At 36.8% G+C, this 288,358-nt stretch overlaps 10 protein-coding genes across 15 annotated transcripts; 5 read left to right on the top strand and 5 right to left on the bottom strand.

Moving 5' to 3' along the window:
• Window positions 1-268: 268 nt before the first annotated feature.
• leo1 (LEO1 homolog, Paf1/RNA polymerase II complex component) lies at window positions 269-9,594 on the bottom strand. Its single transcript, XM_026287845.1, has 11 exons — window positions 9,509-9,594; window positions 8,211-8,822; window positions 7,930-8,028; window positions 7,747-7,841; window positions 6,030-6,178; window positions 5,753-5,932; window positions 5,513-5,647; window positions 4,110-4,245; window positions 2,835-3,024; window positions 1,484-1,581; window positions 269-552 (listed from the first exon to the last, which is right to left on the bottom strand). Exons 1-11 carry the CDS (start codon window positions 9,564-9,566, stop codon window positions 433-435), a joined length of 1,872 nt encoding a protein of 623 aa, XP_026143630.1. The 5' UTR covers window positions 9,567-9,594; the 3' UTR covers window positions 269-432.
• A 1,493-nt stretch (window positions 9,595-11,087) lies between these two features.
• On the top strand, window positions 11,088-37,455 carry LOC113118570 (tropomodulin-3-like). Its single transcript, XM_026287846.1, has 10 exons — window positions 11,088-11,221; window positions 15,244-15,419; window positions 16,784-16,940; window positions 29,321-29,443; window positions 30,591-30,662; window positions 30,771-30,901; window positions 31,764-31,871; window positions 32,284-32,427; window positions 34,252-34,396; window positions 36,037-37,455. Exons 2-10 carry the CDS (start codon window positions 15,294-15,296, stop codon window positions 36,066-36,068), a joined length of 1,038 nt encoding a protein of 345 aa, XP_026143631.1. The 5' UTR covers window positions 11,088-11,221; window positions 15,244-15,293; the 3' UTR covers window positions 36,069-37,455.
• Window positions 37,456-47,515: 10,060 nt separating this feature from the next.
• Window positions 47,516-55,397, top strand: lysmd2 (LysM, putative peptidoglycan-binding, domain containing 2). Its single transcript, XM_026287847.1, has 3 exons — window positions 47,516-48,032; window positions 49,058-49,392; window positions 54,829-55,397. Exons 1-3 carry the CDS (start codon window positions 47,769-47,771, stop codon window positions 54,875-54,877), a joined length of 648 nt encoding a protein of 215 aa, XP_026143632.1. The 5' UTR covers window positions 47,516-47,768; the 3' UTR covers window positions 54,878-55,397.
• Window positions 55,398-56,909: 1,512 nt separating this feature from the next.
• Window positions 56,910-76,018, bottom strand: LOC113118573 (secretogranin-3). Its single transcript, XM_026287848.1, has 12 exons — window positions 75,620-76,018; window positions 74,496-74,548; window positions 74,254-74,284; window positions 73,952-74,176; window positions 70,995-71,137; window positions 70,635-70,781; window positions 70,292-70,538; window positions 67,974-68,090; window positions 62,314-62,397; window positions 62,083-62,193; window positions 61,026-61,115; window positions 56,910-57,533 (listed from the first exon to the last, which is right to left on the bottom strand). Exons 1-12 carry the CDS (start codon window positions 75,702-75,704, stop codon window positions 57,415-57,417), a joined length of 1,452 nt encoding a protein of 483 aa, XP_026143633.1. The 5' UTR covers window positions 75,705-76,018; the 3' UTR covers window positions 56,910-57,414.
• A 3,895-nt stretch (window positions 76,019-79,913) lies between these two features.
• On the top strand, window positions 79,914-89,535 carry acadl (acyl-CoA dehydrogenase long chain). The gene is made up of 11 exons (XM_026287849.1): window positions 79,914-80,115; window positions 80,982-81,155; window positions 81,285-81,422; window positions 82,087-82,251; window positions 82,417-82,483; window positions 84,307-84,471; window positions 84,665-84,766; window positions 85,195-85,308; window positions 86,372-86,499; window positions 86,991-87,077; window positions 89,077-89,535. The coding sequence occupies exons 1-11, from the start codon at window positions 80,024-80,026 to the stop codon at window positions 89,168-89,170; spliced, it is 1,326 nt and encodes a 441-aa protein (XP_026143634.1). The 5' UTR covers window positions 79,914-80,023; the 3' UTR covers window positions 89,171-89,535.
• Window positions 89,536-94,236: 4,701 nt separating this feature from the next.
• LOC113118575 (tumor necrosis factor alpha-induced protein 8-like protein 3) lies at window positions 94,237-133,382 on the bottom strand. The gene is made up of 2 exons (XM_026287850.1): window positions 133,086-133,382; window positions 94,237-95,292 (listed from the first exon to the last, which is right to left on the bottom strand). Exons 1-2 carry the CDS (start codon window positions 133,129-133,131, stop codon window positions 94,730-94,732), a joined length of 609 nt encoding a protein of 202 aa, XP_026143635.1. The 5' UTR covers window positions 133,132-133,382; the 3' UTR covers window positions 94,237-94,729.
• A 13,528-nt stretch (window positions 133,383-146,910) lies between these two features.
• On the bottom strand, window positions 146,911-151,537 carry cyp19a1a (cytochrome P450, family 19, subfamily A, polypeptide 1a). The gene is made up of 9 exons (XM_026287851.1): window positions 151,312-151,537; window positions 150,749-150,899; window positions 149,982-150,136; window positions 149,564-149,740; window positions 148,868-148,982; window positions 148,631-148,742; window positions 148,393-148,555; window positions 147,974-148,215; window positions 146,911-147,276 (listed from the first exon to the last, which is right to left on the bottom strand). The coding sequence occupies exons 1-9, from the start codon at window positions 151,514-151,516 to the stop codon at window positions 147,043-147,045; spliced, it is 1,554 nt and encodes a 517-aa protein (XP_026143636.1). The 5' UTR covers window positions 151,517-151,537; the 3' UTR covers window positions 146,911-147,042.
• Window positions 151,538-156,139: 4,602 nt separating this feature from the next.
• On the top strand, window positions 156,140-165,059 carry LOC113118578 (gliomedin-like). The gene is made up of 10 exons (XM_026287858.1): window positions 156,140-157,004; window positions 157,817-157,868; window positions 157,960-157,986; window positions 158,271-158,369; window positions 160,785-160,895; window positions 161,121-161,249; window positions 161,708-161,773; window positions 161,862-161,987; window positions 162,172-162,322; window positions 162,975-165,059. Exons 1-10 carry the CDS (start codon window positions 156,555-156,557, stop codon window positions 163,438-163,440), a joined length of 1,677 nt encoding a protein of 558 aa, XP_026143643.1. The 5' UTR covers window positions 156,140-156,554; the 3' UTR covers window positions 163,441-165,059.
• LOC113118577 (dmX-like protein 2) lies at window positions 165,051-230,733 on the bottom strand. 6 transcript variants are annotated; one of them, XM_026287853.1, is made up of 46 exons: window positions 230,335-230,733; window positions 214,170-214,295; window positions 212,739-212,810; window positions 212,485-212,563; window positions 211,530-211,677; window positions 209,003-209,069; window positions 207,489-207,661; window positions 204,345-204,522; window positions 202,705-202,879; window positions 200,977-201,180; window positions 199,962-200,224; window positions 199,073-199,778; window positions 197,301-197,422; window positions 197,091-197,180; window positions 196,877-196,988; window positions 196,678-196,797; window positions 196,115-196,345; window positions 192,582-194,258; window positions 191,648-191,758; window positions 190,860-191,029; window positions 189,727-189,824; window positions 189,416-189,581; window positions 188,006-188,270; window positions 187,022-187,788; window positions 184,658-184,948; window positions 184,368-184,559; window positions 184,187-184,263; window positions 183,894-184,021; window positions 182,666-182,914; window positions 180,731-180,781; window positions 177,775-177,968; window positions 177,469-177,602; window positions 176,931-177,016; window positions 176,628-176,829; window positions 176,394-176,511; window positions 175,211-175,276; window positions 174,707-174,793; window positions 173,245-173,366; window positions 173,021-173,159; window positions 171,964-172,024; window positions 171,758-171,885; window positions 170,174-170,251; window positions 169,887-169,978; window positions 169,750-169,802; window positions 169,417-169,634; window positions 165,051-165,988 (listed from the first exon to the last, which is right to left on the bottom strand). In XM_026287853.1, the coding sequence occupies exons 1-46, from the start codon at window positions 230,419-230,421 to the stop codon at window positions 165,779-165,781; spliced, it is 9,183 nt and encodes a 3,060-aa protein (XP_026143638.1). In that variant the 5' UTR covers window positions 230,422-230,733; the 3' UTR covers window positions 165,051-165,778. The 6 variants fall into 6 exon arrangements, with proteins under 6 accessions (XP_026143638.1, XP_026143637.1, XP_026143639.1 ...); XM_026287852.1 differs by having other exon boundaries at window positions 183,894-184,024; XM_026287854.1 differs by lacking the exon at window positions 180,731-180,781 and having other exon boundaries at window positions 183,894-184,024.
• A 28,218-nt stretch (window positions 230,734-258,951) lies between these two features.
• LOC113118579 (zinc finger BED domain-containing protein 1-like) lies at window positions 258,952-261,334 on the top strand. Its single transcript, XM_026287859.1, has 3 exons — window positions 258,952-259,462; window positions 259,907-260,535; window positions 260,623-261,334. Exons 1-3 carry the CDS (start codon window positions 258,991-258,993, stop codon window positions 261,007-261,009), a joined length of 1,488 nt encoding a protein of 495 aa, XP_026143644.1. The 5' UTR covers window positions 258,952-258,990; the 3' UTR covers window positions 261,010-261,334.
• Window positions 261,335-288,358: the final 27,024 nt, after the last annotated feature.

Here is a 288,358-nt window from a genome sequence, read left to right on the forward strand (position 1 = left end):
CCTTCATAAATAACAGATTATAATTAGATTGATCTTTATACCAGGACGAAAATAAGTAGTACAGCTCAAATTCATCGGCACATGTAATCATAATCAACTTTAACTGTGTAGGGATTTAATTGAGGCCTTTTGTTAACATAAGCACAACCTTCTTTTGGATTTGTTTTTGTTTCCAGGGGTTTTTGACAGTTCTGACAAATTCAGAAGTCAAACTTCCAGGGAGGAATGAATAATCTTTTATCTACACATTTAATAAACCACAAGCAGGTCACATCTAGGTTATTGCTCTTTAATGATGTGTTGCAATGATGAGCATTTTCCGACTTTATACAATATACAAACATAACTGCAGGTTTGATTTTCTGGATTAGACACCTACTTTACTGTGATTATCCAATCACAATACGATTAAAAAAAACAAACACAAAAACATCACTCGTCTTCCACTTCCTCTTCCTCCTCCTCCTCATCACTGATGACATATTTTTTGGGTTTCTTGGCAGCAGATTCCTCATCTTCCTCTGCCTTCCGCTTTCCAGAGCTTTCTCCCTCCTAAAAGAAAGGATAAATAAATACCCAAAATAAATTAAATTAATATCCTGAATTCTGTTTTCTGAATTTAGCTTTTCTTGACCATTTTAAGATTCTAAGAGCCACAGAATTAAACACTTTTTTTTTGCTACTTTATTTTTAAGACTATATGTAAATGACCTCTGGTATGATTGGCTAACCTTTAAAAATAACAACAAATAAATGTATAAATATAATTTAATACAATCCTTATGCAGGATTTACCAATCAGAACCATGTTCTGGTGAAAATAAAATAAAAATCATGGCAAATTAATCAAACGTTGTGATTCATCTTCAAGGTACAGTTCAGCCAAAACTGAAAATTCGGTAATAATTTATACCCCCTTATATCAGTCAAAACCCACAAGACTTGTTCATCTTCAGAACACATCCCGTGAAAGTCCACGAAACCAAAATGTTCAAAAAGCTTCAAAACTCAAAGTCATAAACAGTCCATACAGTCTTCTGAAGATCAATTTATTTTAGCTTTGAAGTCATCCTGCGTTGAATTCATGTGCGCTTTTCATCACAAATAAATATTGATCAAACAGAAATTCATAAACCAGTGAGGTTCATTCTCATCTGTCAAACTTTTATAATGTCTTTTGGAAAGTTTTGCTTGTAGGGACTTTAATGGATGGACAAAAATGATGAGAGAACACTGAAAATATCTTGTTTTGGTGTAGATTAACGACTTTGTAGATAAAGTCTGTTGGGTTTGGAGTAATGTGTGTGTGAGAGGAAATGACAGAATTTGAAGCGGTTTCATTTGACTGAACTTGGAAATGGGAAATATCCACATGTACCCAAGGCTGCTGAAACTGGGCAGTCATTGTTATGCTCATGGTTGTGACGTTATTACCATTCCATTTTTGAAGGTTTTTGATTCTCAAACGGTCTGAAATGTTCACCTCATCACTGTCCAGTCTCTTGGCCTTCATCAGCCGCTGGGCCTTGTCTTCATCAGAACCTTCATCGCTGTCTGAAGAATAGATCCTGGCTCGCTCCTCTATGACCCACAAACAAACAAACAATTAAGCACAGCTCAAAATTCAGGACTGATTTTCAAGCATTCCAGTGAGATGTTCTTTCAGGAAATACCTTTTATTGGCACAAACAAATCAAACTGAACAAACTAAAAATCTAAATCTCGGTTGGACTCCGGCATAATGCAGTATTAATGAGCCGGCAGGTAATCGGCTAATGGCTGTACGGTTACTGTCAGTGAGAAAGCGTGTGCGTGAGACATGCTGTTTTGGGAACACAAGCTGTTGTTGCAGTGCAGAATGTTCTAGCTGATCGCAGCAGGTCTCAAACTCAATCAAAGAATCTGTTGTGCAGAAACTCTGACCCACGGGGGAGCGAGGGAATACAATATAGACGACAGACACAGCACCCCACCGCAGTTCAGAGGCCATTTCAACTGACCTACTTCCTCCAGAGACGGCCGTTTTCACACTATAACTATTGGTGCAGATGTGACTAGATTTGACTTCAAGTTAGTTTAAAGGGGGGTTCCTCACAAAAGAAGTTTGGGGGTACCATACATCTGCATTGGCACCATTGTATGGAAATTATTATTATTGATGCACAAATTTCTGCAACTAAAAATGATTGTCAAAACAGCACTTAAACATGACAAATACCCCATGATTCTCACCCTCAAGCCATCCTAGGTTTATATGACTTTCTGCTTTCAGACAAATATAGTGGGAATTTTCTAGAAAATGATTTAAAATGTTGTTCAAATATTCTTCAATTTAAATATAAGTATAAACAGAAGATATTTAATTTGTACGAAGATGGATGTGAAAATTGTTAAAACTATAACAACAATGATGGTTTCGTCATTGTTTTTGTTGCTGGAGTCGTCATTATTGCATCGTTGTTGTTTTTTTGTTTCGTTTTTTGTTTTTGTTTTTATATGTCATGTCAGTGAGGCCATCTAATTTGTAATTTGTAACTTTCTTAATATAAGAATGGGGTAGGAGTTTATAAGATTTTTTTTCTTCATCTTACTCCTGCTCTTCTTGTCATGGAATGTATTTTTGTGTGTTTGTTGGATTGTTGTTGTGGTATTTTGTGTTGCATTACCATGAAAAGAGAATAAATAAATGAAATGAAATGAAATGTATAGACATTTCAAAAAGAAGTGAGAGTAAGCGATACTATATGTACACTAAATGCTTTTTGCAAAGTGGTCTTTGCATGGATCTACAAACATTCTGAAAACACGTGAATGTATTTCTTGCCATCACATACCCCTCAGACCTCCACCCTTATATTTGCTCTTGATGGCAGCCAGGCTGATGGATTCTTCACCCTCCTCATCCTCGTCATATCGGTCTGGCTCCAGATACCCGGCATTCAGACCTCGCTGGTGCTGTTTCTCTCTCATGCGCCTCTGCTGGGATTCACGGCGGATAGATGCACGTAACCTCTCCTCTTCTTTCTGCACACACACACACACACGCACACAAAATAATAATAATAAAAATCAACGTCACTGCAGGATTACATTGAATAAACACATCCACATCCTGGATTACCAGTCAAGTGGAGATAAATATATATGCATTTTATCTGAGTAATGAAAAAGCATTTAAGAACTAAACCTTATTGGATTTAATAAATAATCTTGTATATTACATTTTAATCTAGAGTTCCCACACTTTTCAAAGTGAACAATTATTCAATACAAGCATTGTTTACTGTTCTTTTTGCTTAATGTAATGCATTCTTGCTGAATAAAATAATTATAAACTTACTGATCCCAACATTTGAACGGTTATAAACAGTCATAAGTCATAAACGGGTCCAGACAACATAAACATCATTATCTGTGAAAGCCACTTTCAATAAAACTTTTATAGCTCTTCATTTACGAGATAAATTTTCCAGGGCACTTTAACTCCAGCAAGGCTGTCGGTCTAATAGCATCTGGGTCTTTGGGACTGACTTATGGTTGTCCATCTGATATGAAATCTGGCTCTTTGGACGTTAGACTTCTGGTCAGAGGGAGATAAATGAGAGAGAGGAAGTAGATAAAAACAATTACAGTACTCCACTTTAGTTGTCGGACAATCTGTTTAGATAACACGGCTGAAATCATACACGCATAACCCTCTTCTGCCAAGATCTGCTGTGTGTGAGGAAACATGCTGTGGGCCGAGATGACTCCGATAAGTCTGTCATGTGTCCACTGTCTTATGCAACAGCTTATCAGATATTTATGATGAGATTTTTTTTTTAAATTAAACGACAAAAGCAGAGTCATTGTGTGTAATCTTGTCCTTTAAGTTCCAAAACCTATTGGTGGAGCTCCCAAGCAGGACAGCTTCACGACCTAGTTTCCTCTGAAATCTCCAGGTTTTCAGGAAGAAGAGTTTTTCATTAAGGAGGATTTAAGTTGTGATATAACCACCCTCTAAAAACTCACTGCATTTCTGCATTGATATGAAACCTGCAGAATTTTTCCATCAGTCTCAGACTAAACTTAAATCTCTTTGCTGAGTGAAACGTATGCAATTGTTTTACCTTTATCATCTCATTTCTCTGGGATTCTGGGTCTCTGCCGGCCATGGGCAGAATTCGGATCTTCTGTGTCTTTGAGCAGCGGTCAGCGAGAGAGAGGGTCATCTTCCTGTGTGTGGCGCTGTCTGTGGAGTGAGGTCTGCAAGACACACGCAGAATAATAATAATAATGTAAAATATTTTAGAATTATTATAAATGCATATTAACCGAGAAACTGCATAAAACAGGTCTACTTTTAAAAATCTATCACACATTAAAAATACTTAAAAACTTGAAATATGTACTAAATCTTGCTGAAAAATAAATAAAAAGCACTCATGTTAATGCTATTTAACAAACCCCGAGAGACCCCTGTTGGTGGATTGGTGGCTGTTCAACATCTCAATTATCCAGAGCTAAACCAAAATGTTAGCTGAGGTTCTAGATGCTGATTGGTCAATACAGCATTTCAGTCCCGATAAAACATGACAAACATGCATTCTCCCACAGAATTCAACTATTAATCAAATATTTAACCTTTTTGGTAACATTTATAACATTTATTTTAAGGACCAGTTCTCAATATTAACTTAATAGCATATTAGCATACATATATTACTAGCATACTGGCTGTTTATTAGTACTTATGAAGCACATATTAATGCTTTACTCTGCATCCCTTAACCCGACCCAATACCTAAATTCAACAAATACCTTACTAATTATTAATAAGCAGCAAATTAGCAGTTTATAGAGGGAAAATATTTGTTAATAGTAAATGTGTTCCCTAATCTAAAGTAATAACACATTTTTAAGACAATTTATGAATAATATTTTCATTTGTGTGGCAGCCTTTGAAGCCTTCAGCCAAATTTGAACTAATTTAAATGTGACCATGATTTACACGTTTAAAACCCACAATATTTCTTTCAAATAATTCATTTCTATACATCTTTTGAAAGTGTCTGCATAAAGAGACTGCATAGGTCGCAAGATACTTTAAGTTGACTATATTTCCTTGAAACAATTTTCTAATAGTTAAACCTTATATATAAAATGTGCACTTCATGTTTCCTTTATTTTAGGTTGAAGTGCATAAATAAATAATTTCATATTTCCTTTTCGGTTTTTGTTTTAAAAACACACGCACACACACACACACTGAATTGTATTGTATTGTGCAAGCAATTGTTTAGTGAACTTTGTCTCATATCGCCACCTACCGTCCAACCAGTGAAATAACACTACTATCAATTCCTACTTCTTCATATTTTGGGAATAAATTTGTAGCCAGAGTCTCTTCTGTTATGTTAAGATATAGTATGTATAACTAGGTTTACATAAAATCATTAGAAGTCTATGTCACTGTTCAAATAACTAAATGTGTGTGTGTTTGTGTGTGTGAGAGAGAGAGGGAGAGACAGACCTGAAGGTGAGTTTGGTCTTGAACACAGCCTGACCCTGCAGTCCTGTGCCCTGGCGGATGAACAGGTGGTTGTGGTCACCCTGCAGTGGAGCTTTATACACGTCAAACACTTCATTCCCCAGGTGCAGAGACATGCTGCATGAGACATGAGAGGAAGGCTGATTTCCATAGCTTTGCTTCATCATACCTGAAGAACATTACTCAGCACCTAAAGACTCAAATCTGCATGCGTATCCTCACCTGCCATCTGACCATTTAACGATTCGTGCATTGCTGTCCTTGATTTCATTGCCCTCCTCATCACGCCGAGAGCGCCACCTGATGGTGTTTTCCACCTTCAGCTTCAGACGGGTTCGTCCTTCCTCATCCAACATCTCCTCATCCTCAAACTCATCCTCGTAGTACTGAGGGTCAAATGGCCTATGGAGAGACAGCGAGGAAGGACACACAGTCAAATGACTCTGTGGAGAAAGCGTTTAGCAACTTCGGGTCAGCGTTCCAGAAGACATTCACACACCTGGGCTCCACACTGAGAAAGTTGGGTAATTTGACAAAGTAGAGCTCACTGCCCAGATCTGTGCTGACTTTAGGAATCTCCACTTCGATCCTTGTCTCTGGAACCGGTTCCTCCTCGGGCTGATCTCCCTCCAGACCGTCCTCAGCATCCTGTTCATCCAGTTCAGATCAGCCAGGTGTTAGAGACGATAATAATAAAAATAAAATAAAGTCATCCTAATGCTTATTAATCTAAATTAGGACTGTTTTGGGAGACAGAAAAAGGGATGCAATCCCGTCAGGGGTGAAAAAGGTGGCAATGTAACTATTATTATGAATTATTTTAAAATAATATAAAAATAAAGAAATATTACTATAGTAATAAATAAAGCTGGTGAAAACAACTGCAAAAAATTCACTGTTATCTAAAATTATTCAGATCATGAAATAATATGTTGATCATATCACCCACCTCTAATTGTGTTAAATAATCACGATAGGCCTGTGCCAAAAATCGAATGCGATTTCCATGCGCATCTCATCAGTAAAGACGCTCCTGTAATTAGAAATACTTCTCCAGCACATACGTTCAGATCAGGGTTGCCAGGTTTTCACAACAAATCCTGCCCAGTTGCTTCTCAAAACTAGTCCAAAACTAGCCCAATCGCGGTTCCAGGAGGTTCCCCAAAAAATTGCTTCCTGGGGTTAGAATAAGTTTTTTGGCAGGGTTGCCTTGATAAAATTAGCATTTTAGTGACTGAATATCACGTTATTGGTATTGGGGTTGCTTCTATCCGCGGACATGAAAAGAACCGCAGATTTGGCAACACTGGTTCAGGTGGAACAGCATTTACTACACAGAGCCGTAGTACACCGACAACTAACACAAAATCGCTTTCAAAATCGACAAAGAATCGTCTGTGATTTTAAAATCGATTTTGTGTAGATTGTTGGTGAATTATGGCTCTGTGTAGTAGTAGTAGTAAAAGCCAACCAGTGTTGGCAAATCTGTAGTTGTTTTTCATGTCCGTGGGTCGAAGCGACAATGCCAATAACATGATATTAAGCCCATAAAATGCGAATTTTAGCAAGGCAACCATTCCAAAAAAAAACTTACATTTTAACCCCAGGAAGCAATTTTTATCGAGGAACCTCCTGGAAACGCGATTGGGTTAGTTTTGGACTAGTTTTGAGAAGCAACTGGGCAGGATTTGTTGTGAAAACCTGGCAACCCTGATCTGAACGCACGTGCTGGAGATATACTTCTAATTACAGGAGCGTCTTTACTGACGAAATGCGCATGAAAATCGCATTCGATTTTTAGCACAGCCCTAAATCACGACTGTGATTTTTGCAGTTTCTTTTGCTGGCACACCAAGATTGGTAGTATTAATAACATGCATAAACAATGCAAGAAAAATAAGTTACAGCATAAAAACTGGAATATGCTCAAATAAAATAATAACGAAAAATACTTTAAGTAAGGACCTAATCTCACTATTAACTAGTTGCTCAATAGCGTGCCTATTATTTACATATTCTGCATAACCATATTGTACATACCGAATCTTACCCAATACCTAAACTAAACTAAACTACCTTATTAGCTATTAATAAAGTAGCAAATAAGAAGTTTGAGACAGAAGTCATAGTTAATTTGTTAAGAGTGAGAATCGGACCTTAAAATAAAGTGTGACCAATCACAGAAAACTCTGAGTCTATGTGTGCAAATATCTGACCATTGGTTGCCCAGGTGTGGGAGGTTTCTCTGCATCGCTGTCTGATGAAATATCATCTGCTTCCCCGAACAGATCATTTGCTGCTGGCTTCTTACCTGCACACACACACACAAACAGAGTTTAACAGAGCTGCTGTGTGTATGACAGTGTGTTTCATCATTCATTCAATCATCTATCACTCACTCTGTGCATCGGGGTCAGAATCGGAGTCAGAGTCGGAAGCTATTTTTTTCTTTTTCTTCCGAGTGAATTCCTCCTCGCTGTCACTGCCCTTCAACGACTCTGAAATAAATGACCACAAACAAGAAGAACTTTATAGATATTTATTTTTTATACAATTATAATATTTGAGAGGCTGTCTTAGAATTGTGCACGTTATTCATATAAGAGAACTTGCATGCATGAATTTCTTCTTAGTCTTGTTCTATTCATCTATGTATGTATACCATTCCAATATACCTCACCTGATTTTTGTCTCTCCCCTTCATCATCAGAATGATCCCTCTCATCATCATCAGAGTTCTGCTGTTTGTCCTCATCCTCTGATTGGTCACTCTTTCCACCCCACTTCTCATCTCCAGAATGGACGTCTTTGCCTGACCCCTCTCCATCTGAATGAGGTGTGCTGGGAAGAGGAGTGCCGGGATCTGAATGCCCACTTCCTGCTTCGGAGCGTGGGCTGGCCGCCTCAGACCCTGGACTTCCACTTCCTCTTTCAGATCTGTGGCTTCCTGCTCCTGAGGCTGGACTCTCCACATCTGATCTGTGGCCCCTCTCATCTTCATCATCGTCCTCCTCGTGACGGCCCTCTGACCCGCTGTGTTCGTTGTCCGAGTGCATGGTCGCATCGGATTGGTTGCCGGATCGTTCTGATTGGCTGCCGCTGTGCTGGCTGCCGCTGTGCTGGCTTCCGTGCTCGTCTTCACTGTCGTCTCCAAACAGCTCTTTATTGCTCGGCTTTACCCCATCTTCATCCTCATCTTCATCATGACCTTGGTCACTCGCGCTGCCAGAGGCATTGCTGGCAGATCTGGGTCTCTCATGCTCCGAATCAGAGCCGGAACCAGAGCCGGAATCTGGATGAGACACATCAACACATGCATCAGTTTACTAAATAATTTAGCATATGCTTTTCTCCAAACTGACTTAAAGTATACTTTAGTTTAACTTCAGTACACATGAAATCACAGACCCTAAAAATGTCTGTCAGAAACATTTCACATAATAACAGTGTAAACAATTAATACAATTAGTATTGTGTATTATTTTCCATTAATAGTGTAAAGCCTGCTATCTTATCATAACATACTAAGCCTATGAATAATTTGGGCCTGTTTTTTTTTTTTATCAAAGTTGTCCTAAAACCAAAATGCGTTCTTGTCTTAGGACAACTTTGATTAACTGTTATGATTAACTTCAAATGTTGACAACTGTATTTGAACCATAACTAAATATCACAGTATCAAATATGACACTTAAAAAAAAAAGTATCAAAAACACAGGCAAACTTATATATATATATATATATGTCTAAAGGTTGGATAAATTGTTCCATAAATAATAACATTATGAATATATTAAGAATGAATTTAGCTTACGTGATAAAATGTGATGACAAAAAACGAGTGCAGAGCTGAAAGACTGATCGTCTTACAGCTCTACACATCGCTAAATAAGTGCTCATCTGATAGAAATATAGCTTCTTAAAACATAAATGAAATACATCTTCACTCATTAACGCACTAATGCAAATGTAAAGTACCTCGTTGCTCATTGTCGCTATCGCCATCACTACCGAACAGCTCGTCCATGTCCGCCATTCTCACCGGCTGCAGATTATGATCAACATCCGGGTAAACGTTTATGAAATAAAAGCGTCCGTAACATTTTATAAAATAAAAGCCCCGGTTTTTTTCTTCTTCTTTTTTTCTTTATTTTAAGTAAAAGCCCTGGAGATATTATTTGCAGACAAAAGCCCCTTGCATGAATTGAATCATGTGGTTTTAAGTTCAAATAAATATAAATAACAATGCACCCAAAGTAGGAAAAAAAAATATGATGCATTATTTGCTGGGAGGGTGTAAACTTTTGAATCAGATGATCTGGGTATATTTGTTTATTGAAGGAGCCTTGACTGAGTATTTAGAACTTCCTTTTTCTTTTGAGTTCAAGACAATGGCACATTTTACAAAACCAGGATTGTTTTGCTGTTTTGAGTTTAATGAACTTGTCAGTCAAGTAACCTGTAAACTGTAGCTCTTGAGTGGTTTCTCAAGAAGTAAAGCTATGTTCATTAAAATAATTATCACACAAAATAGAACATTTGCTGAAAACCCTCAGGCCACCCAAGATGTAGATGATTTTGTTCCTTAATTGGAACAGATTTGGGGAAATTTAGCATTATATCACTTGCTCACCAATGGATAAACAAGACAGGTAGAAGGAGAGTAACAGAACAGTTAGTAACTATTCTTTATCCTTGAGTCTGACGATGATTTCCTCACAAACTGCTGAAAAAGTACCTGGCACTTATGTTCTCTGATGACTGATAGACATGAGGTAATGCTGCTGACTTCAGGGTAGTTGAAAAAGGTCTTGTTCATCCCTGTGCAACATGAATGGACTTCTGCCATTATTTAAAACAACATATCACACATCCACATAAGGTTTTAATAACTGATAAGTTATTAAATAGGCAGACAAAAATAGATATTTCTCTAATAATCTGACATTCTATATGAAGCAAGATCTTTGCTGAGTCTATTATACAATGTAGAGTGTATTTTCTCCTTAAAGAATGCTTTGCAATGCCTCATCTACCTCTCTGGGGATTTTATTTCAGGTGGAAGACACATTATTCAGCAGTGTGTGCCCTCATCTGACCAGTTTCACTACATGATGTCTCCACAAGTATCTTATTGCTTGCTGATCTTCATAAAGGAGTGATTTGGAAAAATAATCAAAAGTAATACTAATAAGGATGACTGATATATAAGCACCTACAAATTCTCATTTATTAATTTATTAACAATATACATTCTAATTGTAATAATTTACTCATTGACAAAAACTCAGAACAATTTAAGAAAATGCAAAAATTCTAATTAACAAATTAATATAAAAACATTCAAATACTCAGTAATCAATGAATAATTCAATTTTAATAATGACATAATCGCGCGAATAAGAATGACGCCACCTGTGGACTTCATATCCCATGCTATTTTGCGCAACTAAAATTCTAGATTCTCTGATTGGTTACGTTTTTCCAGTAGGCGGGAAATGTGGTTTATGGGCGTGCTCTTACATTCTGATTGGTTGTTGTGAATGTCAATCTCCAGGGCATTTCTAGTGTCTGGTTTCCTGTGTTACCACCACCCTTGAGCTGAGACAAGACGGGTGCGGGAGTTTTCTTTTGCTTTCCGACCAGGAATAGGTCAATAAAGTGTGCATCGCTTTTAGGAATTACACCAAGGTAGGAAATGTATTTCGTCCTCTCTAGTTGTAAGGTTAATAACAAGATACGGGTCATAAATGTAAAGGTTTGTGTAGTTCAGGGGTTAGTTGGCTAAGCGCTCGAGCGCTGATATCCGTATGAGCGCGAGCAGATGGGCCAACAGTTTACGATATTACAATTATCAAAAATGTCAAGTTATCTCATAATTATAGCACACCAAGCCAATTATATATATACTCATTTATATATTAAACCAGATACACGATTAAAACTAATAAAAGCATGTTTCACAGATTTTTATCAAGGTAACTTAACACTTGATTCCATATGTGATACATCCATCATAGTGCGTTAAATCATGTAACGTTACTGTCAGAAGAACATTGATCCAGTCATAGTTTAATTACAATATAGCTGGACTAAATCACACAATGCGTATTCGAATTATGAATGCTTTATTTCAATAGATTGTTTATTATTTACTGCATTATTTAAAATGCGCAATATAAATGGCCATATCTGTGCGATTGTATTTTTTTCTACATTATTTACGTTAGTTTAATAATATAAATTCAGCATTGAACTCCGTTTAGTCAAACGCTACTCTTGATTAGAACATGCACGCGCTGGTGATGATGAACCTCGCGCAGGTCAGTTGAATGTTCAAAGTGACCCGTTGATGTCATTATTATTATTATAATCACGCTCTCTGGCGCAGATGTTCGCGTGAGTTCTCCTTATAAAGGGTGTGGTCTCCACCCGGGGTGTGATTCTGCGTGGCTTTGACAAAACAGACTCGGGGGATTTATGTATAGCTCAATATTAGAGCACTGTTTATAAAACCATTATGTGTGAGATAATGAAAACTATTCCCAGACGAGCATGTTCTGCTTTCAGGGGTGATGATGGACTGTATGTCTAGTACAGACTGGTACAGCTATTCAGCTCAATTCAAATTTATTTCTGTAGCTCTTTTCACAATGCACAGCTGAGGTCAGGTTTTAAACAGATGAGACAAGAGCTGACATGAGATATAGCACTGCAACAGTTTGAAGTATCTGTGTAAGACAGGTTAGTCATTTGATTGTAATGAATTTTACTCTTCCTGAAATGGCACTAAAAGAGTATTTGTCTCAAGTAATGGTTGCTAGATGTAACTCTTACACAATAAACGTTTCGAAACCTATCCTCCATCTGGGTTCAATACGCCTCAGTCTCTGTCTCTCAGAGGAAGTGATGGATGAGAGAGAACCGAAGAAAAGATTCTCAATGTTGTCACTCTCAAGAGTTTTCCTTTTCTAGCTTAATGAAGCAGATCTCCTCACATTTCACATTTTTAACTTTCATTTGAGTTTTGAGTTGAGACTGAACTAATACTGATAACATTCATTCAGTTACATACACTACCTTACAAAACTTTTTTTTTACTTTGCTAAATTAATACTTTAAACCAGCAAGGATGCATTAAGTTGTAAAAAGTGACAGTAAATGCATGCATAATGTTTATAATAATAATAATATAATTATTATTTTTATTTTTAAATGCAGTTATTTCAAAGTTTTTATTTAGCAGTACTGGCTTCCTCTGTATTTTGTCCGTCTGTCTGTTGGATTAAGAGGTGTTGATGAGGTTTGTCTGATGGACAGCAACAGAGTTTAACATAACTAGATTTTACAGTTTCTAAATGCAATGAACGGTTCAGAAGTCTCCGCCTTGATGCTACCTTGATGTTTGTTTGATTGTGGTTAGTAGATTGTCAGAAGATCCCACCCCAACACCTCTAAGATTATCAGGTTTTATCATAGTCCACAAGGAGAAAAAAAAGCAAGTCATATTGCTTGGATAAGTAATCAGAAACCTCTCCTCTACAAGCCACTCAATTACAGGTATTGATTACTGCAGCAAAGTTTAGTATTTAGGTTTGAGGCTTTGTTCAAATCCCCAACACCACTAAATATGAGTATATTAGCAAGGACTTAGCTTTCCTGTATAGAATAACATCATCTATCCATTTAATGTGGAAGATCTCTTAATAGATTGCAATTTTGAGTCACTTTGAGTCATTTTGTATTGGGACGTGTTCAGGAAACGGAAAAGGCTTGTGGTTAAGGATCTTAGCTGGTTGCAGGTTTGATCTAAGGAGCAGCCCAGGATCAGAAGAGCTACTGAATTTGTTCTAGTTTTAGCATCATTTAACCCGTAAGCCACTTAAGACCCTGTTTTCTCCTGGGTCAGCTGTTTCTTTATCATCTGCAGTATCCGATATTGTGAGCAGGGAGGGAATCCTTCAAATCTGCTGCTAGTGCATAACTTCCTCAACACAGCTTTGAGCTCGTTAAATTGGAAGTTAATGGGAACATTATGGATGTTTACCACATGAGGGTCTCACACACTTCACCTTAAGACTTAGAGTTAAGCTGATGCCAAATCCTGCTGAGAAGCCCAATGGCATTTTACTGGATTTACCACAGATTTTTCTTAGTCTTAGACAAAGTCTGATTTACTTAGCCATTAAGTACTCATAAGTTAGGCTGAGTTGCACATAATGTCTCACTGTGATTTGTTTTTGAGTTTGGCTAAACGTTCAGACAGAGCACTGCATTTAAAACATTTCATGAAAAACTGTTTCGCTGATAGATCGGCTTCTCAGCTTTGGCACAATTGCCAGTGCAAAAAAACTCGCTCCAACAGCAATACAGTATTTTATTCTCATGCAACCGTCCAATTTAGCGCTTTTTTTTTTAACTTCACATTTACTATAAACTCTTAAACATTGACTGCGCTGTCTGTTTAGTGTGATTAGTCAGTCAGAATGGCTCAAGTAAATGAGCTGTAATCATAACAAAGAAATACTTTAATTGCAGGTGCTGTGAGTAAACTATAATCCTGTGCTGTGGGGTTTCCCAGGGATTGTCATTACGTACTTTGGCAACATCTAATTATTCTTAAGTATGCACTATTTTCGTTCACTTAGTTGTGGGACAGAAATGACAGTTTGTTCACGAATTGGCAAATCAATGACATCAGCTTTTCCTGGTGTATTTTTGGCTGCTGGAATTACCTTGCGTTTTATGGGTCTGATGGCTGACTTGAGCTGGCAGGCATGATTTAGGCTTCTCTGTATAAAACCACAACCTTAAAGTCACAATTTGCAAAGCACAAATCAAGAGTCCTTGTGTTCTGTCTAGGTGTTTCTGAGTACGTGTCTAATCTGTGTGTGAAGGATCTGACCCAGCCAGTGTTATTTTAGTAAACACAGACTTGCTAGTCAGCTAGTCCTTCAGACAACACACCAGATTTTTTAAATATGTAGTTTTGCTCATCTCCTAAATTGATATGCAGTACGTACTGCAACAGTGAGAGGGTAAATTGTTCCTCTCAGGAATGTAGCAGTGATGAGTGATTCATATCTTTACTGAAACACTGCAGCTTAATGAAGTAGCTGAGGAATTTAGGGTTGTGAATCTACAGGGGAGTGAAGTTCAAAGGTCAAGGTGTTTCCAGATGGTAATGAGATGTTGCAAAATTAGGTTCCAGTACGGGGTTAAAGATCATGAGAGGGGAACATCTGTCCGATAGCAAACAGAGGACATGTAGGATCTTTTCAGCTAATGGAATTCATTGCTAAAATTGTTGTTTTATAATATATAGTATATATATAATATGTTAAAATGCTATCTTTACTACAGTTGACTGACTGTACTAGTAAATACATATTTTACTACGACTGAATTTTCCAAACATCCTGTGTTGATGTGAACATGCCTTTATTCTAATGGTGGGACATTCATTAATTTTCATTAAATTGTATTAATATTTAATGTGGGGATCAGTAATAGTATTATGAAGTATGTGAAGTATAATAGGTCTTGCATTAGTGCATTCTAAAATTCTAAAACATATTTTTTGCTATTTTGCAATGCAAGTAGGAAAGTTCGTTACTGACTAGCTTCGTATATGTGCATGTGCATCACATTATGTATTTTTGACCAGAATTATCCATTTACCTCCGACAATGAATGAATTTTTCTGTGTGCAGGCATTTAATCAAACTGGACTGCAGTCTCTCTCTGACGGACAGTGTGAATCATGGCTCTTCCGTTTAAGAAAGATCTGGAGAAGTATAAGGAGATCGATGAGGATGAGATTCTGAACAATCTCTCAGTGGAGGAACTCAAGCAACTGGAAAGTGCTCTAGAGGAGATCGACCCCGAGGTGAGACACACACACACACACACACACACACACCTTCAGATGAGGCTATTGTAAACTCATGAATGTCTCTTTGCTTTATTTCATGTCTGCATCATTTAGCAGCTAATGGAGATACATCAGATCACACTGCTGAAATAAAGAGCTCGGTTATTATTCACCCAAACAGAAAATAAAATATTTTTAAGGATGTTGGTAACCAGTTGTGTGGACAGGCTAAGAATTTACATTTTTGGTTCAACTGTACCTTTAAAGCGGCAGTAGGTAACTTTTGTAAAAATATAAATTTTTACATATTTGTTAAACCTGTCATTATGTACTGACAGTAGAATATGAGACAGATAATCTGTGAAAAAATCAAGCTCCTCTGGCTCCTCCCAGTGATCCTATTGCCATTTGCAGAAATTCATCCGCTCCCGGTAAGAAACAACCAATCAGAGCTGCGGCCCGTAACTTTGTGTTCAAAATGTAGAAAAATATATAATAAGCGAGTACACCATGAATCCATTTTCCAAACCGTGTTTTTAGCTTGTCCTGAATCACTAGGGTGCACTTATAATAAGTGTATATATTCGGACTATTTTAGATTGCTTCGGGGGTACCGCGGCGGAGTAACCCAGTACCTTTGTGATTCTTCATAGACATAAACAGAGAGAAGTAGTTCCGGCTACAATGTTCTTCTGCAAGACGCAAGCAGTTCTGTTTATTAACCGCTAGAGCGTCAAAAGTTACCTACCGCAGCTTTAAGCACATGCAAACTATAAGTGTGGTGAATCAGTCCTAAATATGCAATTTTAATAATTTGCAATTAATAATAAGTTGTATGCAGTGCAAAAAAGGCATAGAAAAACCAGAAACAATGACCGTTTTTCCTGGTAATTCACTGAGAAGTGATGATGTAATGCACAATGATGTCATTCTATTAATGGGTGTGGTCATATGGGATTTTGAACTGCAACTATAAAGTAAATCCACTTGTTTATTAAACTGTTGAAAATGGCCATTTCTAAATCTGCCTTGAGGAGTTTCTGTTAGGACCTCTCATAAACAACTCTGTGTCTGTTTGTTTATGAGTAAACGGAGCTCAAGTTTGCTTCCAAACACAAGAGCTTCCTCTTAAGCAAACATATCTCAGTAATTTTTCCTATAACAAAAATGTAGTAAACAACAAAATCTTGACATCCAGTGTTCAGATTCAGATCTCTCTATCCTCATTACCATGCAAATGCAAATAATAGTTCTTATTTACTTAAAAAAAAAAAAAAGAAAAAAAAGCAATTAATTGGGTGTAACTTGGCATGAAATTAGAAAATATTAAAGTTTAACAGTATGACTGGTACCACATCTCTTCTGCATCCTTTTTCCAGAATGCTTTGCTGCCAGCTGGACTCAGGCAGAAGGACCAGACAACGAAAGCAGCCACCGGTTCTTTCAACCGTGATAACCTGCTACAGTATCTGGAGAAGGAGGCTATGGACTATAAAGACAGAGATGATTACGTCCCCTTCACTGCAGAGAAGAAAGGTACAAGGATGATATGTTTGATATTTGATACCACAGTAGACATTAACAGAAGCACTATTAAAAAATCTCAGCTCTCATTCTGATAGGATTGAATGGGAGGAGACCTATTTGTCCAGTTATTGAAAAGTAGCTACATTAACTGTTTGGTAAAATTTCTTAGAATACATCAATAGGAATTTTAATAGTATGGCACAGTTTAGAAGAATCATTTTGATTGAAGATCTAGATTTAAAATGTCATGTTCGTCTTATTTTGTGGAGAGGCCAACCTCTGCAGCTCTACCATTGGAGAAAGAGCAACTGTCTACTTGGATCAGATATGTCATGATAACCGGTCACATAATAGCCTCTGACGTCATTGAATTGCTGGCGGAGTTGGATGTCAGTTGATCGCCGTTTGTTGATACCATAGAAATGAATGAGACACGTCGTACACTGAATCCTACCTGATGCAAAATTATTAGTGACCTCTCTTATAAGACCTTTATTTTGTTCAGTGTAAACTTCAAATATTGATGAATCTTGAGATGAATGTTTAATGCAAACATGTTGAAGATTAGCCAACATGTTGTCAATTCATTAAGTGATAAGCTGTTTCCTCACAAAAGCGGTTTATTCAGCGTGAAGCCTCTTCTACTTTGACATCCATAAAAAAAAAAAAAGGCTTATTGTCTTTTTGCTTATTTTTTGTAACCACCTGGACTCTCTTGTTAAGACATGTTTATGTTTTTTTACGTACTTTTGGAGCTTGAACGTTTACGTCACTGTGCTTTTTTGCTTATATGGAAAAGAACAAGTCATGCAGGTTTGCTGAGTAAATAAATGTAAGAATTTAAATTTTTTTGGCTGAACCGTTCCTGTTATGTTGGTTGGTTTATCAGCATCGGCTGCATCCATACTTGCATGTTCTTTGAGGTTTCTTGTTTTGAATAAGTACCTACTTTGCAAACTTTGTTCCACATTGTATGAATGTAATCTCGATGTATTGCATACATCATGTTGTTATTATCACGTGACCTTCGGTGTCACTTATGTCGCTTCACTGTCACTCACAACTCCTCTCCCGTGGCCCCTCGTGGGATAGTAAAGAGTTAATTTGACGCACACTTTAGAATCTCACAAGAAGTTGGTACTTTATTTCCCTGAAGTTAATGTGAATTCGGACATATTACTTTTTTTACATACTGTTTTTCATTTAAGTTTTATTAGGGTAGTAAAGTTGTGTATCTAATGGTGGGTAGAATTTGCAGAAGTGTTCAGAGCTTTTGTCGTAATTGTCCCTGTTCTCTTGCTATGTGTGAGTGAGAGTGCTGTATCATCTCCTGTAGTGATTTAGACACTGCTGTCTCTGCAGGTATGATTAATTAAAACCATCTGTTCTTACATAACCATACACACACTGTGGCTGGGATGCTCCATATATGCCTGTGTGTGGGATTGCCGGTGTGTGTTGGCTCGGCATGCAAGTGTCCCACCCAGTATATGCTGTACACGGCGATATTTATCTATACTGAAGCTGCTGAGGAACACGTGCTGATATGCAGCATCATGATGCAGATATTGTTCGGAGGATCAGGTATCTTTAATAATGAATTATATTATACTGTCTGACAGTAATGTAAAAAAGTTAAGCTCTGTATGTGTGCTTGTGTTGTCACGATACCAAAATTATTGTTTCGATACCGATACATAGTCAAGAATTGCGATTTCGATACTTTTGCGATACTTTTCCTGAAAAGGAAAAATACACTCTCAAATATCCTTGCTGTGCTTTATTTTAAAACCGGGACAACATTCTAATCATATAACACACTAATAAATGAACATATGAACAGCAGATATATTAAACATTTAGATTTAGATTATTAAACATAATCAAAATATAAAAAATAAATTAGAGCAATGACATTCAAGGTAAAGAATCAATTTAGCAGCATTATCTCAGTTATCATAAGAAACATAAGAGTAATACATTTATCTTGTCTCTGAACTTTGAATAAAAATATGAACACCAGTGAGCTTTAGTGAGCGTCATCTTTTTCTACCAGTCGTGGACCAGCGGCCACAGTATCACTTTCCATTTGACATAGTAGTTATTATAATTAGCTTCATTAAAAAATATATAATAATAATAACAATAATAGATGTCTATGTTGTGTCCTTATTTACATATTTGACTTTACAAAAAAATTTAATTCTGTCATTAATTATTCACAGTCATATCATTACAAATCCGTAAGACCTTTGTTTGTCTTTGAAACACAAACTGTGATATTTTTTTATGAAATCCGAGAGCTTTCTGACCCTGCACGGATAGCAGCGCAACTCACATGTTCAAGGCACAGAAAGGTAGCAAGGACATTGTTAAAATGACCGACCCTGTCAATTTAAGACTGACTCAATTATTTTTTATTTTTTTGCTTTTAGTCCGACCTACTTGCCGATTGTAAATTTGCATTAAGACCGACCAATTTTTTTTACTCTTCAAACAACTAATACAAAAGCAATAAAATACTATTAATAATATTTAAGTAAGTATTGTAAATATATAAATTGCCTAGGCCTACATACAAATGAAGGTTATCTTCTTTAATAAAAAAAAAAACCCTGTGATGTCATCTATGTTTACACGGATGTCACACTCCCTGTGCGTTCGCTTCGTCTCCTCTCATTCATTTTCAGAGTCAACGGTCCGCGCTTGGTAATGATGGCTGCGGCTGCAGTAAACAAAATGTTTGCGATCACTTTTCAAAGTCATACGGGTTTGGGCACCATAATACATCTAAAAAATGCATTAAAACAGCTCGACACCACTTTAACTTGGCACGAAGTTCTAGAAAAACTGCCCTGATCTTTTCTGAGCTGCTCTGATATTTACACGGATCCTGGCTTGATTGTAACCCTTCTTTTTAATGTTTTGGTTTCTGATGATTTCCTCTTTTTTTTATTTTTATTTTTTATCTGCCATCTCTCTCAATAGTCTATCTGATAATATCTGTTCTGTGAACTCAAATTGAGTGCTCTCTTCCCTCTATCATTACAAGACACGCCCTCTTACTGCTGATTGGCTACACACTGTTCAAAAGCATTTTTCAAAAATTGCTTAGTGCACCTTTAACAAAATCCAGTTCTTTATGTAATTTTGAATCCAATTTAGCTTATTAAAATAAATTGGTAAACCTGAAATGACAATAAATACACAGTTGTCACATGTAGAACACCTCCTGTATAAATGTCCTCCACATGTATGTTGTTTTTTAGAATTAGAAGGAATTGGTTTTCCTTCTAATTATGTCAACAAACAGGTTCCATAGAAAAAAAATCAGTATCCCAGTAGAAAAGCACACTTAACAGGATAAACCGGTAAATCATACCAGTCCGATCAGCAGTAACTTGTGACTCACATGAGAAATTATTTTCCTGATTGATGGAACCGAATGCTTGAGTGCCATTTCCATATACAAGAGTCCATCCAGATGTGTATTTGTTGCCTGTGGTCATTCTCACTAATTGATTTGAGTAAATATATCTATACGGATTTTGGGAATGTTCCCAGGCATTTTCTGGACTGTCAGGAAAGTGAAACTCTACAGGAAGTGATAGAGTGTCTTTAGAGTACGTCTTGTGTTTCTCTCCTGGGCACAGGCTTCTCGTCTGTTAAATCCATCATCTCGGATGGGTTTAGGATTTCTCACACTCAGCATACATTAGCCTGTACTGGATTAAAGGGGTCATATGATGCGATTTTAAAGTTTCCCTTTTTCTTTGGAGTGTTACAAGTTGTTAGTGAATGGATAAGATCCCTAAAGTTGCAAAGACTAAAGTCTCAAACTCAAAGAGATATTCTTTATAAAAATTAAGACTCGTCCACACCCTCCTAAAAGGCCTAGTTAGTAACGCAACACGTAAAAAGACAGTAGAAGTCATTATAATCTGAGATTATGTCCCCACTGGATGCTACAACTGGCTAGTTTATAATGAATTTTAAGGTTTTAGTCCCATCGCTCAGGGAGATGGCATCACAATATGGTAAGGGCCATAACATTTCCGTCACATGCTTGAAGTATTCGGCCAATCACAATGCACTGGATTTCTGGCCAATCAGCGTACACCTCGCTTTTCAGATCAATGAGTTTTGAAAAAAATCATTACGTTTCAGAAAGGCGGGGCATAGAGGAGAAACAATAATATACAGTATGTGGAAATTATTTTTCTTTTTTTTTACTTTGAACTGCATAAACACATTTCATTACTCAAAATACACACAATAATGTTATTTTTAGCAACATCATATGAGCCCCTACACTGTTTCTACAGTAGTGTGTGCATACTAGGTGTTGTAGCCTCTTTTGCAGCTCTAAGAACAATAAGGATTTGTTTCAGTTATATTTCCACTTGAGCTTGGTTTGGCACATCACGATTACGAATATTTATCGGTCTGAAATTTTCAGCACTGTGGGAGAACGGTTTGGTCTGATGGAAAAGTGGAGAAAAGTGTCTAATTAGACTGATTTACAGTCATTTGTTTACAGCTCAGATTTGTAAAAAATCAAGGACACACACATAGTTGCCTTTCTCACACACCCTTGTTTTATTAATCGCGGTTCATTTGTGTTGTGTAATGTTCTTTAGGTCTCTGAATGCTAATTTCTCATCATAACTCAAGCGTCTCTGTGTATAGTAGAAACTAAATAGTTTAAAAGTTGCTTGCATATGTCAAAGTTTTTGCTTTGAATTGATCAAAAGTGACCCTTTGACTTTCACAACTGCTTTTAATATTGATGATTATTAGAACTCTAGAATTACTTGATCAACAAAGTAGCACATCAGTATGATTTTTAAAGGATCGTGTGACACTGAAGAGTAATTTCTGTTGCAAATTCATCACAATTTTGATTTTAAATGATATTCACAATACAATTGCTTTTGTTTTATATTAAAAAATGCAGCCTTGGTGCAATTCTTACAGAGCTTAAACTTTTAAACGGTGTTGTATTTTAAAATTAATTAGATTTTTTTGTGCCCTGTTTGAGTAGTCTTATTTATTTTATTTTTTTTTGTTTGTTTTTTTTTACAAAATTTAGATCGGCACATATCACTAAATACTGAATAAGTGGTGTTGCAGTGTGTAGAGGGTCTTTAACTCTCAAGTGTTTTCACAGTTTCTAGTTTAGGATTTGCTAGACTGGAATTTGAGAACATTTGTTCAGTCTCAATGTCTGAGAACAAATGGGAAGTGCTGGAATTCCTCTGGAATGAAGTCTAAATGGCCCTTAGCGACAGAGATAGAACTTAACAGATATGTATCTCTGCCAAGTGCTACGTATCTCTTTCTTCATACTGCATGTTTTAATGGTAATACAGTCAGGGCGGGTACACATGACACAATAAGAGTTTGCTGCTGAGGCATCATTTGATACATATCAGTGGACAGAGTGAATGCAATGGAAAACTTGATTCCATGGATTTGTTGATGCCTATATGTATTTGTTCTGCTGTCCTGCTGAGGGCCTTTAGAGTGCAGCTGGCTATGACAGCCTGTGCAGAAAGACTCGTCTGTACTGGTCCACAGGGGACGACTCTCTGATTGGGTTGTGAAAGGACAGGAAGTAGTTAGGGAGGTAGAGGTCAGCCAAGATCAGCTCAGCGGCTCAGCTGAGCCCAAGAGACACACTGTGATGGGCTGAGCTTCTCTCTCTTCTGGTTCTGACTGGTTTGGTGCTGCAGGCTTTCTCTTTACCACAGCGGTTTACATGAACAGAACAAAAAAACAACCGCTAAATAAAGGGCTTAAAACGTTCCCTATTTCCTCCATGTGAGGTCTGCTTAACAAAGATGCCCCTTCAGATTCAGATTCAGTACAGAACTGCTCTATTCATTCCTGCCATTCAGAATCAGATGTCTGTTCAGTTTCTGTCAACATGTTTTGAGTTTGTGGTGTAGATTTAAAGGGGTCATATGATGATTTTTTTTTTTTTAGATAATTATAAGATATTATTTTTTATTTGGTGTAACAGAATATGTTGACATGCTTTACTGTTCAAAAAAAACATTATTTTTCAAACACTGTACATTATTGTAGGTCCTCTATGCCCTCTATTCCTCTATTGTTTTAGTGTACACTACAGACTGCCATATATAGACTATATATGTGTGTGTTTGTAAAATGGCACACTTTTAAATATCTGAAAGTACACTCTTAACATCAAGTATTATTTAATAATATAACTTTACTAATTCTGATTAAAGCTTTAGAACCATGTATGAATGTATATTAGTCATTTTAACTGAATTTAGGGCTGGTGACGGTGGTGCTTTTTTGGTCATTCAGTGTTTGTTAAAAAAAAAAATAATAATAATTGGGGGAAAAAAACTAACAAAAATACTGATAAGATAATAATGATACATATTCTACTAATAAGAGCAATATAAAACGCACTAAGGTTTAATTCATGAATATTAATCAGGTTGTGTGCATTCGCTCGAACTGATCTGCTGAAATCAATACAGGCATGATAATAGGTGAGCCCCAGACAATGAGATTGCCATTTGGGCATTTGTTCTGCCCACTACAAGAGAAACCAGCAGTTCTTAAGCTGAAGAATTCCAAAGGAACGCCATTATTTTGACAGGAAAAAACAAAGTATATAGTTTACATGTATCGCGTCAATTCTGTCTCTCTCTCTCTCTCTCTCTTTCTCTGCGTGTGTGAGACAAAGCGACGGCAAGTCGTGCACCATTACACTAGAGTTTACGGTACGTCAAATACAGGCGCGTTGCACATCCATTCATATGAACTGAAAAATATCACCGATCGCTTGATGGAGAGTGAAACTCAGAAGCACTCAAAGTGTTTCGCGAGTGAAAATATATATCTGTGCTAAACTTTCACTTAGCATCCAACTCACATACTGGCGAGTAAAATCTGAGAATTTATTAGGCATTTGCTAATATTAGACATCATTTAGTCGCCCAGGTAAAATTTAGTCGCATATGCAGGGTGATTTACTCGCAATGTAGAGGGTTGCCAAATAAAGTGCATTTGCTTTTCCATAGTGACACACAGAATCTCCCTGACATGGCTGCTTTAACACTAACTGCAGTTACTGAAACCACGCCTTTGCGTGAACATTTGGGTGGCATTATGCAAGTATTTTAACACAGTGATGTAGATATGTGGGGGCGTGTTTAAACAAGGTGTTTTGGGGTGGGGTGGCAGATTCTTAACTTTGATAAAGAATATCTCTTTGGATTTGAGACTTTAGTCTTTGCAACTTTACAGATCTTCTTTATGCACCAATAGCTCTTGACACTCCAAAGAGAAGGGAAAAATTGAAATCGCATCATATGAGCCCTTTAAATTATATTAATCGAAGTGTTTTTTGATGCAGATTCAGCAGGTTTAAGCAGCCAGTGCACTTAAGAATGCTCTTTAGTAGTTACACTTCATACTGCATACATACCCGCCCTGCTCTTTGCTTTGAATTTGATAACTGCATCATCAGATATGCTGTCTTTGTCCCTTATGCTATTGTTCAAAAGTTTGGGTACAATAATAGTTTTTTTTGTTGTTGTTGTTGTTGTTGTTTTCCAAAGAAGTCTCTTACAGTTTTCAAGGCTGCATTTTTTTTTATCAATATAAAATAAAATAAAAATAAATAGACATATTATTAGTTGTAATATTTAATTATATATACGATAAAAAATAAAAATTATATTTATTTATTTATTTATTTATTTTATTTATTTATTTATTTATTTTTTATTTTTTTTACAGAACATATAACGCAGATAAAATGCTTGAATTGGTGTAATTACGTAGTTTGTCCAGCAGAGCACAATTCATTGTTTGCTAATGGCTACCTAGATGAAACGCTTTAAAGCTTAAGTCTAAAACCATTGAAACTTTGAACGGCACGGCAACTCCGTAACGGCATGGTGGATCAGCACTAATTTAGTTTTTGTATAAAGCGGAGTCAAACAATTTTAAAAGCGGAGCCAGGCAGGTTGCGCGCATGTGTCAGGTATCATCCATATTGCCAGATGAGCTCGTGGAGACCTGCGGTGCAGAGTCGCGAATGAGTATAACCAAACAGGCTGCGCGTGAGCGGCGAGTTTAAATGGCTTCTCCGTGAGACGCGGCAGAGAGGAGTGAGTATGAAAAGCATTCAGAGAGACAAGCTGTGTTTGTGCTCTTCTGAATTGGGATTTGCGAACATGCATTATAAACGTCTATCAAATTAGAATCTGTTGGGGAGATAAAATGTGCAAGATAACGTTCATGTAATAATAAAAACATATAAGAATATATATTTAATTCTCCAGTACTGAAAGCAGAACCAATAAGGGAGCTCTTGATATGTCTTGTGACACAGCTCTTGAAAATTAACGTTGCCTTTTTTAGTTTGGTGTCTGTCATTTTGAAGCCAAGTAAACTCATAATACATAAGTTTTTCTTTAGTATTAATTTGCCTAACAATCGACCCTGCAGACGCCATAATCGCACACACACACACACACACACACACACACACACACTTTCTCTCTCTCCCACTTTGTGTTTTTTTTTTAATGGTGGGCATTTACTCAGTTGGTTAGAGCAGTGCTGTTTGGGGAGAACGGAGGTGCGCTCACTCTATTGGTTAGTAAGCCTGTCACTAAAGACTGACAGTCAAGCATATGCTCTGGAACAGAGTAATATCGCGTCCACATCACAGGCTTTGCAATTAGCAAGATCGCAACATCTCAAATCGCGATTGCAATTCGGTTTCAATTAATCGCACAGCCCTAATCTAGAGGCCCACTTTCGAATGAGCCACCTCCCCGATGATAGCCCCCAGGGTTCTGGAGTTGCAGGTGGTTAAATTCGCAGTCTGGTACCAACCGATCTAGTGATCCTGGAGGGGCTACCGACATGTGGAGGGTGTCGTTTGAGAGGGCTCCTCGAGCTGAAAGGATCCCCCGAAACTACAACTTTACTGTTCAGTGCACTATAATCAGACTCATTTTGGTAATAAAGTTTAGTGTTAAATAGTTACATGCCCTGCCTCCATTAATATCTTATAAGTGTTTGATCACCACATTTCAGTGATCATTACAAAAAATTTGTTTATGTGTATATATATTGTTTATATATTCTGTATTCTATATATAGTACTAGTCAAATGTTTGGACATACGAATGGGAAAGTGTACTTTTGACAGGTACTGTACCATAATATACACCAAAGAATATTGGCCTGAATATATCTGAGTTTTTTATTCCCTAGTATCGCTATCTGTATCGGCCCCAAAAATTCAAAATCGGTCAGCTATAATAGAAATATTCTGTGACATTCATATATATATATATATATATTTATATATATATATATATATATATATATATATATATATATATATATATATATATATATATATATATATATATATATATATATATATAATTATTTTTTTAATATTTCATGTGTCGTTGCTCAAAAGTAATAATTTCTTAAAGCAAAAATCTAAATACATCTTGTTGACACCATTTTTTTTTTTTTTTTTTCTTGGTAGTGTAGTGAAGGTTAATCCAAAGTCTGTTGGTTTATGATCTAGGCTTTTTATAACAGAAATTTGGATTCCAGATAGTAGTACGCATCACCAAGTGACCTCAGGTTAATGCAGAAAAGCTGCAGTACTTTACACTGAATGATAGCATCTGTGTAATAACCAAACACTATTTATTGTGTTGACATGAAGAGAGCATAACAGTACAGGAATACAGAGTCTCCATTACTGCAGAGGGAGAGAATTTGCTCATTTCCAGCATGAAGCATGTTTTAATTTGCTCTTGTTAAAATAGTTGTGGGGTGACCTAATCTGCATCATTCGGCCCTGCTGTTTTCACTTCAGTGCTGGTTTTTAGGTTTTGAATGCATTAAATTTGTGTGTTTGGGACATATAAAACTAAGAAATGTTTTTGTAAGAGTTTTATTAATTATTATTTGTGCCTAAAGAAGACTGTGTGTGTGTGTGTGTGTGTGTATGGCAGATATCCTTAAAGTCACGTGAATATTCTTCTATTTATGGCAGATATACTCTATAATACTCTCTTTAAGCAGGCTGCATTCTGCGAATAGTTTTCTGCAAACATGTTGTTGTTGTTTTTTCTGGTTCACATCCATTTTTTGCACTGATAACATGTGTTTGGAATCCAGCCACACCTCAAACACAAAGACTGTTCTTGTGTCCAGAGCAGTGAGAAAGCTCTTAGAACCCTCTCAGTCTGTTCCTGTTAGGAACTCTAGCGCAACAAGTTAAAAATTAAACAATAACTTGTGTTGTACCTAAAAGTACCCTTTAAAATTAAAAGTGGTAAAATTGCTGTAATGCACTGCCTCTTTTGGCTTATTGCTTTTCATTAACTCATTAAAGTGTGAGCGTTTCACAGTCACCGAATCAGGATTAGAAAAAGGCAAGGCAATCATATGTTTGACATCAGTGGAGTTTCGTGTCGTGTGTTTCCAAACCTCACAGGCCTGAGTTGAGTACTGCTGCTGTCCAGCGTGGAAAAGGAAGCAGCTTATAATTATGGAGTAGACAGTTCTGCTGGTTCAGGCCAGAGTCTTGGTTTAATCACATCTCTGTGTAATGAGAAGTTATAGCTGCCAGCTGCTATTATAAAGGCTGGAAAGATTATGTCATGCATAAAAGTCTAGAATCATCATGTAACGTCATAGAGGAATACTTACCTATAAATGAAATGTGCCAAACCCTACATTATTTTAGAGGTCAACGGTGCCTGTTTACTTTTTCAGTAGCCTCCTTTCCGGAAGGGTTTTTCCCATTTATTTTCCCAATAGGGAAAAAAAGTCTTAAAGACATATTAGCTACAAAGTGAACTGAAACATTACAAACTTTTATTTGGAACAAAAAGACTAAAAAAAGACTACTTGTTGCAATTCTCTAATTGCTAGAAATTTCTCTGCAAAATTATGGTTAATTTATTTTTATTTTATTTTTTTACCGGCAATTTCTGCGATTAAAAGAATAATTTAAAATACCAATCATTTTCGTATTTACCATTGATTAACATCTCAAAGCTCTCATTATCTAAGGTTATTGTTCAAAATCAGTCTCCTTATGGAGAAACAAAATGGGATATTTTCTTCCAGAATCTCCTTTTGTTTTCCATGGAAGAAAGAAATGATACGTGTTTAGAACCGCATGATGACAGAACGTTCATCTTTAAATGTCTCTCAAAATCCGGCATGAGTTGGAATGTTCCATATTTGCTTCTTCTGGGCTGAGGACCAGCACAAATCTTGATAGACATTAAATAATGATGTTCCAGGAGTCTTTTTATTCTTTGTGAAACATCAATTCAAATTTTGACATGAGGTTTTACTGAAACAGAAGAACTGAATGCTTTCAGCAGAGCCCTCACATCACAGTTACTCAGTATGAGAGAGATCAGCAGTCACATGTCCTGAATAAAGCTGTAGAGTGTGTTGTTCACTTGTCCAGAGAGAATGAGCTCGTCACAAGACCAGCATCACATTACCGACCTCGTTCTCAGCGTCAGAGAGTCCAGTAGCATTAGTGGATGAGGTCAAGCGGTAAGCTGTTATCATGATGGGCCTGCTGTGCACCATCATTATCTGTGTGTTGAGTTTATAAACGCCAGCCATTCATACAGCTGGACATGTCTGACCACTAACCCTCTCTCTACGCCGAGGTCTTCAGTAGCGATGAAGTCTTTTTACAGTTCTAGTATTGTCTGAACAATGCATAGAAGAATTTTTACATGTAACTACTTCCATGTTCATGTATTCAGTCTTGTAGTGCGACATTTAATTCGTTTTTTTTTTTAATAAATTATTTTATTTAGCGAAGATGCATTAAATTGATTGGCTTTTAATCTATATCCAATCCAATAAATGCAGCCTTGGTGAGTTAATTCTAAAAGATATAAAGCCCTTACTGTCATAAAACTTTTAACTTTAGTTTAAGTTAAATCTTAATGTATTTCTGTGTGGATGATGAATAAATGTTTGAAAAAAATATATAATAATTATTGTCATTGTGATTTGAACATCATTAAAAAAGCAACGGTAATAAACAAATGATCTCAATCACATGAACCTTTTCAATGGTGCAATGGAGGTTAAAGGCTCAACTCAGTGGAGTCATGATGAAGATTTTTGACCCTTTGGGCAATCAAAAGCTTATTTCATCTGTTTCCATTTACTTCCTTTTTGGCCTAAACTTTTAGGGTCAGAATGTCTATCTTGGGCTGTTTTGCCAAGTGTATAGAGTAAATACAGATATCAAATATGGGTCACTTTTGAAAGAAGATGCAAGTTATGCCACTTGTTACTGATCACTTTTTGTTCTACAGGAAAGGTATGGATTCCCAAAAAGAAACCAATCGAGATCCATCAGGAGGAAGCCACCACCCTTGACCCGGAATTGGAAGAGGCTCTTTCTAGCGCTACTGACACAGAACTGCATGACCTGGCAGGTAAAAACCACTATAGAATCTCACAAAGCATGATAATGGGAAATCAGCAAGAGACAGAATGTGATTTTGCACCAGAGGAGCCTTTAGATTATTTCCTAGAACTATTGGCGGTTTTTTAAGTTCTCGCTTTTTGCCGTGTTCGCACCACAGGAACTAGGAACGTATTTAGTTCTAGAAACTCTGTTTGGGGGAACTAAATTATCTCCTACTTCAGAGTAGGGTCTATATTCAGTCCACGAACGTTAACGGCATTTATCTGTTGTCTGCAGCACTGTTCTTTTCTCAGCCTCGATGATATATAACACTGCAAGTTGTCATAGATTTAGTCAGATTTCCGTACTCTTTTAATTGCGTAGATTGTTTATATGGCATTCTATCGCCATTCTCACGAAACCCACGGCACACAACAAAAACAGCTCAGAGCATGTTTATAAATTCTGCGAATATAGACGTCATTGTTGGCCGCTTCAGAGTTCCTGCTGCTGGTGCGAATGCATCCAGGAAAACAGCCCAAGGAAGAAATTGGTTCTCTTGGAACCACCCTGCTGGATAGTTCCTAGAAGAGTTCTTAGAACTATGCGGTGCGAAAGCACCTTGAGAGAACGCTAATTTCACTAGGGTTAGTTTTATTGCTCTAAGTCTTAATTAACAACTCTATGCTATGCTATTGTTCCAGTGTTTTCTGTTACTCTCACTGCAATATTTTTTCCCTCCTTGACTCTGGGGGTCTGAACGCCCACACTGCATCCATCACAGCTCCAGAATAAAACTGCAAACACATCCTCTCTCTTTCTCTCTCTCACACTCTAAACAGCCTCTTTCAACACGCTGCTTTAAGAGATTGTCCCTGGCTGGTTTTCCTCACTGCATGATTCATTAAGACCCTGATAAGTTTTATACTCTTCATGTGCTGAATGTGTTTTTTTGGTCAGCTGTGCCGAAACACAGGAATGCGAAAATGGCTTCACGCAGTAACATCTAGAATACCATAGATAAAATAATAGTTAAGTTCTGCACATAAGCATTAAACAGCTTTTTTTTATTTTTATGCACTGTGGATTACTGCACTTTATCATGATGTTTTTTTGTGGGTGTTTTAAATATTTTTTTTGTGTTTATTGTAACAGTTCTGTGTTGTGTTCTCTAGCTATTCTTGGAGTGAACACACTGGTGACGAGCACGCGGACTTTTGATGGCACCTATACAGATGGTTATAACAGTGAGGTTTTTTTATTCTACAAGTTGATTTCACCTTTCAGTGGATACCATAGTCGTGTTGTCTTCTCATGCATTTGAAGCTCATTTGTGAATGTTGTGTTTGTTGTAGATGTTGTTCAGGGAGAAAAGGTAAAGCCAGTTTTTGATGAGCCACCAAACCCTACAAACGTAGAGGAAACTCTACAGCGGATAAAATCCAATGATTCCTCACTGACCGAAGTCAATCTCAACAACATAAAGGTAATGAGATTCAGATTAGTACACTCAAACCAAGACACTTAATGGCCAAAATAAAAACGCAAAAAACATTTTGATATTTATGATGATTATTAATTTTATATTGCCAACAAATTACTATTAAATATGATTTACTTCAAATATTTGATACTGGCTGATATTTGACAATCTGGAATTTAAAAAAAATGTAATTCACTGGAAATGCACATATATTGTGAATTATGATTAAATCAGTGACACGTCGTTACTTTTTACACACGGCCTGCTTTTCTTGGTTCCACTCAAGCAGAGAATGTTCTATGAAACATTCTCAAATAATGCTGGAAAACATGATTATCAGGTTTTGTTCTGCTCATTCAATTTCAAAGTGGACACACCAAATAATGCAACACTTTAACTCAAATTATGCTGATTTGTGAAACATTTTTAGTTGTGTTCTTAAATGCAGATGTCTCAGACTTTGGACTCTTTTGTTATTTAAAATAAAATTTAATACAAATATTATATATATATAGCTGCTTAAAAACTCTTTTCAATATCTTCTATATTGCTGTCTGCTTAAAATATCTCTTCAGTATCTGCTATGAAATTATTCAGTAAACGGACATACAGTTCAAACCAGAACTAGAATTTTGTATTTATTAATTTTTTTTCTGAAAGCTCCCTACCCACTGTATTTACTTTCAAATTATGGAGATATCTGTTTTTGTCTCTAACTAGAAGCAGTTATTTCTTATATATTCATATGAGGCTATGTCATAAAATCAGGATCAAGACCATGGCAATGCATTTAGGGACATAAAGAAGCTGTTTAATTGTCCAAAAACAAATCTGTTTTTAATGTTTTCCTTCTCTTTTCTTCTAGAACATTCCAATCCCGGCTCTAAAGGACTTTGCAAAAGCCTTGGAGAGGAACACTCATGTGAAGAAGTTCAGTCTGGCTGCTACCAGAAGCAATGACCCTGTTGCCATGGTGAGGGATGGCATATTTTGTGCTTTTTGTGTCAAAAAATAAAGAAGAAAAGAAATTAATCTCTTAATGAGCACTTAAATAATGCACCTATGGTGAATTGATTCTTCCATGTTAAGTACTTTGATTGCATGCTGTTTTTAAGTCTGTTTTCCAAGCTGAATGTCCATCATTTCTAGTGGTTTCAAATAGCCAGCATTTGTTAAACCTCTGAAAATTGTTGCATAAGCCGTTTTAAATATATTCCACTTATATAGGTAGAAATAATAGGTTATACTGTCATTACTGGTGGTTTGTCAGTGTCAAGAAGGTTGTCTGTCTTCACTGAAAGTGAAAAGCTAAGATAAACATGGAAGAGATCCAGCTCCCTTGACACCTTGTTAAAGCTATGTGTGTTTCTGTGTGTTCACTGCAGGCCTTCTCAGACATGCTACGAGAGAATAAGACGCTAAAAAGTTTGAATCTGGAGTCTAATTTTATCACGGGCACAGGAGTTCAGGCTCTGGTGGAAGCTCTGCGGGACAATGACACGCTAGCAGAGATCAAGATTGACAACCAGGTAGAGCACACAAATTCAACCACACGCTTTTCTAAAACCAACAACCTTTTTTTGTAACTTTGTAGACTTGTCACGTACTGGTGCTACCAGTGTGGTCTGCTCTGGTGATTATAGTTTAGGTTGGTTTAACTTTGACACTCATTTAATCTTTTTTTACTTTTTTTTTTTTTTGTTTGCACGGATGCATAAAATGTATAATATTTGACGAGACAATATTTACATTGTTACAAAATAATTCATGTTCTTTTGATCTTTTTTAAAGTCATCTAAGAACCCTAAAAAACTGTCATGTTTTAAGCAGGACAACTAAGTTTGACTTTGATAATAATAAGAAATATTTCTTAACCTGTTAAATGTCACCCCGTCCCGTATACGGGACGCCTACGTTGACTATACTATATTACAATCAAATCTAATCTAATCTTGACAAACTATATATCGTTGGAAAGGTCTAAGACTCCCAAATATATATTTTACCAATATTTTTTGTAAAAAATTATGTAGGAAAAGTAATAGATGAATTTATGACAAGAGTGCACCCTCAGAAATCTACATTACAAAGGGAGCTTTGACCTTTGTTTAAAAAAAAGACTTCCTCGTTGCCTTTTTCTCTATCACATTTTAGAAATCATCAGAAGTTATATATCACTTGAAAACATAAAATCTCAAAATTCATCCTTTAAAACCCATTTTAAAATCAGACATTGCATTACCATGAATATGGTACATCAAAATCATGTTACAAAATGTTTTCAGTCATGAATTATAAAAATTTAGGTTTGTATCATGCACATTCATCTCTATCTTCAAAAACGTGAGTGACAGTTAACAGGTTTAAGTACCAAATCAGCATATTTCTGAAAGTTCATGCTATACTTGAGTAATATGAAGACATTGGAAAAACAGTTGCTGAAAATTAATCATCACAGGAAATACATCATATTTGAAAAAATAAGAAAATAGAAAACCGCTTTTATTTTTTAATAATACTGTTTTTGCTGTATTTTGATCAAATAACTGCAGCCTTGGTGAACATACAAGCCATTTTTCTTTTTCAACATTAAAAATTTTTTTACTGACTCAATTCAATTCAAGTTTATTTGTATAGCGCTTTTTACAATACAAATCGTTACAAAGCAACTTTACAGAAAATTACGTTTCTACAATATTTAGTAGTAGCTTATAAGTGGTGACTGTCAGTTTGTGCGCGTATGACAGGATTTTTCAGAAAAATGAATACAAGACATAGTCAGCCAGACGATGAACATTATTAACAGCAATTATTATATGATGCAGTCACACTTGTAGCAATATTTGTTAGTTCTGACTCCACATATTTCTCTCAGAAATTACCCCACAAAAGGTCATTTAAAGTAACTTTAAATTTACATGAGAAAAGTGTTAAATAGACATTACAAAATTGTAAGTAGCTTTAGAAAGGAATATTTAGATTCACCATTGAATTTATTATAATGAGCTTTTAATTGCCTACATAGCCTATAAGCGCTCAAGCACGCATAAAGCTTGCCACAGTTTCACAGAGACTGAGACGGCAGAAATTGCATCCTGTTTGCTTTCATTATTTTGTCAGTAGACCACTGCATAAATAGGTCTTAATTCAGTCATTTGATCAATGTAGGTACATACATTATAAGTATAATGAATTATGCGGCATCCATTCTTGTTCATATGTTAAAATGTGTTAAAACCCTGCTATTATGCTGGCACTATGCAAATTTAATTCAAATGTTACTCGTAGTGAAATGTCTGTGTGTGTGGGCTTATGTAAGCATGTGTAATCTGGTGTTTGTTTTCTGCTCTCAGCGGCAGCAACTCGGTACGTCAACAGAGATGGAGATCGCTAAGATGCTGGAGCAGAATACAAGCATCGTGAAGTTTGGGTACCAATTCACCCATCAGGGTCCCAGATCCCGTGCCGCTGCCGCAATCACAAAAAACAACGACCTGGGTGAGAACATGACCTAATGCACATATGCCCTGATCGACAGAAACAGGCTCGTACAGGCCCTCTCGTGTTTGGTATTCACTATTTTTGACCTAAGAAAAACACAACTGTGATACACATTTAAATATGTCATTCAAAGCTAGTTTCACGTCTGTAAGCACATTTTTTGCACACAAATTATTTTACATGCAGTATTGTTAGTCAGTCATAACAGAGCTTGTTTACATGTAGAATTTTTAAAGGTACAGTAGCAACTTTTTTTTTTTATATAGTTTCAGATATACTATAAAAATATATAAGCGTACTTCAGAAGAAAAAGCTGCTACAAAACTGTAGAACAAATTCTTTTAAAGTGGCATTTTATTAATTAGACTTTCTTTTCCTTTCTGCCTTTCCTCAATGAAGTCTGGATCTATCTCCTCTGTTTGCCAGTCTTATGTTACCACGCACACACACACTGTGTGCTTTACTTGTGTGTGAGGTGATGTCAGGCATCAAGCTCTATTCCAGTGTCTTTAGGTATTATGTGTGAGAGCACAGTTTTGACATTTAAACTTTGGCATGAATGCTAACGGCACATTTTAAAAGGTGATGTGTGTTTTGTTAAAGACTGTTGACTCACCTGTACATTGGACAGGTTATACAGGGTGTGATAAGTTATCATATCCTCACTGTTGTGAATTCATACCTTATATAGAAGTGAACTAGTCAACACTGATTAACCAAACACAATCCACTGCTGGAAATGCACACACAAGTACAAAAACACTAACATGCTACAGTTCAGAGCGGTAGACTTTCGTCATAAAGTCTGGTCCACTTTGCTGCTTGTTCTGTCTAAGAACTGCCAACTTAGAAAGTACTCTGCGGAAGTTAGCATAACATATATGCAGAATTTCTGTCCAAAAGTGAATAGCTTACTAATATGGATTGGAAATCTCAAAATTCCATGATTAGTTGTAAAATGTACTTGTATATACGTGCACCAAAACTGTTCTTTTACTCTAGTACTATTGTACTACCAGCGTTCCTCGATATATCTTCCACAGAAGAAAATCATATAAGTTTGGAACGACATGTGTGTCGTTCAGTGAATGATGACAGAATACCAATTTATGGTTGAACTGTAACCTTTAAATAAATAAATGTAAATATGACTATAAATGCCATTTAAATTGTTGCATATAATAATAATAAACAAACAAAGCTATACATTGTGAAATTATAATTCTCTCTTTACCTGCTCAGCATCCTGATATGCTGTGGCCAGCCTGTTTATTAAATCTCATATTACCTTTGATCATCAACATGGAAATAATAAAATGTGAAACAAACTTTTGATATCAGCTGTTGTAGAATACAGTAGGTTAAACTATTGTACTGTAACAGAAAACTAATTTTAAGACAGACCCAGTTGTGTGGGGGGGCCTGACTGTTCATGACAGAACAAGTTTTGGCTGAAATGAGTGATTTGTGTGTAGCTTTGTAACAGGATGAAGGATTGACTAACACACTGATTTATTAAGCGTCTTAAATGAGCAGATCTCATTAAAGGTTCTTGTACTGTAGCTCTCAGCATGTTCTAACAGCGTGAATACTGTGAATGTATCCGATTACTAACACGTCTGTGTTTTCTCTTTCAGTGCGACGGAGGCGAGTAGAGAAGGATGTGTAGAACATATTCTCCTCTTTCTCTCTCTCTTTCTCTCTCTCACAAGCTCATCGGACTCTTGTGCCAAACCCTCTGAGGGAGCCGCTTCACCTAAAGAAGGGACACAACTGGATACTTTGCCTCCCTAATGTTAATACTCAATGATATTTTTGTTATGTTGTATTATTATTATTATTAATTGTTGTTTGTTTTATAGCTGAAACTCTTTTGCAGCCAATTTTTTTTTTTTTTGCTTTGTAGAACCCTTTTCTGCTCTTTTCTTTATAAAAGTTTTTCGAAACGAAACTAAACCAGTTGCAACGGTTACACACAAGCACTCAAGCACTATAGTGATCTCTACATGGATGGGCTGGTTTAGAACTTGTCGCCCATATTCATTCTGAACAAATCTAGACTCAACTGGACTGGATCTGCTGTGTTGCCCGCTTAATGTGAGATAAATCTAGATTTGTTGAGTCTGGGTTTGGAGCACAGATTTCAGCCTATGAGAGCCATGCTGTTTGTAACAGACACTCCTTTATAAAAGTCATCTATAGTCTCTCTGTTAGCTTCACTGCGAGTGTGTGAGAAGATTGTGCGGCTGTAGTTTTATCAGCATGGGTTGTGGTTGGATGTCTTTGGGCAGCTGGGTTGTCTCAAAAACTCTCAGCTTCCACACTGTGCCTCGGTTTTGCTGCCGATTGAGACGATTCATATTGTAAAATTCACCTCTATTCCCAAAATACACCAGCTGATACTGGGTGTCTGAGGAATTACAAGTGCTAATTTAAGATCAATGCCCCATTTTCACCAAATGTCTTTGGAAATGGAAAAATTTGTACTAGATCAGCACTAATGACAACCTTGAACGAAGGTTAAAGATCGACAGGTTTCACTTAAAAACTTTAGAGGTATATTTCCACCGAGCAATGCACTAAGGGATTTTTTTCTTCTTTTTTTCAATACAGGAAGTGTTCATTTATGTAATTTAGTTGTCAGTTATAGATTTAGATAAGAGTATCATTCCTGTAGATAAATCTAAAATGGCTTTTCTAATACCATGCCAAAGACTAACACCTAAATACTCTAATCTTCAGGACTCTAACTGATGTCAGACAGGAAATAGGTTTGGATTGCATTTTTTTTTTTTTGAGTTTATTAAAGGTATAATTCACCTTGAAAGAAAATGCTAAATGTCTTGCCCTAAATTGTTCCAAATTTTTACGCTGTTATTTTTTTGTATAGAATGCTATAGGTTCATTTTAAAATAATTTTTGCATAGTTTATGGTAACCACAGCTGTCAAAGACATTATGGGTTATGAAGACAATATGATAGTTTTGTGCTTGGGTTAGGACAACATTTAAATCGTTCACTGTAATTGGTTCACCAACAACCAATTGCCAAATGGCTTGGACTGTAACACAAATTTTGTTCGAAAAATAGCTCAATGAAGATTACCATTTGAAAAAATAAAATAAAATAATAATAACCAGATATGGGTTTTGGTCTGTGCTAAAGAGGAAATTAGAGAACTAGTTCAATGAGAGCGAGAAGGATGAGTAATGTTTCATCTTGAATAGCAACCAATCCTGTGAGCATTTAGTGGTCCTGGTGCAACCAGAGCCCCGAACATACATGCATGTTTGTGATTGCATGCATGTTTGCAATGTAAAGTTTTATCTTTTCACTAAAGCTATCTAACATGCTTTCATAACACCAGTGTAAGTAAGATTAACCTTTATACCGCTTGCCATTTTCTGTGAGCCTGTACATCCTGCGAGGTTCATTGATTGTGGTATATAATGTAGAGCACAGACTCTTTGGCATGTTTTTGAGGAAGGTGGTGAAGCCACCAAATGGACCTTCAGCACAAAAGTGTGGCATCTCGGGCGAAGCAGTCTGAGTATGGATTATATAGCTGGATTACACAGGGGAACATGTACACCTGCTTTAAATGCAAAAGCTAGGACCAAGTTTGAAGTTTTCCTTTTCTCACCTTGTCGTTTTGTACTGTTCAGTTTTCTAAGAGCCTTGTGTATCAATTGAGTTTATGTTTGTCTTTCATTTTTCTTTGTGAACAAATGCTGAATTGTGTATGAAATCTTTTTTTACAGGTTATGGTTTGTTTCATTCTATCTTTCTTTGATTATTAGTTACAGGTTCATGCTTTGCTTAAAGCTTGTGCTTTTAAGAAAGAGCTCTGCAATCTTACCATGAGTTCGTTTGAAATATCCATCTCGAATTGTCTTCAGAAGATTCCACAGAAATATACATATACATATAAATATTGTGTACCATAAACGCCTCTTATATTGCCGCAATTTTGTATGTTGAAGCTACATGTCTGGATTCCCGAAGAGGAAATCTTACTATGTACTGTTAATAACACAACTCTGTAAAGTATCAGACGTCATCAATAAAATGTATGTTTTTACAGATTGGTCAGTTGCCAAGTCTCTAGTCTCTTAACCTGCTGCGAGATCTCAGTAGTTTAAAATTTTACATTAAACCCATTATACATACACTTTAACCCTAACCCTAACTTGAATCTGTTTTGTATGAATTGCCCAGTAGTATAGTCATTTATTTAATGAGCGATTGGCATGTATCCCAGTTTCAGTGCTTATTGTCTCTAATGATTAGTCACAATGACTACCAGAGAGATACTGTTTGTTTTTTAAGGACTAATGACATTGGATATCGTCATTACTGTTAATATTTAATAGAAATAAAGATAAATTATTGCTGGAGTTACAAACCCGATTCCAAAAAAGTTGGGACACTGTACAAATTGTGAGTAAAAAAGTAATGGAATGATTTACAAATCTCGTAATCTTATATTTTATTCACAATAGAATATAGATAACATATCAAATGTTGAAAGTGAGACATTTTGAAATGTCATGCCAAATATTGGCTCATTTTGGATTTCATGAGAGCTTGGCATTCCAAAAAAGTTGGGACAGGTAGAAATAAGAGGCCGGAAAGTTAAATGTACATATAAGGAACAGCTGGAGGACCAATTTGCAACAATTGGCAACATGATTGGGTATAAAAAGAGCCTCTCAGAGTGGCAGTGTCTCTCAGAAGTCAAGATGGGCAGAGGATCACCAATTTCCCCAATACTGTGGTGAAAAATAGTGGAGCAATATCAGAAAGGAGTTTCTCAGAGAAATATTGCAAAGAGTTTGAAGTTATCATCATCTACAGTGCATAATATCATCCAAAGATTCAGAGAATCTGGAACAATCTCTGTGCGTAAGGGTCAAGGCCAGGAAAACAATACCGGATGCCTGTGATCTTCGGGCCCTTAGACGGCACTGGATCACATACAGGAATGCTACTGTAATGGAAATCACAACATGGGCTCACAAATATTTCTAGAAAACATTGTCGGTGAACACAATCCACCATGCCATTCGCTGTTGCCGGCAAAAATTCTTTAGGTCAAAAAAGAAGCCATATCTAAACATGATCCAGAGCGCAGACGTTTTCACTGGGCCAAGGCTCATTTAAAATGGACTGTAGCAAAGTGGAAAACTGTTCTGTGGTCAGATGATTTAAAACTGGGACGCCATGTCATCCAGACTAAAGAGGACAAGGACAACCCAAATGGTGATCAGAGCTCAGTTCAGAAGCCTGCATCTCTGATGGTATGGGGTTGCATGAGTGCGTGTGGCATGGGCTACTTACACATCTGGAAAGGCACCATAAATACTGAAAGGTATATCCAAGTTCTAGATAGACATATGCTCCCATCCAGACGTCGTCTCTTTCAGGGAAGACCTTGCATTTTCCAACATGAGAATGCCAGACCACATACTGCATCAATTACAACATCATGGCTGTGTAGAAGAAGGATCCAGGGACTGAAATGTCCAGCCTGCAGTCAAGATCTTTCACCCATAGAAACCATTAAGTGCATCATAAAGAGGAAGATGTGTTTGATATGTCATTTATGTTATATTCCGAATAAAATAGTGAATTTTGAAACTTCCGCATATTTGCATTCTGTTTTTTATTAACTAATTGTAGTGTCCCAACGCTTTTGTAATCAGGTTTGTTCTATAAAATACTAGTATTTCTTATAAGATACTCATTTTATTAGTTATTATTCAGTATTTGTAATAACTAGACATATTGGCTGATAGAGAATGGTAAAAGAAAAATACAATTTGCAGGATTTGCAAAATGTAAATTATTATTATTTTCAAAATAAGATGGATCACACAACACGCATGCTATTTTTATTTATTTATTTAGTACTGACCTGAATAAGATACCTACACCCTAAGATTCATAAATGTTGAAAAAATAAAGATCAGTCTGTCTTCTAGTTACAATCATTCAGGCCATTTTCCAACTTTTTCAAACACAAAAGCAGACTGTGTTGTGTGCTGAGATACGGAGAAATATGCAGGTGAGGTTTTATTTGAATTAGATCCAGTTTCTGGGATTATTTTGGAGATGCCAGGCACATGATGTCATTAAACCTACATCATTCCTGCTGTGTCTTAAAACTCCAGCAGAGCTGATCTCATCCTAAACCAACCCCAGCCCAGCAGACCTCACTGCTGTACATGGGAAAAGAGTCATGAAGTTCATTGTGTGTATGTGTGTGTGTGTGTTGTGCTGTGTGTCAGAAATGCATGGAAAATGTTGCACTCTGAGGCTGACGTCATTGAACTTATATATTTTTCACCAGATGCATTCATCATCTTCTGTGATTAGACTTGTCCCAAATGACTTGTGGGGCTTCCTGTGAACTCGTTTTGGCTATGTGTGTTTTTAATCAAGGAGGAAACACAATCCTCGGTAGACAGCACAATTAGTGATCCATCAGCTGGGCTTGGAAGCAAATTTCAGAACTTCTACAGTGTAATTAGATTTCATGTAACAGGACTAACAGCAATTTTATGGTAAAGAAATTGTTACACTTTAGATGTAATGTGGGACCAAACATTTTTAACAAAATTAGGAAATATAAAAAAAATTCTGATGAATTTAAAGGAAAATTGTACAAGCCAGAACATAATTGCAATTCCTATTCAATATATCACAGTATTACTATTTCTGTGGGTACACTTTGTCCTCATAAACTATTGAATACCAGTAATCCCTCGGGCACACACACACACACACACACACTCACACTAACAAAAAGCAAACACCCACTGGAACTTTGGTACAATTGGTACAATTGGGGGAAAATATATTTCAGACAAATTTCCTGTTGAAACAACACTAACACAGATTGTGTGTGTGTGTGTGTGTGTGTGTGTGTGTGTGTGTGTGTGATCTCACATCTGTAGTATTTACTCAGTAAACACCGAGTCCTTTGTATGAAATGTCCTTGTAAGGCAGAGGACAAACACTAGGTGTGACAGAAGTTAAACATTGACCTGGAAACTGGTTAGAAGCATCTGAATCCATCAATGCATGTGAAGAGGCAGGAATTATTCCATTATAATTTAATCTGAACCCAGGATAAATGAAAACCACACAAACATCTAACTTGAAATGTTTTGTTTTTGTTTTTTTTGGTTGCACTTCATTTTACAGTACGTGTACTAACATGTACTTATAGTGTACTTATAGTGTATTTATCTAAGAAAGTTCTGGTAACACAAGGTAACTACATGGGGTAGGGTTAGGTTTAGGGGTAGGTTCAGGGTTAATACCTAGTTATTACATAGTTTTTAATTTCTATAATAAGTACATAGTATGTACATGAGGAAGAGGACTGTAAAATAAAGTGCTACCTTTTTTTTTAATGTAGCCTGCTACTGTTCGTAGCAGCTGTCAAACCCCACATTCTGAAGCGTGTCAAAAAGGTCATTATCTGTTCATATGCGCCATCTACACGCAGAAAGACGAACTACATGCGGTAACGACAGTGACCAGTAGAGGTCAGTGTAAACCTGACAGTATTATAGGGTAACAGGTCCAAGAGTGCTATATGTTAAGCACCATCACTTCTGAGCTATGAACCAAACCAAACCAGCTCCCAGATAAATCATACTATCATCAGTCAATCATCAGTTAATGCATACTTATATTTTCTGAGTGAATGGACTGCATTATTCCAATGAATCACATCCAATGGCATAACTAAAAACTACAGTCTAATCGTTTTGATAAAGAGGTACTTTAAGTTATACCTGATACTATTATATAATGTGTTTTAGTATGACTGAAACATTGAACTGATTAATACAGGATCTCCTGATCACTCTTTGTTTGATTTAAACAAGGAATTGAAATGTTCCGATGTTTGATCTGGAGCTTTGATGTTTGAAGTGGAAGATGATGATGTATAAAAAAACTGACGTGAGGCACAAGCAAAAGCGGAGAGATGATCAATGGAATAAAGGAGAGGAGGATGAAAGTAGACATAAATTACATGAAACATCCCTTATTTCTTTTTTTTTATTATTATTATTATCTACCATCCAATAATAAAAGGCCATGGGCAACATCTGTCTATTTTGAGATGACCATATGAATCCCTGCATACACAGCACACTCCTTTCCCCTTTGTTTGATAGCATACAGATGATGTTTTTTACACTTCATTAACTATGAATATTGAAAGGGTGTTTGTGTAAGTGGCATGTGCGTGAGCTACACATGAGAATGGACGGATGAATAATCCTCCAGGGCCCTTGAACACCTGCCGTAAGAACATCCAGAACCCAAAACAGACCACAGTGACCCCTCTGACGCCGACTGCTTATGTTCACACAAACCTTGACATTTGTATTCATCACCTGTCTCTCACACAAAGACACATTCTGTGTATAATGAAAGTACAGTGCTAATAAGCTTTGAAAATAACAATAACATTAAATAAATTGCAGCTTTTTTTCCCAGAGACCAATGAGGTGGTAACTTATTATTTGTGTATTGGACATTTTTTAGTAGCTTGCAGAAAACCACTTTGTGTTTATTTATAAAAATAAAAAAAAACTTCAGTTTCTCAGATGTGCATGTGTGTATGAAGTGGTATACACTAATGACATTGTAAAAACATTATTCAAGAGGCTCTATATGAACAAATCATGGTGCTGATTAATTCAGTCATGTAGTAATGAGCTTTACCGGAGGCCTGTAAAGCAGAGCAGCAGGTCTCTCGTCTGCTGAGGGTGTTAGGTAACATACAGCACCTGCTGCTCCTAACTTTGTTTGACATAGACATAGAGTAGGCTTTATAATGCCATAAAGTCATATAGACAATATATACAAAGATACAAAGGCAAAATGAAAAAATCAAAAATAAAAAAAAATCTCATCATTGTTGAATACTTTTCCATGCATGATTTCCTTGTATGAAGTGGGCCAACCTGTGTGTTCCTGTAGGGGGCAGAGCGGTTCTTCAGACAGGTACTACTCTCAGATGAACATGTGAACGTCCCCATCCAGTTAACAGGCTTAGATATTCCAGTGAAACATGTTGTAGCACACAATGCCATTACAGAGAGTGCTTACAACTTGAGAAGGGTCCTTTTCGGCACAAAACTCGAAGAACTTCAATGTTAAATGATCCTTCAGAAATCATTCCAATAGACCTTGGTCAGGTTATACACCACACTGAATTTTACATAGGGTGAGTTGCCTTAAAGCGGGACAATGCCTAATGTGGGACGTCTAAGGTCTATTGTTTGTATGTCCCCAGTGAACACATGAACCAGTGAAACTATAGGCTGGCAAAGCTGTGGTGTCATGTGATCAAAATTACACTACTTCCCAAATGCACAGCTTCAAATGTACCTACTTTCCCCCGCTTTAGGAAATATGGTTTCGAAAAGTGGGACAGCATGCACTTCAGTCAGTCAAAAATGTGTGGTGGGGCATGGTTTGTGGGACAAAAATGGTTATTTACAGGGTTTTAGTGTTGCTATGCAATATTAAAATGCTTTTACTGCAGATGGGTTATAGATGATAATAATCGTGTCTTGATTTAAAAAAAAAAATTGTCTTAAAATTGTGAATTGTCTGGAGTCATCTAAAGAAATCACATATTACAACCTGTCTAGATTAAAAAAAAATTAAAATTAAAAACTGTTGTAATTGTAGTTTTTTAATTTAGTAAAATAGAAAACACTAGACAAAATGGTCTTATATGTTTTTGAACAGCAGTTCACTTCACGTTCATGAATTCTGATTCAAGGTTTCATCTAGCCTTTTTAATATTCAACATAGGCTAAATCAAGGTGATTTATTTGGCCTTTTTGTTTTATCACAGACATTCAGTGTCCCAAAATAGGAACACAACTGTCCCACATGGAAGCTGTAGACTTTCTCAGATGACTTGCACTAAGTGCACTTCTGTGTCATTTCTTTTACAAATGTGTTATCTGCATTTTATCTTTTGAAAAGAGTTGTTTTTAAACGGTACTGGGTGTGCATTTAATGTTGTGGCTACACATTGCATATGTCAAAAAAAATTCTGAAATAGAAAAAAATTTCCCACATTAGGGCAATTCACCCCTGTATAAAAATGAGACAGTGGCATGCAATGCTTAGGTCTAGGCTAAATGCTCATTTGATTTGGTCCTCAAAAAACACTTCTTATTATTATCAAAGTTGAAAATAGTTGCACTGCTTATATTAAATGGAAACCATAATTAATTTGTTCTTTTAATAGAATTCTTAGACATTTTTAAATAAGACATTTTATTGAAACAGAAATCTCTTTTAACAGTGTAAGTCTTTATTATCCTTTTTGATCAATCTAATATACACTTGCTGAATTAAGAAGAAAGGAAAAATTACTCAGCCCAAACTTTTTGTGTTATTCTTGAGGAATAAGTATCACAGTATTTTTATTGCTCGAATCATTCATCACTGCATGTTCTGACAGTTACAGAGATATACAAATATAGTGTGATATTTCTTATAATGAACCTTAAATGTAGATATGTCAGAAAAAGGGTAAATAACATCATCAATTAACCCTCTGGGGACGGATTGGGCGGTACCGCCCAAAATGGCATACTTTTACAAATGTGTAGTTATCTCAAAAACTATTAATGCTAGAGATATGCGGTTTTTTTGCCGTCTTCCTCAGATTCCGCTGAAAACAGCGGTGTCCAGTTTGTATATAAACACTTCCCTTATTGCGCAATACCACTGCGTAAACAGGCCAATGAAAACGATTGTGCTAGGCAGATTTAACACGCAACAGCCAATGGAAAAATTGCCGCTGGGAGGAGTCTTTTTCTAACCCAATCAGAGGAAGGTTATGTCTTCTAGCGATTCAGAGGACTCTGTAGCTCTGCTGTAGCGTTGTAAAAGCTGGCTGGACTAAAGTAAAAGACATGTAATCAATAAGCGTTCAGAGAATCAGCATCAGGGTGGAGAAAGCAGAACGCGATCATAGTGTTACAGAGAGCGATCGGAGTATTAGCGAGCACAAAGAGCTAAATTCGAGCGATCGGAGAATCAGCATCACGTGGAAAAAGCAGAAAGCAATCGGAGTGTTAGCGAGCACAAAGAGATAAATTCGAGAGAGATACAGCATTATTACAGAATTGTTTTATCAAAATGGCAAGCAGTAAAAGATTTACGGCAGAACAAGCTCTGGAACAATTACTGGAAAGGCCTGGCCTTGCTTTGCTCACTGGCATGCCTAGGACTGTTTTTAAAAAAAGTTAATTATTTAATTGTTCTTTACACATTTGATTATACAATAACACATTTCTGTCAAGCAAAGAGTTTGAAAAAATATATTTTCTTTGTTCAAAAACTGTTCTATATTGTGTGTTTTTCAGTAATAAATGACAAAAATCTAATTTTCGTTTTTGAAATTCTCTAGTTTATTGTAAAATTTTTCACTCATACTTCCTTTATATAAACATATTGCATGCATGCTTATGGTAGCTTAGGGTCTTCTGAATCCATAGATAGCAAACACAGGGTGTTTCATCTCCTTTACATATGATTTACAAGCCCAAATATAAAAATAGAGAAAACAGACCAAAAAGGGCTTAGTCCCAAAAATAAAAAAAAACGCCTAGGACTGTTTGTAAATAAAGTTAATTATTTAATTGTTCTTTTCACATTTGATTGAACATTAACCCATTTCTGTCAAGCAAAGAGTTTGAAAAATATATTTTTGGGTCAAAAACTTTTAACTATTGTTGTGTTAGGTAGGATTTTCAGTAATAAATGACAAAAATCTCATTTTCGTCTTTGAAATTCTCTAGTTTATTGTACAACTTGTCACTCATACTTCCTTTATAGACATATTGCATGCATGCTTACGGTAGCTTAGGGTCTTCTGAATCCATTGATACCAAATACATGGTGGTCCATCCTCATTACATATGGTTTATAAGCCGAAATGTAAAAATAGAGAAAACGGACCAAAAAGGGCTTAGTCCCCTAAGGGTTAAACAGTGGAAATAAAACTTGAACAAGCTGTAACACTTTTAATTGTACTTGTGCTGGAATGCCAGAGATTGCACAAAACAGGACAGTGAATAAAGCCTATTGCCACAATTGTGAGAAGTGACTAATGCACAAACACAAACTTAGGTTAAAAACAGGTCAGTTTCCCCCCCAGAGTTACAATTCGCAGATACAATAGAGAACTGATGGAAATCAGAAAAGATTAATGAGAGCACTGTTAAAAGTGAAACGATGTAGTGGTCTCTCTGTCCATCGAATCTTTTCCCTTCTGATTGTTTGCTCGCCCACAACTGAACCAGTGCAACCACAAACCAGCAACTTTTAGACACCTGCTTCCTCTTTCTGTCAAAAACCAGGTCGTGAGGTAAAAAAAAAAAAGAAAAAAAAAATCAAGAAACATCTCAGAGTTATTCCCCCACCCCCCATTTTCTCCATGATCCATTAACAATTTAGATGTATTTATTGGGTTTTATTATTGTTAAGGAATCTGTAGATACTAATTTCTTAATGTGGTTGCTGCATTATATTTTGTGACCTCACTGTCAATGTTTAAGATTTGTTAGGCTACATAAGCAGACAGATGTTTCACAAGTCACTATAGGTTTCATATGTTTAGTTCATCAAATCTGAAAGCATTTCAGAGTGTCCTGTCATTTGTTTGGTCACATTAGAGTGCTACATTTCTAATGTCTACGCAAAAGAACGACAGCGATTCTAAGCAAATCACTCACAACATTCTCAGCTTGAAAACTGACACAAACTTCCTGTGAACGTGTACTCCTGTTTGTTTTGAAGCAGACAGGTCTATTTTGCTTGTGATTTTTACTGTGAAAGTATCAATATAAAATATATCCCTTTTGCTTTCTAAATAGATGCTAACAAATGCACACTATTTGAAAAAAAAAAATAATAATTTAAAAAATGAAATAAATACATGAGCTGTTATTGCACGTTTGAGAATTTACGTTTCAAGGAACGCGACGCTCGGCTAACGTCGTTGATTGGTCGACTGCCTGGCGACGTCACGTTCCACTGGTAACCTTGCGAGACGCGACGCGCTTAGCTTGCGGCTAGATGTGGTCGCGCGCCGCGTAGATCAGGTTTCACTGGACGAACCTAGTCTCTCGCGCTAGGCACACGGTAATGACAATGGCGACTGGAAAAATCACTCACCTTTCCCGTTTCCTCTAAATGACAATGCGCTGCTCGGGTGTGACGCTGGAAACATGCGTATTTATATCCTGTGAATAATATTAGTGTGCTGGTGTAGCGCGCGCGTCATCGCAGCTTTAATAATAAAAGATTGAAGATGGCGGAGTTTTCTCCGGTGCTGCCTCCGCTGCGGGATGATGGAGGAGGAGGTGGACGGTACGGGTACGGACAGCCGTTGTTCCCCAGATCCCGGTCCGGTTCGGAGTCGGACAGCGAACTGTCGCAGAGTTTGGCCCGCACAAAGACGCGCTCGTACGGCAGCACCGCGAGCGTCACTGCGCCGCTAGGAGAGAGATACATTGAGCACCGGGTAACGGACGGGGACACACTGCAGGGTATAGCGCTCAAATATGGTGTTACGGTAAGTAAACGTGCAACACATCAACATAATCACACACATACAAGAAACCAAGGCCTAGTAAGTTCCTTAAGTTAACGTTACATGCTTACCGTTGTTGTGCGTCCTCTTTTGAGCATCATAGGCGCGACATGGACTGTGTCTCAACTAGTGAGCTGCTTGTCTGTCTTAACTGTAAGACCACATTTTTAGAACACTAAAAGCGCCTGCAGCTATTTTGGGGCTCATGTCGTTACATGACATGTTTCAAACCTAGTAAAGTCACTGGTTAGGCAACATTGTTGTGCATTGTAAAGCGTGGGCTCTTGTTTTGAACATCATAGACATGGGCACCTGCATGTTCGGGGCCGTGCTGTTTCATAGGCAGAGTTTCAAAACGTAGTAAACAACAGTATTATAGGTCAAGGTTATAGGCTGTGCACTGTTTACAGCATTTTAAGGTGTCAGGTGTGGAGTGCAGCTGTTGATTCTGTCCTATTATACTCCAAATCGCTTTATATGGGCTGTGTGATCTAAACAAAGTGAGCTGTATGCCTAGGTAATATTTGTTGGGATCACATGTATGTATGGGGATCTGGAGTACATACAGAAGTTTTTAGTATCATAAGCTTGTTCTGCATGATGAAACCATCGTATTGAGTGAAAATCCAGAGAAGACCGCAGCCAGCTTATTACGATGCACCTGTAATGCCCAAGTTGGGCTTATGATATGACTCTGCAGATCATGTAAAGATAACTGTGATAAACTCATCAATCATAATACAAAACCTCCAGCCATACTGTGTGTAATGAAAGATTTGGAGATCAAATGGACGTGTAAAAACTGAATTGTGTGGAGTCTAAAGAAATCACATATTATAACCTGGCTCTTGATTTCAAAACAAATATTTGCTCATGTAGTTTGATTAGTTACATTAGACACACACTGCTAATGTAGATCAAGCAAACACTAGATAGATAGGTTTGTGTGTTTAAAAAAAATAAATTGATATTTTCATATGTTCTTATTTTTTTCTTTATGTGCACAGATGGAGCAAATTAAACGAGTAAATAAACTATTCAGCAATGACTGCATATTCCTGCGAAACACTCTCAATATTCCTGTTAAGTCCGAAAAACGCTCCCTCTTTAATGGACTGTCTCTGGAGTCACCTGACAGCGAGGGGAGCACGCCGCAGGAGTCACTGTGCATGAGTCAGGACGTGGACACTCCATCACCCCCTCCAGAACCAGCCGCCCCGGAGCCCATCGCCCGACCCGTGAAGGCAGAAGAGCTGTCCGCTAAAGACTACTTACACCGGCTGGACCTACAGATCAAACAGTCCAAACAAGCCGCCCGCAAACTGAAAGAGGACGGTGGGAGGTAAATGAACTTTTGACCTGCATGATCTTCTCTCTTGTTTTCATAAACCTGCTGACCTCTTTAATATCGATGAATAGAAACTCGGTCCCAAACTCTAGAAAATTGCCTTAATATCTACTTTCTAAGGCAGCATCCCAGCAGAAAATGAACACACTTTATACCATTATTTCCATAAATTTATTTTTATTTTTTTATTTTACTTGTTGGTCTTTGCAAATAGACAGACATGGGCACATGAGACATGTTCTTCCTGTCAAAAAACAAAAAAAAAACAAACAAACAAAAACAACTCATGCATCTTCTAATAACTTATGCTGTCATTTAAAACTTTGTGGTCTCTAAGGTACTTTTTCAAATACGTAAATGAATACTTTTATTTTGTAAGGAGTAAGGACCCATTCAGTTGAACAAAAGTGTCAGTAAAGACATTCAAGACAGTTCATCGTCATTGAATTTTGCAGCACAATATTAAGCAACAAAACATTCATAGTAAAAGGAAACGTTTCTTGAGGATCAAATTAGCTCATGTGATCTCAGGTCGGGTCATCAGATCATGTGACACTGAACACTGGACATTTCAACATTTGAACACTAATGTACCTTGTGATGTAATGGAAATTTCCCTTCAGAAGATTTTAGTAGTTTGATGTTAGCATGTTGCAAAGCTAATGATGTCTTATTCTTATAATCCTATGTAATGCAATTTGAAAATATTAAGTAAAAAGTCTGTTTTAATTATGTAATTAAATATTTAAAATCTTAAGTGTTTTAAAAGAAGCACACCTTTTTTTAAATGATACAGAACACAATTTTGGTCAGCAGCAAATCTGTGAAAATGCTGTCTGGGTAGAAAGCTCACTGAAGCAGAGATGAGGTTTGCTGTGGGAAGAAGTCTTTCCATCAATCTGAAATGCTGCAGGGTTTTTTTTTTTTTTTTTGCTGAATCAGTCACCCAGATTTGTGTATGTGCACATCTATTGGATGAGGCAGCAGAGTTTGGAGAGAAGCCTTGTTGTCCTCCATAGTTATGGGGCAATGAATGTTGTTTGTCATATTCTCAGACAAACATATACTTAACCAGTCAGGTCAGTTCTGTCTCCGTGTTAAAAACCCAGACATTTATTCACATAAAGTGCTGCATTTTGGCACACATCTCTGCTGATGGCAGTTAATTGCAGGTTGTAACCTGTTGTAGTCTTAAACTGTGTTTTCTGTGTGAAGCTCAAGAAAAAGGAAGGGTTAAACTTAAAAGGGATAGTTCACCCTAAAATGAATAATAATTGACTTACCCTTTAAGGCATCCAAGGTATATATAACTTATTTCAGACAAACCCAACTGGAGCTTTTCCAAGCTTTATTATCGCAGTAAATGGGTGTTATTTTTCAGTAGTCTAAAGTAAGTCCAATAAACCGCATCCATCCATAATAAAAAGTGCTTCAAAAGGCTCTGGGGGTTAATAAAGTCCTCCTCTAGCTAATTGATGTGATTTTGTAAGAAAAATATCCATATTTAAAATGTTATAAACCATAATCTCTAGCTTCCGCTGTCATATGTGCGTTTGCAGGATGTGGATGACGTAGGACCAGGGTTGGGGAGTAACGAAATACATGTAACGGCGTTACGTAATCAGGATAAAAAATCCAGTAACTGTAATCCGTTACAGTTACGTCAAAAAACATAGTAATCAGATTATAGTTACATTTTGAAAAAAGGGGGAATACTTTCAGGATTACAATGGTTTCATTTAAAACTAAATAAATCAGTATTTTGGCATAATAACACTATATTAAGCAGCTTGATTAATGACTCACGCGAGTCACGTGTGCCACCCGCTGGTGCATGCACAAATAACAGCTGTCTACAATCTCAGACGCAGATTGACTGCTGCAAATTGACTGCTGCAGATTCACTGCTGCAAAAACGCGTTAATTTCATGGAAATTCCGCTGCTATTTTGTTTAAAAAGAAGAAATTGCAAACAACGTTGAACAGTGCAAACTGTGCCTTCCAGCAAAGAAAACACTTTCTTCAACGAAGGATTCGACATCCAACCTAAAGAAGCATTTGCACTTTTAAAAATTAGTTTTATATTTGCAAAGATACATTTCCTTAAAATTTTTTCTTATTATATTTTCTTCAAAATAAAAAAATTATCTGTAATACCAATACCATGCACTAGATGTCTGTATAGTCCTTTACAAATATATTAATTCAGGGCTGTGAAATTCTTAATTAATAAATGTTGTTGTTTTTAAAAAATAATATTTGACCTTGAAGTAATCCAGAAGTAATCCAAAAGTAATCAGTTACATTACTTTCATATTGTGGTACTTGGATTACGTTACTGAATACTTTTTTTTTTACGAAGTAATTAGTAACTGTAACGGAATACATTTTTAAAGTAACCCTCCCAAGCCTGCGTAGGACATTGGCGCGTACGTTTCATTGAAAAGTGCAGAACGAGGAAGTTCAAAGGAGAGAGCAAAACAAAACGCTGATCATGAATAAGTAGAAAATGAGGACTTGTAAAGAAAAATGTCAAAGGATTTCGATAAAGGCTTAAGCCAAGAGGAGACTGGTTTTTCTCTGCTCCTGTGAACAAATGTTTTTGTGGGGGTTTTTTTTCCTCGTGATGCTAGCATATTCTCATGCTATGCTGACGTCCTACATCATCTGCCGGAACAGTTTTCGGATGTGAATGCATGTATTACAGTTAGTGAAAACTAGAGATTACCATTTTTTAAATGTAAAATATGGATATGCTTCTTACAAAAACGTATTGATTCACTTTAGTAGGCCTTGATTCACCCCCCGAGCCATGTGAGGCACTTTTTTATTATGGATGTATGTGCTTTATTGGATTTCTTTTGGACTGTTGAAAAATAGCACCCATTTACTGCCATTGTAAAGCTTGGGAGAGCCAGAATGTTTATAAATAGAAATGAAAAGAGGAAAGACATATACACATAGGATGGCTTGAGAGGGAGTAAAATATGGGGTAATTTTCATTTCTGGGTGAACTATCCCTTTAATGCAAAAATGAAAATTGTCATATTCACTCACCTTCACACTTGTTTCATGTCTGTATGTCTATATTGTCAGAACAGAAGAACAGCAAATATGTTTTGATGTAACTATACATTTTGGTTAGCCAGTCAAGCTCCAAAAAGGACATAAAAAGTATACAAGTAGTCCATATGTGCTGTATTTTAAACGTTTGAACAATAACTTTTGAATTTTCAAACCATTGTTTAATTCCAACATTTATTTCTTCTACATGTTCCTTGGGCATTCTGGGCAGTTGAGCTAGAGTTCAGTGCTTTTTATCCAGAAAGATGCTCTGATAACCTTAACATTTTCTTTTAAGATTTAACATTTGTAGATGGTCTGTACCCTGAAAATCTTTTAGAGCTCCTAATTTGTTAAAAAATTCTGACATATTACATATTGATGATTAAATCAGTATATATAACATTATTTAATTTAAGTGTCATGTTTGTGATTTTATAAGCTATAAGCTTCTGACATTTAAATCAGAACATACTCATGATTTTATGGGATCAATTACTGCTTAATTTAATCAGAAAGAGTCTAAATATTATTTGTGTATTTACTTTCATTTTATTAGAAGTAGGCCAACAGCGCCTCCTACTGGATTAAAGCTCTTTACAGGATCGGCATTAGGACCCAGGGGAGGCTGCGCGACTGCCACTGCACATGCTATTTTTATATAGTCTATCATACACAGAACATCTCATTCTGTATGTGCATGCTCAGTTTAAATACAGCGGTCCAAACAGTAAATCTAATCATCATTCAGGCAAAACTTAGCTTCAATATGAGCCACAATGCTGACTTGATCTAATCACTAGCACACCTTGAGCACATGTGAGTTAATGTATTCCTCTTATTGGCGAGACATATCGGCATAATTTTTCTCATCAGGCCATGCTGATATTTACATTTGAAGGCATCATCGGCTGATTCCGATATTGGTCTGATAATATTGTGTATCCCTAGTTATGAGAGTAGCAAATGATGACGTGACAAATTTGATAATTGGGTGAACCATTCCTGGAAATCATTTCCTGTAGTATGTTCTCATTTATTTGATAACAGATTTGTAAAAATATAAAATTTAAAAGCAACTGATGGAAATGTTCCCTCAGACGGTGTAAGAGATAGAAAACTCTGGAAAGGAAGTAACAAACCCTCAAGTACATATGTGCTAAACCCAGCTTCCCGTACACAGCAATGCCATTGTCCTTTACAAGCACTGTTCAGACAGAAGTGATGTTTATCAGATCAATGCTATGACTGAGTCATGGAAATGATCGATAGCCAGTGCTGATCATCAGTTGTGTTCTCCATATGCATTACCAGGTTCTCAATAAGTGCTCCCAAACTTCAACTTGGGAGCACTTATTGACTGGCAAACATGCTGGCTTCAATTTAACCAAATTTCCTGTATTTAAACGGCCTGTTTGGGGAATTACAAGAAGTCAAACGGCTAGATCAGAGCCTGTTGTGTTTGTTTGCACAGAAATCCCAGTAAACATTTTCCTGTTTGGAGGAGATGATTGACCCTTAAGGGATAGTCTACCCCAAACCTGTATGACAGACTTTCTTTAGTGCAGTACAAAAGAAGATATGTTGAATGTTGGTAACAAACAATTTCAGTCCCCTGTCACTTCCATTATATGAGTAAAATTTGATGGAGGTCAATGGGACCAAAAATAATCGGTTGGATGATGAATACATAATGATTAGGGAATTTTCATTTTGGGTGGACAGTCCCTTTAACCTACAAATAATGAGTCATGACAGATATTTAAAGAATTGGATTCAGTGTTTCTTGAACTTTGTTAATCTCAATGTAAATGGAAGTTCAAGTCAATTGCATTGCCTTGTGGCAGGAAGTCTTCCAAGCAGTGTACTTTAAATAGTAGTAAATAATACAAAAATATACAAAAACAGAACATGCAAAACTTCAGAGCTGCATGATATATTAAAAGAACTGAAATGGTACATGAAATCAACTGTAAAAAAAAACTATTTTATTAACATCACATTTATTGCAGAAAGAAAATTTTTTTGTTATAAGATTATGCAACACTAAATATTACAACACAAATAACTAATAACACTAATAACTAATAGTGTCTTACCATTTCACTCAACTTTTATTAGATTTTAGGTGAAAAAAAAAAAGAATGTCTAGTTGTTTTTTCAGTTTTATTTTACATTAAAATTTTTGCTTTAGGCATTATATAGGAATTGTAGAGTTTATATCTAAAACGATCGACAGTTAATTCTCATTGAAATTCACTTTCACTTCTTTTAAGCTTCATATTACAATGACACATTTGTTTCATATATTCAGCTATTTTTTTAAATGTATTTTTTATTATATATTGTTTGTGTGTTTAATTTCAGGGAGGAAGATGACCCAGCGAACTCCACATCATCATATCAGGAGATCTGATGGATTCTTCTTCATCTGTTTACCTGCAGCACTGACAATGACCCGTCTTCATCTTTCCATCCCTGTTTTGCCTGCTCATGTTTTAACTCCACCTTCACCCAAACTGCAGCATCAGACCACACACGCCACACTCTTGTGCTGAAGGTCCATCATTGCCTTCTTCAGCAGTATTATAGTGATGTTATTTCTGACTTTTATCATTAATGCTCCATCTCACACAACAGTAGAGAATCCACAGCCGAGCTTTTCTTCTTTAGGAAGAGCAATAGCCATCCACATGTGATCACAAACTTATGATAACCTCTGCTCATATGAAACGCTGTCCAGTAACGTTACCCAGCAGATAAAACCTCCCGGACTCTTAGTGGCTGCCTGCTGATTTTAATTCATCTTTATTTTGTTGTTGTTTCGTTTGCCTATAAAAGCTTTATGTGTGGAGTTGAAAGGGATAAATAATGCTGTTTTGGTGTGAATGTTGTGTTTTTGTGTGTTGGGGTTTAATACAAAATATTTTACCGTGCTTTTTGATTTGTATTATGCAGAATAAATGCTTCTGTAAATGAAGAGCTTCCTGTTTTGTGGATTAGAGATCTTCAAGAAAATGTTGGGTTATTATAGGATGGATCTCACTTTTCAATATTACCACAGAAACGTTAAAGGGATAGTTCACCCGAAAATGCAAATTCTGTCATAAATTACTCACCCTCTTGTCAATCCTTCCTTAATCTTCAGAACACAAATGAAGATATTTTTGATGATATCTGAGAGCTCTCTGACCCTCCATAGATGGCAAGAGGTTGAGTCATTTATGAGAGAAGTTTCATTTTTGGGTGAACTAGCCCTTTAACAAACACTCCAGGCACTAGAGACGTGTTAGATAACAGCCCTTTGGGAAATAAACTATTGGCCAAAAAAAAAAAACATCACTGTTCTGAGTAACAACATTGATATAAGCTATAAAACATGTGACACTTCACAAATAAATAACCTACATTTATTAACTTATTACCATTAAGGTGGTTTTAAATGATCTTGTATAAAGACCCTTATAAAAAGTAAATGGCACTTTACCCTAGTGAAAAATAAATATACTAAAATATATCTGAAATACATTTATTTTATGCTACGTTTACTACGAATACATTTACATATTTTTGCACTTCATAAAAATACCCTGCTCTTCTACGTTTAGTGTACTAATCTGGCATATTTAAACTAATTTTGTGCTTAATGCAGATTAAATGTGAGGAAGTATAATGCTGAAGTCCGACCCGAGATAAAATGATGTATATTTGATAAAATGGCGTATAAACTTAGCATACACTTTAAATATCTTGCATTTAAAAACTGATATTATTCAAAGATCATGCAATCAATCAATAATCACAATAAAACATATTTAAGGCTTAATATGAAGAAATGTGCATTGTGCACAAGTAGTACTCCAAATAAAGGTTGATTATAATTTTTGTATCATATGTTTATAGATTTGAATTATACTTCGTATGAAATAAATGTATTTTTTAATACATTACTTTTTCACAATACAGATCATTTAAAATCAATGATAAATAAAGCTTACATGATTTAGAGGATACACTTCACATTATTATTCCCATTATTACACATTATAAACAGAATCCACAGCATATTAAACCCTTATATAATCTTTCATTCTTTCATTCTTTCTTTCTTTCTTTCTTTCTTTCTTTCTTTCTTTCTTCAACATCAAACTGGTTTATAAAAAGATCAGAACCTTAAAGAATGACAGCCACAGAAGTTAAGTAATTAAAGAAAGGCAATGTTTAATAGATTTTTGGAAAAAATTCACGATATTTACATTGAAAAATACTTGATTTTTGTGAATCTATAGCATGTGGAATATACAGAGTCAAATAGTGGAGGAAAAAACAACAACTAAATTTAAGCTAGATTTGGGAGGTATAAAGATATAAAGACTGCCCCCTACAGACTGAACAGACAAAACAACAACAGAGGAGAAAAGCAACTCACTGATAGTCGAGCAATTTTTTTCTTTTTTTCTTTTTTTTTTTTGGTGGAGAAACGATAATACAGAGTCTTATGCTTCATCAAATAAGAGGATGAAATGCTAAACACCATACATGAATGGATGTTACGTACAGATACAGTATATGCATATAATGCTGTAAGAGTCTATTGCAAAAGAGGGACAGGTGCAAAAGCTTCTATTTCCACTGATTTGCAAGTCATACCGAAAAATCCACCGAATTTCATTCTTCTAGCAGCCAGTGCTGTTATTCTGTCCTAATGCGTAAAAACACTTACAACTCAAATGTGATTTGTGGCTTATCTAGAACTAGAGTGTGTTCTATTGCTGACTGCGCTGAGAGGATATTGCCTTCTGAAGGAAATCATTCTGCAGAAATAGTGTCTGAGTTATCTTGCTTATTAGGAGTTAAAGAATTAGGATCTGTGTTAGTATGCCTGGTCCAAGTATTTAGTATTTAGATATTCTAACTGTTATACTATTACATGTGAAGCTGTACTTGTGGTTCCTACAGGCTTCCATAGATTCTTTTAATGACATCACCTTCGTCCTTCTCAAGGATGCCTTTGTCGATGTATGCGTCCACCTGCTGGTCCATGAAGTCCCTCAGCTTGGAGAGGTCATAATCTTAAACAGAACACAGGAGCTGATCAGGACAAGAATTTTGCAGTTGTGAAGTGATGTTCCATTTAAGTATTAAAATGTTAAGTGATATTAAATAAAAAGTAGTATTTGTTATTATAGTAAAAAAAAAATTTAATTTAATAAAATAAAATGATAAATTTAATATTATGTTTGTAATTGTATAAAGAATTGTAAAATATTTAAAGATATCTAAATGAATTAATGCAATATATATATATATATATATATATATATATATATATATATATATATATATATATATATTTCCCTGTTTAAAAAAAAACTTATTTAACAGAGAAATTATTAAAAATATTTGTTAATTGTTTTAAATGATTAAAAAAATATTTTTGTAAATGTAAAGAGGAAATTATAAACTATGTATTTAAAACTATAATATCATAAATACATAAATAAATAAATAACCCTTTAAAAATAATCGTATTCAACAAAGAGGAATTATAAAAAAATATTGTTAGTTTTATAAATAAAGTATTAATATTTAACAAAGAGAAATTATTGAAAATATTTTTTAGTTGTATTAAATATCTGAAAATATGAAATACTAATAACAACAATGTTTATTTTATAAATGTATAAAGGAAACTATAAACTATTTATTTAAAAAAAATACAATATCTACAAGAAAGAAATACAACAAAAATATTTCCCCATTAAAATATTAATATTTAACAAAAATACATTATTAAAATATATATATATATATATATATATATATATATATATATATATATATATATATATATATATATATATATATATATATATATATTAAATGTATAAACAAAATTATAACATGTTTCTTTAAAACTACAATAACAACAAACAAACAAAAATAAATGTGCTATTCCCCTTTAAAAATAAGGGTTTGATTATTCAGATTTTTTATTTTATTTTATTTCTTTAACAGAAACATAATTTTATTATGTTTAAATGCATATTTGCCTCATCACGCTCAAAAGTTCAACTTTGCAGGACTTTTGTCTTGGGAAATGTTTATAGAAAAATATTATTCTCTGCTTAAATTGCAAAAATATTAACTGGTTAATGTGGCAAGATGCAGGTTTTTCTTCAGTGCTATTTTTGCACTTAACTTCAGTTTCGTAACACATTAGATCTAACGACGGTGGCAGTTTCAGATGAGAAATGTTAAGGGTTATATAAATCTGTGAGCTGGTTAAAACAATGGAGTTTTTCATGCTGAATAAAAGGCTGTTACCTAGAATCATTTAAACAAAAACTTGAAATGTGGGAGGCAAGTCACACAATAGCCTGATTGTATGTTTTCTTTCTAGAAATGATGATGTTATTATCAGTGGATATCAAAGATCATCCATAAATGCCTGTTAGTGTACCATTGTGAGCCTGCGTGAGAGTGGGTGTGTGTGGGAGACAGCCGAAAGCCAAAAGACTCACAAAGCAGTAAATATGCATAAATCCAATTCCAAATTCACAAGTTTTGGCAACGCATGTGTGTGTGAAAGTGGTTTTAGTACATTGTGTGGGTTGAAAAAATTGCTGGCTATCAGAAGAGTGTGTGTTGGTGAATGTTTTTTGTGTAAAGGCTCTGGCTAAATCTATAGACCAGTGGATTCTTTCTGCACTGACCATTACAATTGAATAAGACTGGACAGTCCTCACAGACGCCCAACAGAGCTTCCTGACTCAGTGACTCCTGCTATGTCTGTATCAGAGGCCATAACGACTACGACTCATGTTGTATTTAAAACATTCACTCACACGTCTTGATAAGCGGAGATTTTAATGTTGCATGAAAATGGATGGGTGATGTTACATTACCGTTCAAACGTTTGGCTTAAAAATATAATATTTTAATTCAGGAATTAAGGCTGCATGATACTGATAAAAAGGTGACAGTAAAAACATTGTTACATTTTACATGTTACATTCATTTTAATTTTTTGTTAGAACTAGCTTCATTTTGTGCCTTTCTTTATAAAAACTTTAAATGTTGGTGTACTCCTAATTTTAGGAGTTTCATAAATCACACTTTTTTTTATTTATAATTTTTGGTATTTAAAGAATTGAGTTCTGAGTTAAAAGTGAAAAGCATTTCTTTAAAATAATTATATATCACACACACACACACACACACACACACAAACACATAAAAACTATGTATTTAAAACTATAATATCATATATATATATGGGAACATTTAAGCAACACATCCTAGATCTGAATGAATTAAGTTTTATTAAATACTTTGGAGTTACATTGAGTTGTGTGTTCCCTTTATTTTTTTTTTAGCAGTACACACACACACACACATTTTAGGATCATCAGATTAGTTTTTTCCATTATTCATTTATTTGTTTGCATTGAGAAATTAATTTAAACATGTTAATTAAACATATTTTCTCTATATACATTTTCAGTACCATACTGCAAATATGTAAATTTCCATTGATTTAATGCAAAAAGAAAGAAAGAAAGAAAGAAAGAAAGAAAAAAAGAAAGAAAGAAAATAAAAATAAAGGGTTTACACATTAAGTAATTGTTTTACTTAATTTATTCTATAAAGAAAAAACATTGCAGTAATGAGAACTGTCCTAAAATAGGCTTAATTTGCTTTATTCAATTATATTCTTTTTTTTTCTTTTCTTTTTTTTATTATTATAGCCGGGACATGCTTCACCCGTCTAGACGGTAACACTCTGCCTCTAATGAATCTGTTTTGAATCTGAACAATAGAGCGAGAGTTCTCATGTCCAAATGAGCAGATGATTCCTGAGGAACACAGACAGTGTTTGAGTCTCATGCTGGCAGGTATGAAGAGAGGAACACACAGATCTTTTGTCTAAAACGCAGCAGACTTGCAGTGCTCGAACACAGCCAAGCTCATCAAAGCCATGCATATTCATGAGCGCTCTCATGCACCCACGCTTATTTTAATTGCAAATTAAGAGAAAGAAAAGAGTCTTTAATATGACTGTTCTTCTCAATGTTTTCACTGAATTGTGTGTAACCCTGGGTTTAACAGCTCTAAGAGAGCGAGATAAGGCGTTTACCAGTTGTTTACAGCAGCAAAGGATGGTATTTTTGTCTCACTGTCATTTTTCCAAATCTAGCAACAGCTTTGTCATGTCATTTTGAGCTAATATTCTGTAAAATTGGTCTTAGTTTATTTTGGCAACGTTTGAGGATCTACATATCATTTTCCATCTTTGAATTGTGTTATGCATGTACAGTAGGCTGCTGACCTATATTACATTAATGCAACCACTAATTAGCATGTAGAAACTGATCTCGACCCTTAATGGAATTTAATTGATTGATATTACAAACAAAGCCAGAGCACATATCGTTCTAGCTTCAATCATGATTAAATTGAGAAGACAGAGAGCACACACATGCTCCATTCCATTCCAGCAGCTGTGAAAGAACACAGTCATGTCTGAAAGGAAACGGGTTTGCTGCTTAATGAACATTTACCTTCTTTGTTGCTTTCCTTGTTGTGTTTTTTCAGCCATTCAATGTTCTTCCTGATTGCCTCCAGATAACTCTCAGACTTCCCAGGATGACCTGTCGGACAGAAATCATTCTTATTCTTATTCTTATTCTTATTCCTGGGATCCAGCATCTCCACGACCCTATACCACAATTTGTTTGGGGAATGGACAGAAGGATAATTATACTATATGTTTTGTTTAAACATATTTCTATAAATATTTCTTCTTCTTCTTCTTAAATAGTTGGATGGATATATTTAGCATTTCAATTATTTGTTTAAATATATTTTCAGTTTCACATGTCTTATTCTTCTTTTAAACAGATACAAGCATATCTTTATTAAACAGATGAATAGATTTATGGGTTATTATTTTATTGTTTGTGGTAAAATTTACATCTTTGTAAATATTTATTTCTTATTAGCTTCGTTTCAGTATATTATCATGAATGATACTAATAATTATTATGTATCCCTCATGTGCAATGTTCACAATTTTGCTAGAAAACATAGAGTTGAATTATGTACACTGCATTAACAGTTTGGTGTTATGATTGTTGCTATAGTAACATAACTTCCTCATAATTGTGGCAATTCAAACATGAAAGGAGGATAAATGTAAGATGGGTGTGTTCTAAATGCTTCTTGGGTAATAATCGGCTGTGATTATCACAGCTTTTAACAATAATGTTCAGTACTTTACAAAGAATCAATAAACGTCTCTCTGACCAAGACCTCATCATTTTATTCATAACAGCTGAAGATGTCCTCAATCTGCTGCAGAGTCTCTCCCTATGGGACTGAAACTCTCGCTTGTGTCTCTAAAACACACACACACACACACACACTGCAGTCATTTCCAGCTGAACTGCAGGGTAGTGTTGAATTCTGTATTTGCTACAGGCTTCTCAGTGTATCTGCCTCAGCTCTACTGCTAGAGCGAGCGTCCAGTTAAACAGCTCAATTCCACCAGCAGAAGCTTTTAACATCATCCCAAACTAGAAGCATGTGAAGATGACGCATGATCCTTGATTTACTCACTGATTTCAGCAGCAGTCTGGATGTCTTTGGTCGAGTCTTTGAGAGACTCATACTCCTTCTGCATTTTGGCAGCTTCTGTTTTGGTGTTGTCATCATCATCCAATGCTTTTCCTGGAAGGAGGTGCGATGAGGGGAAAAAACAGTATAGTGATGCCAAAGTCTTGCTGAGCAGAATCTGCAGTGAATGACTTGCAGTTTGCAGTGCTCTGATCTGCGGTGGGTCTGATTTACCTGTAGGGGGTGTCATGCTTAGAGGAACCAGAGACTTGCCCAGCTTGTTCTTGGTCTGCAGGGCAATCATTGCATCCAGATTTTCTGTGTGAAAACACAAGATTTAAAAAAGTGACAATGTTACACGGATTACAAGCATTTTGAAGACTATATATACCGTATTTTCCGGACTATAAGTCGCACTTTTTTCATAGTATGGTTAGTCCTGCGACTTATAGTCAGGTGCGAATTATTTATCAAAATTAATTTGACATGAACCGAGAGAAATGAGAAGAGAGAAAAATGTACCTTCTACAGCCGCGAGAGGGCGCTCTATGCTGCTCAGTGCTCCTGTAGCCTACACTGAAAACATAGAGCGCCCTCTCGTGGTCAGAGACGGTAATGTTTTCTCTTGGTTGTAAATAAATGCAACTTATAGTCCAGTGCGACTTATATATGTATTTTTCCTCATCATGATGTATTTTGGGACTGATGCGACTTATACTCAGGTGCGACTTATAGTCTGAAAAATACGGTGTTTATATATATATATATATATATATATATATATAATATTTTTTTTTTTTCTGATAACACTATACAATAAGGTCCCATTAGTTTACATTAACTAATAATGATCAAGATATTTGGGTTACAGTTTATTTTAAAGTGTCCTTGTTATTGTATAATTAAGTATTAAGTAATATTAATTAACTACATGTACTTATACGGGAAGAAAATAGACTCAAAATGATTAATAGATGCAAGCAAAAAATATCAATGTACTGCATCAATTTTACACAAACAAATGCCTTTTAATTTGATTCGGGATTAAATGATTGTGCAGTGATTTGTACATATACAGACATGTTTGCGAATAAAAATGTTATGTTCTGCATTAATATATCATAAATTGCTCGTGCAAAAAGGAATCCATGCTATGTGGATTGGGTGACACGCGTGCATTAATTGACATCTAGTTCGAGTCTATCTTGTTCAGTTCATTTGGATTTTGAGACTTCATTTTCGCAGTTTTCAGCATTTCACGTCCCACACAAACACAACTACTAAGGAACAAGGCCCGGTGCAATTCATGAACGTGTACACGATTTGAAAAATTTGGTGTCTGCAGAGTTAAGAATTACATGAATGGGAAGCATTTTGTTCAAATAGAGACGTATTTGTGAATACAAACGTTATAGTTTGTATAAAAAAATATCATAATTTGTGCATGTAGGGATTAAAATGTGCATTTGTGGATCCGGCGACGCACGTGCATTCATCCGCGTCTATTCTGAGCTCTATTTGATTCATTTCAATTTTGAGACTTTCGTTCCGCCCTTGAAGCCTTTCCCAATCCAAACACACACACAGCTCGCAATCCATGCGCAGCTGAGCCAAAGAAAAACCAACCACTAGATGGCAATACAGCCCCACTCACGTGAAAGTGAAGTGAAAGTGACATGACATTCAGCCAAGTATGGTGACCCATACTCAGAATTTGTGCTTTTAACCCATCCGAAGTGCACACACACACACACACTGTGAACACACACCCGGAGCAGTGGGCAGCCATTTATGCTGCGGCACCCGGGGAGCAGTTGGGTGTTCGATGCCTTGCTCAAGGGCACCTAAGTCATGGTATTGAAGGTGGAGAGAGAACTGTACATGCACTCACCCCACCCACAATTCCTGCCGGCCCGAGACTCAAACTCACAACCTTTTGATTGGTAGTCCGACTCTCTAACCATTAGGCCACGACTTCCCCGTGTTATTTGTTTCTTTTTGGTTTGGCTATTCTCCTCTGCCCGTAGAAATACAATAAAAACTTAACGTGTCTTAAGACACAGAATAGCTTATATTAATTTGGCCAAACAAGAACTTCGTGACAATAGCCTGCCATGTACTATTGTTATTATAATAGTAAGTACATGTAATATGTAACAAGGACACATTAAAGTGTTACCAAATTCGCTACAGTATTTATTAATCGTTAGTTACAGATACAACCAATTCGTAGTTAGTTCAGGTCTAATAAATAATGTTAACAGATACAACTTTTGTTTTTAATAATGTATAAATAAATGCTGAAATTATTATTAAAGCTGCAGTCGGTAACTTTTGACGCTCTAGCGGTTAATAAACAGAACTGCTTGCATCTTGCGGAAGAACATCGTAGCCGGAACTACTTCTATCTGTTTATGTCTATGAAGAATCACAAAGGTACTGGGTTACTCCGCCGCGGTACCCCCGAAGCAATCTAAAATAGTCCGAATATAAACACTTATTATAGGTGCACCCTAGTGATTCAGGACAAGCTAAAAACACGGTTTGGAAAATGGATTCATGGTGTACTCGCTTACTATATACATTTTTCTACATTTTGAACACAAACAAAGTTACGGACTGCAGCTCTGATTGGTTGTTTTTTTACCGGGAGCGATGGAGTTTCTGCAAATGGAAATAGGACCACTGGGAGGAGCCAGAGGAGCTTTATTTTTTCACAGATCATCTGTCTCATATTCTACTGTCAGGACATAATGACAGGTTTAACAAATATGAAAAAATATATTTTTACAAAAGTTACCTACTGCAGCTTTAAGATTACATTAGATTTAAATATGCAGTATATTACTGTTAGTTCATATTAACTGATGGTAACAAATAAAACCTTATTTTTAAAGTTTTTTCCAGCTTTATAATATTAATTTACAATATTTAAGCTATTCAAATCAGTTTGTTGCTGTAATGGACTGATAAAAAATGCATCTTTAGCAAACAGGCAATTATTAAATTAAATTAAATTAAATGACATAAAATGTAACAAACCAAAGTAAATAATTTGTTAAGAAAATTATTTTGTGAGTAAAAACTGAAAAAAGAAAGAAAGAAAAAAAAATCAAAGGGAATTCTAGGAATAAAAATAAATGATAATAAATACAATTTTATAATATTATTATTATTACACATTTTACAAGTTTTTTTAATAATAAAACGCAATTTTAACAGTGTTTTATTATAATGTATAATTACTTGTTCATGTCTTAATTTATGTTTTATTAAAAAAACACTATATTTTATAGTTAAATTACATGTATTTTCTTTTTAAACAAACTTTATGTATATGTATATTCATGCACACACACACACACACACACACACACACACATACATGTGTAGCTTTCATGGTACTTATAGATATCCAATGAATAGGTTTTTACTGTAACTTATTTTTAACCTTTTTTCTATTATAATTTCAACATGATTGCTACAGATGCTACAATTTTAGTAATGTCTATTTCTTTTCATTTAAGGGTAAAAGAGTCCCATTACAGGTTATTTTTCTATCTTATCATAATTATCTTTGACAACATAGAGCTTTATCCAGCACTCCATATGCAGATATGGATGTACGCTGTACTCATTATGGTTGTGTACACACTTTTGTGTCTTGGAGCTGTTTGCCAATGACAAACACACACATATTAGGGCAGAATGATAAGAGCCTCGTCTCATGTTTAAACCACAGCAGATCAATAACCAGCTGTATCCTGGCAACACACCCTGCCATTTCATTTGATCTTTACAGCTCTGTCATCATGTGGCACAGGTTGCCAGAGTAACCCATTATTACGCAATGGAGAATTCCAAATTGTTATCTGTGTTCCATCATAACGACCGCGAGCATCTCATTAGAGAAACAGACAGGATTAATTACATGGAATAAAAGAGAGAGGGATCAAAAGAGAGAACACTGGATGAATGAAACAGGATGCTGTTTGCTTGAGCATATCTTGAACATATAAGGACCTGAAACGGACATGGCCTTTCTCCGCTTAAAATATACTGATCAGTTATGATAAGTGGCATAAAGTCAAATTTTGTAATGAAATATAAACAAAAAATCTTGTGAGCAATATGTCTCTGTAAAATCCAATTTATTCACTAAGAATTTTGAAATAATTTTCTTTGATCTCCCATTTACCTTGTTAGAATAATGCTGTTATTTTCTTTTGGTTCAGTTAGGCTATCCTTAGAAAACTGCAGAAACTAATGTTGAAGATCGCAGTAAAACATTAGTGGGTGTAGAATATAGATAGTGGGAATCAGTTCACTGAGAATAGTCCGTGATATTCTGTCTTTAGTCACAGATATATACGTATAAACACAGACCGATGTCAAATTCTTAGCATCAGTGTATGAAATTTGATTCATCTGTAGTCATTAAAGATATACCTGTCACCTGAGGCAACACAACTGACTCAAACCATCTGTAGTGAAAGAACAATACTATTAACACAGATCCTGTGCCAGGAAAAACAAACACGTATTGTATGAGTCAAATTAATGACAGGAAAAGGTTTTCCATATAAGCAGTTATTAAAAATCGGTAACACTTTATTTTGATAGTCCACTTTAGACCTTCAGTAAGTAACTTTGCAAATACATGACAACTAGAAGTAATTCGAGTATTAGTAGACTGTCTGCTTAATATATTCTAACACTTTATTTTGATGGGTCCACAACGTATAACATACTGACTATGACAAACTTTACAAGTATACGTCAACTTATTCTACTAAACCTACAAATCTTAAAAGTAAGTTTACAGAAGAAAAAAAAAAGAGCTTGCATATTTATAAAATGAAATTCCAAGACTGCTTACAATAAAGAATGTCCTTGGAGAGAGTACACTTTCATGACTGTTTTTAAGTACACTTAAAAAAAAAGTCCACTTTGTACTACTGTTTAATTGAAAATTTTAAATCATTATGTTTTTAATAATCTTTTATCAAACTTGAAATACGTGCGCTTATTTTGATGTGTTGACTAATAAAGCACACATTAAGTACTTGCTTATAATTTGAACTGTAGTGTTATTCAGTTTTACAGTTTATATTAATATATTTTAAATACTATTTTGAAATTCTTACAAAACAAGCAATTACAAATATGAATTGAAATGAGGTTAAAATATATTTTAGTTTACAATAAATTATTGTCAGTTCATTTGACAGTAATTATATTTCAAAGACACATGAAGCAATTAAGTACATAAGATAAAAGATCAATCAATCAATCAAATCAATCAATCATCTGAAGAAATCTGCTTAAAGTATACATTCTATATTTGATTTGATAGGGACAAACATTTAACATAAGAAGCAAATCAAAATACAGCTGCCTTTTACTCTTTCTCTCTCTTTGAATCTGGACAAAGCATTATTTCAGGAACCAAATGCACACAAAAGTAGTCAGTCACATAAAGCTTATCTCGGGATTTCCTTTTGCCCACGCAAACATACATCATGTCCTAACCAGTGTGAAAAACTACCAGTTACAAGTATTTATATCAATACCTATACTTACTAAAAGAGAAAACACTGTGTAATGTGACACAATAGCTGCTGATCAGAACATATTGGTTGTTTAACACATATACTAGATATAAGCTATTTCCTGGGAATGTGCAATACTTCAGTTTCATTAGCCGCTATAGATAATAAATAGAAGAATAATGTGCAGTAAACACACATATACATAACTAGAAAAAGTGCAGTTACCGCAACTATTTGCACTGCAAACCAGTGTGTTGTTTGACACCACATACCTTGAATATTCAAATTAAAAATGCCCACACTTGTGTCAAAAATAAGGCGTACAGACAACTTTGGTCTTACCCAGATAAGAAACTCCTTCTTCAGGTGTGATGGTTCCATATTTGACCATCATCTTCACAAAGTCGATCAAGGTCTTCATGATGGTGATCAGTGTTTCTCTCTCCTCTTTATCTTGCTCTGTAAAGTGAGAAAAGAAGGATGTGACAGATTAAGCAATGAGAGCAAATTTTAATCTGGATTAATGTGGTGTTTGATGAAGAAGAGGGCAGTTGAACCACAGGAAATGTGTTTAACCAGATGGGGATGTTTCTAAAGACCTTATGGCTGCTGATTTACTGAATGAGCTGTGTTGTGTTATGTTACATTACTGTTTGTGTGGCTTTTGAGTGTTCTGTTGTGCTATACTCCCGCATGTGCATTTTTTTTTTACTTTTTTACTTGCTCAGGTCGTAATTATTTATATTTCCTTTGAAATTTGGTTAAATTGTACTGCCAACAAGCATTTGAGAACAATTAAAATTAGTGGTGGGCCGTTATCGGCGTTAACGTGCTGCATCGCCGTTAATCTATTTTCAAAGTTGGGTTAGGAGCTGGGTCTAGGCGAGCTATGATGACTTTCACCTTGATATTTTATATAACCGATTGGTTGAGGCCAGCCTAAAAAGATGCTCAGGACAGTTGACGGGCCACTGCTGCGCATCGTCACGAAAGCTTATCTTTTAAGCCGTACCGCTTGTCGATTTAAACATTAAAGCATCCAAACACAAGACGCGGAAAAGCTGAACAGAGTAGCTGGTTATTTGCGCTGTGATCGGTGTGCACGAGAGAGAGAGAGAGAGAGAGAGAGAGAGAGAGACGCGTATCACGGACAGCGACACTGAACCGAGCTCTCTTCTGTGAAGTTCTCCTCGAAGTCCTTCCTGTACCTGAACGAACAAATACAAATCTCAGTTTGAACAAACAAAAAGATGTGAAAGAGCCCAATTCAGCACCATGGTGTTCTGGTGTTCAGGGCTCACGCAGAGAAAGACGTCTCAAAACACTTGAACACCGAATTTGCTTATTTTTGCTCTTGTGCCGACAAATACAAACAAAATATGTCAAAATATCCATATAAAAACTGTCAGTTATTTCTTAAGTGAAAGTAAACGGTTAAGGAAAAAAATGGGATGTGTATTATATTGGATGCGTTCATCGTCTCTTAAAGGGACCGCGCCTAGTTTAGCTACTGGCTGCTGTAATGTTAATCAAAGAAAATGAGAATAAAAATAACTCACTGTTCTTGACTGAAGTACTTTGTAGTTTTAACAGTCAAACCAAAAATTATTCAGACACCAGATATAATTTTTGATATATATTGCAAAACTGTAATAATGTGAGAAATGTTGAAGGTGTCTGAATAAATGTAGGTTTGATTGTGTATTTCATTTTTACATTGAAGACTATCCAGTGCTATTTTACATTTAATTATTTGGTTTCTGTACCTTGACACCTACAAACTTAAACTTAAACATTGGTGTGAAACAGTCTTAAGGTTGTTTGCAGCTTGTGCAATGTGGAATTAGTTTACAGCTTTTTCAAGCACTTTGTGATGCATTTTGGAAACAGGAGATGAGCCCCTTTTCTAATGCACAACCTAGCTTGATAAACCCCTTCTCAAGGACTTACTGTTTGTCAGTTTTATTTGAGTTACACACATATTCTGAATGCCTTCGGTAGAATTCGAATGAGCCATTTTAATCTAGATTAATCTAGATTAATTTCAAAATCACAGTGAGATTGATCTAGATTTTAAAAAAAAATAATCTATGCCCACCACTAATTAAAATATTCTTGAATGCCATTTCTGTTGAAACCTGTACAGTTTGTCATGTGTTTAAATATATTTGTTATTATACATTTGTAAATATTAAGTTTAAAATATATAAACTTTTACTAATGTAATATCAAATAACACACTACAGTTAAAAATATAATCAAATATTAAGTACTTTATATCCACTATATCGTATGTTAATCAACAAATCAAAATAAGCACAACAAAATATTAAAACATGATGATTTAACACTTTTCATTTGACATCACAAAGTGCATCTTTTAAAAATGTACTTAAGTGTGATAAAAACACCGTTATTAAATTGTATTCCCTTTAAGTACACTTAAATAGCCTTTTATTTTATAAACATTTGATTATGCAAGTAGATTTATAAAAAAAAAATACACACACTTTTAAGACACTACAAGCGCACTGAAAATTTTTAAGTGCACTTCTTTATTTGTGTGTGTTTTACTGTATTCAGTGTGTGTTGTAACATGTTGTATGTTTTGTGTTGTACTGTATTGTGTCATATGTTGTGTTGTTTGTTGTTTTGGCTACCTGAGTCGAGGCTCTTGAGGAGTCTGTAGAAGTTGGGGAAGAACTGAAGGTCCTGCAGTCCATCTTCAGGGTTCAGTTCGTTTCTGTCATTCCCATCGCTCACGGCGTCCCATGAGTCTTCGGCCCTCACTGTGTCATCTCTAATCTCCTCCTCCTGTTCTTCATCACCATTAACATCATCACCACCATTAGCATCATGACCTTCATCCTCTTCATCATATCGTCGACTGGGCCTGTCTTCCTCATCCTGAAAAATCCAAGCAAATAGAGAGGTTTTTTTTTTCTTTGTGGATAAATACGCAGTTGGTAGAAAAACTACAGACACACAGTCACACACTCGTACCATATTGTTTTCTGTGTCTTTCACAGCATTAACAGGGTAGTCCATACTGAGGTCTCCAATCATGTTATCTTTGGCATTTTTGGTAATCAGATCCTGCAGGGCTTCAGCAACTTCATACTCCAGTGTCTCTGCCTGACTGTCTGTGATCTGAAGGTCAAACAAAAGAACACAACACCTGCTAAAACGATCAATTCACAAAGGTATTATTACATGACATCTATTTTCCATGCTATTTAGGCTGGTTAAACTGGAATATGTTTCCCTAGAGGAATTAATACATTATGTATGATGTTTATTGCATGGCTCGTGAATATGGCAGCTATCAGAATCACTGTGCATGCCACAATTTGAATCTCTTACTAGACCCAGCTTGAGCAGTTTAGACACAATTCTGTCAAATACTCCTCGGTCATCCTCTTCGTAGATTTTGTTGGCGATTTTCTGGACGATGTCATGAGCTGTTAGCGGGGTCCCGTCCAGCTGCCGGAAACTTTCAGGATCATCTGAAAAAGGAACACATTAAAATACTTCACATCCCTCCAAAGAGGATAACTTTAAATATAGAGTTTTAATAACTGTTCTAATTCTATGAGAATAGGGACGTCCAAACCACAACTTACTTATTTCGGATAATAACCCGGAGCATTTCTAGCCTTTCATCTGTATTGGAGAATGGATATAACTTGATTATAAATTAACTGCTGATGGACTGTAGGTAGCCTTGCATATCCACCTTATCCAGCATTTTTGGGATGTCTTTTTCTGTACCATAGGTTTAGTTTCTATAGTGTGCTGCATTTGATATTGCTTTATCAGAAGCCCACAAGCTCAAAGCTCTTAAAAAGTGAAACTAAGTAGGAGGGGAATGTGTGAAACAGAGATCTGAATGTTGGAGCTGAGATCTGCCAGCAATTCGTGTCTGTCTGTTGTAATTCCTGTAACGCAGTGAAATCACACAAAAACACCTCCCACTCTGTTATCTGCCATTATCTACCACAGAGATCGACTTACACTGCCTTAATCGCTTCCAGTAAACTCACCATCTGCCTGAAACGTGACACTGATCAAACGTCTGACGCTCATTCTGAGTCAGAGGTCTTAGGTGGTCTGAGTGCCTTTATGACATGACAGTGTCATAAAAACAAAACGTAGAGCGGTCATATTATAAGTTAATTGAGCTGCACAAACGGCTTTTCCTTGGATAGCTGACATCAGGCAGATGAATACATGAACACTTGACTGCTCACATGTCAACAACATCTATTCTGTGTCCAGAAACATGGTCCACCCAGTCTTGATGAGGTAATAAGAAGGACATGGAACAGGTATTCCTATTCCTAAATACCATAGGAGCTAACAATTCAAATGTGTTGAAGTCTGCTGTGTGTAGCACCTACAGCTCTGCAGAGCCTTTGTGATTTTGTGATTTTTTTACGAATCATAAATCACAGTACATCACAATGTAACTGTGGCTATGCAAAGAGGTTGTTTTTGTAGGAAGGCAACATAGTTTTACAAAACTACTGTATATTTGACATACTGTAGCCTCAAACAGTGAAATAATTTCACATGTTGGTTAGCCAATCATAACACAGGACATACTTAAAATGCACAAAGAATGCATATTTAATTGCAAGAGTCATAAAGTAGAAAATGGACATGAAAAAAAAAACAGAAAGTTGATTTTCATCAAAGAAACATCAGAGGGTCGGGGAAAATGGTAAAAGGAATAATGACCTCTTTGAGCTATTGTGCTACAGTATTATTAGGTTAGAAGGGTTTTTAATGTGGGTGTATGTTTAGTTTGACTGTCCTGTTGTAGGGGACTGTGGGGTTTAATGCTACAGTATAAAACATCCAGTACAGCAGCCTGTGGAGGGATAATCCTCAGATTCTCTCTCTCCTTCTCTCTATCACTCTGTCTCTTTATCTCTACAAAATTCCTCCTGATTGATCTATGGTGTCTGCCACCTGTTCCTGTGTTTAGGATCTCATACAGTCACAGGAATGGATTAGCACTTTCAAAGCGGGAGATCATTTGGCTTTTCACAGGTCACAATTAAAAGAAAAATGTTCATTGATATTTCACGGTTTCCTGAGGCTGACTATTTTACCATTTAGAATCCACAATGTCCTGACTCGTATAAAATAGTTAAAGGGGTCATATGATGCAATTTCAATTTTGTCTATTCTCTTTGGAGTGTTACAAGCTCATGGTGAATGAAGAAGATCTGTAAAGTTGAAAAGTCTCAAAAGAGATATTCTTTATCAAAGTTAAGACTCGCCCACCTGAAATGGCTCGTTCTAACACGCCTCCATATGTCTACATCACTATGTGAAAATATTTGCGTAATGCCGCCCAATGTTCACGCAAAGAAAGAACCGCAGTTAGTGTTGAAGCAGCCATGTCAGGGAGATTCTGTGTGTATCTAGGCGAAAGCAAAAGCACTTTATTTGACCTTCTGAAAGTAGATGCATTTAGAGAGAGAGAGAGAGAGAGATGGTCAAACAGTGGAGTCAGCTGTTTTAACCGTCCGTGGCTTGTGTACTGCAAACACATACCATCTTCATCACTGTGTCTGTCACACGACTCTGTTCCCCTTTCAGGCTTGAACTGATGGTAAAACTAAAGACATTATTAACTGTCTTTACATTTATTTTGAAAGATGAAGCACACGGTTATGGAAAGGGGCGTTACATTTTCGACGAGTGCTTGCGGTGTTCGGCCAATCACAATGCACTTGACCAGTTGGCCAATCAGAGCAGACTGCGCTTGTCGGAAGGAGGGACTTTGTAGAAAACGACACGTATGAGAGAGGCAGGGCATAGAGGACCTACAATAATGTACAGTATTTGAAAAATAATGTGTTTTTTGAACATTAAAGCATGCCAGCATATTCCATTCCACAAAATAATGATCTTTAAAAAAGCATCGTATGACCCCTTTAACACCAGGAGACCAAAGCTATGCTCAAAATGGAATAAAAACACAGTAAACACTACATACTAAATGATAAGTGAAAAATAAATTGACATAAATATGGTTACATTTTTATTTGTCTTAATGTTTAAATGTCTTGAGTTTTTATTATTATTATTATTTATTTATTTATTTATTTATTTATTTTTGTTCAAAATGGGCAAAATAAAATACCAATGAAAAAAATGACATCTGGTTCATTCATTAGTCTGGAAACAGCAAACACATTACATTGTTTACAGCGTATGTGAAAAACAACATACTTTGCAAAGTACACATACTACATGGTATGCTCTTCAGAATAAGGCTTTGTCAGCATGGTAGTTGTAGTTCTTACCTTGGTATTTGTAGTCCATTCCACTCTTAGTAGAGTCATAATCATCGGCCAGTCTTCTGTTTTTGGTAGTGTCGGCCTCATCAGTACCGTATCGCTCTTTCACAGAATCTGAGATGGGAGTCTCGTTGTTTGACTCTTTGGACTTCTCAGCCAGAGACCTAAGGAAAATGATGTCATCATCCTCAGAGTTTGACTCTGCCTCAGCTGGTGGAGTTGGCTTGGGTTCTGCATGGATGAACAGCAAACACTTGTGAGCTACTGATCGCTGTGAAGCGCTATGTCTGCATAAGATTATTCCTCACCTGTCTTCCTGATGCTGTCAGCTTCTGCAATCTATTGGGGAAAAATAAATAAAACCACAGTCTTGACTTTTACATACATGTTTATTTAAATATATTTGAAATTAATGCAGAAAACATCTATACCCAGAATCAAGGGCACAAAAGTAGTACAACAGTACAACAGTAGTTGTGTCTGATGCAAATGTACAAAGTATATTTGTGTCTTAGAAATTAACAATAAGTTCATATTTCTGAAACCACACCTGCTGTTCTAATGGCTTCTCCTCAGTCAGCTCTCGGTTATACATGCTCTTATCTGGAACAGGAAATAAATGCACAAACACATTTAATATAGGCAAAGATTACTGATGGTAAAGTAGGTCAGTCGTAGCTGACCTTAAAGGGACATAAAAAAGCTGAATTTATTTTTGTGTTCCACAGAAGAAAGAAAGTCATTTCATTTCGAACAATGTAACTGGGAGCAAATGATTACAGAATTGTCATTTTTGGATGAACTATGCCTTTAATACAGTTACACCAGATAACAAAAATAATATGACCAGAAGAGACCAGAAATAAATCTGCAGTATCACAACAGTATCTAGCTCAAATTACTATTGATTGGTTATAACATTGTAATTATAATGTAAAGACCTGTAACAACATAAATGAGTTTCTAAAAAAACTAAATCTGTGCATCTATGTTGTATGAATCGACTATAATTTTGAAGGAATCAAGACACTCTACTTTATACAAGACTATTTTTACCCTAAAGAAATAGTTATTAATATGCATTTTCTTCAGTCTGTCTATGGTTGTTGGGATCTTTGATGCATTCAGTTGCGGTCCAAACTATCCAAGAGAAGTTGCCATGGAATAATCGGATTACAGAACAAAAGACTAAAGGCTTCTGAAAACTGAGTCTAGAGCTTCCTGTACAATAAAGGATGAAAACAACAACAAACTAAATAAACCATCCAATTCATTCACCTTCTTCCCATATTTATATATGTTTAATATATACTGATGGCCAACATAATCACAATATATAGCCTATTTATAATGCAACGTAATGTGTAATAGTTGAAATTAAACATAGATCCTAACATTTTGCCTACTTCCATTTGAAAACAAAGCATGTGCACTCTGAAGTCCAGACATGTGTTAATGAGTCAGTTGGACGCTGTCCTAAATATCATAATAGCAAAATATCGTCTGATTAATTTAATGTGGCCTAATGAAGCAATTTCTAGTTTTATTACACGTCGTGCATGTTTGGTGTGTTCCACTCAATCGGATGAATCTTCTAAATCAAATATTCCATATCTTCTAATATTTTGGACCGATGTGTTGGACTATATGCTTGTCGGTTATTCAGTAACTCACCGTCGGGTCCGGCAGGTGTGGGGAACGCGCAGATCTGCGATATTACAGCAAGGAAAACCACAATCCCTATGCGTTTTGACGCCATGCTTCAGCTGGAGTTCAGACGTTTTCTCTCTTGCTCTCTCTGTTGTCTTCTGTGGAGATAAACGCGCCGTCGGATTGGTTTTGTGGAGCGCGCTGGGGTTGGCAGGCTGCCGCGCGCTCTCAGCGCCTCTCCTCTGTAAGCGCAAAGGCTTTAGTTCCTCGGGAGCTGTTGAGTCCCTGCAGTGCTGAAACCAGGTCGCTGGCTATAATTAACAGCGGATAAGCTGATGGGAGCTCCTCGTGTATAGCGGGCCCTGACTCCAGCAGCTCATGGATGGATGGAGGGAGGAGGATGAGGACGGCACGGTTACATCCGCCCATGTGCGTCAGTCTGAAGCACCTGCGTCACACGCGCATCTCGCATTCATTCATGCAGCGGTGCAGCAAACGACCGATGAGCGAAAAAAAAAAAAAAAGAGCAGATAAGAGAGAGGCAAGACGGCACTCTGAAAATAACCAGTTTATGACAATGCAGATTGAACTGCAAATTAAGATTTGACCCGTTTTGGTAATGCCTATTATGCTTTGAGGTAGGCTACACATGCGTTGGCTGGGATAAATAGATAGATAGATAGATAGATAGATAGATAGATAGATAGATAGATATACTATGAAGACTTGTTATATTAGATTTCATATATGCTTTTATGGATAAAGTGTTATGGAGTAGGCCTATTGATGGATTGATATGGTTTTATAGGTAAAACTTGACAGCAATCTTGACAGCATGAAGGTATTGAAAATATGTTGCCCAGAAAAATAAAAAAATAAAAAAATAAAACCGGATACAGTTCATTGAACAGACTGACCTTTTATGACACTGATGTCACCATGGGAACTGGCATTTTATGGGCTCTTTGGCAAACGGTCATGAAACACAAAATCAATGACGTAACAACAAAAATGTTAAAAAGTTCTAAAATAATAATAAAATAATATATAAAACTTGTGAAAGTGTTCCCATATAATACAATAGGGATAATATTGCAATACACTCATAAAAATAAAGATGCTTCACGGTGCCATAGAAGAACCTTTTTGTTTAAATTATTCCTTTAACATCCTTTCATCCCAGATTATAAAAAGACAAGAAAGATATGTATTTTTAAGAACCTTTGACTGAATTTTATATTTAAGAGTGTATGTTAGCAGAAAAATATGTAGCAGAACATATGACTAATTTAAAAAAAAAATAGAAAAAATTTCTTTTTTTTTTTAAATCTTTGCTTGTTTAATTTTGGATGCCTCCTCATTTTTATTTTGTACGCTTAAAAAAGTTACAAACATTGAGTCTGTATTTTTAGTTTTTATTGCATAAATCTAATCCTTACAGAAGTTGATGTATATGCTTATATGACTTTATATGAAACTATAAAGATACATTAAATATGTTATACATATATAGACTAAATGATTATTTGACATGACTTAGATTACATTGGGAGGTTGGGAGTTGCTCATGATGAATGTGTTCTACGCAGGAGGAGTGTGTTAAACAGCTCATGATTGCCTCTGCAGGTCACACGCATGAGCTGCCTGTGTCAGTGCTTACAGGCTGTCAGGTGACATGTGAACTCAAATAGCTTCATAACCTTTCAGGTGTCATGCTGAGAACATTAAGCATCTGATTATTGAGAAATATTTATCAGATTGGCAAATGCACATAAGATACACCCCTGTTCACAAATTCTGCAAAACATTCTTGAATTTTATTTTATATATATGTCAGTATATATCAGGGTGGGTTTATTTCAAGGTATAGGCCCATATAAAGTCTTATTAAAATTGCTAATTTATATTTTAAAAGGAATGCATGGTGAACATTTGAGTAAATGCCCCAACATAAGTTGCCATAATAGGAATTTCTCATTAACCTATAGACAGTGTTTTTCAGATTTCACTGAATAAGAGAAATGCTTTTTTGAATACCTAAGTCTTGTACTAAATTTCACATCTTCTAATATTTAATATATTTTCTTTAGACATAAGCTAAAATGTTACTAAATGTAGGTCATTTTTTACTTATTTTCATTTACTTAATTTCATTATAAAAGCTAAATATCACTTGAAAGTATAGTTTTTACTTAAGATAATACATTAATGTTTAATTTAGTTTACATGCTATAAAAGCAACTTTGAAAGACCTTTGATTGTTATCATGAAAATAATAATACAAAAAAAAAAAAATCAACACTGAAAATACGATTTTAAACAAAGTATTTTTTTCTTCTGTGTAGAGTGTTATGTAGACAAAACAGGTTTGAACAGAAAACCTTTATTTTCAACCAATAACACTTGTCTTTGACCTGTCAAACTGTTTGTTTGTGGGTACTGTACTGTACTGTCATATGACAGGTTCTCTTCCCCCACCACAATCTTGTCAAAGCAGATTTACACTGATCTCAGAACAGCAAGGTTTATAGTGTTCTATATTTGTCTTAAAAGCAATTTGAGATTTATTTTGCACATTCAATATTTGCAATATTTCCAGGCATCACCTTTCACCGTGCATGAGTCGATATGCTTCTGTCTGTGTGTGTTTGCAGCAGACAGCTCTGCGTCTGTGTGAAAGTGGGACAGAGGTCGTTCGGCTCTTCTCTGGGAGTCTGAACACAACAGGCTCTTTGTTCAGATTCTTCATTAGCACTGCTCCACATGTTCTGCCCTGCATCAGTATCTCAGCCTGTGACACCCGTGCATCAGTTTCTGCATCATTAGGAAAACCAGGCTTTTCTTGTCAAAGTAATGCAGATCATATTACAGCCAGTGAGTTGAGAATGCAACGAGACAGCATTAATAAAACAAAACACAAGGCAAGGGTATTCACAAAGATACAACACAATGAAATAGTTTATAAATATTTGATATACTTACATAGCCTACTCAGAAACCGCTAGTTTAAATTCACAAATAATTACGAAGAAAATAGAGGGATTTTTGATGCGTTTATTATTGGGGTCCAGTAGAGGTCACTAATGTCTTATTTCTATTGGAGGATAAAGGGAAAATAGAAAGACGACGTGGATTCTAACCTCTACCCCAGGGATTATGACACATCCTACTGAAATAGTCTTGAAATATGAAATGTTTTTTATTTTTTCACAATATATTTTTTGCATCTATGATTCCTTGTTGCAATACTGAAATGCTCTTGAGGAAGCTTTAAACTGACTAAACATTCACTACTCTGAAAAAGGCATTTTATTGTATTGAGAGGGCTCAGATGGTGTCGATAGTAGCCTATACAATAAAATAGCGTTTCAGTGACATTCAGTGACAAACCGTTACTATCAAGACCAATCCACGTGTTTTAATTATTATTCATTTTTTATTTTGGAATATTTCTAGTAAATTACAGCCATACAGAACGTTCAGATACAATTTGACAATCAGCGTTAGAATAAAATGACTCTTATTTTGACAGGTTCTCTTTATGTCTTTTGGCAGTAGTCGCGGGAAGTCCGGTTCTTTCGGACAGTTCGTTTCAGTGAACCGGTTAAAAAACGGTTCATCGGTTCTTTCACTCCCTAACGTACGGTTTCACGATTTAATATAAAGTCTATCGTCCCGGGGCGGGATGAAAATACACATTCAAATATATAAAATCAGTAATCATAAAATCAGACAGTTAAAACATCATAATCATGATCTGAGAAGTTCACAATTAAGTTTTGCAACTAAGCACCCAAATAGTAACAGGCAGTGATGTGCATACGATAATTTAATTAAATCTTGAAGATATAAAGTAAATACATTAGTTGCAACCGGTTCTTGACTCCTGAACCACTCTAATGGCACGTTTGTTCAGTATATCATCAGCTCGTGTTCATCAGTTCTATTTATTACAAACTCAGTTTGTGAATGCGTCATCGTAAACTATTACAGTGCAGGTATTTCATAAATCATTCCTTTAGGCTATTCCTATTAAACATGGAGTCTTGACTATGGTCCAACATCATCAATTCTCTCTTCACAGCAGTTCAGTCAGTGTATTGTCTGAGTAAATTAATTTCCCCCGGTATATTGATTTATTTCGACTCAGAGGGAGTGTCAGCCACGTTCAAAAATGAATAATTCAAGTAATTTGTGGACTAGTGTTTACTGGAGATACGCATCGTTTCAAAAGATTCAGTTCGATTTGGTGAACTGGTTCAACCGGCTCACTCAGAAGAACCGGTCGAATCGAACGATTCGTTTCGCGAACCGTACATCACAATTACGCGGATGTGTCCTTTCTTTATTTAGAGTAAAGTTCACGGACGATATTTGACCTGTCAGATATTGTGCCTTAGATTTTAACTTGATCTCCTCCACATCAGCATGTTTGCACTAAAGACACTAAGGAGTTTTTCTCCTGCGACGAAAAATGTTTATTTGCGGAGTAAACAGGCGTTTAGTGTGACTATGTCGAGGTGAGTCTCATTTGTGCTCAATTTTGTTGTTTTCATTATCTTTCGTGTTATTTGATAGATATGTTTCATCATAATTCGCAGAAATAGTTCATTCTAGTAGTTCTCGTTTTAATTATTTATTTCTCTGATGCATATGAAAAGAAAAATTGATGCATTTTTACATATGAATAATATTATATTTTAAATTTTTATTTTTTATTGTTAAAAATCAACAAGAAAACTGATAAGTTAGGTGTTGTCACTAAACATTGGTGTAAAAAAACAAAACAAGAAGTAACGTTACCTCTGAAAATATATTGTCTTTTAAAATATATTACTGTAAGGCAGCTTAAAAAGGTCCACCAAACAATTGTTATTATTTTTCCTGTTAATTTTCTATAGTAAACGATATGATAATATCAAATACTTCCCTACATTATATATCTGTAATAGAATATATTTTTCAGTATTACCAATGTTATCAAAAATGCTGAATTTACATTATCATAATGACAAAAAGGAAGGCAGCTATACATAAAATTGTGAGAGAAAAAAAAAAATCGTAGTTTTGTTGTATCATCCTGAATGGTTAAAAATAGCTACCAAAAGGGTTAATCAGAGGGTTAATATGTGCATTTTCAAATTACACGGGTGTTTCTTACATGTTTGAAATGTTTTGTTTTTTAGAATGAAATTAGAATGCAAATAATAACAAAAAAGTATAATGGTTTTATGCTATTCCATATATGGCCGGTTTTTTTTTTTATGGTAATGATATATTATTATTATTATTATGAATATATTATTAAACGAGGTGATATATCAGTGGTAATAATATATTCATAATATTTGAAGTACTATAGCAAAGGGGTTAATCTGATTCCCAGAATGCAGCATGCAGAGGTCCAGCATGGGGAAACAGCAGCCTTTCGACCAGAAACGTCCATGGCCAAGACACTGATGGACATCGGCACCAGACGGATCTTCTCAGAGGAGCATGACCTGTTCCGACAAAATGTGCGGCGGTTCTTTCAGGAGGAAGTTGTTCCGTATCACACTCAGTAAGTCACCAGTGTGGTTCATCCCTCTCTTATCCTGAATATGATGTTGTTATAATAGATACTGATGCTGATACTGAATGAAAATGTTTTTAAAAATGTATGCAATGCATATACTCTGTATGCTTCTAGGTGGGAGAAGGCTGGTGAGGTCAGCAGAGAGGTTTGGGAAAAGGCCGGAGAGCATGGATTGCTGGGAATATATACACCCGAGGAGCACGGGGGAATCGGAGGGGACCTCCTGTCTGCTGCTATAGTGTGGGAGGAGCAGTGAGTAGCCCCGCCTTCACCTGTCTGTCATAGTAGCTCCTCCTTTATCTGTCTGAACCTATTCAGAAAAATTCAGAATTTTAAAACTCTCTTTCTATTTCAAATCATGAATGTGAATTTCAATGGGACATCCCATAGGAATTACAATTTGAGTGGCGGGAAGAGGAATTTATTAAACTGTAATTCAGTAAAAATGAATCATAGTTATAAAACAGGAGTTATGCAATAAAATATAAAATAAATTAATTGAACTGATTGGATATAGACTGATATGTTTCATGATCAGTCTTGTCAAAAAAAATGACCAAAGTCATCAAAACGAATTATATTTTTTCTTCCACAAAACACCACAAAATGTCCTCAATAATCTATTCTGAAAGTATGAATAGAAATATATTACATTTTAATAATAACATGAAATATTGAATAATAGATATAATTAAATGTTTTATTTTAATCAATTCAATCATAATTCTTCTTCGTTAATTTGAATTCCAGTTCTATGTTCTGCTTGTTGTCTCAGTTCAAATTGAACTGGAATTTAAAATGCATTTCAGTTTGGAATAAAGCACAATGCTGAATGTCTAGAATGTAGGTTTTTCCCTTGGCTTTTTGTGTCTGTGTGTGTAATGTAGTGGGTGTTCTGGCTCTATTTGTGTTGTAGAATGTACTGTAACTGCAGTGGTCCTGGCTTCTCTCTTCACTCTGAGATTGTTATGCCTTATATCAGTCACTATGGCTCTAAGGCTCAGATCGAGAACTATATTCCACAGATGACTGCTGGGAAATGCATCGGGGCCATCGCTATGACAGAGCCTGGAGCCGGCAGGTGGGCTTCAATGCAGGCATGACATTAAAGAAAAAATGATACTTTTAAAGATACAAAGACACTGACTCCCAGGGTGCATCACATTTTCATGCTTGCAGAGTCAAATTGTGTACAGTCATTTGTTCTGTGTCGTCCTGGTTCACATGTTTAATTTTCTCTCTAAAGTGACCTTCAAGGAGTGAAAACATTTGCAAAAAAAGATGGAACTGACTGGATTCTTAATGGGAGTAAGGTATGAACAATGGCTTCTGATGCACATAATTTTTTTTATCGGTCAGGCAGTCAATAAAACTGTTTATATAGCATCTATCAAACAAATTCAATGCCAGCATAAATAAGTGACTGACGCAAAATACAAGAAATAAAAAAAGCACAAACATAGCCTATAATAAAAAGTTAAATCAAATATAAATAAGCGATTATGATGGTAATAAATATAAAAGCCAGACTAAATCAGTTTATTTAATTTAGTTTAACTAAAATATACAAGTGTAAAATATATTTTTTTTATTTAAGATTGAAATAGAATTTAAAATATTATTCAGCTTAATGCCAATGTAATAACAAACGAAATGGGAGTTGCAGAAGATTAAAAATTAAAATCATTAATCTTATGCACCTCTCACTTCATTTGTTCTTGTTGTTACAGTGGCATTTAGTGTAATAGCTGAATGGGACATCAGAAAATATTTTAATTCTGGTGTGTGGAATAGCTAAATGAGAAAAGTTTTGGTTTTAGTTAGCACTCATACAGCACAATTTTTTATAATTCTTTGATTTATTGTATTCTTTGGTAGACTAGAAAGGAGGGCATTACAGTAGTAGTCAAACCAGTTAGTTGTGTAAGTTTGCATTAGTCTCTCCATGTTGCTCAGAGAAAGAAATGTTCTCATTTTAGCAATATTCTTCATGTGATAAATGTTTGCTCCTTGATGTGGCTTAAGTCCTAATATATTTTCTTTAGGGGGCAGTTTCACTGTGAAACCTATCCTGATTGACTCTCTTGGTAACTAAAATACAGTTAGCAAGTGAGTCAATCAGTAGCATATACAAATTAAAAAGTAATGGTCTTAAAATTGATCCTTGAGGTACCCCTCATAGTGTTTCAGTTACCATTTATAGATACAAAATAAATACATAATAATAAAACTCTCAGAGATATGAGATAAACTGATAAAAAACAATATCAGGTGTTCACTTAAATAATCGAATATATCAAAAGCCGCACTTATAAGTTTTATATGTCCTAAGACCTGACTGAAATATCTCTAATTTAGTTTTTACATTTAAAAAGGTTCTAGGCTAATTAAAAGTTTCTCAAAAAAAAAAAAAGGAAAGAAAAAAGGGAGATTTTAAATTGGTCTATAATTACCAGGTGTTCAAATATTTCCTTTGTTAGAGATTTTATTAAATCAGTTTTAAAATCAGTGGCAGAATATAGCAAGCTGAGGGCAGTGATGTACTACAGCAAGCTTATCTTCAGAAGCCAATTTTAGCATGCTTGTTTGTCTTGCAGATACTTGATCTAATATCCATTATTTTCTCCTGAAAGTAGACAGCAAACCTTAAGTTCAGTACTGTAGTTAATATTCTGTAGAATTTTCTTCTTTTCTGTTTTCTTCTTTTCTGCTTTTCTCTTCTGTTTAACCAAAATTACTTGAAATGAATGCTGCTGCACTCAAAGAAAAAAGCCATATAAAAGAAAAAAACCATATCATAAATTAGTCCACACGATTCTTGCACTGTTTTTCAAGTCAATAATTTTCTAAATGAAAGGGGTCATAAACTGCATTTATATATATATATATATATATATATATATATATATATATATATATATATATATATATATATATATTCTGTGATGTGCACTTATAATGATTCTAAGATATTTCATCAAAAACAATTATAATTTAAAAATAAATTAATTAATAAGTAACTTAAATAAAGAGTTAATCTTCTGCTGATTAGTTGGGTTAGTTATTTTCAATTGTTTAGAATTTTCTATCACCTTTTGTTAAATTACAGTCTTGTTCTTTGGTCACTTTCTCTCAGGTGTTCATCACTAATGGCTGGATGAGTGATGTGGTGATTGTAGTTGCTGTAACTAACCGTGAAGCAAAGACAGCAGCTCATGGAATCAGTCTGTTCCTGGTCGACAGCGGCACTAAGGGCTTCCAAAAGGGCCGCAAACTGGAGAAGCTTGGACTTAAAGCTCAGGTTCCCCTTAAAGCTTCCCAAATGCATAACCTAATATATTAATAAATAATAATAATAATAATATATACATACATAGCCAGTTTGTGTAAGAGTTAACTTAGAATTTCTCTACAAATTAAATGTAGATTATAGTGTAATATAGATTAATAGAGAGGTCTAGTTATAAATCTATTGGGTATTTGTTTCTATGCAGGATACAGCTGAACTGTTCTTTGAGGATGTGCGTTTGCCCGCCGAAGCTTTGTTGGGTCAGGTCAATAAGGGATTTTATTATCTGATGAATGAGCTGCCACAGGTATAAGAGTGAGAGTACAAATCTGCTGCTCTCTTTTGAGTTTTCCTATTCTTATTCTTGATAAAACTGCAACATATTTAATGGTTTGTGTGTGGGTAGTTGCATGATATTATATATTCCATATAATGTGTTTATAAACACAGTGCTACTTTTTAGAAGAATGTAGAGAGCATAAATGAGTATTATTTGTATTATTGAGTTAATATCTATTTCTAACAACCTGCTTTAGGACCCAGTCAATTCCCTCTCACATATTGCCTCCGTCTGTGAAGATCTTTTGTATATGGATTGCATTGTCGGCATAAGATATCAAAATATGAGGGGATTATGATTCTGGGAATTTGAAAAGCTCTACAAATGGGCTCACACCCCATTACAATGAACTATAATATGAATAGGGAGAGATTTATTTCGATGTCTTTCTGCAGGAGCGCCTTCTTATAGCAGTCATGGGTCTTGCCAGCTGCGAGTTCATGTTTGAAGAGTCAAGGAACTATGTGATGCAGCGGAAAGCGTTCGGCAAGACCATCGCTGACCTGCAGGTAAATATAAAGGGGACATGTTAAAGCTTTTATTTTATTTTTTTGCTTTAAAAAAAGAAACTTAATTTTTTTTTAACAATCAAAGGTAAGCAAGCAAACATTTCTAACACATTATTCCTAATTTTTGATTATAATTTACATTGTTATGGGAATATATATAAGAAACTACAGACAAATGGTCCTTTTAATTACTAATCAATTAACCATTCAATTTGTGTCATTAAAATACTGTTTTATCTTTTATAAAAGCTCTGCATTATTTGATTTTTCCACGTAAACAATGAAGCTTTTCTATATTAAGCTGTGGATTTGAGATAATGCACTGTTCTCTCATGTCTAATGTAATTTTGACATGAAAAGAAAAGTTTATAATTTTGACCCATACAATGTATTTTTGGTTATTGCTACAACTATACCCGAGCGACTTAAGGTTTTGTGGTCCAGGGTCACATATAAACTTCAGAGGGATTTAGGTTTTAAACACAACAAGCAAGTGCAAATGATTTGGTGAACTTTGACACATTTTACTTCTCTTTAGTTCTTCTGGAGATTAGTATCTGTTCCTGCTTTCTATTTATTACCTTGTTGTCACTTGGCGGCCCAAGTTTCTGAACACTTTATAGGCATTGTTGACAAGTAAATGTGAACGACTATATATTTTTGATTACAGAACACTAGCAATTTCAGAACAAGCCACAACTTGATTTTACTGAAGGAACTGTTTATATAGTATGGTTGTTTTCATACAAAAAAATTCTATTTTCTGGTATGACCTCTTTAAAAAAACCTTTTCAGTTATGTTAAGTTCCTCACAATTAGTTTCTTCATTTGTTTAGTGTGCTTTTAACCTCACGTAAGGTCACGGCCACACACTCACTTTGTAATTGTATCCCTCCATCCTGTCTGCAGTTTGAGACCGATGCTCGGAGAAATTGAATAAGCTCCATTACGCTGTTCATTTATACATATGGATGAGTGGAATCAGGGAGGGCTAAATCAGGTTTGCACTAATAAAACCTCATTATCATCAGAGCTATAACCGATCATCTAACCCGTCTTTCAGGTGGTGCAGCACAAACTGGCCGAGTTGAAGACAGAAGTCTGTGTAGGTCGAGCTTTTATTGACAGCTGCCTTCAGCTCCACAGTGAGAAGAAGCTGGATTCGAGCACAGCGTCGATGGCCAAATACTGGTGAGACTTCTGATGGTGAAAAAAAAATCACAGATTCACGGTAGATAGCGGTGTCTTTTCAGACAGCAGATCGGGGCAGAATCTAGGAAAATGTCATGTTGTGTATTCTAGCTATAATGTGATTTTCTTGGTTTCAAGACGTTTAAAGATTCTGATGGTTTGCTGATGTGTTTTGAAATTTGAGTCTAACTGATTGAATCATCCAGAGATCTCGTCTCCCCGCCACATTTATTCTCATTCAACAAGTCCTTTCACTTAGAAATGCATCACAGTACAAAAGTAATGTCAGTCGCAGCTTCCATTTCATGCTGACTGATTGTGAAAATAATGGCAAATAACAAGAGATTTTAAAAAGCGCTACCTTTTGGATTTGTTTTATGTAAAGCTTTGCATGCCTGATTAAGTCCATAGAAAGCACCGCTTTTCTTGCATCATTTTGCGCTGTTAATGTTATACCAGTTTTGTGTTACAAGGTCTTTTTCTCTCCCTAGGGCCACAGATTTGCAGAATAGAGTTGCTACTCAGTGCCTGCAGCTTCACGGAGGATGGGGCTACATGTGGGAGTATCCGATAGCCAAGTGAGTACCAGTCACTGAGAAGTGTACGATCAGCGCTCATGGGCATTCACACTTGTAACCAGAATACTGTACAAAATATTGATTCTGTGACAATGACGCCTACAAATGAAAATGGTCATGTCGTTTCAAATGAATTTCTTCTTAAACAAAAGGAGGAATTTACATTGTCAGTGCTGCAGGAACGTGATTGCTATGTATTTATACAGATTTTTTGTATTCAGATTAAGTGCATTAATCTGAAAAAGTGCTGCCTTTTCATATGCATTTACAATGCATGCATGTCGTGCATGAAGGCAATAACTTTGACAGAACTTCATAAGCTAGCGGTGCCATCTATTTGTGTGAAAAACTGTTTAAAATTACGTAATTCGGTGAAAATCATAGTACTTTAAGGATGCTTTCACACTTGGTTCACTTGCCTGGTCTGCACCCGAGTTCGATTGCTCCCCCCTCCCCCTGCCCACGCTGAACTGCGTTCATATTATGTTATTTGAGTCCGAACCACGGTTCGTTTGCGTCATCAAGTCACCAGCTGTTTACCTCGTCGCTTAGTAACGGCGGCACAGGAGAAGGCGGCAAATGCATAACATTGCTACACTTTTATATATTTACATTTTTGAACAGTTAGTTTTGTTTACAAAGCTTCAGTTACATAACAACACTTACGTCTGTCTCACGAATGTACTGCAAATGATCTGAAGAACACTGAAGGTGAACAGAAATGAGACATACAGCTTTCTATTTGCAGCGTCAGTCACGCTTGTCAGGAAAGTGAGTGAAACACACACAAACACACATTTTCATCAGATAAAACGTCATTAATAGCGGTTCACTTCCGCGATTTGGTACGATTGCGTTCACACCAGCAGCAACTGTACCAGAGTTCACATGAACCGTACCCCAGACCACCCTTTTTAAAGGCTGACTCTGGTACGGTTCACGGGTGCGCACTCGAGTTCGGAAGACAGCGTTCAAATCATCCAAACGAACATGTCATTCGAACCCGGGTGCACACCAAAAGTGCTAGTGTGAAAGTACCCTAAGGAGCTTGACGGCTTGTTTTTCCTCTGTTACCTTGACTGTTATTCTGGTGTCCAGCAGAGGGCGTGTTTCTCTCAGCTCTGCTCTTTCTCACCACCACAATAACTCCAGCACTTTTTAAATGGAGCTAAAACTGGGTTCATTTGAATGGCCATTTATAGAACACCTTCTGTGGATTGTGAAACACATTTAAATTATTTTATTATTATTTTTCCATGGAAGCTACAGTTTGATTATGATTTCTGATTACTCACTCTGCGGTCTGTTATATATTTGTATATTTTCTTGGCTGCAGATGTACCTTGTGTAGGTGTAAAATGCCTCTTTTATAAGCTCCCGGAATATTCATACATGACCAGTCTTTTTAAATCTGTTATATTGCTCAGTACAATCTAAATATAGCTTTTGGATATCATCTAACTCCAAAACGAGATAAATATATAATAGTAATAAAAAATCAACAAATAATCATATTTATATGTGTGTGTGTGTGTGTGTGTGTTGCAAAAAATACAAAATAATATGTTTGGACTATTAAGAGTCTTTTACTTTCATGACAATGTAGCAGATTTTCTTCCCAAATTTTTATTTTTGTTATAAAAGATGAGTACATTTCTGTTCCTCGTTACTTTAATGTAAGACTACTTATATATTATTGAAATTGTGAAGTATTCACAGATATTTGCAGTGTGACTCTTCTCTTATGTGTTTCAGTAATGAGAGTGGATTTTTTTTTTCCTAACGATAATAAGAATTTGAGGGGAAATGTGATTGCCATGAAAATGTCACTGTGTAAAAAATCTTAATGGACCTGAAAATAGGCTTTAATTAATATTATTTGGAGGTGAAATATGACTGGAACATTCTTGAGATTCACCCCAGCCGGATTTTCAATCTTGACTCATAAATAAAATGCATTAGAAACATTTGAATGATTGTCTCATGTGCTCTCTTTCAGAGCCTTCGCAGACTCCAGAGTTCAACCCATCTACGGCGGAACCAACGAGATCATGAAAGAACTCATCTCGCGCAACATCGTTAGTAAAAAATAAATGCAGGGAGTATATTAAAAAAAGATGAGGGTTTGATTTGGTGCCTCTTATTGCTGTAGCTGGAGCTTCACAGGATTGCTGATTAGAAAAATGATCTCAGATGAGTTATTCAATGCATACAAATGTTCATGTCATGTGAAAGTCGGCTTCTATCATATGATGTCTGCAGAGAGAAGGTCTCTTCTGTTTGTGACTCTGCGCTGTATGTATGGATATTTGAAGCTACATTTGCCTTCCAGGTGATCGGTTTGCACCACTAAATGCAGAAAAGTGTAAAGTTCAGTTACTTTTGTAGTGATTTGATTGTTTTGATATGTGAACACCAACTTTGCATACTAATAAATCTTTATTAAGATATTCCTAAAGATGGCTCTTATGTTCCGTCCTCTAACAATGTGATTCTCTTTTCTTCAAAGACAACGTCAGGATACTAAAAACAGTCTGTGCATTTTAATCATGCACCGTTATGATTGGTGTAAACAAAGAGAGTCTGTCTACGTGCTTGTGTGTGTGTGTAAGTTCTTGTGTGCTTTATGAGTCTTTGGCTGGATGGTGTGTTAATAGTGAGTCATGGAGCAGAGGTGGGTGGTCTGTGAGAGTTAGTTGGTGGGTGTTATAAAGAGATTAAAACCAGAGTGATCAACTCTCTCTCCATCCCGCCCTCTTTCTGTCATGGGTGTAATTATAGAGCCGTTTTCCTTTTATTCAAAGATATTCAAATAAAGAGGCGCGCTATGTAAGTTCAGAGTAACTATAGATTAGACAGAGGAGAGAAAATCGTCCTTTAAAAAGCAAGTTTGACTCGGTCAGAAGATCAAAGGCATGGCTCACAAATGAAGCGAGCTCGTGTGTCGATCTTAGTGTTTCCAAAAGCATTCGGAAGTCACTAGTTTACGAGGGAGAACAAAACGGAACAAAGCGCAAATACTGGAACAATAACCAAATCAAAAATAACATTTAAGACAGTTGTATGACAGCAATTTAGAAAAACATTGTGATAAGACTATTAAGCAATCATTTATTCATCAATGTACTGTGACGCTTCCAAAATAAACGTTTTTGTTTACATTATATATGTATGTGTATTGTGTATATTTATGTATGAATAAATGCACACATACAGTATGTATTTTGGAAATATTTACTCGTTTATACATTTATATATTCATATATATATACAAGATAAATAAATAAAAATGGGAAGTCGTGGCCTAGTGGTTAGAGCGTTTGACTCCTAACCCTAGGGTTGTGGGTTTGAGTCTCAGGCCGACAACACCACGACTGAGGTGCCCTTGAGCAAGGCATCGAACCCCCAACTGCTCCCAGGGCGCCGCAGCATTAATGGATGCTCTGGGTGTGTGTTCACAATATGTGTGGAGTTTGTATGGGTTAAATTCAGAGTACGAATTCTGAGTATGGGTCACCATACATGGCTGAATGTCAAATCCCTTTAATTTTTTCCCCCAGGGTTGCCAAGTCTGTGGTTTTCATGTAGAATTTGGCTGCTTTTGAAGTGTTGCTGTGAGTTTATTTATTTATTTATTTTTTACCTGTGGGTTTAAGGTTTGAAATGCTGCATTAATTAAATTTGGCTGAAATGCCTGTATTGAACCAATGACAATACTGTGTAATATTATGTTAAGAATTTTTTTTTTTTTTTTTTTTTTTGGAAGAAGAGCCACTGGTAGGGAGCCTTTAAGTTGTGTTTATGATCACTAGTGTTTTCAATCTGCGCAATAGTGACTATTTAAATATGCACTTTAGGGATGGGAATTTCATTATTTTAACATTTTGAATGGCCATCTTAGGGCTAGTTTTGCAGACCTGGCAACCATGCGCATCTCCACCGCTTTGATCTAAGCTCTGTCATTCATCTTACTAAGGCTCCTCTGTTAGAGCACACTGTGGGGGGGTGTTTCAGTGTGTGGGTGTTGGTTGATTTGTAACCTGTTGATGTCCAACAGCCTGTCATGTCTTTCTGTTCTTTCATACCACAATTATTTTATTTCAGGCCGACCTGACCCAGTGCAGTCTTCCGCTGCAGCTAAATTTGGGCTCTCAGTCGCACATTCTTGAGCTGTGAAGCCACTGTGTGGAAGATCCTGAGCTGTTAGGAAAATTAGTGCCATTCCTCATTAGCAAGCCTAGGCAGAGTCTGCTTATGTATGTCACTTTTTCTGTTCTATTTTTGGTGGGGATAACCCCCCCCACCCCCCCCTTTTTAATTTTAAAAATTCTTTAAGCATTTTTAAGCAGATAAAAAAAAAAAACAAGTCTCTTTAAGCAGTTTATGGTTAGGTTTAGTTCATTCTCCAGAAATTGGTTACTGGCAAAACATCTGCTTTATTACAGAGTGCAGCAGTCGGCTTCCTGAAGTAAAGTCTAATTTTCTCCGTATGGAAATAGATTTTAAACAGAAACTTATAAACCTTTAAAGACAGACCCTAGTACTGTGACTTCCAAGGTTCTTAATCAATGGTATATGCTTTTTATTTAAGCCATCCGTTCACATTATTAATATTTTATTATTATTCAGATTGACTTAATATATTGTTTCTATAGATATAATCAACAACTTTGAATAGTTTTATATTTCTCAGTTGTTTTTAATTTGATTCTGTTATTTGTAATGCTTCATGGGATTGTAGTTCTTCCCTCACTGGGTGTTAAATACAATGTAACGTGTAAAAGTGTGTAGTTTTGTGATTCACCTTTTAACTGGTTGCTTGGTTCATTGCTTTTAATGCTTTAACAAAGACAATTGAAAAAAAAGAAGAGTGGAAACCAATGTCACTGCAAGTACAGGCGGGCACTAATGCATTCTTTAATAGAATAAATGTTCTTTAGATGTTATATTTAATTTTATTTTCTCTGAATATGTGACTACTTTTGAATGGCAGTCAATGGAGAAAGAAGCTGTTGCCCTATAAGCTGTAACTGTGTAGTTACAACATCTACCAAGCAGGGACTAACTGGACCAAGCCAGCCAGCCAAACCTTGACCCTTTGGCTCATACAGCTATTACAGGGAATTTAGACCAGTGAGTGCTTAGTCACTTTTAAAAGTGAATGAATGGCAAGACATGTTCACCAGATGCGTCATTAAAGCTTCTTTGTTTTGCATTTTATTTCTGTCTTAATTTTTTTTTAAATCTGGTCTGTCAAATACATAGAAATGTCAGTCTGTTCTCTTCTTTTAGAAGTTCATAGTAAAGGAAATTTGAAAAATCTGAAAGACGTGGTTAGTCCCCTTCTCTAATTTAAAAGGATCTGCCTCATACAGAACTTCTTTGTGTTGTATGAAATTTGCCTTTAGTTGTGGTTGAATAGAGTGATTTAACTGAACTCCCATTAGTCACATCATCTAACGCTGCTTTCAAGTCATGTTAGAATGATCATATTTACAAGTTGAGCGCATGAGTAATAATTACCAGTGGGAAACAGGGCTTGTCAATTATTTTGTCAGGAATTATGGCAGAAGCTGATTATTATTGATCATAATACGTTGTGCTTCTGAATGCTGATGATACAATTAATTTGTAAAAAGCTTGTCAGAAAACATTCAATTAGCATAGGTTTACAGAGAAACCAAATTATGTCCACCTTAAAAAAAAATAAAAACTTTTTCTCTGGCAACACGAGAATGAGAAAACATAATTTGTTCATCCAATGTGATTCTTTTGGTTTCCAATATATAACATTAGTCCAAAAAGCTCCCTGTTGTTGACGAGAAAAATAATAAAAGAGAGCAAAATATAAAACTGTACCATGACTCCATTTAATTCCAACCAAAATCACGTGATCACAACTGATGTTGTAATATAATTTGTAACGAGTATGAACTTAACAGGAGGACTTTATCTACACAAGAGACAAACCAGATAATTTGTTAAAATTACTGTAATAAGCTTTACTGCAAGTTTACATTCTTACTCATCAAGGGCCACATTCACACTGGCAGAATATAGTAATTTTGGTTATTTAAAGAAGAGACAATCACACTTTAGGCTATAACTGAGCTCACACCGGCAAAGCCCTGATGTGCGGATGGAAGAGTACAGGACAACTAGTTAGTGTGTGGTTTGGGTAACTTGCAGGACATTTAAAGATTCGCACCTGTAAGTAAATGTGGTTGTCAATCCCAAACACTGACAGTGTGAACGCAGCCAAGGTCAACAAAGATGTCCCTGCAGAGTTATTCTAGTTCACCAAACATGTTGAGTGCTGCATTCCATTTAACTCATCCATCAAGATTCCTTTTTGGAAGATCACAATAAATTGATGCAAAAGAATGGTTTATGATCAGGGGAGATAGATATTGAAGTTTAAATATCCCACACCTGACTTTGCATGGAATGGAGAATACTATTCCCAGACAGCAACCAGTTTCAAATTGGATCAGGGTGGTTTTCACGTGAGCCAGATATGGACCGCATCTGGGCCAACACTATGTTGCACTCTGGGTTCTAACTGGTAGTAGATCCTAACTGGCTAAACAGTATGGACCAGTCAAACATAGATCAACCACAGCAGCTAAAATGACAAAAGGACACTACAGGAAGTTCATATGGATTGTTTAATGACAGATAATAGTGCTACACTCTGGGGTTACTGAACAGGCTTATGGAATAATCACATTTCTCTTCTGCATGTACGTATACACACATTTACATGCTCTTGACACATCAGGATCTGGAAAAACCAAGCACAAGATCATGGTAGCTGTGACACAGAGTCATTACAAAGGCAAAAGACAGGAGACCAAAACCCCAAAGTTTATTTACAATCTTTCTGCTGCACTTCAGTTATGCTATTTTTGGCGTATGCTCTGTTCAACAAAGGTTTGCGCCATTTTTATCTCAAGCTCTCAACGCTTTAGGGATAGTTCATCCAAAAATATGTAGTTTAATAATCATTTACTTGGGTTTATCTCAGTTTAAACCTGTATGACTTGATTTCTACTGAAGAATCCAAGAGGTTGTACAAAGAAAGTGAATGGGGTCACTCTGTCAAGCTTGAAACAAGACTCGAAGCTGTTGCATTCACATCGATTCACATTCAAACAAATTTTTTTTTTGAAGCCATACAGGTTTGGAACATCATGAAGCTGACTATAGAATGTTCATTTTGGGATGAACTATATCCTTAAGAATAGATTAACTGGACATCTTAACTGGTTCTCATGGACGCATAGAAGAAAGCTAGGGTTGCATTCCTAAAGGACAGATTTCATACAGTGCATATAAAGGAGCTCGTAATTTAAAACGTTCCTGCAATTGCACACAAAGGACAGGTTTTCAGGACACTGATTCATTCAGGCTCTCCACTTAAATGGATTTTCCCCAAACAATCATCTGGTACGTTGACAATACAGACCAGGATTTGACTTTAATCTGCATTTGGTTGACCATCCCTACAGGTTGGGTTACAGTGACATCATCAAGTTATCATGACAGCCTAAATTTCAAACAAAAACCAAAGAACACAAACTGGGTAAAATCCCTCCATTCAAATCCCAATAGCCTGATGAAGTCTCATCCGACGAACCGTGAAATGGAGGTTAAAGTGTGCCCTCATCTAGGAGTTTGTTTACCCCATCGCAGATCTTCCTCAGGTTAAGTCTGTACTCTTCAGTTGGGCCGTACAGCTCGGTCAGGAAATCCACATCTGCGAAATGGTTGAAAACATGGTCGATACGGGCATGAGAGCGTGCGGTCAAGTGGTGCTCCACCAGCTCATGGAGAAGGTCCCTACATTCCATCAGCAGCTCGGAGAGAATGCCGCGGTCGAATGTGTACTCCACCTCGTAAAAGCTCACCACCGTCATGGCCGCCTGGTTCATCTTCTTTTTGAAGCGTTCGACGGTCTCCATCTCGTCAGGACTGAATTGGTGGTTTCGGTAGAGAATGCCAATCTTCAGGGCAATCTTGATGACATCTTTGATGATCTTGTGAGCTTCCTTCTTGCTTTTGATGTATTCGCGACTGGCCTTGTAGAGTTCGTCCAGAATCTCGCTGCTGGTATCGTCTGTGAGGAGATTTGCCACGGCCATGGTGGCCATTTTACTCAAGATCTTCTTTTGGGCCTGAAGGGCCAAACTCTTGGAGTTGAAGCTCTCTTGGCCTATACAAACAAAGAAGAAAGTAAAATTAGCCACTCCAAGAATTCTTTTTTCTCTCTCTCACACATAAGTCAGTTTGAATGTCAACAATGTTCAGTTTCCAACAGAACATTTTTCTGTAAATAGGCTACAGCGTTTTGAGTACCCAGGTCAAGGGCGGTCTAACAGACATCTCTTTCAATATAATACCATGCTGAAAGACTTAAAATATAAAACATTCCATCTGTTTTTCAACATGTTTCACTCAAATAAGCGTGGGTGTTTTCTTCTGAACCTTTATTATTCTGGAAACCTCAAATGAAATGTTCAAGCATTTTTAAAAGACTGATACATTCCCTTGATGTTGAATTCTGTATCTCCTCTATTTTCATTTCGAATCTGAATTGAATGATGAAAGGGATGTTTTTAAATAATACATTATTGACATTTTTATTTAATTTGTGCTGATTTACTACAGAAAAGGATGAAGAAAGGAGATGGAAAGTATAATTTCAGGCTGCATGAGCAAGTTTTGATGAAATATCAGAAAGACTATTTATTTATCTGTTTGCATAATTAGAAAATGAGTTAGAAAAGGTAGAGCATCATTGGCCAATACAACAGATTTTATGTAACACAATGACATTTATAGTCTTTTTTTAAGAGGTAGTTTATTGAGCCACTGTAGGTGTGTCATAACCGTATTGTGTGCAAATGGATGGCAGCAAAGCTGTTGATTTACTAATGATTTATACAGTGTCTAATGGACTGTGATAATATTAGTACAAGCTCCCCGACCAGACTAGACAGACTGTGCTGTTTGACACACTGTGGGCGATACCCAGAGTTCCTCTGGGTGTGTGAGACTCTCAGCGTGTTCATTCTGCTGAGGTGTGCTTCTGTCTGATTTGGGGTTGTAGATGTGGAAACTGTATGTTCGATAATTCAATAAGAAGTTTTGGGCCAAAAATAGGAGAATGAAAAAAAAATGGACTGCATTCAGAGAAGGCTGAGGATTTATGAATCTCATGAGGGATTCCGTGACTTGAGAAAAAGATTGATGATGGTCTGGTTTTGGCAAGTTTCTCAATCTCTCTCTCTCTCTCTCTCTCTCTTTTGTGAAATGTCCACTCTGGAAACAACTAACATGAATATGTTTACCAGTGTTTCCATATTTTTGTCACCCTTCACCATACACAATCTATGGATTTTAATCTATATAAAATGTAAACTGTACCATTTTTTATTAACAGCATTATTTATAAAAAAAAAAAAAAAGCTTTTATACTTAAATATCTTATAATATTATATATTGAAGTACAATTTATCATAAAACAATTTTAAGTTGGTTTAAAAGTTCTTGCTTCACTTTGTTTCAGAAGTCACTGAAATTCAGTATGTTGGTTCAATAATCGCTCTGACAGAATCTGTGAGTTAATTTAATAAATTATGTTTTCTGACTTATTCAAATCATTTTATTAAAAGCACCAGCTCATGTGAGTCATTTGTTGGTGAATCAGAATACACTGTTACTTTTTGCATGCAGCCCCTAAGGACAGCTCAATAAAAAGATGTTTCCTTGCCATTAAATAGTTTTTTTCTTTTTTTGCATACAGCTCAGACTAAGCTAAAAACTCTTGTTATTTCTTGCCGTGGTGCTGTAGATCAATCAGGGGTGAAGAGCAGTGAAGGAAACACTTGTGCACTGCACATTAATTTCTGGGGAAGTACACACTTAAATGCCTCACAGAAGTACTTTTCAAGAGCTCTCATGTTAGCATGCTGCAGAAACTCTTTCTGTCTCGCCATGTTCCTCTTTTTGCACAAGTTTGTGTTGTATTTTTGCATCTTCTATAATAGGCCCTAACTCTTAAAAATAAAGGTGCTTCACGATGTCAGAAGAACTTTTATTTATTTTGTAAAGAACCTTCGACTAAACCCCATTTTATGAGTGATCAATCAATGCAGAAACCCAAATATTCCAAAAGTGATCACATTTTTCGAAGGGAGCTGCCGATGTAGGCAGGAGACAACAAAGCAGCTCGCTAAGTGACTGTATATGTCCATGATAATGTGAAATATCTCAGGGTCTTGTGAGTTGAGTGTGTGGGTTAACTTGGGCTGAGCTGGTGAGATGGCACAGGAAGGAGGGTTTTGTTTTGTCGTGTTTATCTGTAGGAGGCGTGGGCAATCTGAGAGCAAATTGTATTTGGATACCTCCTATAGTTCAAATTACACACTACAGACATGATTAACATTACACAAACAAATGCAGAGAATCTTTTCTTTCCTGGACCTCTGCAGAGAGCCGTCACTCTCGTTCATTGCCTCACACAAATCACTGTTATATGTTAGTGGGGTGGTCTGGAAAATACGTCATTTGAGAATGCCACTGAATGCCACAGAATGCCACACAAACGCCCGACCCAGGCTCCAGTCTCTTTTATTTCATGTAAAGAGAGCCAGAGCGAAGCTGACCTCTGTGCGCACATATCCGGCTGCCAGGTGAGATGGTCTGACCTCGATCTGACCGAGGCATGACCTTTAGCTAATGTCTCTGACAGGAATGATGATGTTCACTCTCAGTGACAAACTGGTTTAAGCTTACTGCTCTTGTAGCTCAGCTGGTAGTGCATGACACTAGCACCACTGAGGTCATGGGTTTAATTCTCTAGCGTACTTTAAAAAGAGTATTTATAACAGAAATAATATACTTCAAAGGGATACAATTAAGTGCATAATAAATGTGTTTTTGGACACTTGATTGCAAGTTGTTTACAATTAAATTCAAAAACATTATAGTTTAGTTTTAAATTAAATATTTTAAATGCTTCTATTAAAATATTTAATTTATATGAAATAAAAGTGGTTGAAAGTACATCTCTATACATAATTTAATAACTGCTTCTAATACTTTTGAAATATGGTTTTCATTTGCATTCATGGTAAACTAAAATATACTTTAATGTCATTTCTGTTGAAGTTTGTACTGTATGTCATGTATTTATATATTTTTGTAACGACACATTTATTAGCATTTAGCACATTTAGTAAGTTTTAGTATGTGAGTCAAAATAAATATACTTCTTTAAAGAACAACAAAACATTATTACAAGTAAAAAAATAATAATGTACTGTAAAATAATAATATAATTAAATAATAAAATGTACTTTTAAATACATCTCTAGTTACTTTAAAATTAAATTAAATTTAAATTAAATTTATGCATTTAGCAGATTTAAATTTAAATTTTACATTTATGCATTTAGCAGACGCTTTTATCCAAAGCGACTTACAGTGCATTCAGGCTATCAATTTTTACCTATCATGGAAAAGAAAAAAACTTTAAAGAAAATTGAGAAAAAAAAAATCTTTTTAATGAAAAATGTACACTACAAGTGCACTTTCATTGCAATTAAGTGTACTTTTTATTTTTAAGGGACTTTCAAAAAATGTACATATAATATTAGAGTGACAGTATAAAAGCAGACAATAACAAGCAGTGCTGTTTTGTGAAAAATGGCAAATTAAATATTTATGTTGCTATTTTGGCATTTGTGTTTCCACTGAAGAGATCTTGGTTGGCATTTCATGTTGGGTTTATATTGTATATAAAAAAGTTCATTTTGAAACAAAAGGGTATGATGCACTAGGTCATCATATTCTAATACATTGTCCTAACCAGGCGTGACACAATAAATGTTAGCGACAATTTAATTTATCTTTCCACACTGAAAGCAGAAATGGTGTGCGACCTAAAGCACAGCTGTTCAGAGTGTATTTGATGTTTAATATACAAGTGAATGAAGCAGGCTTTTTTCACAAATGAGATTTCTCTTTGGACAAGGCTACCAAATGCACCAGGAATAGAAAGCAGACCAAATGTTGCGTTGCTTCAATTTACATGAAAGGAATTGCTTGTACTGCTCAATCACATCACACCTCGTCAGGATATGTCTTAACATTCCACACAATCTGAAGCTTTTTCCCCAGTTCATTTATTAAAACTAAGTTGCAATGGCTTGTTCATAAATCAGCATTCACCTGGCATCACAACCAAGTGCTTTTGAACATATGGCTGGACATGTTTACATATTTATGCTTATTAAGGGTTCAACAACTTCATAAGTGGAGGTCATTTACAGTGCATCCTCTAGCCTATAGAGGTCTTAAAGGAACAGTAGCAAATTTGTTACCCTGCGTTTAGATCTGTTGTTGACACAGTAAAAGGATCAGAGAGATGGTGGAAAAAGATAATAAGTGCCCCTATTATGGATTTGTGAAAATGACCTTCATGCAGTGTGTAACACAGCTCTAGGTGAATGAAAACAGCCTGCAAAGTTTTAAATCTGAAAGAGCAACGTGTATAAAATGATTGTCTCTCAAAAGAGTCGACTGAATTATTGAAAAAAAGTAAACTTGAAACATTAACATATTGCCTGCCCTCTTCATTCTTTGCCACTAGGTGCTGCTTTTGGACCGGTAAAAATAACGGTTTCCCCGGTAACGCTGTACACAAAGCAGTGCTCAAAAATGCTGCTTTATTAGGCATTACCAGGCGGCAAGGAAGTCGACCGGAATTTGAAGACGGCCGCGTGCCGCCATCTTGAAGCAGAACTTCACTTGCGTTAGCATTCCCATTGACTCCCATTCATTTTGGCGTCACTTTGACAGTGAATAACTTTACATCTGCGGCGTTTAAAGACTCCATTTGTCCATTATTTATTTCTAAAGATACACGACAATGTATAAAGGGCGCCATTACCTTCTATGTTACATTATGGCCCCGTAGAAACAGTTTTTGTAAAAATAGGCTAACGATTGCGTCATAACCACTCGACTCTCTGTCACATTACCGTACAGACAGGAGGAGAAGCTCGCAGGCAATTAACTTAATATGGCGTACTGGCGTTACATTTTAAATTACTATACAAAATAATTAATCAGAATACTTACTCCTGCTCATTCACGACAAAGAACTCCCCGCTCAAGCTCGCAGTCTCTGCAAGATTAACGATGGCAGTTTGCACGCACAGCCACTTAGAAGATTTACATCTGTCAGGCAGGTTGCTGACGTCATCAAGCTTAGTTTGAGTAAAAAAATGGGCTTCACTTGTCTCAATTGAGTTCCAACGGGGTCGCTGTGTCCATTTCTTTTACTGTCTATGGGCATTACAGGCATGATGAAATTAAAATGAGACCAACTGGACCAATCACTGCAGATTAGCGTCATGCAAACGAGGGGTTTAGAAACATTAATCATTAAACAAATGGTTTGGGAGTCTTGAGGAAATAAGGTAAAAATAAAGCATATTAAGACAATAAAAGTGTTTTTTGACCTTGGATGCATGTCAACCTGTTGCTGGGGTTGCCCAAAACCAAAATATGAATCTTTTATTACCCATAACAGGGGCACTTTAATGACTAAATAATTTATTTTGATCTATTATTAAAGCTGTAGCATGCCATCTGTCTGTGGTCTTTAATGTACTATTATTATTTGTCTTTTGGTCAGGGCTAGTTGATAACGTCACATTCAGAAATGAAAATTGTAAATAATTTATTGATTATTGTTCTAATTCTGATTCATCTTCACAGTTTCACAATATCATATATTTTGTTTAGATATAATAATAATAATAAAATACAATATAATAAAAATTGCTTTACTACAAAATTAATTTGATTATTATAGTATATCTTTAACTGCATATTGCCCAATTATTCTGTAATTTCAATATTTAAAATATAACAAACCTTAAGTATGTACAACATAATTAAGTTTATTTTCATACGCAATTGTATTGTGAGTCAGATATGACCGTGAGGAATGGCTTGTGGTTTGGGTCAAATGTTAATGGCGCAGCCATTTGATACTGATTTTGTCTGTGACTCATAAAGTATGTGAGTTTTCTTTTAATGATTCATTAAAAGAACCAGCTCATGTAAATCATTGATTTGTAATTTAAACTACAATGAAGCCATTGTGTTTGATTTTTTGTGCAAACACCGAGCACAAATCATGGTTTGTCTTTCTACATTTTCCACTGTATTATTTTGTGGTTCCATAATATTCAGATTGACCAATGCTGAGTTTTCCAAAGCCAATTTTTAAACTCTTAAGAACTGACTCTGACACCCCTGGCAGTTGGTTTAGCAGTGCAAAAGCATTTGACTGTTTCTCCATCTGTGTCAGTGATGTCGTTTATTGTTGTTGTGAATCGAGGCTTTGTTCAGCATCTCTCTCTGTGATGAGGTAAAGTCAGTGAGTGACAGACACAACCTGTGGCATCAACACACACCAGACCAACCGACACTGACCCGCCACATAGAGTTTCTGCTCTTTTGGCCCATAAAACTTTAAGGGCTTTAGAAAAATAGTGAAAAAAAAAAATTAAAAATACCCTGTTGTCTGATTGTGTGCAAGATTGTATGTTCACTCATCATGAATTTCACTGAATTTCTTTTTATGTGCATGAACTTTCTGCGTTGTTTTCAAAATTCAAATTCAATGAAGCCATTATGCAAATCAGGTAAAGGGATAAATAATTCCAAATAAATGTGTGCTGGAAATAGTTTGCTGACTGTCAAGATATAGCAGGTGACACTCTTCTCCATTATGTACTGAATAACGGCCCTTGAATTATTGATCATGTTATAATGTACACTGTAGTTGTAGTTGCATTGTAACTGTAACTCGCTGATTAACGCTGATTAACCATAGTACAGTGCAATGTTGGAGAAACTGACCAACTACAGTGGACAGTACTGTTTCCAAAACCTGTAGTAGCTTGGTCACAACATAATGGTTCCACAATATAAAATTGTTGTTAATGACGTCACATGCAGGAAGTCATTGCACCAGGCCCCTTCACTGATTACCTCATGTAAAAAGCTGTACAGTAGTTACAACATGTTTATGATGCTGTTTGCACATGTTTGTTTGAATCATGGTGTCGGGAAACACTGAATTGTTGAATTATGTTGTTATATCTGATTAATGATGCTTTGGGAAGCAAACTCCTGATCATACGAAAAAACACAAGTTATGCATCACTGTGAAAACTAACTAGTAAAACCTGACTCTAAACCACATTAAAACCTAAACCACAGTTTATATCTCATAATTCTGACTTAATAACATGCAATTATGAGTTATAAAATCAGAACTGGGAGACATAAACTCGCAACTGAAAGACTTTGTTCTTAGAATTGGACTTTATATGTAACTTGCAATTTTAATTCTCACAGCTGTGAGTTTATATCTTGCAATTCTGATTTTATAACTTGAAACTGTGAAATAACATCATGCAACTTTGAGAAAAAAAGTCAGAATTACAAGATGTAAACTCGAGTTTTTATCCAGCCATTCTGACTTCATAACTCACTATACTGACTTTATAACTCACAACTGTGAGAAGTAAACTTGCAATTATGAAAAAAAAAAGAATAGCAAGATGAAGATCATCACCAATACATTTTATTATTGTAGAAATGTTGTATGTTGTAAAACTTCTGCCGTAATGAACATGGTTCATTGATGACGACTTTACTTCGCTGTTGACAAGCTACAATATATAAATTGAAGTTTTACATGTCATAGTAACACGAAACTATGCTTCTAAACAAAGGTTAAGAGCTGTAGTTACAATCACAAAAGTTTGCAGTTCGTTTGAACTATAGTTTTGGGGAAATGGCAAATCACTGAACTCCATTGGCATTTTGAGAAGGTTTAAAAAAAGAACATATAGAAATGATCCACGAAAAGTGGAACAAATGTTTAGTGAATTATCCCCTTAAAAGGGAATACACAAGAGATGTGGATATTTCAAACTTAATCAAATGGTAGTAGTTCAAATTTTCAGTACTATTTTCCAAAACACAGGTACCAGATCCCTCAACATGTGGCATGTGTACAGTGTGCTGGTTTTCTGCAATCCTTATCTGCTTGGAAGAACAAGGAATGCTCTTGGAGCCTACATGACCTCCACACACTCACCAAGAAAACCCACTTATGACTGATTTGTTTACGTCCGACCAATTAAAACTAATCCTCAGACTCTCTGTCCCTGTTTTATATTCTCCTCTGACCACATTGTTTTCTTCTGTCCTCCCCAGACTGTGTTTACTGTGTTCATGCTGTTGCTTGGCGTTTTTGGTTAAGTGAAATCACTAATTCTGTCTGATTTCAACTAAAGCATATGTAAAGTACTTGGTTATAATTTTAACATTCATATTTACCACAAATGCTTGCCTGTACATTCAGCAGTACATGATATTTAAAAGACAACAAGATTGTAAATAATTACGAAATTTCATATGAAATTACTTAAATGGGCACTTTAAAGTTCAAGCTACTTTGAACTATAACACATTTTCATTTGCTTTAACATACAGTTACAGTAAGTGTCCAAAACATCACATTCATATTGCACTTAAGTGTATTCTTTTACATTTCTGTATATAAATTCCTTAATATGCACTGTAAGTGTAATATGTGATATTATGTAAGTGTTCTTCATTTTCAACATCATACCTGTCCCATACCTTCGTTTTGAAATATAGCCAGTTTTATCAATTTGTTTTATGATTTCAAAGAGTTGTTTTTATGAAATGTTTGAAAAGTGGTAGCCAATGGATCTTTTGTGTGTTCACGTGTTTGCATATTGACCTTTTAAATGAGCATCTGTAGGAAAATGAGATGAACTGGTTTTAAATACAGGACACACCTTTCTTTGTTTGATAGACAGGTTTATGTTTCACAAAGATATTACATCATTGTTATACCTTTTGAAATATGTACGGCACTTGAGCCAAATGACTAAAAAAACTCCAAAACTCAAACAAATAACATATCTTTATTTTCCCCTCAAGAGTTTCCGCTCTTTGCCATGTCAAATACTCTCATGAAGGGTATAGTGAGAGATTTTATTTCTAATAGGATGCTCTTACAAAAGTTGAGGAAACTTTTCAGAACCTTTCAGCTGTTTCTTTGAAGGATCAACTCTTTGATTGGAGAGTTTAATTTGGTCGCTTGCTAAGAGTGTTTTATGGCCTTAAAGAAATATGCTTACCCAAAACACATATGGTATCAGATAGTAATACAATGTCACTATGATAAATACCATGGTATATCATAAGGTACTTCAAAGAAGAGTGCTTAACTGTTTTGAATACGGACATGTAGAGTATTTTCATACTTAAAAGTGCATTCTTTAAAGACTGTAGTTGCAGATAATATAATATTAATGGAACAAAAGGCCACTTAAGTGTACTTTTAAAGAGCCTGACCATTTGTCTACTTTCATAACGTATTTCCTGTTTTGGGCCCAAGTACATTACATTCAGTTCGCACTTAAGTATATTATTTTAAATTAAATTAATTTCATAATAAGTACTCTTTTTATAGGTGTACTCAGGGGAGCGCGGGGCACAAACTAACTGTTTTAAATATTTCCACACATGCTAGAATGACAAAATGTATGGTATTTACTGGTGGCCATATCAACACTATACAGCGAAGAATTTTTCATCTTAGCTTTTGTGTTAATTTAAAATTAGACATATTTGCTATTATTTTAATCTCCAATCTGTTATTTATGTATCTGTTTTTTAATGCTTCGGTAATTATCAGAAGACACTAACAATATTTCAATTCCAGTTGTGCAGACGGGGAACGTTGTAACACTGTGTTACAATGTGTCCTGCTATTATTAAACTGTGGTATTCTATGACATTATAGCAATGTATTTTACACTATTTACTTAAATGTATTTTAATGAGAAACCTGGAGAAACAGGTGAATAAAGGATAAAAAGTCAAAGTTTAATGTTCAGAAATCATTATTTCAAGTAATGTAAAGCATTTTGGCTCGTTTATATGGGCTGTCCCAAGCATGGTTGCAATGTGTTAATTCTCAAACTCCAAAATAAGAATATTTTTAATTCTTAAAAAAAACTCACCTATTTTCAAAATGGAAATATCATATCTGTCCCATACCAGTCCAAAAACATTGCAGTGTTGTAGTACCATGTCAAAACCCCTAATACCATGGTACATTTTGATACTTTAATGCGTTGTGTCTGCAGTGGGTACGAGTTCAGACTGATCTGGATAATAATGATTGAAGTGTTTCTCAGTAGGCGAGCAATGAGCCTGGGGCATTCCATTACCCATAATCCTCCTGTCATACCAGTCATTTATGATGGCGACACAGAGAGAGAACTGCTAATGACTACTGTGGTGTCAGAGCATCACACTTAAATTCACCTGACAAGCTCACAACTCCAGATTCGAGAACTGGTACAAGTGGCCACGGGGGAATGTGTGTGTGTGTGTGTGATTGACACAAGCTTGTCACAGTGTGTGCACCACAAAAATACATTATTAGGGGTTATTTTTGGACCTCCAGCATTGTGTTTGTGGGTGTGTCTGTATGTGTCTATGGGAGGCTTGCTCTTCAGTCACTGTAAATGTAATCAGCAGTTTAAATAACTGACTGATGAAACATGCAAAAGAAGAAACATGCATAACATATTATATTGTAAATATAATTGAGTTAACCTTACTAGTATTAAAAAACAAATTTAACATACGTAGAGTAGGATGAGTTCATGGTAGTATGTGTGTTTGTTTACTGTGTGCAGCTTTAGTTATATTTGTGAGGAGTGAGGACCTATTTTCTTTTTTAAATGACTTTTTTTTTTTCGATTGTGTTTATGTATCTTTGAGGTCTCTACAGCTGTATATCTTTTTAAATGGATGGGAAAGACATTAATGTAAAAAAAGAACAAAGTTTGTTTTTCTTGGCCTTAAAGCAGAAAAAAAGAAGGATTTAATCATTAGTGAACTTCCCTGTTCATTGAGCTGGCTTTGTGTTTACCCATGAGACCACCAAACCCAAATACTCTAATGTCAGAGTAGGCTGCATAGTGTAAACAAACCTCTTTGGAAAGCATTGGATGAACATTAATTTTTATTTTTATTGATTGATTTATTTTTTATTTTTTATTTTTATTTCTGGTGATGTTACAGTATTTATAAAAGCAGTAGAAGTCTATGCAGTGTCTCCATTTAGATAGTTAAGTAAATGTGTGTGTTTGAGCATAGGGAGGGGATGTTCATCAGATGCAACATCTTTGTGGGTAAAATGTAATCTTGGTGTAGAAATCAGGACTTGAAAACTCCGAGCAGAATCGATATTTTAACGTTTCTGTTCTGCGTTCCTCTGATATTATTACCGTTCCGAAACCGGTTCGGGTGGAAGAAATACCAGTTAATAACGTTATTTTTAAAAAACAATATTTTTTGCCTTATAATAATAATATAATAATAATAAAGTATAGCGTTTTCTTTACTCAAAAAGAAAAGGAAAAAACAGAGATCTAACGCTTAGCCACAGCCAATAGGCTACAGCATCATCATCTCTAGATTTTGGCCAAATGTAGACTAAGCTACGGCTTACATCGCATTTTATTAGCCCTATTACTTCCGAAATAATAAAGGCTAAAATGCCTGTAGTCTAAAGCAAAATGTTTAAAAACATTATAAAAACTAATCTTAAGGTGAAGATGATGCCTACCTCTCTCTTTCGGCACGAATCCAAATGTTTCCATGTTCCCAACGTATCTGGATGCTAAAATTTTATTTAATATAAAGAATATAGAATAATGGTAAATGTATAATAAGTAACGCTGTATATGCATCCGAAAGTTGGACTACAAATTAAAAATGACTTTCATAATTTATTCAAATGTACATTCACATAAAAAAAGAAAGCAAATGGATTTTATGTTTTATTATTCTTTTTTTGTGAAGAGTTATTTTTATAAAGCAGTCATTTCAGTACAACACAAAATATATACAGTATATGCAAGAATAAATAAATAAATTGTGCGCAGGATTTACTCATTTGTTCCATCTGTGTACTAAAACGTGCATGCAATTTTATAATTTGTTCTCTCGAATAAGTCTCCTGCTTGCTTGTGTGTGTGTTTATGTGTGTGTGTGTTCATTCTCATGCATCATTATTATTATCATGCATCATGCTTCCTGATAGTTCTCGTTTATATAGCTATATTCATCTCTAACCATATCAAACTGTCCATACCAAAGTTCATGGTGTAGCAATCAATTACTAAATGTGCCTGATGTTTATTGCTCATACTAAACAAGCAAGAGTCAGAGAGACATAGAATAGACAGCTTTCCACGTTTGAAATATGAGTCCTTATAAGGCATTACAGAGAAGGATATTATTAGCTGTGTTTCCTAATTCAAGCATTTCTTTTAATATTGTTTAAATGCAGAGACATTAGGAATAAATGAGATATAAAGTTATAATTGCATGCCTCAAATTTTGCAGACTTATTTTGATTGGTCTTCTGAATAGATGGATGATAAAATTGACAAAAAAGTTCCCTTAGACCAGGGTTCCTCAATATAAGCGGCCCTAAATAGGCTTTCCCATGAGAGAAAAATGTTTGGCCTACGCTAATATAATATATTTATTAATATATTAATAGAATATATTTTAATCAGTGATGCTGTCTAATACTGGATTATTAGACAGCATCCCAGCATCACTGATTATTGAAATTATCACTTATAATATCATTGATTCTCTAATTTTTCAAGTCAAGAACCACCTTTGATTGTTTGATTAAATCCATAGATACCACAGTTTTATGCTTGCTTTTTAATACAAGAAAAAAGTGTAACTATAAAATTGTTTCTGACATCGTTTTTAACATGTATTTGAATTTTTTTTTTTTCCTGTAGTTTAAATTGATATTACATTAAACTCTATTTATAGAAATGTACAATTTAAACACATTTTAAGACAATATGATAATTATAAAAAATATAAATATAAATTGAAATATTCTTTAAGGGTGTCAGAACAGCACCACTGAATTGAATATAAATGTAAACTATCATACATGTTTATGTAATTGTAAATAACGTGCAGTAAAGTGTTTGAAAACATCACATTCAGTTCAAACTTCAGTATATTTCTTTAAATTACATATCCTTTTTAAAAGTATGCTAAAATATCCTTCTTTTCACAGTCAAAAGCATATTTGCAAGTATGATTTTTAGTATTTCTTTCTGTATTTTTTTTATTTATTTATTTTTACATGCTGTCTGTTGCATAAGATAATGCACACGTATATTTTGTGTATGAATGTATGATGCTGTCGGCTGAGATTTTTTTCCGAACACTGAAGAATTAATTAAAAAGGTGTTGAAAACAGGACTCTAGATAAAACACAGACCCCTGCTGTCCTCTCACACCCCTCCATACTGGTTTCTCTAGAACTCGGCTATCTCGTCTATAACACGAAAACAAATATGTCATTTTACATAAACAAATAATGTTGATTGTTCGTGTGGTTATTGGTTTGGAGGTGAATATATTATAAATATGGCTGTAGAGAGTAGGGGTCAGAAATGAAAAGGACACACATATGTCCCATAACACCCTTGGGGTCACTACTTGGCATTCTGGGGGAATGGAATCTGATTTTCCATTAACAAGATTGAGAGAGAGAAATATATAAATATCACAATTCAATGGGGAAATCTCAAAATCTCAATAACTATTTGAAAAGCTCATATTTCAAAAACATATTTCTAAAATAAGAATAAGCAATACAATCTGCAGTGTGTTGTTTTTCATTTTACTCTCCAATATCTCTTAAAAATACCATATTTCAGGTCAGTCCAAGAAACAGGAAGACGCAGAGCAGAAGCTGAGCTCAAGTTTGAACCAACCAGTCACTTTATTGCTATTTCTATTGTATACAAACTGCCATAAAAATCAAGTGATGAATTTGAATTTGAATATTTGTTGTCATACACTGAATCTTTTCAGTAATTCCAGTTACCATTAAACCAAGAAACATATTGTTCTCATTACAATTACACCAAAAAGTGTAATGTTGTTTCTTTTTAAGAAACTGTAGTTCAGTGGAAATCAAGATTATTTTTGTGGAAATATTTATATTGGTTTTAAAATAATACGATTATATGAAATGCTCTTTGTTTTCTCTATTTTCCTGCAGCAATGTTTTTGGCCTTGCATTGAAGCATGGAGAATGTAAAACAAATGCATCAGTAAAAAAAATTGAGAAGTGTCCTACAAAATACTACTAGGATTTATCCAGTCGTTGTTTTGGAAAGAATTAAGCTGAGTACTTCATATATTTGTGAAATATACACACATTTGTTTTATCCTTGCATTTGCTCAAGATTATTATAGAAATCCATATTGGCAGAAAACGTGTGTGTATGATACAAATATATGTATTTTATTTATTTATTTGTGTCATTTTTTGTTTTTCAGAATGACATTTGTGAAGTAAAGAACAATATATAAATATTCATTAATTTCTTAGGCACCTGACATTTTATAAATTAGACTAAATTATCCATAAACCTTAACTAAAAAAAAAATAAAAAAAATAATAATTATAAATAAACAAAAATAATAATAATTATAAAAGCAATGAACTTGAAATCAATTTTATTAAATTTTTCAAAATAAAAAGAGAAACTTCATTCAAATCTTTGTTGTGCAAGTCTGAATTGTTCTTTGGAAGTGGAGTTGTAGTTCTGGGAGGAGGAACATCTGGTTATGCGTTTTCACATAAAAACAGTGTAGGCAGTTCAGTTTATGGTAAGTTACATCAGGTCCTTTCCTGGTATCCTCATACAGATATAAAAAAGTAATCAGGATTAATTTTCTAGCTGGTCATGTGTTACAAGCAGCTATACCTGAATATTTAAAATGGTTATTCACATTGCTGCCTGCCTGCTGGACTTCCGTTATAAGTGTACATGAGTAAACATGTTCACATTAATTTACACACTTGAAGTTATTGCTTGGATGATTAACAGCAGAACAACATCTCTTTGGAAATCTCATACACTCACAATCTAATAAGCTTTAATAAAGATGTGTTCAGAACTCATGAAAGTGCATCTGAGAACAGATTTGTACAGGGAATTCCTGTTTCTGAGGAAGAGAAGACTCGTCTTTACTTTGCTATCTCAAACCTAATGTTGCCATAGGCTACCTCTCTCCTTCCCACTCGTTTTGCTCTCTTTGTCTCTCTCCCTCTTCTGTCTTCCTCTGAGGAGAACACTCTGATTTCTGAAAGCTTCTCCAGTGCGGTCCCTGAGGGACAGACTCGACATGAAAACAGCTTCTTCTGCTGTTACGCTCGCCAACTCTGAACCAGCAGCCATCACGACATGAACGATAAACGATAAAAACAGACAGCGAGTGATGATCTGGCTTCTGGAGCTGGAATCTCATGTAGAATGTGAGAGCTATAATTTGGAAGTCAGATTGCATTTGCAAGAAAACACAGAAGCAGCGCTTACAGGGAGCAAAAGAATACTGTGCAAGTTCAATTCACTTTACAAATATAGTACTGTTTGGGTTATATATACATATACATATATATATATATATATATATATATATATATATATATGTGTGTGTGTGTGTGTGTGTGTGTGTGTGTGTGTGTGAAGAAATGTATAATTTAAGCTAATACCTGTGGCCCTGACAAGATATTGATGTCTTATGAAGTGAAACGATTATTTGGTGCAAGAAATGGAAAATTATTTACAACAATGTTACCTATAATATAATCGCAGGCAAGCAGTCTAGAGTGATATCCAATTTGCGAACAAATCATTCTTCTGAACAGGTTCTTTTTGGTGAACTGATTAAATTAGATCGGACTGAACTATTTGAAATGAGTTCATGGCTTGAGCAGCACAGATATAGGCATACAAAACTCATTTCCAGAAGTGTCTGACAGTCACTCTTCAATTCATTCAGAGCTTCAGTTCCTTCAACAGTAACCTGAACTGAAGAAACAGTTTGAACTCAGATTGAAAAACTGATGAGCTGGAGATATCCACATGCGTGAACTTATCACTTGAATGAATGGGCAAAATGAATGTTTTTATGATTTATCATTGTTTATGTAAAAAGGTGAGCTGGTGAAGACTACTTTATACACTTTATATGCTTTAGACATGTAAAACATACATGTTCCACATCATAATTGGGTGCTTTAATAATATAATTATAAAGAATTTGATTTCCACGCTTGCCTGAGGCTCTCTGCATGATAATACATAGATATTTTTTTTTTAAAATAAAGACACAGAGCTCTATTCTTTCAGAATGCAACAAACTTTTTTTTTTTTTTTTCAACCTTCATGTCAGGAAAAAATACAGACACAAACACACACACACACATACATACATACATACATACATACATATATATATATATATATATATATATATATATATATATATATATATATATACAAATATGTCTCTACTTTAAATGTAAGAAAAACACCTACATGAGACGCTGCTTAATAATTTAACAGCCATTAACAAAGTATATACACAAGCTTAACAGAAAACACACACACACACACACACACACACACATATATATATATGCTAAGAGTGCTTTCCAACAATAATGTTGTAAATAATATTCAGTTTATTGCACAGATTGATTGTTTCACTTCACAAGATCTCAATATATAATCATCAGAAGCCACAGATATTTTTATTATAATTATTATTTTGCTTTTTTGAGCCACTGACTGGCATTTTATCAATCACCAAGGAAAACGATTTCAGCTAAAAATCTTCTTGACTTTTCTACTGAAGAAAAAAGCAACCTACTTCTTGGATAGCCTGAGGGCGAGTAAATGAACAGCAATTTTTCATTTTTGGGTGAACTGTCCCTTTACGGATGCATGAACTACAAGGTTTATGTGGCTTTATTTTAAAGGTTTAAGTTTAAGTGGCTAAACAAGTTTAATTATCAAGGACAGGGCATAAGAACAAACCCAAAGCAAAAGGCCTGATGAATAGCAACACATTGCGGTTTTGCAAGCACCGTAATAAAGTCTGTGGTGTGATTAGTTGTGTGTGGCAAAGCCGTGGGCTTCCTCATCTGGGATCAGCACCAACTCTGCAGTGACGTTTATTCCTGTGAGGAGCTGTCAACTTTCAAAAGACGCACAGCAGAGATGGTTCACTGTGAGTGAATGCTTGGCACAACACTATGAGTCTTCACTATTTCCATACTGAAAAAAGACAGAGAGGAAACGCGCATGGAACAAAAATGGGTAAAATGTAAAAAAATAAAAAAAAACGGAGAGAAGAGACAGAAAAGGAAAGTGTGAGCAATGATGGAGGGTAAAATTCATTGGAAAGACTGATCTAGGCTGCTTGGTTTTCAATTTGATGTAAAGGTCAGAGCTTCTTATGTAATACTGAAGAAAAAAAACAGAGACCACAACAGAAAAGTGCATAGATTAAAAGAGGGAACGTCAGACAGGAAAGCTGCATTCAAGCAAACAAGTTAGATTAAAAATGTCTAATGTGAGCAGTAAAAAAAATCTATTTACATTTAAACATATTATGTTTTAATAATAGTAATGATAATAGGTGCTCTTTTTAAAAGTATGCTATAGTGTATTTCTTTTTCTCAGTGGCAGTCACAGAAATAAACCATTCCTCGGGGTATAAAACATCTGATCTCTGGCAGTGTAACCACTAAAATGAGCTAGAAACCAGAAATCACTCCTGTTCTTGATTTTCTATGTGGGACATGTGGATTGCTTTCATTGTTTCTCATCATCTGCAGCCCAAATACACACTAACAGGAAACACTGATTCCGAATCAATACCCTCTTCTCTGACGACACAGTTCAGATTTAGCAGCCTGAACTCATTAACTGTGTTCCAAACCCCAGTGTCCAGGCATCACAAACACACTCTTAAGGCAAAGACTGATCCAAACAAGCTGGAAACATGCTATGCTGCTTTAACAGATACCTCATTTTGGCCTCCACTGAAAAGGAGTTCATGAACAGAATGCACTTCAGTGAGATCAGTTAAAAGTATTCAAAAACATTATTTTTCTAACACTTTTTTAAATTATTATTATTTCTATTTATCTCTATGTTTTGTTACATTTCACTACGCTCCACCAAGCTGTTTTTTGACCTCAAGAACACATTCCGTGTGAACTTCTCTTTAGTGGCCTATTGCAGACAGAAGTCAGCGAGGCGGCTAACTAGGATTTGGAACGAAGCCAGTATCAACACACATCTCTGTGCGATCTGATCTGATATCAGTCCAGACCAACACATACTGACCTTTGTCTGAAAGTGCAGAAGGTATATTGGTTATTCTCAGTGTGTGTGTGTGGTTTGCACTAGCCTGCGTATCTCTAATGTGTGATTAAATATAAAGGTCAGCTGTCAACACTGTTGGATTTTGCCCCGTGGCGATTTTTTTAAATCAATTTATTGCATGGTAATAGAGATATCTCTGATTGGCTGACTAAATAGGTCATGTGATAACACTGGTGCATTAAAAGGATTGACGTCAGACTTGTTAAATGTGTTTTGTTTGAGAGAGACTGATGTCCTTTGCTCTGTGAGGGTGTTAAGTTGGTTCATGGTGTTTAATTGTACACAAACTGCTGCTCTGTGTTATGATTTTACAAGATTCTTTATTGACTGAGAGTTGTGTCATGCATTAGGAAGTGTTCAAACTCTAATAGAGTGCCGCAGGAAGTCCTGAAACACAGAAGTGGGTAAATATTTTTGGACGTCCAATTCCATTGTCCTAAAATCAGTTTCCCAATTAGGGATATGCCAGTATCAAATTTTCATGTTGCGATTAATTGATAATGTTTTTATGACCATATACGGTATTATCACAATACTGAAATCTAGTTGTAATAAGTGTTGTCATATAACAGGTTTAATATTTTGTTTTTCTTATCACAAAAAAATAATTGAACATTTAAATACAATAAAGTAATACAAAAAATGTATAAAGTAGAACATTTAACACAGATTAAAGTTCAAAAGAATTATAAAGACCTATAGCTATCACTTTTCAATAAGATATCTTAAGTTAACCTTAGTTATTGCATTAACATTTACAGTGAGCAATAGCTGCATTTGCTACATTAGTTATCAATCTTTGTTTAAAAAAATACAACTCTCAGTTCATGTTAGCTCATTAAATAACACAGTTGCAACTTTTGATTTTAAGAATGTTTGTTAATTATTGCAATTATCTACCTAATATTAATGATATCATAAATTTTCATTGGCCGTTTATGTTAACTAATGAATTAACTAATGTTAACTAATGGAGACTAATGGAGCCTTAATGTAAAGTGTGACCTAACAATAAAGAGTCAAAGCACTTTCATCTAGGGCATGTTGTAGTCCAGATTAAAATGTAAAAAAAAGTATAATAATACAAGGCTAATTATTAAGTCTAAACATTTAAGTATTTAGCATTGTGATAAACACCATAGCAAATCCCAAAATTTGTACGACTATTTAAATAATTTAAACACGTCAGAAACAGAAAGCTGCTTTGTTTACAGGGTTTCCGGGAGGGATAGCTGTATTATGTTTAGCGCCATCTACTGTCAGAGAGTGAATGTGCTTTCATCGCCTCATTCGTGCTTGTGTACATCAGAGTGAGCATGTTATTATCACATGTTATTATCACATGTTATTATCACATTGGTTTCAATGCATAGATGTACCCCACTAACTATTTGCCCACCAAACACATAATTTACCATTATTCACTAGACAATGCTTTCCTGCCAAACACGGAACTTTTATTCACTTTGGGGAGCTATTACGCATCCCCTGGATGAGTCTAGAATGTCCTGATTAAAAACACAAATGAGGAAGACGCAGAAATGAAAAAAGAATGCAATCATCAACAGTAAACAGCATATGTAAGGGTGGTTTGCCTACAGTGGTTGGGCTGTAGGATTGCTGAAGAACTAAAGAAACGTTACCAGCTCGATGTTATAAAACTGTACATTTCTAGTCTATTACCACCCACTGCCACTTTATACCAATGATGGAAATAAGCGCAGTTACAATAGCTAAATATGTGGGAAAGCGTTGCTATTAAGTGACTATATTGTATTGCAATTGGTAGCACTTCAAAGTAAGACTAGTTAGCACATAATTAACAATTGAAATGGTTTAATAACAATATTTTGTTATGGTTACACTTGAATTGGTTACAAAATAGATGAAGGATGGTAAAACAGATAGTTAATTGTACCCAATATGTATGTAAAATATTACCTGAGAAGGAAAGAGAGAGGGGGGGATAGAGAGAGTGAGAAATAGAGGGAGAGAGGGCAAGGCCCCGAGAAGAGAGCTCCAGCAAAGGACAGAGTCAGCAAAGAAAAGCCAGAAGAGAGAAAAAAAACTAGAGCAACATTCACAGTCTTCTTTTATCCTTTCCTTGACCATGTGACTGAAAACCAAATGTGAGACATTCAACTGACCAATCAGCAGACTACAGCTTCACCCATTGTGCAAAAGTTGTGACAATTAGCAGACCCCCGATGTAAACACATGCTGGCCTACAGGCCTTGATTGATATCATGACTTCAATGCCATCAGGAATGCCAAATGGGCTTTTTGTTACTCAAGATAGTTTGAGACCGGAAAAACAGAAGTCTCTGATCATTTTTGACCTTACACATATAAATGAAAATTGCCTAATGTTTATACGTGAACTACCACATCTTTGCTTAAATCATCGTACTATATTCAGATGTACTTGATAAAAATTCAATTTTCTCAGCTTTTTGCTCAAAATGTTGCTTTTTTTATGAAACTTTTATACATTCAAGTTTTGATAAAAAAATAAAATAAAAAAACTTCTTTTTTTTTGCCTGAAACTAGAAAACTGATTGTTTGTTTCTTTGTTTGTTTTTGTTTAAAAGTAGAGTCTCTGTTGTACTGTGTCTGGACATGTATTGCATGCCATCAGTTCGTAGCAGTGAATGAAGATGTATCATATCGATCACAAGTGCAGTATGGAGTACCTCAAGGCTCAGTACTAGGGCTGCTACTCTTCACGCTTTATATGTTACCCTTGGGAGATATCATCAGGAAACATGGTGTTAGCTTTCACTGTTATGCTGATGATACTCAGCTCTATATTTCTTCGCGGCCCGGTGAAACACACCAATTTGAAAAACTAATGGAATGCATAGTCGATATAAAAAATTGGATGACGAGTAATTTCTTACTGCTAAATTCAGAGAAAAACAGAGGTGTTAATTATAGGACCTAAAAACTCTGCTTGTAATAACCTAGAACACTGTCTAAGACTTGATGGTTGCTCTGTCAATTCGTCGTCATCAGTTAGGAACCTAGGTGTGCTATTTGATCGCAATCTTTCCTTAGAAAGCCATGTTTCTAGCATTTGTAAAACTGCATTTTTCCATCTCAAAAATATATCTAAATTACGGCCTATGCTCTCAATGTCAAATGCAGAAATGTTAATCCATGCATTTATGACTTCAAGGTTAGATTATTGTAATGCTTTATTGGGTGGTTGTTCTGCACGCTTAGTAAACAAACTACAGCTAGTCCAAAATGCAGCAGCAAGAGTTCTTACTAGAACCAGGAAGTATGACCATATTAGCCCGGTCCTGTCATCGCTGCACTGTCACAGTGTCTGGGTTGTGTTCCCTGGGTGTCCACTAGGTGTCCTCCGTTCCCACGGTGTCTGTCATCTCATCACTTCCTGTTCCCTTATTTGGTCACCTTCCTCCTTGTTTTAGTTAATTGATTGTTCCCCACCTGTCTCCTGTTTCCCCATTATCCTTCTGTGTATTTATACCAGGTCTGTTTGAGTCTTTGTCATGGAGTCCTTGTCGTATGGATGTTACTTTCCTGAGTCTGCTTTTATTGTTTGTGTTTATGTTTTGGATCTTCTGGTTTTGACCCGGCCTGGACTGTTTATTCTTTTGGATTGCCCCTCGAATAAACCTGTTTTACTGCATTTGGATCTCTCCCGTGCTTATTGTATCACCGTACGTGACATGCACTGGCTCCCTATCAAACATCGTATAGATTTTAAAATATTGCTTATTACTTATAAAGCCCTGAATGGTTTAGCACCTCAGTATTTGAATGAGCTCCTTTTACATTATACTCCTCTACGTCCGCTACGTTCTTAAAACTCAGGCAATTTGATAATACCTAGAATATCTAAATCAACCGCGGGCGGCAGATCCTTTTCCTATTTGCCGCCTAAACTCTGGAATCACCTACCTAACATTGTTCGGGAGGCAGACACACTCTTGCAGTTTAAATCTAGATTAAAGACCCATCTCTTTAACCTGGCTTACACATAACATACTAATATGCTTTTAATATCCAAATCCGTTAAAGGATTTTTAGGCTGCATTAATTAGGTAAACCGGAACCGGAAACACTTCACATAACACCCTATGTACTTGCTACTAGAGGTCTTCACGGGTCCAAAAATTAGTGCCCGAACCCGACAGAGACCCGTAATGTTCTACACCGATCCGACCCGGACCGTCTAATATTTCAAAAAGCTGTACCTGGACCCGTGTAGATCCGAGAAATGCCTACCCGGACCCGTATATTATTTGAAATCTGGACCCGAACCCACCAGGAAGACACAGACCCGACTGGACCCGACGTTCACATATTCCACCTTAAATTGCTATTACAAGTCAATAAACCTAGGTAAGCTTTTTATCTTACCTAATTTAAAGAGCCATAGTCTCTCTTCCTTGTACCTGACTGCCTGTGAAGCATTACAATCTTCCGAAAAGAAAGTTATTCATGTTATTCCTCTCGTTATTCCAAGTCCAAGTGGAATCCACTCATTATTTCAGCTTCAAAAGTCCACTTGATGTCACGGTGACGGATGACAAATGCTACTGTGCACATGTACATTCTGACTCGAGTTAATTCGCATAATAACTTACACTGTTTGCCTTTTGAACTATAATAATGATCGCTCGTGCAATGCCATGGCCGCTGACGTTATTTATTTACTATCATCATCTGATCTCTGTGCTCTCTGCTCTGCATCGAGTCTGAATCTGACCACTAAAACTTTAAGATTAAACGGTTCATTTATAATATTATAAAAATGGGAGAAAATGTAAAACGCGGTTTGGCAGTCGAAGTGTCCCTCACTGGTTGCCATAGAAACATGAAATGCGCTCGAGACTGCACATGGCATGCGTGCTAGCTGTATCAACCTAAAATGCTTTAACGCAATTTGAGCGTCATAGAAAACATTCATGTGACAGTTCACCTCAGATTGTGTTGCTGATTTGAAATATATTAAATATGAGTGAGTCAAGTCTGCAAGAATTAATACCGTGCGTGCACTTGTATATTAACTGAGTCTGCGAGCGAGAGAGAGAGAGAGAGAGAGAGAGAGAGAGAGAGATCACTTTTTTTGACTCACTCTTTTCTTTTCCTAATTTTACAAGTTGCAAGTTACAAAAAACACAAGCAGTCTTTGATCACAGCCGGGTCACAGAGGGTCACTGCAGTCACCCAGATCCAGTACGTATCCAGACATGATGGTGGATCAGCACCTAGAAAGGACCTCTACATCCCTGAAAGACAGTGGAGACCAGGACAACTAGAGCCCCAGATACAGATCCCCTGTAAAGACCTTGTCTCAGAGGACCACCAGCACAAGACCACAGGAAACAGATAGTTCTTCTGCACAATCTGACTTTGCTGCAGCCTGGAATTGAACTACTGGTTTCGTCTGGTCAGAGGAGAACTGGCCTCCCAACTGAGCCTGGTTTCTCCCAAGGTTTTTTTCTCCATTCTGTCACCGATGGAGTTTCGGTTCCTTGCCGCTGCCGCCTCTGGCTTGCTTAGTTGGGGTCACTTCATCTACAGCGATATTGACTTGATTACAAATAAATGCACAGACACTATTTAAACTGAACAGAGATGACATCACTGAATTCAATGATGAACTGCCTTTAACTATCATTTTGCATTATTGACACACTGTTTTCCAAATGAATGTTGTTCAGTGCTTTGACGCAATGTATTTTGTTTAAAGCACTATATAAATAAAGGTGATGTACAGATATTAATACAACAAAATATTCTGGGGGCCATGAAATTTAATGGGGGTTAATGTTTGCCCATTAAAATCTTCTGTGCAAGGGCCAAATAACATGATTTACTAGAAGTGACATAATTTCCTTGCTGAGAAAGAATTCCAAAAAAGAAAGTAAGTGTTAGTCATAAGCTTTTCTCTCCTTTCCTCATTTTTAGAAAACGTATCTAATAGCGTGAAATAACTTGTCCACCTTGTTGTCTCTATTGAGTCTGAACATGAAAATGTTTACTTTTTTTTAATTTTCTTTTAGCATGTTGTTTTTGCTAGTTAGTAATGTGCTTAAAACAATATTTTTTATTAAGGTGACACATTGCTTTGTAAAAATGTGAGGGTGGACAAATTTCCTGTTCCACATTAAAAATATTTGGTCAGGATTATTACAGTAGGTTATGCCTTACATTAACCAGTATATTTTTCTGATAGACATTTTCTCCCTCAGATAAGAAAACTATAATAATATTAATTTAACCGGAATTAATTATTTTTGTTGTGTTTTTTACCCACAAACCTGCTCAGTCCAAAATACACTAAACTGATTTTTTTTCCAGATAAAAATGTTTTCTGTGTAAATGCACACTGAAAGTGCTCTTGACAGCATTGATGACTACACTACCAAAAACTTACAAAAATACATATTCAGAAAAAAAGAAGAGAGCCATGTCAGTTTGACATCAATTATGACAAATGGGTTTACATGTTTTATTCCATGTACTGTACTATTCCAAAGCAGAAGCTCATTTGAATTATGACACAGCATTCTATTCTGCAGAAAGCACTTAAACTCTTCAAACGCTGTGTGTTGATTCTGGTCAGGTTCCCTCCATCAAAAATATATAAATAAATATACAAACACTGAATATATTAGAGGGGTAATTCTGATAGCAAAATGGAACATTGCCAACCCTTCTGACTAGTTCGACATATTTTAGCAAAATGCTTTTATTAAGGCAAGATGTCAGGAACTTGTGGTGTGTGCAGTATCATATTTGATTCTTCCTAGTTGTTTAATATCTTGCATATAATTGTCAGTTTTAAAAGACCATGTTATTTGCCCAGTGGATGGGGCTCAACTAATGACTGACAGAGAGAAGCTAATCAGACACTTAGCATGAAATCAGATCTAATAATGGCTCTGAAGATACTCAGCGCTCCAGATATAATGACAGATTTAAATCTTCATCTGCTGTTTGTGATATCACTGTGAGCAGCTGCTCTGTGATTATTTAGACTTTGGTGAGTCTAAAAAAGGACAACAAAGGAAGAAAATCATAAGAAGGAAGATGACTGGCCAACCAACGTCAAATATAAGTGTCCTCCTCCAGAGGAGAAGCCAGAACAGCCTGGGGTGATTATGCGGATTTAAGGAAGCCTTTGAGGGCAGAGTTTTGCTCCCTCTCGTCTGGCTTGCACGTGCGTTTTCCAGACTCAAAAACCGCTAGAGGTTTGCACCCGGCAGCTGATTTTTAAATGGAAGCTAACAGTTTTTATGCCGCTCCCTGTAGATCTTGAAATGCCAGACGAACCCTGATACCTTTATGTTTGTGTCCCCAAACTTGCTGCTTCAGTGCTGATGGACCCAGAACACAAAAACTAGTGAGCAAACTATAAATAAGTAAAGCAGGTTTGTTCTGATCTGCCAAAAATCACACTTCACAGTTAAGATGCATTGACAGTGTAATGTCAGCTACAAAGAATTGAGCTTTCAACTTTGTGCAGTTTTCGCAAGGAAAATCAGTGGGGACTTACTGTAATTGTCTTGAATGATCACTTGTACACATGTATATTTTTAGAAAAGTGTACTTGCAGATAATATAATAACAATGAAATAAAAGGTTACTTAAGATTCTTAACACACTTAAGTGCACTTTAAATTCGTAATGTCAAACTAAAAACTTTAGTACATTTTAAAGTATGATTTTTAATCAATTTTGTTGTGCTTTAAAGAATTACACTTATCGTTATGTGTTGACTAACATACTAAAGCACATTTAAAGTACTTGATTACAATTTTTACTGTAATGAGCTATTCAATATTATATTAAAGGGGTCATTGGATATCCATTTTCCACAAGTTGATATGATTCTTTAGGGTCTTAATGAAAATTCTATGGTAGTGTAAAACAACCTTTTTACCTTGTCAAAATCAACTCTTAAAACATAGCAACCCTTTTTGTTGCATGTCTCTTTAAATGCTAATGAGCTGTGCTCACCCCACCCCTCTCTTCTGTGGGGTGACTAGCAGAACTGCTTACTTTAGATATTTCAGTTTACCATAAATGTTTGTTGGTACATTTGACTGTACACTTATTTCAATGACTATAAAAATAATTTTGACATTAAACATAACGTTTTCTTAAATCCTACTTAAGTGTGTCAAAAAGCTCTCAAAAGATTAGTTGACTGCATTTAATATAAATGTAAATCATAACACAATTTAATTTACATCCAGTAAGTGTCCCAAACTACATTAAATCACACGTAAGTATATTCTTTTAAAGTACATTATTTCTGTAAAATATTTGTAAAGTATGCTAATGTATACTACTTTTTTTTTTGCATGTCTGTATTTCTCATTCTGCACCCTGTATGCTAAAAACATTACTGCTACCTGAAATCATATACTTCTTCAAGTGATCTTACGCAGCATAAAAACTAAATACTGTAGACTAACTGAACGTCCCCACCATTATCGAAAAAGCAAACGTGTGTGTTCATGCACATTCCACAGGCTCAAAGCCAGCAAATTTGTGGACACACCAGCAATACCAATGTTTACTGTCTGCATCTCTGAACAAACCCCTAACCCTAACCATGAATTAACTTTTAAACTTACAAAGTATTAAACTTTGGCTTGTTACTCATTCAGTACTTTTAGTGACAATGATGATTGTGATGATTAATTAATGATAGCTTAAACAGTGCTTTCAACTGGTGAATAATAAAGAGGATGACAAAATATCATGAACTTCAAATACTTCTATTTTGTTTTGTGTTCCACAGACAAAGAGTACGTCTTTCAGGTTTGAAATGATATGAACATGAATAAATGATGACAGAATTCTAATTTTTGGGTGAAGTAATCATAATGAGTTGTTATGACTTAGGCAACTAAGTAGATTCCCATTGTAACAACCACCCAGAACAGTGTGCTAAACACACACACACACACACACACACACACACTAAACTACACCCTACCATCAAGGTTTGCACTATGATGTTAGAACCATTCACTTTTCCCCCAGAAAATTTAAATCAAGTTGTAAATGCAGATAAGCCCTAAGCCAAACCCAAAAACCTTTGGCACCTTTTATTTTTAAAGCATTAAGACATTATTCAGTCTTTCATGATGCAATTTTTTTTTGAAAAGAACGAGGTTTTTACCAGAGTTCGCTTCTAGGGGCACTTTTGTATAAATATATATATAAAAGTATAGCTGGGTCAGAAGGAAACAAAACACATCTAGGTACAGACGACTCATATGACTAGTGTAGAAGCTGCCCATCCCCCCCTGACCACAGTCTCAGTCTCAGTCTCAGTGGGTGACTTCCTGTCCAGAAAACCTCTCAGCCTGAATCACTCCTGCCAGCTTCCTCATAACCCTGATGTGTTTGTGTGAGGGTTACTGTCTCACTTTTGGCTCACAGACTCTCACATCTCTCCAAGTGGTTGCTTTTATAATTATAGAAGCCATTTATTCTATGAGTTATGCATGTTAATTTTGAAAATGGAGCTGTCGGGTTCAATTCTGTCTGTCTCAGCGAGACAGAGTAATATTGCTTGTAATATTTTGGATGCATAAAACATCTCAGGAGCCATAGGACTTTAATAACTACACCAAGATACACCCTAAAACTATTGTATAGACCCACAACACATGGAAAGAAAGAGGATGTGATCCCAAAGGAATATATAATACTGCTTACTGTCCATTATTGTATACTGCCTACTATTTTTTTGCCTAATATGTACTGCTACTATTTTTCACATGACATACTCTGAAATATCCGTGATATTTGCTTCAAGTAAGAACTCGTGAACCCATGTATTTAACGATGGTTTGTAGTTAAAAAAAGAGTTGAAAATGTTTGTATTTTCTTCTCACATATCTATTGTTTTGCTTCTGAAGTCACTACTGTAGTTGTGTACGTTTGCTTTGATTGGTTTTTGATCCTGTTCCCTCACATTATATTGACCCTCAAAAATGTTAATTCTTATATGAGTATACCTTAATGCCATCCAAGTTAAAAAGCCAATTGGACTGCATCTGTTGTTGAAAGTTTCAAAGAGCATTGAAACAGCCATAAAATGCTTGGTGTTGTGAGCCTTTTGCATGTTTGAGCATAAATGTTGGTCATCCTTATATTTGACTATGTATTTAATACAGAATGTTCACATTTTGTCTTCGTTATACATTTGGAAACATAAATAGTATGATGAATAGTATGCTTTCAGAGATAAAATCTGAATTAAGATCTCCTAGTGGCTTACACTGGTCACATGTTCAGCATTCAAAACATTACCACTGGCTATGAGGACATTTGCATACTGAATTATTCTCGCACGCATAGATAGCTCCAGCTTATCTGAAACTTCAACACTGTTCTTTTGCTGCTTTTCGGACACGGCTAGTTCCTTCTGGAAATACTAATGTCGTTATTATTGTCATTATCTGAATACAAACGCGGAGGCTAATAAAGCCCTGACAGACCCCAGGCCGTTCTATTAACAGTGCTTTACTATAGCATTCCTCTGTTTAATAGGAGAGAGCAGTGGAAATGGCTGTGGTACGCCTCAGGGAGAGTTTATAGTCACTCATACTTTTGTCTGTTTTCACTGATGTGATTCTTGTTAAATGTGGATGAGAAATGTTCCCCTATTTCAGCACAATTTCTCTCTGTCTCTCACTCTCTTTCCCCCCTCTCTCTGTCTTTGAGCTAAAATTACGACTATTTCCCTCTTGCGGAATTAAATATAGAGTGCCAAAAAGCTCAGAAGAGTGTTTAGAGGGTTATTTTTCTCATTTACGCACATGTTTTTCATGCTGAACGAGGAAAAAAACTCTCTCACATTCTCTTTTACTCTCTTGTTTTCCTTTTATCTTTTTGGTGGGGCTGATTTTCCTCTGGCAGGACACAGAGACACAAACAGAGAGCGGTTTGCCTTCATTTCTGGTCCACATGTGGCTTCACTGTCTCTCTCGGCAATGTGTCGTTTGTGTAATGATGAACCGCTGGTTGGTCGTGTGGTACTACAGGTCATATATCAGTGAAATTGATCAAAAAGAAGTTTGTTACTGTTTTGTGGATTGAGGTGTTGATTTAAGAACAGCTGGATCTCAACTGGCTCAAAACTGGACTTAACTTAGTTAAAAGTAAACTGTACACTTAGGCCTGTCGATTTAAAGCCTTCATTTAGTGTGAGAATACTCACTCTGGCACTTATGCAAATTCAAAAATAAGTAATTTTCCTACTATTGAACCAAGTTCACATTTAGCTTTTCGATGGTGATCTGCATGTGTACATATACTAATAACTAACAAGTCTTAAAAGACTAAATTGAATGGATTTCTATGGGCCATAGATCAGTGATAGCTGTATTTTCAATAATATGAAATAAAACCAACAATATGCTAAACACGGAAATAAACAGATGCAAGAAATTAGTTAACAGGCTACTGTAAAAGAAAAAGTATGTTCTTACTGTCTCACTACTTTTATAGCCCAGCGGTTTAAACAATTTTACACAGAATTTTAATGCTAAAGTGTGAATGATTTAAATATATCTTGTTGCAGTAAGTTGTTTCATGAATTGCAAATGTGGTACATTCACTGGAAAATGAATTCAGGCAATTGTATTGCAATTTAACAGGTTTCAAGTGTGAAAGTGGACGTTGTCAGTGTGCCAGACTGCTTTGGTTCAGAAAGCCTGCTGACACAACAAACATGCACCCACGCTAACTCATCGCATTTCTCCAGAAAGAGAATCTAAAGATGGACACATGTCCCAGGAAGTAGATCAAGACCTTTGATTACTAAAACATACACCCTGACCCAATGCAAAACAGTTCAGCAATATCCACCGAAAACTGCTGGGTTTTGGAAAAACTGACATTCCTAACAGTGTCTGCAGTTTTGAATTCCCTACTGACTAACTAACACACGACTCAACACAACCAGTCTGAGTACATCTGTTCTTATGGGTACCTGATGCCCAAGTCAGACATATAGGCTCTTAGTATAGGTTATGTTTTCAGTCACCTAATTGTGTTAATAAAACTATATTGCAACGGTATTGCAGTTCAAAATTATATTAAATGTACTTGTACTTTTTTTTTTTTTTTGGACTGCTGACCTACTAAAGTATAACTTAAGTACATCTTTATATGTAATTTCATGATTACTTTATTGTCTTGAAATACATGTATGGATAAAAGTGTACTAAGTAACAGATGCACTGACAAGCATTTATAGAAAAATTAAATGTACTTTAATGTTGAATCTGGTAAGTCATCATGTACTTAAATATAATTGTAACTACACATTTGTAATGAAGTTGCAATTCTGTACATTTAAAATGGAATAACTTTCATTTCATTTCATTTATTTATTCTCTTTTCATGGTAATGCAACACAAAATACCACAACAACAAACCAACAAACACACAAAAATACATTCCATGACAAGAAGAACAGGAGTAAGATGAAGAAAAGAAATCTTATAAACTCCTACCCCATTCTTATATTAAGAAAATTACAAATTACAAATTAGATGGCCTCACTGACATGACATATATATATATATATATAAAAACAAACAAACAAACAAAAAAAAAACAACAACGATGCAATAATGACGACTCCAGCAACAAAAACAATGACGAAACCATCATTGTTGTTATAGTTTTAATGATTTTCACATTCATCTTCGTACAAATTAAATATCTTCTGTTTATACTTATATTTAAATTGAAGAATATTTGAACAACATTTTAAATCATTTTCTAGAAAATTCCATTTTTTCACACCAGAAACTGAAACACACATTTGTTTGAGGGTATTTCCAGCAAATGGTTGTTTAAAATCATTATTTCTTCTGCTTGTCTCAATATTTACAGTAAAAAGGGTTTGCAATCCATGTGGTAACAGGCAGTGTTTCGCTTTATGAACAACTAATAAAGTTTGTAAAGAAACCAAATCCTTCAATTTGAGTAGTCCTGACCTCAGAAACAGTCCTGTAGTATGTTCTCTTGGAGCAACTCCATTAATTATTCTTATAACCCTTTTTTGCAAAATAAATAAGGGCATTAAATTAGTAAAATAAGAGTTTCCCCATACCTCCAAACAATACATCAAATATGGCAAAATAAAGGAACAATATAAGATTCTCATTGCCTTATAATTTAACATAAACTTTACTTTGCTCAAAACGGCAATATTTTTACAAATTGTATTTCTTACATAAGCTATGTGTGACTTCCATTTAAATTTTTCATCTCCTAAAACCTAAATTCTGACACTCTCTCAATAATTATTCCATTTAAAGTCAAACTAACATTATCAGGACATTTTTTATTTGTAAACAACATAAATTTTGTTTTACTTAAGTTTAACGACAGTTTATTTTTATTAAACCATTTCTGAAGTAGGACCAATTCTTGTTCAATAGTTTTCATTAATATGTTTAAATTCTTCCCCGATACAAAAAAAATTGTATCGTCCGCAAAAAGAACAAAACGCAAAATCTTTGAATAGTCACAGAGGTCATTAATATATAAAATAAATAATTTAGGCCCCAGCACAGAGCCTTGAGGGACTCCACACTGTATTGTTACCAACTTAGATTCATGGCCTATATACTCTACATATTGTTGTCTATTTTCTAAGTAACTAATAATCCAATTTAATACTACACCTCTAATTCCATATGTCTGTAATTTAGATATCAATATAGCATGATCAAGAGTGTCAAAGGCCTTTTTAAGGTCAATAAAAACTCCAACTGTGTGATTTTTATTCTCCAATTCTGTAGTAATGTCTTCTGTGATTTTCATCAAAGCCATAGCTGTTGAGCGGGTACTTCGAAACCCAAACTGATTATCATGTATCAAAGAATGTTTTTCAAGAAAACAATAATTTTTTTTTACAAAAAGCTTCTCCAGAATTTTTGAAAATTGAGAAAGCAAAGATATAGGCCTATAATTTGTGAGACTATGTCTATCACCAGATTTAAAAAGGGGAATAATTTTAGCCACCTTCATTTTATCTGGGAAGAAACCTGTATCAAAAGACAAATTAATTATATAGTTTAATGGTCTAATAATACAACGTATAGTTTCTTTAACAATATACATATCTAAACCATCACTATCGCATGAAAATTTGCTTTTTAATTTAGAGACAGTGGAAATCATTTCACTCTCACTAACTTCATTTAAAAAAAGGGAATGCATGACTCTGCTTTCACCTGTCCAGCTTTTATTTTCATCATGTGATGGTATAGTTTTGGCAAGATTTGAACCAACATTGACAAAAATTGAATTAAATTCATCAGCCATTTTTTCACCACTTATCTCAACGTTCTGTTTATTCATTAAGTATAATGGCTGACTATAATTCATTTTACTGCCCATAACCTACCTTAAGACTTTCCACATTCTTTTGATATTGCTTTTGTTTTCCATCAACATATTTGTATAATAATCTTTTTTTGCACATCTCATTATAGAAGTCAGCTTATTTTTATAAGCTTTATATTTTTTTTTCTGCGTTTACGGTCCGATATTTTACAAAATCCCGATAAAGCTTATTCTTCTTTTTACAAGATTTCAATATACCCTTCGTTAACCAAAACTTATTATTATTTCTTACTTCATCATTCAATATTTTTATTGGGCAATTTTTATTATATAACCATAGATACTTTTCAAGAAAGAATTCATAAGCCTTATTTACATTATTTGTACTATAAACATTGTCCCAGTGTTCAAGATCATCCCTAAATCTGTTTAATCTTTCCTCAGTTCTCAACCTAATAACTTTACTAAACTTTTCTTTATTTATTTTAACTTCACAGAAGTAAGTTAGAAATATCGGCAAATGATCAGTTGTGTCATTTATCAAAAGACCACTTTTGACTGTTTTTTCCAATATATTTACAAAAATGTTATCAATTAATGTGGCACAACTGGAGGTTATTCGGCTAGGCCTAGTAATGGTAGGATAAAGGCCTCTGCTATACATTAAATCTAGGATATCTAAACTACTAGTATGATTAGACACATTCAAGAGATTTATATTGAAGTCCCCGCAAATTACAGACACTTTATTTTCATTGATCCCAACTAATAATTGCTCCAGCTTGTTGTTAAATACTGTAATATTAGACCCTGGAGTTCTATATATGCATGTGACAACAATATTCCTCTGTTTCTTCATTTCGATCTCAACAGTTAAACATTCCATTAAATCTTCTGTTGCAGTAGTCATACACTCAATTGTTTTGCATTTCAGATCACTACTAACATATAGAGCAACCCCACCTCCTCTCTTATTAATCTGATTAACATAAAACAATTCATAACCCTCAAAATAAAATTCTGCACCTTTCTCATCCGTTAACCAGGTCTCAGACAAAGCTATAACAGTAAATTTATTTTGTAATGTGTTCAAACAATCATGTATTTTACTAAAATTTGAATACAGGCTTCTACAATTCAAATGAATAAGAGAAAATGAACCAGCCGTTTCTATTTTACTAGTAAATTCTGCATCTGTATAATACATACATGTATCATTTATGTTTGGAAATAAATTTAACTCCGAGTCCAGTTTATCATGTTCATAGACACAACCTTCAGAATTTTCAGCTTGAAATGTAATATTGCATAACACACTACAATCAAGTACTTTGCATGTGCTTTTGTAAGTCAACTCAATAAAATAAGAATACTTCTGTAAAGCATGACCAGTTTTATTAAAACTATAATTTAAAATAGATTTTAAAGCAAAACGTTTAATTTGACATTCTTTCCAAGATGTTCAGTTCTGCAGTTCTGAGATCTTTAAGAGTTATGAAATGTTCTCTGAGCAGTAGATGCTTCATCTTGAGTTGAAGAGTCAGATGTGGCTTTGCGTTCTAGTGTCTCTAATCAGCTCTGCAGTTACTCATCATGAGGAGAGCATGTGTATGTAAGAAAAAAAAAAAATGTATGCGTGCAGGGTGGGACAGAAACGTCTCAATTCCACATGTACCTTGTCCTTGCATACTTTACTGAGACTATACAGACTCTGTAGCATCTCTCCACCACTGCAGTCCAGGCACCTTAAATGAAGTACTTAAACAAGGTGTAGGCCCATCTAATCTTCTAATTAACCACCAGAGCTTAAGAGCAGCCATTTACATTGCAGTGTGTCAGTTGCTCCAGCATCTTGCCACCTCTACAGTTTAAATGCCTTGCCTTATATAATCTACTCATGCATTAGTAATCCCATAGAGCGAATATAAGAGCTCAAATTGAGTCTACGTCATTGCAGACGGAAATCTAAACTCATTTAACCATCCGTCTATTCTCCAAACCTATTATAGTGACTCTGAGATGCCCATGGAGCACATCTCAACACCCTGGGCCATAGGCAAGGAATATTTTGGATGGATGGCCAGTCCATCACAGGGAAAAAATGTGTTTAATAACCTTTACAGCTAAATTATTAGCTGGCTGTCAGAACTCATGAAACTGTATTTAAGATGCTTCAAAGTGCACTCATCTACACTACAACTAGACATTTGAATATGTCTTCTCCACCATTTGGAAAACTACTGCTGATGGTTTCGAGTGCAGGTAGACATATGAAAAAACCTGCATGTCTTTGTTTCTTGAAGTTGTGTAGTGCATCCAATCAGACTGAAACTGATTTCCTTCAGAACTTGCCATTTTTTTGCCAATGGATTTGGGTGGTCTGTGGCCATGTCTTCTGAGGCTGAAACTGGAGGCAAACTGGTGGCTTATTCAGCTAAGAAGATGGAGTGAAGATAAACACCAGAGTTGAAACATGAAAGAGCATCTCCCTCTCCAGGCCACAACTCCAGAGATCTTTTGAGTGAGACCATCAGCCAAACCTCACAGTAGCTGAAGAACTCAAGCCTTCCCTCAGAGGGTCACAAAGCAGCTCTCAGAGCACAAACATACAGAACTGAGACAGTCTGTCAGACGCCCCACCAATGTAATGACTTACACACACAACTTACATTACCACATTTACGCTTCATCAGCAATGGATGGAGGGTGTCCTGCAGTTAAAGGAATAGATCTGTCAAATGTGAAAATTTGGTCATCGTACGTTTACTCTCTCGCGTCTTCTCAAACCTGAATGACTTACAGTATTCCTCAAGTGAAACAAAAAAGAACGTTGAAGAACAAAATATGACCATATACTGTAATTGGTTATATTCTTATTAGTCTTCCAAAGTCTTTTTTCAGGTTGAAACAGACCAAATATCATTATTTACTGATAATCTTTTCCCTCAATTCTCTAATGTAATTGCATATTAAAAGTTGGTATGTTGTGGTTGGCTATGAGACGAGAGAAACAGTTGTAATGCTGATGTCAGTAACCTGTTTTTAAAGGGGGGGTGAAATGCTATTTCATGCATACTGAGTTTTTTACACTGTTAAAGAGTTGGATTCCCATGCTAAACATTGACAAAGTTTCAAAGTTGTACGTTTGAAGGAGTATTTCTGTTCCAAAAATACTCCTTCCGGTTTGTCACAAGTTTCGGAAAGTTTTTTTTTCGAGTATGGCTCTGTGTGACATTAGATGGAGCGGAATTTCCTTATATGGGTCCTAAGGGCACTTCTGCCGGAAGAGTGCGCGTTCCCGTATAGCACAGCACTGAGAGCACAACAGACATTCATTGATCAGAAAGAGAGCATCACGAAATGTCACAAAAGGAGTGTGTTTTTGGTTGCCAGGGCAAGACAACCCTGCACAGATTACCAAAAGAGAAACAGCATTAAGGGACCAGTGGATGGAGTTGTGCAAGTGTTTGTGTTTGTTCCCCTGCATTGCGAAGATGCTTGTTTTACAAACAAGGCCCAGTTTGACGCCGGATTTGCACATTGTTTATTTCTTAAGGATAATGCAGTCCCAACGAAAAAGGGTCACGATCGTGTGTTGGAACCGCAGGCGGTGAGTAAAACTGCTTCAAATATCTCTTAGCTATCGGCGCGTAAGCACATCAAGTAAACAACATGCGATGTTGTCATCAAACTGCACTTTCCACATGTACAGCTTAAAAAAAAAAAAAAAAAAAAAAGACGACAAAGTGGAACTTAGTCATTTTCCAAAACCGCTAAGCAAATATATACAGTTTCAGTACATACCACATAGAGATGTCATTGCTGATGCTGCTCTTGTTAAATTTCAGCCTCTGGATCTGATTCTGGATCATAAATATACGCTGAATCTGACTGTTAGCCATGGTTTGTTTTGGTTGTTTTTTTTTCCTCAGCTTCCAAACGCTCAACGCAAAAGCCTACTGGCGCTCGTGATTCTTTAGCTCCGCCCACACGTCACGCCTCCAGGCGCTCGTGTTTTTCCGGGAAAAATCGGTACAGACTATCTTTCTCTTATGAATATAATAAAACTAAAGACTTTTTGGAGTTATGAAGGATGCAGTACTACTCTATAGGTACTCAAGATTAACAGGATATTGAGTGAAAGCGAGCATTTCACCCCCCCTTTAAGTTTAAATTTGCTTAAAGGGGTCATTGGATGCCCATTTTCCACAAGTTGATTTGATTCTTTAGTGACTTGATGAAAAGTCTGTATCATAGTTTGGTTAAATATTTCTCAATTGTAGTGTAAAACAACACCCTTTTTACCCTGTCGAAAAAAGCTCTTTTCAGACCAAGCCATTTTGTAGCCAATGAGACTGTAGTTTTACTCTGTCCATAACTAAACATTAAACCACAGAAAGGTCCCTGAAACTAATTTTATGGAGACTTGCTCTAGGTGAAAAATGTTGTTTTAATGAAATGAAGTAAAAAATCAGGTGGTCCTAGGTAAATTATTTTATCTCAAGAAAACTGAAGGATTTTGTTTTTGAGAAGTCTATGTGCTAAATACAATGATAGGCTACTGCAGAATTTTGCTAGTGGATTGTAAAAATGCTAGCATGTAATTTATAAGTTCTTTCAAGGTTGTTATCCTTAACAGATATGATGCTGGCATACAGAAAGAATATCTAAATGGACATCGCACAGCTCAAGTCATTTGGTCTTGGAAGGATTTAATTAGTTCATGTGAGATATCTGAGTTTTTTATTCAAACTGTTGGTAACTTGGCAATACTGAGCTCTTTCGAAACTCCTTCAGTGAGATTACATTTATTCTTTATCGTGACCCCAAGGTGGTTGTAGGTTCATCTGCCAGTTTATATCGAGTCTGTGAACCTTGCCAGCCATAAACCAAAGTGCTGTCAAGTCAATTTTCCACCGCCCCTTGTGTTCAGCCAGCTCAAATATCACAGATTAACTTCTCCCCAGAGAGCAGAACCACAGACACAAAGCTCTGAAGAGATGCCACGAGCACTTGGCGGATGGACGCCTTGTCTCAGGCTGTCACGCCGGGCGAGGAAGAGGAGTACGACGATGAATGTTAAATGTGTTAATGAGAAAAGTAGCAGCACGTGTCTGTGCTCGCCTGCACCGCCAGACAACTGTGAACAGAGTTTGAGAAACAGAAGACGAGAACTAGAGGACTGATCCCTTACCTGGAGAGAGCTCTCCTTCACTCTGTTCCCCAGAATCTGAGTCCATCTCTCCACAAAGAACCTCTCCTCTCCTCTTCTCTGTTCACACCACGTCCTCTGTTTCTCTGTCTCTGTGCTTTCTCTCTGCACTGAAAACTGTTTTCTTGAGCTCAATTGCACCGGCTCTCCGTGTTCAGAATATCACTGACTCAATGAGTGCGTGCTGTTTGCCGAGCGCCTTTTCTGTGCAGTCAGACTGCCTTCTTTCACTGACACTGTCTTGCTTCCACTTTCTCCTCTCGTTTGCTTCCTTCCCCTCCCTCTCTCTCTCTCTCTCTCTCTCTCTTTCTCTTTCTGTGTCCCTCCTCCCCCTTCTCCCCTCGGCTCGACATTGTGATGCCTACAAAAACATTAAGAGGAGGAAAACTCTGTCTCTCCCTCTAAGCTGATCTCTTGCCTGTGAGGAATGGTTTGTATGTTGAAGAGTTGTTTCCATTCAGACGTTGTTGGGTGCTATTTCAGGGGAAAGTTAGGTTTTTAATGTTTGAAAATGCTTTTTGGATGGACATGTGTATAAGATGTGACAGTGGTGTTGAAGGTGTTTTATTAGATTGGCTTTGCCACATCATCCAGCTCAAAGATAATAGAGTAACATAGTGCCATCAACAGGTCCAGACTGGTTTTGCTGGTTAGTGTGGTTTAGTTAGCCCCTGCTGGTAGTTGATGTAACTACACCATCATGAGGGCAAACAGCATCTCTCTGTTTTGATGGTCATTTGAAGTAGCTGTGTATTGTGATGAAAGAACTCCTTTTTTTATTATATAAAGTAGATTGTAAAGTAGATTTACCATGCTTGGACTGTTTTCCCTTGTCTCCTGCTTTCAGACCTGAAGTTGATCTGTGCCATCAGTCAGTTAGTGTCATAATGCCATTTTCATGCAGCTTTTGATTGATTTGTCATAGATCATAAGCTTGAATTTAGATTGATTTCTGTACCTCCAAAAATAATTATACAGATTATTTCATAAGTATAACCAAAGTCTTAGTGGCTGTCATTCATGCAAGCACAGTTCATCTGAACGGAAACACCAAAATAATTTGTCTGAGCTACATTTCAAAAACATGTCAAATCAGGTATAAAATCTGACAATAACCAGAATATTGATTTGATGGGAGATGAGAGGGGGTGACATGTCTCTTCTTGAAAAAATAAAATGCCCAAAAGCATCCCCTCTGTAAAACCACCATGCTATTTAGATGAATGGTTTACTGTTTTATATAAAACATCCAATGAAAATATTATCATTTTTTATGTATATAATTTACAAGCTATAAATAATGGCCAACCAGATCTCAATATTCCACTGAAGGTCATATAAGTATTTGTCAGATTTGAACTCTTTAAAAAAAAAGCCAAGAGGACAGTGCATCTTTTGACATTCTTTAAAAAAAAAAAAAAAAAGAACTGAAGGTAAGTTGTTTTTTTAAGGACATTCCCCAACATTTGAAAGAGTAACGGACATAAGATTCAGAAAGGAATCGTTCTCAAGGTTTCTTTGAATTGTTAAAAAAGAATGCAATCACCAAGGTGCACGCATATGCTATATAAATGTACATGCAAAAAAAGTCCGGTTTTAGTCCCTAAAGTGCTATTTACTCACACAACTGTAAGTAATCTGAGAGACAGTTATTCAAACAACAGCGTTTACCATCAGAAATGACCACACTGTCTTTGTGTGTTAACAGCTGTGAAAGCTTTGGAGTGCAGAAAAGTTTGGGGCTCAAAAATGATGTCATTTGGGACTAACATTTAGAGTTTTATTTATTTATTTTAAATTATGTGTAGAATGACTTTAGAGGCAGCATATAAATGCTTCCCAGAGTGCCCTCCTATGGCATCATTCTGGTTGTTTGGTACGCTGGGAGTGTGTCTAAGAGAGAGTCTTGTGCTTAATCATACAAGACTTAAGTTACTTAAGTACATCTGTAATTTTATTATTTAATAATAATTAATTACTTCGACCATATTTGAAATATGGTTTAAGTGTACTTTCGAATCTACTGACAAGCATTTAAGGTCAACTAAAATGTAATTTCTATTGAAACTTGTATGTCATGTATTTATTGTAATTACACATTTTTAATACTAAATTTGCAATTTAATACATTTCATATAGGTTAACTTTAAATTTAATATAAAACAACAAAAAAATGAACAGAAAAATACAAAATCAAGTCCTTTGCTTGTGCTTTAGTATGCTGAGGGAAACACATCAAAACAAGTGTATTTTAAAGTATGACAAAAGATTATTGAAACATAATGATTTAAAATGTACATTCAAGTAAAACTTTTAATTTGTTATTATCACAAAGTGCATGTTAGTGTTAAAGAAACAGTCATTAAGTATAGTTGTTGTTTTTAAGTACACTTAACACCCTTTATTTCATTAATATTATATCATCTGCAAGAACAGTTATAATTTGAAGTGCGTTACAGTTGGGTCCATATAGCGTGCAAACAGTCGTTTTTAACTGTAAGGTTGGAGTTAAATAGAGCATTACGATTTTTTTCAATAAAATACAGTCTCTACAAGTGGACCATCTTTTGGTCTCTTTCATAACAGAAAACCAGCGATTCAAATAAACTCCACCCACAGTGAAACATCATTGGTCCAACATTACTGCAAATTAAAGTCAAATATGTTCTTATTGCCGTGAAGCTCGCAGAATTGAGTTTTCTTTAGAAGCTTCTCTCTGTCTGTCTGTGCAGCTGTCGTTGTGTCTGTCCCGTGATCTGTTTGTCCTTCAGGAGTGTCTGATATCTCGTGGCTCTCAGCAGGGTGAGTGTGGTGGCAGATGGCGTGGAGGTGCCTCAGGCTGAGGGTGTGTGTGGTCAGCTGTCACATCTTAATAGACAGATGGTCATGAACTTTCTCTCTTTGAGTCCAATTTATGTCCCAGTTCAGTCCAGTGAAGCAGTCAATCGCTTCGACCCACTCACGCTAAAGTTCAGTTTAAGACTGATGGTAGAAATGTTCATAAGTGAAAGTGTTGTAGTTTTTTGGCCAATCACAGCTGACTCTTCGTCATTCATGGCCTTTTCTTTTATTTGGTGGAACATCTTTTAGACCATTGTGGGTTTTCAAGGCTACAAATGTGTTGGCTATATTAGCAATGGCAGTGACTAACATTTGCCCTTTTGTGTTTGCAAAAAGGTTATTCTGGTTGTTTTTCAACCTTCCTCACACAGGTAAAGTACATTTCTTGCGATAAAAATTATATGAAGTGTGCAGAATGCTCACTTTTTACCCTTCCAGTCAAATATTATGCAGCAAACATCAACAACTTTAACTTGTCAATGCAAATGACCATATAAGAAGGCATGGCGAATGACCACACGACCCTCAGATGGGGTCCTAACCCCCTTGTGATTTCTGCCTATGCTTTCAATAGGCATATGGCCACAAATTACAAAATATATTTCAACAGATCCTATTTGGTTGATTTGGCTACCTCTATATTTGTCTTTTAATTTAAAGGTGTGGTTCAATGCAGTCATTATTACAGGAAATCCACATTTTCAGCACATTTATTCCAGTGGGAGTACATTGCAACGGCCTTTTCTGACTGGCGAGATGTTCTTATGGTAATTTAGAGCAGGTAGGTCTGATTTTCTGGAGAGGACTATCATTATATTGTCTATCTTTCCAGGCCATCTCACATTAGTCAGAGTCAAGTACACATCTCAGACTGATCTTGAAGTGAGAATGCTCTCAGAACTCACGCAATTGCTGTCATTAAACACTCTCCATACAGTGCCACAGAAAAGTTCCACAGCCATGTGCATCCATTACAATATTAGGCCTGCACTGTATCGGATCATTATATGTATGTAAAATTAATTTTTACAAACACTTGAGCAAAATTAATAATTTGCACAAAATAACTGGACAATAATATCTGCGTATGCAACATGGGAAATGTCACTGCATACTGTTTCACTAAATAGCAGGTATATACAGTATACACTGTGCAGTAAGCAGATTTTCACTTCACCCTCCCCTTTTAAGATTGAATAGCTTTATGTTCTTTTATGTCCATAAAAATGAACTTTGATGTTTGTGATTTTTATTCTGTGCTCTAAACATTGGCATACTGTATATCATAACATGGTGCCCTTCATTATTGTGCAATTTAGAGAAATGTATGGGGTGGTCAGTGGGGTGCAGCTGAAACACACTATATCAACTGTACCCGCTGTAGAATGCTATTGAGTCAGATGCTGTCAAGACCTGGACATTTAGGATGAACTAATGGAGGCCACAGCTGCCTCTGACACCACAATTAGTAACTGAATAAGAGTAAGTTGATTTATGATTATGTAAATGAACGAGTTACTCACTTTCTGCCTGAGAGAATGTCATTTGTTTTGCTTTTTACAGTTGCACAATGAGCTGGTTTTTAACTGTTGAATATTTGATTTTATACTGCGTTTTAGAAATGTACTATTCCTAATCTAAACTCTTAATCTTAGTTGTTCAGACAAACTAACATTTAGATGTGGATAAACTGAATATAATAAAAAACAGGAATACAATGAAGATCTAAAATCAAATGTGTATGGTATCTTTTAAGACATTCAAATTTTTGGCAAGGCTTTAAAGATTAAAGCATTAAAGATGAGTGTTTCAACTCTAGAATAGTTCTGATTTAACTGTATCCAATGTACCCAATGTGATAACTGGAACAAAAATACTTCTAGTTTTTAAGAACCAACTGTGGAAAATATGAACTAGTTATATGTTTAATGTAAAAAGCAAAAAGTGTTCCAACTGTGCAAGGTCTACCCTACACTATTATTCCACGAACACAGCCAGCCAGGGTCATGCCTTATGACACAGCTAACAACATTCATTAATTACCATTAGTCCTATACACATAAATACAGTCTATTATAGAGACACACACACACACACACACACACACACACTGCAAATGCAGCTGCCAGTGAGACAGAAAGAGATGAAACCTCACTTTAATTGGAGTTATTTGCTGTCTAATTCAGTCTTAGATTAAACCCTGGAGGAGATGCATGGCTCAAATAGTTATTGCCAAATACATTCTCTGAAACCCTGAAAAACACAATGCACAATTTGCAAAGCCAGAACAATCTTGAGTTCAGGCAAACCACAAACTGCCTATAAAAGCCTCTGATTTTCTGGTAAATGGCGAATGAATGTGCATGTGGGTGTGCGACTGTTATTATATATTAAATTAGAGTTCCTGGTTATTCACAGAACTGCTTTCTCAGGTACAGTAGTTTGGTTTAGGAAGCTTACAGCTCACTTTTTAATTGCTATGTGCGATTTTCACAGCATGGTTGTTTCCTCCATTGAGGCGAAATAAATAAATAAATCACACAAACAGTGTTTCTAAAAAATATATAACAAATATAACAAAATAAATGTGATTAGTCTCATGAGAGGAGGCAGTGTCTTGTTGTCACTGAATAATATATGCTTATACATACGAATTCCCAAATGTAAATAAACCGGCTTAAATGAGTCGAACTGTTTAAAAATAAGGGCTGTTTCAAGTGATAGCCAGTGGGCAACTGATGTTGAAAAGATGTCAGCTTGACATCAAAACCCATGTCAATTATGCAAATCAAACTGATGTCAAAATCATTGATTTGATGTAGCTGAATGTAAAACATATTGGCCTACTTATAGATTAAAGGTCCCGTTCTTCATGATCCCATGTTTCAAACTTTAGTTAGTGTGTAATGTTGTTGTTAGAGTATAAATTATATCTGTAAAATTCTAAAGCTCAAAGTTCAATGCCAAGCGAGATATTTTATTTAACAGAATTCGCCTACAAAAAACGACCGGTTTGGTCTACAGCCCTCTAGTTCCTGCAGTAATGACGTCACTAGAACCATTTTTTGACTAACCTCCGCCCACATGAACACACAAAAAGGGGGCGTGGTCTTGTTGCGCTCCCACAGAGAAGGAAGAGTTGCATTTGTAGAGTGTGTTTGTCGCCATGTCGGCGAAACGCTGTTATTTTCATCTCTGAGTCCAATCACCTTTGTTTGGGCTTCCCAGGGACGCTGTACTTGGAGATCAATGGTTACAATTCATGTTTAACTTGGTTCCAGAAAATTATAATCCACATGTAAAACTATGTGCAGCACATTTTGCTGAGGACAGCTTCCTCAATCTCAATCAGTTTAATGCCAGATTCGCACAAAGATTATTCTTGAAAGATGGAGCAGTTCCCTCTTTGTCTGGAGAAGGCGTTGTTTATGGACCCCAACCGGTAAGTGTATTTTATTATTTAAGTTGGTGCGTTTAACAGTTTCTGTAACTTATTACACAAAGGGCAACGCTGTTAAGCTTTGTTAATGGTAGGGCTGGGCAAAAAATCGAATGCAATCTTCATGCGCATCTCGTCAGTAAAGGCGTCCTGTGATTAGAAGTACATCTCCAGAACGTGCGTTCAGATTAGGATTGCCAGGTTTTCAAAACAAATCCTGCCAACTGGCTTCTCAAAACTACTCCAAAACTAACCCAATCGCGTTTCCAGGAGGGTAACGTGTGCTCAGCTGCTGTCGAATCACAACACAGGAACCTAATTTCCCCCAATTACCACTGGACGAAATTGCCATCCAAACTTGAGTTTTTGTTGACATTGATACAGCATTTTGATCAAGATTTGATTTATATTTGATGTCAAATGGTGCCTGCTGGGTAACTACTCACTCACTTTGAAATCACCACATCATGTCTGAATTAAAGTAAAACGGAAATGAAAATCTGTGAGCAAACATGTTTTTAGCAATCCCTCAGAGTGGTTTATTGAGAATAATTAATTACTAATCTAGTTAATTACTAGTCAAATAAAGTCAAACAACAAGCTATATGAATTGTGTGTTACTGTAATATAAGTATTTTTTTGCCATATAAAATCTAGTTAAAAAGCATGAACTAAATTTTGAGATTTGATGAGTATTGGCTTTAATAAATTATATATAATGTAGGCCTCTGTAAATTCTCTTTATAAGATAGAAACATCCTTTAAACTTGAAACATCAAATGGAATTTGATTATTTTTGGGGATTATGTAGAGGGTGGCCTAACCATGTTCAGAACATCACAACACACCACTGGATCCCAGAATACACACAATTTATTTAAAAGGCAAATTGCTTCTAAAGGGTTGTGACTCTAGTCTCATAAATAAAAACATTAATAATAATAACATGCATGAAGTTGTTCTGGGTTAGTTTCACACAGTAACAGAGGGCTCAATAGAGCCTTTCTAAAACCACAGAGTGTCTTGAAGATTTGATCTGTCGAATGCCAAAGCCAGATCTGAAGTGAAATATAACTTTGATGTGATCGCAGAACTGGAAAAGTGCCCATGCTGAATGAAAGAGCTAATGGTTTTCTATTTCTCTCTGTCTCTCTGTGCCAGTTTGATTTTAATAAGATGAATGTTATTCCCTTTGCTTTGATTAAATATAAAGCAAAGTGTCCTTGTTTGTCTTTGCCACAGAAGACATACATATCAGTTTAACTTTACTTAAAGGAACAGTTCACCCAAAATAAAAAATGAAGATACTTTCATAGTGCGTTCATATTATTTTTAAAGTAGTATCTCTCATTCTGGATCATTCTAGTTTAATGGAAAAGAGCAGCCAGGATATTGGACTAAAACTCTTTTTTGAGGTTTTAATTTTTTGATGAACTATTTCTTAGTTAAAACTTTTGAGTTAAAACTGGTTTCAAAAGAAACAACTGTAGTGCTAAGAATAGTTTCAGGGTTAAAGGAAACATCCTGCTTTCATTTCCCTGTTTTCATAATGAAACCAGAGACAGAGATATTTCTGAATACTCAAGGATTTGTGATATTCATTGATTCTGATGATCTCCTTGGTAACCAGTGATCACATGCAGTACAGCATTTTATTAATACAAAAAAGAGTCAAGGGACAGGGCACAGTGTGTGTGTGTGTGTGTGTGTGTGTTTGTGTATACACGTAGCCTATAGACAGGGGCTGTTACAACCATCTTTACAGCTGCCCAGCATCTAAGCGGAGTTTGTGCAAGAATGTGTGTGTGTGTGTGTGTGTGTGTGTGCGTGTGTGTGTGTGTTATAAAATGTACCTCGCTTTGTATTCTGTCTCTTTTTTTCCTATACCTGCTCATAGCTTCTATTCACCTGCCATCCATCCCATTATGAAAACACACACCTTGCATCATTATTTACTGTTAATACAACTGTAGATGTTTTCTTTTCTTTATCTGCAACATATATATTTTTATTTATTTTTTTATTTTTTTTACAGATTTTATGATTGTATAAAGCAGTTTCTCAACCTGGTTCCTGGAGGGACACATACACAACACACATTTGTAAACTTTTCCCAATTAAAGGGGTCATGAACTGAGAAACCAAAATCCCCTTGATCTTTTGACATATAAGAGGTCATTGTATTATAAAAACACTCTGTAAGTTTCAGAACTCAAAACGTTCTAGTTAGTCTAAAAATAGTCCGCCAAAACGAGAACTTGTAGAATGTTCCACTCTGTGATGTGATAGTGTGGCTAAACACTGCCTCCGCAAAAGAACATCAACGCCTGCTTCTACATCATCCCACCGATTCGCACATGTAGTCCAAATAATGAGAAGGGGCGAATTAGTGCTGCGCAATTATTCAAACGGGGTTTAAAACAGGACAGAGAAGTGCCTATTACCTCTAAATTATGATGTTTTTGATGTAAAAATCTTGATAACATTATAAGTCGACCTTAGAGAACAGTATATATATAAAAGGCAGTTCATGACCCCTTTAAACACACCTGATTCAGCTCATCAGCTGGTTAGAGACCCCGAGACCTAAAATGAATGGGTCAGATAAGTAAGATGTGTAGTTGTTGTGCCTCCAGAATTGGGAAACACTGGTATAAAAAGCACTAAACATCTATGTTTTGTCCCATAAAATACAGGCTTGCACAATGACAAAAATACAGCCATGGGTGTTTCATCAATACTGAGGCAGAGGCTTGTATTTTGATATTCTTATTTTAATCCTGTTAAAGATTTGTTAAAAAAAAAAAAAAATCTACCTCTTCCTATTTAAATTAAGCACCTTAATCGCATATGGAAGAAACGAAATACACAGCTGAGAGAAATGTTGTTGGTGAAAATGGTTTTCAGGTCATTATATGGTAATCTCTAGAGGCATACAGTATTGTTCAAAATAATAGCAGTACAATGTGACTAACCAGAATAATCAAGGTTTTTCGTATATTTTTTTATTGCTACGTGGCAAACAAGTTACCAGTAGGTTCAGTAGATTCTCAGAAAACAAATGAGACCCAGCATTCATGATATGCACGCTCTTAAGGCTGTGCAATTGGGCAATTAGTTGAATTAGTTGAAAGGGGTGTGTTCAAAAAAATAGCAGTGTGGCATTCAATCACTGAGGTCATCAATTTTGTGAAGAAACAGGTGTGAATCAGGTGGCCCCTATTTAAGGATGAAGCCAACACTTGTTGAACATGCATTTGAAAGCTGAGGAAAATGGGTCGTTCAAGACATTGTTCAGAAGAACAGCGTACTTTGATTAAAAAGTTGATTAGAGAGGGGAAAACCTATAAAGAGGTGCAAAAAATGATAGGCTGTTCAGCTAAAATGATCTCCAATGCCTTAAAATGGAGAGCAAAACCAGAGAGACGTGGAAGAAAACGGAAGACAACCATCAAAATGGATAGAAGAATAACCAGAATGGCAAAGGCTCAGCCAATGATCACCTCCAGGATGATCAAAGACAGTCTGGAGTTACCTGTAAGTACTGTGACAGTTAGAAGACGTCTGTGTGAAGCTAATCTATTTTCAAGAATCCCCCGCAAAGTCCCTCTGTTAAAAAAAAGGCATGTGCAGAAGAGGTTACAATTTGCCAAAGAACACATCAACTGGCCTAAAGAGAAATGGAGGAACATTTTGTGGACTGATGAGAGTAAAATTGTTCTTTTTGGGTCCAAGGGCCACAGGCAGTTTGTGAGACGACCCCCAAACTCTGAATTCAAGCCACAGTACACAGTGAAGACAGTGAAGCATGGAGGTACAAGCATCATGATATGGGCATGTTTCTCCTACTATGGTGTTGGGCCTATTTATCGCATACCAGGGATCATGGATCAGTTTGCATATGTTAAAATACTTGAAGAGGTCATGTTGCCCTATGCTGAAGAGGACATGCCCTTGAAATGTTTGATTCAACAAGACAATGACCCAAAACACACTAGTAAACGGGCAAAGTCTTGGTTCCAAACCAACAAAATTTATGTTATGGAGTGGCCAGCCCAATCTCCAGACCTTAATCCAATTGAGAACTTGTGGGGTGATATCAAAAATGCTGTTTCTGAAGCAAAACCAAGAAATGTGAATGAATTGTGGAATGTTGTTAAAGAATCATGGAGTGGAATAACAGCTGAGAGGTGCCACAACTTGGTTGACTCCATGCCACACAGATGTCAAGCAGTTTTAAAAAACTGTGGTCATACAACTAAATATTAGTTTAGTGATTCACAGGATTGCTAAATCCCAGAAAAAAAAAAAATGTTTGGACAAAATAGTTTTGAGTTTGTACAGTAAAAGGTAGACACTGCTATTTTTTTGAACACACCCCTTTCAACTAATTGCCCAATTGCACAGCCTTAAGAGCGTGTATATCATGAATGCTGGGTCTTGTTTGTTTTCTGACAATCTACTGAACCTACTGGTAACTTGTTTGCCACGTAGCAATAAAAAATATACTAAAAACCTTGATTATTCTGGTTAGTCACATTGTACTGCTATTATTTTGAACAATACTGTACATGTACTGTGCATGGAAGTTATGCTCTACCGGGGTATTTTACTAGAGTTTGTAACAGCTATTGCTATCAGTAATCCACTGTTCAGAACACCCGTCATATTTTGTTGGTCATGACGGCACTGTTTCCTGTTGTTTTGTGTTTTGCAAGGCAGATTTCTTCTTCTTCTGAACATTTCTTCCTGTTAAACCAGATAATTCAATTTATCTCTTGCAAAAATCTATTTGCTGTGTTTGAGTGTGAAACTGATCTGGTCTGTCAAAGGTCATCTGAGAGAACAGCAGTCTAGATGGACATCTGTAGTTTCATCTCAGTGTGGGATTTACCACATACTGTAAGCTACACAGCTTTTTTTTTTTTTTCAGGCTGATCAAGACATCCTCTCTTATCAGAGAACTTACCTTGAATTAGCAAAGGAAACTTTGGTTATAGATATCTGACATGTGGGTCAATGACAATTTAGAGTGTTCAAGATTTGTTAGAAATGTTCTCTGCATTCATGCTGGTTTTATTCGGTTTTGAAAACCACCTTCACTTCATTTTCAAGTTCGAATTGAATGACTAGTAACAGCACTCTGCATTACATACATGAGAGTGTAGCTACACATCTTAATCATATTTTCAGATAACTAAATCAATTAATTAAAATGACATCTGCATAAATTTTCATTGTAATGAAAGGAGCAATTTTGAACTTTCTTTCCTTTTCTGTTCCTCTGAAGAAAGAATGTTATGGTTTGAAGCATTTTAATTACTGGGAGGTTATTAGCTCTTCTTCTTCTGTCAGTGTGTTTGATGATAAACGTTTTCCTGTTTCCTGTTTAGAGAGCATTGACATGGAGATCTCTGGATCAGGCAGGTGTGTGTTTTGTTCGAGTGTAACAATGTGTGTTTGTCTACAATGTCGTCTGGTTGCAACTGACACAACTGAGCAGATTACCATGGCAATAACGATACATGATACATATTCATTTCTGTCTTCAGTGCTGGCCACTGATTTTATGAATGCTCAGCCTGATTATGATAATAATACATCAAAACAACTAATGCAAATGTAATTTAGAAATCATTTAGTATGCATTAATCTTGACTGTTTATATATGCTCATGACCTATTAAGTGGTGCTTGTTTGTGTATGTGTGTGTTCGTGGTTTCTATGTGTTGGCTGACAGCTTTATGGACCCCATATGGAAGAAATGGCCCCTGAAAGCTAATGGACCCTGAGACCCTTATGCTGCCTGCCAGCTACTCACAGGAGCTGTACAAATGAGGTCTGCTGAACATCTGTTGAGTCCAACTTGTTTTAAGAGTACTGAACTCATTTCTAGCTTAACTTAATTCTCAATCATTTAAATTAAACAGTTGTGAAGTTCAGATCATGTGTCCACATGCAGTGCTCACACTGTCTTAACATGGTGGAATAGTGCCATCTGCTGATAAAAAAATCATATAACTTAACACACACAGCACACATTTGATAATTTATCAAGTAATGGAAAACCCCCTTTCCTATTAAGACAACACAAGGACTGTTGTGTTTTAGCAGTGCAGGGTTTATTTTTTATTTTTTTTATTTATTATTCTTTTTTTATATACAATTATTAACACTTATAAATGTTACTTACATTTTATTACAATATATAAAACGTATGTCTTAAAATAAATATTTTGAGTCTTTATCATTTTTAACCACTTTTATGTGGATTGAAACAATTAATGAAATAGCATTATGGTTAAATGTAAAAAAATATTGAAATATGTTGTATGATGTTATTTTTTATTTTAAAAACACCAAAATATTTTATATTTGTTTAATATGCATTTTCTATTTATTTTTCAATTGCTTCGCAATATAAATTTGTGTTTGTTTCCTTTTTTTTTTTTTGCTTTCCACTTTAAAAAAAAAAATTAAATAAATAAAAATACTAATTATTATTACTAATTTAAAATGTTATTAAAAAAAAAATAATAATCAATTTTTTTTTTCCTATTTGGTGCCTAAACTCTGGAATAACCTACCTAACATTGTTCGGGAGGCAGACACACTCTTGCAGTTTAAATCTAGATTCAAGACCCATCTCTTTAACCTGGCTTACACATAACACACTAATATGCTTCTAATATCCAAATCCGTTAAAGGATTTTTAGGCTGCATTAATTAGGTAAACCGGAACCGGAAACACTTCCCATAACACCCGATGTACTTGCTACATCATTAGAAGAATGGTATCTACGCTAATATTAGTCTGTTTCTCTCTTGTTCCGAGGTCACCGTGGCCACCAGATCCAGTCTGTATCCAGATCAGAGGGTCACTGCAGTCACCCGGATCCAGTACGTATCCAGACCAATGGTGGATCAGCACCAAGAAAGGACCTCTACAGCCCTGAAAGATAGCCGAGACCAGGACAACTAGAGCCCCAGATACAGATCCCCTGTAAAGACCTTGTCTCAGAGGACCACCAGGACAAGACCACAGGAAACAGATGATTCTTCTGCACAATCTGGCTTTGCTGCAGCCTGTAATTAAACTACTGGTTTCATCTGGTCAGAGGAGAACTGGCCCCCCAACTGAGCCTGGTTTCTCCCAAGGTTTTTTTCTCCATTCTGTCACCGATAGAGTTTCAGTTCCTTGCCGCTGTCGCCTCTGGCTTGCTTAGTTGGGGTCACTTCATCTACAGCGATATCATTGACTTGATTTTCAAATAAATGCACAGACACTATTTAACTGAACAGAGATGACCTCACTGAATTCAATGATGTACTGCCTTTAACTATCATTTTGCATTATTGACACACTGTTTTCCTAATGAATGTTGTTCAGTTGCTTTGATGCAATGTATTTTGTTTAAAGCACTATATAAATAAAGGTGACTTAACTTGACTTGACTTAAACTATTTACTGTAAGAATACTTTTATTAAACAGTTAAAAAACACCCTTAATCCACATAAAGACGCAATATTATAACAACAGTTAAATTTACACTGAATTACATACAAATTTAAACACAAATATCCAAAGGACTGACCATTTAAAGCAGTAGATAAATACAAGGTAATAATGACACAGGAGCAGATGTGTTAGTGGTGAATCAGAGAGCGTTTCTGAGGATGAGCTGCACGCTGAGGCTCGACGGCTCCTCCACCGGCTGCTGTGAAAGGTTGTTGGTTTGTGGGATGCTGTCTACAGTACAGCCCTTCACAGGACACACAGAGAAACGAGACAACAGTGTCACAAGAATAGACTTCATCATCACCATAGCAATGTGCTTCCCCACACACGAGCGCGGGCCTGATCCGAACGGCTGAAAGAAACGACTCGGCACCTTGAGAGAGAGAGAGACAGAGAGAGAGGGAAATAAGTTACATTGTTGGTGCTGCCATGGACCAAAAACATACTATTTTGATTTATTAAATATTGACCTTATTGCCATTTTTTTAAAAGAAAGTAATGAAAAATGAATGGTCTCTGCTTTAAAATAAAATAAAATAACTGTATTATAAAGGATTGTGAAAATTATTTACAGTTTTGTAGGAAATTCGAATTACTGTATACTATAAAATTTTTATTAACTATAGTCCTACTACTGAGTTAGTTAAATAGTAAGAATAATTGTTATAACAATGTTACTTTGATAAAAATAAATAATTTGGTAAAATAAATAAAAAGTAAAGTTTGTAAGGGAAAAAAATTGGTAGATATTATATAACTACTGAAAATAATGAGGTTAGTGAAACAATGCAAATATTTTTAGTTTAAAAGTCAATGTTCATTGATTGCTGGTCTATGTATATATATATATATATATATATATATATATATATATATATATATATATATATATATATATGCCATTCCAACAGTTTCAGGAAAAAAATTATTTCTTATTAATTTATTGATAATGATTTTAAATATTTATTTGAGTGATGGCTAATAGTACTGTTAATGTTTATGTTAATGTTTATAATGGCACTGAAGACAGAAAAACAAGGCAAAAAACGCCTTTTATATTGAAGACTCACATTTTTCTTGAAGTTGTCTAGACTGAACTGATTCGGTTTGGGGAAGAATTCGGATCTGTGCATCCGACCCACGTTCAGTATGATGTTTGTTCCTTTCTTCACTTCGTAGCCCTCGATGACATCATCATCGAGCGCCCGGCGCATGGTGAAGTCCACGACCGGATGGAACCGGAGCGACTCATTGATAAAACTCTCCAGAATGTGTAACCTGGACAGATGTGAGTGCTGCAGGCTCCTACCTGCTACAAAACACAATCAAAAATGAAAATAATATTAGTATATAGTCTCTCAGTGAATGGAAAATAGAAATGAAAAGATTATTTTTGTGTACTACAGAAAACACAGGTTCACAATGACATAAGGATGAAGAAGTAATTCCTTTAAAGTACGATGACTGAATCTTGTGTGTTTGCTCATACCTAGGACAATGTCCATTTCCTGCAGGATCTTTAACTCCACGTCTGGATTCTGTTTGAGCAACAGCAACATGAAGAACAGACTGATAGAGAGAGTGTCTGGAGCCGCGATAATCATCTCCAACACACACTGCCTGACGTTCTCAGCACTCAACTCCCCATGGCTCTAAACACACACACACAGGTCAGTCATCTGTATACAGTAGGTGTATCAAAAGTGTGTGTGGCATGTCACATTCACCTGAGCAAATATCAGCTCTGCTGTGAAATTGAGCTGGTCAAGTTTTTCAGCATGTATCAGCTGAACTCTCTTCTCCTCGATCAGAGCTGCAATGGCATCCTGCAACTCCTGACTGAAACACACACACACACACACACAAACACACACACCGAGACACCATAAAAAACATTTCACATATGGTATGTGGATGCATTTACAGTACATACATCTCCAATAAACAATACTTAATGAACTCACGTGTCTCTTTTATGCTTCCTGTGAAGCCAGTCTAGTCTGAAGTAAACATCAGGTTTGATTAGTACTGTCTGCCAGGTGTCAAAATATTTATGAATCTTCTGAAGCAGATCATGCTCTGCAACACAGCAACAAGAAACCAGCATTTACATGTAACCTATAATATGTTTTCAATGTATATCAAGATACTAAAATGCAGAATTAACCATGAGATCACAACTAATAGAGAGAACATCTGTCATGCCCTTAAAGAGATATTTCACCCTAAAACAAAGGGACTATTTTAATGATGTCCTTGCTATGTTTCTGGGCCTCGAACATGGTATTTGAATTGCTGCCTATGCAGTGTCAGAAAGCTCTCGGATTTCATCAAAAATATCTTAATTTGTGTTCCAGAGATGAACAAAGGTCTTACGGGTTTGGAACGACATGAGGGTGAGTAATTAGTGACAGCATTTTCATTTTTGGGTGAAATATCCCTTTAAGCACATTATTAAAAACTGCATAATGCCACTATGCATAGCATACAAAAATATATTACAGTTCAATTGTTTATAATTAGTAAGATTTATTAGATACCATTTATTAGATAATTTGCGTTAGATAACAAAATATGAAACATATTATCGAATCTCTTTGTCTGTATGCTTTATTCAGATGATGTACTGTATGTTAGTCTGAGTGTTTCTTAGGACTAACCTTTAAGAGGGACTCCTAGAAACAGTCTGTTGGAAATGTCCACTACAATGCACCGCAGTAAGTTAAGGATGTCCACCTGTCCGTGAGCATCTGTCAGGTGAGACAGATCATCCAGGTGTGTGTTTGTGGAAGTGGTGCAAACCTCCAAAGTTCTCTGAAGCCCTGGACCTGTTAGAGCTGACACACACACACACACACACACACACACAAATATGCTTAGCACCTCTTACGGCTACATTTTTCTATAAAGAATAATAATAAAAAAAACCACAATGATAAAAATCCACTGAAATAAAATGATGTAAATAAATTCAAATGCTACTTGTGACACTGAGATATCAAAAGTGATCATGCAATTTATATCAGCCTCTTCACAGTTAATATATTGTTACTTGGGTATTACTGAAAGCAAGCCCACCTTTTGCATAAAAAGTGCGGACTTTCTTCCAGAGTTCCACATTTGAGTTGAATATGATGCCTTGTTCATGCATCCCAACACACTGCAGACCCAGTTTGCTCCCAAAACGTGAGGTGTACAGAGATCTCCTCAACACATGATGCACAGCAGACGACCTGTCACACACACAGCATTAGAATGAGAAGTTCATTTAATGTATCATAAAATAATAATAACATAATAATAATGATATACAAATCCACATAATTGAAACTAAAGAGTACACTTTCATGCATGTTTCTTAACACACACACACATTATAATACATTTTAAATCATTATACACAGTGTTGACTACCATATTAAAGAATATGCAAAGAATGTGATTGTAACTGTAGTGTTATTTGATATTACAAATAAAGTTAATATATTTAACATGTACAGAATTTCAACATTACAAATATGGAATTCTAAATATATTTAATGACATTCAAGTTGCACTAGAACTGGCATTGACATTTACTTTAGTTAACCATTTTGTTTCTGGCAGTACATTTTGATCATGTGTCAAATAGACAATAGAATTCATAAATTACTTACAAATATGCACTCTTAATATAAATTTAAACTAGAATACATTTTTATTATTCGTAAATAACATGCAGTATACCTCCCCCGTAAACATTCCATTCAGTAAATAATAATACTTTTTTTAAATTATGTGTAAAGTCTCTTTCACAAGGAATGGTGAGTGTGTGTATGTGTGTGTGTGAGAGAGAGAGAACTTACCTGCTCAGGATGAGAGTTTCCTCACCGTTGATCCAGACCCGTACAATGTCTCCATATTTGCTGTTGTAGTAGTTGCTGGCAGTGCCGATCCCAGACCAAATGAACCGACAGTAAGAGAGAAGAGGACCCAGACCCAGGAAGAAACACGGACCTGAATAAAACACATTGCAGCAAACTAGTAATTGACACAATGTGAATGTGACATGCATTAATCGATCTGAATCTATTTTATACAACATTTACTGAATTATTATACATAGTTTTAGGACATTAATAATGAATGCATCATGTGTGGGGCTCTTACTTTTACTGTGAACGTTTAATTATCCAATTAGAATTTAAACTATTTGTTTTCTAAATATGTTAACTGCACAGTACTATCTACCAAAAATGTAGATAGCATAGTCACTAACAAAGGATACAAGGGCAAAACACTGCATGATAGGAACTAAAAATATTCTTTCCCACAACTATCGGTTCAAAAAGTGTCTCTGTAATGGATTTGATAAGGAAAATGCTGTGTTAAATAATAAAGGACAACACCTCAAATAAACCGTACCGACCTGGCACATGGTCTTTGTTTGTCCGATGGTGTCTGATGGCCAGCAGCAGGCAGAGCAACAGCAGCAGTAGTGTGGCCGTGGCTCCACACACACTGTCTTGTGCACCGTCAGTGCTGTTATGGGCCCCTTGCATCAGAAGGTCCAGAGCAGCCTCACCGAGATGCACCGGCTTCATTCCACAAGGCTGGAGAAGTTCACGTGCCATAAGAACGGATTGAGATTTAAAGCTTCTTCAAGTCTGAAGCAGCAGTAATTTAGACACACACTTTTATATGTGTGTGACTGCACGGGATTGCATCAGGATAAATCAAAAGTCAAAATAAAAGCTCAGTGTAACCTTGTGTGCTCCTCGTGTCCTTCAGTTTCCAAAACATTGTCATGCCGCGCGAACCTTTAGCTGTGCCAAACTCATCCCTGCATCATCTTTTCATTAAGACATCAAAGACTTCATGAGATAAGAGACATCTGTGGCACGATCCCCTCCTGCTCAACAAAGTTCATCAGACTTGGGCATTCTAGAGGTTCTTGACTTAAACCCCTAACCAGTGCAGTTTGTTGAGAAGTATTATTACTGTTACTTTTCTTAGCGAATTAACTAACAATTTTCCAAAACAAACAAATATGTCATTTTTTATGTTCAATTCTTAAATTTAGAGTAATAAGTTAGAATATTAAGACACTACAGGGCAGCTGAATTACAGACATGGGACAGAATCTGTATCTTAAGTGGCATTTGGAAATATTTACACAAGCTGTATAAAGCAGCTCAGAGGTGGCATAAATGCATTTACACTGCAATTAAAATAGCATGAGTTATCAAAATATATGAGATATCAAAATATATCTGAATATAGAAATATGAAATATTGGAAAATTAAGTAATGTTTTAAATATGAAATTAAAACTGCTTACCAGCCCTAATATATATATATATATATATATATATATATATATATATATATATATATATATATATATATATATATATATATATATTAGGGCTGGCAAGCGATTAAATATCTAAAATGTATGCCAGTAAATCTTAACTTAAACATAGCCTATTTATTTGACTATTTATTTTTCTATTCATTCTCTTAATTCTTCATTTGTTTATTAAATATCTCTGGATGAAATGCAGATATGATATTTTAAAACCAGACAGCCTGACCTAAAACCGTATGGAAGGCCAACCTACCCAGAAGCTGTACCAAATCCATTATTAATTATTATTAAATTAATTTATTTCATTATAAATTTTCTTAAGGTTTTTTTTGTATTCAGTCTTAATACATCAATATTTTATATTTTATGGTTTCCACCATTCAGTTTAAAACAAAAACAAATTGTTACAATGAACACAAAAGTCATTTTGTGTCTAATCAGATTCAGAGACATTGTGAATTCACTGAACGCCCACTTTCATCGCTAAAGAATTTATGGAAATAAGCTGACATCTTTGAGTGCGGTCAGAGCAGATTCATGCAGCATTCTGGCATTTTCTTTGTAAAGGGAGGATCCTTCATAGTTCATGTGACCACATTCGTTCTCTGACATTGAACATCTCATTACAAATACATAATAATGTAACCTTGACCCATCTGCTGTATTAACTATATTTTCACCATCTAACTTTGATTCTTAGTTATGTAGAAGAATTAAATGCAGGTCAATATTTTATGGCAGCAGCTTAATGGTTAAACCTCTGAGTACTTAACAAGATGTTGCTGGATTAAGGCCCATAGGGGTAATTTGAACCACTGCAACATTTAACTTCAGGTTATTCCATGGGGACTGAAGCTGTAATATTACTGTATGTACCAATTAACTTATGGAGAAATAAAATGTGAGTGGCCTTCACCCATGCAAAACAGGCATCGATGCATGGCTGCTGAGGTGATTTTAGCATTTATAATATGTTTAAGTGCTTGCTAGAGTGTTCTGAGTAAACTAATTCTGAGTAAAATATACTCATTCTCACGTTTCTGTGATATGTGACTTGTGTTATCACCTATAACTTATAAAGAAATATTAACATATTTCTGCTCATTTAATTAATCATTTATGACTGACATTTATTAATTTCATTGATTTGTGTGGTATATTGAGTTATGTGACTACATGGAGGTGTAAGGGTGAATTTTCTTGGTTGCCCAAATTTCAGGGTGGTCTTAATAAAGACTTTGAGCTTCTCATAAAGGAGTCAACCTTTTGAACATGCAGCAACATCACACATATTTGGGGCTGGAATGTCTTTTTCGGAAAGAAACAAGTAATCTTTAATTCATTGGAGAACAAAGTGTCCCTCTTGCACATTGAAAGACACGTCACTTAAATATGTCGTCACTTCAATACAGCCTTTGTGGTCCTTGAGTTTCGCAATTCGTCAAATAAGTTGTTTGTCCCCTGTAGCAAAACTGTGGGCAGGAAGCCACAAGGAAAAGAATTGTGAGTACTGTCAACCATACATTTATAGATCATTTACATTTTTGTTTTATTGCTGGTGCTTTCTTTCAAAGACATCTAGGAAAAGTGCTTTTATTGGATTTTACTGCATTTTGTCATAAATATTAATTGCAAAACTCAATAAGTACAGTTTTATTTTTCATGATTATGTCTTTTTTTATTGTCCATTCACTGAATCATTTCAGCAGTCCATCACCAACACCTCCATCCTGGGGAAAGTGCGCATTGATCTCTGTGATGGTTGTGTGTTCAGCTCAGTGAAAGCAGTATTAGCCGTGTGGCTGTTGAGAGTGGATGTTTGTTTCGGCTTTCTCATGAGGAGTGCCAAATCACAGATAATAAAAGCAATGTTTGAGATAACGCACAGGGAGAGAAGCCAAACCACTTCCCTTTACTGAATACAATCCAATGTCCACTCAACTGACCTCTCTGAGGTCTGAGGGCCTGTTTTATAAAAAACTTATAGTAAGTATCTTGTTGTTTTTTTTTTTTTTTTTTTTTTGACTGCTTAATAATTAATGTGTTACCCCTTTGAAATATTCATATAAATGAGATTTCTTTTAATCCCTGCTTGTGTAGGCTATTCTATTGCAAGTAAATTCTGGTGTTCCACAAGGTTCCGTTTTAGGCACTTTGTAATTAATTTTGTGCATACTCGCTTTAGGTGATATTACTAGGAAAATTGGCATTAGTTTTTATTATTATACAGATGACATACAGCTTTATATCTACTTATCAACATAGTGAATTACATACTTTCTTCTAATGAATTCCAATTAAATGGGAATATAATTTTTTTTTTTTTTTTTTTTTACTATCTTTCAAAAAGTTGGACAGCCTACAATCTGACTTGATGGTACCACTGTTGACATCAGCAGAACATTTCCGAAAAATGGAACCATCTAGATTTGCATGTCATAAGATAATACAACTTTATTACTCTAAAGGAACATTCTCTTTATTCATGATGCTGAAAAGTTAGTTCCCATTTAATGACCTGATAATTGAGATCTATTATTGGCTTGTTGTCTAGTAGCCTCCATATATAATCTGCAGGCAGATTTTGCAGAAGTATAAACAGCTCAAAGTGTAAGTTCTGTCAGCCAAACTGAATCATTTATTGGTTATCGGTTAAGTTCGACATCAGTTATATCAACTCTTCAATGTCTGTCAGGGGAGTTGGGGACCTTGACTGACCTCATAAATTTGCGCTTTAAACCAGTTTAAAAATAAAGTTATTCAAGCCAGATTTCTCTACCAGTCTGTAGCTGTACTAACTAGTGTTGGAATATTAGGCTACTTTTAACAAGCCTGTTACAATATTCTATATCTCCCAATATAATTAAATGATTATGTAACATTATTGCTTTTTATGTAAAGTAAAAAAATGTATTTTGTAATTGTAAGTATCCTGATGCATTATTTAATTTACTTTGAACAAAAGCTGATTGGTTTTAATAGTTCTAATTATGTAACACGTGTTAGCTCCAATGCTAATACTAATTACCTAAAATATAGTAAAACCTCTTTAAAGGGTTTGAGCTAGTTCAATGGAAAGTTGACAATCAAAGAATTATTATCCTAACCTAATCATTAAAACTATTAATTTACCAAAGAACCTGGCTAAAAAAAAAAAAAAACCTGACTGAACTGATATGACCTTCACACTCCTTTCAGCACATACTCAATAATACACACTCTCTTAAGTTAAGCTCCTTGTCCCTTGCTTGCATGATCACACAAAACCAACCAAGGAGCTTGTAGCTCAGCTTGTATGTTTTATTTGCCAATGACCTACAGCTGCAGGGCAGAGGAGCACAAAACACAACATACTTCACATCTACATACAGCAGTGCACCAGCATTTACCAGAGGAAATTAATCTTTTTTAATGCACAAACAATCTTGCTGTGCACCCACAAAACCTTATTGTTATTATATTCTTTAATTATTAATTATTTTTTAATTACCAATACTGGCAGTGCATGCCATTTCCAATTATAGCGAGTGCAGATATATTCCACATTCATTATATAAGAGAGCGAGGTGCTAACTGATATTAGATCAAAACCCGAATTAAAACTACAGAAGTGGGTCATGTTGTGTGATATGGGCACTATAAGAATCAGATATCAGGCTTTAAACTCCTCAACCAGCCTGAGTTCCTTTAGCTGCTGACATTTATACACTCTGACATGTTCATGAAATCACCTTGAAGCTGAATACGTTTTTTTTTTTAAGTATTGTTTTGACTATATTGTCTCAGATATGGCTATATGTTCAGATTGTGTCAATTAAAATGTTTAGTACACATTCTGGTGTTAAAAGTTGCATCACTTTTGCCAAGACAGCTTTGAATTGTCTAATAAAAAATACACAACAGTACATATTTGAAGATGTTTGGAGACAGTCTTAGTAGAACTGTTTTAAGAAAGTGTTTACTGAAATCTTGCAGTGGCTCTCAGCGTGTCTAGTTTTCTTCCACATCATTGGCTGTTGGTGTCGATGTGGATTATGCTGGTCAACCCACGGTCATGCTGAAGAATGGACGCTACTGCATATAAATCAGGTGACTGCACAAGTGGGGGGTTCTTCTCCAGCGCATCAGGACGGCACAAAGCCCAGCAGCCCTCAGTCGCACACAGACTCGATTCGAAACAAGGACTTCAATTGTCTTCTCGCGTCCAGAAACTGTCCTTTTTTAGGGCAATATTCTAGACTTGTGACTTGTGCGTTGCAGTTTTTGAACACTTTTTTGTTTTTCCTAAAATTGAAGTCAGAATGCTGGATCCATTGGCTGAGTTGAGAAGATCTGGAGGCTTCAGGCAGTGTGGTGGCCGGATGTCCTGGCAGGTGCGCTTGATCTTGTACAGCGTGTGCGTACTGACGGTAATAAACTGTGCCGGCCTGGTTCTGCTCCTGGTTCAGCAGAGAGAGCTGTGGGCTCATCTGACTGAGGTGGAGAGACAGATGGTGGAGATCTCTCAGAGCTCCGTGGTGGAGTTCATGACGCAGGTGAACGAAGATGAGGCAGAGTATCAATACTCCAGAAACAAACGCAGCCGCCAGCATCGAGGGACACGACCCTTCGAGGAGCACGAGGGGAGTGTGGGAGAGGAAGTCTTGGGAGATTTCCAATATCAGTATCAGCAGACGCATGGGCCGGTTTACCAGCACAAAACAGAAGAGCAGGAAGGAATGATGATGATGATGACATACTCCATGGTGCCAGTAAGAAACTGACATGATTGATTTATTTATGGTGATTACACAAAAGCAAACAGTGGAAAAAATAAATAAATTGGGAAGTCTTAACTTTAATCCATTTCTCCCAAACTGTTTTCCCTAGGTTGAGGGGGGAAAATAAATAAAGAAATAAAAAATGTATGCATTTTTGAAAAAATAATGCTTAATTTTATTCAGTTGCAAATATAATGTCTGAATCTCCTGATGGAAATTCTGATATATATATATATATATATATATATATATATATATATATATATATTTTTTTTTTTTTTTTTTTTTTTTATGAAATGTTTATAATATAGTATGTTTTGTAAAATGATTTTTGACAATTTACCATACACTGTTGGAAAAAAAAAGCAAAAACGAAAAGTCTGTTATAAATATCTGTAGAAATGCCTGTAAAAATTATGTTATAAGTTTATAGACATTTCTTACCCTAACATATAACAGAATGAAATGCGTAATTCAGAATTTAGATACAATTCCTTTACATTAACACAGTATATTGTTTTACTTTCTAAGGGTGTAATGAAAAAAAAAAATATATATATATATATACTGTATATATATATATATATATATATATATATATATATATATATATATATATATATATATATATATATATAAATTATGTGTTATCTGTAGATGATTATTCTTTTCATAAATAAAAAGTAAAGTAAATACTTTTAGCTCCTTTAAATTTGTTTTGCTCCAGCAGTTACATAATTTGATTCTTCTAGAATATACTTCAACACAGGCCTGCAAAAACTCGAGTACAATATATGTTTCAGGTTAAAATTCTTCTGGACATTTGCAACAGTACTAAAGGTGTCTGTCTGACCGGTGAGTATGGGTCGTTTTTATTTTCACAACTTACTGTGTCCTGAATCTGTTGTCTCCAAGTTTAACTTTTGTTTGCTTTTGGCTTTCACAGGGCCACCAGGGCCACCTGGAATTCCAGGTAGGAAATTAATTATTTTAATGTTGTTTATGGGTTATATTCTACTACAGAAAAAAAAAAAAAAAAAAATATATATATATATATATATATATATATATATATATAGATATGATAATCATAATGTAAAAAAGTGCTTATTGTAGGTGTATTTTTTTTCTGATACATGGCCATTTCTTTGTACTTAATTGTGAAATTGTCCAAGTGAAATTAATTTCTACACCAATTTTCAGTGTAACATTCCAAATAATGAATTACTCACATAATCTTACTTTATGGAATTTCAGGCTTGCCGGGTGTGGACGGAATGCCGGGGTATAACGGAACAGATGGAATTCCAGGGTTGCCAGGGGAGCCTGGAGCACATGGAAAACGAGGGAAAAGAGGTCAGCTACTGTATATGCAAAAGAACATGGAAAATCCATCCATCATGCACATGAATGAATACAGTCAAAAAGGAAAATTTCCTCCTTTCAAACCTCTTCCCGAAACTTCGGCTGCTTTCTATAGCTTTTATCATCCACTCAAGAAAATAAGAGGGGGATTTTATCCTGCTTCTGTCACACATCAGGATTCAGAAAGACTTTGAGATCTCCCACTGAATAAAGCAGGACTCCTGATAACAGCTGACTGACTGCTCTGCTCTGAGAGCACAAGAGCCCACAGACATTCTAGAAGTGCCATTCAGCAAATCAATTATGCAGAAACTGAATGAAATTCTATGTACCGTGGTGGAGAAATTACCATATTTTACGTTCCACAAGCAAGTGATTATTAATTGGCAGTTAATGCTTCAAAACACACAGTTTACCTGGCTAGGTAGATGTTACAAGCAGTTTAGAACCAACAATATAATAATAAACTTTATTTTCTATAGTGCCTTTAAAAGTTACATCTCAAAGCACTTTACCAAGGCATTCAGAAAAAATACATTGAGATTGACAATCAGAGAAGCATATCACATATATGCTAACTGAAAAAAAAAAAAAAAAAACGTTTTAAGAGAAGATTTTAAAAATACGAAGGGATTCAGCATGTCTAATTTCAATAGGAAGAGATTTCCGGAGTTTAGGTGCCACAGAAGAGAAGGCCCGGTCACCCATAGAGCGTAAACGAGTTACAGGAATAGTTAAAAAGACAGAATCCGATAAGCGAAGATTACGCCGTGGGGTGTAGACAGTTAAAGACAGTAAGATATTCTGTAGCTAAACCATGCAGGGCCTTGTAGTTGAGCATAAGAATTTTAAAATCAACGTGAAACCTGACCGGAAGGCAGTGCAAGGACTCGAGAGACTGGAGAGATGTGCTCACCTGTCCTGGAACTTGTCAGGATTCTGGCAGCTGCATTTCGAACATACTGCAATTTGTTTAGAGTAGATTTCGAGACCCCCGCGAGCAAAGCATTACAGTAGTCAATTTGAGAAAATTGAAAGTGGAAAAAAAGTGACGTGACATACAGCAAAGTATGGTGACACATACTCAGAATTCATGCTCTGCATTTGACCCATCCAAAGTGCACACACACAGCAGTGAACACACACATACACACACTGTGAACACACACCCGGCGCAGTGGGCAGCCATTTATGCTGCGGCACCCGGGGAGCAGTTGGGGGTTCAGTGCCTTGCTCAAGGGCACCTAAGTCGTGATATTGCTGGGACTCGAACACACAACCCTAGGGTTAGGAGTCATACTCTCTAACCACTAGGCCATGACTTCCCTCAGACAAATGTATGGATCAGTATTTCAGCCACTGAAAAAGATAACATGGGACGCAGTCTTGCAATGTTTCTAAGGTGAAAAAATTATACTGTAACCATATTCTGAACATGAGGATCAAAAGTTAAGTATGAATCAAATTTCACCAGATTTTTTAATTTTGCTTGAAACTCCATAATAGACCCATCCATCTTTAAGTTTAAAAACTAGCTTTACGTATTTGATGGGGTGAACCAATCAGCATAACCTCAGTCTTTTGAGACATACATATTTGAAATTTTGAGACATCCATATTTTTACTTCCTATATGCAATGTTCAAGAAAGGCAACAGCCAAATTATCACCAGGTTTTGAGTGAATATAAATCTGAGTGTCATCTGCGTAAAAATGTAACTTAAGACCAATGGATCTTAGAAATAGCCCAAAAGGAAAAATACATACTAAAAGTAAGGGATTCAAAACTTAACCCTGTGGAACACCAAACTGCACTGAGCCAAAATTGGACCTGCAACAACCCAGGGACACAAACTGCCTACGATCTGATAGATAAGACTTGAACCAATTTAAAGCAGTGTCAGTAGAGATAACCAGATCTAAGGTGTGCCCCTTAATATGTGCGGAGAAATCCACATGTTGCTTCAAATCAAAACATTCCAATAAAGACACAAGGTCCTTAGTCATTACAGAGTCTTTTTTGTCCCCTAGGATAAGAGTTCTTTCAAAATTAAGACACAACATAGACAGAAAATCAGCAAATTCAGTTAAAAAGTGTTCAGCAGTCTTAGGTCTGTACACTACGGCTATGACAGTCAAGATGGGTGGAGAGATACTCAGCACAAGACATTCAAATAAATTAAACTGACTTGTAGTGAATTGTTGTTGTAGGGGAATCGAACAATTCATAGCCAGATGGAGTAAGTTCATTAAGCACAAGCCCATCAGATTGTCTATGCTATGTTTCCGTCAAGCAGACCAAGTCCAGTTTGTTTTCAACCACCACCCAGAACACCCTAGCAATTAACCACAATTGCTGTATTTTAGAAAATGTACTGAATGAATTATTTTTTGTACCTGTGTGCAGGTCCTCAGGGTGAGAAGGGTGAGCCTGGTGAGAGAGGAGAACAAGGATTCCCTGGACCCCAAGGACCCCCAGGAGAACAGGGTGAACCTTCAAATGATGTCATTGTGGAGGGTAAAGACACATTCTGTTTTTAATAGGATATGAGGATGTTGGAATATTGTCACAGCTTAAGGGTCTTGTTAAGCAACACTACAATTGTTTATGCCATTTTATTTTCCCTGTAGATATAAAAGATATAGTACAGCAATTTGTATTGATCTTGGACCTCCATGGATCACAATAATGTGAGTGATGATACATGAGTGATGGCCATATTCCTTTTGCTTTAATCTGCAGGTCCACCTGGTCCAATGGGACCCCCTGGCCTCCCTGGTCCACCTGGCCCTCCAGGGCCCCCCGGGCCTCAAGGGCCACTAAGACACAGGAGCCAAAGGGCACATCTCCACATGGGGAAAGAGTCTGTAGGCAAGTTGAATGGCTAAAATCCTAAATTGTGCATTTACATTTTTCAAAATTACCTCATTATCTTTCTCATAATCAAAAACAATCAAAGAAAACTATTTTTTTTATTCAAATCAAAAGAAATTGTGAAAACTGTAATACATCAAAAGTATTATTTTTATTACAGGAATGAAAATTGCCATTGATGATCATGAGGATAACTAAACAATTAATGTACAGACACATTGCATTAGTTATAATATATCTTCGTGCATAATTACTGTGAATTTACAAAATATTTTAATGTGATTTTAAGTAATCAAATTTCAAATTTTATGTACAATAATTTATTTGACCCCCCTTTGATTTTGTGGCAAAACTTGACATGGACGTCCAAAACTGGGTATAGCGACTTTCCAATGTAACACACATCATAACATGTAATAAAATATACAGTATGCAATTTTGTTATTTATTTTCAGGTCACCTTAATTCAGTTCCAAATGATGACACCATCAGCCAGAAAATATTATCATGGAAGAGAAACGGTACCAACAGGAGCAAATTATAAGTTGTTATACATTTAACTACAGCTTTTATAAGCTTTACCTCTAACTGTGTGATTGTGTTTGGTAGACTGTGTCATAAAGTCAGTGCAGAACCCCAGACATTTGATGAAAATGAGCAGCACGTTTGGAGCATGGATGATGGACACTGCTGCTCACGACAATGAGAAGATCTGGGTGGCAGAACATTTCTCGGGTAATGATGAGAGAACCATCATTCAGCACATATATAGCCTACATTTAAACTCTACCTCCATCTGCAAGTGTTAAATGTGATCAAAATGTTTAATCTTTGGTACTAAATGCTGTTATAGAACAAATATTGTATTGAACCTTGAATATTGCTTTTAAGATTTTCCCCATTTTCACTAATTTCTTAGGTCGCATCATAAAGGAGTACAACAGTATCGCAGCGTTCCAGAACGGCAGCAGTGAATCCATTGATGTCCGAAAATTTTTCCAAGGTTGCGGCCATGTTGTACATAATGGCTCAGTATTCTACCACATCGCTGGAACTTCTAATATTGCTAAGTATGACTGAAGACAGATCTCCTTGATAATACCATAAGTCATGAAATTGGGCCAAAAATGAAAATTCTGTCATCATGTGACTCCAAACATATGAAGGATTGGGAGTTCCAATTAATAAAATGAAGAAACCAATTATCAATCATAAATAAATAACTTGCCATATAGAAACAGTTTAAAACAATTTATGGTAACACTCTATTTTAATGTGTCCTTGTTACACCTTGTAAGCTAAACCCTAACTATATAGTAAGCACATGTAGTTAATGAATATTACTCAGTAGGTAATTGTATAATTACACTGTTATAACAAGGACACCTTAAAGTAAAGTGTAACCCGATTTTATACATTTAAAATTTACTGTAGTTTACTGTAAGGTGAATAATGGAAAGACTTTTTGGTAGAAGTTTTAGTAACAATTTTAGTATCTTATTCACACATTGCCTGCACTTATTATTGTAATAACATTCAATTCTGCATAATTGCATCCAACTAAACCTAAACCAAACCCTAATCCAAACTGTAAGTTCATAAATTAATATTACTCAGTACTTAATTGTATAATTACACAATTGTATAATAGTATAATTTGGAACAACAGCAGAAAGACTTTTCTTAAGTTAATTTGTAAGAACACTTCTCCAATTCTCCCAGGTTTGACCTCCAGACGAAGATCTTACACACGCTGACAATTGAAAACGCTTTCTATCACAATAAGTCCTACTTTCTTGAAAACTCAAAGACATATTTCAAACTGGCAACAGATGAGAATGGTATGTGGATCATATTTGCCGCCAACATTGACGACAACATAATGGTGGCGCGACTGGATGAGAAAACATTCTCCGTCACCACATACATCAACGCCACCTATCCCAGGACCAAGGCCGGTAATGCCTTTATCGCCTGCGGGATTCTCTACATCACGGATACTAAAGACACAAAGGTGACATATGCTTTCGACCTCCTGAAAGAGAAGCCGGTTAGTGTCAGTCTAGATCTGAGGGCACCTGGAGGGGTTCTGTCCATGATCTCATACAATCCCAGAGACAAACATCTCTACATATGGGACAGCAGCTACGTCAAATCATACCAAGTCCAGTTCCTCTCAGATGAATAATCAAAAATGCATGACATACAGTAATTGACACATTTATAAGCAAATAACCAATGTTTATGTTGTTACCCATGTGTACCCATATATTTTTATTTCATTTTCTTGAGTGGATGATATATCAAGCGCTAAATTGTCTATCTAGTGATGTTCGCACTAAGTATTTGGACACTTTAGCTACCCTTAAACAAGTTTGAGTAGAGCACAGGATTTCAGTTTATCATTTAAAGCTTAACAAACATCTTTGTAAAACCGATTTAGCGCTTACTTTCTTGAAAATAAATGCACTTGGTTTTATTTTTTTCCTCTAATGTAATGACATAAAGACATTTGAAAATCTGAACTGAGTGTCTAAAAGCAATTTGGGGCTACCATATTTATTATTATTTTTTCTGCATTTTTACTTTTATACGTTGCATTTTAGTTTTTTGGCTAACATGCATTTTAAGTGAATATTTATTAATTCATGTAGCATGAGCGGAGCTAGTTTTTGCGCAAATTGTTCATAAAACCATGGTTCTTGTTTACATAGAAATTGTTTTACTATTCTCCTCGTTTCATGAATGAGGCCAAAAGTGTGTAAATAATAAGTGGAAAATGTATGCGCATTACATGAATTTAGTAATTTTGTATACATAACCATTGTTGTCATTGCCATTTAATTTCACATCATCACTTCAGTAAGACGTCACTCATAAACCCTACATGACAAGATTAAGTATGTGCATTAAGTAAAATTTAGATTTTAATGTTGACTTCATGTTTATGGAAATGTATTGGACTGCTAGTATGTATAAGACACAAATTATATTTGCCAAATATTGTTTCATTTATATTGCTTGCATGTTTGTATAGCCACAAATGCTTGTAAATCCTGGAATAAACCCTAAAACATGTTATTCTAAAGACACACGGAGCTGAAACAGCAAAAAATGAAATGACTTAATTCAAATAAGAAGAATTTATTCAACTTACAAAGGTAAAACTTTGACCATGACAGAACTGCAGTACCTGTACCTTCTGAAAAACCACCCAGTATTTTTGGGATTTGCATTTTCACACACGCAGACAGATCAGGCTGTTCAATAAATACACATCAGACCATCGGTTCAACATTTAAAATACATACAGGTGACATGGTGCCCAGCAAATCAGACAGAAAAACACAAATATAATTTTGATAAATACCACATACATCAAACCAAATATACGACTATTTCCAGCAGTTATGATAAAATCAAAAAAATAAACTAAAAGCATTATTGTGTTTTGTACAAGCTATTGTCATAATTCATTTTTTTATATTTATAATATATATATATTTTTTTTATTTATTTAAAACTATTTCCACTTTTTACTACTCGGCCACACACAGCCAGACATTCATTAGTAAATAACAGTTTCCTCTAATAGAGCTTTTATCACTTGTAACGTAAGAGTGTTATTGTTTCCCCAGATCTGAGTGCAAATATTTAGAACAGATAAAACATGAAAAAAATAAATAAGTAAATAAATAAAACACAAACCTATTCAGTGTTGCACTTTGTCCCAGACATCTAAAACATACCTTACATTTCTAAAGTTAAATAGAAATACAAGATTTTGTAAAAGAACAAACAAAACAAGTGAACAAGTAAACAAGCAAACGAACAAAGAAATATTTTGTGCAAAAACTAAACGCTTTCTGTTCAAACCGAGATTTTCAGGGTTTGAGAGATGAAAAGGTCAAAAACGTCATTTCCAGGAGCAAGCATCATCATCTTGCATGGAATGTTTAGCTGTTTGGCTGCTACGGAAACAACTGTGTCAACAGCAGCGTGTGCATGTGGAAGGGAAGGGGAACGTCTCTGGGGCCGTGGCGAACCGCCGGACTGCCAGGGTACTGTGCCATTTTACACTCCGCAAATACATTAGCAGCCAAGGAGAAAACGTACAGTAAAAACTATATCCGACAACTGGACTTACACTGATAGCAGAAGCACAGTGCTGGTATTTTAGATGCTAAAATGGGCACAAAATGAAGACACACACATACACACTTAAAAATGGAGCTTTGAGCACTTTTACAAAGCACGACCAATAACCTGGGAGTGGAGTGCGATGACCCAAACAGCTCATGCATACAGCTTTCCTACCAACATGTTATCTGGATTCTTCTCCAGAAATGACAGTAGTCGATCGTTAGAATCAAGGGACCTCGTGCATGTTTTTCAACACATTTTTCGGGACAGGGTGGTAAAGATATTCTGCAGCGCAAGACATTTGTTACCGGTTTACAATTCACAGCTAAGGAAACACAGCGGAGGTGCCGATGAAAGCTTCAGTTTTCTACGCGGCTCCGGTGTTAGAGGATCTGGAATATACTGGCTGGAATGTTGTAACGGTCTGGAAGGACCCTCATTTTCAGGGTCCCGTCGGCTCCACAGGTGAAGATCCGGTTGCCTGAGCAGGTTTCGATTTGCATCACGCCAGCGCCGATGTTTCGGAATATGGATTGTTTAGCATGCTCTGCACTAAAGGAGTGCATGAGACCGTGACCCGCCAACTTCCAGACCTGACCCAGAACAGTAATACAATTATTAGAAATTATGTATTTTTAGAAATATATTTAACAAGCAACATTCAAATAAAAAACTGAAATGTACTGAAAAATTTTAATTACAATTGCTGTATTGTTTTTATACGAATTTTTGAATGCTATATGTACTCAGAATAAACACTAACAAAGTAAAAACATGCCATCAGAGAAGTGCTAATTAAATATCACCACTGTTATGGCTTAAGCCAATAATTCATTTTTTGGCCAAATACTTTTGATTGTCGAAATTTAAGTGCCTCAGTAAATATTAGTTATAGATAGATACATTAGACAGGTTGATCGACTGACTAATTTTTACCTATTTGAGATTATCGTATAAGCTGTTACAACTGGTTAGAAGTAGTGAACTACCTTGTGTCAGCTGCAAAAACTAGCAGACTTCCGTTATTTGTGTGAATACAGTAAAATATTGTGTACATTTAAAAATATATTTTTTTGTATATTTTGAAACCTTTCTCAATTGCTTTCACTAATGTGTATTATGCACACTAGCATTACATCTGCCATGGACCACCATACTCTATAAAAACTGTTATAGCCCACAATTTTTTTTAATTAAATTGTGTTTTATATTGGAGAAAGAGGCAGTACAAAACATTTTCAAAATTGTTTTTCATATACAAGTAAAAAGAAACACCCTTAAAATGTAAAAATGTTATTTTTTGGTATAGGTATGAATAGTGCTTAAAAACAACATGCTAAATTATTTACATTACATATGCTGAATAGAACAATTCATTTTGTAAATACATAATCATCAGAGACCTAAAGGCTTGTTTACACCAAGATAAATGTTCAATGCAAAAATCTGTTCAGACTGACAAGAACATTCATATTGTCATGGTCCAGTCACTGAACTTCCGTTAACTCACCACATTAGACTCTCACACTACACTGACTATTCCACTCACCCCAGACTCAATTTCCCATAATCCTCTGCCTGGACATGTCATCAATTGCAATCACCTGTCTGCCCTGACCATTTGATTTTTAATCAAATGACATATGAAAGTCGCATTGGACAAAAAATTTAAAAGCTGATATATATATATATATATATATATATATATATATATATATTTATTCTAAAAATGTAAGATTGCATTATTATTTATTTTGCACATTTAACAAATAATTAGGGACAAATTTAGAGAATCTATTAATAATGAGCCATGGACAAAACATTGCAAAATGTTGAAGATAAAAGGTAGACAATTGGTTGTTTTTTTTTAGTTTTCATTCATGCAAGTGAAAAAGAGGAGGTCTCAACACTGACTTGGTGAAAAAGAAAAAAAAAAATCTGTAGTATGGCAATAATTTAATTCAGTCTAATTATTTCTTTTTTGGAGTTATCAAAACTGTATATATATATATATATATATATATATATATATATATATATATATATATATATATATATATATATATATATATATATATATATATATATATATATATATATATATATATATATATATATATTAGGGGTGTAACGGTTCACAAAGTTCTCGGTTCGGTTCGATACGATTCACTGGTGTCCAGTTCGGTTCGGTACGACTCGGTACGTTTTAGATACAGCAAAAAGAAAAAATTGGCAGATAAATTTCCTTGATTTTTAAAAAAACAATTATTTACTAAAACTAACAAAGTATGTTTTTTTGTTTTGTTTTTTACATTGAACAACGATGGGGCTATTCTTTACCCATCTTCTATGGTGTTTTCTTAGCAGCATACTGTATAAAACAAAAACAGCTCCTTATAAAAAAAAAAAATGAAAATGTTATATTGTTGTAGTAGTTATAAACAAATAAAAAGATGTAACTTTTTATATGGAACTCTATAACTCTTTATATTGAGTGTGTTTTTACTCAATTGGTTCTCTATAGGGCTTATGTTTTTTGGAACAAAGCAGGAATTACGGTCTGGCTGAAATGGGCTCGTGAAGGAATATTGTAGGCTAAAGGGGCTCAATTACATTAAGCATGTTCTTAAAACCTGCGTTTTCCACTACAGAGCGCGCTCGCTCACTCAGTACGCGCTGAAGGCTCGTTGCAAAATGGCTAAAGGGTCTTTCACACAGGACGCGGTATGCGCGGCGCGGGACCCTGGGCTAAGCGTTGCCCTTCAGATACAACGCGATTTGCGCTGCACTATGCCAAGAGCAAAGTAGGTGGAGTTTTCAAAACTGCCCGTGCATACATTCTATTTATAACAGTTCTTCTATCTAACAACGTGCAGGCATGTTAATTGTATCGTACTGCTCAGGAAATTCCGACACAGTACAGTACAAGTCCATTTTGATTTCCGTGTTTGTTTGGATGCCCCGATCGATCGGTAAAGTGCACCCAAACACCAGACCTGTTGGTTATTGGAGGATCTTCTATTTCTGGTCTGTTAAACGCATTGGCCATTTTGCACGAGCCTTCAGCGCGTACTGAGTGAGCGAGCACCTGACTGAGTAGCCTAACATAAACATATAAGTTGGTGTTTTTTTTCTTCTTCGGGTGTGACGGGGCGTTGCCTGTTACGTCGTTTGGGTTATTGGACTACCTTGTTGAACGCATCTCATTATATTTCACAATTTTTTATTTATTTTCCAAATATAATTAATTAGTCCAACGAACCGTTCGGTACATAATGCGTACCGAACCGAAAGCCTCGTACCGAACGGTTCAATACGAATACGCGTATCGTTACACCCCTAATATATATATACAGTGGGGCTCGAAAGTTTGGGCACCCTTTGCAGAATTTGTGAAAATGCGAGTAATTTTCAAAAATTAAGAGAGATCATACTAAATGCATGTTATATTTTATTTAGTACTGTCCTGAGTAAGATATTGTACATAAAATATATTAACATTTAGTCCACAAAACAAAAAAATTGCTGGGGGCACTGCTGGAAAGGGTTCAAATATGCAAAGATGCTGGAAAACTGAAGAATCTGCAGGACCTTAAAGATTTTTCTGAAGAACGCTGCTCAGTTTAACTGTTCAGAACAAACAAGGGACTCATGCACAACCATCACAAAACAGAAAGACAGTCGAGGATCATCAGGTGACCACACACAGTACTAAGAACCAAGGGTTCCCAAACTTTTGAGTGGGGTTATTTTAATAATTTCAGCAATTTTTTTGTCTTGTGGACTAAATGTTAATATCTTTTATGTACAATATCTTACTCAAGACAGTACTAAATAAAAAATAACATGCATTTAGTATGATCTATTTTTTTTAAATTACTCATATTTTCACAGATTCTGCAAGGGGTATGCAGAATGTATATATATATATATATATATATATATATAAAGCCTAAATATCCACATAACCGCAACAGGAGGTTGTTTATTGTTTGAACTATGTCACTTTAGAGGAATATACCTTCATGTTCCCTTCAGCTGAGCCGGTGACCAAGAAGTCTTCAGCTGAATCCATGGCCAGCGCTTTGATGGCCGAATCATGTGCCTGGAATGTGTGGAGCAGCTGTCTCTGACGGATGTCAAAAATACAGACGAATCCCTTCCGGCCGCCCGTGATGATTAGCTGCTGTTTAGGAGCATACTGAAGAACCGTTGCACCATTCTCATGGCACTGGAATGCTGGAATATAGAGAAATACCATTACAATATTTTTTTTAAACAATATATAAAAAAAAAAATGCACTTATTCAACATATTTTTTAAAACATCTTCCCTCAAGAGCCTGTGGACATACCGTGTATCATTGAGTTACTTGGAGAGACCAGAGTGTCCCATAAACAAACATTCCTGTGGAAGAAAGTGAAACATTTCCTTAAAAATATCGTTTATAGTATGTTTCTATACGACAGTAAGATAAATCATTTAACTGACCTGCCATCATGGGACTGTCCTGCTGAGGCGATCAGACTGGAGGATGTAATGAAGGTGAAATCACCGCAGCTTTTACTGTGACACTGCCAGCTCTGAGACAGACACACACAGATGCTTACTATTTCATATTATATGGTGACATATATTTAATAGTTAAGTTAGTTTCAATAAAAGTTCTAGTAATCTTTGTTTGCAGATGCCACATGCTTTAATTCAATCACACTGTGAGGGCAGTTTGTGACTGTCAGTAATCTAAGGCTTGTGCAGTACCAAGATAAAGCTCTTACCAAATACGGTTTGGGGTTTGAGGAGGTCTGATTGACTTGCCAGAGGCTCAAAAAGCCCTCGCCATCTGCAACACCACACTGCGGAAAGACAGAAAGAATGAAGATATTTAACCGCAGAGTGAATGTTTTTAGATGTATATTGCAGAATGATTCATATAAATGACCTTCCCTTGACAGATGTGCTTCTGTACTGGACTTATTACATAACACCACAGACAACAATTAACACAGCACTGATGAACTCACTCAATTCTATGAAGTCAACAGAACATGAACAGACACTAAATGAACCTGGAAATTATTATACAGCTACTAAAGGTCAAAAGCACTTTCAATGGATAATTATCCATTTCTATTTTAATATCTTTTGTTTTGAAATGTCATTTATTCCTGTGATGACAAAGCTGGATTTTCATCAGTCATTTCTTTTACTTATTTTTTATTAATATGAATGGAAAAAATATGCTTAATATATTTTTTATGTGGAAAGTGTGAATTCTTTTCAGGATTCTTTGATGATTGAAAAGTTCAAACAAACGGTATTTATTTGAAATAGAAATATATATTTTAACAATATGAGGGCCATTCTACAGAATTGGTCCAAAGTCAGAGTTGGAAACTCTGTTTGTATGTATTCAAACTGTATAATATTTAACGTACACATTTCTAGTAACTGTGCAGTTAATTCTCATTGTATTTTCAAAAGTTTTGGAATCTCCTCAAATTTGTTACTACCGAAAAACCGTAAGAATAATTTAATTAAAAGGTTTATATAGACCTATTAAGATTTTTTCCTTATTTTTGCTATTTTATTAAAATTCAGAGGTAAGTCAATAACAATTAAATTTTTGAACAATATTTCAAGTGTAATTTATAAGATTTGTTTTATTTTGAAGGTTTTCTTTGTAAAAGGCAAAAAAAAATAAAAAATGATCATACTGATTTCAAAGTTAGGGATTCATTAATCTGAATAGACACTATTCAAAATCAGATCAATCAGAACATCTAAGTTGATAATTCAGTATACTTTATTTTTGACAAAACATTTCATGTTTCGGTAATGACTGCAAAATAAATAAATAAACAAATTAATTATTTCAATATAATTTTCATATGTTGAAATTCAGGGGTTAGGGTTTGGGAAAGCCACCTCCCAACTGAAAGTACCCAATAAATAATGCTTTATATATATATATATATATATATATATATATATATATATATATATATATATATATATAAAGCTTACTAATATTTTAAATATTATTGATAATAGAAGCATCTTAGTGAACATTTAAGATTTAGATACTTAAATGATTTTTAAATATGTTTTTTTGTTGTGAGACAGCAGTATGCACCAATTCTTTAGAATGGCCCATAAATGTCCCATCTGTAAATTTTCTATCAAATTAATGCATCCTTGCTGAATTAAAAGTATTTATTTAGAAGCTTACTGAGCCAATATTTTGAACTGTAGTGCATGTCTAGTAATAAAAGTGACTTAATTTTAAAAAGTAAAATAAAATAAAAAATAAGTCACTTGGTTATAAGGTTTACTAATTTTGGTAACACATGCTTCGATACCTTGTTGCCCTGTGAGTTGAAATAGAGGCGTGTGACTCGAGCGTTTCCAGCCTGTCTGAAACAGATGAGCTGCTGTGGACGATTCCACTCAAACATCCTCACACTGCCGTCCTGAGCTCCCGTCATGTCTGAAAACATGACAAAGAAGTCAAACAGGAGTATCCTCAAAACTTTACAGTTTGTGTGTGAAATAAGGAGACACTCACAGTACTGATAGATGGGATGAGATGTCATTCTCTTCACGTTATTCAGATTCCTCTTCATGATCTGACACAAATTACACACACAGTTCAACACATGAGAGATGCCTTCTCAAACAAATAAGATTCTTAATATTTAACAATACAATTTACAGTATTCTATAGTATGATTTAGTGAAAGATTCACTTGGATTGTTCACTGAAAATGTACCATGAATTACACAAATCAATGACAGTATCATTACCATGTGATACCAGATCAGATCTTCTGTTAGCTAACTACACATTCAAAACGATAATTTGTCTGAAGCTGAACTACTTGAATTAATTAGCAGCATGTAGAACTTAGAAAGCTAGTTTGAAAGTAGCCTCGCCAACTCCATCGGGTCATCTTTATCAGCTGTGAATGAGAACAAGAGTGGAGGCTGATGTGATGACGCAGGTCTGTACCTTGGGCCGCTCGGACTGTCTGCGGTTTACTCCGCTACCTCCAAATGCTCTTATCAGTTCAATACAGACTCATCAAGAGCTCTGTTGAGACCAAGACTCACTGTTTGTGTTCTGCTGATAGCAGCCAAAAGAAAACACTGAGAAGCCGTTCTTCATTGGCGGATGCAGCTCTGTGGGAATGTGGCCAGCATGAATCTGCATGTGTGCATATGTACAGTGGGGTTCTCCCGCATTTTCCCGGGCTTTCCCACATTTAATACAACCCTCTACATTACAACTATGTGAGAAAAGTTGTAAAGTTTTAGAAAGCTGCACTAAAAAGAAACATGGATCTGAATTTATTTCAGGTGTTTGTTTGTTTTTTCATCTTCTACTGCTGACGCTGCATGAAAATCTGCAAGAAAATCTGATGATCATGCTTTCCAGCAGGATTTTATGAATCATCTAATCATCTAGAGCCCCAGTGGAAGCAAAAAAAAATGACCGACTGTACAAAAGATTTCAACAGACCTGTCACAAATCTGCTTATTTGATTAGTGGTTAGTATACATTTTTCCCCTAAGTTTATTTGCTAACATTGTTCACGTCACAGAAAACAGTCTGACTAACATACCACACTGGCACCCATGTTGGTCTGTCCGCTGCCCAGCCATGGCATGGAGGACGATGCTGCCATTTGTTGGGGGGCAAAGGGACCAGCACTGGCCTGGGCGATGTTGGTGTGCGACGAGCGGTAATCCACATCATCAGAACTACACAGAGAAAACAAGATGTTCATCACAGTCCCTTCAAATCTGTGAGCTGAATGAATCAAACACACACAGACAGGTGACAAACCTGCGAGACTCCTTGTCAAAGTCCTCTCCGATCCAGGTGTAAGGCTGAGCTGCGAGCAACGTGGACACGTCCACTTCCTGGACATCATGAGTGGACGCCAGCACTATTTCATTAGTGTTAGCCTAAGAGAAAAAAACAAAAACAAACACAAACACAAATTAAATGGGACATTAAAACACTTATTCCTCCTTTGAAATAAAAAAAAGTTTACTTCTGAGTGTAGAAATTAAAATAGCATTGTTTACAGAAAAAAAATTCACATTTGTGTATTTTAAGTTGCATTTTAACATTCCATTCAGAAATAACTATAAAACATAGGGAAATAAATATGTACTTCAGTTCTCCTCACTCCACAAAAATCTTTCAAATTTAACTTAATATCTAATTATAGATAAAGAAGTTTGATTTGAGTTTAAACTGATTTTAAAAATTAAAATTAAATTAAATTTGTGCATTTAGCAGACGTTTTTATCCAAAGCGACTTATATTGAATTCGGGCTAACAATTTTCTCCTAATGTGTTCCCTGGGATTTGAACCCCCAACCTCTACCACTTGAGCTACAGGAACACTGTAGTTATATTATATATAATGCTGTGTTCACACCAAATGCGAATAGAGCATCTGGCACGAATTATTTAAATGTTAAGTCAATGTAAAGACGCGTTGAATGAATGAGGCGTTTAGCACGGCGCGGCAGACGCGAATTCGCCTCATCAATGGTGTGAATTGAGCGTCTGGCACGATACCCGCGTTACACGAGAATGTTGCTTTTTGTGCATTTAGCGTTTGACGCGAATTCGATCTGCCGCCCGAGTTGAAATTTTTTTACTTTGGTGTCAATTCCCGCCGCATTAACCAATCAGGAGCCTGCTTAGGAGTCACTCATTCAACATGGAGGAATGACTGATGTTGTCAGTGAGCAGTCACCCGGAGCTATATGACACAAGACAGGAATAAAAAGGACCTCACTTGGAAGAGTGTGTTGTAAATAGACACTTAACTTTTGAGTCATGTACATGTTTATCGACCCGCTTCCTTCCCGCCGTTTTTCACAACTATTTTCCCCCTAATATAGCCTACAGCTACTTTTCGCTAACAAGACAGTGTGTTTATTCAGAGGAAGTGTGCAGGAAAAACTGGAAAAGACCTGAGTGCTCGATCAAGAAGCGGATTTCGCCTCAGACACACGTCAATTTCACTTCAAACTCTTGCTTTCTATGCATGTCTATTTCACTCTTGACGCGCGAATGCATTCAAAATGTTCAAGTGGCAAACTAGTAATTACAAACTACTAATTTGACGCTCTATTCACGTTCGGTGTGAACACAGCATAACACTGATTTGAGGCTAAATATAAATAGACTAGATGAAAAATAACGGACTTTGAAAACTGACTTAAAGGCCATTAACAGAGCCGCTGTCTCTATAATAGAACTACAGATACAGTAGAAATGCCCTTACCTTGTTAATGGCAAACGCCATGATGATGTCGGATTCTTTATGGATGATTTTCGCTTTGCCTCCCGGGTAACCCATATCAGCCTCCACCTGTAACAAAACACACATACACACTCGTATTAGTCTGTTAAGCTGCACTGCAGTTTTTTAAAATAATCGGCCACACACACATAATCCACACACACACAGCAGCAACAGCAGAAAGACTGCTAACATGCAGTTGAGACCATGTACACACCTCCTAAGAGGACAAAACATTACTTAATCACAGTTATTACTTGATTTTCTAAACATGGTGTCAGAAGCAGAATCCGGTCCGATTGGTTAACCACTGGCGGTTAGTGAGGAAGAGCAGTGCCGAGCCAGACAAGTTAGGGGATGTGAGGAAAGAAAAAGACTTGTGTGTGTGTATATGTGTGTGAGGTCACAGCAGGTTAACAGATGACAGAAGCCCAAAGCTTTGAGAGGGTTTCACAGAGAGGCGAGTCCCGTTGAGTGTCTCAGTACCTTGTTGTTTTTTCGAGCTCCAGTAACGCAGTTTTGTATGAGGCGGTCCACATGATCATCTAAAGACTACACAATACACACCACAGCACACACATACACATTAACAACACACACGGGGCACAGCACAAAACACATGCACGAATGACAAACAGATGGAGAAAAACAAATTAAATAATAAAGACAAAAATGAATCTCATTTGGAGCTCTAACAGAGAGAGATGGTCTTGAGATAGCATGCACATTCCCTCCAGCATCTGTGTCAGTACTTACGCTCAACATAAAAAGATGGCCACTTACAAAAGTTCAATATTTATTTGATAAAAAAAAAAAACAAGCTGAATCTCGAAGTTCCCTTTAGCACCAATTTAAAACTAAAAAAAAAAAAAGTAAAACCAAGTCTTTTTAATATTTTTTATTCAGGCAACTCATTCTTGTTCCACCTCTTTCATTTCCCAACTTCCCTCCAAAGCTTTCATTGCTGCACTTAGGCTCCGCCTATTCAATGCCTTCACTCTGGCCCCGCCTACTGCATTACCTTTCATCTGGCCCAACCTAACAGCTGCCTAAATGTTGGTGAAAACCATGGTAACTTTTGTTTAGCTATTTTTATTTTATTTTATTTATTTGTAGTAAATCCATGTTTAATATTCATAAAGGTACACATGTAATTAAAACATTGCAGAAATGAAGGTGAGTAATCTTACCTAATGCTGATATTACAGTAGCCAAGTCTTAACAGTTTACGTGATTTGGCTTTTGGTTGTATTATTGTTATTTTTTTTATTTCTTTGCTGGGAGGCCAAAGAATCAAAAATGTGCACAGTAGTAAGAGTGTCTATGGTAGTTTACCATTCACACAAGAAAACATGCTGTGAAATTCTCTGCAATCACAGACATTCATATTTGGATGGGATTCAGATTTGCACGGGAAATAAAAATCACAAAGTACCTAGTACAAAGTACTAGTCCCGCCCGAATAGGGCTTTAGACTGCATCTGAAATCACATACTTTGGACAGATAGATGGATCTCATGAGTCCATGAGAGAGTATTTTTTAATGGAAATGAATCGACGTAACTGATGCTGGGTGGTCACATGACTATGACTGGTCCTGCCTTTTTAAAATCTCTTGCGCCCCATTTATTCTGTCAGTGTCTGGTCCCACCCCGTTTTCTGTAGTTACCTCACTCTGCTTCCTTTTCTTTGTGAAGATGTAACGAATCAAAGTCTCCTGGAGCATCTCCTGTTTGACCAGAAAATGCCATAGACGGCGAGCAGGGAAGGAGAAGCGGTGCTTTGACCTGAAGCGAAAAAACAAAAACAAAAAACAGATGTACAGTTGTATATACATATACATAATTCTTTAAAGATTCAGTAAGTCTTTGATTTAAAGGAGACATCTGGAGCAAATACTCACTTGAACGGTGTGTTATCTGGCTCTAGCATGGCTTTGTGTCGGAGTATAGCTGGTCCTCCCCCTGCACTCAGGTTTGTGGGGTAGGCGTTGATGTAGTTTGGTGGAGGGCCATCAAATTTGTTCATTTTTTCCAAGAGAATCTGTTCCCAGTTTTCCAGTGTCTTCAGCACAGCATTGGCCAGGGGAGACGTCACTGGCAACTCTAAGAAAACAAAAAGAGGCACACGAAATGGAAGTGGATTTTTTAGTTTACTTTCTAAAAAGTCTGAGCATGTTAAGGGTACATTTCTACTACTCATGCACCTGTGAAGTCCAGTCCTGTCAGGGGCAGGAATGTCTTGACATTGTGCAGGGCAAGTTTGACCATCACTAGACGGATCAGAGACCAACTGCGAACACACAAACATCCTTCAGTCCACACACTTTCATGACACACTAAGCACATGTATTCTGGTGCACACAGGACCAATGTCAGTCACCAAACACAAAAATAACTTTAGTTCATTGTAATACAATTTAAAAAAGGCAGTTTCAGCAGCAAGATCTCTTTAGCTCATTCATAAAAATAGAGAGTTTAAAAATAACATAATTCATGAAATACATGCAGAATGCATTCCTGTGCAAATCGTTCATAAAATCCATCACGATAAATACAGCAATATACATAATAATGTCTTCACAAACAACTTGCATACATTTTCAAGAATGGAAGTTTGCATGAAGGTTGACTTGATTCTTATTTCAGCTTACAAATGCATCCCAATAAATGTTCCTTATCTTAGTTTTACTTGAAAGTTCTGTAACAATCCTTCTGAAATTTTTTTGATGGTTATAATCTCACCTGTAGGAGTTTGGCTCAGAGTGTTCAGTCATCTGTGTGTCTGAGAGGAAGGCATCATCATCATCCTCATTGTCACTACCACCGCTCTCATCTGAATCATACATTGCCCCGCTGTCAGAGAGAGGAAGGAAAGGCTGGAGGAAACACAAACACATTCACACTGACAGTGAGCAATGAGTCAGACTCCCTGATAATTGCTCTTCAGGTTTATAAACTGATGAAAATGTGTACTTGGAACAAAAAACAGCTAATGTTTTTGTATATACAGTGCATATTTTTTTTTATGTACAGTAGATGCAGTCTCACTTTGGCCACAAAGTAATCCCACATGCTGAGCTCAGGTGGAATGAATTTCTCCTTATAGGTGGGCCGTTCTACAGGGATGGGAGGAGGTGTGGCAGGAGTCTCTTTAACGGGACGTCCAGGAACAAGCATGCGCATGTTAAACCTGCGTCGCTGTCGGTCCACATCCTCAGCGGGAGGGGTTGGGGGAGGTAATGCTGGAGGAGAGAGAGAAACAGAGAGTAAGAGACACTTACAGTACTCATACATCATGAAAAAAATTAAAAGAGCTATGTTTGGAATGGCATACTAGCTGCTACTTCAGGAAAAAAAATAATAATATGCAGTACGTGCACTGCGAAAAATACTAAATCAACAACGCTATTCACTCAATTCAACCTTTTGTTTCCAGTTTCACAAATGAATCTGACTTTTCACGGCAATCTCTTTCTTGACAAAATTTGATTAAAAAATGCTTAATATTACATTTGTATTTTCTAAATGATAGGTGGCCGCCATTTGCTGACTCCTAGCAGCAAGTATAAACTGCGTAGTATGTAGTAAGCAGTAAGTTACTGCCCTTTCCAAACACAGCCAGAGGTAAAATATTTTAAAAACGTAAAAAAAAAGTCATGCCAATAAACCGACAGAGCAGAAGTTAGAGAAGCTATGAAAATAATCCTGTCTGAACACAAACTTATCCTGAAATAAGAGAAGGCGACCATGATTAAACACATCTACTATCAACAGGTGGTCGATCATTTGATTGAGCTTCACAGCAGGCCGTGCAGCTGGTTCATGAGTACCGTATTTTCCGGACTATAAGTCGCACATTTTTTCATGGTTTGGCTGGTCCTGCGACTTATAGTCAGGTGCGACTTATTTATAAAAATTAATTTGACATGAACCGAGAGAAATTAAAGCTGCGGTAGGGAACTTTTGACGCTCTAGCGGTTAATAAACAGAACTGCTTGCGTCTTGCGGAAGAACATCGTAGCCCGAACTACTTCTCTCTGTTTATGTCTATGAAGAATCATAAAGGTACTGGGTTACTCCGCCGCGGTATCCCTGAAGCAATCTAAAATAGTCAGAATATAAACACTTATTATAGGTGCACCCTAGTGATTCAGGACAAGCCAAAAACACGGTTTGGAAAATGGATTCATGGTGTACTCGCTTATTATATACATTTTTCTACATTTTGAACACAAACAAAGTTACGGACCGCAGCTCTGATTGGTTATTTTTTACCGGGAGCGATGGAGTTTCTGCAAATGGCAATAGGACCACTGGGAGGAGCCAGAGGAGCTTGATTTTTTTCACAGATTATCTGTCTCATATTCTACTGTTAGGACATAATGACAGGTTTAATAAATATGTAAAAAATATTTTTTTACAAAAGTTCCCTACAGCACCTTTAACTAAGAGACATGAACCAAGAGAAAACATTACCGTCTACAGCCGCGGGAGGGCGCTCTATGCAGCTCAGTGCTCCTGTAGTCTACACTGAAGACATAGAGCGCCCTCTCATGGCTGGAGACGGTCATGTTTTCTCTTAGTTCTTAGTTCTAAATAAATGCGACTTATAGTCCAGTGCGACTTATATATGTTTTTTTCCTCATCATGAGGTATTTTTGGACTGATGCGACTTATACTCAGGTGCGACTTATAGTCTGAAAAATACGGTAATAAAGTTGAGAGGGTCCCTGTTAACTTACAGATAGTATGTCATGATAACAAACTCCTCAAACACATACACACGCCACAGCACACTGTCAAGAAAACAAACCTTCCCTGTTATCCTGTTTCACTTCATCAGGTACAACTAAATAACAAATACAATAACATGCTTAATAACAATTAATAATTATATGATAATAATAATTAATAAAATAAGTTGTGTTTTTAAAACATATTACTTGTTTTTAAATGTCACAAGTGGTATATATGTGGTTTGGTTTATGAAGAGTCTCTCTCTATCTCTGTGTTGATGTGTTTTCTTTTGAGCTGAAGGGCGTCTCATTAGCATTTAAAGCACGTTTTGATTCTGATAGTGTGGAAAGTTTATCTCAAATGTAAAGGAGGAGAAATCGGAAGAGAAGAAACTCCTCAAAACATCATCTTTCAGAAGTCATGTTCAAAGAGAAAGTATTGCGGCAAGAGTCTGTGAGTGCGAGAATGTGTGTGTGTGTGTGTGTTATTTATTTTGAAACAAAGAGCTGCTAGGGAAACAGACAGATGAATTTACTTTGTTGATCAAAGGATCTTCTTTTTAAAGTGCTGCCAGACGACACCTTGACGAAATGCCACGAGCCGACAAGTTTGAATACAAAATCTTAATCACTGGGGTATTTTATACTTTTTTATAAATGTGGTGCTTTTATGTGACACCAGAAGCACTTACCAGTTTGGAAACACTAGATTATGGATTTACAGAAAATTAACGGTGCAATATTCAATGATTTACAACCTTTCCGTTTAGAATGAAGGAATGGTAATAAAAAAAAGAAGAAATAAAATATAAATATTAGATTAAAAACTTAAATTAGAAAATAAACTAAATGTGGAAATTAACCAAAAGAGTTAAATAGAGAGAGGTAAAATAAAAGGTAAAACATCAGTAAACAGCTTATAAACAAAGTCATGTAATCTTACTGTTTTCTACAATATGCCCTTGGAAAAAATAAGTATAATAAAACCTGGTTTCACAACAAAGGTCTCATCAGTTCAGACAGACAGAGAACAGAACAAACTCTCTGCATGTTGACCTTAGACAGCTGGTGTGCACTTGAGCCTGAGGCACTCACCACATCTCTACACGCAGAGGGGAGGTCGGCTACCTCTCTCTCTCTCTCTCTCTCACACACACACACACACACACACATAGACAAACACACACAGACATGCACCTAAATCTACACTAGTTTTCAAAACAGGCTAAAATGCTGAACAAAGAGGCAAGAGAAGGGAGTGTGTCTACCTGGTGTATTCTCAGACTGGAGCGCTGTCTGTCTGTATGACTCCAAATTGGCTGTGATGGTCACACATACACACAAACACATATGAGATGATGAGATGAAAATTAAACATAAAAGTAAATTATACACACAAACACAAAAAAGACATGTGAAAAAGCAGACAGATGAATTAACAATTAATGAAATGTGACATAAAAAAAGAACAAACATCACTGCAAACGCACGCAGCACCTCTCCACACATGAACAGGCATTGAATGATAGATAAGTCCTGCCATCTAGAATACATGGGTAACACTAATAAGGTTCATTGTTAGTTAATTTTAGATAAAAATAATTAGCTAATAAAAATACAACTGTTTATTGGTAGGTCATCTTAGCTCAAATATTTTAAATTATACAATGATATAAATTTAGATTTTAATAATATACAGTGTTTCCTTTAGGATTTTTCCAGCTGTGGTGTCAGTACCATTAATCACATGTACTCAAACTCAAACTCAGAATTTAATTTATTTTAACTAAAAAACACAAGTAAATAGTAAATAATAAAATAAGAACAAATAAATAAATCACAAGCAATAGCACAAACAAAAACAAAATACAAATTAACAGTAGCTACTTCAATTTCAGTAATGACAGAAAGCAGCAGGTTTTTCTAGGTTTATTTATATCTCATGCACGGATCTAATATAGCATTACACGTGCATTTTGTTTCTCAACCATTTACATTCACCTAATAGCCTATATAAGACTATATATAATATAAACCAACTGTTTTTATGTGAACACTCAAGAAAACGGTCTCGCCATCTCTTCATTTGACCACCATTTAGAGAAAAACGCATCCTTATGGATTACGTAATGAAAGAGTTTTTGTCTTCGATTTGAACTATTGCATTTTATAGTAGTAATTAAAAGCTTTCTTTAGACTGTGAGGCAAGTATTTACAGAGTTTCGGTTCATTATTGTGAAGGGCTTCTGTTCACAGAGAACGAGATTGCAAAAAGCACACCCTGTTTGTTTTCTTTATTTTACAAGAGCACATTTTGTTTATATTGTGAGTGCACACAAATAAAAGTGACCCATTAGTTCCAAATGATGTAGTCATATCTAGGGGCTTCATGCACTATTTTTTTCTAATCCTTTCTAATCTATAATTAGGGTGAGGATTACAGTTTGGGGGGGGGGGCGTCTGACCACCTTAAAAGAGGCTTATACCCCACTGATGGACAAGGTGTAGGGGGGTTAAAGCCTTCTTTAGAAATACTCCACCCACATGCTGTTTTGATTGGCTATCTATCTATCTATCTATCTATCTATCTATCTATCTATAAAATGAATAATGTATGAATAAAGCAGAAACATTGTATTAGTAAATGTTAAAATTAACATTAACTAAGATTAATAAATGCTTTAGAAGCCGTTTTCATTGTTAGTTCATGTTAACATAAGTAGTTAACACATGAACCCTTACTGAAAATATTTATGGTTATACTTCTATAATTTGTTGTCATTTAAAATGTAGCAAATCTAGCAATTGTAAAAGTGTTACCAATATATCTAATCACTGGACTTATGTGCTAAATGAAACACTGGAAGTCCATCATTCCTCTCATTTTCTGTTCCTGTGTGGAGGAAGTGCCTCTGAGCTTTTACTCACAGCTCTCTGGCTGTGCTGTTTCCACAGTTGTGTTACTATTGTTAGCAGCCTCAGTCTGAGACGGTTCTTGATTGACCGTCAGGGTTGGTGGGTCAGAAACTCTGACCTTTATACCCTCTGACCCCTCAGACCCTGCTGCCTTGAGAGCAGCTAACAAGGAAGGAAATCTGATTATGTACTGCAGGACCCAGACACTGTTTTCAAGACATTTAAAACAGATGTTTCTTTACAGATGTGACAGGACACCAACAAACAGAAGGCAGCAAAATACTCACCTGGAGTGATTTCAGATGGACGCTTGGGTTTGACAATAAGTTTGGCTCCTCCCCCAAACACAGCGGCCCACATGCGGTTGTTGAGGGGATGAGCGGCCAGCCGGAAGAGCTCGTTCCCAGAGTGTGTGCCAAGACCGTGAATCAGCAGACTGAGATAAACAGCCACTACTGCCTCACACAACATGACCTTCAAACTAATGTGATCATCACCCTGAGCACACGCCAGCAGACTGATCAGAGACGACACACCTGTGAGAGGAAGAAAACATACACAATGAGCCAGTGATGGTTAAAAGGTGAAAAAAAAAGTATTTCTGCCTATCCAGGCATATATCCTGTATCTGTTTGTTCTTGGATCCTTCTATACATCCATATTTCCATCAATCAATCTATCCTCCACCTAACTGTTCATTCATCCAGCCATCCAACGTTCTGTCCATCCAGTGCATCCTTCATCTATTTGCCCCTCCATCCATCAATCCAGCCACTCTCTCCGTTCATCCATCCACTTATCTGTCCACATATCCAATCATATCTTCTCTCCACAATAAGCTAGGGCTGTGTATTGCCAATAATCTGGTGATACGATACGTATCACGATACATGGGTTGCGGTACGATATGTTGTAATGCACTGTGATACTGTAAGCAAGGCGATATATTGGGATATTTCTTATTTTTGGAATAGGATATATTTTTAGGAAAGCTGTCGTTAAGAACACACCACCATATGCAAACCTTAGCAATAAATAAATACATTAAAATAACCAGAACACAGTGGGATCCTCATTTGCAATAATCAGTCCCTGTAACATTCAATGTTAATGAACTATTTTTTGTGTAAAGAGGGAACAATTTAAGTGCTTGTAGGATCCTTTGATTAAATGTATAATACGTATAAAATTGATTTAATAAAAAAGACCATATACATTTTTAGACCCTGCTTTAAAGGTTCAGAATTTAAGTTTACAATTGTAACATACAATGTCAAAACAAAACAATGACAAAACACCCCAAAATGATGAGAGAATGCTGCAGCAGTGCTATGACCCTACCTCCCGCTGTGCCCCGTGTGAGCCTCTTCACACGGGACACGGCAAGCAGCAGAACCGAGGCGGCACCCGCGCCACGGTCCCGCGGTGGACATTACTATAAAGCCCAAATGACTATCCGTCCGTCTGTCCATTTCTCTGCATGTGTTCTGTTGAGTCATATCTGATGTGTGTTACCTGGCCACTGTGCAGGGGCAGAGGTGGGTGTTGCATGTTCCTCGATGCTTTCAGTGCGAAGTCTACGCCTGTCGCTCAGTAACAGCCCCTGATACACCATCCCCATGAACTGATTGGCCTCCGATTGACTGCTGAACACACACACACACGAAGGAAGGCATATGTCAATGACTGCGTTTATGAGTTACAAGAATGGTATGCCATTCAGAACAGTCAGACAATCTAAGCAGGTACAACATCTTTAGAAGCATTTTAAGATCAGTGTAATTTTTTCAGTTGGGGGATGTTTGTACCTGTAGCTGTGGCTGTCACACAGCGACTGGTAGATACAGGCCGATAGAGAAGCAGCGAGTGTGTGTAAAGCATTCACCTGAAATAAACATGCACATATTAGCAGAATCATACACATACACACACACAGAGTCTTTTTACAATATTTCTATTTGTGAGGGAGTCTGTTTGTGTGTCTCTTACCCGGTCGTCCAGTATGTCTGGGTGTGGTGGAGCCTCCATCTGGACAATGGTGTAGAGGATATCATGTATGTGGTTTCTGAGATGCATGACGGGGTTGGCGATGACCGTCTTGGTGGGAGCGATGCTGGCTGACAGCAGGGGCAGAGTGGTGGGGAGGGGGAGTGGTGACTGAAGCTGCTTCACTGTCATTTCCTGAGGTCACCCAACCAACAAATAACATGAGAACACACTCAACCAACCAATCACAATATAAATCAATCAACATGTTGGACCATCATGTGAGGACACACTTGCTGAGATTCCTGCAGCAGGAAGAGAAGCTCCATCCTGACAGACGTCACTCCTCCACCCTTGGCTCCGTGTAGACTGCAGTAACTGAGGAAGACTCTGAGCAGAGCCTGATTATCTCTCAGCCAGGCTTTCCTCCTCTCTGCATGCAGCTGCTTGGCCTGCAGGCGCCGTCGCTCCATCTGATGACGTTCGTACGCACCTACTTCACCCTGGAATTGTAAGTCTTCCAGGTCCAGAGAACCATCTTCACCCCACTTCTCCAGCTGACCTGCCGCTACTTTTCCTTCAAACTGACATATCAGAATATCCCAAACAGATCAGGGATGACCAATATATTGAATGTTTATTCAGGTTTGAATAATATGTTGTTGGAAATACAATTAATCAACTTCATGGATTTTGCTATCAGTTTAAAGGGGGGGGTGAAATGCTATTTCATGCATACTGAGTTTTTTACACTGTTACACCAAAAATACTCCTTCCGGTTTGTCACAAGTTTCGGAACGTTTTTTTCGAGTATGGCTCTGTGTGACGTTAGATGGAGCGGAATTTCCTTATATGGGTCCTAAGGGGCACTTCTGCCGGAAGAGCGCGCGTATAGCAGCCCACTGAGAGGCTGAGCACAGACATTCACTGATCAGAGCGAGAGCGTCGCGAAATGTCACAGAAGTGTGTTTTTGGTTGCCAGGGCAAGACAACCCTGCACAGATTACCAAAAAAAAAAACAGCATTAAGGGACCAGTGGATGGAGTTTATTTTTACAGAGCATCAACGGAGTTGTGCAAGTGTTTTTGTTTGTTCCCTGCATTTCGAAGATGCTTGTTTTACAAACAAGGCCCAGTTTGACACCGGGTTTGCACATCGTTTATTTCTTAAGGATAATGCAGTCCCAACGAAAAAGGGTCATGATCGTGTGTTGGAACCGCATGCGGTGAGTAAAACTGCTTCAAATATCTCTGTGTTGTTAACTTAGCTATCGGCGCGTAAGCACATCAAGTAAACAACATGCGATGTTGTCATCAAACTGCACTTTCCACATGTACAGCTTAAAAAAAAAAAAGACGACATAAAGTGGAACTTAGTCATTTTCCAAAAAGCAAATATATACAGTTTTAGTACATACCACATAGAGACGCCTTTGCTGATGCTGCTCTTGTTAAATTTCAGCCTCTGGATCTGTGTCACAGCTTCCAGACACTCTCAACGCAAAAGCCTACTCGCGCTCGTGATTCTTTAGCTCCGCCCACACGTCACGCCTCCAGCCTGTCGTGTTTTTCCGGGAAAAATCGGTACAGACTATCTTTCTCTTATGAATATAATAAAACTAAAGACTTTTTGGAGTTATGAAGGATTCAGTACTACTCTATAGGTACTCAAGATTAACAGGATATTGAGAGAAAACAAGCATTTCACCCCCCCTTTAATGTACTTCTGAGGAATTCAGTTTCCGAGACTTTCGGTACAATAACTTAGTTCTTTCTAGCAGATTTTAATTGGGACTTGGAGTTAAACTTCAGCAGTTCAATTCATTCTAATGATTCAGGTATTTTTAACTGTCCATTTAAATCAATTACTCACAACATAATTCATCATTCACAGACATCTCTGTATGGTATTTTACATTCATTAAATGCTGAAGTAATAATGCATGCAGTTACATACCTGTATTGCGGTGTATTATTATATATTAATACTTTGCATATAAATTAACTAAATATTATTCCTTGTGTTCATTTATGGAAAAGATATTGGCTTCAATTAAATAAAGCATGGACTTGGTTGAAGTGGAGAAGTCCTGCATTCGTCCCCAGAGTCATTTTCACTGGAAGGTCCAGTTATGATATTTAGATTAAACGGAATCAAAATGAAACATCTGCACAGATCAACCATTTACAAGAAGATCTAACATTAATTTAGAAAATATACAATGTAAATTTCTTGTGTATTTTTAATATTAAGATACACTAGAAGAAGTCGAGGGGAAGTCGTGGCCTAGTGGTTAGAGACTTTGACTCCTAACCCTAGGGTGGTGGGTTTGAGTCTCAGACCGGCAATACCACGACTGAGGTGCCCTTGAGCAAGGCACTGAAACCCCAACTGCTCCCAGGGCGCCGCAGCATAAATGGCTGCCCACTGCTCTGGGTGTGTGTTCACGGTTTGTGTGGGTTCACTGCTGTGTGTGTGCACTTTGGATGGGTTAAATGCAGAGCACGAATTCTGAGTATTGGTCACCATGCACTGTCAAAATGCAAAACAATATGGAGATAGACCATCTAAAGGGATATAGAGATTCTGGTTGATCAAAATCCCAATCAAGGCTCAATCTGAGATTGAAAACTTGCAATGAGATGGTGAGCACCAACCTTATAGTTGCAGATGTGGTGCGTGGCCTCGATTTCTTTCTCCAGCCAGTTGTAGAGCTGAAATCGTAGCTTGCCACCATCCACCTCATATCCTGTTGCCAGCGTCCGCAGCTCCGTCATGAGGATCTTCAAACAGGCTCGGAACTTCAGCTGTTCGGCGATCACGTCCACTTCAGACTCGCCCGTTGAGTCTTCATGCCGTAGGGCTGCTGATTTGGATGGCTTTTTAGCCTCCTCATCCTCCACCTCTGGTTTCCTCATGGTCAGCCCACCCTCTTCATCCTCTTCTTCTTCCTTATCGTCACCCCAGTCCAACTGTAGACCCTCATCTTCAATTTTAACCATCGGTTGACTCCAGTCTAGTCTGGTGGAGGAGTCTGCTCCCAAGGACTGACTGGAGAGGGCAGGAGCTCCCCAGTTGAGATCTGAAGCCTTTCCTCCATTCTCCTGTGGCTGGGCACCAGTGACGTTGGCCATAGAAGAGCCCTTACTCAGAGAAGACGCTTTCTTAGTGACTTTAGGGATTTTGGACAAGACCTCAAGAGCCAGGAGTGGGCAGCCTACTTTAAAGTGAGCGTTAGCAGTGGTGAAGAAGAGTTTCCGCTCTATAAGGTTTATTTCATCTGCACTGTTGCGTTCTGATGTTAGACCAACTACAACCGCAGATGCTTCTGGCTTGGCAAAATGTCGTCGAATAATCAGAGGGTGTGCACGCAAGTAGTTATAGAAACTAAAGACAACAGGATTACACGATTTCACCAGAACATCTAAAAAAGAAAAAAGAAAAAAAGAAACGTTCTGTATCAAACACTGTTATTAAAATAATTAGTTACAAATTTACTCAGTAGTTGATAAGTGTAAAATCACTAGCTGTCTTTCCTAAGCATTGCATGTTGCGATTATTATTATTCACATTTTAAGTATTTATCATGATACCGTTTTATTAAAGCAGTCAATAGCTGCTGTGATGCAGAGTCTCGTTACCAGGGTTCTCATCATCCTCTTTGTAAATCTGCTCCAGCAAGGTGTCCAGGGCTCTTGTGTAGTCCTTCATGATCCAGTATGCAATGCTCCTTAGGAACGGGTCAGGGTGCAGTTTGGTACAGGAGAACCCGCTTCCATCTCTGTTGCAGCCGAGAACCTTCTCGTACAGGATACCCTGGCAGGTGGAGGAACTCTCGTAATCAGCCTCGTAAAGACGAGCGACAATCATCGCAAGCTGGATGTCCTCCATTTTCTCCAGACAAACCTATCAGAGAGACAGACCATGTCAAGAACATAAACCAATCATATCAAGTTTATTTACACTATTGCATTGTAAAAATGGCATTAAACACAAATCACAGGAGGGCGATAAAATGATAACGATAATTATTTACGATAATGATCAGGGTATTATTTAATGGTTTAAAGCCAGATGAAACAGCGCTGACAAACAGGAGAAACACTGTGTGCAATGATGCAGTCATAAATCTGCCTTTAAAATTGAAAGTTTTAATAAATAATACATAAATAAAAATGTATTGTGGTTATTATCGATATCGACTAATATGGAACATTTTACTTAATTTTTTGGCCATATCACCCAGCCCTAATCACAATTAAGCATCCTTTAACCTAAAATTCTCATTAACATAATATGGAAAAATACTATAAAGTATTTTTTTCTACTTGAAAACATCACTGTATAGGTGTGAATCTAACGAGAAATACCATAAAATTATAATATACATTGACAGTTAAATAATGACAGTTATTCAAAAACACAAGTATAAAAGGTTTGGACACATTACATACTACTTTACTAGTATTTGATTGGAAAACCTGAAACGTAAAAAATAATTATACATTTTACTCTTTTTTTTTAAATTGATAATCGGCTTAAGTTTCTTGCTAAATATATCCCCCCCTTTTTTCTTTTGAATTTAGAGGTAAAATATGACCATACGTTTTTTTGATGAGTTTCATGAGTCACAATTATATCTGACTTTTCATCTGTCTATTTTAAAAATAAAAATAAACTACAACAGAAGCAGAGCGACTTTGTTTCCCTAATATAGCTCCACACATTTGATTTTAACCCATATAGTCGTAATCTCTCAGGAGCGGTGTTATCACTGTGTTTTGACTGTGTGCTGTCAGACATCCAGCCCAAGGGACACTAAACCAGTCATATGTCCATCAGGGGAGTTTATCTGTGATGTTTTGACTAAACTGAACCACTCAGGGCTGTTATATCACACTCCACTCTTCACAGACGACCACACGGTCTATGACGTCACAACCAAACCTAACCAAACTAAGCAGACTCCACATCTAAGAGATCAACAACACACACTTTCTATATTCTCCTGGGAATGAATTTCAGCAGAGTTAAAATAGGACAGTGCAGACCTCAATGGCGTCTTTCAGGGAGCCAGCGAGCAGGAAAAATGCAGCCGACTGCTCAAAGCGCTGTTTGCCCAGGAGAGAGAAGGCGTTCTTTAAAGCCGCCTTTCTCCAGCGGTCCTCCGTGAAGTTATGGCTGAAAAACTGGGTCATCTTCTCATCATGTTGAGACCTACATGGAAATCAATACATAAATAAACAGACAGAGATTTTAGGAGTTCATAGCAACACAGCATCAAGGGAACAGCACACTGCATTGGAGATATGTTAAGGTAACACTGGATCCCATGAATAAGAGTCAGTAGGGTTTAAAGCACCTAAAGAGACCCCAGAGAACAGCCTTCTTCTTCATGGCCAGATAGAAGAGAGCCGCATCCAGTGGATCATTATGCCTCTGAAATGCTGCTTTGGCAACCTAATGCAAAAAAAAAAAGAAGCAGAGATTTAGTTTTCATTTGTAAACTATAATATCACCACTGGCATAGTATTCAAAAGACCTGTTTACACCAAGAACTATAACTGTAAAGATAACTGTAATTATATTAGCGTCTACACCAATGGAAGATTAGGTTTGGGTAATTCTAAATGCCACTTTAAATGCACAAGCTTTTTAAAGCAGGATGGACTGTATCTGGTTGTCAGTGTTTTTAGCATTCATCAGCTTGATAAAAATTGATCTGAAAGTGATTCCAGCAATCATTCTGGGTTGTTATTGTTATAGCTTAGAATTATTTTTAAAATTATATTATTGTTATCGTCCTTGATATGGACGAATCTAAAATTCTAAATAATAAAAATGGATCTAAAATTAACTGAATATTTTTTTTTTACTGTATAATGATAATATAAAATTAAGTAAAATTAGATGACATTTCAATTGATATGAAAATTTAAAGAAATGCAATGGACAAAACTGAACTCATGTCAACTGAAATGTTAATTAAATCAAAGTGAACTGAAGCTAAACTTAAGGTGGAGCAGACACTGATCTTATTAGAAACGGAATAAAATTTTAACTTAACTGAAACGAACTGAAATGCACATAAGTAAAATTGTAATGCATTAGAAATCTAATTTAATGGAGAGTGAAAGTCAAACAAATAATTAAAAAGATCACTAGACTTTGAATACTTTGAAGGCTGAAATCAAAATATTCAAAAAGTGGTTAATGAGATTCTCCTTCAGGAAAATGTTCCTGAATCTTCATGCTGTTGTTGTTTCTGGAACATTTTTATTAGCCAATAATATTCCAAAAATTTTATGAGCACTACTATTTAATAGCAGTGGTTACTTACCTATTCGGTTTTATAAAAAGTACACTAGAAAATAGAGAGTATGAGATACACACGTGTATGGTTGAGGGGCCTCCAGAAACAGGATTGGGAAGCAATGGAAAAACATATTTTGTGTAAATAATGCTATGTGTGCAAGTATGTTTGAGTGGCCTTACCTTTTCCACGATCCGCCTCAGTGTGTTAATGTTTCTGATCCACCAGCCAACACCCACCGCCCTGAGCTCAGACCACTGCGGATCTCCTCTCTGCATGGCAGGAATCATGTTCAGCATCTCCTCCTCAGCCTCTGAATGGAATGCCCATGCAAAGTGACATGTGGAGACACCTGGACACACAAATTCAGTATAAAGACCAAGACCAGAGAAATACATGAGGCTTTCACTCCTTTATAACAACAAATGAATGCAGCACTCAGGGCAAGCAAGCAAGAAAATGAACACACACACGTTAGGATTCTGTGAATTGTGGGGAATTTCAATAGACTTCTATTACTTTTATACTGACCAAATTACATTTTCTATCCCCTAACCCTAAACCCACCCCTTTAAGGAGACCTGTTTGCATTGTCACACTTTCAATATTTTTTTTTTTTTTTTCCTGAAAGTGGGGAAATATTTGGTCTTCAAAATTAAGCACACGCACACTTACTTACTTTTTACTTTTAAATTGTATCACATTCAGATGTTTTTTATCCCAATAGTCTAATTTAATTATAAAAAATTGCAAGATTATACCAAACCAATGTCTTATATTCATGTTCATAAATTATCAACAATGTTCATAAAAGTTATTTGCTCCATATCCATCTTCAATGCTGGGTCCGGATTCCTTTACTGTTGCTGGAAAAGCTTTAGCACCACCTTATCTGAGGGAACCACTTACCACTCTAAGAGTATGAATATGGTGATGTGTGTATATGTGCATACAAGTGAGTGTGTGTTACCCTGATGAAGTAGCTGCATCCTGTATAGTGGAGGCAGGGATGTCAGCAGACAGGTATGTAACCTCATGGCCAGCAGGTAACGTAGACCACACTCATCTAGAGCCTCTCCACCTGCAGAAACACATATTTACTACACCATAAACCCTAGAAACCAGGTTTCATTTTTAACTTCACATTCTTTTTCTACAAGACAATTCCACTGCATCGGTTTCGAAAAGCATACTCAACACTCTCAGACATATGGCTCTGTCATCAAAGAGTGTTAATGATGTTCAGAGCACACAGAATCATGATCATGTTCCGGACCACAATCTGCATCATCTCCTAATGACTCTGATAACACCTGATCCAATTAAACATTTAACCCTCTGGAGTCTAAGGGTATTTTTGGGGCCGGAGAAGTTTTGCACATCAAAACTCAGAGACTAATTAAAAACTTCCTCAACTGGGAAACTGAGGATTGAACTTTGAAGTTCATCAGCAATATAATGTTAGGTGAATTAGAACCACAGTATAAATACTTGCATGCTGTATGATTTATCCAACTATCCCTGAACCTTTCTCCTTGCATTTTGGCTCTAGGAAGCACTGGAACACTTTGTTAAAGTTTAGCACTAAAGAGACTAAATAAAAAAGATGTGAGCTATAGGTAACATGGATAAAGCCTGATATGTTTAATGTTGACAATAAATAATAATACCAAGGTTATAAAAAAAAAGAAAAAAAAACAAGAAAAAAAAAACTTTTATTATGGTTCTCTTTTCATGTACTCTGTTAACCCCAATGACATACTTGACAGTTAGTCAACACAATAAGTATATCACGACACAATCACAAGATACTTCTGTATATTCAGGGGCATAACTGCACATTTGCTGAGGGCTATTAAAAATCAGTGTTGCCCCATCAAAGAAGTAAAGAGAAGTAAACTCACCAGCGTACTGTTTATCTGTGGGTCCTGCTACTTCTGCACTAGTGGTCGCCACAGTATCGGCAAGAGCCACAAGGAACATCTGCTCAAGGGGTGTGAGACCTGGAAGGCTGGAGTGCATAAGATGTGAAGACAGCACCTGTGCGTGTTCAGGGCCAAAGTACGTGGGGCCGTACTGTGATAGGTTAATTACACGAGACTTCTTCTCTGGTTTCTCAGCAGCAAAGTTCACAAAATCGTCGGTTGTGACAGCCGGCACCTGAAACAGATCAGCGTACTGATCCTCTGATTGTTTCTGTGTCTCACGTTCTGCCCCTTTTCCAGCTTTTCCCGCTTCATCTCCCATCTTGTAAGAGGTGTCCTGGTCCGCAGACAGCAGTGCGTATAGTGGAAGTGGAGGTATGGAATTGATTTCTGTGTAATCTCGCCCACCATCTCGGCCAGCAACAATAGTGTCTTTTGCCGTGCTACCCGTCACGCTGATGGTTCGGGATAGGTGCCTCCTGGCGCCACCCTCACCTGCTTCTACATCCCTCACCACTGCAACTTCTCCAGCAATGCACTTGACCAGGTGCGCCAAAATGGCCTTGGCACGACGGACCCTTCCAAGGTCCATAAGCTCTAGAAGCTGTGTTGGATGGTACTGTGGAAGAGTGGGTGACAATGAATGGGCCGCCTCAAATAAACCGCCATCTTGAATCACTGCTGGGGGGCGGACCGCATCATCAATTCCCGCACTCCCCTCGAAGACGCTCCTAGATCGTGCTCTGCCTTCATTTGAAGCATACATAGTGCGACCTGCAACGCCTTCTGGGGATAAGATGCTGTTGTCATCATAGTCACACAGTTTTTCATCTTGCCTCCACTGCGCATAAACATGCATCTCACAATCCATGCCCACCACCAGGATGCCATCACGCACCCAGGATAGGGACACTGGCAGGGACGGGGTACCGTCTACAGAAGAAACAAGGTTTACGGATCTCAGCAGCACCCAACGAGAGCGAATTCCCTGCTTTATACTGCCCCCTAGAGGCAGGGTGACTGCCATGCCATCCTTCACTCCTGTCTGCTCTGTGACAACCCCTGAGATGCGTCCATACATAAGGATGTTGGATCCAACCCCAACCGTCAGGATGTGTGACCCATCTTCTTTAGACAGCCAGTCTAGGTGCACAAAGTGTTTGATATTGGGGCTGTCTTTGGTTACAAACAAATCTAACTTGCTATAGACAACCAAATTGCTATCAACACTAACACGCGGATCCAGCGTCTTCACGGGTTTGCTAAAATCGTCTAGGTGAATAGTCTGTTCCAGGACCCACTCTGAGCCACCCGTCGACTCACACTCGTATATCGATACAAGCATGGAGAAGTCCTGAAGCATGCCACCTTCATTTTCAGGCGATTTCTGTTTGAACGACACAGCAAGTCTTCCAGTGTAGGAGCAGCTGACCGCAATGGGTCGACCAGCAACACTCACAGAGCTGTCGTTGTCCTCTTCCTCTTTCAAGAGTCTCCAGTACTCCCACCGATATAAACGTGTCTCTTCGGGGTGTGGTGCTGATAAGTCCATGTCCACCCTACAGTGCCAGAACCTGACGCGTCCGTCTGAACAGGTGGTCACAATCAAGTATGGAGCCAGACACACAGGGTAGATAGATGAGGAGCTCAAGTGACCTTTGAAAAGAACACCCAATATTTTTATCACCTACAAAAGCACATGACACTTTTACAGCAGAACACAAACCATCCCCATACACACTCACAAATGGCTTAATATGTCATACAAAGCAAATTTGAGATGATATCCCATCGTTAATAAAAGCACTATCCAGTATTATGAATACTTAATGGTTAGAACACATTCTTATTAGGAGTCAGAGACCATGACTAGGCAGCTTGTACAAACAGATTGTTAGGGTCCATGTGAATATGGCTTTAGCAACCCTCTACACTGCGTATGCACTCGCACATGCGTCTGAATCTTCACGCTAGATGATTAAATGATATCTAATATTAGCCAATGGCTAATAAATTTGCAGATTTTACTCACCAGTGTGAGTTGGAGGCTGAGTATGATTTTAGCATTTAGCATTTTTACATTTATTCGCCAAACACTTAGACGCTCTGCCTGAGCGCTTCAGAGTTTCTCTCTCCATCAAGCGATCTCTGATAATTTTTAAGACCATCTCAATGGAATTGCAGCTCTCCTGTGTTTGTGTATTTGGCATACCATAAACTTTAGTTTGAGGGCACATGACTCACCGTCGCTTTCTCTCACTCTGAGAAAGACAGATCGAGCAAGAGAGTCTTACATAACATGCATAATTAACACACTTCGTGTAAACAATATTCTTTAATTTATTTTCGTCAAAAAAACAAAAAAAAACAAAAGAGTTCCTTTGAAATTCGTCAGCTTTTAAGAACTGCCGGGTTTTCTGGTATTTGCCTTAAACGGCCAGAGCGCTTGTTTAGTGCTCTGCTGTTCTGATGCGCTGCTCACAAAATTGTGCCACTGTTACAGCTCGTGGTCCATATGGATGACGGGGTGCGGATGCAATCCGCATGCAAAATTGAGAGTTTAGTATAGTATTTCAGTCTGGTCAGTAAACAAAAAAAAATAAATATTACTAACCAATGGCCACTCAATTGCCAAGGTGTCCGTAGAGGGTTGCTATAGTGACAAATGCTTTCATTTTAGATAACAGTTTCACTTCACTTTAATAACCTCCATATTATTATAAACTTGTGAGTTGGGTATTTCTACAATGACATCAGTAAACCAAAATCCTGATCTACAGTAGTTTATGGTAGTGCATCGTGAATATCAGGAAGATTTTATTTTATTAACACCCTAATGACCCAAGTTTAACTGCAACTGTTCATCTTAAAGGGATAGTTCACCACCCCCCCAAAAATCCTGTTACTTAAGCTCATGTCGTTGTAAACCTGTAAGACCTTAGTTCATTTTTGGAACACAAGTTAAGTTACTTTTAATGAAATCTGAGAGCTTTCTGGTCCTGCATAGACAGCAACTCAACTCTAGGTAGTAAGGATATTGTTAAAATATGTTCATGAGAGTATTACAGTGCATGCCTGTACATTCCTCTACTCGCAAAGAAGGTGCAGCTTATCTGGGTTCTACGTCAGCATGCTGGCTCCTCCGTCAGGAGCACCACACATGCATCATGGTACTCTTGTGAACGTGTGTGGAAGACTGACACAGAAGAGAAGAAATTGTTGAATACATTTTCTTTGCGCAAAAAACAACTGAGGTCACATGTCCTTACTATCTTTGTGGGCCTTGAAAGTGGTAGTTCCATTGCTGTCTATGCAGGATCAGAAAGCTTTTGGATTTCAATAAAAATATCTTAATTTGTGTTCTGAATGGGTTTGGAACGACATGAGGGTGAGTAATTAATGACAGAATTTTTGGGTGAACTATACCTTTAAAAGCTAACATGCATAGCTTATATTAATGCTATGAAGCAATTAATGAAGCAATTCTAGTCTGTAACAATGCATGATCATACCAGCAGAGGGCGTGGCTCTGATTAGCTCCACCCCTGGTGGAAGGTCTAACTGCTGACTGTAGACCAGTTTAGAGCTCAGGATGAGTTTGCTGGCTGACTGCAGGTTGGCAGAAGAGGAGGAGCGGGGCAGCGGACTTTGACCTGGAGTGATGTCAGGAGATGAGTCACCATAGTTCTGACTCAAAGGAACCGTCAGCTTGTTCTGGAACACGTGGTCATTTATTGGCTCTTCTGCAAGGATTAGAAAGTCAGTAAAATGTAACCGTAATCAGTCAAGACAATAATTTAATATCAAATTAATCCCAGACAAGAGACATAGATAAACAGAAACAGATATCAACAGAAATATATACAGTAGACAGTACAATAGATAGTGCAGATGTACATTATTGATGCCCTAAATTATGGCATTATTTTCCTTCTAAATTATTTCCTTCTCCGAAAAAGAAATAATTAATTAGAGGAAGTGTCAGCTTTCAATTCATTAGACTCCACTCACAATTTTGTCTCATAAGCTGTATGCTGACAGCTGTCATCATTTCACAAATAACCCACTTACGCACCCACATACGCCTGCACGGAGCGCAGATGAAGATGCCACATCTGTAACACTGAGTTCTGATTTGCATCCTTCTCGATCACCACCAGGTAGAACTTTTCTGAGAAAGGAGGGGGCTGGTACTCTAGAAACCGAGACAAAAATGTGCAATGTTCTGCAACTGTCTAAACCATACTTCAAGGCAAAGATAAAGGTTTTTGTACCTCCCCCAGAGGGAACACTGGTAATGTTGAAATCTGGAAAGTCTTCATGTGGTTTGTAACCTAAAATAAAATCCTCCTGGAATACGTGAAGCAGCTGTGTGTTTGAGCCACACTGAAAGACACAAATGCGGAATTACACACAACATATAATTTTTTTGAATTGCAATAATGTTAATCAAACACAAACTTGCATGTGCACACAAACAGAACACACCTGGTTAGTAATGGCATCCAGCTCTATGATGCAGCCGGGCCGGGCAGTGGACTGCTGACTCACAATGTTGAATACTTCACCCACCAGTTTCTGAACATAAAAGCAACCATCAGAGATCAACATTCAGGTCAACTCTAAAGACATTTACCATTCATTAATTGACAGATAAAGACATTATTTTTAATCAAATCTAATAGGAAAAGTTCTTACAGAGGTCTCTGGGTCAGAGAGTTCATCCAGCAGTTTGCGGGCATCTACCACAGCTTGATACAGACGCAGGTTTTTACCATCAGATGCCACAAAGCACGCACTTGCTGAGTTACAGTACGTTCCTGACACAAACACACACACACACAAAAAAGGATTAAGAAGCTAGACATAGTAATAAACTTAAAGACATCCTATTATACCCCTTTTTATAATATGTAATATAAGGCTCAGATGTCCCCAGATTGTGTCGTGAAGATTGTGAAGTTTCATCTCAAAATACCCCACAGATAATTTATATATTATTTTGAAGATGTCTATTTTAAGTGGAATCAAAAACACGCATTCGTACATCTTTAAATGCAAATGAGCTATTGTTCCCCACCCCCTTTTCCAGAATATGACTGTGCTTCTGATATACAGTTTTCTGAGCGCACACATCCAAAGCACAGAAAGTGGCTAGCACAGGGCAAATGAGTACTAGGGATGGATCACAATTTTCAAATAATCAATTAGCTGATTTAATTGTCAAAAAAAAAAAAAAATCCCAATGTTTTCAGTGCTGATGAGGTGTTGACCCATTCATGTAAGCAGAGGGTGGCACTGCCAATAACTCACTTAAATGCTATAAAAGGCAACAGAAGAAAATACCTGCCAGAACGCACACTGTACACAGACTGGCATGGCATATAACTATAGGGCCTTGCGATATTGGGAAAATATCTAATTTTGATTTTTTTGACTGATATTGCGATTGCAATTTGATTTGCGATATTACATTTGCAATTCAAGCTACAGCTCAATATTGTCAAGAATTTGCAGCACAGTATGAGTATCATTACCCTGCTGAAAAAAAATACAATACTAATAATAATAATAATAAAATCAGACCAATACAGACCATTACAGAATTCCTTTTTGTTTTTGCCATTATTCCAATAAGAACTACTGTTGTTCTATTGGTTGCCATCTGTAATATTACGTTCCACCAATAGAATCCATCAAATAGACACCAATATAGTTTGCATTAAAACCGATACCATTATCGATTTCCATTATAACCCTGAAATCCATTCATTTTTCAATTGTGTTTTGGGAGGGGTTCTATATAAATATAATAGTATGTATAAAAGTATAGGCTTTTGTTTAACACTCTGAGGTCTAAGGGTCTCGCTGTTTCGTTTTCTGTCGCTCGCTTCAGTGAAACTTATAATTTTATAATTTTAATAGCACGTTCAGCGCATGGGCATGGTCGCATTAGATATGATGAAAGGAGAAGTGAAAGACTGGACATCGCGTTGTTATCATATGGATTACTTTATCACAGAATATTTGTTTTCGTTAACACTTGTTTAGTTTAAAAGTAGACATGTCAAGCTTTCTATAGATATATCTCTCATGTCTCTTCGTTGAGTATTCACGGAGTTACAGTTCATTTTAATGATGCGTGTCTAAATGAAGATCAGCGCAGACCAAGGCTGAAGACAGCACACCTTGTATGTTATCTTTATTTTATAAGTGCACAAAGTTTTGTTGTTATTATGTCTGCATACAGAAAACGTAGACCCTTTACAGATTCGATTGATGTATAGCTCTTATCTGTACGAACAAAACTGAAAGTGTAATTTAAGTTCTTTTCGGGGTTATCAGGTGAAAATGCCTTATCACGCTTACATGTGTTAATCGAATCCAGAGGGTGAAATTGCCCTCCCTATATTATCAATTAACAATGAATTATATTCCAGATATGGATACAGCTGTGGTGTAAAACTCACCAAGCACTGAGCTAGGGATGAGTGTTGGCAGCCAGGCCACGTTGGAGAATGCAGATGTGTGTAGAGAGTTGATTCGTGCTAGCTCTGACACGCCCCCTGTGCAGGAGAGTGGGCCAATGTGATCGACTCTCCAGAGGATCAGCTCACTGTAGATCGCATTAGGGTCATGGAATGTACGCGTGGCTGCATTTCGCAGTTGTTTACGGGGAATGCCTCTCAATGGCCTGGTGGGTTGTAGAGCCACACCCCCAATCTGATCTCCGTCAACGTTTCCAGATCCAGAGGGCGGAGTCAACACTGCATTGTGATGAGATGATGTTAGCAGCAAGGGAAGTACCGTGTGACAAGCCAAATCATTCAGATGGAAACGGTGTCCACAGTAACGGAACTTGTGCGAGACTGTGAGGACGTTCGAAAAGGCAGACTTCTCAGCAAAGGTCACAGCCCATTGGTTGAGCGAGCCGTCCACATGTTTGGACACCATCATGACGGCAGGGCCGATGACAGCAGCAAGAGAATGTCCAAGAGCACTAAGCCCGGCGGACGCAGATGCACTCTGAGGAACCCGCCGCTCACTTCTCTTATCATCCAGCGCACTGAAGTTGTCTTGGTCCATAAACGTACAAGCGTACATCATGATGTTCTTACTGAGGGAGTTAGCATCGCCTGTAGGGAATGCTACAGGGATACGAGAGGAGAACGACACCTGAAGGAGACAACAAGTTAACTTTATTTAATTAATCTGGGTAACTAGTAGCATAAGTTTTCAATGGGTGCTGCCAAGAATTATAGAGCATAGGTTTCCAATATTTCTGAACATAACACCATACCTCAAAACTATCATAATGCATTACTTGTCATTACCATGATTTCTGAATGAGTTTCTTACCTGAACCTGTCTAAAGATGCCAGGTATAAACTCATCCAGGTATTTGATGTGCCAAACGAGGAAGGATCCATCGTGTGGGTGAATAGTGAAGAGCATGTCTGGACTTTTGTTCCACTCCAGGATGAGAGTCTCCAGTTTCCGATCCAGCAAAACAGAGGGTGGAGGAGCACTGCTGCTCGAACCAGGAGAAGAGGCCTTGGTACTGCCCTCCTGATCGCCCTCCTCATGCTCTGAAGAGCCCTTATCAGACATCTCATCCAGATCTAAAAAAGCAACAATAGAGCACATTATATAATATACTGTAAATATGCAGCAGAAAATCTTAACAATAATGCCACAATAAAAAAAATAAATTAAAAAAAAGTCATTCTTTGCAGCTTTTAGCCCATGTTTGTCAGCTTTAAAGGGAGGGTTCACCCTTTATGAAAAGATTCTGTCATAAATTACTCACCATTATGTCCTTTCAAATCTGTAAGACCTTTGTTCATCTTCAGAACAAAAATTAAGATAATTTTGATGAAATCCGAGAGCTCTCTGACCCTACATAGAGTGCAATGCAATTGAAATGTTGTAAGGACATTGGTAAAATAGTCCATGTGACATCAGTGGTTCAACCTTAATTTAACTAAGCTATGAGAATACTTCTTGTTCCCAAAAAGAAAACAAAAATTACTTTATCCAACAATTCTTCTCTTTCAAATCACGCCTTCTGCCATTATCGAGAGTAGCTCTGCACGTAAACAATGTATGTGCATGATGCTGCTGACGTAGAACACGCATGCACTGAGCCATGTTTACATGCAGAAGAAAGCAGTGTGCATGTGTCATGGTACTATCCATAATGCCAGAATACATGATTTGGAGGAAAATAACTGTTGAATAAAGAAGATGAACAAATGTCTAACGAGTTTGGAAGGATTTGAGGTTGAGTTATTAATGACAACATTTTAATTTTTGGTGAACTATCCCTTTAAGTCTTATCTATATGCCAACAGGTTTATTCATAAGGTAATACCGAAGTCAAACTTGACTGCCCCCTCCTGCTCAAAGTCTTCAGTGGCTTGCTCCAGGTGTTGCTCAGAAAGTTTGCGCAGCTGCTGCATGAACCGGTCCATGGAGGTGGTGAAGCTCAGATCTTTATTATTCAGCCAGTGAACCACAAACCCTCCGCTGACGTCCTCAGAGAACAGGCCTGATCCAGTCAGCGCCGCGGGGATATCTGATGACGGAAAGAAAGATCAAGCTACTATCAGTGTGAGTGTGTGTGAATGCTTACAATGACTCGTTATTTTGAGAAGATCATACTTTTATCTTCTAAACCCCACTCATATACTGAAACAGAAAACTTTCTACTAAGACACATTATTGGTAACAACTGATATTTATATGTACTGTAAGTAATATGTTATACTGTAGGCCTCGACATTAAGCTTTGACAAGAGCTTGTCCTTCGGACAGTTGTTTTTTTTTTTGGCACAAATGTAATTTATTCTGAAGCAGTCTCATCAGGTATTACTTTTATCAGCATATTTTTTTATATTTGCCTTAAATTGATTACTTTTTAACTTTATGAAGGACAATATTTCCATAAATTCCTAAATTAAAGTGTCTCCTTTTACGTCACATTCTTACATTTGATCAATACATTAAGTAAGAATAATAAGACACTATATGGTTGTTACTATTCAAATGAAATCAGTATCAACAAACTCCATCTGTCTAAATGCATAAATAATGTTATTACGTTAATGTTTTACCTTTTTTGACATACAAATATGAAATGTTGGAAAAATGCAATGATACTTTTAAATATGAAATTAAACCACCAGTAGGGGGTGGCAAGTCACTGTCTTAATGAGTGAATCATTGATTCAACCGATTCGTTCAAACGGCTGATTCATTCAATAAATTAAGCAAGTAACTGTTTTCATAAATGGCTCACTGAATCATTGACTTGTTCAAAAATGAATCATTTAGTAACAAAAGAATTGTGTGTTTCTCGGAAATGTGCAACTGTTTTTGTGTGGCTTTGCTTAGAACTACTTTTGTTAGCAAAACGGAGGAAAAAACAATCCATAATGTCAGTTAATATTACTTGTTTATTTAACTAAAGTAGTTTAAAGTCAATATCACATTTGCAATCTAGCTGAAAGTTGGGAAAACATTACTCCTGATCGTGTGATGTTGCATATGTTATATAGAATATTTATAGATTTTTCTACCGCAGTATGTTGCTCATGTTTGTTTCTTTGTGTGTGCTGTTCTTATAGTGTTGATTTCTCCGGGAGTCAGACCGGCTGCACGAGCCTCAACTGACACGACATTGATACTGTCAATACATTATCCGTTATTAGTCACCGTTTACACTGAAAATAATAAAATCAGAATCATTCGTGCAAAAGTTTTGATGCTGCCCTAGCTGCTGTTTGTTATTAACATTTTGATCAGGTTACTTGTCCGGTCAGGCAAATAAAATTCTCTTTCACTTGCCCCTTCACAAAATTCACTTGTACTGTACTGTAATAAACACCTCACTGATTCACATTATAATCAGTCAGACTTTTATCTTACTTTTTGGATATAAAAATCAGCAAAATTATATAATTTGTAAAAATGTTTAATGCAAAATAATAAATATAAAGGATAACAAGGTTAAGCTGTTTATAAAGAATCTCTATGTACAATCATATAAAATTGTGTTCTCATAAACCATGTAAACCCAAGTAAGTGTGTGTATGTGCACCTGTGTTGGGATTGATGCTGGCAGAGATGTGGAAGTGGCAGAGGGCGTTGGCGTAATGTGAGATGTGGCGGTGAGTTTCGTGAGACCCCAGCTGGCTGGGCAGCAGCTCGGTGTGGGCCACCAGGGCGGACGATCTCCTGCGGCCTCTACGCAGGTGCTTGAGGTGGTGGATAGACTGAATGGACACAGACAATTTTTACCATCCTAAATGCAATTCACGTTCAGCACGCCAACAATCAAACAGACTGTAGTAGTCCAAGCCCCCAAAACAAACTTTGTCATGTGTGATTTAAGTTCTTCCTCTAAAATAAGTGCAGAAAATGCTAATTCTATCTGGGTCTACAGATGGCACATGGAGACAGCTGAAAGTGTGCGTGTTGCAATATTGATAAAAATACATTTAACATGTGACACAGCCAAGTGTGTTTGAAACTGAAAAACCAACAGCCTGTGATTGTATTAGACAGAAATGTATACAAACTCACACAAAATTCAGTCTAAAACAATATTAGTTTTACAACAGTTTTACAATACCCTAACATCTAACGTTAAAGAAATACAACTGCCAATTTATATTTCTGCCGGTAGGTGCCTTCCCTCCATAACCATTAAATACTGATGTGAACACAGGAAAAAATATAATTGGCGCCTTGTTTTTGCTTTCTTATAATAAAGTTAACTGTACATCATGTTATTTATTACTTATGAGAGTCCATTCATCATGCATCTGTTTTTCTAACAAAACCACATAATTCACAAAAAGATGAAATCATCTTATGCACAATTATATTAAATTAAGGTCATGCAGGTTTTTTTTTCTTGACTTTGCAGCACACTGACATATAAAAGTCCATGTAATGTAAAATTGCCCAAACACATACTATAAGTGTTTGCATCTTTCGAAGATTAATGGTTGATTTTGGAAATGGGATGAATAAAACTCAATTAACTAGCTACTACAATAAGGCATTTGTATTATTACTGGTAAACGTTCACAAATCTCAATCAGCTTTTTAATTGGTTAAAATTAATGGAGAGTATCTCATGTTTTACATCGTCAAGTTGCTTAGTCAAAGTTAATTAATGACTTTAAAAAAATGCATATGATTCATTTTGCACTATATTCTAACTGTTTTGAAATTATGAAGAACAAATCGAAAATAATTCACGGGAAATGTGTTTACATATTTGTCTTACGTAGTGCTTATATTTGGTTGTTTTGCCCTGTTTTAAGCTTGACTATTTTGAATTGCCTACCGATTTGTCTTCTGGCAGCAAGATTCGATTTCATTAAAAAGCAAAATGAATTGCTTGTTAGTTTTTAGGTAGGCTGCTGCTTGTTAGCATACAGTTTTCACACATCCTACTGAAGATGACAACTGCTGAAAAATCATTCAATACTTCTGCCGTTCGACTATTTCAATTTAATTTAAAAACAGACATTTATTTGCATTTCAGAATGATTTCAGCCTTGATACAGACTACAGCCATAGCTAATTTTAAAAAGTAACCCAACTAACATGCATAACGCATTATTCCTTGTTATGCCTTGACAGCAATACTTTAGTGCTACATAATGTCATTTTGTCTGTATGATTTCAGAATGGCGTTTATGAGGATGTGTGCTTCTGCATGCTGACCTCCAGAGCGTGCTGTATCTTGTCTTTCTGAGCGTTGTTTGGCAGAGAGGAGCTGAAGCTGCTGCTATTCTCTGAGATCTGCCCCCCCAGCAGACTGTCCTCAGGCAAGAGGGTCTCACTCCACAGACGACAGATGCCATCCGCGCAGGATGTCAGCAACACATTACACACAGAGCCCCTATGACATACACACACACACACACACACACACAAACAATGAGAAATACACACAAACACGGGTGGAATTCACAGTGTGAGTTAAGGGTGGGCGGTAAGACTAAAATCTCGGCAGCGTTTCCTGCACTGCTAAATCTACAGCGCTTCAGCAAAGAAATTGTAGATATGAGGCTGGAGTCAAAATTTTATGGAATGAGGATCATTTAACTAATATCTAACTCATTTACTAAAGTTTTGTCTCAAAATCTTTAAAGATTTGTGTTATTTTTTTAATAAAAAATAATACCACTCGTAATTACATTACGAATTAATATTTTTAACAAATACATTTATCAAACCAGTGAAGAATTTGAGTCATTTTTATTTCACACTAACAATATATGAGACAATGTAGTTAGTAATTTTGCCTGGAAGTTTTAATGAAAAAAAGTAATAAAATATAGTAATAAAAAAATAAAAGTAATAAATACATAAATACATAAAATTGTCAATTATGGCACTGGATTTTTGAATAATTTGTTCTTTTAATTTTTGATGGATGTATAAATATATATATATATATATATATATATATATATATATATATATACATATATCAGTGTTGTAGTCGAGTAACCAACTGTCGAGTCCTAGTCCATGTCCGAGTCACCAAAGAAGAGTCCAAGTCAAGTCACCATTACCAGAGTTCGAGTCCGAGTGGAGTCTCGAGTCCCGTATTGGAAAAATTTTTACGTTTTTTGAGGAAACAATAGCAACCGAGTTGGTAGGCATTGAAGTCCATTATATGAAGAAAACATCCTGAAATGTTTTCCTTAAAAAACATAATTTAAGAAAAAACGCCATGGATATCCTGAATGGCACTGGGAGGAGTAAATGATTTGGAAATTTAATTTTTTTTGTGAACTAATCCTTTAACACTGTATTACAGAAATACACTCGGCGTAAAAAAGAAACATGCATTTTACAGGACACTGTATTTTAAAGATACTTAAAACATAAAGATCAATACGATATGCCGAGAGAGAGAGAGAGAGAGAGTGTGTGTGTGTGAGTGAACTAGTGTTTTAGCGTGAGTGCGTTAGTAGGTGTTCAAGTGAATATGTCTGTGTGACAGCACGCGACTGGTCAGAAAGCAACGTGTAACGATAAGGGCTGTTCAAATATTGCGTCTTTTGCGCGCTCAAGTTCGTTATTTCCAATGCTCATAATCAGGGGCGTAGATTACGCGGGGGACGCGGGGGACGTGTCCCCCCCACTTTTAATATCATGGAAATTCGTCCCCCGCACTTTTTCTGTCTAATTTTCTCATAGAGGTTTTCAAGAGCTGGTGTGAATAAATATAGATTTTAGATTTCCTGCAGGTGATAAATAAATGATGAACAATGCCGTACCAAATGACATAGCATTTATTACAGAATAGAAACTATTCTGCCTTATTATGTGATAAAAAAATAATGTGAAATATTTTTACTAACCTATTTAAATTAACTGTTTTCTATTTGGATATATTTCAAAATGTAATTTATTGAGATTTCAAAGCAGAATTTTTTGTATCATTTCTCCAGTCACACGATCCTTCAGAAATAATTCTGATATTCTGATTTGCTTCTCAAAAAAAAACTAAAAACAAAAAAACACATTATGATAATGTTGAAACCAGCGGAGTAGATTTTTTTTCAGGTTTCTTTGATCAATAGAAAGTTCAGAAGAACAGCATTTAATTTAAAATAGAAATCTTTTGAAAAATTATTACTTTATCATCACTTTTGATCAATTCAAAGTGAAGTGAAGTGACATACAGCCAAGTATGGTGACCCATACTCAGAATTCGTGCTCATTTTAAAATATATTCAAATAGGGAAAAAAGTTATTTTAAATATAAAAATATTTCACAATATTACTGTTTTTGCTGTACTTTGGATCAAATAAATGCAGGCTTGGTGAGCAGAAGAGACTTCCTTAAAAACAAAATATCTTAAAGTTGAAAAACTGTTGATCGTTAGGCTATATAGATTACAGAAATGTTTTATATATATATATATATATATATATTATATACATATATATACATTTATATATAAAATTTCTGTCCCCCTCTCTTCTGAACAGATGGCTACGCCCCTGCTCATAATGGAAGCATACAGGCGCGTCCGTACCCGCATTGAGTTAAAAACATCTCAACTTTTCAGAATGCCGCAAGCGCACAGCGGGTCATGTGACAAGAACTAACCAATCAGCTTCATCCTTTCCCGCAAGTGCCCGAGCGAATTGGAAAAAAAAGTAAAGTGAAAGTAAAGTGAGTGACGTCAGCTAGTGTGTTGTCAAGCAAAAAGAGCGAACGGTAGTCTGTGAGGGAAAAGAATAGATCCCTACCGGTCTTGGGCACGAAACATTTTTATAACATTTTTAGTCAAAAACAACGTGATGAATGCTCAAGTCCGATTTTATATATCCTCGAGTCCAAGTACGAGTCATCAGTCCGCGAGTCCAAGTCGAGTCACGAGTCGTGAGAATGGAGCCTCGAGTCGGACTCGAGTCCAAAGAATAGTGACTCGAGTCGGACTCGAGTCCTAGTCCAGGACTCGTGTACTCCATCACTGATATATATATATATATATATATATATATATATATATATATATATATATATATATATATATATATATATATATATATATATATATATATTAATGATTTGTCTAGCATCAGAGTTAATAAGCAAAATGAATTTGTACAAGCTGACTGAATAAACCACCTTTGAAGTCACTGCAAAATAGTCAATACATGCACAGCTGTGACTGCAACATCTGCTGAATTCAACCCCTATGCATATATCTACCAAATGGTACTAATGGTTTAGCAGTGTATCTACTAGTTGACATATTGCTACTATTGCATGGAACATTCTGTCTGTCATACCACCCGCCCTAGTGTGATTGAAAGAATCTGTGGATGTGTTTGACATACTTGGGCATATATTTACTGGTTTTCCTCCAGGAGAAGCCTGTGACTGTACGTGGATGTGCCAGATACACAAATGAGAAATGAATCTCTGGAATTTTTTTATCAGCCATGTCCGGCATCACCACTGCAGACTTCCATCCTGTGGTGGGATACCACACCTTCAGCAGGCAGTCATCCTGTGATAGAGAGAGAGAGAGAGTGAGAGAGAGAGTGTGAGAGAGAGAGAGAGATAGAAATAGTTGTGCCCCTGTAATTTCAAATTTTCACACTTGCTGATGTGCAAATTACTTTTATTGTTTAAAGTATTAAAATAAGACAAAATGCATTTGCGTTTTCAAAAGAACCACATTTACACCAATCAATATATTTGGACTCCAAAAAAGGACAGAATATTTTGGGGTGGACCAAATCTAGATTATAAAGCCAAAAGTATACTTCCCTTGTTTGTGTGCCGGTTTGGCTTATGGCCAGTTTGTGTAACGTAATATTCATCAATAGCACAGTACGCTGACATACATACACAGCTAGATTTTTTTTTGTGTATGGCATGCACACACAATAGTGCATATGCAACTGATTTGAGATCTTGTAAAAAAAGAAAAAAAAAAAAATTGTATTTCAGTAGGAATCCACACCCTTGGAAATGTTGCGCTAGTGCTATATTAATATTTCCTAATGCTTATTTCACAAGAAGTTGGTCATGCAGATTCCACGTGTTGATCAGCAGAAAACTGCTTTTTGAATGTGACTTCTGTGTGTGCTTCATGCATTGCTACACTGTAGACAATAGGCCTTTTTTGCTCACAAAAAAAAATTAGCTAATATGAATGCACCTTTAAAGTAGCCATGCTTACACTTACATTAGCATCCAGTAGCATCACAGAAGCTCAGCTGTTTTAAAATAGCATAGCTTTACTATAGTAGTCAACATTTGAATTGGATCAAAAAAGTTCATTAAACGCACTTTGGTTTTAGGTTTTAATTCACTTCAAATGTTGACTACTGTAGTAAACTGGCTGTACTATTCATTTGTCCAGTAAGTATAGCACGTCACACTCACTTCGCAGTAAACTGCAGTAAATTTGACTCCAGTTTCTTTTAGTAGATACGTTAATTTGAACGGTTTTAATTAACTGATTTAAAGATTCGCAACAGTCCTTTTGTATACTTAGTGAAATATTAACTTAGAGTCTTTGTTTAAGTATTGTTTTTTAAATGTTGTTTCATAGTTTTATTACTTGCACCTCAAATTATCTATTTAAATACTGTTTAACGATGACGCCTTTTTAATCCCCAATTGTCTTCACGCTACAAAATTCTGCTAGGATAAAATAAATTAGCTTACCTTAACCTTACATAATATAACCATCACAATGATAACGTTTTCTGTACGGGATAGAACTAGTGTGTAGAACTTATAATTAGCATTAATTATACTTATATTATATATACTTACATATTGCTTATATAATGTTCTGTGTGATTGTCTGTGTGGGGGAGGGGGGGGGGGGGGTTACCTTTCCAGCTGTGGCGAAATATTCTCCATCTGGAGACCACTGAGTAATACGAACAGCAGCAGCAGTCCTGACATAACACACACATAAAGCAGAGCAATTTACACCCACACAAAGACAGGTTAACATACAGTCTTGTTCAAAATAATAGCAGTACAATGTGACTAACCAGAATAATCAAGGTTTTTCGTATATTTTTTTATTGCTACGTGGCAAACAAGTTACCAGTAGGTTCAGTAGATTCTCAGAAAACAAATGAGACCCAGCATTCATGATATGCACGCTCTTAAGGCTGTGCAATTGGGCAATTAGTTGAATTAGTTGAAAGGGGTGTGTTCAAAAAAATAGCAGTGTGGCATTCAATCACTGAGGTCATCAATTTTGTGAAGAAACAGGTGTGAATCAGGTGGCCCCTATTTAAGGATGAAGCCAACACTTGTTGAACATGCATTTGAAAGCTGAGGAAAATGGGTCGTTCAAGACATTGTTCAGAAGAACAGCGTACTTTGATTAAAAAGTTGATTAGAGAGGGGAAAACCTATAAAGAGGTGCAAAAAATGATAGGCTGTTCAGCTAAAATGATCTCCAATGCCTTAAAATGGAGAGCAAAACCAGAGAGACGTGGAAGAAAACGGAAGACAACCATCAAAATGGATAGAAGAATAACCAGAATGGCAAAGGCTCAGCCAATGATCACCTCCAGGATGATCAAAGACAGTCTGGAGTTACCTGTAAGTACTGTGACAGTTAGAAGACGTCTGTGTGAAGCTAATCTATTTTCAAGAATCCCCCGCAAAGTCCCTCTGTTTAAAAAAAAGGCATGTGCAGAAGAGGTTACAATTTGCCAAAGAACACATCAACTGGCCTAAAGAGAAATGGAGGAACATTTTGTGGACTGATGAGAGTAAAATTGTTCTTTTTGGGTCCAAGGGCCACAGGCAGTTTGTGAGACGACCCCCAAACTCTGAATTCAAGCCACAGTACACAGTGAAGACAGTGAAGCATGGAGGTGCAAGCATCATGATATGGGCATGTTTCTCCTACTATGGTGTTGGGCCTATTTATCGCATACCAGGGATCATGGATCAGTTTGCATATGTTAAAATACTTGAAGAGGTCATGTTGCCCTATGCTGAAGAGGACATGCCCTTGAAATGGTTGTTTCAACAAGACAATGACCCAAAACACACTAGTAAACGGGCAAAGTCTTGGTTCCAAACCAACAAAATTAATGTTATGGAGTGGCCAGCCCAATCTCCAGACCTTAATCCAATTGAGAACTTGTGGGGTGATATCAAAAATGCTGTTTCTGAAGCAAAACCAAGAAATGTGAATGAATTGTGGAATGTTGTTAAAGAATCATGGAGTGGAATAACAGCTGAGAGGTGCCACAAGTTGGTTGACTCCATGCCACACAGATGTCAAGCAGTTTTAAAAAACTGTGGTCATACAACTAAATATTAGTTTAGTGATTCACAGGATTGCTAAATCCCAGAAAAAAAAAATGTTTGTACAAAATAGTTTTGAGTTTGTACAGTCAAAGGTAGACACTGCTATTTTTTTGAACACACCCCTTTCAACTAATTGCCCAATTGCACAGCCTTAAGAGCGTGCATATCATGAATGCTGGGTCTTGTTTGTTTTCTGAGAATCTACTGAACCTACTGGTAACTTGTTTGCCACGTAGCAATAAAAAATATACTAAAAACCTTGATTATTCTGGTTAGTCACATTGTACTGCTATTATTTTGAACAAGACTGTATATTTCATAAAGAAGTTCCACATTACACCTGCATGAAATTATTTCACGTTTTCAGATTCAGATTTAAAGAATCTAATGTTACTATTTTTGCAATTTTTTTCATTATTAATCATTATCATGTCAGTCAAAAACGCAGAATTTCAAGTTTTTGGTTTTCTATTTGGTATAATATTCTACCCTCGCTAACTATAACCATGTATTTATTCAAATCTTTTATAAATTCTAAGATAACAGCAGCCAGACAGTGAACACTAATATCCATCCAGCTTTAAAAGACACTGCAGTTAAGCTGACAGTCCCATAGGATGCTTTTAAAGTTACAATAAGTGAAGTGAAGTGAAGTGAAGTGTGGGCAAGTATGGTGACCCATACTCGTAATTTCTGCTCTGCATTTAACCTATCCAAGTGCACACATGCAACAGTGAACACACACAGACACAGACACACACACCGTGAACACACATCCGGAGGAATGGGCAGCCAATGTTGATTTAATTAATTTTTACATCCGTTCAATTAGCAATTTCAAACACCCCGCAGTCCGCTCGCAAACTCCAGATTGAGCAAACTCTGGGCAATACATATTATGCCTACATATTACATCAAATTCTTATTTAAGAAGAGTAAAAGCCTTCTTTTTTCATTATACATCTCACTTAAATAATTTAATGTTTCGAATGTGCTTTAACGTTCAGTAAATCGGACAAACGCCTTTAAAGATTCAGTATGCAGACTGAAGTGTGGTTAAGATCTTGAGCTGCACTCACTTGCACTGCCAGACACATTTCCAGTCGTTGAGCATCAGCTCATGAGCTCGATCTTCATTCAGCTGACCGTCCTCTTCCTCTATCAGCGTGTCACTGGTTGGAGGAGCCCACAGCTGCAAACGCTCAGTCGCCGCCAAGATACGATTGCCTACATGACAAACAGATGGTACTAATATTACATCCATATACATTGAACGTTACCATATACATACCAAAAGTTTGAGAGCACTGGTCTTGTTTTATATTATTATTACCATTAATATTTCCTTCATTTTATAATAACAGGGAAGTTATCAGAATTATAAAACAGCACAAATGGAAGTTTGGGTATTATTATTATTATGGTTAGTAACTGCGTTATTATGCAGTAACCAATCTAACAAACCTGCACCATTTACCACTTCAAATCTCACGTTTTATTCTGTTTATTCAAACATAAAAATAAAAAAAACAAAAAGTCAGAGAAATATCTCTAAATAATGTATTATTTAATCAGAAGACCCAAACAGAGTTGAAAAAAAGGGAACTACTGAAAACATTTAACGTGCTATTTGGACTATAAGTCGCACCTGAGTATAAGTCGCATTAGTCCAAAAGTACGTCATGATGAGGAAAAAAACATATATAAGTCGCACTGGACTATAAGTCACAGTTATTTAGAACCAAGAACCAAGAGAAAACATTACCGTCTCCAGCCGTGAGAGGGCGCTCTATGCTGCTCAGTGTAGACTACAGGAGCAATGAGCAGCATCTCTGGCAGCATAGAGCGCCCTCTCGCGGCTGGAGACGGTAATGTTTTCTCTTAGTTCATTTCTTTTGGTTCATGTCAAATTAATTTTGATAAATAAGTCGCACCTGAATATAATTTGCAGGACAAGCCAAACTATGAAAAAAGTGCGACTTATAGTCCGGAAAATACGGGTAGTTCATTCACAGACAGTGTATTTCAACAAACCTTGTGGGTCCCAGGCCAGATTGTAGGTTATAGCATTGAGAAAGAACTGACCAGTCTTCTGCCACTGGTAATTCAGTTGCTTTAAAAAAAATAAAGAGTTTTTGGTAAACATTACCGTTTCAAATTCAGTAAAGTACTGATATACAGTAGAAAATATGTAACTGGGTAAATTAGTAAAGATGTCAAAATGTCCATAGTAATCATTATTATGACTCTCTGACAGAGGATCCACTGTCCTCCAGTGCAGAACTCACCTTGTGACGTTTGTTTGGGTTGGAAGCTATTGGTTCAAAAATACAAACGGTATTTCCATAGGATGCAGCAATCTAAAAAGGCACAATTATTTAACAATTAGTTATAATTACCATAATTATAAAAGAGCAGTTCCACCATTAGCAAAGAGAAAATGTGAACACAAAACCATGTCAAAAAACCAGTCAGTGCAGATTACTGGATACATGTTCATCTATTCATGTTTGTACTGTCAGGAGGGAGGGAGTTGTGGCTTACAAGAATGCGTGTTTTTTCCCACGGCATGCCTCAGTTCCTCCCATGGAATTCCGCTGAATTCCGTGAGCACGTAGTTTAGAATTTAAATAAATGTGTTTTGCTTCACAGAATATCCACCAGATGGTGCATGGAACAACATACTGGATCTACAGGCCAGACCAAATTACTCGGAAACACTTTGCAATTATTTGTCTTCGACCGACTGTTAAATATGCTTATAGATTATAACAGTATGTTTCATTTTAAAAATAGAATTAACGCAATTATCAGTTTCTGATAAATTATTAACTTCATGTGATGTGTTGTGATCGTGAGAAAATATTCACAATAAAATATAAACAAAATAGTATAAGACGAATGCTTGATATGATAATATGAATATTTACACATGACTGCATGAGTGTAAAGCGGATCATTATTTAATGTCCTTTGTAAACAATTTATTGTGCTAGCATATACAGTGATGCATGGAAGTTTGTGAACCCCTTACAGAATCTGTGAAAATGGGAGTAATTTTAACAAAATAAAGCAAGATCATACAGAAAGGGTCATGGGATGCACATTTTTAATGGCCACATCTGTATCAGATCCACAAGCACAATGTCTGCTCATCGGTGACTGATGCCTGTGTCAAGAATGTGGCTTAAACACATATATTTTACACGTTTTGCGGCATTTCTCTCTTCTGTCCCAGCCTTCAATTTACAAGCTGATTCCCCAAAACATGTGGTGCTCTCCAAACATTGCTCTTTTAGATTAAGCACTCCAACCGGCCTGAGCAGGACTTTGTTTCGTCCATCCAGGAACAGATGGCCAAAGTGCAACTCCACTGAGTAAAGCTAATGATGCAGCAACTAAATGAGAGCAACTGAAATATCTGTACAACACTGCAAAATTTACATTAATATTTACAAACACGCACACACAAAAAGGAAAAAATAAAATGTTAATTACCGATTGACATGTTTGTTAATTGGCCAGCAAATCATTTCAATTTGGTCAAATCAAAAGCTGATATTTTGGTTTAGGAATGTCTGTTCTAGTCAGTATCTACCCACTGTTACTGTTTCACTAGGATGGATTACTTTTGTTATAGTATTTCACATTCGTTCAGTGTTTGGTATCAAAGGCCTGCTGTAAGCGTGTATGTAAATGTAAGAAGTGTAGTATCTTACCCGGCCAAGCTGCTGAGAGCACTCCACACACCCCACCTGGATGTTTCCATTCTGAGCTCCAGGAATAATTTGAACACACTCAAAATCGCTTGCAAGGATCACGATATCACAGCCTGAGCCATAGGCCTAAAGAAACAGAAACCACTCAGTTAAACTCTGACATTTCTAACAAATAATTTAACACATTACAATATAGGTTTCAAAAAGCCAAGCAAAGACAATGGTCCCCTTCTTCAACAAGAATTTCAACATTTATCGGTCATTCAGATTATGATTCTACATGCATGAAATTAAATATATTAAATATATAATTTCACATAAATCCTTTTTTTCTATCCATCAAAGAATCCTGGAAAAAACTCTGATAGATTCAATAAAAAAAAAAAAAAAACTGTTTTGAACACTGATAATATAAAGATGTTTTTTTTTTTTTTTTTTTAGATAGAAGTTTCTTTGAATTGTAATAATACATTGCGATATTACTGATACTCATCTATTACAAATTTTTAGGAATGCTTTGATGAATCGTCCCCTGATATTTATTGGTCAGTTTTTGATTAATTCAAAGCCATCGGCATATCAGAAATAGTATGAAAAGGGGGCGATACCAATGGTTTATTTTCTCCTTGAAGGAAACAACGAGTTGCATGTCTGTTGCATAATCCAACTTTTTTCTCTGGGAAAAATAATTAATTACTTGCCAAAACAAAACAAAATCTGTACATTTGACATATTATTTGTCAGAAGGCATAGTATAGTTAATCACCAGATGACTTAAAAAGCTCTATTTGGAAAAAGAAAAAATATCAATGATTGGTGTGATTTTGAAGGAATAAATCAGCATAGATATTAAACAAATTACTAACACAGATAAATTTAACAAAACAAAGATACAACTAAAATATATACAGTGCTTTATATTTTTCAGGTAAGACTGACATTATTCAGGTACAGAAATTGAATCATATAATGTAAAATAACTGCATGGTCTTCACTGTATAAATTAAATCGATGTGTTACAGCTACGAAAGTGATTTTTTTTTCCGTGTTTTGTTGTTTGATTAACATTCATGACAGAAAGCAACAAGAACATTAAACTGCTGTAAACCACTGTTACACATTCATTTTCTTTCTCAATTCTTTACCTTCACCTAAGCCATAGGCAACTGTGTTTACAAGGATACTTGCAGAGACATGCATTTTGACATAATTCCATGTTTCTGTGTCATTTCAGGCACACACAGATGTGAATGGAATTCGGTGTTTGTGTGCATCTGCGTGGCTACAACGGACACAAGCGGCATAATACTCATAGACAGTAAAAGAAATGGACACAGCGACCCCATTGGAACTCAACTGAGACAAGTGAAGCCCGTTTTTAGCACTTCCGTTTCTGACGCGCAGACTCAAACGAAGCTTGACGACGTCAGCAACCTGTCTGACAGATGTAAATCTTCTAGTAGCTGTGCGTGCAAACTGCCATCGTTGATCTTGCAGAGACTGCGAGCTTGAGCGGGGAGTTCTTTGTCGTGAGTGAACAGGAGTAAGTATTCTGATTAATTATTTTGTATAGTATTTTAAAATGTAACGCCAGTACGCCATATTAAGTTAATTGCCTGCGAGCTTCTCCTCCTGTCTGTACGGTAATGCGACAGAGAGTTGCGTGGTTATGACGCAATCGTTAGCCTATTTTTACAAAAACTGTTTCTATGGGGCCATAATGTAACATAGAAGGTAATGGAGCTCTTTATACATTGTCGCGTATCTTTAGAAATAAATAATGGACAACTGGAGTTTTTAAACGCCTCAGATGTAAAGTTATTCGCTGTCAAAATGACGCCAAAATGAATGGGAGGTCAATGGGATGATAACGCAAGTGAAGTTCTGCTACAAGATGGCAGCACGCAGCCGACTTCAACTTCCGGTCGACTTCCTTGCCGCCTGATAATACTCTAGAACCCATATAAATCAAAGATGGTGTCTATACTGGACGCAGCACGACAACAAATTCTGACAATAAGTTTATAAAGTGTTCTATTAATGCCGTACACAATAGTTGACGTACACAATAGCTGTCGTGTATGGCAGGGCTGCACGATTCTGGATAAATTTAGAATCACGATTTTTTTGGTCTCATATAGAGATCACGATTCTCCTATGATTCTGAACTAAATCAAATTAAGTGTTACAAAATATTATTCCTGCAGTCTATTTAAGAGGGTCCAATTAATCTGATTGATTTATTAAACATTTTAATATACACTACAAATCCAAAAGTTTTTGAACGGCAAGATTCTTTTTTAAAAATAATTATCTTTTGCTCACCAAGCCTACATTTATTTTATCCAAAAACAGCAAAAGTAGTAATGTTGTGAATGTGATACATTTTTACAGTCTAAAAAAAACTGCTTTCTATTGGAATATATTTTAAAATGCCTTCTGTGGTCAAAATTGTATTTTCAGCATCATTGTTCCAGCCTTCAGTGTCACATGATCTTCAGAAATCATTCTGATATGCTGATTTGCTGCTCATTATTATTATGAGCAGCAAATCATTATTATTATTATTATTTATGATAATAATAATGATTTATTATTATTATTATTATTACCATTATCATTATCCCCAGTGTATATAAATTAATGCTTTTATTTGCAAGGATTCTTTAAATTGATAAAGTATGACAAAGACACTTATAATAAAATATTTCTAATTCACATAAAGTTTGTTCTTCTGAACTTTCTATCAAAGAAACCTGAAAAACTACTCATCTGTTTTCAACATAATAATAATAATAATAATAATAATAATAATAATAATAATAATAATAATAATAATAAATCTTTTTTGAACAGCAAATCAGGATATTAAAATAATTTCTGAAGATCATGTGACACTGAAGACTGGAGTAATGATGCTGAAAATTCAGCTGTGCATCACAGAAATAAATTACACTTTAACATACATTCAAGTAGAAAGCAGTTATTTAAATTGTAAAAATATAAAAAAAATAAAGGCAGGTTTGGTGAGCATAAGAGCCTTCTTTAAAAAACATTACACATCTTATGGTTCAAAAACTTTTGTCTGGTAGTGTATATATAATATATTTAAAACCCCAATTTTTTTATGTTAGAATGATGAAAAAAGTTGTTTAAATCACTGATTCAACGACTCACTGAAGTGTAACTGATTTGGCAATGTAGTATATTCTAGCAATGCGTGTCATAACAGAACCGAGAAAGAGAAACGATTCAGAATGGTCATATTTACTCACCGACATAACATTTACACTGATACTGCAATTATTCAATCTATACACAATGTGTTGTGACTATTCACAATGTATTCACATACAAAATTACAGTGATAAACAACAGCAAAAAGAGTGTAATGCTCTACATAGAGTGGGGAAGTAAACATCTACACACACACACACACACACACACACACACACACACACAGTGTTGGACTCTAAACGGATGTGCCCATTTGATGAGCTAAATATGCTTACTGATGCATCCTCTTTTTTTTTGGGTTACAATTCCTCCTGGCACTGATCTAATGCACATGCTCAGTTCTGCCTTTTTAGTCATGTTTTGAATAGCACAATACTACTCATTATGGTAGTTCAGAAATTTAGAAACTTTATGATCGGCTACTTGCCAAAATGTACAGTGTTTCTGCCACATTTGTTCACACCAAAAATCATCCCTTGTAAATTACTTTTTCTTTTCTTTTTTTATTTGACACAGAAGAAGAAATACTTTTAATACAATTAGAAAATGCCATTACAAAGGCAAAATTTAGATTATATAACTGGATGTACTCACTAATGATATTACAAGGCTAGGTGAAAATGTACCACACCACTAATGGAAACATTTATTTCTACTGTGTACCATTCCATTTTTTAAATAAAACAATGTTCACTATCCAGTATATACTCTGCAGTATGTAGAAAACATTACATAAATGCAATATTGAACAATGCCTTATTCTGTATTCTATATATTTCAGCATTGATGCCGTGGTACATTGTGAACATCCACACACACAGTTTGCCACAAGCCATTAATCAGTCAAGACTGAAGAGGCAAATGCTGCACCTGTTGTTCTGAGAAGTGTGTGTGTGTGTGTGTGTGTGTGTGTGTTCTCATCCTCTCTATGACTTATTAATGGGAAGAGAGCACAGAGGCACTGAAAGCAAACAAGTTCAAAATGACACTCATTCCCATTATAGACTCCACTGAGCAAACACACACATTACTTTGAGTGTGCATACACAGAAGACAGACACATTATGTCACCACATGAATGCATAATTCCAATTAGATTTAGCTATTAACCCGTTTTCTAAATTGGTTACCTTAACCAATATTTTTACAGCTGTTTGTATTTTATAACTATTTATTTTCAGTTAATTCATTCATCCTACGATATCAGTATTTACCACGATATTCTTTTCATACCATAAATGGGGAATGAAATGCATTCCAACCATCAGCATATCAGCTATATAAGAAAAAAGGCTGATATTTATTAAAGGGGTCATATGATGTTTGGTGTATTTGGTGTAATTAAACGTGTTTATGTGGTTTAAGGTTCAACAAACACATTATTTGCCACATAATGTACATTATTGTTTGTCCTCTATCCCCGCCTTCCTGAAACATGTCATTTATTTACAAAGCTCATTCGTCTGAAAAGTGGGGTGTGCTCTGATTGGCCAACTATCGAGTGCTTTGTGATTGGACGAATACCTCAAGCCTGTGACGGAAATGTTAAGCTCCTTTCTATACACTGATGCCATGTGTCCCAGTCAGAACACTGGCGTGAAAAGACATAAACAATAAAACCCATTATAAACAAGCCGTTTGTTTTATCCAGTGGGGACATAATTACGGATTTTAATGACATATACTAAGGGTTAAGTACCGAAACTGGTGCCATGTAACCAGTATGTACTACAACTGAATCAGAACGCAAATTTCGGTGCCTCATTTCAGTGCCATTTAATGCCTGAATGATCCATTGAAATATTTGTCCTGGTTCTCCAAAATGGACATGGGTGTCGCTAGGCCATTTTTAGCTGGGCTATAGCGATTAGCTCTATAAACTTTAAAAACTGTAAAAAAAAAAAAAAAAAAAAAAAAAAAAGTATTTCAGTGCACTCTTCAAACACGCAGACTGCAGCAGCGCAAGCGGACACAAACAGAAACAGAGGAATCAAGGTGTGTGTTTATTGATAGATTGTTATAATATTTTTATCTGTGCAGTTCTTGGTAATAAATACAGTTTACAAAAGCTCACAAGGTAGCAACCGGTTTCCCATTTAGTTTTCGCTGCGTTCACCGTTCGTCACTCCAGTGGAAATCTAGCCCTTAACACATATGAACGCATACTTTATAAAACAATCAATTTAGTATTTTCATTTGAAATTTTATTATTCAATACAAAACTTATTACAGTGCATGTGGCATGCCATACAGTCATTCAGAGAACTGATTAAAGTAACAGACAGCACTCAGTCAATTCAATCATTTTAACTAAATATCAGCGTGATTGACAGATACAGTAGAAATATTATGTGTGATTTTGTATTAAATAATGACCCAGATTGTGAAATACATTTATTAGCCTTGGTGTACGGGAAGCACAACTCAGGAAATGAGAGCATCTGAGGAGCATGTGAATGCTATGTATATTTATTTTAAATAATTTTTATGTTCTATTTTTAATGTTTTTTTTTATGTATCGGTTCAGGCACTGTTAAGGCACCAGTACAGTTTTAAAAGTATTGATTTGGCACTGGTATTGTTAAAAAAAAAAAAACATTACCAAGTGTGCCCGAAGCGTGAATCCTTTCAAACGAAAACAACTAGCGACTCCTAAATCCGTGTCTACATCAGATTAGTGCTGGACAATATGTCAAAAATATCTTAATCGATGATCGCCTTATCATCGAAATATCACATATATCCTATAATATCATCTACCTAAGCCCCACCTCCTCCACGACCCGCCCCCGCCAAAACAGCATTGCAGACACACACCACAAACACACAGCATGTTCAGTTTGGTCTTAATTATTGCAACAAAGTTTGGTTTCACTTTTCTTAGTTTGTGCTTAAACTAACAGAAAACATTAGCTTTGGTGTTAAATTTGAATTTGAAATTAATTTTGTTTTGTGAAGATAACTGTTGTAAAAAATTGTAAGTTCATCATGGTGAACTGGCAGCGACTGCAAGAATGATAAATGCATGTTGATTTCATATAGTAATTTGAATCAAATCAGTTCAGTGATTTGAACTTGAATAAAGTATGCCTACTTTCCGATGTTTCACTTTCTTTTTGAGATTTATCATGTGACTAAAATCATGCAGGGATTTTTTTTCTTCCTTTCTGGTATAGTAGCTAGGAGTAGGGATATCAATTTCAGTTAATATTCTTGACCGACAACCACCGCTCATTATCCGAGCATTACCCGTTAACTGATAAGATCAGAATATTGAATTAAAATAGAGGCACCAAAATCTGCATTCTGATTCGGTTCGGTTCATACCAGTTCCATAGGTACCGGTGCCATATTGGCACCAGGTTTCGATACCCAACCCTACTTAAAAAGCACTGTTTATTTAATATGTATCTTTGTTCTGTTGCATTTATGTAGGATCCAAGGATCCAATCCATGTGCATTAGAAATTATTTGATGATGCAGAAATAAAACTGCTAGCACAATTTAATGCAGGTGTTTTTTTTTACTTTGCTATATATATATATAAATATCAATATTTATTGCAGAGCACTAACTGAACAATGAAACTGGAAAAACTAAATTAATATAACTTACTTAACCAAACTTAACCAAAACCAATTTAAATGGGCTCAAATAAAATAAATTAAACTTAATTCAATTGGATTAAAAAATATATATTCAACACACTAAGGCAACGTCCACACGAAGCCAGAGCTTATCTAGGGCTGGGTACCGAACTTCAATGCCTCGTATCGAACGAAAAACTTAGATACTATGAGTATCGAAAAATTATTTATCTTTCGGTGCCTAAAGCCAAGCTGCAGGTTTTTTTTTTTTTTTTTTTTGCCAAGCGGCTGTGTCTGTATGAGCTTGTAACATACGTGCATGTGAGGACCTAAATTCGCCATGATTGGCTGTCCAAAACCACGTGACGTGACAGGGAGGATTTCTGAAGATACTCGCAGTCAGTGTTGCCAACTTAGCGACTTTGTCGCTAGATTTAGCGACTTTTCAGACCCCCATAGCGACTTTTTTCCAAAAAAGCGACTAGCGACAAATCTAGCGACTTTTTTTGACAGACCTTATTTAGTCTCTGAGACTCTCCGGTACTGCAGCACGAGCTTTCTCTCTCTCTCTCTCTCTCCCAGCGTGCGCACAAGCCTCTCTCTCTCTGCATCTGCTATGTTCAAAAAGCAGAGAGGAGCAGCACTTTCAGTTAAAAAAATATATTCTGTTGCTTCTAACTCTATTTTACATACAAGTATAGCCGAAATCGCAGTACAATCATTATCTTAATCTTATGTGTATGTGATTTCATTAGACAATGTCGTGAATAGGATTTTAGTGCAGAGATTAACATCTTTGAGAGCTGGTTCTGTAGTCTTAATAGACGCGTTTCAGTCATTATAATATTAATTCCGTTGTCGGACAACAGAAACATTCAAATATAATAATAAAAAACTTTTATTGAGAATTTTGACTGCCTTAAAATGCAGTACATGAGCACAGAAAGGGCAAGATACTATGACGCACTTACGTCATGAATATGCTAATTAGCATATGACGTCATCTAGCGACATTTAGCGACTTTTCAGGCAGGGTTTAGCTACTTTCCATTGAAAGAAGTTGGCAACACTGCTCGCAGTCACACAACACAAGTGTAGTTGTTTTTTCTCAAAACGTTTCTGTTTTACAATGCCAAAGAGGTATAAAAGTGGATGCCGAGTCAACAAAGTGCAACATATGCGATAAAAGTATTGCAACCAAAGCCGTTGTTAATGAAGCATTTGTTTGGATGAGTGTTTTGCCCTCCCTCCCTGTACGCAAAAGATTAATTCATTCTCTGCACGCGCATTGTCTGAAATGCTGCTCGCAGCGCATGCTTTGAACGTGCTTTTAAAACGCTTGAATCAACAATATTTAGAAACAAGTGCAAACGAACAACTACGATTCGTTTCACCCCTTCAAGCAAGTGAACAACGCAAATCAAACTAGGAATTTTACAGCACTATTCACGATAGCCCGTCAGACTGAAAAACACAATAGCCCCGGGATGTGGGGCTAACGATTTTGCGAGCCATGCACCTCAGATCGATCCAGTTTGTGAAACACTGGTTTCCACACTGGTTTCGTTAAACAAAATAAATTATTATTTTAAAAGATTGACTCAAAAGAATCATCGGTTCACTAATCGGATCATGAACTTGTATTACCGAGCCAAAGATTATCTATTATTGAACATCTCGAATGAATAAAGTCTTCAAGTTCATCTGTAAAGCACATAAAACTATCGTTTATGAATTTAAAAACTTTTATTTCATGCATGATTCATATGGATCTGTTAACTGAATGCAAAGTGTGAGTTCTAGAAGAATGTTTGTGTCTTGATGAGCATGTATCGCTCACTAGGAGTCGCTAAATGTACAGCTGCGGTCCTTTTTTTTCTTTTTTTTTTTCAACGGAGGATCAGTTGCCCTATTGGTTAAAATCCCCAAACTGTTTACTTAAATATTAAATTAATAAATGACATCAAAACAGGGGCGTTTGCATTATGTTGTGGTGGGCTGCTGTGGGCCAGAAAGTCCAGGGCAACTTTTTGGTCCTAGTCCGCCCCTGAATGGCGCACCCCTATCCAAAAAGCACAACCAGTTGTATTAATAATGTTATACTGAGTGTGAATTGTTACCAGAATTTGTTTTAATTAAGGTTAAAAATGAAAGTTTTTTTCTTTAATGTATTTGTGTTGATGTTGAAATGTATTTTAAAACATACGGTATCGAAAAAAGTATCGTTAGGAACCGGTATCGAAACTGAGGTATCGAAATTGGCACCGGATCGAAAGATTTTGAACAATACCCAGCCCTAAGCTTATCCCAATCAAGTCTTTTTTTCCCTCATTCTAAAAAAAAAAAATCCCGTCCACACGGCGTCATATCAAGAAATATCTGTGTCCTCACAAAACCAGTGAAACCGACTGAAAACAAAGTAGTATACATGCCAGATCAGTATATGGCACTGTAATTTTGCCACAGTGATACACTAAAAATGAAGAAGAAGACTTGGAGCATGCGCATAAACCTTGCGCACTGTATACAAACCATTGTTGTTGTTGCTCTTACATGACGTAGCGGTGACGTAGCATCACAGTCCCACCCACAGCTGGTGCCGGAAGTAAAAATTCAATGCAATTTCTGCATTGACATTTGGGGTATAAACCATAAAAACTTAACCATACATGGTAGACTTAAAACCAGCTACGGCTGTACTAAGCGACAGTATATGCTCATATAAACGTAAAAGGATCATGGGGCATTAACCTTGTTTTGATATAGATGCCTTTTATTCGTGATGTCTTGGCTAAGTACTTCATTACCCACAATCCTTAACAATCCCACTATCCCACAGTGTTGGTTCTGATTGGTGGAGCCATAGACAGTAGGTGGAGCTTGTGTAACCGCCTGGTTAAACCCCGCGAAGGTCTGTGATGACTGAAGATCATTAATACAAAAATAAAATAAAACAAAAACCTGTGTTGCGTTTTTGCACGGTAGACTTATCAGTGCAATCATGATCTCCATGGCTGCCATGAGAGTTTTGCAGGTAGGTTGGTAACTTAGCTAGGCTACTGTAGCCTTCATGGTATGAGTCATATGAAACATTTTATAATGCCACTGTCAAAACAATATTTAGCCTAGGCATACCTTTTTTGTGCATTTACTGAACATTTGTGTAATGGCAACGACATGTGTTGACGACTGAGCGGTGATTGCAGTCAGGTACAAAGCACTGCACCATGTTGCTGACGTTATTGTAAACCACTTTCACACACGCACACAATATATAAAATACACGATGATAAATATAAAAATCAATACACAATACCTATATAAAACACTATTTATTTACACGATTGTAAATTCACTACATTCACTATATAAAATAAAATTCACTGGAGGAAAAAGTTTGCGCGAGCGGCCGTTATCAGATTTGGAAGTCGCTCAAAAGGCTCGTTGCCTTGTTCGCGGTTGTGGCTTCAGTGGAATTCAATGGAGCGCAGTGGTTTATGGGATGAGTAGTTCCTGCGCTCGAAATGAAAACATGAACACAGTCTTGTACCTTTGACTTTTTTTGGATTTTCTCTTAATTTTTTCACTCGAAATGATATGTTATATGCTTATGAGTTCAGCCGTACCTGGTTATCCTCACACATGCTCTAAAACTCTTTAGATACGGATTTTTCCGAAAGTCAATGGGAGAAATGAATGGGAAATTTACTTCCGGCACCAGAGCTCTCTCGGGCTATGGGCGGGACTGTGATGCTCTATACGGATGGCCCCGTCCACACGAAAACGCAAAGACGCCGTTTTCAGATTTATCCACTCGGTGACCTGGTTTCAAAAAAATAGCGGTTTAACCGAAAACGCCGGATCCGTGTTGTCGAAATGCCTACCCGATAAAAAATGTGTGCGTATTCACAAAAACGCATCTTCGTGTGGATGGGGCCTAATATCAATTCAAACTCAACTCTATTACCATTCAGCTCAGTGCAACCATGAAGCTAATTTAAATACAACTCTATTCTATCAAACTCAGTTAAATTTGAATCAGTTAGGTTGAACCCATATAACCTGCATGAACTCTCCATAATGCTAAACTAAAGTGAATCTCAAACTTGAGAAAACACTATTAAACAAATATGTTTACCTGTATCCTGTATCATTTTAGACAATGTGTGTTTGTTCAGTGCAGTAGACTATCATTCATGTCCCTCTGCACTGTGAGACTGAACACGACTAGAGCAAGACATCATTCATCAATCTTAGAGAACATGATCCTCTGGGAGAAGACAACATGAATCAGCCTGCCTGATTCGGCTCGGCGTGCCTGTCAGCATTCGTGATCCGACGTGTGCAGTGATTATAATAGCCTTCAGAGATCAAGACTACTCCCACCGAACAGTTTTAGCTCATAAAGGGCTATTCCACAGTACGTTAAGCAGCTACGGACAATCATTACCTGCACTGTTTAAATACTAAAAGATCTTCATTTGTAAAGTATCAGATTTAGTACACCCTGTACTGAGCTCAGATAGCTCGTCAGTCTCCAAACAAGAGCAGATAAATGAACACTGATGGGACTGCTTTGCTCTTGTAATGCACTACAAACAAAATTCATGTTTGTACAATTTGTTCTAGAAGGTGCTTTGTGGAGGTACGTACAAAACATTTTCCCATAAATAACTGAGACACAAATCTAAATTATTTGCAACTTTATTTGAAGTAAATCGAAATTAGCCCACAGAAACCTTATATTTACATTACACTGAAAATAACCTGGAATGTTCCTTTAACCAATAGTTGTGTAAAATGAATAACAAACAAACATTCTTGGATGTCAAACAAGCACATATGAGTTTTATTGTAGCATATTTGATGTGTGATGATCAATGTGTGCATAAAAGCCTAAATTAAACCCATAATGTCGAATGTATCATATCTGAAACAATTTTCAACATAATACATTTTATATTGTTAGAAATATTTCAAGATAAACACTTACTGCACTGAAGCAACTTAAATGATTATACATAAAACAGATTTAGAAAAACCACATTCAAATATGAATATTAAATATGATAAATCAGGGCCATTTTGTAAAAATTCAACAACAATAAAAACTACAGCACTTTGATTGAAAAACTAAGTATTCAAATATCATCTTACTAAGACATATTATTGGGATATGACTGACACTGATAACTGATATGCATTATATATAGTCTGCATTACTGTTACAAAGATGTCATTGATTTACAATTCATAAGAATCGTAGTCCCAATCCCAATTCTATTTAATACCCCTTCCCCTTCCCCTACCCCTCCGCGAAACAGAGTGTCAAGGGGTAGGGGAGACAATATTCACCTAAGGATTGGGACACCACTACCATGACGTCACACGTCATCATTCCTCGTCTAGCTCTTACAATACACACATATACTGGTGTGCATAAGAGCCTTTAATTATCGTTCTGTATTAATGAGCTGCTTACTGACACACACACATATCTGAAATCGCGCAGCTCACACATCCGGCAGAAAATAAACTTGTCAACACTGCCCCACGACTTTTATTAAATACAGTTTAAATACTGAATCGCTATACATTATATTTTCCAGCGACGAGAGGATACAATCGCTGTTAAGTAAACTCACTCTAAAAAGATAAACGCACAGACGCGAATAGACGCAACTTCCATTTCTCTTTCTCTCTCTCGCTCTCTTTCTCTCTCGAATAGGCAGTATTTGAGAAAATGGTTTAGCGATATCTAATTATTGGGGGGGATTAGCCCCCATCAATGTCTACGGCAGTTGTCGCCCTGATCAGACATATGCTGTGGCACTATCATGCAGTATGTAGTGATATGACGTTAGCAAATATTAGCGATTTTTCTTTTTCATTAACATTTCTTTGATTAACATGACCGTTAATATGAACTCACAATTGAATTTAACATAAAACAAATGATTACTTTTCATTAAAATCTTTATTTATGCCAAAAAAGCTTACATTTATGTGTCTTTTTGTTCGCTGTAGCAGCCATGTTGCCGAGATAATTCATACCCCTTAGTTTGAAGTGTGGTCCCAAAAAAATCTTCGTTTGAATGGCTATCTGGCCCTTCCCCTTACCCCTACCCCTCCAACCAAAAGAGAATGAAACGGAGGGGTAGGGCAAAGGGGAAGGGCTAAAGGGTAGAATTGGGATTGGGCCTTACTTTTTGCTCATAAAAATATCAGCAGCTGCACCAAATTCAACGCTCCTGAATAAAACCGAGGTGTTTTTTTTTTAGGCTGAGATATTGATGAGAGAATTTTCATTTTGGGAAGCCATTGTTTGAACAGAAAACTGAGAAACGTAACGCTGCTCATATCCATCACTACGCCGTTTGTTTAAAGAACTCGGAAGCATGGCTGCTTGTTATGTGACACATCATAAGTTCAGTAATAAACATCAGCTTGTGTTTACTAGTAGGTATGAGCCATATTTTTGCATATAACATATTCTAAGCATCTCTGAATGTTGCAGCTATTGATGAAATCATATTCCGGTGAGGTTACAGCGCCCAAATAAAACCCAAAGGCGTTGAAATCCTCTGGTGCTATGATCCACCCTCCACTCCCACTGGCTAATAATCCCAGCAGGCTCCGGAATGAAGCGCCTGCAGAAGTGAAAGTGTGTATCAGCCTTGAGTATGGTGTGACCGTAACATATTCAGACACGCTGTGTTGGATGTATTTTTATGCCACATCTAACAAACACACACTACAACCTAAACCCTCCACAAGCCCGAAAAACACCATTCATTCCTGCACGACAGCAAGAGATGAATGAAACGATAAACTAAATATGTTCCTTCTTTGGCACTCTGTGGGTTTGCTGTATTGTGTGAAACTGTCACACTGATGCAGTAAGCAGGAAGCAAAAAAGTAAAAGGTTGACACTCAGAAAGTGAGACTGACAGCTCTCACAAACCCAATGCGAAGCTCTTTAGCTGTTGAATGCTTTACAAAGCTGATATGATAATATGTAATAATAAATGATAGACATGTCTTTAAAATCTTTTAGTTTGGGAAATCTTCTTAGCAAAAACTGGCATGATGATTAATTAATCCCAATTAATTGCATATACATCACGGATCAAGTGTTTGGATTGGAATAATTCAGATTATTTAATGTTTTTGAAAGAGGTCTCTTATTGCTCACTATGACTGCATTTATTTGATAACAGTGTAAACAGTAATATTTTGAAGTGTTATTACAATTAAAAATAAGTTTTTTTTTTTTCTATATATACACACGTATACACACGTACACACACACACACACACATATATATATATATATATATATATATATATATATATGTGTGTGTGTGTGTGTGAACGATTTCTTAAGGATCATGCGTGACACTGAAATAATGCTGAATTACATCTTTTCCATCACATAAATAAATCGTGTAAAAAATATGCCAAGATAAAATAGTAGTTTCAAGTTTAATTTAGGCTATTTTACAAAATTAATAATTTTACTGCATTTTTTTTTTTCTTTACTTTTTTTTTTTTTTTTTTTACAAATGCAATCTTGTTGAGTATAAAAAAAAGTTATTGGTGAGACGGTTTAAGAAATTTTAAAGTACAAAATTCATAATATGTAATAATTCAATTTTCTATTAAAAAAACTACCTATGTCAACACTGCAGCAGAAATACTGAACATATCTAGACAAACTTTATACTAAGTGTCATTAACTACTATGTAATTTAATACAATGCACTAATTGGGTACATGTTTGATATTGTACTTATATTTGAGAATACCAACCTGTATTTACATATGTATTAATTCCTGTAATTACATAATTAATTACATAATTACACTGTTGACCCTACCTCTACCCGTAACCTGACAAATCAACCCAAATCAACCGTAACCCACATCAAGAGCAGCAAAAGTGTTTTGCAATACAATATGAACAAAACAGGTACATCGTAAATAACAGTTCATTATGTACATTAAATTTAAAGAACCCTAATATAAAGTGGGACCAAATATCTTTTATATAATTATATTGCATTGGACAACAAGCAGCTTTCAAAATCAAAAAGGTTGGCAACAACATCACACAACAACAAGAATTCACCAGCACCTGCTCACACATGCCCAAACACAGCTCTTGCGCAAGCCAACAACAATCATTTCCAAAGAGAAACTGATACTGTCAGTGCTGACCTAATCATGTGAAAGCATGTGTCTGGACTTTCTGATAGAGAACCTGTGTTAAACCAGAGAAATACACAGACTGCATCACAGGTTTCAGTTCTTGTTCCTTCTCTGTGGAAGCCGCTGCTATGACTATCAGACAAATCAAAGCAGAGCACCTTCCCTTAAAAAGGCGCAGCTTGATTCGAGACGATCGTCTACCGAACATCATTTGACAGCAGATATTTATGAACAGCTAGTAATATTCCAGCACTGATCACCGTAGTCTTGAAGATGGGCTCAATCAGAATGAAATGGCGAGGGACTGCCAAACAGCTTGCTGGATCACATTCCTGCTAGACATTCTGCATGTTTTATAGTTATATAAATGCCAAAAAAACTGTAAAGCAGTTGGTACTGATTGCCTTATTTAGCATCACACTGTAGATATAAACATGCAATGCATGTAAAGCAATCACGCACTTGTGCATGCATATTACCGTAGTTACATATTTGTTATTTTGAGTTCACTATACCTTTAAGCAACACTTTTTTATGAAGACCTACTTGTGCAACTAGAGGCTCTGAATTAAACATCATCAATACAGGCCTCACCACAGTGCACTATGCAAAATATGCAGTGATTAGATCTTTACATTAGAGACTCTGGCCTGTCAAATGTACTCTGTGACGTCAAGGTGTGCACAGCTGGTGGGCTCAACATCCAACCACAATGGCAGTTTCTCATAATAACCTACCAAGACAACCACCATAGGCTGATGCATTTTGGGAAGTCGTCTGCTGTCTAGGTACTAGTTACAACCAATATCATCTTTCGAGCTCCGTGAATCATCAATATTATTGTGAGTGAGCGTTGCAACCGACTATAAACATACAATCGTGCATGTTAGAGTCTGCACACCACAGGAGTGTGTGTACGCGCGCGAGCCTGCTACTGATCTGTAGGGACACAAACACCGCTGATAACCTTGAGGATGACAGATGGCACACTGAACTCATACAAGCATCATGAGGATGATGATGGTAGTGGTGGTGATGATGCCCACAGGCTGCATCCACACGCGTCACGATTGATCATCGCTCACGCACAGGCGTAAAATAACGCGCCGACGCGCAGGTTCATTTCTTACCGTGAACGGGACGTCATGTACGCTTCCCACGGAATAGCAGCAGTCCCCTGGGTTAACGGCCCCCGTCAACACCTGGTGTAGATGCATTATTACTTTTTATTTTATTGTTGATCACGCCGATGTTAAATTATTTACAGCAGCGACGCTCGGTTTCTCTCCGGGAATCCCATCCGACAGCGTCCGGCCTGGCAGCCGCTCATCCGTCTCTAAACACCCGTGCGCTTAAACACACGAGCTCTACTGAAATATGTGTGCCGGTGTCCGCTTTCCTGCATAGAATAGTTAAAATCTCTCGTGTCGCGTCGCTGTCAACACTAAGGAGCGGATTATATGTTCCTCTTCCCACTGCTGCTGCTACTGCCGCTGAGACTGGAGCGCGCGGCACGATCACTGCAGCGGCGCTCGTGCGCTCAATGCGCGTGACCTAATGACAGCGACGGTGTAGATCTACAACAACTAGATTCACTTTCTTAGCCAAGCCAAAGACCCCCAATATAAATATTTTTGACAAAGTTAAAAAATAAAAAAATAAATAAAACGTGTTTCTTTGTTTCAAATTATTCAAGAGTAACTATATGATAAAATAATTATTTTTTTTATTATTATTATATACTGTACATACATTAAAGTTCAATCTGCAGTATTATTATTAGTAGTAGTAGTAGTAGTAGTAGTAGTAGTTGTTGTTGTTTTTGTAATAGTAGTAGTAGTAGTAGTAGTAGTAGTAGTAGTAGTATTTATTTTAGTTTTGCAGTGTGGCAGGGATCACGGATGGCCAAATCGAATCAAAATTAAATAATTTAAAAATAAAATATATAAATTAATTGTTAAATACATTATTAAATGCATAAACATTCATTCATTCATTCATTCATTCAATCATTTATTTATTTAATGCACGTCCTGACAACCATAAGCCTAAAAATAAAATGTGGAGGAAATAAACAATCAAAACAAACAAACTACGAACGAGTGAATGAATGAATGAATATGCATTTATTTGTGTACTGAATTATTCAGTTATGTATTTAACTATTTATTTATATATTTCAACATTTATTCAATTATTTAATTTGGCCCTCCGTAGGAAAATGAATACACAACAATGGAGAAAACGCACGTTGTGATTATGGGCGTTCATTAGCCTATTTTATATACGTGATCCCGTTGAGGAAGACAGACCAAATACGCTCTGATGACGCTTTCTTTTTAGTGTCTATAAATCATTTACACATAAACATTTATGTTTAAGCCCATTATATTGATACAACTGCGGTCTAAACATAAACGCTTTGTTTTTATGACATTCTCGTTATTGTAAGTTCTGGTGCGTTTGCTCATTCTAGTGTCTGTACATCTAGGGCCTTTAAAGCGCTTCCTTGTTTCCTTAGCGCGAGCACGAGCGTGACGCGTCTGCTGCACGCGGTCATTGATCGTTGAGCGAGGGTGAGGGAAGAGAAATGCGGGGGTGTTCGGTGTGTCCCGTTCAATGTAGATCACACAGGGCTCATGTGCATAATAAAGACATTGAGTTACTGAGTGTGATTTCACACTGCCCTGAAGGAATAAACACTGTATTCACTCTCAGCGTTACAACTGATCCCGATCAGGGAATCCCAACACCCCTGCACGCGTCGGTTTGGTGTGTTCTGAAAACACATTTAATGACATTAATAACATTACATGACATTCATAATGTTACATGCCATTTACATCATTGACAGTCACGGCACGGCTTTCATGACATCATAAAACAATGTCATAAATGGCATTCACTAATTATTAAATGTCGAATATAATATTACATAACACTGAGTTCCATGGCATTTATAATAATACTCATAACAGTGTTTGGTATTTATAACATGACATTAAATGTATAGCCTAACATTGACAGTGATGACATGACATTCTTAACATTAAATTAGCCTATAATAGCCTATTAAATAATATAATATACATAATATTAAATGACATTCATAATACATGCCTTTCTCAAAATTACATGGCATTTGTGATATTAAATGACACGATAAAACTAAACAAAAACAATTATATTAAATGGCATTCATAATAATATGTAAAATGTATAACACTGCATACCAGTGATAATGCCACTTAGCTGAAATTATTATGTAGCAAAAATAACATTATATACATGGCATTTAGACAGTATCTTACATCCATCACATTGACATTCAAGGCATAACATTAAATTACATTCATAATAATACATGCCTTGCACAACATAACATTTGTACTTGTAATATGATATGACATTCATCATAATATGTTACATCTTAACACCACTTGACTCAAATCATCATGTAGCAAACATAACATCACATGACATTTATAACATTCAATTATATTTTCAATAATTAATGACAACATTTACATGTCACTCACAATAATACATGATATTTATAACATATTATGTGTAATCCATTACAGAACACAAGATTCATAACATTTTATGACACATAATACTCACATGGCATTCAAAATAATACTCTGCATAATACTGCATCCTTTGTCACATGAAATAAAGCCAGAATAATGTCTCTTTTTAGATTTTAGTATACATGCTTGAGAATGTTTTTCAAGTTTTTGAAAATCTGAAAAATGCAGAATGATTTGAGTGAGGGGTAGAGGATGGAAAATATTGTTTGTACAGTTTAAAAATCATTATGTCTATGGAATGTCCCAATAAAATATGGAGACCAGGGTGCATTTGTGTGTGTGTGTATGTGTGCCACACTGTACCCTTTGCTGTCAGTGCATGTGGACATTGATGCAATGTCCAGCTCACAGAGGCTTGCTGTTAAACTTGCTTAGTCACCGTGTTGCATTGTACAGTGTAACAGTAAATTTTTTACTTCTTTAACATTAAACATGGCACAAGAATTGTTTTAGTTCTCTATGATTTATAATCTATATTCCTTTTGGGGATCAATACATACATACAGTCTAGTGCTGTCAAACAATTAATCATGATTAATCGCATCCAAAATATAAGTTTTTGTTTACATAATATATGTGTGTGTACTGTGTATGTTTAGTATGTACATATAAATACACACACATGCATGTATATACATTGCAGAAAAATAGTTGTTCATATATTAAATATATTTACATAATATATAATTTATGTGAATATACAGTTATGCTCATAAGTTTACATACCCCTTGCAGAATACTTTTAACAAAATAAGACAGCTCATGAAAATAAGCATGTTATTTTTCATTATTGAGACACTATTTTCCAAATGAATGTTGTTCAGTTGCTTTGACGCAATGTATTTTGTTTAAAGCGCTATAAATAAAGGTGACTTTGACTTTGACTTTTATTTAGTACTGTCCTGAATAAGCTATTTCACATAAAAGATGTTTATATATACTCCACAAGAAAAAAATAATAACTGAATTTATAAAAAATGACCCCGTTCAAAAGTTTACTAAAAACTTGAATCTTAATAATGTGTGTAGTTTACTGGATAATCCGCGACTGTTTTTCTGTTTTGTGATAGTTGTTCATGAGTCCTGCATTGGTCCTAAGCAGTTCAGAAAAATCCTCCAGCTCCTGCATGTTCTTTGGTTTTCCAGCATCTTCTGCCTATTTGAACCTTTTCCAAAAGTGACTGCATGATTTTGAGATCCATCTTTTCACACTGAGGACAACTGATGGACTCATGTGCAACTATTAGAGAAGGTTGAAATGCTCTCCAATGCTCCAGAAAAAAAAAAAAAAACTTCCATTAAGAGCTCCAGAATGGAGATGTTTAAAAAAAATGTTTAAATTGTTCTTCTTTTGCCTAAATATCATTTTATTTTTTTCATTTAGTATACTGCCCTTCAGAGGCTATACAGAGGTATACACACACATTTGCTCAGTCTGTACTGATTCAGTGACCGGGGGCTCATGATCATGTGATCTGTGTGTCCCAGATTGTGTTTGCAGAGGTCACCCACGGACAAAACATCCTCTCTCGTGAATTCCACTTTATGAACAGCTACTAAACCTTTATCTGGGTTGACCATTGACTTCTGGGATGTGGAAGTTTTCAATGGATCTTTGTCATTTCATGAATGTGACTTAATTAGCTTGTATGATAAAAGATATACAGTATGCAGCTATGTTTTCTGACTTGTGCATTACAGAGACATAATCATAAACACCACCACAGAGTATTTTTAAATGTGTGAAAATGGCTCTGTTGCTGTCTTGCTGCACTGTATGTTTGCGAGAGAGCTTAAGCGCATGCATGTCATACAGTATATGATACCAAGAATGACACTGAGAGGGAATGACAGTCATGTGCTGCAGCCTACAGCGCAGATCACCCTTGGTCTTTTGACACAGGGGATTCCTCTACACACACTGCATGACAAAGATACACATTAGGCCTCTGGTACATCAGTATTTCAGTAGCCTCTCCCGCTCTCCTCTCATTTTGAATCATAAACTTTATCCAGTATCCATTGCTGGTAAATGCTATGTGGCACTCCAGGCTGTGTTTGTGTGAAAAGCACCGTTTTCTTCTTTTGAAGAGTCTTCAGAGAAGAAGTATGAACATAACAGTAGATTTCTAATATTTTGCCTATTTAAACTACATCTTAAAATGTTAAGATCAGTGCAAACATATTTGTTACTGACCCTCATCTGAAAAACGCAATCAGTTTGCTAATAACAATTTATACGCAGAGATGTCATAATTCCCTTTTTGAACTCCTTGTTTAGTCTAAGTTCATCTCACTGAAGACATTAGTGAATGAACTCTATGATTGAGAGTAACTGTGATTAACTCCAGTCTGATTTAATCTCTCACAGTTGGTGTAGAGAAACCCATTTACACTAAACTCATGTGATCTACTGACCTACAGCACACAAAGCCACAGAGATCAGAGTGACTGTGGAGGTTTGGTGTGGTTTCTCTGTTCCTCTGAGATTGTGGATTAGTTGTTGGGTTGATGAAAAGCCTATTGTAAAGCACATTTTAACCCGATTATATTTGATGGCCTATCACACATCTGCTCTTAGACTGTTTCCGCACTTGGTTTGATTTCCTTCTACAGGTCTACTTTGACTCTAACTCTGATTTCAGATGGCTTTCAAAACCAACCAAATGAACCAAACCCTTTATTGTTGGTCATTATTATTTTTTCTATGCCTGTGTGTCATCTAACAGAATTTTCAGAGGGGGGGAGAGTTATTATATTTCAATGGCATTTTTTTTTCTTTTTAGAATGCATTTAGACGATGCACAGAGTAAGACCAATAACATTTATTTATAGGTAGAATTTTTATTTAATGTTTATTTCAGACTAAACAGGTTTAGGTATTGTGTATGAGGAAATGAAGCATGAAGGGTTCAGTTATTTAATAATAGTCATGTCAGAGCCAATTGATTCTCCCCAGCCGCCATATGACCGACCTTCAAATATGGTCGAAATAAGGTCAGTTCTTGTTTCGGTGTTGAAAAGAGGATCACCCTGATCTCAGAACTCTCATCAAATCACAGGTCACATCAGCCTGATAAAGAAGTGCAATAATTCTCATTTTAGAAATGCTTGTGAGAAAACAGATTGGCTGCCAGAGAAGTTTGCACTCTCATGCCCAATAAACACTTTCATGATTTAATACATACTTAAAGAAGGGCTAATTATATTACCCCTCAGTGTACACCACACAAGAGTGATAAACGCAGTCCACATTAAACCAGATATAACATTAACATTAACTGCTTCAGGTTTTGTGGCTGTTGTTTCCCATCACACACTCTGAATTATTCAGATTTATAATCAAACCTGCTGATGCCACTGGATTAGAACCATATGTCTCTACACAGAAATGCAATCAAATAAAACAATTCATTAGCCCTGCTCCAGGCATCATAGATGTGCTGCCAATGTGAAAACCATTGCAAACAGACAGCTACCTTGTACCTAATTTTGACCAAAGAATGGCTATGTTGCATGTGTAATTCACAAATAATACATTAATCACAAATAAGAATGCATTACAAAAATGTATATAATAGGGTGGATAGACTCAAGAAAAATTATGATTATAAATAGGCTAGACTTGTTGAAGCTCTAAGACTGGCAGGAGCGGCTTCCTAATCTTCAATACTTATCTTGCTGGATCTGTCTGCTGCTTTTGACACAGTTAACCCCCATATTCTCCTGTCAACCAAATTTGCAAAGGGCATCTCAGGAACTTCACTCCAGTGGTTTGAGTCTTGCCTCTCAGATAGATCCTTCAAAGTATCTTTGGGGGGTGAGGTGTCCCAACATATTTCTACTGTTGTGCCTCAGGGCTCAGTTTTTGTACCACTTCTCTTCTCTGTTGACATGGCATCACTACGTTCTGTCATTCAGGTACAAATACGTGTTAGGGGAGACCCAGAATAATCAGAAATGTGATGCATCTATAGGATGAAACTGATTCGCCTACAAGCCTCAACATTGAATATTTGCAGAGTTGTCATGTCTGATTAACTACTGGTTTTCTCTGAATAAGTTAATATACAACCTATTATGATGTAAATAAGATACTGTATAATGCTGTGAATAAGAATCTGAAAATAAAGAAATTTTTATAAATATATTTTAATAAATATTTGAACTTGAACGCGCCTGTTTCACACAAACTCCGTCTGCAGTGCGTATGCAGTCCGTGTGCGTTACGTATGTGGTGCAGCACGGACTCGATGTGCTTTCACAAAGGACGCGTTTGCAGTCTGCTGCTCGGTACGTAAACGATCGCTGCACTGCTGCAGACGCAATGCTCCTGGAATGCAACTGGAATCCGTTAACATGGATGCGTAAAAAATATGTAACACATGCGCACTGCAGACAGAGTGTGTGTAACAGACGTAAGGTTGTTTGCACCTTGTGCAATGTGGAATTAGTTTACAGCTTTCTCAAGCAGTTTGTGATGCATTTTGGAAACAGGAGATGTGGCCCTGTACTAATGCACCACCTGTTTTGAGAAACCCGTTCTCAAAGACTTAACGTTACTTTTAGCCATTATTTTATTTGGGTAACACACATTTTCTGAATACCTTCGGCAGAATTCAAATGAGCCATTTTAATCTAGATTAATCTCAAGATCACAGTGAGATTAATCTAGGTAAAAAAAAAATGGTCTATGCCCACCACTAATATATACACACTCACACACACAAACAGACACACACACACAATATTTATTAAAACTTCTTTATTTTCAGATTCTTATTTACTTATTTACTTATATTAGTACAGACCAAAAGTTTGGATACACCTTCAAAGAGTTTTCTTTATTTTCATGACTATGAAAATTGTAGATTCACACTGAAGGCATCAAAACTATGAATTGACACATGTGGAATTATATATGGAATTGTGTACATAACAAAAAAGTGTGAAACAACTGAAAATATGTCATATTCTAGGTTCTTCAAAGTAGCCACCTTTAGCTTTGATTACTGCTTTGCACACTCTTGGCTTTCTCTTGATGAGCTTCAAGAGGTATTCACCTGAAATGGTCTTCCAACAGCCTTGAAGGAGTTCCCCGAGAGATGCTTAGCACTTGTTGGCCCTTTTGCCTTCAGTCTGCGGTCCAGCTCAGCCCTAAACCATCTCGACTGGGTTCAGGTCCGGTGACTGTGGAGGCCAGGTCATCTGGCGCAGCACCCCATCACTCTCCTTCTTGCTCAAATAGCCCTTGATGCCTTCAGTGTGACTCTACAATTTCATAGTCATGAAAATAAAGAAAACTCTTTGAAATGAGAAGGTGTGTCCAAACTTTTGGTCTGTACTGTATATATATATTGCATGTTTGTTCATTGTGCATTAAATAATTTTAACAGAGTGAACGTTTGATTTGATGTATTATTTTGAAATTAACCCTAAGAAGAATAAGTGCTACTATTGTTTATTGATAGTTCATGTTATCTAACAAATGTAATCATATTGTAAAGTGTTTTTAATACTACAGTTTCCATCTTTTGTTATACACTTGACTTAAAATAGATTTAATCTTAAAAGATGAAAGATGAGGTTTGTTATATACTGAGAAGTTATATTTAAGCTGTGTCAATGATCTAATGTTGCATTTGGTCAGACTCAGTCCACTGCTTTAAGTATAGCTATTATTTTCTCCTTTTGCAGCTGCAGACTGATGAAGATCCTGAAACACATCAGCAAATCCTAAAACAGACAACACTTTACAGTTGTTTTCAGCGGCAGCAGAAATATGACAAACTTGTGAGTGAAATTTGTTTACTTTTTTCACACTTTCATTATGTAAAAACTTGAAATACAAGTATTTCAAATAAATATTAAATAAGAATAAAAAATGGCTTTGATTTTTGTCAATTTTATTTTTATTTAACTTTATTAATATAAATAATGTTTTTTTTTGTGTGTATGTTTTGCTTTGGTACAGAGAACTATCAATTTTCACTGTTATCAGTACTGAATACAGACAATTTGGTACCGTGTCAACATTCGTGGTTAAACTTTTTTTTTTGTTGTTGTTTGTTTTTGTTTTGTATGTTTATGTAATAAAAAAAAAAAACAGTTCAATAATGTGTTTTCTGATTGGTGGATCACGCTTCAGGGATTATGGATATAGTTCTTCATTAGGAATTTGTCAAATTAACTTAAAAAAAAAGAAAAAAAAAAAATTAACACAAAGTATAAATTATTACCTAATAATTTTTGAGCTCATGGTGGGTCTATCATTAAAAGCTTACACTTTGTCATTAAAAATAAATTTCTCAACTGAGAAAATAAATGTGATTTTTGAGAGTGTGATTTTTGAGAAATGAGAGTTGCTGACCATAAGCAGGATTTCGAAGCAGTCACATGAATGGCTACATATCGACATGCACAGCAATCTACAGCCAGTCTTGCATGTCTGTGTATGGATTTGGCCTCATGCCTTCAGCTACTGAGATCTCCATTGACTGCTCCTCACTGACAGGTTTCTGGACAAGAGTTCCAACAGAGATCAGTGTTCTGTCAAAATTACACTTTGCTTTTGCCGTTAATATGAGCTGTATTTTACAGCCAGCATGAAATTAAATTTTACTTGCTGTTTCTTTGTAAGAATTAATGAAATTTGTTTGTAAAGAATTGTTCCTGTAAAGAACATCGAAAGATTTTTAGTGTACATTGTAACTTAGTAGTGAACAAAAATTAGTAATGAAAAACTTTTATTTCAAAGTATACTTTAAATCATTGTTTTATTAATCTTTCAATATGCTTTAAAAAGTATAGTAAACACCATACTAAAGACACACTGTAAAGTGCATGTAAAATATTTGATTATCATTTTAACTGTTTTTGTTTATTAGTATAAATCGCTTGCACTAAATAGCAACTGTCATTACTAATGCAATTACAAATATGTTTAAATACAGTATGACACACAAGTTTTAAAATAAATGAAATTAAAGTATCCAGTTAAACTTAAAGGCCAAAATCCTGTAATTGTTTAGTATCGATCTTATTGATCAGAGAGTAAACAAATCTTTGTGCACCCTCACTGTGCTGCAATTTAAACATTGCTCATAAGGTAAAAGTCCTCTGCTAAATGTCAAGGAACTAAGAAACAAATCATTCATTTGTTCTTTAGAATTTGACCACTCGGATCTTCAGTGCACCTCAAAATGCAAGACACTTAACTGTTACACAGCAAAGACCACATGACACATTTCTGAACGCATCAAAATAAAATAAAAAATCATGTGTGGAATGGAAAATAAAAACATACATTTTGTTCTGTACCTCACACAATGGCTTCATAAGACTAATAAAGCAGACCATAAAAGGTTCTCAAAAAGTACTAGATTGCCTACAGTTTTTTTTCAGCTTTTATGACACATAATAAGCATTAAGTTGGAAGTCGTCCATCTGCAGGGTATATGACCTAGATCTATGTTTAAAAGCAAAGGTTCTGAGTGAGCTCTCTGTGTTAAGAGCAGTGAAAATGGAGCGAGACATCTCTTATATTTTATTTAGGTTTCTCTGTTGGGCAAACCACAAACCGTCAGCTCTCTGATGTACTGTATTACATTTAACAAATATGTTCTGGATGGTAGTTTTATTACTTTTCGTTGACAATACATTTGTGTATGGGACCAGCCTGTACTAGGTTCATCTTAAATACCTTCGAAACCTATATTACCCAAATTCTCACTGCTACTACGGACAAATGTCTTCATATATACTGTTATAATGCAGATAAGCATCTAAAAGCAGTGAAGTGCACCTTGACCATCTCAGAGATTGCTTTATTCCCTGTTTGCCACCAGAGAGCGCCATGACACTGTTTATCACAAACACCCTCAGAGAGAGAGAGAGAGAGAGAGAGAGAGAGAGAGAATGATAAACAATATGATTAGTAGAATAAAGAGTTTAATTATTTAAAAAATGGAATGGTATACAAACTTAACAAATTAACTATGAACATTCTTATTATTAATCTTATTTAATGCTAATTTTAATTTGCTAACACATGTTTGTTAACATTAGTTAATGCACTGTGAACTAACATGAACTAACCACAACAACTGTTTTTTTTTGTTTGTTTTTTTTTAATACACTAATAGATGTTAACACTGTATTTGCTGAAAAAAATATATCGGTCGTAGTTCATTTTAACATCAAGTATAACAAATGAGACCTAAATGAAACCTGTTACCATTAATAACTAGGCTAATGTTATTAATGTGTATTGTTTTGATGAATGATCAGTGTGTTGATAAATGTTCAGTTGTTTATGAATGCTTAGCTGATTATTAATCATTAGTGTGTTTAATGACTGTTCATTGTTATGGATTTATGTGTCGCCTGAACTCTGGCTAGAGATATCCACACACACACACACACACACACACACACACATGCTACTGTGCATTTCTTCATTTTACATATGCTGTTCTCTCTCTCTCTCTCTCTCTCCCTGGGTCAAAACAGCATTCTTAGGTTTAACTAATTGCACTTATTATAAACTAAATAATACATTTGAATTTTCTCATAAATAACATGTTATTAAGTGTCTGAAAATATTACATTCATTACCTTTTTATAATCTGAAGAACCTTATTTTGCCACAAAGAACCTTTTTGAAACATAAAGTTTCTGCAGATGCGAAATAATGTTTCTTTATGGAACCATTTATACAAAAAGGTTCATATGGCATCTTGAAGCACCTTTATTTTTAAGAGTGTTTATTGTTTTAATAAACACTATTTTTAAAAAGTATTTTAAAGCATGACAAAAGATTAAAACAGTGTTTTAAAATTTACTCTAAAACATTTAATGTGACATTATTAAAAAGTCTCCTTTTAAAAGTATTTAAGTGTGTTAAAAACAGTCACATGTATTTATTTTGATAATATTATATTACCAACAAGTACATATACTTTTAAGATTTGAAGTGCATTACATGGACATTCAATACAACTGTGTTTATTTTTGATACTGATATAATGCTTATTTAGATCATGTTTGTATAAAGTGGTTATTTTTAAGGTGATTGTTTTATTTATTAAAATTATAGCTTTGGTCACTGAAATTTTTACAATACTTTTGTTGGGTTTGATTAGGTTGTTAGTCTGTTTACAGAGACATGTGAAGGCATTTTAGTGAGCAACGTCACTTCAGTCTTTAAATATGTGCTAGATCTCTCATTCCAGTAGAACTGTGCACCCCTAAATCTTACCTACAAGATGTCTTATCTCTGCCCCACAGAATTCACACAATAGCAATAGAGAGACAGCAGAGATAAACGGGGCCCCAAGGCCCCTTTAGAGCCACGGGGTGGAATGCATACATTAACATTAAACAGCAATATATAACAGTGATAACAGCCACCGCGGTGACACTGGAATTTGTTTTGACTTGAAAAGAAATAAAGGCCTTGTCACAGTAATTCAGGTGGAGATAGAGGGATTTTCTGGAAAAAGAAGAAGAGAGAACTGGCTCCTTCAGTAATTGGTATGTGCAGTGGTTCCATTCCAAAGTTGCATTTCAGTAGCCGGTGGCACCTTATTGATCTCCAGTTTAAAAATGCCATGCCAACCATGAAGGATTGTGCAACTTTTGTGTTTTTAGCTGGTATTTCATATGGAGATTAACGTATATGGATGACAGATAGGGGGCAGCAAAACCCAACACAAGATATAAAATATAAAATAACATTTCCTCCAAAAAGAAAATTCAGTAATAGTTTCTTTACCCTCATGTCTTTCCAAATCCATATTTTTTTTTATTTTCTTTTTTGAGAAGTATAAAAGAGTATGCATCCAACAAGTTTTCTAAGTAGTTATTTTGATTATGCTTAAAATAATCGTCTTTAATTGTTTGATGCAAAAAGTCAACAGGTTTTGATACATTTTTAATATGTTAATACTAATAATATTATAACTCTCAACCCTCTAGAAAACTATACACTGTATATATATATATATATATATATATATATATATATATATATATATATATATATATATATATATATATATATATATACACACACACACACACTTACATACACACATTGAATTACAAACTTGAACCTTATTATAACCTCCTACTGCTGTTCATTAGTTGCTTGGTTAGTTTATTTGTTTATTCATTCAATGTGGTTATTTGATAATTAATTAATCAATCAGAAGTTTATAGACCAATTTAACACCTATTTGTCAGAGGGTAATAAAACACACACACACACAGCTCTTGTTTTCATTAGCTTGTTCTATCTGCCCAAATACGTTTCCACCTTGATTAGAGAAAGAGGGGGTCCTTTATGAGTCCTCCAGCTCTGTTATATCCAGCACAACACAATGCACTTCAGACTACTGGGTAAAAATAACCTCTCAGATCCTAAAGGCGGAACACATAATCAATCGCTCTTGCTCCTATTCTCATATCTGTTGTTTGTGAATATTTTGTGTTTGTAAACACTGAATCCAATCGCTGAATTGGCAACCCTGAATGTGGATTTTCATTTTGACAGTATCATTATTCATTTCTGCCTGTCTTCCTCTTTCCCTCAATCTATTGGAGGGGAGAATAAGGGGGAAAAACATTGAGGAGAGCGTTCAGAAGTAACATGCACACAAATCCATCACAATAACAGTTCTGTCAAAGAGATAAAGAGCTCAGTGTGCATCTCTCTTCATCTCACATTGATTGTCAATCTCTTGTCTCTAATAAACTCATGATTATAGGATGGTTTTATGAAAACATGTACATTTATTTTTATTTCCCCTTGTTCAAATTAAGCTGCTAAGTGGACTAGACTCCATTTTATTTACACATCATGAAGTTTGGCTGTATTTGGCTGTTAAGTTTTGGAGCAGAACTATGCTTGAAACTATGAAAGAACAACACTTTGCACTATTATTATGCACTATGATGTCTACAATGAGGTTATTTTGTCATTTAGCATCGCAGTTTGATAGAAACCCCTTCCATTACATTAAGGTAAACTATGACATTTTAGTGCGTGAAGTGTCCAACATTTCTCACTTTTTGTTGGTTTAATAAGTTAATCATTAGATTATTTAAAGTTCATTTATAATAAGAATTTATAATATGAAATGGCTTACAATAGTACAAATTGGGATGCACCTATTGGCATAGACTTTTCTTGTAATGAAGTGTGCTGAATTGTATTGAATGTGCATTTTATTTAAAATCTTAAAAGTATAGTATTAAAAAGTATACTTGCAGATAATAATATTCATAAAAACAAAAGGTTGACTAGCATACAGTACTAAAGCACAAGTGCTTGATTTTATTTTTATTACTGTAGTTTATTATTACTGTAGTACAAATTTAAATTTAAAGTTCATTGTCATGTTCTGTGTGTGATTTCCCTTGATCTAGTTTTCCTGTGTTGCCTGATGATGCCATTCTGTTCACCTGTGTCTGGTTATTTATCATTGGTCTCCTATCATTTAAACCCTGTGTTTTCCTGAGTTCCTTTGTCCCATATTGATTTGAGTTTATGTGTTTGTAGTTGTATGTTTGCCTGGTTATTCTCCTATCCATTGTGTTTAAATCGGAATTAAAGACTATTTCTGTTTACTCCATCATCAGTGTGCTTCTCCACAGTGCAGCCACACTCCATTACAGAATACAGGACCCAAGACAAATATGGACTCAAAATAAATGGGAGCAGAGGATCATCTCTTTTTTGTCCATCAGGATGGTCATGCTCTAGAGTAGTATGTTAAGGAATTTATTGAACTCATTAATTTTGTGCCCTGGAGTGATGGCACACTGAAGACTATTTTTTTTGGATTGGACCTGATGACTATCTTTTTTGTCAGGTAACTGCAGCTGATAGCCTCATTCAGTATATAAACTATGTGTTGTGGCTGGGAGGTTCTTCCCTCAAAGTTACTGTGGTAGATGAAAACACCACCTCCACTCAATCACAGTTACCCCTGTGCATGTCTGTCCATGATTTTGTTCCAGAGTCCACTCCACCCCATGAATCTGCGCCAGAGTCCACTCCAGAAACTAAGCCAGAGACTGTAAAAACTTCAGCCCAGAGGAAAAGGCTGAGAAAAAGGAAAATATCCGCTCCTGTGTTTGCTCCAGCATGCCCTCCAGGGTCCGTTCCAGCATATGTCTCCAAACTTATTGAGTTGGCGCACATGCATGAGTTCTCTGCTCCAATGTGCCTCTTAGAACTTCTAGATATGGCGCTTCCCCTAGACTTCTCTGCTCTTATCCTCTCTCCAGATTCTGCTCCAGAATGGGGGTGGGGGTGGCATATGTCCATTGTGGTACGACTCGGGTCGGCACAGCTTAGTACGGCACGGCTCGGCTCGGCATGGTTTGCATTCCACTGCAGTTCAGTACCGTTTTAGAGAGGGTGGGATTATTCACGTCATTATAGTTGCGATGCTTCTACTGCCACAAATGCCATGATGGCCCATCAAGGTCTCACTGGATCTGCTCCTCTGCTATCAACGAGAGGAACGTCTGTACTTCTGCAACAGACAACAAAACTTTTTGGTTGTTAAAAAAAATTGCTCTTGTTCAAAACCTTTGCACTCGATTCTTCACTGGCTGTGCTGATTTCAATCTAGCAGTTCTTTTGTGTTTGTATCACAAGTTCATTAAAGCAGGTAGTGACAATACTCTCTGGCCAATGTGTGATCAGAGGAGTTTACACGTGACGTTTTGGTAATGGTACGGTTCACTTGGAACCTCAACCGAGGTGGTATTAAAAAAGTACCAGGTACCAGGTACTGTACCCAGTGGAAAACCCCCCAAAAGTGAAACGTACTGAGCCAAACCATGTCCTACCATGCAGTGGAAAAGCACCAATTGTGGCTGAGCCTGGAAACTTGGACAAAGCCATGAAGGCCCATCCTCCATGGCCTCCTGAATGGCCGGCAACTCCCTGAGCTGCTGGTGCCTCCTTGGCTCCCCGAGCTACTTCCTTCACCATGGCCTTCTGAACTCCATGATCCACCCTGGAGGCCTTCCTTTTCTCAGCCTGGTCCTGCCCTGTACCAGCCTTTGGGAATGGGGAGTTCTGTCACATTCGGTGTGTGTGTTTTCCCTGGACCTAGTTTTTCTGTGTTGCCTGATTATGCCATTCTGTTCACCTTTCTATTTCCTCTAACTCCACCGGTTGGCTACTGGAACATACTTGATGCATGTGTTTCACTGTATATATGGGAGGGGAAATGCCCTTGTATTAAACTGACTACCTTGAATGAAGTAGATTACATGGAGGTCTTTCTTTCCCCAACTTTAGACTGTATGCTCACGCCTTTTCCCTCCGCCCTTTATCAGTTTGGTTTGATCCTGACGCTTCTGTGTCTTGAAGAGTAATTGAGGAATCGATTGTTTTTCCGTATAAATGGAAGCATCTTGTTTTTTGGGGGGTTCCGCTTAGTGTAAATCTCGGTTTGGTCCAATTGTAACACACCTTCTTTCTACATGGAGGGAAGTTGAAAGACGTTGACAACTAGTTACAATATGGCATAAGTGTTCGCCTATTTTCCACAAAAATTTATTTTTTTGTTAGGCAGTACTCCATTTCATTGTCCGCAATGGACTCATAATAAAGTAGACACTCTGGGAGATATCTATGATGACAGTGGTTTACAATCCTTCCAGAATCTTAAAACACAATCTAACTTATTTCAGACAGGACCACTTTGGCAATTTACTTGAGTTTATTGAACACAATTTATCTTTGGTGGTATGGTTCCTTATGGGGGTTCTTGCTCCCAAATTAATTGAACATACAAGAGCATTAAACATTAACTAACAGGAGGAACTAAGCAGACAGGGTTTTAAACACAGGGGAGGTAATCAGGGGAATGGAAAACAGGTGGGGATTAATTGATAAACCAAATAAGAAACGGGACATGACCAAAATAGGGAAACACAAAAGGAACAGAAAGTCCGTGATTGTAACAGTTTGCCCCCTCCCGGAATGGTGCGTCCTCGCAACTGAAAGATATATTCCAGTGGATGGAGGGTGGGGGTTCTAGAGGCGGGCATGGGGCAGGCAAAGGGCAGGCAAGGGATAGGGAGCATGGAGCATGGAATCAGGGTGGAGTTGATGGAGGGAGGAGCCAGAGAGGAGCCCGGAGCAGGAGAAGCCAGATGGTCCTCCAGAAACCAGCCAAGATGATGACCCATGGTGGAGTCGACGGCAGGAGGAGCCATGGTGGAGGAGAAGCTGACAACACCAGGGGCCGACTGACGGAGACTGCACCGGTGGATGAGGAGCCCAGGTTGGAGCCAAGCAGACGGAGAGCCAGGGTGAAGCAGAGGATCCAGAGGTCCGATCCTCACGCCAAGGTGCAGCTGGAGACTGGAAATCCCACGGCAAATCATCACGCCCAGATGGTGCTGACTGAGGGTGAACTGCGGGACTGACCAGCAGAGATGGGGTTGAGGAACTGTCTGGTCTGGGATGAGGCGACAGAGGGAGTTAGGGAGGGAACACAGGAGGATCAGGGCTGGACAGAACGAGCAGAAAAACAGGAGAATCAGGACTGGGCAGAACAAGCAGAGAAACAGGAGATTCAAGGCTGGACTGAAGCAGCGGAAATGGAGCAGAGGAACTGACTGGTCTAGGAGGAGGCGGGAGAGGGAGGCAGGGAGGGAACACAGGAGGATCATGGCTGGACAGGACCAGTGGAGAAACAAGAGATTCAGGGCTGGGCGGAACCAGTGGAGACACCGGAGATTCAGGGTTTACCTCCCAAAACCACTCAGTTAAATCCATCTAGAAGACGTCTATAAGTTCCTCAAAATATCCAGAAACCAAATGCAGCTCCCCTCAGTGGTGGGAGTGTGGGCGGGGCTTCCCACCCCCGATCTCCACTAAAACTCCCTCAGGAATGGATGATGTAGCCGGCTCACATGCTTGTTCAGATGCTGATCGGGCCTCAGGCTCCAATGCAATGATCAGCTCAGGCTCTCCGTCTGCGGTGGGCTCAGGCAGGTGCTCCATGCAGCTGGATGGTGGCTGGCTGGTCTCTGGTTCAGGAGTGGGGCTGGAGATATCCTCTTCAGCGGGGCTGAAGAGGATATCTCTGGGACCGTTCGCTGGCAGGCGTGCCTTACTCCGCTCGCTCAGGCTGGTATAAAAAAAACTACAGAGCGAGCGGTCAGGGAAGTTGGTAAGGCACGCCAGATCAATAAAGTCCCTGGTGTGGTCCTCCAGCAAACGATCTAGTTGCTCCAAGCACAGGAGTTGGACTGCTGGGATAGCCATTCAGAAGGAGGGAGAAAACAAAACAAAACAGAAAGATAATCGCAGCTAAACTCACTGTAAAGGTTCCGCGATTCTGTTACAAATGTATATGCTGGCGTGGGGATCAAAGTGCATGTGGAAAATATAAATCAAAAGAGTACTTTAATTATCACGGGAGACCGGGGCATAACCAACACAAATTTTCAACCGTAAGATATAACATTCCATTAACATTATTACAATTAGAATTATTAGGGATTAATCAATGAACCAAACGAGAAACGGGACATGACCAAAATAGGGAAACACAAAAGGAACAGAAAGTCTGTGATCGTAACACATACAGCTCTTTTACACCTCTGCTATCATGAACACGTGGCTGCAGAAAGGGGTTTGTATCATACAGAGCAGTTTGTCTCTGTCAGACTGCTGCATTGATTTGCTTTGTTGGGGACGTGATTAGATAGATGTCCATAAACGCTGCCGTACACTGAGAAGGACATCAGATAGCTGCCTCTAAGCTCATTTCCATATTAATACACAAAAGCCCAGGGTCACTTCCTCTGTACCTGCTTTAATAAGAGTCAGCTCTGAGGTCAGAGAGGACATATTAGCCGTGACAAAACCATGCTGACATTTCCCCCTCTCTGCAAAAGTGCTCTTTAAGAGCAGAGGTAAAGAGCTCTCAGAAAAACTGTTGGATTTTAATTCATCTGAATTCAAAAAGTGGCCTCTGCAATTCATCATGAATTATAAAACTAATGTTACACTCATGTGATATACATAATAAATGTTTAATGTCTGAATAGATTACGCAATATGTCTGTATTAATATAGTATATGTTGTCATGGTGTTTGTCTGCTGTGGTTTGTAACAGGTGTAATCTGTATGATGAAACGCAGGTCATAGTCGAACATCATGAAAATGTCATGACGACCAGAGAGCTGAAACGAACTATGTGGAAGGATTGCATCAGGATTGTATAAAAAGAATAGTACACACACACACACACACACACACACACACACACATAATATATGTAATAGAAAGTGTCTATGTGTATATTGCAGCAGGATTGACATCAGTGAAGTAACGATATAATTCAGTTCATGTTAAATTTGAATATGCATTATTTTTTATAAATATCTTTATAGCTATTTGTTTTTTTACATATTTAATTTTCAGTTTTCGTAAGGACCTCCAAAACATGACGCTCCCTGTTCCTAACCCTACGTAGTTTCGACCCTATTGAATGTAATAGTGTATTATAAAATAATAATAATAAAATAAAATAAAAACCATACTTTTTCTGATAAATAGCTAATACCAAATTAATGGCTGAATTTGCAAACATTTGCCATTTTATTACTACAACTTCTACTTTTATTTAAAAAAAAATTGAAATTCTTTAAAATTCCAAATTACAGACAAAAATAAAATAAAATAGGAAAAATTCTAGTCATCCTCCTAGCCATCCTAGATCAATCTTTTTAAACAAAATCCCAGTAGATCACGTTTCTGATATATTCAGACCAGCCTGTAGACACACTATATGTTCAAAGTCACTTAAGTTATATTTTTCCACATTCTGATGCTCAGTTTGAAATGTCTAAATGTTGCTGTCATGTGATTGGCTGATTATATATTTTTCAATAACAAACAGGTGTACCTAAAAGAGTGGCTTAGAATCCAAAAATGAGTTAATAAACCAACAGAAGATTGTCAGTGTTCTATACCAGAGATCTATAATCAGTGAATATCTCTTAGGAAAGAAGCCACTTCTGCAACACATCTGTACTGTATATCTGCCATATATGTATTTCTTTTATTTATTTATTCTGATTTATTATTTATTATTTATTAGTTTTTTTTTTTTTTTTTTTTTTTTTTTTTTATGCCTGTCATGGTAAAATTTTAAAGCCATTCTTAAAATGAACAGAAGATGCATCACAAGACTTATTACAAGACTTATTTTCTTGTTCAGAAATGAATTCTGACTTAAAATCATTTGAAGCCCTAATGAAAAGCCTAATGTTATTTTGAGGTTTAAGTCAAGCCTATTTTGCACTCGTCCAAAACAAACACAAAATATGATGCAAGAACCCACGAACATCTGGCAATACTTTCAGCATCGCCCCTCACTCTATCTCACTGTCTACCTGCTCTTTTCTCAGTTGCTTCTGAATTATTCCGTCTCATTAAGACCCGGTTAGTGCCATGGGATCTCAGGCTTTGACTCAAATCAAATATTTAACACAGGCTAAACATTTCAAGAATCAATGATGCGGTCCAAAGCTCACACCTGTCGGCCTCATCCAGCGCCTCCGTGAGTTAGACTATCACAGTAATGTGTAACAGAACAGATATGATGAGGAATAGTTGATAGTGATATTCCTGTCAAACTGACAAATATCCCATCATGCCCGGGTGGGGCGACTGTCTGTCAGTAACCCGCTGATGTAGTGTATATCAGTTCTTTCCATAGCTATATAAATCAACAGAGACACATTGAACCTCACCCTGTCAGACAGCTCATACTATATCAAAGATTCACATGGACACACTGAACCTCACAAAGATAAGCTTCAGAATCAATACTGAGGCAGATCAACTGAACACAGGCACAATGAAATTACATCAAATGGAAAATGAAAGAAAGAAAACGAGTTAAGACAGTTAAAGATGCAGAGTGTGATTTCGATACAGGATGTTTTTTTAGATTCAGGGCGTATAGTGTTCTGAATGGGTTTTAGTGCAATTAAGATTGTATCAGGTGTTGCTACCTGTCCATCTAAAAAGAGTCCCCCACTCATTGGTTGAGTTGAGATGTCTTCGTGTTTAGCTTCTGCTTGTAAAACAACAACATAAATAAAGCACAAAAATCATTTTTTTTTTATTATTATTTGTATTTTTAGGAAGTTGTAAATGTGTAATTTCCACCACATTATACATTTGTGTGTGTAAGACATTTTAACATTAACATAAAAAAAAAATCCCTTGTTTTGTTTAGGTTATTTTAATTTCTAGAATATTATATATATTATTATTATTATTATTATTATTATTATTTTAACTGTTTGTTTGCAAATGACAGAACGATTCTGTGATATTTAGCTTTCTGTGTTTTCTTCACACTTCATAAGTCTCATAGTGGAGATATTTCTCAAACATCTCTTCAATAACACTTTGGTCTCCCTTTAGTCAGATTTCATAATCTATCTATCTATCTATCTATCTATCTATCTATCTATCTATCTATCTATCTATCTATATACAGGTCCTTCTCAAAAAATTAGCATATTGTGATAAAAGTTCATTATTTTCCATAATGTAATGATACAAATTAAACTTTCATATATTTTAGATTCATTGCACACCAACTGAAATATTTCAGGTCTTTTATTGTTTTAATACTGATGATTTTGGCATACAGCTCATGAAAACACAAAATTCCTATCTCAGAAAATTAGCATATCATGAAAAGGTTCTCTAAACAAGCTATTATCCTAATCATCTGAATCAACTAATTAACTCTAAACACCTGCAAAAGATTCCTGAGGCTTTTAAAAACTCCCAGCCTGGTTCATTACTCAAAATCGCAATCATGGGTAAGACTGCTGACCAGAAGGCCATCATTGACACCCTCAAGCAAGAGGGTAAGACACAGAAAGAAATTTCAGAACGAATAGTCTGTTCCCAGAGTGCTGTATCAAGGCACCTCAGTGGGAAGCCCGTGTGCAGGAAATGGGCTACAGGTGCGGCATTCCCCAGGTCAAGCCACTTTTGAACCAGAAACAGCGGCAGAAGCGCTTGACCTGGGCTACAGAGAAGCAGCACTGGACTGTTGCTCAGTGGTCCAAAGTACTTTTTTCGGATGAAAGCAAATTTTGCATGTCATTCGGAAATCATGGTGCCAGAGTCTGGAGGAAGACTGGGGAGAAGGAAATGTCAAAATTCCTGAAGTCCAGTGTCAAGTACCCACAGTCAGTGATGGTCTGGGGTGCCATGTCAGCTGCTGGTGTTGGTCCACTGTGTTTTATCAAGGGCAGGGTCAATGCAGCTAGTTATCAGGAGATTTTGGAGCACTTCATACTTCCATCTGCTGAAAAGCTTTATGGAGATGAAGATTTCGTTTTTCAGCATGACCTGGCACCTGCTCACAGTGCCAAAACCACTGGTAAATGGTTTACTGACCATGGTATTACTGTGCTCAATTGGCCTGCCAACTCTCCTGACCTGAACCCCATAGAGAATCTGTGGGATATTGTGAAGAGAAAGTTGAGAGACGCAAGACCCAACACTCTGGATGAGCTTAAGGCCGCTATCGAAGCATCCTGGGCCTCCATAACACCTCAGCAGTGCCACAGGCTGATTTCCTCCATGCCACGCCGCATTGAAGCAGTCATTTCTGCAAAAGGATTCCCGACCAAGTATTGAGTGCATAACTGAACATAATTATTTGAAGGTTGACTTTTTTTTGTATTAAAAACACTTTTCTTTTATTGGTCGGATGAAATATGCTAATTTTTTGAGATAGGAATTTTGGGTTTTCATGAGCTGTATGCCAAAATCATCAGTATTAAAACATACCTGGAATATTTCAGTTGGTGTGCAATGAATCTAAAATATATGAAAGTTTAATTTTTATCATTACATTATGGAAAAAATGAACTTTTATCACAATATGCAAATTTTTTGAGAAGGACCTGTATATATATATATATATATATATATTTATATATATTAGGGCTGTCAAAAATAGCGTGTTAACAACGTTAATTAGTTGTTTGTCGTTAATTTCACGCATGCGCAGTGTGACAAATTATTTAGGTCAGGAAAGTCTTGTCGATCTCTGAATTCTCAAGATACTAAAAAAACAGTGGCAAGCGCCGCGACGAAAACACAGAAGAAGCTTAAGGTTTTACCCCAGTTACTCTCAAACACATTCATGCCAAACTCGATAAACAGAGACGACTTTGGTAGTTGATACGCTGGAGCTTCTTCCTGTTATAGTGTCCTGTGTTTCACACTGCGCATGCGCAGAACGCCTACATGCAATGCAGCGAAAATTACAGCTGTTTGGAAAAGCATTTGCATTTTTACTTGGTTTTACTGGCACTTGAAGCCTTCAGAACGTGAAAATATCGATCCGTATTGTGGCAGAGCAAATGAACACCTCCCAAAAACAAGAGTGCCCAGAGTGCTGCTTATGTGATGGTGGCGCATGTTTGTGTTTCTGAGTTCATTCTTTCGAGTTTCTCATAATTTGCATATGCATAATTTCATAGATATGTGGCTATATTTAACCACTGGTTCACCTAAAACTCTTACACTATCTGTAGTTAAATGGCATGGTTTGATATAGTGCTCAGGTAAATTTGATCTAAGTAAATGTTAAACTTTTGAAATTCAGAAAAAAAGAACCACATATTGATGAATCAATACATGAAAATTATGTATCTGTGTCCTGTTATTTATCTTTTGGTATGCATTTCAGAAAAAAATGGTTAGGATTCAGGTGTAATTGCAAATAGTGATTAATCCTGATTAATCCACTGAAAATTCAGATTAATTGGATTAAAGATTTTAATCATTTGACAGCCCTAATATATATATATATATATATATATATATATATATATATATATATATATATATATATATATATATATATATATATATATATATATATATATATATATATATCAAAGGACACATTTGTCCAAAGAAGCAAATATACATTACACAGAAATGAAGGCATGTCAGTAAGAAGTTCAAAATTTCTGGTAATGGAAATCTTATATTGCATTAGCTTTCTTTCCTTGTTGCAAAATGATTTATCAAGCGGATAAAAAATAAAATAAGTAAATAAAAAGTCTCTTAAACTGATAGCCAAACTTGCACACAATAAGACACAGAAAGTGAGGAAATTGTGAAGAAATAGTTGGAGTGAATAAAAGAGTGTCTTGTGTTTCTTGTCGTTTGAGGGGATTGATCCCTGAGAGGCATTATCTGGATCAGAGACTCTTCAGATAATTATAGAGCTTCTGATAGCATGTGACACAGTCTTAAACCTCACAGCGGTGATATGGATGAGAGAACAGCCTCATCCCTGGTGTCACTGTAGAATGAACATCAAACAGTTCTCTCAAACACAGATCCGATCCAACGCCTCTGTTTTGGTTTGAGATAAATCCCTTTTCTAAAGCCATTAACACACCGGAATCAAGCGCTCCAAAATATCACTCATATTATTCAGGAGAGCTCAAGCATTAAACGTGACAAATGTTAATCGTGTTCAGGAGAAACATCTCGAATGGTTTGTTCAGGTGTGAGAATGGCGCCCCCTGAGGGCCACGCTACAACACGCAGACACAGATGATCCTTGTTAAGTGTTTCTTCTTCAAGGGGGACAATTCAGCCGAAATTCAGTACATTCTTAATGGTTTAAATTGATTAATTAAAAAAAAAACAAAAAAACAATGGTATTTGGGTCAAATAAAACAAATAAGAGTGCAGTAGCTCAATACAAATACAGTAAAAAAAAAAAAAAAAAAAAAACTTATATACAGATCAACCTGTAAATTTGAGTTTAAAATGGAAATTTGGCACATAAATGAATGAATAAATAAAAAACCAGTAAATCCAACTGTCATTTTCTGCTGAATCATTGTAAGCAGAGGTTAAAGGGGGGCTATTTCATGCATACTGAGTTTTTTACACTGTTAAAGAGTTGGATTCCCATGCTAAACATGGACAAAATTTCAAAAATTAAGTTGTACGTTTGAAGGAGTACTCCTTCCGGTTTGTCACAAGTTTAGGAAAGTTTTTTTCGAGTATGGCTCTGTGTGACGTTAGATGGAGCGGAATTTCCTTATATGGGTCCTAAGGCACTTCTGCCGGAAGAGCGCGCGCTCCCGTAGAGCAGAGCACTGAGAGCAGAGGCATTCACTGATCAGAGCGAGAGCGTCGTGAAATGTCACAAAATAAGTGTATTTTTGGTTGCCAGGGCAAGACAACCCTGCACAGCATTAAGGGACCAGTGGATGGAGTTTATTTTTACAAAGCATCAACGGAGTTGTGCAAGTGTTTGTGTTTGTTCCCTGCATTTCGAAGATGCTTGTTTTACAAACAAGGCCAAGTTTGACGACAGATTTGCGTAGCGTTTATTTCTTAAGGATGATGCAATCCCAACGAAAAAGGGTCACGATCGTGTGTTGGAACCGCAGGCGGTGAGTAAAACTGCTTCAAATATCTCTGCCTTCTTGTTAGTGCGTCCGCCTCCCATGCCGAGACCCGGGTTCGAGCCCCGCTCGGAGCGAGTCATTGCTGATGCTGTTCTCGTTCAGTTTCAGCCTCTGGATCTGATTCTGGATCATAAATATACGCTGAATCTGACTGTTAGCCATGGTTTGTTTTGGATGTTTTTTTCCTCATGGTAATGTCACAGCTTCCAAACGCTTTCAAATCAAAAGCCTACTGGCGCTCGTGATTCTTTAGCTCCGCCCACACATCACGCCTCCAGCCGGTCGTGTTTTTCCGGGAAAAATCGTTACAGACTATCTTTCTCTTATGAATATAATAAAACTAAAGACTTTTTGGAGTTATGAAGGATGCAGTACTACTCTATAGGTACTCAAGATTAACAGGATATTGAGTGAAAACGAGCATTTCACCCCCCCTTTAATATAGAAGGTTTCATACACACAAATACAAAACACCATCATGGTAAAGCACACAAAGCAATAAAGTAATGCAATAAATATGACATATACATAACTGAATATATATATATATATATATATATATATATATATATATATATATATATATATATATATATATATTGACTTGTAATAATTAATACATGTTTTTACACTATTACACAACTAAATATTCAATATTTCACTGTAAATTATTATGTAACATATTGGTTTCAAAATTGGTAAAATTAAAAAACAAAACAAAACACACACACACACACACACACACATATATATATATATGGTCCAGATAGATGCATGGATGGCAAAAGATATGAACAGGAACACCAGGTCATTGATGCACAAAGGATAAGGAATAATGCCAGTTATGCACTATTTCAGGAGTGTTCTGGACATCAGCCAGACAAAAATCTGAGTCAGATTATCACTTAGAAAAGTAATTGCACACCTCACCTCAATAAGATGCATAATATGAGGCAACACAAACAGTAAATCTGAGCAATAGTGATAGTGATGCTTATTTTAGTACACACCACAAATCTCTGTAAATGGCACAATGCCTGGGTCACCAGGCCGGCACACTCTCAGCACCCTTGTTTCACACTAATTGAATTCTACTTGCTTATTCTATTGCAGCATCCCATTATTTTAACACCACTGACGTTGTAGTAAACACACACACACAGTGACTATTTTTAAAAGGGATTAGAGGTGCAGTTGGGGGCATGACGGGTGGTTGGGTGCTGCGGGGGTTGGTGGGGGGGTTAATACTTATTGCTGGGTAAGTCAGGGTCATTCTCTGCTTTACATTAACCTGCTGCCTCTGGCCAAACACTCTATAATTACACTTTTTATAACTATTTCCAAACAAAACCCTATTTCTAAAGCCTCAAAACAAAACAAAAAAGAAAAAAAAGAAAAGAAAAGAAAAAGGAAGTCAAGATTTGCTGCAGTTCTATTAAACCAGCCCCTGTAGACTATGACCAACAGTTTCACCAACTGTTATTGTTAAAACAATCATGTGTTATGAGGCTTTTAAACTGGGCCATAAATCACTGTTTCCGTCAAGATAGTAATAATTATAAAAAAAGCAAAATGACAATGAAAGCAAATCTAGGAAAAAAAAAAAAAAGACTTTTTATGATATATTTTTTTTTTAGAAAAAAGGGGCAAAATATTCTGACTAAACCTCCCAAAACTTTATTTTAAAGACATTCTTATAAATATATTGTAAAAAAAATAAGTGTGTGTGTGTGTGTGTGTGTGTGTGTACTTGTTTATGCTACAATGTGGGGACCTAATTTCCCCACAAGGATAGTAAAACCTGAAATGACATTGTGGGCACCGGCCTGCATTCCCCATGAGGGGAATAAATATATTAAAAATAGTAAATGATGTTTATCTAAAAGTGTAAAAATGCAAACAGGTTTCATGTAAGGGAAAGGTTTAGGATTAGTGTTTGGTTAGTGGATAGAAGATATTGTTTGGTCAGTATAAAAAATAATAGAACTCTATAGAAAGCACCCACATTTCACAGAAACGTACTCGGTTACTAACGTAACCTCGGTTCCCTGAAATACGGGAACGAGTACTGCGTCGAAGACGCATATCGGAAAAACCCCTTTTTTTCCTGAACTGAAGCCTTATTCAATCACGCAGTGAAACTGCACAGCCATTGGATCGTGCAGTGTTATTAAAACAAACCAATGGCTTGGCATCGGTGCTGCACGAACCTATGGCAGCGAAGCCCGCCAAAGCCCGCCGAAATGGGCGGGGAATCTGGCTATATATTGGCCGCTTCGCCACAGGAATTCAGTTTACTTCGACTGAAGCGACGACTGAGTTGTGCAGCCTTTTTAGCATGGCAAGGAACGCAGTACTCGTTCCCGTATTTCAGGGAACCGAGGTTACGTTAGTAACCGAGTACGTTCCCTTTCAATACTTCACTCGTACTGCGTCGAAGACGCATATGGGAACCCAGTTCAATCACGCCATGCTAAGAAGAGAGGACGACCAACGCAATCACACTTGATTTGTTAAACCAAGATATGACAATAGCAACTAGGGGCAGAATAAGCTCAATGAGGTTACGTCTGGCCTAGCCTGATCATCCCGTGTTCGTATCACCTCAGTACCCAAGGGACCGAGTGCATACGAGTAGAGTTTGAGCCTTGGGCAAGAATGGCCAAGAGCATGCAAATGAGGAACAAGAAGGTGACCTTCACACAGAAAGTACCCTAGCATGAAGCGCCGGGACGTCTAGATTGTAAAATCAAGCAAATGTGGACGGCGAGCTCCAGCCAGCCGCCTCACAAATTTCTGCGATAGTCACACCACTAGACCATGCCCAAGACGAAGACACTGCTCTCGTCGAATGGGCTCTTACTCCAATTGGGCTTTGCAGGCCCAGAGAAGAGTAGGCTAGCTGGATTGCATCAACAATCCACCTTGAAACTCTTTGCTTAGAGACCGGTAACCCTCTGGTGCGGTTTCCAAAGCATATGAAGAGCTGTTCTGATCGTCTTATTGGCGCAGAACGCTCTATGTAGACTTTTAGAGCCCTCACTGGGCAAAGTAGATTCAGCCCTGGATCCTCCTCTGTGTTTTGTAACGCAGAGAGGGTGACCACTTGTAAGGCTGAACGATTAATTGCATTTGCGATAATATCGCGATATGAGAAAATGCGATTTTCTAATCGCAACGTGCGCGATTTGAGGTGGGCACGTGACGCGAGCGAAAGAGCGGAGAACTCGGCTGCAACAACTTTTCATCCTGTCAGTTCATCTTTAACCTGTAGCGCAATGGCCTCTGCCTCGACGGAACAGTCAGTAACTGACACAGCTGCGACTTTAATCTCAAAGAGGAACAGCACGTCGGTGGTGTGGAACTATTTTGGTTTCAAAAAAGAAGATGCTGCACAGCTTCAGGTGTTATGCAGAGCATGCCGTGCTCCCGTTGCGACTTCACGGGGTAACACTACAAACTTGTTTCAGCACTTAAAAAAATACCACAAATCAATGTATGACAGTTGTATGACCAAAATGCCGAGCACCAGTGCGCCAGACAGGCCAAATACCTCAAGACAGGGATCACTGACCGAAATGTTCGAAAGTGTCACTCCGTATGAACGTAATTCAAAATGGCACGGGGAAATCACTCGGGCAATAACCGAGTTCATAGCCAAAGATATGATGCCTCTCAGCACGGTGACCAAGCCTGGATTCGTGGCATTGACATATACGCTTGATAAACGGTACAATATACCCTCCCGTACATACTTCAGTCAGACTGCCATACCGGAGCTGTACAAAAAGTGTAAAGAGAAAGTCGCCGCGGAGGTTAAAACGGTGGAGTTTTTTGCTAGCACTACAGATATGTGGTCAAGCCGCACAGCTGAGCCTTACCAGAGTCTTACAGTCCATTTTATTGATGAAGATTTCAACCTCAGAGCTCGCTGCCTACAAACTACCTACTTCCCAGACGACCACACAGGGGAAAATATTGCAGCCGGCCTGAGAGAAGGGCTTGCCAGCTGGGATCTCCACGAGGAGAATCACGTCTGCATCACGACGGACAACGCGTCAAATATGGTTCTGGCTGCGCGGCTTAATGAATGGACGAGGCTCCAGTGTTTTGGGCACAGATTACATCTTGCCATTGGTAAGTTATGTCGCGTGTGTGTGCGTGTGTGTGTGTGTGTGTGTGTGTGTGTGTGCGTGCGCGCAAAAGAGAGAGATGCGTCGATTAGTAATAAGCTGGATACAAATATATAAATTATGTGTAGTTGGGGATTCATTAAATTAATATTTCCTCCCACTCCTTTTCTAATATGTAAATTGAAATATTGTTTTGATTTTATGTCTGTTGTGGAATGGCCACCTGCATTTTTGTTTTTTTGTTTGTTTTTGTTTTTTTACATGTTCTAAATAAACACAAAAAGTGTGTGTGTGTGTGTGTGTGTGTGTGAGAGAGAGAGAGAGAGGACAGGGGTGTGGATGTGTGCATTTTAGAATGACAGAGAATGTGAGTGTGTAATAGTGATAGCCTTGAATCACAAAACTCAAATTTAATTGTGTGTAATACACTACTTTCTATTTCTTTCAGAAAATGCACTCAAAGATGACAGAGTGTCAAGGGCAACAGCACTGTGCAGGAAGCTGGTGGGACACTTTTCCCACAGTTGGAAGAAGAAGGCAGCACTGATGGAGGCACAGAGGGAGCTCAAACTCCCTGAGCACAACCTCATAACGGAGTGCCCAACAAGATGGGGATCTAAAGAAATGATGATTGCTAGAGTGCTTGAACAGGCCAAAGCCATTTCTCAGGTATTGTCTGGAGATCGATATGCACGCTCCCTCATCCCAACCTGGCAAGATATTGATGTGTTGGAGTCGATTCACAAGGCACTGCATCCTCTACTGGAATTTACTGATGCTCTTTCTGGAGAGGAGTATGTGAGCATCTCCTACCTCAAGCCAGTTCTTCACCTTTTTGCCACATCAGTCCTGGCTGAAGATGCTGAGGACACTGACCTGACTAAATCAATAAAAACCAAAGTCCTAGCATACCTCAATAATAAATATGGAGACCCAAACATCCAGGAGCTTTTGGATGTTGCCTGTTTCCTGGACCCTAGGTTCAAAATACAGTACATCAGTACTGACAACATCCCTGCTATCAAGACCCGACTGAAGACAGAGATGGTAGACTTAGCACAGCGTACATATCATCGGGTAAATGATAATTATGTATTTCACAAAAACACAATTTTTCTGTAAAATCTAACTGGAAAACTAATGGCTGTTGTTTTTATCTAATAGGAGAAGAGGTCTCGTACTGAAACTGTTCAGATGCCTCAAAGTGCACAGCCCTTGGGGGAAAAGGCGAAGAGGTCTCTTGGCAGTTTTTTCAAGACCAGTGCAGCCTCTCCTTCTTTGCCTGTTGAAGATGTCGCAGAGGCAGAGTTAAACAATTACCTGATGACTCCTACCATTGATGGAGAAGATGATCCCTTGGCTTGGTGGAGGGTGCACAAGATCAGCTACCCACAGTTGTGCATCATGGCCCGCAAGTATCTTTGTGTACCTGCCACAAGCGCTCCCTCAGAGCGTCTTTTTAGCACAGGAGGGAATATTGTGACTTGCACTCGCTCATCCTTGAAGCCAGCAAAAGTCAATATTCTGGTTTTCTTAGCAAAAAACCTGTGAGCCACTGAGAACAAAACTGTTGGATCATTATAGCTGGCAGTGCCATACTCGTAGTGAACTTTAGTCTGTGTGGTGTGTTATTGTTGTGTACTTGATAAGTGAGGTTGATCTATTCCAAATTATAATATTCAAATAGTTTTTGTCTAATTTAAAAGTGCATTTCTCCATTTTTTTATTTATAACTTTATTTATTTTGATTTTACTAAATATTTTCAAAGCAAATGCTGTTGCAGTTGTGTGAAATGTTACTGACTTTGGAGCAGTAAGATAATTATTATTTTTAATTATTTTTTTCTTCAGACTGTAAATTTTGCACACAGTGTTTACAAAGTGTGCATACCTTTGTTTAAATTATTGAAATGCACAGTGGCAAAGCCTTAGATGTTTCTGTAACGAGCAGTTCAATAAAAATGTCATTTATTTCAGGTCATACATGTTTTAATTTAATTATAACAAATAGGCCCAGCCTATGGGAAAGAACATTTCACACTAAATGCATCTAATATTGTGTTGGTCATATTTAAATAATTCATTACGTTTTGTAGGGGAAAAAAGAGGATAAAAAAAATCTTTACAAAACAAATCGCATATTAAATCGCAATCGCAATATTGGGGAAAAAAATCGCAATTAGATTATTTTCCCAAATCGTTCAGCCTTATTGTGCTCTAAAGGGTGTGGAGAGCACCTTTGGCACATAGCCATGCCTCGGTTTCAGGACGACCCTCGAGTCGTTAGGCCCGAATTCTAGGCAATTAGGGCTTATCGAAAGTGCTTGCAAATCACCCACACGCTTAACAGACGCTAGTGCCAACAGCAGAGCGGTCTTTAGCGACAGGGCTTTAAGGCCTATGAACTGTAGCGGTTCAAAGGGGGCCCCCTTCAGGGCTCTCAGCACCGTGGGCAGGTCCCAAGAAGGGACGGTGGGAGGGCAAGGCAGATGAAGCCGTCTGGCACCTCTCATAAATCGGACGACTAAGTCGTTTCTGCCCACCGACTGGCCTGCTATAAGGGCATGTGAAGCCGCTATAGTTGCTACATAGACCTTGAGCGTGGAGGGGGATCGTTCCTTCTCCAAGAGCTCTTGCAAAAATGACAGTATCACTGATACGTCACAAGAGGTCGGGTTTTCACCATGGTCTGAGCACCATGTGGAGAACACAGACCATTTGGAGGCATAGAGGCGTCGTGTAGACGGAGCTCTAGCCTGTGAAATTGTGTCTAGCACACGCTCAGGGAGTCCGCGGGCTCCCGTCGAGCGACCAAAGGTGCAGAGACCACTTCACTGGGTGTGGATGCCAAATCGTCCCGTCCGCCTGAGAAAGGAGGTCCTGTCTCAGGGGAACGGGCCATGGGGCTGCAGTCAGCATCTGTGACAGGTCGGCTATCCAGTGCTGATTTTCCCAGAATGGGGCTACAAGCAAAACCCTGCATCTCTGGTCCCTGACCCGCCTGATTACTTGGGGAATCAGAGGAACCGGAGGAAAAGCATAAAGAAGACGGTTGGGCCAGTCCTGGGACAACGCGTCCTCGATCTTGGAAAAATATATTGGGCAATGAGAGTTGTCTTTTGAGGCAAAGAGGTCTATTTCCGCTCTGCCAAAGACCTCCCATATCTTCTGAACCGTCTGCGGGTGGAGTCTCCACTCTTCTGAGGAGACTCCGCTTCTTGACAGCATATCCGCGCCCTTGTTCAGCTTGCCCGGAAGATGCACTGCTCTCAGGGACCCCAAATTGCTTTGGGTCCATTCAAGCAGTCGCGACGTTAGTCTGAAGAGACGCGTCGATGACAGCCCACCTTGGTGACTTATGTAAGAGACCACCGTCATGCTGTCCGATCTGACCAGCACGTGGTGGCTCTTTAGGTCTGACAGGAAGCTCTGGCAGGCTCGTTGAACTGCAATCATCTCGAGGCAGTTGATGTGAAGCCTGCTCTCCTCTTTCGACCATTGGCCGAAAGCGGGTTTCCCTTCGCATAGCGCGCCCCAACCCTTGTTGGACGCGTCTGTGGAGATCACTTTCCTTCTGCAAACCATACCAAGTGGAGCACCCCGTTCCATCCATTGCATGTTCCTCCAAGGGGTCAGGGCCGAAATACAGTCCTGACTCACCTTGATATTCAAGCGTCCGTGACGCCATGCATGAGGTGGAACACGCGGTTTCAGCCAATATTGGAGGGGGCGCATACGTAGCAGCCCGAGAATGCGGATGCCCTTCTGCCTGAAGCAGATCGCTCTCTGAAAAGAAAGCGATTCGCGAGCGCAGAGAGGCCATATTCATGTTCTCGCAATGAGAACATGAATTCCCCGCGAGTGCTGTGTCAGCGTGGGGTTTCCCCAAGCACGCGACACACTCGCTGTGCCCGTCATCAGCGTGCAGAGGGGCTCTGCACGAGCTGCAATGACGAGACGGCATTTGCAACAACGGCGTAGAAAAAGGCTCTTTTAGAGAAATTTGCTCTTTCAATATATCTCACTGGATGGCCGCAGGGAAGCGATGTATCTGCGGTGGGGACCGGCAGTCGCGTTCCAGTGCGAGGCGTGTCAACGGCAAGCAGTTCAGCGGAGATCAGCGAAGCGATGTGACGTCGTTGCTGAAGGAGAAATAATCTGAATTCCTGTGGTGAAGCGGCCAATATATAGCCAGATTCCCCGCCCATTTCGGCGGGCTTTGGCGGGCTTCACTGCCATAGGTTCGTGCAGCACCGCTGCCAAGCCATTGGTTTGTTTTAATAACACTGCACGATCCAATGGCCGTGCAGTTTCACTGCGTGATTGAATAAGGCTTCAGTTCAGGAGAAAAAAGGGGTTTTTCCCATATGCGTCTTCGACGCAGTACGAGTGAAGTATTGAAAGGGAACAAACATGAATGTGTGCGTGATTTTTTTTCACTCTTGGGTCTGTTAGGACATGGATCATTAAAAAAAAATAACTTTTTAAAAATACAGTTTTATATACAACTTGTGTACCTTTTAAGTCATATTTCACCTGTGTGAAGCACAGAACAACGTTTAGGTTATTTAATTCTACATTTTGCCCAGGCCTGTAACATAGACACAAACACACACTCACAGGTTGTGCAAAGACATTCAGTCACAATAAACTTAAAGACAGCCATATGCTCAACCACAACATTACTTCATTAATCCTCTGTGAATCTGTCAATAAAACTGTATGACCCAGAGGAATTCTAAAACACATTTAAATTAGTGGCAGTAAATGAAAAAACTGTAAAGATTAAGTATACAGCATACAGCTGGAAACAGTTATGGAGGACACATTCCTGAGAGAGAGAGCGAGAGAGAGAGAGAGAGAGAGAGAGAATAGCTCAGAACTGTCTGATCACTTATCACCGATCAGCATGAACATCAGGTGCCGGCCGCACACACAGCATGCCTGTGAAAATTAATTATTGTTAAAAATATTTACTACATATCATAAATACAGGTAATCTGGGCATACAAGCCTGCTATGTTTAGATTAAAAAAAAAAAATATATATATATACTGCAGCATGAGGTGAACTACTTCACGCTTTTTCACAGAAACGTCCTTGCCAGGATCTCCAAATTACCTTAAAAGTCTGGGCTTTGACTTTGTTTTCTTACTGACATGCTTTCTACAGTCATACGTTATTTGTAAACAGGAATGTCACTCATCTACTTGTGATCCAGTCAAACAAAACACATCTTAATACCAGTTTTAAGCAGACAACTATGAGAAGGACGTACTTTGGGGAGCTACATTTCGAAGAATAACTTGTTATTCATCTAACGGACATGTTGGAACCAAGTGGAAAGTGGAAAAGCAAATAATTTTCTTCCTTGATTTTATACTTTATGATTCCATGAGAATTTAAAGCAATTCTGGGAGGCCTCTGATGGAAAAAGGACACAGCAATAACCACTCAGAATTATTCAGCACAACTGCACAGCAAGGTCCGAGGAATAAAGGTTTTAGATAAAAAAAAAAAAAAAAAGTAAAGTAAAGAAAACCATCTCAACCAAGCACTTTTTGGTACTTATTCCTCAGGGTCAGGTAGCCTGGTGGAAAATAGAAAAATAGCCCATCTGCAATATTCATCAAAATCGTTTTGAGTCTCATGCGAGGTCAAGGGGTAAACAGTCACCCTAGGAGCAAATGTCATTTAATCTCCGTGTGTCCACTCGCAGCCTTCGTGTCAGGACCCAATAAGCAGTGGCCCGGGACCCGTCCTGGGCGACGCTATGCTTGTATGCACATGTAACAGCAGAGCCGTGCACATCATTTAATTTCATGAATAAGAGATGTGCTGGGGAACCACGCGTTCAATCATTTATGATGCTGCTCAGTATCCAGGAAAGTGCGTCTGACGTAGCAAGCTGTAATTTCACTCTTCCCTGTAATAACTTAGTAGCAGTTTGTGGAAAGGCGTTCAAACACTATCATTTTATTACTAGAATGAATCTCGTGCTAGCCGCATGACTCTGCAAGTTCCACGCTAATGTATGAAGATTAAAATTTAATCAACAACTTTTCTTAACAAAATGCTCCTTAGAAGAAACCATTAAAGTTTGATACCCTCAGCGAGAGGTAGAGAAATGCTTAAGACCATAGATTGTACCTTTCAAAGCAAAACTTGACTAGCAAAACAAATCTAGCTAAACCCAAAGACATAAAGCTGTAAGTGACATACTGGATTATATAGCTATTGGTTATTTTTTGAGTTGTAATATTTTGATTTCCTTTGTCTGCAAAATGATTTGAATGCAGTTAACTATCGAATGAGCTCCTGTCTGATGAGATTTATTATTATTTTTATTTTTTTTGCAAGAGAGTTGCACTTGTAAAAAAAAAAAAAAGTGCTTCATTGTATTGAAAGTGCTCTTGTAATGTAGGCCTACTTCAGATATTAAAAGTGTATTTTAAAACACTGTATTTGCATATAAAATAGAATAGTTCAGTGAAATTAAAGGCCTATTTAATTAAAAAGAGTATACTTTCTTGACTATGTAAGTACATTTTTAAAAAAGACCACTTTAATGCCAAAATATAACTTTATTTATTTGTTTATTTTTTTAATGGGAGGAATATACCCTTAAGAATAATATGTATTAGTATTCATACTTTAATATTTTAGTCATATATTTTAATATTTATTTATTTAAGTGTCTTTATTAAAGAAACTATCCTATTCAAAACTGTGTTTTGACAATTATTCAGATAACTGAATAACAAATGACAGACAAAGCAGAAACCAGGGCAAACTAAAAACTAAACTAAACTAAAATTAACTTTTTAGATCCCACATTTGAATCGAAGACATCATAATTACAACAATTCAAGTCAATGAGTTTGAATTAAAAAGCAAAGATGTCCGAAATGTACATCTACTGTACTTCAGTACATAATAACCCTATGAATTACTAACGATTAAAAATGATAACTAGTAATGACATGCCACTTGAGCCCTTTGCGCAAATCTATATTTTTTTACTCCACAAATCCAAAGACATTTATTTCAACAAAATCCTTTGCAACAAACTTTGATATTCAATATATTTCAGTTTCATAGATTACTACGGGTATCTTACTCAATTGTACCCTATTATAAGTTACTGTTTTAATAAGCTTAAATCATGATTAAAGTATATTTTTGAGTTGAGTAATCTTAGTGCTGTGTCTGGTGCTACAGATCATGACGTGCGTATAGATCGTTTACAAAACTATCGTCAAAAGCAGGCTTTAAGATGGTTTAGATCCTACATGTTTGACCGTTATCATGTTGTTAATGCCAATAAAGTATGGAGTGTTCACAAGGATCTGTCTTAGGCCCTCTGCTATTTTCAGTAAAACATATTTTAAATATACACAGTCACTACTGATAAGCTACTCCTAAATATAATATAGAAACTTAAAATTTCTGTTAATCTACTTTTCAATGATTCGTCATTGTGTGACTGAAGTAACAGATTATTATTATTTTTTGTCTAGTCCAAAAATAAAAGAAAGAAAGAAAGAAAGAAAGAAAGAAAGAGAAAATTTAGTTTGAAACATGTATTGGCTGACTTCATGCAACCTTTCAAAAACATTTACACTTTAAAGTGTGTTCACTTTAAGTGTCACTATAATCGTGACACTATAGCTTGAGTTTATTGAACTGCTTAGTGTGTATGCAGGACCACAGCTGCTGTCTGTGAGATGAATGAATGTATTTTGGATTTCCTCTCTAGTGATCCTGAGCATCGGTGCAGAATCCATAGATAATCACATCCGATCATTTTTTAACAGGAGCATACACGTGTGAAATTAAACACTCATACGTGTAGGCCTATTGGGATGGCATCTTATTAGTGTTTGATCGGTGTGAGATGGGTCCTGTGTCCTTAAGGGTGTGTGTGTGTGTGTGTGTGTCCTGCTGCTAAATAATTCTGTTGGGTTATTTACATGCACACAGCGTACAAACACACACACACACACACACACATATACACATGCGGGCGCACACACGCACGCACGTACACAAACATACACACACATATATCTACATATTCATGATGAAGGGCTATACAAAAAGCAGCATATCATATTAGATTAAGGAGAATGACCTTTACTCGTCCTCGGAAACTTGTGAGTGCTTCTGAATGTATGCAACCAAGAATGTAAGATTTGTTTCTCTGTGTTTGCAAGAATTTAAGGCATTATCTTTCTGTCCGTGTCCCTGTCACCATGAACTAAACATTATGCGATTAGGATTCATGAAATGCCTGACACAGTTCAGTTTAGTGTGTGGTAGAGTTGTGAAGTATCATGCCATGCATTTGTGTTACAGAAGCATTTGTAGCCATCAATAATGAGAACAGGGTAAAATAATTTGTGGTAATACTTAATTTTGATGGTTTACTTTAGACATTCTACTAAGCAATTTTGCAACTACATTGCAATTACAAGCCTTATTAGGCTTACAATTTCTAATTATTCTATTGATATCATATGAGATTTAGATAAGAACAGTAAAATTAAAGTTTTATGTTATTAAAATTATTACAAAGAATAAGGATTATTAATAGAAATGTAGTGCAAGCACAAAACACTGAAACGCCATGATCAATTTTAAACATGACTCTGTACTGCTTACTACTGGCATATTTCATTTTATGATTCAGTTTAGATGCAAATCTCAGATTTTCATTTCTGTTGTTGAAGAATGTGCAAACTCAGCAGAATTTGGAAGCTTAGAGGCCATAAACTAACACAACAATCTCAATCTGCTAATTCTCTGTAAACAAAAGAAAATATGGAATATTTAAAGAATATGATTTTATGTAAATATTTTTCCTCTCTATGGACAAATATATTACATAAGATTAGCATCTCTCCTCTGCTTCTTTAAAGGGGTAAACAGGATTTGTCTTGTTATTTATGAAAAAAATGTCTTTCTTTTAGAAATCAAAGCTTCCTCTTGGGTGACTGCAAAAATGTTTTGTTTTGATAATAACATCAATGAAGAGTTCCATGAATGGTTTGAATGTACTATTGAAACAAGAAGTTAGAGCATGATAAATCAGGAAATAGGTGGAATTTTGGATAAAGGACACTTTTTTGAAACAAAATTTTGAGTATATTTGTCATTTGTCCCTGGGGTTGAGGAAGAGTTTTAGCTCTTCATCTCTGCTGTGGTTCCTCACGACTCCCAGATCAATATTTATTCCTGTTTAGAATGAGAAGACACAAGACAAGAGAGGATAGAGAACGGGGTGGATATCTTTGTGTTTCGTTGCTCCTGAGGGACGTATTGCTATGTGTCTTGACATTTGGCTCCTTTACATCCGGAGATCTGGAGACGCCAGGCAACTGAATTCACTAGGACGGAGAGAAGAAGATAGATCGATCACTATTTTTTGTCTCCCTGATGTGTGTCTTTCATCAGCTCTCTACCCCCACCAATTAGTCCCTCACAAAATTGTGTGTGTGTCTCTGTCTGAGGGTCTGTCGAGAGGCAGGTAAAAAGCAGATATCAGAGCTAAGCAGACAGACAGACTGGCGGGTGAAATGCAGACACTGCAGAGAAGAACAAAAAACAATCATTAATCTAATTACCCTCTAATGAAGGTTGAAGAACCAAGAGGAGGGGTGATGATACCCCATGCTACTTCTGCTATTTACATCTTGCTCTTTTAGGAACATACACTTAGCTTATATTATGGAATTAAGGCAGTGATATATTAATAATTTTCATGTGACGTCATGTTCATTATAGGAACGTCTGTCTGATGGGCAAAACAAAGTGCCAGCCAGTTATTTTTAACAGAAAGGGCACAGTTTGGCATGTTGTATTTCTATTCAGGGCTCATCTGCTTCTCGGTGTATAAAATGGACAAATACTAACAAATTATTTGGCCTCACATGCAAGGAAATAGCTACAAAGAATATTGCACCTGAAAGAACCATTTTACCAGATCATCAAGAACTTCAAGGAGAGAGGTTTGACTGCAGTGAAGAAGTCTTCAGGATGTCCCAGTGTCCAGCAAGTGCCAGGACCATCTCCTCCTGAGGAGGCAGCAGTGCACCAGCAGTGCAGAGCTTGGTTAGGAATAGCAGCAGATTGGTGTGAGAGCATCTGCACGCACAGTGAGGCAAAGACTTTTGGACAACGGCCTGGTGTTAAAAGGGCATCAAAGAAGCCACTTCTCTCCAAGAAAAACATCAAGGACAGGCTGAAATTCTGCATGAAGTACAAGGATTGGACAGCAGTAGACTGGTGAAAGTTAATTTCTAATTAATCTCCCTTCCAACTGTTTGGGACATCTGGAAACTCGATTTTTCGGAGAAGAAAAGGTGAAAGCTGTCATGGTGTCATGCCAACAGTGAAGCATCCTGAGACCATCCATGTGTGGGGTTGCTTTTCAACTAAGGTAGTGGGCTCTCTCATAGTTCTGCTCAAAAACACTGCCATGGATAAAGAATGGTATCAAAACATCCTGCAAGAGTGACTTCGTCTCACAATCCAGAAACAATTTGGTGATGATCTGTGCATTTTCCAGCATGATGGAGCTCCATGTTACAAAGCAAGAGTAATAAAGAAGTTGCTCGAAGATCATTACATTGGAATTTTGAATCCGTGACCAGGTAACTTTCCGGATCTCAACCCCAGAAGCCCACAAATTGTGATCAACTACTAGAACTAATAAGGCAAGAATGAATTGTCATCAGTCAGAATTTGGCCTAGGAGCTAATACCAAACATGCCAGACTGAATTGCAGAGGTTACGGAGAACAAGGGTCAACACTGTAAATACTGACTCATAATGTATATTATTTATATGTATATTATATTATTATTATTTTCCCATTAAAAGCCTTTAAAACTTATGATTTGTCTATCATTGATTTTTTTAGTATACCATAGAAACACAGGAAGAATAATGTACATATACTGAAGCAGCAAATTTTGCAAAACACAAAATTTATGTCACTGCCAAAACCTTTGGCCATGACTGTAGATCAAAAGGCATTTTAAGTCATAAGCTGCATTTCCATCAACCTGTTTTATGCACATTTTGAAGTGCTGAAAGAGAAACAAGTGGTGGAATTGCCAAATTTTGATTAAAAATTCCGTATCTCATAAAAATGTGTTTACGCCCGTTTGGTGGTTCTTGACTTGTGCTAGAAAAAAGGGTTAATGCGATTAATAGGAGATGGAAATGCATTTGCCAAGTAAATTCCTCCATGGGCATCAAAAACGTCATGTGACTTTGCACTATGGGATGGCAAAACCTGAATAATCAGTGGACAGATCTTGTTCCACAGCATCTTAAATGTTGTTATGGTCAACATGAAATGCCAGAGTAAAGTCTCTCATCACTTTTTTTTTTCCTCCCAGAACTGTAACACAACTGTGTTCCCAAACAGCAGGCATCCACCTCAGAAAGCAATGACCACATTTATTTTGTTTTGTCTGCATGCTCTTATGTGAAAACAATTTATTATATATGAACGTTTTATATTCAGTGGCTTCTTCCACTATTCTTAGTGATATAATGCCAGTTCTACCAGGAAGTGATGATTTTGTTCTTTTTGACTCGTTGGATGGAAACAGTGCTTACCCACCAATATTTTATGCGATATTTCAAATGTGTGCATAAATTAAATTCGCAACTTTGAATGAAAACCCGGCTATAGTTGTATTGACCAGAATCAGCTGTTAGGCTTTTTAACAGCCTGTTGAAACCAAATACTAAATTAATGTGTTTTCTTGATATAAATGCTCTCTCTCATACACACACACACACACACACACACACACACACACACATAATCTCATGTATGTGTGCATGACCAGACTAATAATAAAAAAAATAAAAAAAAACTGCCACAGCAGTCTGAGTCTGTAATTTTGATAAACTGAGTTTATTTCTTTCACTGCCGTGGTTGACAGCTGTGAGTGAATGTTAATGGCTGCACTCGACTGACGTCAGTGCTAATGTCTCTGCTGGCCAGATAAGACTCAGATTGCCGTACCTGCTAATTAAAAACAACACGCACACATAGAGATGAGCGCCACAAAAACTAACTTCATAATTGTATCCCCTCTCATTCATATCAGAGTGTAAACAGAAGGCTTGTCAATCATTCAGGACTAGCGTTAATGCTAACTCATCGTGCTAATGACTTGTACTCGCTGTAAATTGGAAAATAAGGCACATTAACAAACGTGGGGATAAACAGTGTTTGTAGGAGTGAAAGCCAGATGTTTTATAAGTGGATAAACTGAACAAACACGTTATTTAAAGATACTATAACAATAATAAAAAAAGTGTTTCTTTACTAAAACTCAAAATTCTTTATAACATCCTGTTTGTGTTCTATAATGAAAGACGGGCATATAGGTTTGAAATGACATGAGATCGAATAAATACAATAGTCTTGTAAAGCTCTGTATGGACAAATTAAGTTTTACAGCATTAACACAATAAGTTTACTAAAAGTTTTGAATAATAGTTGGATTGGAGCTATTAACCCTCTGGAGTCTAAGGGTTTTTTTGGGGCCTGGAGAAGTTTTGTCATGCCCTGATATTTGTGCTTTTTTTCAGTTTCTTATAAACATCTAAATGGCTAAAGTTTAATCTCAATGTAGTCAGCACAAATTGGGCTATAATAATACTTGAGCAGTATGTATGTACATGATTGTGTTTTTGAGAAAAACAATTTTTATGCATGGTTAGTGAATATCTAAAAAACTGACTGGCCAATAACCCTGACAATTAACAATATTACTATCCCAGCTCAGGGTGGCATCACAATGCTAGGATAGTAAATAAATAAAAAACAAGTATATATATATATATATATATATATATATATATATATATATATATATATATATATATCAGTGATGCGCAGGTCAATGTATAAACAACCCGCACCCGACCGATATTTTCAACTAACCCGCCCGCAACTTGGACCACAAAAAAAAGAAAAAGAAAAAGTTGTATCCGACCTGCTTCCTGACCCGCATTTTTTAAAAGTAAATGCGTCGCCGCTTTATATTAATTTAATTACTTAAATAGGCTATAGTCTAAAGGATAATAAGCATTATGACCGCATACATAAGGCTTGCCACAAATAACCGGTAAAGTAATGACATTTAATTGTTTAGTAATAAACTGATGTTTTCCGTGTTGCTGCTAAGATGAAGTTGACGATGCAGACTCGCCAGAGAAAGGCACATTAACGTTGGATTTGGTTTGAATATTATCGTTTAAAAGTAGACATTTCTATATTTTTTTTATAAATTGCCTATATTTTAAACCCACCGGCTAAAAAAATTAAACTACCTGACCCAAAAATATCACCCAACGTTTCTAAACCTTTCTTCTTAGCTATTTCAGAATCTGGAAAAATGACTGTGGCTAACTTGTTACTGCAGTCGGTAGAGCGATATGAATTTGTGAATTTGAATTTGTCGCTTCACTGATATATATATATATATATATATATATATATATATATATATTAGTGGTGGGCATAGATTCATTTTTTTTTTATCTAGATTAATCTCACTGTGATCTTCGAATTCTGAGGCATTCAGAATATGTGTCTTTGAGAAGGGGTTTATCAAGCTAGGGGGTGCATTAGAAAAATGGGCTCATCTCCTGTTTCCAAAATGCATCACAAAGTGCTTGAAAAAGTGGGCCCTGTTTGAAATTGTTTAATTTGTATGTTCGTTTATTTTTATTTATTTGTGCTATACACAATGTTTAAGTTTTTATCAATTTTGTAGGTGTCAAGGTACAGAAACCAAATAATTAAATGTAAAATAGCAATGAATAGTCTTTAATGTAAAAATTTTATATACAATCAAACCTACATTTATTCAGACACCTTCAACATTTCTCACATTATTACAGTTTTGATATATATATCAAAAATTATGTCTGGTGTCTGAATAATTTTTGGTTTGACTGTTAAAACTACAAAGTAATTCAGTCAACAGCAGTGAATGATTTTCATTTTCATTTTCATTTTCTTGGATTAACATTACAGCAGCCAGTCGCTAAATTAGGCACGGTCACTTTAAGAGACGATGAACGCATCCAATTTAATACACATCCCATTTTTTTCCTCAATTGTTTACTTTCACTTAAGAAATAACTGACAGTTTTTTCGAGCATAATTTCCAAGGAGGATATTTTGACATATTTTGTATGTATTTGTCGACACGAGCAAAAATAAGGAAATTCGATGTTCAAGCGTTTTGAGACACCTTTCTCTGCATGAGCCCTACACCAGAACACATCGGTGCTGAATTTGGGCTCTTTCACTTCTTTTTGTTTGTTCAAATTGCGATTGGTATTTGTTCGTTCAGGTGCAGGAGGGACTTTGAGGAGAACTCTCCGCACCTAACACAGCACACGAGTAACCAGCGACTCTGTTCAGCTTTTCCGCGTCTTGTGTTTGGATGCTTTAATGTTTAAATTGACAAGCGGTAAGGCTTAAAAACACTAGGAAAAAATAAGCTTTCGTGATGATGCGCAGCAGTGGCCCGTCAACTGTCCTGAGCATCTTTTTAGGCTGGCCTCAGCCAGTCGGTTATATAAAATATCAAGGTGAAAGTCATCATAGCTTGCTTAGTATAGACCCAGCTCCCAACCCAACTTTGAGAATACATTAACTGCAATATTTTTTTATCGCCCGATAAGAGTCTCACATTAACGCAGCACGTTAACGGCGATAACGGCCTACCACTAATATATATATATAAAACAAAAGTACACTTTAGCATACTTTTAATAAGACTGTAGGGAAGTTAGGACCACAGTATATGTGCTGATGAAGAGACCCCAGGGACATCCCAGGGTGTCAGTAAAAACACAGCACAGGATTCAGAACATTTTGACTTTACCATTGTAAATGTGTGGTCTGAAATAAACCTCTCTTAGCTCTCTCTCCACCCTGGAAGTTAGTGCCCTGGTCAGACAGCAGTTCAGAGGGGGTGCCTTGCATGCAATAAATCTTCTCAGAGCCATAAGGATGGAATCAGTGTCTATAGATGTGAGGAGCTCAATGTGTACACATTGAGTAGTGAGACACTTGAAGATTATAACCCATCTTTTTTCACAGCATCTGCCTATCTTGAATTATAAGGGCCCAAAACAATCCATACCAGTGCTGTAAAAGGGAGGTTTGTTGAGTCTCAGATGTGCTGGAGGCAAATCACCTATTTTTGCGACCTCATTTTTAGCATTCCACTTATGACATTCTATGCAGTTGTGTTGGGATTTTCAAACTGCCTCACGACCTTATAGTATCCACATATTTATCCCCATATTTTAGCAAATACCTGTTCCGGTCCTGGATGACACAGTTTACTGTTATAATCCTGTTTGAGTAGTTTGGTGTCTGGATAGTGAGGATCCAGAACTACTGGGAGAATTGTCTGGAGTTTTAGACCTTCAGCACAACGTAGATGTCCTCCAACCTGTTTAAGCTGACTGGATTAATCAAACTCTGGAGCTAAAGTGAGTAAGCGGCTTCTAGTGGATACAGGCTTACCAGCTTTTAGTTGTTCATATTCCCCCAGGAATCTGTCTTGTTGGATATTTTGGAAGATGAAACATTCTTCCATCACATAGTCTTTAGGAGTAGGTGAACTGGATTGGTTTGAGTCACTTTGACTTTTGTACTGTCGCTTGAACCAGGTCTTTCCAGGAACTGTACTTACTGGGGTCTAAGGGTTTTGACTATTTGAAATTCTAGTGACACCACAGAATACACCTTTTCCACTCAGTTGATTTCAATGGTGAGTTTGTTTTCAAGCAGATTTAATAGTTGGGCACCAATAAGAGCTGCATAGATTTTGAATTTGAATTTGTCTTTGGACACTGGGTTTGTCCATATCTGCTAAAGTGTAACTTCAGAAAGGATGGGGAGCTCATTCTCCCACTTGTTCCAGGCTTTCAATAGGTTTGTTGGCAACATGGGGTCATCCCAATCTCTTTGCTTGTTCCACAACTGTTGTATCAGAATTTTTGCACAGGTGGTGAAAGGGAGAATGAATCCCACTGAGTCATACTGGCTTGCTGTCACCTTTTAAATGTGTTGCATAGTGGGTGTGGTTTTTGATACCGAGCAGTGTTTGTAATCAAGGATGTGTGAGTCATAGTTCCATCACAAGCCAAAGGTGGATTCTTGGTTTGACTCTGTCATGTGATAGCCAAAGCTCAATTCTGTCTGAACGAGTCTCTTTAGGAAGGTGATCAATGGCATTTGGCATGTAGCAGGTTCATTGATGAATCGCAAACCTGCAACTGCTAAGAAGGGCACACAAACCATACTAATTTTTTGGCATAGTCTGGGAACCTTAAGAACTTGAAGCAGTTGTCTAAGTAAAAGTTCTGTTCAACTGTTGATCTGAGGGTGTCATCTGGTTGCTTGTTGTGCAAAGCATGGTGCTGTAGACCATAAATGGCACAGCAGGGGCCACAGGTTGTGCCAAAGGGCAACACTTGCCACTCATAAATGGTGGGAGGGTTACTGGGTTCAAGATCATGCCAGACAAAGCAGAGGATATGTTTGTCGTCAGGCAGTACGTGGACCTGATGAAACATACCCTTTATTTCTCGGTGGGGAATAAACCACGATTCTCCTCCAGCAGTCACAGAGTCCATGGTGAGCTTAACTACCTAGCCAGAGTTCTCTAGTTTCTTGATCCTTTCATTGTTTGTAGCTGCCTATGGGATCCATTGCCAGCCATTGTTCTGTGCTTCTCAAGTTGGGCATGATGGAGTCCTTAGTTGCATAGAGGTGAGGCATATCAGCTTTTCTTAGCAGTGGTGTTGCATAGCGGTTTACTTCATCTACCATGACTCTGTTGGTTCTGGGTTGTAACAAGACCATTGCCATTTGATCTTATTTTGATTGTATGGCTAATCTCTCATTTATTTGTGGGATGGCATCACCTTGCCAAATTATCTCTAAATTCCGGTTAAGTTCTCCCATTTCAGGGTTGACAGAGATATGCAAACATTGCTAAGGTTAGAGCTGTGGCTGTAGAAAGCGTGTTTGCCCTTGTAATTTCCAGTTTGCCAATTTCTGCTGGAGCATTGCGATGGGGTAGGAGTGCTAAGACAAATTTAAGTGATGAGAGGTAAAGGCATTCTAGATTTGGTAGCTCTGTTGAAGCTGTGATATTACCCTAGATAGTACCCTAAAGGACACAGAGGCTCCAATGAGTTTCTTGACATCTTGTCAAATTGTTCTTAATGCTAGGTCCTCTGTCTGTTCCTTAAGCTCTAGTTTCTGAACTACTGCCGGGACTTTCGGCAGAGCATGCTTGGAAACTTCAGGCCTGTCCAGGTACAGAGTTTAATTTGTGGAGCTCACCAAGCAGGTGCCCTCTGTCTGCGAATGGTCATTCACCTCATGAAGGATTTGAAGGTGTTTCCCATTACATAAGCGACAGGGAGTGGGAGGAATGAGTCTGCAATTAGGCGGGCCTCTTTGAAATTCAAATGATCTAAAAGGACATTATACTTGAATAGCTCAGCAGCATTATCAGGAAGCAGATTGTTAAGGGCCAACTTTAGACAAGCAAACTCACTGGGGTCACGAAGGGTGAAACATGGAATCGTTGGTTGTGGGCCCCTGTAGGAAGTCTCTGGACATGCTCTGAGGCTATGCCGTGGGAGAATATGGCAGATTATGGGCAGTAGCTGGCTGTGGTCTGGACCTGTAAGCATATATGTCTGCACCTGGCTTAAAGGAACTCTCCCTGGGTGGTGCCTGGAGTCTATGTGGAGTAGGCTGTGGGATGTAGGGCACTGGACAAGGACCATCTGAGCTTGACATAGTTGCATATTCTCCCTTTTCAGATGTTGAACCTCAAACCTGTGTCTAACAGATGTGAATGAAGACTCATCCTCTTGTATCAAATGCTCCTACTCTCCATCATTTTCATAGTGCAGTTTGGTGGACCACCGTCTATCAGGTTGTCTGTCAGCATGGGAATCTAGAGTACTCATGGCTCCAGCTACTGCTTCAATGCTGTAACCATGTGAACTTGAAAAGGGAAAGTCACTACGATTAAAGAGTGATATCCTGGGATTTTCTGTCCTTGTACCATGTTGTGGCTCCTCTTCTTGGACATATGAATGCTGCATGGTGCGGTCAATTACTGGTTCAGTTCATTGCATAAGATATTGTACCTCATAGTCCCTGAGATAGACTGGAAGCTGGGATCTGCATCATCAGCACACACTCTTAAAAGAAAGTTTGATCTGACATCCTGTCTCTGTGGTAAGTACACATGTATTGGAATCTTCCGATAAGTGTTTGTTAAAATCGGTATCGGCCCCCCCAAAAAATATTGGTGCATCCCTACTTTAAAGTATTATTTATTTATTTATTTTTATTTTTGGCTTTATTGCAAAGTCATTAAAACTGTAATAATAACATTCATCATCACCACCATCCCCACCATCACTATCAACAAACTAATAATCTCTTCAATTAAAAGTTTGACTAAATTTCTACTAAAACTATCTATCATTTCCATCAGTTTGCTGTATAGTTTTGGAAAAAAATTCAAGAAATTAACCATGTTTACCATAGAAATAATTAGAAATAATTAGGTGTTGTGAGGGACAGAGCACATTGAAACATCTAAAATTAAATTACATTTTTGTACTGCAATCACAAAATCCTGAAAGTAGACCCTGACTCAGCTAGTAATGAAACTCACTAAATCTGTTTAAAATGCACACCATCCCCTGATGAATCTAGCATAAACATCCCTCAGACCATCAAATGAACACATTGGAAAAATGAAACCCAAAGAAAAAACCTAATTAAACTGCTCCAGGACCATGAAAAAGGGAATATGAATCAGCAGACCATTTCATTAGCGTCAGACAAAGACAAATTGCCACAAAATACAGTCATCGACTGAAAAATACATACAGAAAAGCAACAGTGTTGGATAAGACAGGATCTAGGGGTGCTGTACTGCAAACTTTATTTTACTAAAACTTTCATAATTTTAAGATTATCAGTATTTACATTGCCGTGGTACACAGTATCTATCTATCTATCTATCTATCTATCTATCTATCTATCTATCTATCTATCTATCTATCTATCTATCAACCACCATTATATTTGCATGTATTTATTTTATGTCCTAGGTTTTTGTTCATATATTTTATGTAATGCCTTTTAGTTTGGTTTCCGTCATGCGTTCAGTCATGGTTTCAGTTTTCCAACATGAAATACCAGGGACATTGTTAATGTAAATACATTTCTTGTAGTGAATGTAAGGTTGTTTGTTTTTCACACTTCCATTTTAATCAAATGTTGATTTAATTAGTTACACAGTTGTCCATGTCCACACACATTTAGTGACATTGTTTTAATATATATATATATATATATATATATATATATATATATATATATATATATATATATATATATATATATATATAGGTTGGTAAATAACTTCCTTCATGTAAATAAATAATTTCCTTTATGTACTTGTGGCAGTGTATTTTGATAGATAAAGACAGACCGTCTGGTTGCTGTACTCTTCCTTCCGTGGATGATTAAAGCTGTAGACAGTGACATTCAGAAGGAGATCCGGCCCCTCACGCAAGTCGTGCATGGCCTACTTCAGTGATAGAGCAAAAACGTAGCCTTTTCTCCTTTAGAAAAAAGATCTGACATTTAACTACCATTTTCCATCTTTGCTGCTGACAGAGAGGGCTCAGGAAATGCCAGGCACAACAGTGCCCCCCGTCTGGAGGTGGGATTTAGTCTTCTGTGAGGTCAGCTCACATGGAGAAGAGGTCAGGGCAGATTGTACCACTCTCTTTGATGGCAATGTTGTCTTCTTTGAAGTTTTATCAAAGACTGCATGACTTTAACCGCTTTTGCGGTAACAATAGAACAATAGCAGGGCTGGGCTCTTATCTGTATGCATGCTGTGAAGTACAAAGAGAACACGGTGCTGTCAACAGAGCATGTTACACAAAGGCCTCTAAATAAATACAACATAATACACCACCACAAACACAGTCTCTTGGTCATTTCTGGTCATCATTGAGGGAAGTTCCTCTCCAATTACTGATAATTTATCTGCAGAAACAGCACAGGTCAGCACAGGTTATTTATTTATCTTTATGAGGCCATTTGGATGAAGTCAACTGCACACATTCAAAACCAGCTATAGAGTCTGGGAACATGACGTCAGCAACGCAATGCATTCTGGGACTTTAGGACACGGACGCTGCTGTATGTATTGTAGTGGATTGATAATAGACTGTTTTGTTTGCTCTCTACAGCTAAAAAATAAGTTACAATGGTAAAACCTTGTTGTATAATTAACTGCCATACTCGTACTCATGACCGGCATGGAAAAATAATTTGAATGGAGTGCGATTTTTTCAGCTTTCCCGCTGTAAAAACCGCACCTTGATCTCAGGTCTCCGAGTTAACAAAGCAGCGTCACATAGCTTGGTTAGCAGCAGTAAGAAGGAAAAGAAGGATTGTCCCTTTGGTCTGATATATAAACACATATGTATGTGCATTTATATATATATATATATAAATATACAGAATTGTACGTTATATAAACAACTTTTTTTTGGATGTGATTAATCGATTTGACAGACTTACATTAAATGTTACCTATGCATGAACCACATCTCCTGCATTATCAGTGTTATGCATATTGCATACCACCTGTTACAGTAATAAACGGCAAAATTGATCCATTCTGTATCTCTTTATTTGTGCATCATAACACACTGAGGTTAATTTGTACAGCTTACAATAACGCATATTAAAAAGTAAAGGGGCAGTGTAACTCGCTCGTTGACACGGAAAATTTGTAGGTACTGCACCCATCCATTTGTAAATTGCAGATGAGACTCGAGAGATTTATCATTTTTAAACTGATCAGAGGTGTACGCTCTGACACTACAAACAAGGTAAGAAAACACATTGGGGAAGGTTACGAGCGGCAGCTCTTTAAGATCATCTGACCACTCTTTGTGTTCCTGCAGATTGAGTTAGTTGATTGTCTTGATTTTTTTCTAAATACCGCATCTTTGCTTCCTTGTTGAGTTTTTCTTTATATGTAATCTTACACTTGATCTGTATGTCATGTCACTTTCACTTTCACTTTACTGATAAGCGTGTCCCCAAAAATGTCCGCGACTACCCAGAATGCAATGCGCAGTGACGTAGTTTCCCAAGCTCTATAGTGGGGCTTCAGTAGACCATAATTACTACTTTAAACCATTTAATACAGTGATTTCTGAGCAGTTAAACTCTGGGCCGGAATTCCTAGTAACTTCTAGTTAATGAGTGAAAATGCAAACTATGAGAATGCATTTTATTTGATAAAAAATTTAATATAGAACAAGTTATATCAGTATGCTGACCCAATAATCTACTAAAGATAAACCTGGACTGAATTTTTCCTGTAATCAAGTTTCTTTAATTATATCTATGGCAAGAATGGATAAAGATTCATGCTAACATTATCAAAACCCTACTTTGTTTCTGCTGTGCCCAAACTTTAGGAGAAAACTGTGCATGGAGATTATTAAATTATAATTAAAAGGACTTGAACTAAAAGGACTTGAACTAAAAGGACTTAAAACTAACACAACTAAACAAAACATACTTGCAGATAATATATTAATGAAAGAAAATACAATAATTGCATCAAGAAACATTCAAGTGTACTCTAAGTAAAAATCACTTTGTATTAAAGTTTAAAGTAATTTTTTAATTGTATTTTAATAATACTTTTTACTTTAAATAATTGTAGTAATCTCTTTACGTTCACTTTATTTTGATATTTTGACCAATATAATGTGAGATACTTGATTGTAATTTGTTGTGTTATATAATTCATAGTGAGTTATATTACACTGAAATTATATTGGTAACACTTACCCTAGACCAAACCCTCATCCTAACCCTAAACATTTAGTAACGTATAGTTAATTAATATTACTCAGTACTTAAAGGTGTAATTACACTGTAAAAAGGATACCTTAAAATAAAATGCAACCTTAATTTATTTGAAATGTATTAATTTGCTGTGTCATCATCACAACTGTGTAATTATAACAGACTTGAAAGTATCTTTTAATTTACCATAAATTCTGAGTTCATTCAGGATATATCAAAGACAATAGAAGTAATATGCATATGCAAATAAAATGCAAAGGCATAATCTTAAAATATAAGCCACTTTATATACTTTTTCCATCTTTCAGTATTGCTTTAATGTATTTCCTGAGAAAATGTAAAAATGTATCTTAGCAATTTAGCACTGGCATTAACCTTATAGCAACAAAGTTGCCTTGTAGGAAAATGACTTCTTTCTAAGCTGTATGCTTGTTGTTTATGATATAAAAATGTCTGATATAGATGTACTATCTTGCCATAAAATCAAATCATTCATTGTGTTAAATTCACACATTTTAACAAAAGTAATTTGATATAGGCTTTGTTTAATTTCTGGAGCAGACAAAGGTGTTCACCTAGAAGCATTCAATGGAAGCAAAAATTTTTATATTGCAAATGAAATGGAACATAAAATCTCTCAAAACAAATAATCATGAGTGGATAAAATAATTACAGTCAGAGCTAGACAATGGCAGGCATTATGTGGCTCATTAAATAAATAATGCCAGACCAGATGGTGGATCAGCACCTAGAAAGGACCTCTACTGCCCTGAAAGACAGCGGAGACCAGGACAACTAGAGCCCCAGATACAGATCCCCTGTAAAGACCTTGTCTCAGAGGACCACCAGGACAAGACCACAGGAAACAGATGATTCTTCTGCACAATCTGACTTTGCTGCAGCCTGGAACTGAACTACTGGTTTCGTCTGGTCAGAGGAGAACTGGCCCCCCAACTGAGCCTGGTTTCTCCCAAGGTTTTTTTCTCCATTCTGTCACCGATGGAGTTTCGGTTCCTTGCCGCTGTCGCCTCTGGCTTGCTTAGTTGGGGTCACTTCATCTACAGCGATATCATTGACTTGATTGCAAATAAATGCACAGACACTATTTAAACTGAACAGAGATGACATAACTGAATTCAATGATGAACTGCCTTTAACTATCATTTTGCATTATTGAGACACTGTTTTCCAAATGAATGTTGTTCAGTGCTTTGACGCAATGTATTTTGTTTAAAGCACTATATAAATAAAGGTGATTGAATGCAGATAATAGCTAGACTGAAAGCAGCTAGGCCTACTTAAGGTATTCTGTTAATTAGTGACCAGAACAGACATGCACAATATTGTGAAGATAGCCATCAAGGTTATTTATAATGTTCATTTAACATCGGAGAGCATTTGATTGTGTTTAAAGTGTTGAGCACCAAAAGTAACAAAGTGTGATTGTTACAGTCTTCTGTCTTTCTGTCACTGTCTTCTGTGAGTGTTGTGTTTATTTGGTGCCATGTGCTCTCCTGTCCTTTTCTGACCCCGCCCACCTTGTCATCTCATCACGGTTTAGTTGCTCCACCTGTGTTTCTCCCTTGCTCCCGGACTCATTACCTGGTTCGCTCTGCACACCAGTTCAATTATTCATACACACACAGCTGTTCCCCATTTGTTACCTAGTATATAGTTTTGTCTCACATACCACTCTGTCTGCCTGGATTATTGTATGTCAGTTGTATCACGTATGTTTCTAGTGCTTGTGTTTTTTTGGCTTGTTCCCTGTGGTTGTTTCTGTTTTGTTTTTGCCGTGTTGGCTTTTTAGTTCTCGTTTATAATAAAGTGTCTCTTCCCTGCACTTGGACCCAGACCTTGCTCTTTCCACGGCGCCGTCTCTACCACGCCGTGACAGAATCCAGGCAGCAGATATGGGTCCAGCAGGGAGATTCCTCGACATCTGCCAGGGAGAGCGAAGCATCGAGGATTATGCTTGGGACTTCGTGGGGGGCGGCTCGGCTGTCAGCGACAGAGAGGACCTGTCTAATGGTTTTCTTCTGGGGAGGACTAGCCGAGCCCTTCAAGTCCCTTATGCCATTCTGGCACCCCGACGAGACGCTGGAGAATTACATCAACCTGGCTCTGCAGTTGAGTGGCTCAGCCGTTAGGGTGGAGTTAGCTGCAGAGCCTGCTCAAGGTTCTCCCGAGGCAACAGTCCAGGAGTCAGCAGAGGCCTTGTTGGCTGCACCCAGTGCCTCACACCTGTTCCTGGAGCATCACGGGCTGATGCGCTGCATGCGGGATTCACCGTTGATGTCGGTGTGAGCAGCGTGGTTCACAAAACCGCAGATTCCACTCACGATGCCCCCGATGCGGCGGCGTCCGCTCACAATGCCCCCAAGGCGGCGGCGGCCGCTCCGAAAGCTCCAAAGTTGAGTCAGGTTCCGGTTGACCCTCCAAAGTCGAGTCAGGTGCTCGTGGACCCTCCAGAGTCGAGTCAGGTGCTCATGGACTCTCCGGAGTCAGGGTTAGTCACCGTCGTCCTTCCAGAGTCAGGGTTAGTCACCGTCGACTTTCCAGAGTCAGGGTTAGTCACCGTCGACCTTCCAGAGTCAGGGTTAGTCACCGTCGACCTTCCAGAGTCAGGGCTAGTTCCTGTTGACCTTCCAGAGTCGAGTCACGTTCCAGTTGATCCTCCTGAATTAAGTCAGATTCCTAATGACCTTCCAGAGTTGAGTCAGGTGCCTGTTGACTTTCCAGAGTTGTGTCAGGTTCCGGTTGACCCTCCAGAGTCGAGTCAGGTGCTCATGGATCCTCCAGAGTCGAGTCAAGTGCTCATGGACCCTCCAGAGTCGAGTCAGGTGCTCATGGACCCTCCAGAGTTCCACGGCACCGTCTCTACCACGCCGTGACAGAGATATAACATACAAATCAATTAAACAACCTTTCTGGCTTTTGCTAGATTAATTATAATAAAAATGTAATTAATAAAATGTTTTCTAAATGTTTATTTCAAAATATAGCATTTAGATTTCTATTTATTTACTAAATGTTTGATTTAATATTTAATTTACATAGAAATTCATATTTTGCATACAGTATATTATAATATTAAAATGTATAAAATATGATAAATATGAAAACTGCATTATTTACTAACATGCTATTAATTACTAAAACTGTGTGTTTTGTTTCTAAATTGTTTTAAAAAGTCATTGATTTGTAAAACAATAAAGTTCCCGTACCGTTTCATCCGGTTCCTTCTTTGTTTTGTTTTGTTTGTCTCCTTGGACTGTTTAATTTGTATTCCCTTTTTGTCAGAGATGTAGTGGTAAAAAAGAGGTGGGTAAACTATAAATTCTGGGTGACCACATCGTGGTCACGGTAAGGTGGGCCACTGCCTACCGGTGTATGTGTATCCTGATGACATCGCTATAGGCTATCATTTGATATTACTACCAAAGGTATCACTGGTTTTCCCTCATATAGGTCACACAATCACTATTCAATTCATACATCAATCTAAGTTCTTGTTAAAGAGACTCAAGAAAGAATAATAAGGTTGAAATCTATAAAGTTTACTAAATGACAAAACAGAGAGAACAATTTTTTAAAAGAGGAATAGAGAGGGAGGTTTATATCCAGGGGTTCCAATGCAATGCACTTGTACGTAATGATTATTTTCATAGTCGATTAATCTGTTGAATATTTTCTCAATTAATCGGTTAGTTGTTTGGTCTATAATATGTCAGAAAAATGTGGATCATTTCAAGCCCAGGAATGGTCCTCAAATGTCTCATTTTGTCCACAACTCAAAGATATTGTCACAGTGCGTCTGGTCTGTGTATCACTGGGTGTCCACTAGAGGTCTCACTTCCCCTTATCGTCACTGTTCATTTTTTGTTCATGTTTCCACTTTCATCGTTTGTACATGTCTTTAAATACCTGGGTTGTTTCTGTCCTTGTTACAGAGTCCTTGTTTAATGTCTATGCGTTTTACATGTCCGTCAACTCTTGCCCTTGTCTTGCCTTGCCTTGCCCTGTGTTCGTGTCCTGTTTATGTTTTGTTTGGATATTCTGGTTTTGACCCTGCCTGGACTGGTTACCCCTTTGGATTTGCCCTATAATAAACTGCTTACCTGCAATTGGATCTCTCCTTGTTTTCTGTGTCGCCACACGTAACAGAAGGACCAACACTGACAAGTTGCAATATGAAAGACTTCGTCTTTAACAACAAACAACCTATGAAACTAATAATGAACAATATGAAACTAAAACGACATAAGCTTAATTTAAAATGTCATAGTAACTGTAGGCTATTTAGAGGTGGATAAACTCAATTTAGAGGTGAATAAACGCACTTTGGAGGTGGGTAAACGCTATTTCTGAATTTTGGGAGGTGCGTAAACGGCGTTTACGTGCGTTTAGCCTCCACTACAACCCTGCTTTTTGTGCTATAAATACCAGCAATTGGATCTTACCCTCTCCTTGTGTTTCCTAAACACACATCGTCACAAAAGGACTCCATCGCCAAAGATCCAGCGGTATGTCTGCTACCATTTCCTCCCCATCCAGCAAGCGGGAGAAAAATGGCTTTGAGGGCTCTCGCCTAGTGGTGTTCCGGGGGACCAGGGGAGGTCGCTCCGGAGCAAACAGTCGAGAGGAGGTCCGGCAGCGATCTCCACTGTGGGCTCCCGTTGAACCGGGGTTTGGTTGGGAGCCGCCATTTCCCCATTATGCCCAGAGAGGAGAGAGGAGACGCAGATCGGCCGAGCCAGCGCCGCTGTACCAGATGGCCGCCAGTCCGGTGCTGCTGCACAAAATGGCCGCCAACCCAGCGCCGCTGCGTGGCATGGCCGCCAACCCAGCACCACGAGGCAAAATGGCAGCCAGCACAGCGCCAAAGCACAGAGTGGCCACCAGTCCAGCGCCACAGTACAGGATGGCCGACAGCTCAGCGCCAACACACAAGATGGCCGCCAGTCCAGCACCACAACACAAGATGGCTGCCAACCCAACACCAAGGGGCAACATGGCCACCAGCCCAGCGCCACAAGGCAAAATGGCCGCCAGCCCAGCGCCACAACACAAGATGGCCACCAGCTCAGAGCCACAGCACAAGATGGCTGCCAGCTTAAAGCCACAGCACAAGATGGCCTCTAGCCCAGCACCACAGCACAGGATGGCCGACTCAACGCCTGAGTCTCCTGACAAGGTGCCACTGACTCGCCATCATAGAGGGCGGAGGAGGAGACAGGCGTCTACCGTTCCTCAAAGCCCGGAGAACGTTCACGGAGTTGAGTCAGTTTCCGGTTGACCCTTCGGAGTCGAGTCAGGTGTTCATGGACCCTCCAGAGTCAGGGTTAGTCACCGTCGACCTTCCAGAGTCAGAGTTAGTTACCGTTGACCCTCTAATGTCAGGGCTAGTTCCTGTGGACCATCCAGAGTCGAGTCATGTTCCAGTTGTTCCTCCTGAATCAAGTCAGATGATCATGGACCCTCCAGAGTCAGGGTTAGTCACCGTCGACCTTCCAGAGTCAGGGTTAGTTACCGTTGACCCTCCAGAGTCAGGGCTAGTTCCTGTTGACCTTCCAGAGTCGAGTCAGGTGCCAGTGAACTCTCCAGAGTTGAGTCAGGTGCCAGTGAACTCTCCAGAGTCGAGTCAGGTGCCAGTGAACTCTCCAGAGTCGAGTCAGGTTCCGGTGAACTCTCCAGAGTCGAGTCAGGTTCCGGTGAACTCTCCAGAGTCAAGTCAGGTTCCGGTGAACTCTCCAGAGCCGAGTCAGGTTCCAGTGAACCCTCCAGAGTCAAGTCAAGTCACCGGTGGTCTTCGGGAGTGGTGTCGGGTCGGCGCCAGTCTTCTGGAGTCCGGTGGAGGTGCCATGGGATTGCCATAGGTTCGTTCTCCCGTTGGTCGGACCACACGGATGTGCTGGTCTTCCGCTCCGCCCTGGGGGACTCTGGCATCGACCAGGAGGACGTGGTGGTCTTCCGCTCCTCCCTGGGGGACTCCGGCCTCGACCACGTGGAGGTGGTGGTCTTTCGCTCCGCCCTGGGGGGGGCTTCTGCCGTGACCACATGGTGGTGATGGCCCTCTGCTCTGCACGGGAGGGCATCACGTGATGTCCTTTATGGAACCATGTTTTTGTTTTCTTTTGCTTTCTATCTGTCTCCTTTGGACCTGGCCCTCTGTCCCTCCCCCTGATCCTCCGCCGGTCCACCACCCTCCTGGACTCCTTGTTTTGTGTTACACTTCTCCTGTCTTTGTCTTTCCATTTTACCTGGTTGTCCTGTCTCTGTATTTCCATTTTACCTGGTTCTCCTTTCTCTGTTTTCTGACCCTCCGTCCCTCCCCCTAGTCCGCCGCCGCTCCACCTCCCTCCTACCTCTTTTTCTGTTGGGTTTTCCTGGGTTTCAGGTGGAGCATCTGGCAGCTGCTCCGTAGGGGAGGGGGTAATGTCACGCTGTCAGTCTCTGTTTTCCTGGGTGTTCCCTAGTGAGCTCACTTCTCCTTAGGCACTTCACCATAGGCACTTTAATTCCTCTAGTCTGGTCCTGTCTTCACAGTAATTGCACTCCAATTAAATCGCACAGGTGCTGCCAATCCTTTGTCATTAGTCTCCTTATATATAGCTGTCCTTCTCTGTTGTTTGTATGGAGTCCTTACCCTTTGTGTATCTCTGTTCTCCTCTCCCGAGACTTCCCCTTACCTTCTCGTTCTTTCGAGTTCCCGTACCGTTTCATCCGGTTCCTTCTTTGTTTTGTTTTGTTTGTCTTCTTGGACTGTTTATTTTGTATTCCCTTTTTGTGCAATAAATACCAGCAATTGGATCTTACCCTCTCCTTGTGTTTCCTAAACACACATCGTCACAATAATGCCCATTTTCTACAAGTTGATATGATTCTTTAAGG

The sequence above is a fragment of the Carassius auratus genome, chromosome 18 (assembly GCF_003368295.1).
Source record: "Carassius auratus strain Wakin chromosome 18, ASM336829v1, whole genome shotgun sequence".
In the NCBI taxonomy this organism is placed as follows: domain Eukaryota; kingdom Metazoa; phylum Chordata; class Actinopteri; order Cypriniformes; family Cyprinidae; genus Carassius; species Carassius auratus.

Bases quoted from the DNA above. Each gene is read 5' to 3' on its own strand.
- LOC113118575 (XM_026287850.1), bottom strand. From the start codon at position 133,131: ATGGACTCAGATTCTGGGGAACAGAGTGAAGGAGAGCTCTCTCCAG. The intron at 95,293-133,085 runs GTAAGGGATCAG...TTGTTTGTATAG, and splicing joins TGAAGGAGAGCTCTCTCCAG to GCCAAGAGAGCTTCAACTCC.
- LOC113118579 (XM_026287859.1), top strand. From the start codon at position 258,991: ATGATGCCTCTCAGCACGGTGACCAAGCCTGGATTCGTGGCATTGACA. The intron at 259,463-259,906 runs GTAAGTTATGTC...TATTTCTTTCAG, and splicing joins CAGATTACATCTTGCCATTG to AAAATGCACTCAAAGATGAC. The intron at 260,536-260,622 runs GTAAATGATAAT...TTTATCTAATAG, and splicing joins CACAGCGTACATATCATCGG to GAGAAGAGGTCTCGTACTGA.
- leo1 (XM_026287845.1), bottom strand. From the start codon at position 9,566: ATGGCGGACATGGACGAGCTGTTCGGTAGTGATGGCGATAGCGACAAT. The intron at 8,823-9,508 runs GTACTTTACATT...TGTCTCATCCAG, and splicing joins TAGCGACAATGAGCAACGAG to ATTCCGGCTCTGGTTCCGGC. The intron at 7,842-7,929 runs GTGAGTGATAGA...GTGTGTGTGCAG, and splicing joins TTCTGACCCCGATGCACAGA to GTAAGAAGCCAGCAGCAAAT.
- LOC113118570 (XM_026287846.1), top strand. From the start codon at position 15,294: ATGGCTCTTCCGTTTAAGAAAGATCTGGAGAAGTATAAGGAGATCGAT. The intron at 15,420-16,783 runs GTGAGACACACA...TCCTTTTTCCAG, and splicing joins TAGAGGAGATCGACCCCGAG to AATGCTTTGCTGCCAGCTGG. The intron at 34,397-36,036 runs GTGAGAACATGA...TTTCTCTTTCAG, and splicing joins CACAAAAAACAACGACCTGG to TGCGACGGAGGCGAGTAGAG.
- LOC113118578 (XM_026287858.1), top strand. From the start codon at position 156,555: ATGCTGGATCCATTGGCTGAGTTGAGAAGATCTGGAGGCTTCAGGCAG. The intron at 157,987-158,270 runs GTAGGAAATTAA...ATGGAATTTCAG, and splicing joins AGGGCCACCTGGAATTCCAG to GCTTGCCGGGTGTGGACGGA. The intron at 161,988-162,171 runs GTAATGATGAGA...CTAATTTCTTAG, and splicing joins GGTGGCAGAACATTTCTCGG to GTCGCATCATAAAGGAGTAC.
- LOC113118573 (XM_026287848.1), bottom strand. From the start codon at position 75,704: ATGGCGTCAAAACGCATAGGGATTGTGGTTTTCCTTGCTGTAATATCG. The intron at 74,549-75,619 runs GTGAGTTACTGA...TTCCTGTTCCAG, and splicing joins CACACCTGCCGGACCCGACG to ATAAGAGCATGTATAACCGA. The intron at 68,091-70,291 runs GTAGCCAAAACA...CTCACTTTACAG, and splicing joins CCTCAAGAGCCTCGACTCAG to AGCAAGATAAAGAGGAGAGA.
- acadl (XM_026287849.1), top strand. From the start codon at position 80,024: ATGTTTGCACTAAAGACACTAAGGAGTTTTTCTCCTGCGACGAAAAAT. The intron at 81,423-82,086 runs GTGAGTAGCCCC...TTTGTGTTGTAG, and splicing joins GCTATAGTGTGGGAGGAGCA to AATGTACTGTAACTGCAGTG. The intron at 82,252-82,416 runs GTGGGCTTCAAT...TTCTCTCTAAAG, and splicing joins ACAGAGCCTGGAGCCGGCAG to TGACCTTCAAGGAGTGAAAA.
- LOC113118577 (XM_026287852.1), bottom strand. From the start codon at position 230,421: ATGCATCTACACCAGGTGTTGACGGGGGCCGTTAACCCAGGGGACTGC. The intron at 196,346-196,677 runs GTGCGTAAGTGG...TAATCCTTGCAG, and splicing joins CTCCGTGCAGGCGTATGTGG to AAGAGCCAATAAATGACCAC. The intron at 194,259-196,114 runs GTATGATCATGC...TTCTTTTCAAAG, and splicing joins CAGAGCCACGCCCTCTGCTG to GTCACTTGAGCTCCTCATCT.
- cyp19a1a (XM_026287851.1), bottom strand. From the start codon at position 151,516: ATGGCACGTGAACTTCTCCAGCCTTGTGGAATGAAGCCGGTGCATCTC. The intron at 149,741-149,981 runs GTGGGCTTGCTT...TGTGTGTGTCAG, and splicing joins CCGCACTTTTTATGCAAAAG to CTCTAACAGGTCCAGGGCTT. The intron at 148,216-148,392 runs GTATGAGCAAAC...TGTGTTTTGTAG, and splicing joins GGAAATGGACATTGTCCTAG to CAGGTAGGAGCCTGCAGCAC.
- lysmd2 (XM_026287847.1), top strand. From the start codon at position 47,769: ATGGCGGAGTTTTCTCCGGTGCTGCCTCCGCTGCGGGATGATGGAGGA. The intron at 48,033-49,057 runs GTAAGTAAACGT...TTATGTGCACAG, and splicing joins CGCTCAAATATGGTGTTACG to ATGGAGCAAATTAAACGAGT. The intron at 49,393-54,828 runs GTAAATGAACTT...GTTTAATTTCAG, and splicing joins CTGAAAGAGGACGGTGGGAG to GGAGGAAGATGACCCAGCGA.